Genomic DNA, 243,380 nt, shown 5'->3' with positions numbered 1-243,380 from the left:
CAATCAAGTTGGTCCTATTTGCCTGTGCTTGGCCCATATTCCTCTAAATCTTTCCAAATCCATGAACCTATCAAAATGTCTTTTCAATATCATAATTGTACCTTCTCGACCACTTCCCTTCTCAGCTCACTGTATGTGAAAAAGCTGTCCCCCAGGTCTCTTTTAATCTTTACTCCCTCACCTTAAACCTATTCTTACCCTGGTGAAAAGGCTGTAACTGTTCACCTTATCTATGCCCCTTATAATTTTGTACACCTCAACAAGGTTACCATTTAGCTTCCTGTGCTCCAGAGAAAACTATCCTAGCCTGATAGTAACAACCTGAGTATCAACGTGAAGGAGATGATCGTGGACTTCAGGAGGACCAGGAACGACCACCCTCCACTACACATCAACAACTCTGTAGTGGAGAGAAAGGAGAGCACCAAGTTCTTTGGAGTCCACCTAACTAGTGTCCTATCATGATCACTCAACATCTCCTCACTTGTAAGGAAGGCACAACAACAACTTCACTTCCTGAGAAGACTGAAGTGGGCAAGGCTACTGGCCACCATCATGTCAACCTTCTATAGGATCTCTATCGAGAGCGTCCTGGCCAGCTGCATCACGGTGTGATATGGTTGCTGCAAAGAAATTGATTGGAGGTCAATCTACAGGATTGGAGAGGATCACTGTTTTCTCTCTCTCCCCATTGACATGATTTACCAGGATCATTGACTGAAGAGGGTGTGTGAAATCGTTGAGGTCCCCCTTCCACCCTGCACACAGCGTCTTTCAGCTGCTCCCATCAGGGAAGAGATACAGGAGGATCAGAGACAGCACCACCAGGTTGAGGAACAGCTTCTTCCCACGGGCAGTGAGAATGCTGAACGACCAAAGGAACCTTTCACACTGACCATGCAAGACTCATTTGTACATAATAATTAATATTTATTTATTTGTTCATTTGTTTGTTTGTTTTTATAGCTATAATGCATCCTGTATAGGTATCATTTGTCAGTGTGTGTGCTATGTCTGGTTGTGTGTCTGCATATTTTTGCACCAAGGACAGGAGAATGCTCTTTCGTCGGGTTATACTTGTACAATCAGATGACAATAAACTTGACTTGACCTATCCAGCTTCCCCCGAAATTCAAGCCCTCCAATTCTGGTAACATCTTTGTGAATTTGTTTCATCCTTTCCACTTTAATGACGTATTTCCTATGGTAAGATGAGCAGAACTGTACTTAGTATTTCAAATGGGGCTGAGCAGTGTGATAATACAGATTCTATCACCAATGTGTATATGTACAGATGTACAGATGGTCGTGTAGGATGACTGTGATTGGATGAGAGTGTGGCCACACCTACTGGCAGGTCTTAAAAGGATTACTCCTCGCCAGACCAGGTCATTCTGGACTGGTTGACCTACTTGTGATATGCTCCAGTCTTTTAGTTAATAAAAGCCTTGGTTTGGATCAACAAGTCTTTGGTTCTTACGACGCGCATTACAACCAACATCATGTACAACTGTTACATGATGACCCAACTGCTGTACTCAATGGCTTGACCAATGAAGCCAAGTGTGCCAAATATTTTCTTCTGGGTCATACTACCACAAAGGACCTCAGTGAAAGCTTTGCTCAAGTTCCTGCATACAATATCCAGTACTTTCATTCCCCAATTATCTTCATCTCCTTATAAAGCACAACCAAGTTTGTAAGCTATATCCTCCCGCACAAACAGCCATGCTATCTATGTCTATGCTTTTCTAGAACCCCCATTCCTAAGAATTTTATCCAATAATATCCCCACCACTGATACAAGGCTCACCATCCAATGACCATCAGTTCTCATGTGGTCCTTCGACACACGAGAAATCTCTGCACTGATGTACTTTCTTGCACAATGGGAGTTGTGAATATTTATTATCTATCTACCTTTTGTATTTATAACCTCTTTGAAATTTCATTTAATAATTACTATTGTAATTCATTTTTTAAATGAAGTACCTTTCAGGCTACAGCAAGTAAGAATTTTGATAGCATATCTACATTTTACCATGTATATGACAATAAACTCATTTTTATTATCATTTCCTGCTTTGTTCAAGAGGAATTTTCACCTGCAGTTAAAGATACAAAGGTCTTTAAGGCCACTCTCACTAACCTGACACAGATGTCATCAGTCCTGAGGCCTTATTCAGATTCAGATTTCAGAGTGGATATATATGACATCAAATACAACCTTGAAATTCTTTTTACCTGCAGGCGAGGCAGAATTACCACTTATTGGGAGTGCAAAATAACTGTACCCAAAGTACACATGTAAACATGTTTATGCTATTCCAAAACCCCAACACTACATCCTTCTTGATATCAATATGACATAAAATAATAGCACACCCCTCCATGATCTCACTATCCTCGATGTCCCTCTGTTTGGTAGTAGTAAAACACGAAGTCTGCAGACACCATGGTTGAAGTAAAAACACATTGCTGGAAAAACTCAGCAGGTCAAACAGTTTTTAGGTCAAAACATTTGTTTTTATTAGCATAACTGAGGATAGGGTCTTACAGTGGTCTTCAGAAGGGCTCAGGATTTAGGCAGGAAACAAGGGTTTTATATGAGTGGATGGAGGCGGAGCCAGTCATCAGTATAACGCGCCACCAGAAAATCTCAGTTCACTGCATTCACCCGTTCCTGCAGAATTTGGTGTTTGTGAATGAAGATAGAGAACTCTGATTTAAAAAATTTTTGAAAAATATACAGTTATTTACAAATTTAAGCAATCTGGGGGTCTGGAGATCCTAGAGGAGCACCTAAGTATGGGAGGGCTTTGGGCTCCTTGGGTCTCCTGGTCCCCTTGTGAGGGAGGAGTGGCGGGCGGGGATTCTGGCTCTAAGGTGGAGGGGGATGCACTTTCCTCCTGAACCAGATTCCCTGAGGCCCTGACTGGGAGTGGCGAGAATGAGCTCTGCGGCTATTCCGGCAGGTGCCAGGTCCCTGATGGAGATGGTACTCCACATAGGCGTATGTGGGATTGGCGTGAAGCAGTTTCATGTGTTTCCTGAGAAGGACTGGACACAGGTCGGGAGTGTATTTACCAATGCTGACCTTCTCTCAAAATTGAATAGGAGCTCATGAGGAGTAGCATTGGTTGGTGTATATAATAGCGACCGATAGAATGGAGAGCCATAGGAAGGATGTCCTGTCAGCGTGAATCCGGAAGTCCTCTTGACTTGAGGGCCAGTTTGACAGCCTTCCAGACCATGGCGTTTTCCTTTTCAACCAGCTTGTTCACCTGGGGGTTGTAGATAGTAGTCCTGCTGGATGCGACGCCCCTCGCCAGCTGGGACTGATGTATCTTTGCTCATAAAGGATGAGCCCTGGTCATTATGTATATAGCCGGGATATCCAAACAGGGCAAAAATGGAATCTAGGGCCTTTATGACTGACAAAGTGGACGTGCCTGGACATAGAATGGTGAACGGGAAGCGGGAATATCATCAATGATAGGAAGAAATTGTTCCCGTTAGTGGAGGGGAGAGGTTCCTTAAAATCAACATTGAACCGTTCGAAGGGCCTGGATGACATGATCAGGTGGACCTTTGTGGGGCAGTAGATGTGCGGCTTGCACTCCTGGCAAGACCTGGTCATTTCCCTGACATCTTCCATGGAGTAGGACAAAATGAGCCATGCGGGTAACCCCTGGATAGTAGAGCTCATTATCCAGAGACCACAGTTGGCCGGTGTGTGCAGGGGCAAAGCTTCCTCTGGATAAGGCATCTGGAGGGTCATTAAGGACTCCTGGCCGATAGGCGATGTCATAACTGTAGGTGGAGAGCTTGATCCTCCACCTGGCAATCTTGTCATTGTTGATTTTTCCCCTCTTGATGTTATTAAGCATGAATGCCACCGAGCGCTGGTCAGTGAGGAGTGTAAATTTCCTACCAGCCAGGAATGTAGTGCCTCCAGTGCCTCACGGCTTCTACAATGGCTTGAGCCTCCTTTTCAACAGGGGGGTTTTGGAACTCGTGGCCTTGTAATGTCCGAGAAAAAAATGCAACTGGCCTGCCCACTTGGTTGAAGGTAGCGGCCAGGGCCATGTCCGAAGCATCATTTTCCAACTGGAAAGGTACAGTCTTGTCCACCACGTGCATGGTGGCTTTCACAATATTGTTTCGAAGGTAGTTAAAAGCCATTTAGGCTTCAGCTGAGAGGGGAAAAGAAGTGGTTTTTAAGAGAAGTTGAACCTTATCAGTGTATTGAGGGATGCTCTGGGCATAGTATGAGAAAAACCCCAGGGATCTCCTCAAAACTTCATGGTCCTGGGAACAGGGAGCTCTAACAGAGGGCGCATCCTATTGGGGTCAGGGTCGATGATGCCATTCTCCACCACGTAGCCAAGAATAGCCAGTCGTGTAGTCCTAAATACACACTTGCTAGAGTTATAAGTGAGGTTCAGGGCTTTTGCTGTGTAGAGAAAACTGATGGTTGGTGTCATGGTCCTCCAGGGTATGGTCACAGATGGTGACATTATTGAGGTAGGGGAAGGTAGCCTTCAACCCATATTCATCCACCATTCTGTCCATCTGCCTCTGGAAGATAGAAACGCCAGTAGTAATACTGAAAGGCCCCCTCTGGAATTGATAGAGATGAGCATTAGCCTCACATGCTGTGTATGGACGGTCCTCGGAATGGATTGGCAGCTGGTGATAAAAAGCTTTCAGGTCAATGGTCAAATAAATCTGATACTATGCAATGTCATTCACCATATCTGCAATTCGAGGGATGGGGTAAGCGTTCAGGAGTGTGTACTGATTAATGATTTGGCTGTAGTCAATTACTAGCCTCAACTTGTTTTCCCCTTTAACTATTACCACTTGTGCACTCCACGGACTAGTGCTAGGTTTGATGATACCTTCATTGAGTAGACATTATGAAGTCTCGATCTGCTATGCTGTACCACCTGCTCTTGGTAGCAATAGGTTTGCAGTCTGGGGACAGATTTGGGAAGAGAGGTGGAGAGGCTGCATGTGGGTTCTGATTTTAGAGGCACTCCATTCCGAACAGTTATGGGGGGAGGGGACCAGAATACTCCAAGGTCACACTTTTAAGGTGTCACAGGAAGTCCAGACCCAACATCACAGGAGTGCACAATTCATCAAGTATATACAGGCATATTTTAAAAATTTCCCCCCCCCCCCCCATGACAATGTTCTCTAATATGAGTGGAGAGCGAATGAGACTCAAGGAATATATGATAATTCGAAGGATCCATCTTTAGCTTGTACTCTTGCACAGTCCGTGAGTCTATGAAGCTTTCAGTAGAGCCCATGTTGATTAGGCATTTATTGGAGTGTTCATTTACCTTAACAGTCACTATGGAGTTGCTAAGCTGGTGAGGTCTGTCCTGACTAGAACCATCGAGATTAGGACTTTGGAAACTCCATACTCTTCACTCGAGTGGCCCCCTCCATCCTAGTTTGCCCGCAGGTAAGATGGCGTCAACCTCATGGCACAGCAAGATGGCCGCCCTCCTTCCTCCTCTGATGATGACGCCGTTTGAATTTGAATCACGTGAAGATGGCCGCCAAGCCTATTTGCGCCGTTTTCTTGCAGCCACCCTCCTTCAGCGCGTAGTGCAGCAAGTGAGTTCAGGCGAATTCGGGCAGATGGCTTGGGGCTGGAATCGGAGGCAGGAGTGGCGCAAGCCGCAAACTTCCCTGGGCTTCCCCTCGCATGGCAAACTCTTGTCCAGTGTCCTTTCTTGCCACAGCTGGAGCAAACTGCATCTTTAGCCGGGCAACGAGATTGGAGATGCTGGCTCTTGCCACAGGAAAAGCACTCCATAGCGTGGGAGCGCTCCTTAGGATGGGAAGCAGCAGCTGTTACGGCAGGGGTAGTGGGAGTAGCCGGTCCTTGGAAGGAGTCACCTGGGTGAGTGAGTGAGCTGGCTTCGAGGTTGTCATTCTCGAACTTGGCCTATTCCAGCAACTAGGCCAGTTCAATGTGGCTAGCCAGGTCCTTCTTACCCGACTTGAGCAGTTGCTGCCTCATGTACCTCAAGCGGACCCCCGTGACTAGAGTGTCCCAGATCAGTTCTTCCTCACGAACACGGCCGTAGCCACTTTGTACCTGCACTTCTTGGCAAACGTCCACAGATCCAGCAGTGAGTCATCAATGGTCTATCCTGGCCATTGGCAACGTCGAGTGAGCCAGTGCCTCACTAGAAACTTGTTTTGCAACTTCAGGTACCAAGCCTTCAATGTCCCTTTCGTTCCTACCCTCGAAATAAGTGCGGACCTCCTAAGTTCATCGGTGTGGAAGACATCTCTGGTCACATTCAGGTAGGCCTGGGATCAGTCTAGCCAGTTCGTGAACTCCTCAGCCATGTCGGGGGGGAGAGAGTCTATCAGCAGTGTATCTGGCTTGAGCAGCGCTTCCATCTTCAAGGGAATAAGCTAATAAAATTGTAATGCGAATAAAAGCTCTCACAACTGGAAGGAGAACATATGTTTTTATTAGCATAACTGAGGGTAGGGTCTTACATTGGTCTTCAGAAGGGCTCAGGGTTTAGGCGGGAAACCAGGGTTATATATAGGTAGATGGGGGTGGAGCCAGCCATCAGTATAACACACCACCAGTGAATCTCAGTTCACTGCACTGGTTCCGTCCTGTGCTGTGACTGTATCTGTGGCCCCTCCCTCTTTTGACCTTCAATAAAGCCTCTAACACCTTGACCCTTCCCCAGAAAGACCAGGTCACGGCTTAGGATGAGGTCCCTGTCCATTGTGAATAAAACCCTGTAGATCAGTGACTGGGTCTCAGCCTCTCGAGTTATTTACTGTATGTCAATTTTATTCACAATTTTTTGTTTTTATTACCAATAATGGTCCAACTCCTGAAACCCGACAAGCTGGAGATTGATCCATAGTCGCCTGAAGTCCAACCAGATTATTCCTTCTTCAGTTTCTCTACATTCTCTGGGGTTAACAACTTCACATTCAGCTTCCATGTTCCCCTGCCCGCCTTATGCTCCTCCTTCAGTGGTCAGAGAAGAACACCGGCGCAACATCGATGGTTCTGACCGTGACGGCCTTCGACATGAAGATGAAGTCCTTCCGAGACCAAGTGGTGCTCCACCTGCAGGGTTGCTGAAGGCGTTGCACAGCTTTGCATCAGTCTTGCTTCTGCTTCACTTTACCAACTTTAGAAGTGAAACTCACACCCATAGCTCATTCTCTTCCTTCTCCAGTTCGAGCTTCAGCTTGAAATCCCCCAAATAAACCTGCTGGCACAGTTAGGAAACAGGGAGTTCCCATACAAATACCTCACTCCCAAACCACTGCACAAAGAACTGACCCAGCTGCAATTTTGTGATCTATTTGGCAGTTCAAATGGGGGTGGGGGGAGGGGAATAGAGGGGAGAGGAACACAAAATATTCCTAAATGAATGACAGCCACTAGCAGGACAATGAGACTAACTTCAGAGCAGCATGGGTGTGAATCCTTGGAAGGTTTTAATCCTGCTTACACCCTGGAGCAGTACAAATAAGACAAAGAGATATCATAACTGGAAAAATACCTGAAGAGTATTCTGTTGAGTGTTTTGGGTGATGGGGAGGGGCCAGGTTATGAGAGCCATGGGGTACTCTGTGCACTGGGGGGCTTTACAGTGAGAGCACAACCCTGTCATCTACTGCCCAGAGATTTCTCAAAATGACTGATTGTACACATGGTGCTATTAAATAGCAATGATGACCCTGGGTTAAATGTCCTGTTTATCTTCTACGTCATCAAGAAAATTAAGGGGAGGACTGTTGAGATACCATTTCAGGCCACATGAAAATTGTGTATGTGTGCAATATTCTCTGGCTGGAAGCCAATGGAAAATGTTGATAAACCTTGACAGTGCATTGATTCTGCAACATTCCAGGACTTGAAATTCACTAATTGATTTTGTAGGAACGTAAATCAGTACTGTACATAGTCATAGAGTTATTGAGAGATGCAGACCGGAAACAGGCTCCTCAGCACAGCGAGTCCAGGCCAATCATCTACACATGAGGGGTAATTGATAGTGGCCAATTAACGAGCTAACCCACATATATCTGGACAGTACGAGCAAGCCCATTAACCCACCATCGAGATCATTGATGGGGAACGTTGCCATTGGAGAGCAGCAGCGTTCATCAAGGATCCACATCACCCAGCACATGCTCTCTTCTCACTGCTGCCGTCAGGAAAGAGGTATCGGTGCCACAAGACTCGCACCACCAGGTTCAGGAACAGCTGCTCCCCCTCCACCATCAGATTCCTCAATGACAAACTCCATCAGGGACTCATTTAAGGAGTCTTGCTTTGCACATTATAATTGAATATTTATTTTCTGTATTGTATAGTCTGTTTGTTTGCATTTCCATCTTTTTTCATTTCTTTTCTATGTGTATCTTTTTATTGAATACAGATTACAATAGGTATAAATTCTGTCTGGCTCACAAGGAAAGGAATCTCAGGGCTGTATGTGGCACATTGTATGTACTCTGACAATAAATCTGAAATCTGAACTTTGATGTTAATTCGGGGCATCCCAGTCAGCACAATGTTACTAAGGTGTCAGCAACCTGGGTTTGAATCCCCTGCTGCCTGTAACATCCTCCCAATAACCACATAGGTTTTCTCTGCATGCTCCATTTCCCACCCACATTCCAAAAACTTGGTGTATTGGGAAGGGTCGTGGCTGTCATGTGACAGCACTGTCCCCCTACCTGGTCAGAGGACACACCAGCTGCCAATCAAGGTTTGGTTCCGCCCCACCCATTAGTGCACACCTTGCTGTTGGCTATATGTAAATTACCTGGGCTGCATTCTCCAGCCTGCCTGTCCTTGGCCTTGAGCCATTGGCTGTTGTAATTAGATTAACCCTCCTGCCACTGAGCTATTGGCCCCCAGCAAATGATGTGGGCTTGTCCCTCCAGCACTATAAAGGTGCCATGTGTTCTTTGTTTTCTCTCTCTCTGCCAGTTTGGGACCATCCTGTTTCACTCCAGGCCTAGAAACATAGAAGGGTGGTGGAGAAACTGTTGGTAAGATGTGCACCGTTTAAAGGGTTGGGAGCATTTAATTAGTGTCCCTTGTAGCATTGAGCCAGGCCTGCACTGAGTCGAGGGAAGTGGGGCATTGTAGTGATGTTTCCCTGATCATTGTATGTACCAGTTTTTTGTGTGTATGTGCAGAGGTTTACCTAACATATCAACCCTGTTGTCCAATTTCCATCCATGAAATAAGTGTGTGCTTTGTACCTCTACTTTGGTCTGGTTCTTAACCTGTGGGACCCACTCAAATCCAAACAACACATGGGGCTATTAGGTTAGTTGGATTTAATTGGGTGGCACAGGGTCGTGGGCTGGAGAGCCCTGTAACATGCAGTATATCTAAATTAAAAATTAGATTAAAATTAAACTAATTTTGCATCCTCCTGGCAGAGACTGCAGACATTGGAACATGGACCAAAAAACATACGCTGCAGGAACTCAGTGTGTCAAGCATCAGACATAGGGTCTTGACTTGGAACAGTGACAATTGCTTTCCTTACACAAATGTCGCTCGACCCATTTTGTTTTTTCCATATTCCAGCATCTGCAGTGTCCTGTAATCCTGTAGATGTTCGTGTCCTTAAAATATCACAAAATGGAATCATAAAAGATTGGTTTTCAGGTGCAAATGCTGAAGTACAGTGAGAACACTGAAAGATCAAAGGAACTGCTCACACTAACCATCTGAGACTCTCCTATTCACAAAACAATATGATTTGTATGAATGATTTATTTGTTTGTGTCTATTGTTTGCCTGGATGTGTGTTCAGTCTGATTGTGTGTCTGCGTGTTTTGCAACGAGGACTGGAGAATGCTGTTTCCTTGGGTTGTAATTGAGCAATCAGATGACATAAATTTGACTTGACAACAGGTAATCAAGAAGGCAAATGGGACGTTAGCTTTCAATGTTAGATTGCTTTTAAGAGCAAGGAGGTTCTGTTACAACAATACAGTGTGCAATTCTGGTCTTCTTATCTGAGAAAGGATCCAGTAGCTGTGGAGGTGATGTGAAGGAGTTTAATTCAGTTGATACTGGAAATAAAGGAGATTGAGTCATCTAGGAATGTACTCTCTGGTGATTAGGAGGATGATCTTATAAAAACATAAGGAATAGGCAAGATAGAAGCAGGGAGGTTGTTTCCATTAGTGGGTGAGACTAGAACTGGGTGCCCAAGAGACTTCACTGATGGATTGTTGTTTACAAAAAGACAACAGATGAAAGACATTCTAGAGAGGAACTTGCTGATCTAGGAGGGTCATGTAGTTTTGCAAGCAGAGAGAGTCAAACAGACTTTCTCTGAGAGAGAGAGAGAGAGACACACACACACACACACACACACACACACACACACACACACACACACACACACACACACATATCAATTCTACAGTTTTACAGTTTAGCAGCAGCTGGGACTGGAACAGGACAAACTGGAAAGCTTAGGAAAATCCCATTTGGAAGATGGGTCGTGAGTGCTTAGCTCAGCTTGGTCAAACCCCTTGTGGTTCATGAAGAGAGGACTGGCAACCTAATGTTTCACTTGAAATAAAAGAAACAGAAAGGAACTCTGTGGTGTCCTGAAAGAAAGAGGTTACCATTTGGAGAACCCTGAGGGGGCAAGTTTCTTCAGAAAAACACTGAAGTGGCTGAAGGAAGTACATCAGTTGTGGATGTCCTGGAACAACAAATCTCTCTCTGAAAACCAACAAGAACCTTCCTGAGCGGTAAACATTTACCTTTCGAGCACCAAAGCCCGGTGAACTTTATTCATGTTAAATTCTGTGCACAGTCTAAGAATTGCCTGCAACCAGTGAACTTGGGGGAATGAGAAGTGAGATTGGACTGTGAACCAACCAGTGTCTGCAGACTCTCGTGTTTTCCGCCCGAACGGTAGTGGACGTTGTTTGAACCAGTGCAGGAACAGGGAAGGGGCGATGGTTGGCACCAAGGTTCGGGCGGCTATTCTCATCCAGAGATGCACAACCGCTGGTGCATTTTGCTCTCTGTGGGCCCCACAGCCTCGTTGTCTGGCCCCTCGACGAGGGTTAAGGTGCCATCAATAGCTCCAAAGACTGAGCGTTGGCGACTTTCCCCACCGTAAACAGAAGGCGCGCCTCGTGTTGCTGACCCGAGGCCCGCGCGTGTTCTGCCCAGGGGTTATGGCGTTGCCACCTTTATTGGGGGAACCAAAGGGACAGGGCCCACAGGTACAATGAGCAGAGGGCCGGCCAGCCACACATGGACAAACAGTGGCTCCACCACACACCCTGTGGCGCAGGGGGGGAACCGTGAGGGTGCGTCCCAGAGTGACAGGGAGTGCGACCAATCAGCGTGCGGAACCGTGAGGGTGCGTCCCAGAGTGACAGGGAGTGCGGCCAATCAGCGTGCGGAACCGTGATGGTGCGTCCCAGAGTGACAGGGAGTGCGGCCAATCAGCGTGCGGAACCGTGAGTCGTTCGTCCCAGATTGACAGGGAATGTGGCCAATCAGCGTGTGGAACGTGAGTCGTTCGTCCCAGATTGACAGGGAATGTGGCCAATCAGCGTGTGGAACCGTGAGTCATTCGTCCCAGATTGTCAGGGAATGTGGCCACTCAGCGAGTGGAACGTGAGGCGTACGTCCCAGATGGACAGGGAATGTGGCCACTCAGCGTGTGGAACGTGAGTCGTTCGTCCCAGATTGACAGGGAATGTGGCCAATCAGCGTGTGGAACCGTGAGTCGTTCGTCCCAGATTGACAGGGAATGTGGCCAATCAGCGTGTGGAACCGTGAGTCGTTCGTCCCAGATTGACAGGGAATGTGGCCACTCAGCGAATGGAACGTGAGTCGTTCTTCCCAGATTGACAGGGAATGTGGCCACTCAGCGTGTGGAACGTGTGTCGTTCGTCCCAGATTGACAGGGAATGTGGCCAATCAGCGTGTGGAACCGTGAGTCGTTCGTCCCAGATTGACAGGGAATGTGGCCACTCAGCTAGTGGAACGTGAGTCGTTCGTCCCAGATTGACAGGGAATGTGGCCACTCAGCTAGTGGAACGTGAGTCGTACGTCCCAGATTGACAGGGAATGTGGCCAATCAGCGTGTGGAACGTGAGTCGTTCGTCCCAGATTGACAGGGAATGTGGCCAATCAGCGTGTGGAACCGTGAGTCGTTCGTCCCAGATTGACAGGGAATATGGCCACTCAGCTAATGGAACGTGAGTCGTTCTTCCCAGATTGACAGGGAATGTGGCCACTCAGCTAGTGGAACGTGAGTCGTTCGTCCCAGATTGAACGGGAATGTGGCCAATCAGCGTGTGGAACGTGAGTCGTTCGTCCCAGATTGACAGGGAATGTGGCCAATCAGCGTGTGGAACCGTGAGTCGTTCGTCCCAGATTGACAGGGAATGTGGCCACTCAGCGAGTGGAACGTGAGTCGTACGTCCCAGATTGACAGGGAATGTGGCCACTCAGCGAATGGAACGTGAGTCGTTCTTCCCAGATTGACAGGGAATGTGGCCATTCAGCGAGTGGAACGTGACTCGTTCGTCCCAGATTGACAGGGAATGTGGCCAATCAGCGTGTGGAACGTGAGTCGTACGTCCCAGATTGACAGGGAATGTGGCCACTCAGCGAGTGGAACGTGAGTCGTACGTCCCAGCTTGACAGGGAATGTGGCCACTCAGCGAATGGAACGTGAGTCGTTCTTCCCAGATTGACAGGGAATGTGGCCACTCAGCGAATGGAACGTGAGTCGTTCTTCCCAGATTGACAGGGAATGTGGCCAATCAGCGTGTGGAACGTGAGTCGTTCTTCCCAGATTGACAGGGAATGTGGCCAATCAGCGAATGGAACGTGAGTCGTTCGTCCCAGATTGACAGGGAATGTGGCCACTCAGCGAGTGGAACGTGAGTCGTTCTTCCCAGATTGACAGGGAATGTGGCCACTCAGCTAGTGGAACGTGAGTCGTACGTCCCAGATTGACAGGGAATGTGGCCACTCAGCTAGTGGAACGTGAGTCGTTCGTCCCAGATTGACAGGGAATGTGGCCAATCAGCGTGTGGAACCGTGAGTCGTTCGTCCCAGATTGACAGGGAATGTGGCCACTCAGCGTGTGGAACGTGAGTCGTTCGTCCCAGATTGACAGGGAATGTGGCCAATCAGCGTGTGGAACCGTGAGTCGTTCGTCCCAGATTGACAGGGAATGTGGCCACTCAGCGAGTGGAACGTGAGTCGTTCTTCCCAGATTGACAGGGAATGTGGCCACTCAGCTAGTGGAACGTGAGTCGTTCGTCCCAGATTGACAGGGAATGTGGCCAATCAGCGTGTGGAACGTGAGTCGTTCGTCCCAGATTGACAGGGAATGTGGCCAATCAGCGTGTGGAACCGTGAGTCGTTCGTCCCAGATTGACAGGGAATGTGGCCACTCAGCGAGTGGAACGTGAGTCGTACGTCCCAGATTGACAGGGAATGTGGCCAATCAGCGAATGGAACGTGAGTCGTTCTTCCCAGATTGACAGGGAATGTGGCCATTCAGCGAGTGGAACGTGACTCGTTCGTCCCAGATTGACAGGGAATGTGGCCAATCAGCGTGTGGAACGTGAGTCGTACGTCCCAGATTGACAGGGAATGTGGCCACTCAGCGAGTGGAACGTGAGTCGTACGTCCCAGATTGACAGGGAATGTGGCCACTCAGCGAATGGAACGTGAGTCGTTCTTCCCAGATTGACAGGGAATGTGGCCACTCAGCGAATGGAACGTGAGTCGTTCTTCCCAGATTGACAGGGAATGTGGCCAATCAGCGTGTGGAACGTGAGTCGTTCTTCCCAGATTGACAGGGAATGTGGCCAATCAGCGAATGGCACGTGAGTCGTTCTTCCCAGATTGACAGGGAATGTGGCCAATCAGCGAATGGAACGTGAGTCGTTCGTCCCAGATTGACAGGGAATGTGGCCACTCAGCGAGTGGAACGTGACTCGTTCGTCCCAGATTGACAGGGAATGTGGCCACTCAGCGAGTGGAACGTGAGTCGTTCTTCCCAGATTGACAGGGAATGTGGCCACTCAGCGAGTGGAACGTGAGTCGTTCTTCCCAGATTGACAGGGAATGTGGCCACTCAGCGTGTGGAACGTGAGTCGTTCGTCCCAGATTGACAGGGAATGTGGCCAATCAGCGTGTGGAACCGTGAGTCGTTCGTCCCATATTGACAGGGAATGTGGCCAGGAACGTGAGTCGTTCGTCCCATATTGACAGGGAATGTGGCCAATCAGCGTGTGGAACCGTGAGTCGTTCGTCCCAGATTGTCAGGGAATGTGGCCACTCAGCGTGTGGAACGTGAGTCGTTCGTCCCAGATTGACAGGGAATGTGGCCAATCAGCGTGTGGAACCGTGAGTCGTTCGTCCCAGATTGACAGGGAATGTGGCCACTCAGCGAGTGGAACGTGAGTCGTTCGTCCCAGATTGACAGGGAATGTGGCCAATCAGCGTGTGGAACCGTGAGTCGTTCGTCCCAGATTGACAGGGAATGTGGCCACCCAGCGAGTGGAACGTGAGTCGTTCGTCCCAGATTGACAGGGAATGTGGCCACTCAGCTAGTGGAACGTGAGTCGTTCGTCCCAGATTGACAGGGAATGTGGCCAATCAGCGTGTGGAACGTGATTCGTTCGTCCCAGATTGACAGGGAATGTGGCCAATCAGCGTGTGGAACCGTGAGTCGTTCGTCCCAGATTGACAGGGAATGTGGCCACTCAGCGAATGGAACGTGAGTCGTTCTTCCCAGATTGACAGGAAATGTGGCCACTCAGCGAATGGAACGTGAGTCGTTCGTCCCAGATTGACAGGGAATGTGGCCAATCAGCGTGTGGAACCGTGAGTCGTTCGTCCCAGATTGACAGGGAATGTGGCCACTCAGCGAATGGAACGTGAGTCGTTCTTCCCAGATTGACAGGGAATGTGGCCATTCAGCGAGTGGAACGTGACTCGTTCGTCCCAGATTGACAGGGAATGTGGCCACTCAGCGAATGGAACGTGACTCGTTCGTCCCAGATTGACAGGGAATGTGGCCAATCAGCGAGTTGAACCGTGAGTCGTTCGTCCCAGATTGACAGGGAATGTGGCCACTCAGCGAGTGGAACGTGAGTCGTTCTTCCCAGATTGACAGGGAATGTGGCCACTCAGCGTGTGGAACGTGAGTCGTTCGTCCCAGATTGACAGGGAATGTGGCCAATCAGCGTGTGGAACCGTGAGTCGTTCGTCCCAGATTGACAGGGAATGTGGCCAATCAGCGAGTTGAACCGTGAGTCGTTCGTCCCAGATTGACAGGGAATGTGGCCACTCAGCGAGTGGAACGTGAGTCGTTCTTCCCAGATTGACAGGGAATGTGGCCACTCAGCGTGTGGAACGTGAGTCGTTCGTCCCAGATTGACAGGGAATGTGGCCAATCAGCGTGTGGAACCGTGAGTCGTTCGTCCCATATTGACAGGGAATGTGGCCACTCAGCGAGTGGAACGTGAGTCGTTCGTCCCAGATTGACAAGGAATGTGGCCAATCAGCGAGTGGGACGTGATTCGTTCGTCCCAGATTGACAAGGAATGTGGCCAATCAGCGTGTGGAACCGTGAGTCGTTCGTCCCAGATTGACAGGGAATGTGGCCACTCAGCGAATGGAACGTGAGTCGTTCGTCCCAGATTGACAGGGAATGTGGCCAATCAGCGTGTGGAACGTGAGTCGTTCGTCCCAGATTGACAGGGAATGTGGCCAATCAGCGTGTGGAACCGTGAGTCGTTCGTCCCAGATTGACAGGGAATGTGGCCACTCAGCTAGTGGATCGTGAGTCGTTCGTCCCAGATTGACAGGGAATGTGGCCAATCAGCGTGTGGAACGTGAGTCGTTCGTCCCAGATTGACAGGGAATGTGGCCAATCAGCGTGTGGAACCGTGAGTCGTTCGTCCCAGATTGACAGGGAATGTGGCCACTCAGCGAGTGGAACGTGAGTCGTTCGTCCCAGATTGACAGGGAATGTGGCCACTCAGCGAATGGAACGTGAGTCGTTCTTCCCAGATTGACAGGGAATGTGGCCACTCAGCTAGTGGAACGTGAGTCGTTCGTCCCAGATTGACAGGGAATGTGGCCAATCAGCGTGTGGAACGTGAGTCGTTCGTCCCAGATTGACAGGGAATGTGGCCAATCAGCGTGTGGAACCGTGAGTCGTTCGTCCCAGATTGACAGGGAATGTGGCCACTCAGCGAGTGGAACGTGAGTCGTACGTCCCAGATTGACAGGGAATGTGGCCACTCAGCGAATGGAACGTGAGTCGTTCTTCCCAGATTGACAGGGAATGTGGCCATTCAGCGAGTGGAACGTGACTCGTTCGTCCCAGATTGACAGGGAACGTGGCCAATCAGCGTGTGGAACGTGAGTCGTACGTCCCAGATTGACAGGGAATGTGGCCACTCAGCGAGTGGAACGTGAGTCGTACGTCCCAGATTGACAGGGAATGTGGCCACTCAGCGAATGGAACGTGAGTCGTTCTTCCCAGATTGACAGGGAATGTGGCCACTCAGCGAATGGAACGTGAGTCGTTCTTCCCAGATTGACAGGGAATGTGGCCAATCAGCGTGTGGAACGTGAGTCGTTCTTCCCAGATTGACAGGGAATGTGGCCACTCAGCGAATGGAACGTGAGTCGTTCTTCCCAGATTGACAGGGAATGTGGCCAATCAGCGAATGGAACGTGAGTCGTTCGTCCCAGATTGACAGGGAATGTGGCCACTCAGCGAGTGGAACGTGACTCGTTCGTCCCAGATTGACAGGGAATGTGGCCACTCAGCGAGTGGAACGTGAGTCGTTCTTCCCAGATTGACAGGGAATGTGGCCACTCAGCGTGTGGAACGTGAGTCGTTCGTCCCAGATTGACAGGGAATGTGGCCAATCAGCGAGTTGAACCGTGAGTCGTTCGTCCCAGATTGACAGGGAATGTGGCTAATCAGCGTGTGGAACGTGAGTCGTTCTTCCCAGATTGACAGGGAATGTGGCCACTCAGCGTGTGGAACGTGAGTCGTTCGTCCCAGATTGAACGGGAATGTGGCCAATCAGCGTGTGGAACGTGAGTCGTTCGTCCCAGATTGACAGGGAATGTGGCCAATCAGCGTGTGGAACCGTGAGTCGTTCGTCCCAGATTGACAGGGAATGTGGCCACTCAGCGAGTGGAACGTGAGTCGTTCTTCCCAGATTGACAGGGAATGTGGCCACTCAGCGTGTGGAACGTGAGTCGTTCGTCCCAGATTGACAGGGAATGTGGCCAATCAGCGTGTGGAACCGTGAGTCGTTCGTCCCATATTGACAGGGAATGTGGCCACTCAGCGAGTGGAACGTGAGTCGTTCGTCCCAGATTGACAAGGAATGTGGCCAATCAGCGAGTGGAACGTGAGTCGTTCGTCCCAGATTGACAAGGAATGTGGCCAATCAGCGTGTGGAACCGTGAGTCGTTCGTCCCAGATTGACAGGGAATGTGGCCACTCAGCGAATGGAACGTGAGTCGTTCGTCCCAGATTGACAGGGAATGTGGCCAATCAGCGTGTGGAACGTGAGTCGTTCGTCCCAGATTGACAGGGAATGTGGCCAATCAGCGTGTGGAACCGTGAGTCGTTCGTCCCAGATTGACAGGGAATGTGGCCACTCAGCGAGTGGAACGTGAGGCGTACGTCCCAGATTGACAGGGAATGTGGCCACTCAGCTAGTGGATCGTGAGTCGTTCGTCCCAGATTGACAGGGAATGTGGCCAATCAGCGTGTGGAACGTGAGTCGTTCGTCCCAGATTGACAGGGAATGTGGCCAATCAGCGTGTGGAACCGTGAGTCGTTCGTCCCAGATTGACAGGGAATGTGGCCACTCAGCGAGTGGAACGTGAGTCGTTCTTCCCAGATTGACAGGGAATGTGGCCACTCAGCTAGTGGAACGTGAGTCGTTCGTCCCAGATTGAACGGGAATGTGGCCAATCAGCGTGTGGAACGTGAGTCGTTCGTCCCAGATTGACAGGGAATGTGGCCAATCAGCGTGTGGAACCGTGAGTCGTTCGTCCCAGATTGACAGGGAATGTGGCCACTCAGCGAGTGGAACGTGAGTCGTACGTCCCAGATTGACAGGGAATGTGGCCACTCAGCGAATGGAACGTGAGTCGTTCTTCCCAGATTGACAGGGAATGTGGCCATTCAGCGAGTGGAACGTGACTCGTTCGTCCCAGATTGACAGGGAATGTGGCCAATCAGCGTGTGGAACGTGAGTCGTACGTCCCAGATTGACAGGGAATGTGGCCACTCAGCGAGTGGAACGTGAGTCGTACGTCCCAGCTTGACAGGGAATGTGGCCACTCAGCGAATGGAACGTGAGTCGTTCTTCCCAGATTGACAGGGAATGTGGCCACTCAGCGAATGGAACGTGAGTCGTTCTTCCCAGATTGACAGGGAATGTGGCCAATCAGCGTGTGGAACGTGAGTCGTTCTTCCCAGATTGACAGGGAATGTGGCCACTCAGCGAATGGAACGTGAGTCGTTCTTCCCAGATTGACAGGGAATGTGGCCAATCAGCGAATGGAACGTGAGTCGTTCGTCCCAGATTGACAGGGAATGTGGCCACTCAGCGAGTGGAACGTGACTCGTTCGTCCCAGATTGACAGGGAATGTGGCCACTCAGCGAGTGGAACGTGAGTCGTTCTTCCCAGATTGACAGGGAATGTGGCCACTCAGCGTGTGGAACGTGAGTTGTTCATCCCAGATTGACAGGGAATGTGGCCAATCAGCGAGTTGAACCGTGAGTCGTTCGTCCCAGATTGACAGGGAATGTGGCCACTCAGCGAGTGGAACGTGAGTCGTTCTTCCCAGATTGACAGGGAATGTGGCCACTCAGCGTGTGGAACGTGAGTCGTTCGTCCCAGATTGACAGGGAATGTGGCCAATCAGGGTGTGGAACCGTGAGTCGTTCGTCCCATATTGACAGGGAATGTGGCCACTCAGGGAGTGGAACGTGAGTCGTTCGTCCCAGATTGACAAGGAATGTGGCCAATCAGCGAGTGGAACGTGAGTCGTTCGTCCCAGATTGACAAGGAATGTGGCCAATCAGCGTGTGGAACCGTGAGTCGTTCGTCCCAGATTGACAGGGAATGTGGCCACTCAGCGAATGGAACGTGAGGCGTTCGTCCCAGATTGACAGGGAATGTGGCCAATCAGCGTGTGGAACGTGAGTTGTTCGTCCCAGATTGACAGGGAATGTGGCCAATCAGCGTGTGGAACCGTGAGTCGTTCGTCCCAGATTGACAGGGAATGTGGCCACTCAGCGAGTGGAACGTGAGGCGTACGTCCCAGATTGACAGGGAATGTGGCCACTCAGCTAGTGGATCGTGAGTCGTTCGTCCCAGATTGACAGGGAATGTGGCCAATCAGCGTGTGGAACGTGAGTCGTTCGTCCCAGATTGACAGGGAATGTGGCCAATCAGCGTGTGGAACCGTGAGTCGTTCGTCCCAGATTGACAGGGAATGTGGCCACTCAGCGAGTGGAACGTGAGTCGTTCTTCCCAGATTGACAGGGAATGTGGCCACTCAGCGAGTGGAACGTGAGTCGTTCGTCCCAGATTGACAGGGAATGTGGCTAATCAGCGAGTGGAACGTAAGTCGTTCGTCCCAGATTGACAGGGAATGTGGCCAATCAGCAAGTGGAACGTGAGTCGTTCGTCCCAGATTGACAGGAAATGTGGCCAATCAGCGTGTGGAACCGTGAGTCGTTCGTCCCAGATTGACAGGGAAGGTGGCCACTCAGCGAGTGGAACGTGAGTCGTTCGTCCCAGATTGACAGGGAATGTGGCCAATCAGCGTGTGGAACGTGAGTCGTTCGTCCCAGATTGACAGGGAATGTGGCCAATCAGCGTGTGGAACCGTGAGTCGTTCGTCCCAGATTGACAGGGAATGTGGCCACTCAGCGAGTGGAACGTGAGTCGTACGTCCCAGATTGACAGGGAATGTGGCCACTCAGCGAATGGAACGTGAGTCGTTCTTCCCAGATTGACAGGGAATGTGGCCAATCAGCCTGTGGAACGTGAGTCGTTCGTCCCAGATTGACAGGGAATGTGGCCAATCAGCGAGTTGAACCGTGAGTCGTTCGTCCCAGATTGACAGGGAATGTGGCCAATCAGCAAGTGGAACGTGACTCGTTCGTCCCAGATTGACAGGGAATGTGGCCAATCAGCGAGTGGAACGTGACTCGTTCGTCCCAGATTGACAGGGAATGTGGCCACTCAGCGAGTGGAACGTGACTCGTTCGTCCCAGATTGACAGGGAATGTGGCCAATCAGCGTGTGGAACCGTGAGTCGTTCGTCCCAGATTGACAGGGAATGTGGCCACTCAGCGAGTGGCACGTGATTCGTACGTCCCAGATTGACAGGGAATGTGGCCACTCAGCGAATGGAACGTGAGTCGTTCGTCCCAGATTGACAGGGAATGTGGCCAATCAGCGTGTGGAACCGTGAGTCGTTCGTCCCAGATTGACAGGGAAGGTGGCCACTCAGCGAGTGGAACGTGACTCGTTTGTCCCAGATTGACAGGGAATGTGGCTAATCAGCGAGTGGAACGTAAGTCGTTCGTCCCAGATTGACAGGGAATGTGGCCAATCAGCAAGTGGAACGTGAGTCGTTCGTCCCAGATTGACAGGGAATGTGGCCAATCAGCCTGTGGAACGTGAGTCGTTCGTCCCAGATTGACAGGGAATGTGGCCACTCAGCGAGTGGAACGTGACTCGTTTGTCCCAGATTGACAGGGAATGTGGCTAATCAGCGAGTGGAACGTAAGTCGTTCGTCCCAGATTGACAGGGAATGTGGCCAATCAGCCTGTGGAACGTGAGTCGTTCGTCCCAGATTGACAGGGAATGTGGCCAATCAGCATGTGGAACCGTGAGTCGTTCGTCCCAGATTGACAGGGAATGTGGCCACTCAGCGAGTGGAACGTGAGTCGTACGTCCCAGATTGACAGGGAATGTGGCCACTCAGCGAATGGAACGTGAGTCGTTCGTCCCAGATTGACAGGGAATGTGGCCAATCAGCGTGTGGAACGTGAGTCGTTCGTCCCAGATTGACAGGGAATGTGGCCACTCAGCGAGTGGAACGTGAGGCGTACGTCCCAGATTGACAGGGAATGTGGCCACTCAGCTAGTGGATCGTGAGTCGTTCGTCCCAGATTGACATGGAATGTGGCCAATCAGCGTGTGGAACCGTGAGTCGTTCGTCCCAGATTGACAGGGAATGTGGCCACTCAGCGAGTGGAACGTGAGGCGTACGTCCCAGATTGACAGGGAATGTGGCCACTCAGCTAGTGGATCGTGAGTCGTTCGTCCCAGATTGACAGGGAATGTGGCCAATCAGCGTGTGGAACCGTGAGTCGTTCGTCCCAGATTGACAGGGAATGTGGCCACTCAGCGAGTGGAACGTGAGTCGTACGTCCCAGATTGACAGGGAATGTGGCCACTCAGCGAGTGGAACGTGACTCGTTCGTCCCAGATTGACAGGGAATGTGGCCACTCAGCGAGTGGAACGTGTGTCGTTCTTCCCAGATTGACAGGGAATGTGGCCACTCAGCGAGTGGAACGTGACTCGTTCGTCCCAGATTGACAGGGAATGTGGCTAATCAGCGTGTGGAACCGTGAGTCGTTCGTCCCAGATTGACAGGGAATGTGGCCAATCAGCAAGTGGAACGTGAGTCGTTCGTCCCAGATTGACAGGGAATGTGGCCAATCAGCATGTGGAACCGTGACTCGTTCGTCCCAGATTGACAGGGAATGTGGCCAATCAGCCTGTGGAACGTGAGTCGTTCGTCCCAGATTGACAGGGAATGTGGCCAATCAGCGTGTGGAACCGTGACTCGTTCGTCCCAGATTGACAGGGAATGTGGCCAATCAGCCTGTGGAACGTGAGTCGTTCGTCCCAGATTGACAGGGAATGTGGCCAATCAGCATGTGGAACCGTGAGTCGTTCGTCCCAGATTGACAGGGAATGTGGCCACTCAGCGAGTGGAACGTGAGTCGTACGTCCCAGATTGACAGGGAATGTGGCCACTCAGCGAATGGAACGTGAGTCGTTCGTCCCAGATTGACAGGGAATGTGGCCAATCAGCGTGTGGAACGTGAGTCGTTCGTCCCAGATTGACAGGGAATGTGGCCACTCAGCGAGTGGAACGTGAGGCGTACGTCCCAGATTGACAGGGAATGTGGCCACTCAGCTAGTGGATCGTGAGTCGTTCGTCCCAGATTGACATGGAATGTGGCCAATCAGCGTGTGGAACCGTGAGTCGTTCGTCCCAGATTGACAGGGAATGTGGCCACTCAGCGAGTGGAACGTGAGGCGTACGTCCCAGATTGACAGGGAATGTGGCCACTCAGCTAGTGGATCGTGAGTCGTTCGTCCCAGATTGACAGGGAATGTGGCCAATCAGCGTGTGGAACCGTGAGTCGTTCGTCCCAGATTGACAGGGAATGTGGCCACTCAGCGAGTGGAACGTGAGTCGTACGTCCCAGATTGACAGGGAATGTGGCCACTCAGCGAGTGGAACGTGACTCGTTCGTCCCAGATTGACAGGGAATGTGGCCACTCAGCGAGTGGAACGTGTGTCGTTCTTCCCAGATTGACAGGGAATGTGGCCACTCAGCGAGTGGAACGTGACTCGTTCGTCCCAGATTGACAGGGAATGTGGCTAATCAGCGTGTGGAACGTGAGTCGTTCGTCCCAGATTGACAGGAAAGGTGGCCACTCAGCGAGTGGAACTATGAAACGTGAGTCCCAGATTGACAAAGGAGAGCGACCAATCATCGCGCGGAACCTTGAGTTGTGCTTCCCAGATTGACAGGGTTTCTAACCACTCAACATGCGATCATCGTGTGATGCAGATTGACAGGGCGCCTAGCCAATTAGCAAGCGAATCCATGAGGCGTGCATGCCAGATTGACAGTGAATATGACCACTCAGCGTGTGGAACCGATTGCGATCGTCCCAGATTTACACGGAGGGTGGCCAATCATCGTGCTGAACCGTGAAGGGGCGGCTTGTATTTCAGATGGACAGAGCCCGTGTCCAATAAGCGGGTGCGGGTGACAGAATCCCGCCCCCGGGTCAGGCGCCGACCAATGTGCGCGCGGTGGGGCGAGGCTTGGGCGCGTGTGGGCTGAGGGGAAGCCGGAGGGAGGCCTCGGTCCGCAGGCTTCGCTCGTTCAGCACCGCAGCTCGGCCGCTTCCCCGGACTCGACCGCCCGCCCGCTACCATGTTCATCATCAGGTCCGAGTATGACAGGTGGGTCCTGCCGTCTGCACTGCGTGAGGCCGCGGCGACTCGCTTCGGGCCTCGGGCCTCGGGCCTCGCCGGCCTCTCGGCCCCGGGTCCCGGCGGGTGGCGGGGCCGCCCGCTCCTGTCTCCCGGTACCACCTGCTCCAGCTCCTGACCGGCCAGTGTCGGGGCTCGGCAGAGATGGGGCAGTTTCACTTTCAACTCAGACGCCGGGTGCTGAGTCACGGGAAGGTCCGGGCCGGGGGGGGGGGGGAGGCGAGGGGGGGGGGGGAGGAGGGCGAGGGGGGGGGGGGAGGAGGGCGAGGGGGGGGGAGGGGGGCGAGGGGGGGGGGAGGGGGGCGAGGGGGGGGGAGGGGGGCGAGGGGGGGGGGGAGGGGGGCGAGGGGGGGGGAGGAGGGGGCGAGGGGGGGGGGAGGAGGGGGGGAGGGGGGGGAGGAGGGGGGCGAGGGGGGGACAGGGGGAACGGGGGGGGACAGGGGGAACGGGGGGGGACAGGGGGGGTTTAGACGGGGACAGGGTCGTGGGGATGGAAGTTGAGGGGTGAATTAGGGTCGTGGGTTGGGAGGATAGGGTTAGGGGGCACTGGGGTGTGGGAACTGGGGTGTGGGAACTGGGGATGTGGGTGTGGAGGATGTGGGGGTTGGTGACAGGGCTTGGGGGATGTGGGGTGGGGGGGAGGATGAAATCAGGCCCCCAGGAATGCTGTGTTTGGGGGGGGGGGTGGGAGCGGTACCCAGCGGTTTTGAGTGGAGGTGGAAGAAGTGTCCCAGGAGTTGGGAGCGGGGCCTGAGGATGGGTTTGGGTTCAGGGCTTGTTATGTGGGAGTAGGGTAATGCCCAGGAAGAAAGATTTGACCTTCCCTAACTGCAACGTAGTTCATCAGGATCAAGTTCCATTCTTAGCTGGGGTTGGAGTGAACTCGAACCAAGTTTCCATACACACTAAACTGGAGAATACAAAGGTTAAACAAGAAGCGAGCAAGTGCCAGAGAAATGGTACAAAACACAAACAAGGGCTGTAATATCTCAGCATCCATGAAAGCATTTGGCTTGTGTGTTAGAGTAACACTGCTTAAGCTTTTAATGACAAGGATTGATTACTACCAGTCAAGATGTGAGGTGATCAGAATTGTGGCTTCCTTTGATTATCTGAGTCCCAGATTCAGTGTGTCTCCTTGGGGTCTTTGTATAATCCCAGATTCCTGCCTTGTTCCAGAATTTGTAAGGAGTTAAAGTCAATTTCAAAAAATCATCTCCTTTGCTCACCATGAGATGGTGCCATCCTTCCATTTTGCCCATTGTCTTTCTGTTGCAACTGGCCTCTTGGTTGCCATGATACTCATCATAAATTTTCCATTTCATTTGTGTAGGATACTAGTTATTGACACTGAGTCGACCAGATCTTGGGGAGTAAAAATAATGGCAGAGAAACTCAGCAGGTCAAACAGTGTTCTATATATAACTAAGATACATAACCAATGTTTAGACTTGAGCCCTTCAAGTTGAGAGTCATGTGGAAGACCATCGCGTTCCCAAGATCGTGTTATATGGCGAGCTCTCCACTGGCCACCGAGACAGAGGTGCACCAAAGAAGAGGTACAAGGACTGCCTAAAGAAATCTCTTGATGCCTGCCACATTGACCACCGCCAGTGGGCTGATATCGCCTCCAACCGTGCACCTTGGCGCCTCATAGTTCGGCGGGCAGCAACCTCCTTTGAAGAAGACCGCAGAGCCCACCTCACTGACAAAAGACAAAAGAGGAAAAACCCAACACCCAACCCCAACCAACCAATTTTCCCTTGCAACTGCTGCAACCGTGTCTGCCTGTCCCACATCGGACTTGTCAGCCACAAACGAGCCTGCAGCTGACGTGGACATTACCCCTCCATTAATCTTCGTCCGCGAAGCCAAGCCAAAGAAAAAAAGAAAGAAAATTCACATATGGACCTTGCTGTTCTAATCACCAGGCTATGACATATTGTTGCTCTGTTGACATTGTTGCTATTTTAACCAAGGTATTAATTGTCATTACATTACATGGTTTTGTCACATGTTCCAAGGTGCAGTGAGAAAGTTTGTTTTGTGAGCAGTCCATATAGACATTCCATGTACAGTACAGCAAGTGAGGCTACTAAAGTTCCAGAGAGGTCAGAGCAAAGGTAACATAATTTTACTCGTGTGAGATGCATTCAGGTGTGAAGTGAAATGCTTCGAGAGGTTGGTCATGGCCAGAATTAACACCTACCGAAGCAAAGATCTGGACCCCCTTATCGTCACAATCGCTCCACAGCAGACACAATATCACTGGCTCTCCACTCAGCTCTGGATCACCTCGAAAACAGCAACTCATACATACGGCTGCTCTTCATCAACTGGATCAGCCTTCAACTCCATTACTCCCTCAGTGATGGTCAATAAGCTCCAAACCCTGGGCCTCTGCATGCCCCCTCTGCAACTGGATCCTTGACTTTCTCATTGGAAGACAACAGTATGACTTGGAAACAGTGTCTCCTCCTCACTGTCTATCAACACAAGGATGTGTGCTGACCCCACTGCTCGACTTGCTGTACACCCATGACTGTGTGGCCAGGCACAATTCAAATGCCATCTACAAATTTGCCGATGGCACCACTGTTGTCAGCAAAGTCACAAACTGCAATGAAATGTACAGGAGGAAGATCGATCAGCTCTTGAGTGGTGTCAAACCAGCAACCTTGCACTCAACATTAGCAAAACCAATGAGATGATTGTAGACTTCAGGAGGAAGTCAAGAGAACACTATCCTGTCCTCATCAGTTGTGGAGCGGATTAAGAACTTCAAATTTCTGGGTGTTCCCACATCTGAGGATCTGTCCATGTCAAGGCAATCATGAAGGTTGCTTGCCAGCAGCTGTACTTCATGAGTTAATTGAGGCGATTTGGTATGTCACCCAAGACTCTTGCAAGCATCTGCAGGTGTACCATAGAGGTTGGTCGCATCACTGTCTGGTACGGAGGTGCCAACGCTCAGGACAAGAAGAAACCTCAAGGGTTGTCAACTCGGCCTGCAACATCACGGGCACTAGTCTTCACTCCATTGAGGACATCTACAAGAGGCAGTGTCCATCCTCAATGACTCCCATCCCCCAGGTCATGCACTCTTCACTGCTACCATTGGGGGAAAAAGATGCAGGAGCCTGAAGACAAGAACTCTATGGCACAAGGACCGCTTCTTCCCCATGCATCAGATCCCTGAATGATCAATGAACCAAAGACATTGCCTTACTTTGACTTCTTGTGAACTATTTTGATTTATTGGAAAGTGGTTTATATGAACGTTTGCTCTGTGATGTTACCACAAAATGAATTTCATGATTTGATCCTGCAAATAAATTCTGATTCGGGTGTCTGATAACAGGTTGAGATCCTGCATCAGGTCTGAGTGGAGAGGGAAGATGGATAATGTAATGGGGAGGGGTGAGACAGGTGAAGGATGACCGGCAGAAGGATCTAGGTTGAGGTGGCGGTGGAGCTCTGCTCCAGATTTCACCTTCTGCTGTCCCTTACAACTACTGCTAGTTAGTTCCATGTACTCTCTTTTTGACCAACCACTGGTTAGAGACCAAATCAAAATGAACTTGAAAATAAAGATGCCACTGGTTTCCTCTGATCTCTTCCACTGGTTACTTCCTCAAAGAACTTCAGTAGATTGGTCAAACATAATCCTGGCATAAATGATGAATGGTCCACGTGTGTTTGAAGATGGCAGAGAAAGTTGAGATAGTGTACATGGAATCCATAGCTTTAGTAGTGTTATGATAAACTTGTAAAACTGTTAAACTACAACTTGAATTTTGTGCCAATCTTAATACCACTTTTCAGAAAGTATTTCCAAGCCTTGGGAGAATTTTTACAGAAGGTCGATAAGTTGGCTCTTTTGCGTTACTTTGTGTTTTTCCCGCATTTTTAATTTTTATTTCAGACTTCCAGCATCTGTAATATTTGACATTAAATAAAAATCAAGAAAACAGTTGTTGAAGAGCTGTAATAAAAGCAAGGTGCAGGGAGCACTCCTCAGGTCAAGCAGCATCAGTCAGCTGTTGCTGGCAACAGGCTGCCGCCTGAAACATTAACTATTTCCCTTTCTTGACCTGAGTATTTCCAGCATTATCTGTATTTTATGAGCAATGTGTCTTTTGATTTACTGGAATGGTATCGGGGATGAAGAAAAGATCAGAGAGCCAGGAATTTTTCTTGGGATAGAGAAAGTTCATTGTGATATTTTTAAAGAGAGAAGACAGCAAAATGTTCTATTGGCTAAAAGGTTGTTAACCAGATTGAAGCTGATAGAATGACCATGGACAGCACAAGGAAACCTTTCACAAGTTCTTGTTATCTGGATCTCTCTGCCGTGGCTGTACAAGAAAATCAAAATCAAGTGGAATGAGATGAAGCACGAGAGTGCGATTTTATATGTGTAGTTGAACCAAATGCCCAACTACGCAATTAAGACAGGCTGAATGGCTTGTGTGTAATTCTGATTCTCTGAGGAAATAATTCTTTTGTTTCCTTTTTCCTTTTAGAGGTGTGAACACCTTCTCTCCAGAAGGCCGATTATTTCAAGTTGAATATGCTATAGAGGCCATTAAGGTAGGTTTTAAAAATATTTGAATTTTGAACTGCCCTATATACGTGTGCAGTAGTTGAGTTTTGGGGTTCAATTTTGGGGGGGGGGGGGTGTTGACTTTTACACAGATACTTCTTTTGAGGGGCTAAGATTCACACGACAAACTAAAAGTACTCGTCTTTAGCAGAAGCCCAAATGATCTCTAAATGAATAAAGAACTAAAACACCACAAAATTAAAGTCATAATATGGAGTTGCACTTTGAAACTGCTGTCATACTAATGCAACCTAGATTGTATACCTAAAATGGATGAGGGGGGGGGGGTGGGGGGGTGGCTTGGGAGGAGGGAGGGGGGAGGGAGAAAAAGTCACTGTATATGTGTGAAAAAGTGTATATCATGGCTAACGTGATTTATGGTGTGAAAAATAAAAAAATTAAAAAAAAACAAAACTGCTGTCATACTCCTGCTGCTACTGTTCCTTACCTACTTATATCATAGAAGCTTTAACCACAATTTCATATTCGGGACTATGGGATCATTTTCTTTACAAGCTCCTGTTTTATTTAGTGTGTGTTACTTTGTGGGGTGGTGTAGGCTGCATACATTCACAGACAGAGTGGCACTGTTACGTACAAACCATCAATAAAGTTAATGCTCTCAATTAAGAACAAAAAATGGTTTGTTTATCCAGGAATGAAAAAATAGATGGTGAGAGAGAAGTCATGTAATTGAGTCATGTGTTTGCTCACTTAGAAACAGTATTTTAGTATTGATCAGCCAGCCACCTGATTAAAAAAAAAAAGGTGGACTGACTCTAAAATGGACAATTCTGCTAATTCTCTATGTTGGGGAGTTATTAAAATCACTGTGACCATTGTAATGGTCATTTTGATTGACCCATATCTGGGTAAAGGAAGCGGGTATATTCCTGCATTTGGATCATGATCATTTTGATGGTCATTTTGTGTGACCTGTGCCTGGGTTTTGGAAGCATCTTGGAAGTCACATGCTTCGTTTTCCTCTCACAAGGATTCATGAGTTTTTGGCAGTCAGATCACAGTTTCTCTCTCTCTCTCACGCGCGCACCTCCTTCGTAATTACTTCCGAGCATCAGTTTAAAAGTCCATAAGTTGCAACACAGGATTTCTAACCTCTTCCAGGTTAATACAAAGAGTTCTTCTTTTCCCCCTATTCCAGGAGAAACACAATAACCAGCCACAACCTCTGCAATTGACTAGAGAGATTGAGAACAGGCTGAACTCAGAACTCAAAACCCGTTTTGAAATGGCGTTGTGCAGCAGGTCTGCAAATTTGCAGCCTTCGCCACAACTGCTGCAGTAAACTGAGTCTCTCTCTCTCTCTCTCTCTCTCTCTCTCTTTCTTTCTCTTTCTTTCTCTTTCCACCCCCCCCGAATGGAATTTTTTCTCTTTCTGTTTGCAAAACCACATGACCCCAACTTAGAACAACAGACTTCAACCAGAAATCTGGATCGTTGGCATCAGTTAAGCAATAAAAGATTAAAATGGGTTTCGTTGGCACCAGTTTAGCAATAAAAGATTAATTGGTTTCTGGCCTGGACATCTGTTCAAACAGGCTATTCCTTTAAAGACAATAGTCCATTTCAATTCTACAACCTCATTCCAATTAACACCTACTTCACAGACACTCTTCATGGTTTCTGTAAAGTCGATGGCAGACCTGAAGGCTCCACCTGAACAGGTTTTTGCATTCCAAATGAGATGTTTGTGAAGTGTGGTTTAAACTATACCTTTTTAAGATGTATTTTATCATAATTTTATTAACCCATTCTGTAACAGTACCATCAGGCATACAAGAAAGAACTAAAGTAAGCCTACTTTTTTCTGTGACCAATGGGTTTCACCAATATGGATTTTTCTCCTTTGGCTGTTAAATTCTCTGGTATTTCAAGAGTAATTGGGGCTTCATCCATGTTCCCAATGCATGATAATTTGTAGCTTTCTTTCCAATTTCTGATTACAAACTGGTGAAACTAATATCTGATAGTGGATATAAATTTGCACAAATTTTCATCGAAGATTTATCCTGGATGGGATTGTGTTACTGCAGGATATGTTACAAGTTTACTTGGCTATTGCGAGCAAATAAATAACTAATGTTCAAGGAAACATCCTGACACTGTACTTGGAGAGGAAAATGAAATGAATCTGAGAAAAATTGCACTGTAGAATTTGACAAGGGAAAGGAGGATTGCTGATTTATCTAATGACATAAAAGAACAGGCGATTACAGAAATAAAGGATGCTACATTTGGATTGTTGTCAATTCAGCTGGATGAATCGACAGATATTTAGTCTGTTCCCAGCTTCTGAGCTTTTTTCGGTATGTGAAGGCGAAAATCTGTCAAGGAAGAAATACTATTTTGCTGTTCACTGAGACATTTGGCTGCAAGGCAAGGTCTTAACTATCATCCAGTTTGTTGATGCTCTCAGTGCATTTACAGCCTCTTCCCGACGTGTCTGAGTTCCGTTCTGACCATATAACCACTTACAGCACAGAACAGGCCAGTTCGGCCCTACTAGTCCATGCCGTAACAAATCCCCACCCTCCTAGTCCCACTGACCAGCACACGGTCCACACCCCTCCAGTCCTCTCCTCTCCATGTAACGATCCAGTCTTTCCTTAAATGTAACCAATGATCCCGCCTCGACCACGTCTGTCGGAAGCTCATTCCACATCCCTACCACCCTTTGCGTAAAGAAATTTCCCCTCATGTTCCCCTTATAATTTTCCCCCTTCAATCTTAAACCATGCCCTCTAATTTGAATCTCCCCCACTCTTAATTGAAAAAGCCTATCCACGTTTACTCTGTCTGTCCCTTTTAAAATCTTAAACATCTCTATCAAGTCCCCTCTCAATCTTCTAAGCTCCAGAGAAAAAAGCCCCAGTCTGCACAACCTTTCCCTGGAACTCAAACCTTGAAATCCTGTCAACATTCTCGTGAAGAACCTTCTCTGCACTCTCTCTATTTTGTTTATATCTTTCCTATAATTTGGTGACCAAAACTGTACACAGTATTCCAAATTTGGCCTCACCAATGCCTTGTACAATTTCATCATAACCTCCCTACTCTTGAATTCAATACTCCGATTGATGAAGGCCAACATTCCAAATGCCTTCTTCACCACACCATCGACCTGAGTATCAGCCTTGAGGGTACTATTTACCACAACTCCTAAATCCCTTTGTTGCTCTGCACATCTCAATAGCCTACCATTTAATGCATATGACCTATTTAGATTTGCCTTTCCAAAATGTAACACCTCACACTTAACCAACTGGACGAATCTTGAAATGGACACGTCGGAAATGTGTTAGCATGGCATGTAGAAGTTGTAAATCCTCTGCGCTTGCGAGTAAGCGCTTTCCACTTAGATTAGGAGAGATAAATATGAGAGGACATGACTTCAGGGTGAAAAGGGAAAGGTTTAGGGGGAACTTCTTCATTCAGACAGTGGTGGGAGTGTGGAACGAGCTTCCATCTGACTTGGTAAATGCGGGCTCACTGAAGTTTTAAGAATAAATTAGATACATGGATGGGAGAGGTCTGAAGGGTTATGGACTAGGTGCAGCTCGTGAAATTGTATTTTGGCATAGATTAGAAGGGTCAAATGGCCTGTTTTCTGTGCTGTAGTGTTCTGTGGTTCTAAGGACTGGCACTGGTGAGGAAGGAACAATATCTTTTTGAGTCAACAAAGACCCTGATGATCTGGAAGATGAACTCATCAACCTTAAATGATTCTAAATGCAGAGATGTGTTTGAGTCTTCATCTATCAGAGTTTTGGCCAAAAATCACTGTTCCTCCAACATTGCAAAGGAGTGTCTTCAGAAGATCTTGCCCACTTCAACCTTTGTGAATCAAACTTTTCAACATTGATACAGTTGAAGACAAAGGCAGAAGCAGATCTCGGATGTACATTATCTACAACAGAATCAAGGATGTGGAAACTTCAGGAACAAGGATTTAAATTCTTTAAATTAGATAAAGATGTGTTGCTTAAGGAGCTGCATTTGACTTAGAAGTCATTGCTACTTGTGGACCATTGCATGTTAGACTGGAAGCCAAGTGGGCTTTGGACCGAAAAAGGTTGAGAATTACCGTCTTCGACAAAATTTATTGACAAGCATCATTAAAGTGAATAATTTAACAATGGTAGCTGGCAGTTCAAAAGCCTGATCTCTGAACAGGTTCAGTGGAAACATGTATCTCTTTTAGTCAAAAAAGCCATGGCTTTGCTGCTGCTCTGGTACTGAGCACCAATCTCCGTTTGAATTGAAGTGTAGTTCTCTGTTGTTCAGAGGCATGGGCTTTTGGACAAGACCTTAAATAAAAGGCTTGTTTGTGTTTAATATCTTGAGTGTGTAAAGATGTGCCACAGTAGTTTGAGAAATGATTCTGATGAAACACTTGTCATTCTCTCAGACCACCAACCTCCACTTCTGTAGCTTTCCCCAGCTTCACCAACCCTTCATCTCGTACTTTCTCTCAAAACCCACATTCAAGCCTTTGTCGCCTGCTGGAATCAACCACTCCAGTCTCCTGGCTGGGTGTCCATATTCTAAGAACATTTTTGAACTGTTGATCCAAAACTACGTTGTAATATTCAGCCTTCCTGACCAATGGTGAATTCTGAGCTTTCAACGATTTAACATTCTCAGGTTAATGTTTAAATCCCACGTCATCCTATTTCTGCCTCATTTTCTTAACTTCTTAAGCCCTTTTGGATTTGTCTGTCTCTGGCTTCTTGGGCAAAGTGCTGTCCATTCACATCATTGAACCTTCAGCTGCTTGGGACTTTCTCTTTTATTATCCTTGTCCATTTATAACCTTTTGATTTCAGCTGGTTTTTAAATATTCCTTGCTCTACTTTGATTATCATTCACTGAAATTTTTTTAAAACTGATGAACCTGGGCTGAAATTATACCTTGCTTTCCTTTTCTGATTCTCCTAATCTTGTGGATCTTTATTTTTGCTCTTTGTCCTGAACCTTTCCACCCAGGAACACCATGGGAGCACCTTCACCAGAAGAACTTTAACAGATTCACTGTCACGTTCTCAAGGACAGATGTGCACAGGCAATGGACATGATCTAGGCCAGTAACTCTCAAAACCCATAAAATTAAATATTTTAAAAAAACTAAGGTCACATCTTGCAGTTTGTCAACTTTGCACTGGTCAATAGTTTAATAACCTAATTGGACAGTGAACGTCATTGAGGCTCAGATGGTGTCATTTCCATCACTTGAGTTGGAAAGTTATGATTCCCAGTCATTTCTGGCACAGAAATGCAGCCACACTCCTTTGTAGGTATAAACTGAGTGCAGCACACAGTGAGAAAAGCCAACTTGTTCTTCGAAATGAAGTAAATTACAGAATTTTATTTCACATGCTCTCTGTTTTCACAGTTGGGTTCCACTGCAATAGGAATCCAGACCAGTGAAGGTGTTGTTCTCGCGGTTGAAAAGAGAATCACTTCCCCGCTGATGGAACCCAACAGCATTGAAAAAATAGTTGAAATTGATTCACACATAGGTCAGTATCTTAAATTGGAGGGGTTGGGGGTTGGGGGGGGGGGGGCAGGAGGGTAGAGAGAGAAAAGCAAAGATAATTAGCCACATTGTTGTGGATGTTTTTCTAAAAGTGTAATGACTTTTTTAAAATAAAAAGATAAGATGTTCATGGACGTTATGAAATGTGTTGAATCAAAATTAAATTTATAGAGATCCTGCATTTATTTTTGTGTTCAATTCTCGTGAACATTTTGTTTGGGTATGTGTATCTTTTGTTTCTAATTCTAAAATATAATTTTATGAGCTTTGAGTGAACTTTAGTTTTCCTTTTCTACTCCTACCCCATAATGTAAATATCTTGAGGTTGAATAGCTAGTGTTCCAAAATACCTTGGTTTCCTCTTTTTAAAGTGGGGCTATTTTGAGCACTCGTACCTATTTACTAATTTGTTAGTCGGTTTCCCCATCATGTGCTTGCCACTTTCAACCACTGTCATGGTTTTAAAATGACTATATTTGAGGGCATATAAGCCCCTGCTATTTCAGCAGGGAATATTTTTTTTAGTGTAAGCAGAGTATTTTAATTCAGTTCTCACTTTTCTGGGCAACCCGTGGGTTCCTTACACTGCTGGCGGGCGCTGCTGTGGTTGGTCTACTCACCAGGATAAATGAGCAGTGGTGGCAGCTCCGGAAAACACAGGCTCATTTCTTGGACAGCCACGGCACCTCTGCAGGCTTTTGCAGCTGGGCGAGTAGCTGGTGACCTGATCAGTGACCATCACAGCAATGCCGAATGGACAGTGGGGGATCCCTCCCTCCCTGATACCAGGTCAGGCGGCAATCCCATAATACCTTCATTTCAACCTCCTATAACCCTGGAGGATATTTTTGAGCCAATTTTTTGGGGGGAAAAGTGAGTCTTTATGCCATCAAATACAGTAGATTTTATAACTTGATCCCTTTTTGCCTTAATCCTCCCTCCCTCTTCAGCCAATAATCCAGTTCTGACCTGTTAATAATATGAATGTAATCACCTCTGTTCTGATGGTTGTGCCTTCAGCTGTCAAGGCCAAAAATCCAGAATTCTCACCCCAAGCCTCAGTCTTTTTCTCTTGCATCAAGACACTGATTTGCGCTGATGTCTCTACATGGCTCTGTCAAATTGTTTTATTTTCCTACGTGATTGGTGTTACATAAATAGAAGCTGATATTTTACAAGAGCAGGCAATGATTTGGTGGCCAAAACGTGAAATAGACAAATTTTATTGAAATGTTAAATACCACTTATTTCCTAAAATAATGTTTATAGCACATTAATGAAACATCATTGAAGCACAAGTCTTGACTGACGAACTGGGGGTTTGTGAGGCTGTTAATTGGGAATATCTTGAAGTAGGACAATGTGATTGAATCATCTCTCCAAGAAAGAAAATACATATCCAATGGTAATTAGTAAAAATGCAAAGGCACTTGGGAGATGTGCAAATATTGGAAGCCGAGATTTTTTTTGCATCAAAATGTGTCTTAAGTACTAGATTTATTACAGTAGAGTTAGAGTTATCTGTTTAATTTGCAAAATCATTGAATGATTCTAGATTGGAACACCCAATGTTTTGGGGAAAAAATGCCTGCCATGGAGAGGAAGCAGAGAAGGCATTTTATAGTCATGTAACTAAAAGGTATCAGGGTCTCCAGTGTAACAATGTTAATTGGCAATCAAATCCATTCATTAATTCCAAAATGGCTGGAAACTTGCACAGCTTGTCGAGTCACTTCACGTGTTAACTGCAACACCTTCTACCACCAAATCTAGCAGGAAGAATTTATATTTAACTTTTTAATACATCAATCGTAGGTTGTGCTTAATATTTTACATTGCAAAAATGTTTGCAATGAGAACATTCTATCTCACTTAATGAGAATGCAAAATTTATCATTTGTCTGATTTAAAAAAAAATAATGTGCAAATACAAATTATTTATCACTGTTGAAATGAAATTACAGAATGCTTTTAGGAAGTCTTGTTTTAAATGTTGATCATTTTCTTTTCAGGTTGTGCAATGAGCGGATTAATAGCAGATGCAAAAACTTTAATTGATAAAGCACGAGTTGAAACACAGGTAATTAAAAACTGCAACATTTGAAAAAACAATCAGCTTAAAGCCAGTTTCCGTTTTTTTTTAACTGCAAAATTTATACTTTAAAAACCTTTTTAACATGACACATGCAGAAAAATGGCAATGGCAGCACAATTGGTGTAGCCAATTATACAAAGCCTTTACAATGACAGCAACCTGGCTTTGAATCCAGCGCTGTGTGTGAGAAAATTGTACATTCCTCCTGTGTCTGTGTAGATTTACAGGTGTTCCAGTTTTCTCCAGTGTTTCAAAGACATACAGGATTGATGGACAGCAAAGGCTCATGGGCTAGGAGGGCTTGATGTGTGGAGCATCTATAAATTTGTAGTTGTCAGCCTGTTTTGACAGCATGAAACCTGCATAATAAAACGTCAGATATTGTTTCTTGCTTTCTTTGCTGGATTCACTGGAAAAATCAAACTATTCTGTGATATCCAATAGTCCAGAAAAATATTGGCCTGGCACTACCAGAATTCTGAGGTGCCAGTTATTTGAAGCTTAACAATATCAACTTGAAGTTCCTTAAATTTGCAACTTAACAAATGCTTTTCTTTACTTCAGAATCATTGGTTTACCTACAATGAGAATATGACAGTTGAGAGTGTAACACAGGCAGTGTCCAACTTGGCCTTACAGTTTGGTGAAGAAGATGCAGACCCTGGTGCAATGGTAACTCCTCTGGCTAAATCTGTAGTTACACATCCAAATGCTTAACAAAACAGCAGCTTGTACAGGTTGAGTACCCCTTATCCAAAAATCTGAAACTTTGAGGGCTGACATGATGCCACAAGTGGAAAATTCCACACCTGATCTCACTTGCCCATGTGGGGCACTGATGGGCTCTGGCACCAATTCATTACCAACCATCGTCACGGCCAGACCTATGTGCATTACTCACTGTGATGACTGACGGAAACATTTTAAAAATGTTTCTCCAATTTGGTGCTGCATTAATCTTCTTTTGCAGCAGACATCAAGTATTTTTTGGTAAGTACAAAACATTATTTTCAAGTGAAATCTGAAATTCATCTCACCTAAAATACTATGTTTGAGCGTAACATGACCAGCAACATTATTACACTGAAAAAGATAAAATACAGTGTACTGTAACAAAACATTAGCATCGTGGGTGGAGACAGAAAACCTGCCGTTGTTTGTTGCTTAACAGCTGATACAGGGATTCTGCTGATGCTACTGTGTTGCTTAGTTACATTGAACACATTATTCCAAAATCTCATTTCAGATAAGGGGTACTCGACCTGTAATAGTAATTTTTCATGTCATTGAAAGCAGTGTAACTTGTTTTAAATTTCAGTTGCATGTTTAACTTTGACTTGGCCAAATTGATGTTTCTGTGTCATTGGTGGATTAAAGGGGAGGGGGGCGGGGAATCTGGCTTGTCAAAACAAGGCAGAGACGTTTCTGTTTAATCTCCACCTTTTTGATTGGAAGAGGCCACTCAGCCCCACTTGCACCACCATTCTATAAAATCCTGGCTGATAGTTTCCTTTCTAATTTCCTTCCCAAACCTCGTACTTGATTTGCTTAAATATCTAAAAATGTTATCAATCTCTGAAAGAGTAACCTATTATTACATCATTATTTTAAAAAATGCGTGACTTGAATGGTGTTTTGCTTTTTTTCCCCCTTCCAGAGTCGACCATTTGGGGTGGCATTGCTGTTTGGAGGGATCGATGAAAAGGGGCCACAAATGTGAGCATTATTTCTCTGGGGTGCTTGTTAGCTCATTTGAGATGTATATTCCAGAATCTTGAAAGTGCCATAGCATATAGTTCAATCATGAATAATGTAGTTTTCTAGGATTTTCTCTAGAAATGTGACTTGAAGGACCCAAATCTCGAGAGTTCCGCAACTCTGTTAATGTTTCCATGTGCTAAGCCCTGCAATTTCTATGCTGGGCTGATGAACAGCTTGGTCTGTCCATTTATAGCTGTCCTTTGTAAACTTGAAATATTGGCTTTGTGTACACATTGATGTTGTATTGACCTTTAACTCTTAGTTATAGAGGGTGAAGAATATTTTCCTAATTCTCCATCCCATTTTACATTTGAGAGCATTAAATTAGAGCAGTTACAAGTGCTACATTGACCAAATTTGTGAATTATACCTTGCACATTTTTCAGGTGAGTTATGAACTGGTTAACAGAGCATCTTAGGAGCACTGTTAATTTTACATGATTCTCAGTTAAACACCTGTGTTCTGCTAAGATCGTGACGCAAAAAGAGCAACTAACCTGCTGTACTTCCAGTGAAACTGCAGGTATATTGGCCACATTCTGCACGATAACATCAAATAAGTGGCAATGATTGTACAGTACAACTCCCAATTATCTGAAATGGTTGAGACTGGGCCCAATTTGGTTACAGTTTTTTCTGAGAACTGGTCCTTTTTTAAAAAAACAGCCCAGTAGCAACAGCCAATCACTTGTATCAGTGTTTATACAATGACAATCAATGAGGGAAGGCCTTCAAAGCTTTAAAATGTTTAATTCTCACCAAACACAATGGTAGCCACTGCCAATCACCGAAACGTCCTCACCGAGGCCCCACTGCCCACTAGGAACCCACAGTCTGCTGGGTCCTCTGTCATTTCAGCTCTGAAATTTTTTTGGATAAATGAGGATTTCTGATTTGCTTGGGATATCCTCATTTATCTGATTTAAAAATAATTAAAAAAAAAAATTTGGATAATTGAGGAGAATCAGGTTTCGGATTAATTAACATTTGGCAATTGTAATTAGTTTGTGCCTCTTTGATTCTGAATTAGTTTGGCTTGTGGACTTTGCCGATGTAACGCACTGAACAGAAATATTAAAAGCATTGAATGTCATGGTAGTGGGATCTATTCACATCTGCATTACTGCTGCTTATGAGAGGGGTGGGGGGGGGGAGAACCTATTTTCTCTCCCCTGCACTGCAAGGTTTTTTTCCCTTCAAGCAATCATTTTGAGTTTCTACCCAATACTTGTTTATGTGAAATTTAAAGTTTGTTTCATTGCTACATGTTAAAGAAACATTGGTTATGAGAAAAGTTAAACCACAATGCTGGAGAAACTCAACCGATCACAGGGCACATTATATAGCAAAGATACAAAACCAAGGTTTGAGCTTGAGTCTTTCATCAAGGTACGAGCAAAGTGTCAGCAGGTGCCCAAACAAAATGATGGAGGGAGGGGCAGGGGAGGAGCACAGTACCACAGGTGGATAAGGGAGGGAGGGAACGCCAGCAAACTGGGGAGGGGGTTTGGCTCTGAATGGTGAGGAATGGGGCTGGAGGAAAGAAGACGGATAAGGAAGTGAGGGAGAATGGGCATTTCCAACCGGATGGCATTCACATCAACTTCTCTGGTTTCTGCCCGCCCACCCATTTTCCTCTTCCCTAGCCCTTCTTTCCTCCAGCTTATTCACAGAGCCCTCCCCCCTTCCCCTTCCCCCTCCCTCTTTAGCCAATGTGCCCTAACTACATTTTGCTCATACGTTGATGAAGGGTTCGAGCCTAAGACATTGGTTTAGCTTTGCTACACTGTTCAATCTGTTGAGTTTCACCAGCATTGTTTTTACTTCAGTTACTGTGTATGAAGACTTGGCTATGATCAAAGACTGTTTAAATTTCCTGTGCAGGTATCACATGGATCCATCTGGGACCTTTGTACAGTGCGTTGCAAGAGCGATTGGTTCTGCTTCTGAGGGTGCCCAGAGTGCTCTCCAGGAAGTTTACCACAAGGTACAGGAGCCAATCATGGGAAGTTGTTTTTGATCAGGAATATAATTCAATTTTGATTCATCACTGGATCAAATTTCTGTCTAGCTGCTCTGTTGGAATTCCTTCACTGCAAATGCACATTTATTTTCTGTAAAGCAATTGTCAGGCTGTGCCTTAAATCAGTGACCTTCTGGTGAATAGGATGTCCCAATACAAAAGTTCAAAAATGTACATTTCTGTATCAGAATGGTTTGTGATTTGAAGGGCCACTTGTAAAGGTCCTGTGCACCTTCCGTCCTTCCACTTTGTCGTGGAGATGGAAGATTTAGGAGATACTGTTAAACATCACCCAATAATTGTTTGGATTTTGCGGGAGATACACTGTGAAGCTATGCTCTGCCAGTGACTGAGCCAGCGAACATGGCAGTGGATTGATTCAATGCCATTGATTGGCTGCTCTTCCAATCAAATGGAGAGTGTTTCTTCACACTCCTTCCATTTTTGCAGACTGCAGCAAAGCACTGTGGAGCTGGGGAGTGAGTGAGGTTATACAGGTCTCACAGATCTGCTCTTACTACCATGCTATTAATGTGGTAGTCCAGGATCAGGATATTTTGCCATTGCTCTCTCAGGTGCAGTTATGGATAGATAAGATATTTGGCCTTGCTGTTGCCCCATGCATCTTGCATATAAATTGGAGTCATGGAGATGTCCAATATGGAAACAGTTTCTTCAATGCACCGCATCTCTGCTCACCATTGCGCTTATTGATCGGAATCGCGTGTCTGCATTAATTCCACATCTCGCCAAGCCTGTTCATTCAAGTACCTTTAAATGTTGGATCTGTTCCTGTCTCCAACTCCATCTCTACCAGCTCATTCCAGATACCACCAAATACTATGTGTCAATAAATAGATTGCCCCTCAGACCCCTTTCAAACCTTCTTCCTCTCATCTCAACATGTATATCATCTAGTTTTGGATATTCCTGCCAAGGGAAACAGATGTTGGCTGTTCCATACCTCACAATTTTAGAGCTCTCTAAATGACCTAGGGAAAAACATTTGCAGTCTATTGAGCCTCTACTTGTAACTCAAGCCCTTCAATCCAGGCAACCATTTTGTGTATCTTTCCTTCACCCTCTCTGGCTTGAATCCTTCCTAAGGTGTGACCAGAAATGTAGCCTTACCATCATGAGATCCAAATTCTTATACTCGGTGTCTTGGCTGATAAAGGCAAGCATGCTAAATGCTTTCTTCTGCCCCTCTCTCTCTCTCTGTTCCCGTATTTAGCAAACTCAGTTTAATTTGTTTGCATTGTAGTTACACTCATTTTTATGGACATTGCCGTTGAAGTTGACAGTTGGATTAATTGTCTGGTTACTTGCATTTAATTTCTGCTGTTCGGAATTTTAACAGCCTTTTGTTTCTACGTGCATCCTGGTAAATATTTGGAGTCTTATAGAATTGAGGAATAGCTGTTGTGATGAGTTTAAAGGCATCTTTGTTAATGAACAAATGTTAATATTGATTTTAAAATTTCAGTCAATGACGTTAGATGAGGCAAAGAAGGAAGCACTCACCATCCTGAAACAAGTCATGGAAGAAAAACTAAGTGCTACTAACATTGAGGTATGAATGTTTCAAATTTGGTAAGCCAGTACTCCTCCAGTAGCAATGTTGTCTTTGTATTTAGTGACTTAGCTTAGTTTTATTCTAATCTGCACAGTATGTGTGAATGGACACTCTTTCCCCCTTCCCCCTAGGGGCATCTTCCCTCTCCCAGCAAACGATCAGAGGTAGAAGAAATTCCAAACAGGGAAATATCCTGAGTGTTTATTTTGATGCTGCCTGCACGAAGAAGTAAATAAAACATCTATCGTGTGTTGTTTCTCTGGGAATGATGCCAAAAATTGCAGCAAGATATTGGGGAGAGGGTTATTCTTGCATCAGATCAAATTTAAGTAGCCTTATTGTGGATAAATGAATAAATACCCATTGCATATTTTGGGTTCAAAATTAAGCTCTTGTTTTGTGCAGATCACCAATCTTGGATGATGTTACAGGAACATTTTTTGGGGAATTAGAATAGTCTGGTTTCTTCCATTTGCCTACCTATTGGTAGTTTTTCTGTTGATGTTGGATCAGGTGTTTGCATGTGTTGATATTCTATAGATTAAAAGAGGCAAACATTGTCTCAATTTAAATGAAGAATAACCATTTAGACCCAGTTGCACCAAAGCTTTCCTAGGTCAGCTGAAAAATTTCCCTCCGAGAGGGAACAGAGGCAATCTGCTTTTGATAGCTTAGTTTTTGGTGAACTATTTGGAAAATAATTTTTTTGTTCATTGTTTTTGCAGAAGAATGTTAGAAATTTGCTTTAATTGCATTCTTAAATAAAGGTTCTTCTTACTGTCACGTAACAATGTATAAAAAAACAATAGACATGATATACCTCAACTTTTGTCTGGTATAAGGTAAGTAAAGTGTCAGTAAGAGAAAGAGCAGCAAAAGATGGTCCCTTCAGAGACACTGAAGGATTTGCCTCCAGTGCTCCCGCAGCCTCTGCAACTCCACAGACCATTGGCAGCCCGAGCTCCAGGTTCAAACCTTCAATATGATCAGAAAGCCTTCAGCACTCAAGGTCTTTTGGGAGGCTTTCTTGCCCTCAGCACCCTCTCAAATCCCTGGTTCCCATGAACCAGTCTCCAGCAGCCCTTCCTTCGACTGCAAGACTTGGCAGCCTCTGTGCATCCTTTGACCACAAGTTGTAGCAGTCTGCAGCCTATGTGGGTCCTTCAGCTGCAGAGCCCTGCAATGGTCCACTGCCCCGGTAGATGACCTGTAGGATCATCTCCGATACTTCTCAGCGCGGGAGGGGGGGTATTATACCTGTTTCTGGTGCCCTGTGTCTGTCCTCTGCTTTCCCGGAGTCTGCAAACCCTCGTGGTATACTACCCGCACAGGTGCCACCATCTTGGGCAACCTCAGTGGTTGAAGGCTCTATATAAAAAAAAAAGACGGCTACTTTAACGGGCTGTTTTAAGTCTGTACAGATCCATTAGGACCAGGCAATTGAATCCTGTGGAGCTCCCCCTCTCCCAGGTCTGCACCAGTGGCAGTGCATTTTTAAAATAAAGCAGAATGTAATCCGTTTTGGATAATCTCGCATATTTTCTCATTCCGGAAAAACATCATTGAGCCAAGAATTGTCTTGTACAGATTGTATGATGGGACTTGAAACTGGAATATGAAAAGAATGGCAAATCCACTCCTAAGTGGTCTTGGCTTAACCCCAGATTCCCATGAAGTTTTCGATAAGTTTCATTTTATTTTAAAAATGGTGTGTGGAGGGGTAATGACCTTGGCTCCTTTCAGCATTGTTCTGTAGCTACTAAACCCTACTGTTTGGCAGAGCGTACTAACAAAATTCTCTTTTCACAGCTTGCAACAATAGAGCCTTCAAAAACATTTCACATGTACACAAAGGAAGAGCTGGAGGAAGAAATTAAGAAAATCTGAATCTGGGCTCAGACTATCAATTTGTTGAGTAGGATTTCAAGCAATCAAAGTTGCAAGCTCTAAACAATTTTAATTAATGGAATAAGATTTACTGTAACCCTAAGTATTTTGAGAAAAAAAATTTCTGCATATGTTTTATCAAGTTTTATCTTGGTTTTGGAAAATCTCTGTACATAGTGCATTGAAAACCATTATTACAAACCAAAAGGATTAAATAAGATTTTGTTACTGATGGTGCCTTTTGTTTAATTATACATTTTTTAAGTGAGCTGTTGTACAAGGTTTATAATTCATTTAATTATTGTGCCTTAATTCTAAACCCTGATTCCTTTGTCACATCTGCATGTGTTTGAAATAGGACTAAGAATACGAACTTGAGTTAAACTTTTGTTCAAAAATGAAACAAAACCTTAAGACCATGTTTTTTGAGTGAATATCAATTTCAATGATTAATTACTGTATTTCCTCGTGTAATAGTCAACCCCCAGCCCAAAAATCATGTTTTCCATATGACCCATGTAAAAGCCACACCCTATTGGCCCCATCCACCCATCCAAGCCCTGTTGCCCACCAACCAGAGCTACTAATGCCCTGGCCATTGGAGCAGTATGACCAGTGTAATAATCGATTTTTTTTTTTTTTCTCTCTCTCCTCCCCCCTCCCCAAATTTGACCAGAAAAATTTGTCCAAAATGCTCGACTGTTGCATGAGTATAAACTAATTTTTTCTTTTGAGGGGGAGGACGTGGAGGGGGAGGACGTGGAGGGGGAGGACGTGGAGGGGGAGGACGTGGAGGGGGAGGACGTGGAGGGGGAGGACGTGGAGGGGGAGGACGTGGAGGGGGAGGACGTGGAGGGGGAGGACGTGGAGGGGGAGGACGTGGAGGGGGAGGACGTGGAGGGGGAGGACGTGGAGGGGGAGGACGTGGAGGGGGAGGACGTGGAGGGGGAGGACGTGGAGGGGGAGGACGTGGAGGGGGAGGACGTGGAGGGGGAGGACGTGGAGGGGGAGGACGTGGAGGGGGAGGACGTGGAGGGGGAGGACGTGGAGGGGGAGGACGTGGAGGGGGAGGACGTGGAGGGGGAGGACGTGGAGGGGGAGGACGTGGAGGGGGAGGACGTGGAGGGGGAGGACGTGGAGGGGGAGGACGTGGAGGGGGAGGACGTGGAGGGGGAGGACGTGGAGGGGGAGGACGTGGAGGGGGAGGACGTGGAGGGGGAGGACGTGGAGGGGGAGGACGTGGAGGGGGAGGACGTGGAGGGGGAGGACGTGGAGGGGGAGGACGTGGAGGGGGAGGACGTGGAGGGGGAGGACGTGGAGGGGGAGGACGTGGAGGGGGAGGACGTGGAGGGGGAGGACGTGGAGGGGGAGGACGTGGAGGGGGAGGACGTGGAGGGGGAGGACGTGGAGGGGGAGGACGTGGAGGGGGAGGACGTGGAGGGGGAGGACGTGGAGGGGGAGGACGTGGAGGGGGAGGACGTGGAGGGGGAGGACGTGGAGGGGGAGGACGTGGAGGGGGAGGACGTGGAGGGGGAGGACGTGGAGGGGGAGGACGTGGAGGGGGAGGACGTGGAGGGGGAGGACGTGGAGGGGGAGGACGTGGAGGGGGAGGACGTGGAGGGGGAGGACGTGGAGGGGGAGGACGTGGAGGGGGAGGACGTGGAGGGGGAGGACGTGGAGGGGGAGGACGTGGAGGGGGAGGACGTGGAGGGGGAGGACGTGGACCTGTCCTCGGGCCTGCGCAAAGGAGCTTTTAGGTGGAGTGCAGTGCGCACAGTACTGGCCCCACCCTTTACACCCATGGTTCGTGTGCCGTGGCCAAGCAAGTTGGGACGTGGCAGCGAGGTCCTTGGGTCGTAGGGGCCTGCCTCCCCTCCTAGGTCGGTCCATACTGCCCGGACCGGGGCCGAGGCCGGTCCATACTGCCCGGACCGGGGCCAAGGCCGCCGCCTCCCACTCTCTGCCCGGATCGGGGCCTCCGCCTGCCTCACTCGACCGAGGCCGGGGCCGCCGTCTCCCCCTTGCTCCTGCCCGTATCGGCGCCGCAGCCGCCTACCCTTCGCCCGGACCGGGGCCGGGGCCGCTGCTGCTCTCCCTGTGCCCGGACTGGGGCCGCCGCCTCCAACTCTCTGCCTGGATCGGGGCCTCCGCCTGCCTCACTCGACCGAGGCCGGGGCCGCCGTCTCCCCCTTGCTCCTGCCCGGATCGGGGCCGCCGCCGCCTACCCTTCGCCCGGACCGGGGCCGGGGCCGCTGCTGCTCTCCCTGTGCCCGGACTGGGGCCACCGCCTCCCACTCCCTGCCCGGACCGGGGCCTCCGCCTGCCTCACTCGACTGAGGCCGGGGCCGCCGTCTCCCCCTTGCTCCTGCCCTGATCGGGGCCACCGCCGCCGCCTACCCTTCGCCCGGACCGGGGCTGGGGCCGCTGCTGCTCTCCCTGTGCCCGGACTGGGGCCGCCGCCTCCCACTCCCTGCCCAGACCGGGGCCTCCGCCTGCCTCACTCGACCGAGGCCGGGGCCGCCGTCTCCCCCTTGCTAAATATTGTGCATAAACAAGGGAATTTCCTTTTAATTTCATGGTTAATTACTTGAATTGGCTGATGCTTTTAATCACAATGTTAAATGGTGCTGGCACAGTTGAATTCCACAGTTACACCCTTGTATAGGATGTGGCTTGTAAATCTTCAGTGGATTCCTAGCTGCCATTTATTAACCAGTACTGTAAGTTATTTGTCCATGATCACAGGACTGATTGGGGGGGGGGGTGGGAGGCGCAGGGGAGTTTAGTTTACAGATAGTACAAGTGATTGCTTCAGCGCTTGACGTCCTGTTTTGTGGAAACTGCCAAAATGTTTGGCCTGGAAGTCAGCCTGAAGAAAACTGAGGTCCTCCATCAGCCAGCTCCCCACCATGACTACCAGCCCCCCCACATCTCCATCGGGCACACAAAACTCAAAACGGTCAACCAGTTTACCTATCTCGGCTGCACCATTTCATCGGATGCAAGGATCGACAACGAGATAGACAACAGACTCGCCAAGGCAAATAGCGCCTTTGGAAGACTACACAAAAGAGACTGGAAAAACAACCAACTGAAAAACCTCACAAAGATTAACGTATACAGAGCCGTTGTCATACCCACACTCCTGTTAGGCTCCGAATCATGGGTCCTCTACCGGCATCACCTACGGCTCCTAGAACGCTTCCACCAGCGTTGTCTCCGCTCCATCTTCAACATTCATTGGAGCGACTTCATCCCTAACATCGAAGTACTTGAGATGGCAGAGGCCGACAGCATTGAATCCACGCTGTTGAAGATCCAACTGCGCTGGGTAGGTCACGTCTCCAGAATGGAGGACCATTGCCTTCCCAAGATCGTGTTATATGGTGAGCTCTCCACTGGCCACCGTGACAGAGGTGCACCAAAGAAGAGGTACAAGGACTGCCTAAAGAAATCTCTTGGTGCCTGCACATTGACCACCGCCAGTGGGCTGATATCACCTCAAACCATGCATCTTGGCGCCTCACAGTTCGGCGGGCAGCAACCTCCTTTGAAGAAGACCGCAGAGCCCACCTCACTGACAAAAGGCAAAGGAGGAAAAACCCAACACCCAACCCCAACCAACCAATTTTCCGCTGCAACCGTGTCTGCCTGTCCCGCATCGGACTTGTCAGCCACAAACGAGCCTGCAGCTGACGTGGACACACCCCTCCATAAATCTTCGTCCGCAAAGCCAAGCCAAAGAAGAAAAAGAAAAAAGGACAAAAATTGGAAGGTTATACTTCAATTAAATCAGCATTGGAGACGCCACATCTGAAAGACCTGAGGAGTCTTCATGGGGTTGAATTCTACAACTTTCGGCCATTATTTAAAAATAATGAGGTGGTAGATAGAAGATATGAAAATGTTTTTTTTCCCTAAGTGTTGTAAGTCTTTGAAACTATTCAAAGGGCAATAGAAGCAGGATCTTTGCATCTGAACCTAAGGTTAGATTAGTAACTGAGAAACCGATCTAAAGTTACCGTGGGTAGATTGGAATGTGTTCACAATTGATCAGCTATGATTTTGTTCAGTGCTGGAGTGGATGTAAGGGCTGAATGGCCTACTACTAGTTTGAAACTCACTTCTCGAGGAAAGTTACTTAAAATTCAACCCTCACCTTTTTTTAATTTCTTAAAATGTAAGTATGGTGCCACAACGGAGGTAACTCTTTGTGATTTAAATTGCCTGTTTCTTAATATTATTTTAAGGGAGCAAATCTAACAATTGGAGGTTTGTTGTGATCTTTACAGCAGTGTATTTCACAGCTCCCTCAAAGTTGCTCTCGTGTAGTCAGCCTAAACCCCGAGCCGAATTCAGCGCATTAGCAGGGTACAGTGAAACACGGAGGTCTGAAGATGCTGTGATTACAACACCTCATCTTCTGCCTGGACACCCTCCAACTGGATGGCATTGACATCAACTTCTCTGGTTTCTGTTAAACCCCATCTCTTTTCCTCTAGTTTTGACTGTCCTTTTCCGTCTGCTTCTTCACAGAACCAAAATAATTTCTCGCCTTTCCTCTTGTATCTAATTAAAACCTTTTGTCTGTTGGTCTGAACTCCTCCCCCTCTCATTCTTCCCCCTTTTCTCTCCCCAGTTTTCATTTGGATGCCTGTCTGATTTTTTTGTTTTGCTTAGACCATGAAGGGCTCTGGCCTGAAACTTTGGGAATGTATCTTTATCTCTTATGGATGTTGTGAGTCTGGCTGAATTCTTCCAGCTTTTCTGTGTTTTTGCTATCTGCAGGATATGCCTTTTGATGGATTCCCACTGACTGAATCACATCAACTCATGAACCTGAAGTTGACAGAATTGATGCTGGGAGGTAATTGCTTTAAATTACAAGGAGAAATGAATTTCATTCAGTTGTAACTAAGTATGTTGTGACGACACCGATTTGATTGATTTCTTCCATTTGTGGTAAAATAGCTGAACACTTCAGACTTTGACGAATAGTGTGATCTTGGAGTGGAAGTAATCCCACCCAGATGGTTCAGAATTGGAACCCCCCCCAGCAGCGTCTCGCCTTTACAGCGCCAGTGATTGGGACCGGGGTTTGAATATGCCACTGTCTGGAAGGAGTTTGAGTGTTCTCCCTGTGCCTGCGTGGATTTTTACACATGGAATCCGGTTTCCTCCCACCATTTGAAATGTTCAGAGGGAATAGGTTAATTGGGTTGAAAATTGGGAGGCTCAGGCTTGTCGGCTAAAATTTCCTGTTGCTGTGCTAAGTGTTTTTAAATTTAGATGGAAAAAAAATGAATGAGGCAAAAGATGAGAGTGGGGACTAAAGGAATAATCCATAATGCAGCCCTGAAGATGGTTTTGATGGCATTGGTGAGAGTTTAGAAGAGGTAAGGACAAGAATGATTCCAGGGATCAGAAGTTTAACATATTTAGGAGCTTTTGATGACTCTTGGTCTTGTATTTGATGGAGTTTAGATGGATTGGGGGAAGTGGGGGGGGAGGGGTTGATTTCATTGAAATTTACTGAATATTGAATAGGCTGGATGTGGAGAAGATATTTCCAGCAGTGGGAGAGTGTAGAACCAGAGGACGCAACATTAGAATAAAAAAGAACATCCCTTTAGAACAGAGATGAGAACTGCTTTCAGCCAGAGGGTCCTCAGTCTGGAAATTCATTGCCATTGTCGGAATGGCAGAGCAGGGTGGCATGGTTAGTGCCACACCTTTACAGTGCCAGGGATTGGGACCGGGCTTCGAATACTGTCTGTAAGGTGTTTGTGTTCTCCCATGTCTGTGGATTTTTCTCTGGGGGCTCAGGTTTCCTCCCACTGTTTGAAATGTACTGGGGGTGTAGGTTAATTGAGTGAGATGGACTCGTGGGCTGAAATGGCCTGTTACTGTGCTTTGTCTACATTTTTTAAAAATTAAATTTAAAATTAAAAATTTGGATGGGTCAAATGGCCTAATTCTGCTTGTATCTCATGCAGTCTTGTATCACACAGGAAGCCTCATTTTGCAATTGTTGGGCAGTATTGACTTGTAAGACTGCTTGGGGTGTTTGGATTTTCAAGGCAACTGTAAATAAGTATTTCAGGAGTAGTTAGTATTATTAAGATAGCACCTGGAAATTAGTATTGTGGGTGTGAACTTTCTTCAAGGCCTTCAGCTGGTGCTGCCTGACTGGGCTCCCATAGAAATGGGGAGAGGGGAAATAGCAGGGACGTTGAGCTGAATCACTCAGGGCTGAGAGATGGAGCTACGTGCCTGGGACTTGTGTTAAATAGAAGTTATTTTCATGTCTGTCAAAATACCTCATTGAATTTATATTTTGATTGGTTCGTTTTATTTCTAGCCAGGATTAAGCAATTGAGGAACACGGAAATAAAAAATCACACTCTGGGTGGTGCGGTTAGTGTGGCACTAATGTAGCACCAGCGACCCAGGTTCGAATCCAGCGCTGTCTGGTCAGAGTTTAAGTTCTCCCCTTGTCTGCGTGGGTTTCCTTCGGGTGCTCTCGTTTCCTCCCACCCTTCAAAGCTTTCGGGGGTTGTTGGTCAGATGGATGTAATTGGACAGCACGGGCTTGTGGACTGGTAGGGCCTGTTACTGTGTTGTATGTCTAAATTTAAAATTAAATGAAACAAAGAGAATGTAGTATTCAAACTGAATATGAAGTTTGCAGTTTGAAGTTAGTGATTTTGCTGTACAGTTTTTTTCTTTGGCTTGGCTTCGCGGACGAAGATTTACGGAGGGGGTAAAAGTCCACGTCAGCTGCAGGCTCGTTTGTGGCTGACAAGTCCGATGCGGGACAGGCAGACACGGTTGCAGCGGCTGCAGGGGAAAATTGGTTGGTTGGGGTTGGGTGTTGGGTTACACAAAGGACAAAGGAGGAAAAACCCAACCCCAACCAACCAATTTTCCCTTGCAACCGCATCTGACTTGTCAGCCACAAACGAGCCTGCAGTTGACGTGGACATTACCCCTCCATAAATCTTCGTCTGGAAAGCCAAGCCAAAGAGAAAGAAAAGAGATGGTTTTGAACTCACTGTTTGTGGCTGGCATTTATGCCTCCAACTGGGAAAATTAACAGGGTTCTTTCCCTGAGGAACCTGCTAGTTTCATTAGATTACTGATGCAAGTTTTTTTCCAGATTTATTGTTTTAATTTCAAATTTTGCTGTCCAAAGAAGCAATGGCGGCTGCCTCATTAAATAGATGTAAAACAGATTTTTGCACAGTAGAGGAATTATGGGTTGGGGGGGGGGGGGGGTGGTGTTCTTGTAGAGCTGAGTCCATGGCCAGATCACCTTTCATTTTATTGAATCTGGCTCCACAGGCCAGATGGCCATCTCCTATTTCTTGTGCTTATAAACTACCTAATTGCCAAGCAGACATTTAAACCTTCATCCCATCGCTCCAATACTTCTTCCTTTCCAATTTCTGCTGCCTTGAATTTTAGTTTTCCTTCCCATCTACCCTAAACAAGAGAAGACTGAGGGATGAAGTAGAGATGAGACCCATCCAACCACACAAGCTCTCTCTTCTCCACTCCCTTTGAGAAATTGCATGAGTGTAAAAAAAAAACATGCTACAAGGATGGTTTTGTCCCTGATGTTACCAGAGTATTGAATGGGCCACTCTTTAGTAAAATAATACTGCCTTGCAATGTTTTAACTGAACTTTGCTTATGTATTATGAAACAGCACTAATATTTTGTTCTACTTCTTGAGATGAGGATTTATTGTCAGGCACAAATCCATCCAATGTAGAGATGCACTGAAATACTTGTAGCGGAAATCCCTGAAAAAGGTCATGAACACAGCCCAGGACATCACAGGCAAAACCATCCCCTCCCTCGAGAACATCTACAGGGAACGCTGCCATTGGAGAGCAGCATCAATCATCAAGGATCCCCACCACCCAGGACACGCTCTGTTCTCGCTGCTGCCATCAGGAAAGAGGTCTAGGTGCTACAAGATTCGTACCACTAGGTTCAGGAACAGCTGCTATCCCTCCTCCATCAGACTCCTCAGTGACAAACTCAAACAGGGACTCATTTAAGGACTCTTGCATTTAAATTTAAAAAATTCTCTATTGCACATTTATTTGTTTACAATTCTTTATCTGTTAACGTGCACATTGAGAACAGGTTTTTGCACTACTTCTAGTGGTAATTCTGTCACACCTGTGGGGGAAAAAGGATCTCAACGTTGTATGTGATGTCATGTATGTACTCTGACAAGAAATCTTAAATCTAAAATATAACAATAAATATTCATTAAATTACTATGAGAGAAATAAAGATAAATATAAAAGGAAAGATAAATATTCAGTTTGCAGCTAGTGGAAAAAAATGGCTACAATATTGCAGACAGATCTCTGGTCTTGCAAAATTGTGGAACAGACACTGTAAATTGGCAACATATTGCCAGCGGTAGAGCAGTAAAACCTGATCACTGCTGTCCTGAAGGAAAGGATGACACCTGCACAGTACACAAAGCAAAGTACATTAATATGATTAATCTGATCGCGAATCCAGAAGAGATGTTGATCTAGAGTTGTGAATGTGGAACCTTCCTACCTCTGCAAGAGGATGCTGAATTCCCATGTTCTGCTGGAAAGACATGGCTGGATGATAGACATTTGCAGAGGATGAATGTTCGCTTGGCTCTGTTCCTGTGTGATTACATTCAGTGGTGAGTTGGCAGGGTGTGGATCCAGTCCTTGTTCCAGGAGCCAAAGTGCACCATTCAGGGTATTCTGCACTTCAATATTCATCCAAAACATCATCTGCTCTCCCTGCTTGCGTGAAAGAGCATATGACTGCATAAAGAGCCTGAACTTACCTGGCTATCTCTTTGAATTAGAATTTATCATGAACATGTCATGAAATTGGTTGTTTTGCGGCAGCGTCACAGTTCAAACTGGATGAAATAGTGCAAGTGAAAGGACAGCGTTGTTAGTGAAATGCCTTGACATCAACAGCGATCGTGACCAGACCTGAGTTTGAGTTCCATGCATTTGTATGTTCTCCCCCATGTCTGTGTGTGCTTTCTCTGGGGGCTCCAGTTTCCTCCCACCCTTCAAAAATGTAGCATGGTGTAAGTTACTGGTGTGTAATTTGGCCAGCATGGCCACGTTACAGTGCAGTATGCCTAATTTAATTAAGAAAAGACAAAGTTATAGTAACTGGGGTTCATTGATTATTCAGGAAACTGATGGCGGAGGGGAAGAAGCTGTCCTTGTGCCGCTGAGGGCTTGTCTTTAGGCTGCTGTTAGCAGAGTGAAGACTCCTGGGTGGCAGGAGTCCTTGAGGATAGAGGCTGCTTTTTTGAGATACCGCCTCATGTAGATGTCCTTGATTGGAGTGACATCTGGTGTCTGTGATGTCAATAACACCCTCTCTGGTTTCAAGATCACTCTGTACCATGCAGAATATTTTGACAGGTCCATTGCTTTTTCATAAAAAGTTCTGATTTACATGCATGTATCAAAGTCCCCTTAATGCTGTGTTTTGAGGTTTCTGTTCTCACTTGCTCTATCAACCTCCATCTCTGTATTTCAGTGCATGTGATAACAAGCTTGAATTGGAATTTGCTGGTTTGGCATCAGCCACATTTTTTTCTAAGGTTTCGCTCTGCATAAGACCCCACTGCTGAGTGTTTCCAGCCTTTTCAGTTTTTATTTCAGATTTCCAGTGCCTGCATTTTTAAAATGTTCATTCGGTGTTTAATTTATGGTGACTTCACAGCAATGTGAACTGTGCAATACTGAGTGGTTTATCTTTCCCTTCCTGCCTTCTTTAAGGTGTTGACTTTGCAACCAGTGTTTTTAAACACAAACGTTTGCAGAGACAGTGGTTGAAGTAAAAACACGATGCTGGAGAAACTCTGCTGTTCAAACAGTGTCCTCTATGTGAAAAAGATACATAACCAAAGTTTCAGGCTTGAGCCCTTCATCAAGGTCTGATACTCCTGTTCCTCTTCCCCGAGATGCTGTGTGCAGGGTGGAAGGGGTTGGTCTACGATGATTTTTCATGCTCTCTTCAGATGACGATCCCAGTAGATCATTTTGATGAGGTGGGGGAAGGGATGAGTGATCCCATCATCAGCTTGAAGACCTGTCATTGACCGCACATTAGGGAGAATGAGACCCCATTCTCTGTGAGGTGACCTGTGATTCTTGACTGTGCTCCTCCACTGTGCTTTATTTCACCTACTCTGTTCAGGACAGGGACTAAGGACAGCTCTTGACCAAGGGGCTCTGGTTGATGTTCTCTGTGCCTGGATATGGGACCAAAAAACCCAGACGCAGTTCCTTAAACAAAACCTCTTCATTCAGCAAGGCCTGCACTAGACTGAATGGAGGAATGGGATGGATATCAGAAGCTTGAAGAAATTCAACATGTCATCTGTCCCCCTTAATGACTCCAGCTGCGCCAGTGAAAGCATCCCGTCAGGGTGCATCACTGTGTGGGACAGGAACTGCTCAGTCCAAGACCACAGGAAACGGCAGAGAGTTGTAAATGTGGCTCAGATCATTACACACTCCATTCCCCTCTGTTGACTCTGTCTACTAAAGGACAACCTATATTAACAGGCTCATTCCACCCTGGCCACACTTGGATGGGAAGTGGAGGATTTCCGATTTATTGTCAGGGTACAAGACATCACAGTCAACCTTGATTCTTTTTTCTGTGGCTAAGGCAGAATTGCCACTTGTAGTGCAAAAAAAGCTACTCAACATACACAAATTGACTGATCAAAACAGAGAGAGAAAAAGGACAAAAATAGGAGACCTTGAATGAGTCACTGACTTAGTTTGTTGAGGAGTCTGATGGTGGAGGGGGAGCAGCTGTTCCTGAACCCGGGGGTGCGAGTCTTGTGCCACCGGTACCTCTTTCCTGAAGGCAGCAGCGAGAACAGAGCGTGTGCTGGGTGGTGTGGATCCTTGATGATGGCTGCTGCTCTCCGACGGCAGCATTCCCTGTAGATGTTCTTGATAGTGGGGAGGGTGTTGCCTGTGTTGTCCTGGTCCACTACCTTTTGCAAGGCTTTACGCTCAAGAGTATTGGTGTCCCCGTACCAGACTGTGATGCAGCCGGTCAGGACATTTTCCTCCACACATCTGTAGAAATACACTCAGGGCAAGAAAAAATTCCAGAGGGTTGTTAACTTGGCCTGTGACATCATGGGCACCAGACTCCATGGAGGACATTACGGGGTCTTAAAAAAGCAGCTTCTATCCTCAAGGACCCTCACCACCAAGGCCAGGCCCTCTTCACTCTGCTGCCATCAGGGGAAAAGGTCCAGGAGCCTCAAGACAAGCCCTCAGTGACACAAGGACAGCTCCTTCCCCTCCACCATCAGATTCCTGAATGATCAATAAAGCCCAGACACTGCCTCTCTTGGACTTTTCGTGCACTAGTTTGATTTAGTGTTGAACAGGGTGGCTGTAAATGTTTGCTCTGTGATGCACCTGCAAAACATGTTAATGACATGTCCACCTCCTTGCATCTGTGCTGAAAGATGCAGGGCTGGCTCTCAGGGCTGCTGTGTGACGTCATCTGATGGACGTCGCCGCCAGCCAACCAGGGACGGGCCCTCGGCGGCGGGCGGGGTTTCCGGCGGCGGCGGGGCGAGGCGGAGAGGACGGGTGCAAGCGGCCGCGATGCCGGGGTATTAGCTGCTTCCCCGCCGCGGTTCAGGTGACGATGAGGGAAGCGGCGGCGGCGGCGGCGGGGCCGCTGATGCTGCTGGCTGTAGCCGGGGCCCTGGGGTCGGCCCGAGGGAGCGGGGACGGGGCCGGGGCCGCCTGTCAGCAGAGCCAGGCCTTCCAGGGCAACCTGTTGGAGCACACGCACCAGGTGGGGCGGGGGGGGGGGGGGGTGGGGGGGGTCGGGGGCGCGCGCGGGGGGTCGGGGGCGCGCGGGGGGTCCGGGTTACACGCACCAGGTGGGGTGGGGGGAGGGGATTGGGGGCGCGCGGGGGGTCCGGGTCACACGCACCAGGTGGGGTGGGGGCGCGCGGGGGGTCGGGGGCGCGCGGTGGGTCCGGGTTACACGCACCAGGTGGGGCGGGGGGGGGGGGGGTGGGGGGGGTCGGGGGCGCGCGCGGGGGGTCGGGGGGCGCGCGGGGGGTCCGGGTTACACGCACCAGGTGGGGTGGGGGGAGGGGATTGGGGGCGCGCGGGGGGTCCGGGTCACACGCACCAGGTGGGGTGGGGTGGGGGCGCGCGGGGGGTCGGGGGTGCGCGGTGGGTCCGGGTTACACGCACCAGGTGGGGTGGGGTGGGGTGTGGCGCGGGGGGTCGGGGGCGTGGGGGTTGGGGGGAATGCGGGAGGGGTCTGGGTTGCGCGCGGCGGGTGCCCAAGCGGATGCCCCTGTTTCTAGCCCGCAGTACCCAGCGAGTCGGGCAGCCCCTGTGTGTCCTGGTCATTCCAGCATCTCCTGAGTGAGCAGATATGCCTGTGCTGAAGGCACCCCGGGGTTTGGCTGAGTTGCAGGATGAACTCAGCGGCTCTGGGGCTGTTTGGGGACGGGTCTGCTGTCTGCACCCTTGTTACAACTGTGTCTGCAGTTTCAGTATCTTTTAAAACTGTTGTCAGACAATTTCCTCACTTATCAAAGTGGACAAGTCAGAGCCCTTAAATGAGCCCCTGATTGAGTTTGTCATTGAGGAGTCTGATGGTGGAGGGGGAGCAGCTGTTCCTGAACCTGGTGGTGTGAGTCTTGTGGCACCGAGACCTCTCTCCTGATGGCAGCAGCGAGAACAGAGCATGTGCTGGATGGTGGGGATCCTTGATGATTGCAGCAGCGTTCCCTGTAGATGTTCTCAATTGTGGGGAGGATTTTTTCTGCGATGTCCTAGGATGTGTCCACAACCTTTTTCAGGGCTTTATGCTCAGGATTATTGGTGCCCCCCCCCCATATCAGACCGCGATTCAGCTGGTCAACATACTTTCCACTCACAGCTGTGAAAATTCTCCAGGATTTCCGACGTCATACCAAACCTCCTCAATCTCCTGAGAAAGTGGAGATGTTGACATGCTTTCTTCACGATGCCATTAGTGTGTTTAGTCCAGGAATGATCCTCCGAGATAGTGACTCCCAGTAAATTTGCTCACTCTCTCTACCTCTGATATCTCCCAATGATCACTGGATCATATACCTTTAATTTCCCCTTTCTGAAGTCAACAATCAGCTCCTTCGTTTTGGTGACTTAGTAATTTTAAAATTATTAATCAACAATGATATAACACCTCATTTAATTTATTTACACTTCTATAAACTTAGCTACACTTATTTAACTTAACCCTCAACTATGTGCGAATATACTGGTGTGTGTGTGTGGAATACTCCAAGCCACCACAGCTCAAGGCCTAATTCTTGAAAGGCAGTTTTAAGTTCAGTTTCTGAAAATCCCAATGTTGGTATGTAGGCTTTAGATTAGGGGTCTCTAAAGTGGTCGACATTGACCCTGGTGGTCGATGGGACTATCCAAGGGGTTGATCAATGCTAGGGGGTTGAATGGGGGCTGATAACACTGGTGGTGGTTGATAACGCGGGGTGGGGGGGGTTGGGTGTTGATTGAAAATAGCACCAATGGCAGTGTTGACCAACCACTCACGAGAACAGGCTTTGGTAGCTGACATGTTGAATTGGATTTCAGCCTTTGAATTAATTTAGAGCTATTGGGAGAATGGAAAGAGGTTTTATACACACGTAATCATCGAATTTTTTTGAGCACTTTTTCACAGGTCAAACTTTTGACCTCATGAGTATCTATTGTTCAAAACGTCGGGAGATCGGTTGGCAGGGACTGTGTGGTATGTTCATGGTTGGGGCGTCGGTAGGTCAGTTGGTGTCAGGGTGAGGATCTGCAGTTGGGAGTTTGGATGGATGGGCTTTGGGGCAAGAGTTCGGATTGGCAGCGGGGGCGAGGATCCATGGTCAGGAGTTTGGATGAGTGGGCATCGGAGTAAGGATCCATAGTTGGGAGTTGGTCTGGGCTGGAGCATGGATCTTTGGTCAGGAATTCAGATGGGAAGGCGTCATGGCGAGGATCTACACTTGGGAGTTCGGATGGCCGAGCATCAGGGGACTGGTGGTTCGAGAATGGATGGGCGTGTGGCTGAGGCCAAAAATTGGGGAGGGGGGGTGAACTTTAACATGTAATTGACTATTATTTGAGTATATAAGGTACCTATGTTAGTGCCTCCTCCCTTGTTCAGTGCCGCCATCTCACCTCCTGAACCCCGTCCAGTGACGGCACCCATCCCTTGTCCAGCACCGTGACCCCATTTTCCAGCACCACTACCCCCTGCTGTCCAGCACCACTACCCCCTGCTGTCCAGCACCACTACCTCCTGCTGTCCAGCACCACTACCCCCTGCTGTCCAGCACCACTACCCCCTGCTGTCCAGCACCACTACCCCCTGCTGTCCAGCACCACTACCCCCTGCTGTCCAGCACCACTATCCCCTGTCCAGCACCACTACCCCCTGCTGTCCAGCACCACTACCCCCTGCTGTCCAGCACCACTACCCCCTGCTGTCCAGCACCACTACCCCCTGCTGTCCAGCACCACTACCCCCTGCTGTCCAGCACCACTACCCCCTGCTGTCCAGCACCACTACCCCCTGCTGTCCAGCACCACTACCTCCTGCTGTCCTGCACCACTACCCCCTGCTGTCCAGCACCACTACCCCCTGCTGTCCAGCACCACTATCCCCTGCTGTCCAGCACCACTACCCCCTGCTGTCCAGCACCACTACCCCCTGCTGACCAGCACCACTACCCCCTGCTGACCAGCACCACTACCCCCTGCTGTCCAGCACCACTACCCCCTGCTGACCAGCACCACTACCCCCTGCTGTCCAGCACCACTACCCCCTGCTGGGATTCCATGTCCGGGGGGGGGGAGGTCAAATATTCCATGAAGGGGTCGATGGTCTAGAAAGTTTGGAGACCCCTGCTTTAGATGGATGTGACTTGCAGGCTTTAGATGAAATTAGCAGTTCTTGAAGTGGGTGAGTGACTGGGGGTTACAGAATGTTGATTAACTCTAAAATCCCTTGTTGAGATGCTTCCAACAAAATGTCCCTTTTGGATGAGGGCCAACCAAAACTCCCCTTTTTGGCATAGGGGACACAAAGCAAGTGATGCTCACAAAGCTTCCAGAACCCTTTTCGTGGGACAGCCAAATTCCAGTCACTCTCACTCTGGTCACTATCCAAGCACAGTATTCCTTCTGCAAGTAGAACCCTTTCTGTGGTTAGTCGAATAAAAGTGACCTTCAGTCTTTGGTCACGGAGTACTCTTCTCATTCCTCTATAACTAACAGGAGGAAGTCTTACGTGGTTATAGACAATCTGTTTTTTTAAAAAATTTTTTATTTTTCACACTATAAACCACATTGACCAAGATATATACAGTGTCGTTTTCTCCCCCTTTTCCCCCCCTCCCTTCCCTCCCTCCCTCACCCCCTTCCCCATTTATTTAAAGTTCAATCTATAAGATACATTAAACCCGTTAAACAATGTCGTCACTTAATAAAAATAAACAAGAAATTTTACTGAGTCAGTTCTTTCCGTTATCTTCTTCTGTCATTTTAGGTGGTAGATGTCCACAGTAGGATTTCTCTATTGTGTTTCATGTATGGCTCCCATATTTGTTCGAATATTGTAATGTTATTTCTTAAATTGTATGTTATTTTTTCTAATGGAATACATTTATAGACAATCTGTCTGAGGTCAATCCAGCATAGTATTTCTTCTTTAGAGAGCTGTTGGCTCTCGTGCTGCCTTCTTAAAATGGCCCCTGAACAAAACTGTGTTCAGTCTTAATTTGATGGTCACATGGTCTCTGCACCTGGGTTTTAGGGACACTGCCTTGCTTCTCTTCAAATGTATCCAATGTAGGAATGTGATGTCTTCAGCCTGGCAGCTCAGTTTCACAGACGCTCCAAAGCCTGAAAGGTTTATTGAATCTGTTTTCTTAAAGTGACAGTCCCACACAAATAGAAAAATGGGGGCATGTGACATTGAGTACGAGGTTGTCGTTGGAGCACTATTTCAATCTCCTTCCATATGCTGACTCATTGCCCCTTTTTATACAACCTACTACTGTGGCATTGTCAGTGAATTTGTAGATGGTGTTATTGTTGTACCGAGCCACGCAGTCGTGGGTGTATAGTGAGTAGAGCAGGGGGCTAAGAACACAGTCCTGTGGTGCTCTGGTACTGATGGAGATTGTGGAGGAGATGTTCTTACCAATGCTGGGTCCTCATTTGTTTATCATATATATTAATGATTTAGATAAGGGGATTAAAAATAACATTATAAAATTTGCAGATGACACGAAACTGGGTGGCAGTGTGAGGAAAATGCAGGGGGACTTGGACAGGTTAGGTGAGTGGGCGGATGCACGGAAGATGCAGTTTAATGTGGACAAATGTGAGGTTATCCACTTTAGTGGCAGGAACAGGAAGATGGATTATTTTTTTAAATGGGGTCAAGTTAGGGAGTGGGGAAGTGCAACGTGATCTAGGTGTACTTGTACATCAGTGAAGTAAAAGCTAGTATGCAGGTTCAACAATGGCATGTTGGGCTTCATAAAAAGGGGAGTAAAGATGTCCTTCTGCAGTGGTATAGGGCCCTGGTGTGTCCAGTTCTGGTCTCCTAATTTGGGGAAGGTCATTCTTGCTATTGAGGGAATGCAGCGGAGATTCACAAGGTTAGTTCCCGGGATGGCGGCATTGACGTGTGCCGAAAGGTTGGATAAACTGGGGTTGTATGTTTTGGAATTTAAAAGGATGAGGTGAGATATGATTGAGATAGATTATTAAGGGATTAGACACGATAGAAACTGATTACATGTTCCCGATGTTGGGGGAGACTAGGACTAGAGGCTATAGTTTAAGAATTCTGGTATTGTCAGACGTTTCGTCGGTGGTTATCTGCTGGCATCTCCTCAATGTCTGGAATTTCTGTGTTGCCCTGACGAGGTGATGTGATCTCCAGTTCTGGTTCCTGTAGGGACTTTTTTTTTCCATTATTTGCTTCTAAATCAGTTGTAATAAAAATACTTTGTTTACCTAAGTTTTTGAGATTTTTAAAAATTCTCTGGTTTTTCCTTTGCTTTAAAGTGGCTGTCAATTGTCCCTTTCCATTTCCTGCTCTTATACCCCCTCTCTTTCTGTCACCAGATGATCCAAACAACCCAGTCAGGCAAAGCATTTCTAATATAACGTGTTGTATTCTGCTGGAGAAATCAAACATGCGACTACTTTTGTAGACCTCCTCCAATCAGTCTACAAGGTTGACTAAATTTAGAATGACAGTTGTCTATCCTGCACCTGTGTCTAATTCATAATCTGCATTTAAAGTTTTGTTAGTCATTTATGATAACTCTCTAAATTGTTCCTTTTCTCCCCCAACGTTCATTCATTCTGGTACCTTATCAGGCTGTAATGTAACTCTGTCTTCATACACGTGATAACTGACCTGTTAAATATTTCAGCATCCTGCTTATTTAAGTCAGCCATAATTTATAAACTAAAATGGAACAAGTGTACATAAATATAGTGTGTTATTTAACCATTAGAACAACACCCTTAACAAAGTTATAGTAGAATTGATTTTTAAATGTAAAAGTTATTAATTAATTTGTACTGTATTAATTTCCTTTAACATTGCAAGTGCAGATGAAAATACTTTGCATTCTAAAAGTAAACTTTTTAATGACTAATTCTATAAAGACTATAGGAGTAGAAAACTTGTTTTCGATCAGAGACTAGACAATTTAGTTTAGAGTAAGCACTTTGAATTCACTAAACCTGTAATTAGAAATGTGATGTCAGATTGGTAATTCAAGATTATGAAGTCTTTTTCAAGTTTTAACTTTTTAGTATACATCTTGTCTACAAAAACTTTCTTTCCTGTTCTGGTGTTTTAGGTTTCATAAGGAAGTAGGTTCTTTTTTACATTCTACCTGGTCAACCGGTACGGACTCGAAAGGCCGACATGGCCTGTTTCCGCGCCGTAAATGGTTATATGGTTATAAGAAAAATCATATTCCCTGTATAAATTTCAGCTTGTATTATCCAAAATATGGCTTTATTTGTACTTTGTTGAAAAGTTCAGATTTGGAGCCCAAAATATTCATTTACAATTTGAATGTCTTTTACTCTTTGTTTTGAGTTTCAAAATCAGTTAATTTATAAATTGTAGCTGTGAAAACATAAAATTTTTTTCTAAGTTCAGATTTATTGTCAGAGGACATACATGACATCACATACAACCCTGAGATTCTTTTTCCTGTGGGTTCAGTAGAATTTCTACTTGGTGCAAGAAAAGATGCATGTACAAAAGAGAGAAATGTAAACAAAGAAAGAAATACAAACAAACAGTGTGCAAAAACAGAAAGTAAATATTAAGTAATAAATAATGTGTAAAGTTACAGTCTTTAAATGAGTCCCTAATGTTTTATAGACTGCAATGTCGGGAAAAATTTAACATAATTACTGCCCATGTGGTCGTTCACTCTGGGTGCCTTTTTAGACTACAAGTACCTGAGTGCAACAGTCCTGGTGGTTGGATGTGCAGTAGAGTGGATGACCATCAACAAGTTTTTCCAGTACAATTTACACTGCAGGCTTCCTCCAAAAAGTTGTAGGAGTCCTGCAGGATAAATTGCAATGCAGGAATTGCCTATGTAGCAGCAAAATTCCTTGATTGTGCTGTTACATTCTTGTAGTCTAAAAACCCCTCCTGATTGAGTTTGTCGTTGAGGAGTCTGATGGTGGCGGGGTAGCAGCTGTTCCTGAACTTGGTGGTACGAGTCTTGTGGCACCAATGCCTCTCTCCTGATGACAGCAGCGAGAACAGGGCGTGTGCCGGGGGGGGTGTGGATCCTTGATGATTGATGCTGCTCACAATGGTGGGGAAGGTTTTACCTGTGTTGTCCTGGGCTATGTCTTCTACCTTTTGCAGGGCTTTCTGCTCAATGGTATTGGTGTCCCCAGACTAGACACTTTCCACGAAACATCTGTAGAAGTTTGCCAAGGTTTCGCTGTCATACCAAACCTCTGCAAACTCCTGAGGAAGTAGGGAACTGATGTGCTATCTTCACAATGACATTTGTGTGATGGGTCCAGGAAAGATTCTTTGGTGTCATTGAGTGTGAGGTTGTTGGTGTACCATTCAGCCAAGTTTTCAATCTCCCTCCTATATGCTGACTCTTTGCATCCTTTGATATAACCTGCTACCATGGTAGAATCAGCGAATTTGTAGATGGTGTTATTGTCATACCGAGCGACACAGTTGTAGGTGTAAAGTGAGAAGAGCAGTGGGCTAAGAATGTAGAAATTGTGGAGGAGGTGACATATCAATCCTCACTGATTGTGGTCTAGACATGAGGAAATCCAGGATCCACTTCCAGAGTGGAGTATTGAGGATCAGGTCTTGGAGTTGGCTAATCAATTTTGAGGGGATGATGGTGTTGAATGCCAAATTGTAGACGATAAAGAGCATCCTGATGTGCAAGTCTTTGCTGCCCATGTGTTCCAGGAGTTTGTGAAGAGCCAGTGAGATGGCATCTGCCATAGACTTGCTGTGGAAGGCAAATTGGAATGGATCCATGTCGCTGCTCAGCCAGGAGCTGATATGCTTCAACATTAGCTTTTCAAAGCACTACATCACTGTGAATGTGAGTGCCACTGAACGATAGTCACTTAGGCAGGTTACCACACTCTTGCTGGGCATGGGTACGATTGAGGCCTGTTTGAAACCGGTGGTTAACATGTCCTGCTGGAGTGAGATTTTGAAGATACCTGTGAATGCATTGGCAAGTTGGTCAGCACATGATTTTGGTACGGTGCTCCATCCAGATCGTATACTTCCCTTGAATTCACTCTCCTGAAGGCAGACCGTACGTCAACCTTTGATATGGATAGAGAGGATCTTCAGGGGACAAAGGGGTGCATAGTGGTGTCTCTTCCTTGTTCTTTTAGTCAAATCAGACATAGAAGGCATTGAGTACATCTGGGAGTGAAGCTTTGCTATCTCCTAGCTCACTGGATTTGGTCTTGTAGCAGGTTATGTCATTCAGGGCTTGCCGCAGCTGTGAGGTGTCCTTCATTGTTTCCATTCTAGTCCAGAATCCCCCCCTCCTTCACCTGGAAGATGGCTTTTCATTGCTCTTTATGTTGTGATCTGGATCTCAGGACTTGAGTGCCTGTGATCTGGCTCTCAGCAGGTTCCAGATTTCATTGTTCATCCAGGGCTTCTGGTTAGGGAAAGCCCTGAACAATTTGGTGGAGACACACCCGTCCACAGCTGTTTTGATAAAGTCTGTAACAATCGTGGTGTAATCATTAATCAAGAGGCCTTAATTTGATTTCTTTGAAGTGAGGAGGAAACTGATGTTGCAATTTTCGGAATGAAAATTCTTGCTTTTGTAATGAGGTTGATAGGATCCTGAGGTGAACTGCAGCAATTGTGCTCATTAACTATTTCAACTTGTGTGTACGAGCATCATTGCAGTTTCAAATTCTAATATTATTCCAGAGCTTGATATTTGGGTAATTTTAACTTGAGCGGGCGCCATGGTGAGCGCAACGCTATTACAATGCCAACGACTCAGGTTCAAACACAGCACTGTTTGCAAGTACATTTTCCCAGTGACTGCGTGGGTTTCCTCTATGTGCGCTGGTTTCCTCCCACCCTTGATCAACGGTTGTAGGTTAAATGGACTACTTGTGAGGCATGGGCTCGTGGGCCAGAAGGGCCCGTTACCGTTCTGTATGCCTAAACTTGAAAAAATTTTAAATTTAAAATGAGTTTATAATTTGGGTAGAATTTATTTCTATGCCTATTTTTCATTTCCAATTTTGTTCATACTTTGTTTTCCTTTTATGAAAAATGGAGATTTGCTACATGCTGCACATCAGCTATGATGATGGTAATAAAATTGTTCGACTTATCTGGCATTGGCTTGTTTGAAATTGAATGTATGAATATTGCATGGTTTTTCAGTAACTAGACTTAAAGTGAGAATAGGAATCTGAAACTTGTTCCAATAGCTTCAAAGGAAAACAAAATAAATGTTTAGTCCAAATTTGCACATCAAATATCTTTGCGTGATTATTCCCTGTGAAAGAAATCGTGCCTGTGTGATTTAAAAATCTTAACATTGCAGATTAGGAGAATGCTATTCCTTGAAATCCTGAATAACTGTTTTAACTTTCTGTTTGGCATAATCTGATTTATTTCAGTCCCTTTGTTTGGAACTGGAATCATTTTGCTATTCCTTTTTATCAATTTTAATTTTCTGAGTGACATTTAAGTCTTTAAAGAGTTTAGATTTTGAGTTTTTAAAAACAAAAATCATAATTCTTCCTGCATTAGTAATGCTTAGGATCTGTAAATTCCTTTTTAGTTATTGCTTAAGCATATTGGAGGTTCTGTTAAGCCAAAATCTTAAAGATCTAATAATGGAATAAAACTGAAGCTTGTGTCTTAAGTTTTTGTGGCAGACGTAGAAAGGTACAATACGAAAACTGCCCTTTTGGCACCAAACACCTTTTACACTAATCCTACATTATCCTTTTTATTTTCATCGCTCCCTGTTCTGTTCTTTCTCCAGACCCTTGGGTCAATTTATAGTAGACCTACCACCTCCATTATGTAAAACAATGAAAATAATGTAGCTAGGAAAATGGTTAACTTTTTATTTTTTAGAATTTATTGAGTGCTGTCATTTCAGATTTCAAATTTAACCTCTTTAGAAAAAGATACAGCCATCTGTGCAAATAAGTTTAATATGGTTGCTTGTAGCTGGCCTTTATTCTAGATCTGGTTGTTTTTAAATTGAAAAATAATTTTTTTAAAATTTAGAGATGCAACATGGTAACAGGTCCTTTTGGCCCACAAGCCTGTGGCGCTCAATTACAACCCCGGTACATTTTAAACAGTAGGAGGAAACTGGAGCACCAGGAGAAAACCCAAGCAGACACAGGGATTATAAACTCCATACAAACAGCTTGGGATTCAAACCCTGGTCCTGATTGCTGGCACGGTAACAGTGTGGTGGTAACTGTGCTGCTCATGGTAATATAGCCCAAAAAAACTGACATGAGAATTATCAATTTGATTTTTAACTTTGCAGAATGGTTGCGTGACATGATGACATGATGCAATAAAATTTCTTGGACAGCTAGGTTCATTTTGTAACAAGAATTTCCAAGGTTATTGAATTTGCCCACTTGGTACAAAAGTAGCTTTTGTTTGTTATCTGCATTTAAATGCAAAGACGTGTGATCTCAACTGTTAAGAGATTAACTGCTGCACTGAAATGGTTCCATCTTCCTGTGTGCATTGGTGATTGTTCTATAAATGGGTATCTTTCGAGTTCAATGTTTTGTTTCACTGTCTTTGTCCTACTGCACAACTGTTTTTAAATCCTCATTCTTGTTCTTCCACACTGAACCGAGAGCTAATAGATTTACCATCACTTTAAAGCGGTTTTCAAACAATTGAAGCTCTATAACCTTGATGTTTTGTTTATCCACATAAGAAAATATTTTGCCCCAGCTTTACTAAGACTAGCTTTGGTTGTATAGCAAATTGAAATGGTTGCCAGACGTTTTAGCTACATTGTCTTTTGCAAGACCAACTTTTCCATTGTAGGAAAAGTTGAGCGTTGGAGAAGGTTTGTATCAATACTGTAGGAAGCGTGTACTGTATCCTCCTGCAACTGAAGTTGGTTGCTCAAGTTGAACAATTGTGTGCATCTCTAGTGAATGAGAAACCAACTCCATGTAGGTCGGACCTTTACATGTTCCAAATAAATCACAAAATCCTTATAGTCAGTGAATTATTTTTGAAATAAAATCAGTTATGCACACTGCAGTGTGCTCAGAAATACATTTTTACAGTGAGGAGCGAAGGAAGGTGGGTAAGTGGAGAGCTATACTTGTCTTCTACTGGAGCCGTGTCTGCTAGTGTAAACACACTGGGCTTTACTTGTCAGGTCTTGCATTTTAAACATCATTAGAATTTGATCAAGTCATTTCTGTAAATTGAATTTACAAATTTCTGTTTGATGGAACACTTGATAGAGTTGGACTCTTTAAATATTTAATTTTCAGTTATGTGGCTTAGTTCAAAGTTCAGATTTGTTGGACTACATACATGACATGACAACCCTGAGTTTCTTTTTCCTGAGGGCCAGGTAGAATTTCTAATAATTGTAGTGCAAAAACACTTGAACTCAAGAAAAGATGTCTATTTGCACACAAAGAAACCAAAGGGTTACTTCATTGCTTTAAGATGAGCTATTTAATAGTTTTCATTGCTAGAGTTGCTAAATGTTGAGGTAATCTAGATGTTGTGAGCCATAAAGTTGCTTGTGAATTGATTTATTTTTTCTGTAGATAAACAAGGAAATTTGCAGATGCTAGGGACTGGTGCAGTTCACAAGTGCTGGAGAAACTCAGCAGGTCATGCAGCAGGCCATAGGAGGCAAAAGGCAGTCAACTACCATTTACTTTCCATGGATGTTACGTGACCTACTGATGGTCTCCAGCACAGGTCTGCTCTGTGGTACGGAAGTCTTCGTGGAGAGGTTGACAGCTGTCATTGCTGTTCTTCTTTTGCTCACTGGTGTGAGATCACAGCTTCCTGATATTTTTTCTTTTGGCCTTGCCTATTCAAGTTCATTTGAAATGTTAAAATTTAGAAGCCACAGGTCACCTAATATTTGTGCAGAGATCAAAAGTTTTTATTTTTCATTTCTAGTATCTTCAGTCTTGTTTCTACAATTACAGCTGTTGAACCCCTCTCTAGTTGATGATGGAACCTTTGCATTTGTTGATCTTGTTTATTTTCTTGAAACGAGCTTATTGTCTTGACCCTTTTGAAATTGGTCGAAGCAAAGTTAGAATGACTAATCCACTTTGCTGTTTAATTGGGCTTGGCTTAAAAGGGCAGCTGCATAGCTCATCAGATGTTGACCTCCGAAGGAAATAAAAATCGGTCGTAGAACCTAGAACAGGACCTTTGGCTCAACTTGTTCATGCCGACCAATGTTTGCCTGCACTTGATTTCTATGCCTCCAAGCCTCTCTTATCCATAAATGTATCCAAAACTCTTTTGAATGTTGTTATTGTGCCTACCTCAACAGTTTTCTTTGGCAGCTCAAAATATTTTATAGCTCACTGGTCTTGTTGCATGATTAGTTGAATGTATTGGAAATAATTGGTTTTGTAAGTGTTGAGTTTCTCAGCAAGTGGTCCAAAACTTTGGCTGAATAAATATCCTTGAAATTTTGTCACAGAACAAGAAATTTGTCATTTAGAAAAAAAAATCGCGGTGTGATGCATCCTTCAATACGTTGTTTGCCTTTCTGAGGCAACAGGTGATCTAGATCGAGTCCACGAAGAAGAGGGAAGTGTGTTGTTCTGAGCTCTATTCACTCCCTTCTGTAGCTTCTCGTCTTGAGCAGATCAAATCCCATTCCACTCTGTGATCCATCCATTAGGTCTGCTTTCTATTTTGCACCTGTGGCTCAAGAGGCACATGCAGAACTTCCTTAGTCTTCTAAGAAAGTTGAGTTTGATGCCCTCTCTTGACCACATCCTCTGAAGTTGCCAGAAAGAAATGCTTGGGCTGTAAATGTGTATTCTTAATTTCTTCCAAGCTGTTTTAGAAAGGTTTAAGAAGTCTTCAATTCGCTTCCCATTAGATTAAATAGAGATCAAATTGTTAATATTTTCATCCATCTTGGTCTATCATGCTAGATGTAATTGATCAAGAATAAGAAAGTTTGATGAATTCTTGGAGTTTTCCCTTTCTCCAAAAATATCAGACTGTCAATTGCTGCACTGGATATTCATCAAAAAATTAAAATTTCATGGAACTGAACTGCTTTCTCAAATTTGATATACTCTCTGATTATATTTAGTGGGGAGTACTCAGAATGCTGTAACATGAACTTTCTTGAAAAATCATCTAGAAACCATTTCCATGCTTTACATATTTAAGGAAATAATGAATTTTGTTAGTCTGGACTGGAGAATGAACATGGTTATTTGGTTATTCTGCAGGGCATGACCTTTAAGAAGTTTAAAGCCCCTTTCACACTGGCACTTGAAAGTGGGAATTAACCAGCAATTTACCAGGGCACCTGTCAGTGTGAACGCTACGGTATGGGGAGTCCAAATCAACCCGGAAATTAACCCCATTGGGAAGTAATATCAGAGCTGATCCGTTTTGAATTGGCTCCAATGTGAAACGGTCTCATTAGTGACGTATGTACGTGGGAAGTTCTTAGAGGCAGGGAATGGAAGGAGCAATAAGGTCAGATCACAGCAGAGAACACAGTTAACTAGCATATGGAAAGAGTGCAGAATGAGAACAACAGGAACTTGTTGGAATGACTACAACTGTCCAGATGCTGTTCATCAAATTGAATATTTGTGGGATCCTTAATTCTAGCAGTTCTGATGGTTGGGTGGCAAGATGTCATTTTTATGCATGTATTCCATTGCTGGGGGATATTTTTCCCCACGCTGGCTATAAATTGTGTTTGTGTGCATTTTATTCCCATTACCACTTTCCCATGCTCACGGTAAACTGTGTGGATATGTGGGTTTTCTCCTGTTACCACTTTCCCACACTAGTCTTTTAGAAGTAAAATTATTTGCAACAAAACTGCATTCAGAGGTTCTGCCTTTGAGACCCATTTCACTCCTAACACCATCCCAACACGCATTCCCTGGCACCCTCGCCCTCCCCCTGCCCCAGCCAGAGAGTGAGGGGCTTGAGTGAGGTGTAGGTAATCTCTGTGTAGAACTGCCTGTGAGTACATAATTTGTCACTCAGGATGTCACCGTTAGAGGTTGGGCTCCATGATACTGGGTTGGTAATGTGAAAGGAACTTTTTTTTTGGTGCAGTGCGAATGGAAAGACTTTCAGACTACCAGGTTTGATGACTTCCAAGAAATCCAGCGAAGTACGAGGCAACTCGATATGTTGAGTCATACAGAGATGATGATGGTGGGAATTGTAACAAGTTGGAGGGCACACTAAAATGCACAACTCTAAGAACTGTGCACTTTATGATCTTACAGCCTACATAACTTTGCTATAGTCTGTTTGCCAACCCTATCCTATTGTGATATTATACCACCATTTCATAACGGGCATGGAGCATTGAGAACATTGGAATAGTATTTGCAAGAGAATGACCAAAATCCCCAGATTCTCCTACCACTTGCATTGAGGGATAACGCTAAAGTGGCCAATTAATCCACCAATGTGTGCAATTTTGGGATGTGGGGGCAAACTGTGAAAATCCACGTGGTCACAGAGAGGATATGTAAACTCCATATAATGCTGTGGGGTCATTGTGGAGCAAGACCTATGGTGTTCACCCGGTGTACCAATAGAAAGCAGAATATGATAGAACCCTTTTTTGTTCAATGCATTACAAATGCTAAATATGTTCATTTTTACTTGCAGTATCAGTTTGTGGATCTGAGTGGATCTGTGACATTGGCATGGATTGGCGATGGAACTGGTGTAAGTATTAAAGAGGGATAAGTGTATAATGGCTGGAGAAAGGGAGGACATTGTGGAGGTGGGTGGAAGTCAGAAACAGGAAGGGGCGATTTTTAAAAAATATATATTGGGAGTAGTCAATAGACCCCAAATAGCCCTCTGGACACTGAGGTGCAGACAAGTCAGCAGAAATAACATGGTTGTTGTTATGGGAGGCTTCGACTTGCCAAATATTGACTGGCACCTCCTTACTCCAAGAGGGACAGATGGGCAGAATTTGTCAGGCGCGTTCAAAAAGGATTCTTGACACAGTATGTTGAACTACTGACCAGAGCAGAGGCCACATTTGATCTGGTGCTGGGTAATGAACATGGTCAGGGAGCATTTCAGAGATAGTGATCATAGCTCCATGACATTTACAAGCTAATTATGATGTATTAGGTATTATAAGTTGGGAGTGTCCCAACTGGATTGCCCAGTTCAATCCACATTCAGTGGCAGTGTGTCAACCTCCATTAATGATGGGATTAGGCAAAAACTGGGGAGAGTAAATTTGGAATAGATGCTCTCTGGGAAAAGTACAGAAGCAATATGGAGGATATTTAGGGACCACTTGTGTTGTGTTTTGGATAGGTTTGTCCCACTGAGACGGGGAAAAGATGGTAGGATAAGGAACTGTAGTTGACAAAAGAGGTGATACAGTGAGTTAAGTGGAAGAAGGAAGTATACATAAGATTTAGAAAGCAAAAGAAAGAAGGACTTCTCTAAGAGTTGTATGGTGTCAGGAAGGCGCCTGAGAAAGCCCTTGGGAGAGCTAGAAGGGGACATAAGAAAGTCTTAGCAAGTAGGATTAAAAACCCCAAGACATTCTATGATTGTGAAGAACACAAGGATGACGAGAGTGAAGGTGGGGCCACTTAACGATAAAGGAGGCAGCAAGTGGTAGGAGAGGTCCTAAATGAACACTTTGCTTCAGTATTCACCTGAAGGATGGTCCTTGGTCAATGAAGGAAGTGTGGGCTGGACCAGATTACGAGACATTTTTTTCCCCCAAGCTGTGAGGTATTTGAACTCCGGGGACACAGGGCTAGCATATGTAAGATGATATTTAATAATTGTTATGTTATTTATCCATGTAAATAACCAGCTCTACGGTCTGGAGAAACGCTATCTTGTTTTCACTGTACACTGTAAGGTTTATGGTATGAACGACAAACAAACGTGACTTGACTTGGAATTGAGGTTAAGAAAGAGGAAATGTTGAATCTTCTCCAAAACATTAGGATGATTAGGGGCAGCATGGTTAGCGTAGCAGTTAGCATAACACTGTTACAGTACCGACGATTAGGACCAGGGTTCGAATCTCACGCAGTCTATAAGAAGTTTGTATGTTCTCCCAGTATCTGTGTGGTTTCCCCAGGGGCTCCGGTTTCTTCACACCGTTCAAAAAATTTAATAAGCCCCTGGGACCAGACAGGATATTCTCCAGGAAGCAAGGGGTGTTGGCAATGATCTTTGCATCCTCCCTGGCCTCAGGAGTGTACTGGAGGTAAAATGTACTCTCCCCAGTTCTTGCCTAATCCCATCATAATTAGCCCTACCCAATTAAACACTTTACCATTTAATCCACTTCTATCCTAAATGTCAGGGAGTTAAAAAAAGGTAATAGGGAGAATTTGGGCAAACTAGTCACAAGTATTTTGAGAAGTGTAGTCTTCACAGGGATAGTCAACAGGGCTTTGTGAGGGGTAGGTTGCTCCTTGTGAGACTATTTGGGTTTTTTTTGAGGAAGTAACAAAAGTTGAAGGTAGAAAAGTAGATGTGGTGCACATGGATTTTAGTAAGGCACTTGATATGGGTTCCCCCATGGTAGACTCATTCAGAAAGTCATTAGGCTTGGGATCCATGGAATCTTGACTGTGTGGATACAGAATTGGCTCACCTACAGAAAGCGGAGTTTTGAGGTAGATGGAATGTATTTTTCTTGGAGGTCAGTGACAGTCGAGTTCAGCAGGAATCTATTCTGGGACCACTGCTCTTTGTGATTTTTATAAATGACCTGATAGAGAAGTAGAAAGATGGGTCAGTAAGTTTGCAAATGATATGAGGATTGGAGGTGTTGTGGATAGTGTAGAAGGTTGTCATGGGTGACAACAGCATATAGACAGGATACAGACGGGTGAAAAAGTGCCAGATGGAGTCCAATCTGATAAGTATGAAATGGTGCATTTTGAAGGGTCAAAATGAAGGCAGAGAACATAGTTAATGGCAGGATTCTTAACGTGGAAGAACAGAGGAACTCTGGCGTCCAAATCCATAGATCTTTCAAGGTTGCCACACAGGTTAATAGAGTAGTTAAGAACTACTATATATGGTATGGTAGGCTTCATTAGTTGGGGGATTGAGTTCAAGAGTCATCGCAACTCTATAAAACTTTGGTTAGACCACACTTGGAATATTGCGTTCAGTTCTGGTTGCCTTATTGCATGAAAGATGTGGAAGGTTTACAGAGGGTGTAGAGGAGAATTACTAGGATGTTGCCTGGATTGGAAAATAAGTCTTGTGAGGCAAGGTTGACAGAGCTATGGCTTTTGTCTGTGGAGCTGAGAAGGTTGAGAAGTCTACAAGATTATGAGGTATAAATAGGGTGGAGTGCCAACATCTTTTTACCAGGACGAGAGTAACAAACACCAGAGGACATCTGCATGAGGTGAGGGGAGGAAAGTTTAGGGGAGATGTTGGAGTTGAGTTTTTTTTAATACACAGTTTTGGGTACTTGGAATGCCTTGGTAAGGGTGGTGGTGAAGGCTGGTACAACAGAGGCATTTTAAAAAATTCTTACAAGAAAAATAGTTATGGGTGTGAGGTAGAGAAGGTTTAGTTTGTTGAGTAGGTTTCTATAGGTCAGCACAACATCGTGGGCTGAAGTGCCTGTATTGTAATGATCCATAGGATTAAGCCAGAATGATGGGTCAAAATGCCTGTTCCATGCTCTATGGTGTGGATTTATTGCTGGCCACGGCTACTCTGGTTCTTCACAGTGCAGTGCATTTACATTCATTTAACTTTTCATTCACAGGTGCTCCTAGCACTAACAACTTTTCAGTTGCCGTTCTTGGGAATTAACTTCGGACAATCAAGATTATACAGAAGGTAATTTTATTGTCTTCAACTTTCATTGTCTTTTGGAATGGAACTTTGAAACCATTAGCGTTGCTACTTTTAACTGTTTGAATTTGGAGAGGAATTAAGAAAAATGCTTCCCATCTGAAACTGTTTAGGGAAACAAAGATAATGCTACAATTGAGGCATGTATGAAAAATGTTTTAAAGGTAGGGAGTTGCAGAGGCCAGCTGTTTCTTTGATAACTGAGTATGCTAGGAATCTATCTGAAAAGCAGCTCGGATTATTCTGCTGCGGAGTAATTCTGCTTCTCTGGAAGAAAAGGTAGTACACTTTCAGGTTGAGTTCCTGCATCAAGGTTGAGGGAAGAGGAAAGATTGCTAGTGTAGGGGGAGAGGGAAAGGTCCAAGTTAGACTGCAGAGATGATGGTTAGAGCCAGATGGGAGGTGACGAGATAGGGTGGACTGAAGCCAGGTGTGAGAAGAGAACAAGGGGTGTGAAATTGGAAAAATCAGTGTCTGTACCATTGAGTTATTGGAGTGAAGAAAGATGAGAGGTGACTTAATGGAGGTTGACACACTGCCACTGAATGTGGATTGAACTGGGCAATCCAGTTGGGACACTCCCAACTGAGTGTGAACACTCCCAACTGAGCCGGGGGGGAGGGGGGGGGTGGGATATCAGAGCCCGGCCGAGTTAACTTGGCTTCTATGTGAACAGGCAACCCACTCGACTGGGAATCATTAGTGAAGTCAGTGCCTACATGCATGTGTCAGTCTGGTGGTTTTAATATCAATGCAGTTATATTTCACAGGGCAGCCAGCGGGGCTGTCACAGCGTACCTGTGCTTTAAATCATCTCAAGATTACTTATAATACCTAATACAAAGTAATGCTATGTAAGTAGTTGCTATACTCTTTTGTTTAGGGGATAATGACAAACTGGTCTGTGGGTTTATTCTAAATTTGAACAATCTGAATCTCGTTGTGGTAGATTTTTCCATGGTCTTCTATACATTGTGCATGTATGTCTTATTAAATTGTGTGGATTGTTTTCCCCCAGTTTTCATAAATTGTGTGCGTTTGTGCTTTATTGCTGCAACCTTTTCACTGCCCTGTGAGTACGTAATACGTACATCACCCAGGATGTCATCTCCCCCCTCCTCCCCCCCCCCCCCCCCCCCCCCACTTAGATCCACAATATTCACATGATCAAAGAACTCTTGGTCCAATGTGAATGGCTCACCTGGTATTGCAACACGGGACATTTACTTTCTTATTTAATGGGTTGTCAGTGTGAGAAGGGTGATAAAGACAGCCAGCACCTTTTTCCCCCAGGGCAGGAATAGCACACACAAAGTGAAGAGAGGAAGGAAGATCTCGGGGATTTTTTCTCGGGGATTTTTTTTTTGTACAGGGTTGTGGATGCCTGGAATGTATTGGTAGGGATGGTGGTGTCTGAAACAATAGGGGCATTTAAGAGGCTCTTATATGGGCACATCTTGGGAAGGCGATGGTCCTCCATTCTGGAGACGTGACCCACCCAGCGCAGCTGGATCTTCAGCAGCGTGGACTCGATGCTGTCGACCTCTGCCATCTCGAGTACTTCGACGTTAGGGATGAAAGCGCTCCAATGGATGTTGAGGATGGAGCGGAGACAACGCTGGTGGAAGCGTTCTACCAAAGAAAAGGTACAAGGACTGCCTAAAGAAATCTCTTGGTGCCTGCCACATTGACCACTGCCAGTGGGCTGATAACGCCTCAAACCGTGCATCTTGGCGCCTCACAGTTTGGCGGGCAGCAACCTCCTATGAAGAAGACCGCAGAGCCCACCTCACTGACAAAAGGCAAAGGAGGAAAAACCCAACCCCAACCAACCAATTTTCCCTTGCAGCCGCTGCAACCGTGTCTGCCTGTCCCGCATCGGACTTGTCAGCCACAAACGAGCCTGCAGCTGACGTGGACTTTTACCCCCTCCATAAATCTTCGTCCGCGAAGCCAAGCCAAAGAAAGAAGAAAGATATGGGCACATGGATAAAAGAAAAATAGAGAGTTATGATAGAGGGAGGTTTTTTTTGGTGGGTATACATGGGTCGGTACAACATTGTGGGAAAATGAGTACTAGGTCCTGGAGGCTCAAGGTCCCAAGGTTGGGGTCTAAAACTAAAATGTATTGATTTAAGGTGAGAGAGGAAAGTTTTAAAATGGACCTCAGTGGCATTTTTTTAAAAAAGGTATGGGAATATGCCAGTGGAAATTATGGAAGTGGGTGCATTTATAACATTTAAAAATATTTGGACTGGTATATGGATGGGAATGGTTTTGAGTCATGATAGGATAAATACAGGAAAGTGCTTGACAGTTTCATTACCATGGATGAGTTGGGCAGAAGGGTCTGTTTCGGTGCTATATAACGGACTCAAACATCAGGAGATTTTATTAATTGGTGGAGATTTTATTAATTGGTGGAGCAGCGTAAAGTGTTGAACAACTTGATTTTTTTCATTTTCTGAATTTGTCACACTCTGAATGTTCTAGGACACAATGTTGGTATAATGTGCAAATTGTTTATTTTGGACTTTAATTTTCTTTCAGTGATAATTATGGGAAGAGTTTCTCTGATATTACAAAACTCATCAACAATACTTTTATTCGTACTGAATTTGGAATTGCTATTGGTCCTGAAAACTCTGGAAAGGTAAAAGTCTTTCATTATGTAAAGATTATAAATTTACGGAAGCAAGGTATTTTTGAATACCTTTACTGTTTCAAAATATAAATCTTAGATTTTACCCCTTTGCCGTCAAGCTTTGTGTTGACAGCCAGGATTGCTTTCCTCAACAGAACATAAACCACTACGGCATAGATGCAGGCCTTTTGGGGTCTACTCCATGATGAACTATTCCATCTCGTCTCACTGACCTGCACCCGGTCCATAGCCTTTCATACCCATCCCATCCAAATTTCTCTACATGTTGAACTCAAACCCACTTAAGCTGGCAGCTCATCCCACCCTCTCACCAACCACTGAGTGAAGAAGATGCATAGAAACCATGTCGGAAAGAAATTATTATTGGCACAGGGACTCTCTATTGAGGTGCTGTGAAGTTTTGATAGATGCATAGAGAAAACTCATTTTCTATGCTGGTTTAAGTACAGGAGAGAGATTAGGTCAATGGTCCACACAGGCTTGTCAGAGTGTGGAATGCATCGCTTGAGAGAATGGTTGGGAATAAAGATCACCTAGTCGCACATTGTCCCTTCTGTTTCATCAGCACCTAATGTTCCTCGTTCCCATTATGTACGGTAAATAATTCTTTTGGGTTGAAGCACTAAAGTCTGCAGATGTGATTGAAGTAAAATTACAGGAATGCTGGAGGAACTCACCAGGTCTCTCATCATCCAAAAGAGGTAAAGATGTTATTACTGACTTCAGGCTTAAGCCCTTATTTAGAGTGAAATGCAGACAGGCACCTGAATTTAAAAGAAAGGGCAGCGGGAAGTGTTTAGACCAACAAGCAAAGGGTGCTAATTGGATATCGAGAAGATTCCAGGAGAGAGGGAGAGAGGAAAGGTGAGATTTGATGGGGGAAGTGGGGGGTATTAGCTCTGTGAATGCGGAGCTAGGGGAAAAAAGACAGCTGGAGGAAAGGAGTCAGGTGGGGGGGGGGGGTAGGTGCTAATGGAAACTGGAGGTTGGCCAGATGGAATATGAGGTGTTGTTCCTCCAATTTGTGGATGGTCTCGGTCTGGTAGTACATGAGGCCACGGACCTGGTGGGTGCAAAACTGGGAGGCCAGTCCTTTTGGGCTCTTCTTTTACATTTCTGTGAAATGAGGTTTAGATAAAATGTTGGTGAAGACCCAGATCAGGCATGGGTGAGCTCTTTAATTGTCCATTGATAGAGGAAGGCTGTTAAACATTAAAAAATAAACCTAAGACTCTAAGTAACTCATCTGCAAAATGAGTAAGCAAACATTTTCTATTATATGGTTCTTATGGATCAGAAGGAAAATATGAAAGATGTCATTTGACTAACATCCAGCAAGTTTGTGCAGTAATCACTGCAAAGAATTGACTTTTTGGGTACATGATTGTCAAAGGTTAGTAGATGTAGAAAAATTATTTTTCATCGTGTGTGAGTCTAAGACAAGAGGGCATAACTTCAGGATTGAAGGCCAACTTGGAGCAGAGGAGTGGAGGAATTTCCTCAACCAGAGGTCAGTCAATCTGTGATTGTGGAGACCAGGTCATCAAAGATTTGAATGGCACATCAGACTCAATGGGCTGAATAGCTTATTTCTGCTCCTGTTTCTTATGTGATCTTAGGATTAACAAAAAATTCTGGAGGGTGTGCAGCAGGTCAGATGCATCTATGGAGAGCGAAACAGAAAATGTTTTTGGCGAATTAGCTTTTTGATGAGAACAGAACAAGTGAAAATAAATTCCTGAAATAGGGAGAGGAGTGGAGGGGACATTAAGAATGTCTGTGAGAACAATGACAAGAACTTAGTCTGCATTTTAAATCAGTGTCTTTTTAAAATTTACATTACATTTTCCTTCAGGTGATCCTTACTGCTGATGTATCTGGAAGGAGCAGTGGGGGAAGAATCTTCAGATCAAATAACTTTGGGATGAATTTTGTCCCCACAAACCTTCCTTTCCATCCACTATTACAAATTCTTTATCATTCCAAGAATTCTGAACATCTGCTGGCTTTAAGCACAGATGTGAGTATATCCAGCAAGAAAATGGTTTATGAAATACAAAATGTTGAACTTGGTTAGTTAATTTCATTTTTGCTGTAGTGTGACTTAAATGAACAATGTGAGATTGAACAGTATCCTATAGCCAAGTAAAGCACCCCAAAATATTTATATAGGTTTAAAATTGTATCTTTATGTATATGTGTGATTATGTGCTGTGTGCATGCACTGTGGTCTGGAGAAATGCTGTTTTGTCTGGTTGCATACAGTCAGATGATAATAAACTTGAAATGTTCAGGCAGTTGGTAAAATGAACAAACTAGTACACTTGTCTTTCTGAAGTGCAATTTCTGTAAAGTGGAAATACATGATTACACACAAAGGAGACCCCTCACATTAACCCCAGAATCCTTAATATCCTATGGAACTATGTCCAATCTAAAAATACCAATTAAGGACTAAAAATGTGGAAAGGACAATTTATTTGATATTATTGGAGGACATGTTGGAAGGTTAAATTTCAGTGTTATGGAATTTCTCTTTTTGCAAAATGGAATTGTGATGGTGAATTGACGGTTCAAATAGTAGGCGGATCAGACAGCAACTGTGAGAAACATTTATGAATCAATGACTTTTCGCTAGAACAAATTAAGATGAAGAAATGTGGGAAATACAGCGATTCGGATGGACAGTCAATTGTAGTTTGATGCTGGATCAAATTTTAGGACTGAGTGGAGGTCTTTCAACCCACAAGGTCTGGCCTGGCCAACTAGCACCCCTTTATCCCCTTTATTCTTCTCTCAGCCCTCCCCAAATTTACCACTCATCTACGCATTTGGAGTCCTATAGTGGCTAATTTACCTACATGGTTTCTTTGGAGGTGGAAAGAAACCAAAAAACCCAGAAGAATCCTTATGAATGCTTGGAAAAGGTGTAAACTTCACACATAGCACCAGGGTCAGAATAGTTCCAGTATCTCTGGGTTTATGAGGCAGAAATTCTGTGTGATGGCCAGATATTCTTCAGCATCTATAATAGCCGCCTTTTCATTGAGGTGTTCTTTTTGGAGTCAACCAATTAAAAAGAAATGTAACAGTCTTATGCTAACCGCACCACCCCATGGTCATTGTCGCAGCTCAGTCGTTCTCCAGAACCATCAACTCTGTTCTTCACTCCCTGCAGAAGATGAACATGTCCAGCGTGTCACTTTTTGTGCTGTCATGGTTTTCCAGAATAGTGCATCTTTTTCTAACAATATCCAATAACATCCAATATCTGGCAAGGCAGATTCCTGTTCAAGCTTGATTAAGAAACTGGTAAATGATTACATCGGAAGCCAAGTGCTAAAGAATGACTAATCAAACATGGATCTGATTTGTTCAGAAGATGACTACAGCACGTGTTGAAACCTGGGGGCAGTAATTTTAAAACAAATGGAAAAACTAAGCCAACAAAATAGCTTGGCACATAGGATATTCAAGCATTGATTTATTTCTGAAGTGCATGGTAAGCAGAGAGACACAAATAAGAGAATGTGTTTGAGCCAAAAAGTATCCAGTTTTGTGTGTATTCCACGATAAATTTTGCTTTAAAATAATTTTACATTAGTGAGTTGGGAATGTTTACACAAAATCATTTGAAATGTGCAGGCTGGCAATCTAGGGGTTTATTTAAACTAGGTACATGTCTGTGACATTTATTTGTATAATCCAGTTTTTATTTTTGCCTGACATTATTCCTAATATTTCAGAATGTGTTATGGTTATCATCTGATTTTGGAGAAACATGGACAAGAATTCACGATTTTGTATGTCTTGTTAAATGGTAAGTAATTCTTGACTAAGTTATCTTGGGATTTATTTTTATATTCGTAGTAATTAGTCTTGAACTTTAATTTGTAAATTAAACTCTCCATGAAAGTGAATTAGAAAGACAACTGCAGTAATTAAATAACCTTTGAGTAATAGGTAGGAAAAAGAGCCAGGTAGTTAATGAAGACCATTCCAGAGAGTTTGAAGACCTCGTTCCAGTTTCTATTATGGTAGGAGGAGACTGCAAGGCCAGAATTGAAGGCTGCTGGTAGAAATAATGAATTGCAGGTGACGGCAGTAATAAAAAGAAGGTGAAACCATGGAGAGATGTGAAATTTGAATTGTATCTTTGAAAGGGCAAAACCTTTGAAAGGTTTTATTCACTTTTTCTTTGGCATTTATTTATTGGCTATCCTTGCTTACTTTTGGGAAGGTGATGGTAATGCAGTGTTGATTGAGATAGACTGGGTAGCAATGAGTTGGATTAGAATGATCTCTTTTGTAAATGGGTTTATTTGGGCAGATTTCTACGTTGCTGTTAGACACAAAGGACTAGTAAATGGAATTTGGTTAGAGATATTTACTTAATGGTTAAGATGGGCCACTGGTGATACTTCTGAATTGCTCGACTCTGTGTTGGGTAACTAGTTCTGAAGCTCAGATCTTCTTTACTTCAGTATTGGCAGCAGGAATGTTTGCTTCTGAAGCCTTTGCTGCCAGCTGAGCGCTCAGCTGAGATCTGATGGAATGCATGGAATTGGCTGAATCTAGTCACTGGCCATGGGATCTCAGGAGGAAGCTGAAATGGATCATCCATTCAGCTCAAGTAGAAGCTAAGTTGTGACTATAACAATCACACATAAAGGATGGGGATGCTCTTCTGTTTGGTCACCTGCTACTATTCACAACTCTGGAACAGCACGAAGCTGTGATTTGATCTGTTGGTGATCTCTTAACTCTTATCCTTGTCTGATGGTGGCGTATCGGGCTATTTAAGTATATTTGTGAGAAGTTGGATCACTGATGACTATGTAATTAAAGAAGCATGGCGATATTGCTATTTTCTCTTGACTGACCACTTAACCAGGACATTATCCCTGTGTTCATTTTAGCCAGGCAACATTTGTTAGTCAATACTGTTGCCAAAAGAAGGCAATTGGTATTCGACTATGCTCCTGTGTAAGTGATTTAATATACAACAAAAAAAAAGCAAAATGCATCTCATTCATGACTTTATAATGTTTAAAACTCCCAGAAGGTTTTTGGTTTCAGAGTTTGATTCATTTGCAACTGTTAATGCCTCCTGATTTTAAAAAAAATCTTCTCCTTGTTTAACGTGCATTTTTAATTTTGTTTCTCTTTGCTTTCCTCCCCAGGGGACCAAAAAATACAATTTTATTCACTACCCATCCAAATGGATCTTGTAGTAAGTTGCTTCTACTCTGTACTTAGATCCCATTTCTTCATGAGCAATCTGTGTCTCGGTTCAATGTTTAGGATGTAATGTTCATACTTTTCCTTTTTGAATGCTTTTAGAGGTATATTTTTTATTTTTATAGCTCATTTCAGATTTTTTAAAAGCTGAGTGCATACATGACATTACATACAAACCTGAGATTTTTTTCCTGTGGACAAGGCAGAATTTAGCAGTTATTGGGAGAGCAAAAAAGCTCTGTTCAGAGTGTGTACATGTAAGCAAATAAAGAAATGTAAACCAATGTGGATGGACATTTCTTCAAAGGCAATGTAAGGAGAATTCGTGAGTGTAGCAGCCACAACTTCAGTCTTCCCATCAGTTTGACATTAATTGTGGACATCAAGTTTCAAAGGCCTGCGTTTTAACACTGAATTTGAAAGACTAAAGTTGGAAGTAATTTTTTAGATTTTGGCGTGGACTGTAATGGTTTTTACACACGCACACGAGTTAAGACTATAGTTTAAAAGTAAGAAATAAAATTAGCGGTTTAAAATTGAACACTGTTGTTCATTGTCTTGCTACTCGTTACGTGCTGTTCGTAACAGAACTTCTAAATGTTTTTTTAAATTTTTTTGATACTCAGTTTTTCCTTCTGTCTGATTCTCTTGCTTGTGAACACAAGTACAATTAACTGCAAGTCAACATTTTAAGCTGTTCAGTCTTCCTGCTTGGAATTGACTTTATCCTCAATCGATGAACAATGTATCATTTGTTTTTCACTATTTATGTACACTGATTTTTCCAATTTTTTTCCCCAATTACTTTTCCATTATAATTGCTTGCTCTTAGCTATTGTTCTATTCAACAGCAGTTCAGATTAGCTTTCGTATTTTAGCAAATTTTTTGTTTGGGTGACCAGCTTTTTTTTGAGTTTGTAAAACAGTTTTTTTAAATAAACTGGACCTTATTTTTGTAACTCCTATCTAAAATGTTGATTTAAATATTTTTGTAAATCTAAAGGCAGGAATCTGAGCTGGTTATGTGCATGACCACTTACAAACTTTATTTTGCAGCTGCAAGGGGCTTGTTGGAACTCAAAAGAACAGATGATTTTGGAAAAACATTCAAAACTATTGCATCTAAAATTTATTCATTTGGACTAGGAGGGTGTTTCCTCTTTGCTTCGGTGATGACAGATAAGGTAAAGATTTGTGTAATTTTCATTTGCACGTACTGTTTGCACATACTTAAGTTGGCTTTTAAAAGATTGTTTTAACCTCTAGTTGGTTCATTTGGTTATTTTCCCCCCACCCCCCCCCCAACAAGTAGTGTTCCAAGGTCATCACCACAGGAAAATAAGTACAATGGGATATTATCCTAGTCTTTTTCAAAGACTTTACTCAGACAAAAATGTAATTCTTCCCTTTAGCTGCTGCACAGGCAAAAGGAACTTGTTTCCACTCCAGTTGTGTGGATTATCCAATGGCCAATGAGGACAACATGAAACCTGTTGAGTCTGCTGTAGGTGGGAAAGGAGGTGCACTGGGGTGAGTGGGAAGTGAAGTGTTCTTTCAGCTGATATGCTAGATGTCTGTGGGCTCCTGTTGAGTGCTCCCATTCTCCGTTCCATCCATGTGCTGCTACGTTTTCAGCAGTATGGACCAGGACTTCGAAAGGAGATTTGAACATCCTGGCATTGTCCCTTGCTGTCTCCAAATGGAATAGTGAATTTATTTTATACAAATGGAGTGACCAAATATAATTAGGACCTTGATGCTGGGGATGTTGTCCTGGAAGAAGATGCAGATGTTTTATTTGTCCTGCCGGTGGGTAGGGAGGATTTTATGGAGGCAGTATTGGTGATATTCCCAGTGTTCTTGATGAGATTCAGCAATTGGTGCATCTGAAACATAAAGGATGTACAATAGCATGGTAGACCATAAGCTTTGTATTTTCAAACCATCCATTCTTCTCTGGTTGGTCCTAAGCGGCCAGCTCTTTATTTTGAAAATGAGCCATGGTTGTGGCCACTTCCATCTGAAAAAAACTTCATTCCTGCATTTACCCAGTTTATTCCTTATTGTCTTGTATTTTTCAATGAAGTCACCTCCTGTTTTCCGAGTTGGAATGTTATCCCAGTCTTGAGTTCTCATTGACGCATTCTAGGAATTGTTCTGGTGAATTTTTTGTTGTGCTTGTTTTACCGTGTGCATTCGTGCTTGGGTTGGGAGACTAGCCTATATTCCAGGTGAGATCTCACTCGTCTCCTTTAGCTCCAGTGTAACTTCTTCACTCTGTACACAAATCCTTTGGCTCCAAAAACCCAATAGTGTTTGTCTTGCTATTTTACAAACTATTACAATTTTGCTATGACATATTATTTGGTCAGATCTTATGGGAATTTATTTGGATAAAAATTTATTTGATTTTGCAGGGATTTGCAAGCATACTAGTATCTCCATCATAGTTGAGTACTTTTTAAGATTTGATTTTTGTCATCCTTTGGATTTACTCACCATTTGTCATTAAAACTCATTATTCATATCATCACAGGCCAGTTTAAGGGCACTCCATGTGTCTAAGGATATGGGAGATACCTGGAATATGGCGCAGCTGCCTCACGTAAGCGCTGAACAGTTCTACTCCATTCTGGCTGCAAACGACGACATGGTATTTATGCATGTTGATGATCCTGGTGGTAGGTTCATATTAATTCTGAAGCAGTGTGAAATGTCTAAAACAATTTTCATATTTATAAATGAGACTTGGCATCTCCTTTTCTTTCCAAGACTGCAGTGCTTCATGTTGACATTTGTCGATGTTCAAATGTGCGGCTTCCCTGCACAGTTTCAGTATGATTAAATGTTATAACATTAGTTATTGTTAAGTCTAAATTCCAGTCATTGATTCAAGTTCTATCTCCAACCCTTTCCAGAACATTGTGCCCAACTAAGCCTCTGGAATTGCTTGGACTGTCACCTTATTGAATGGAATTACGATTTCCACTCTAAATGTTGCCTCCAATGTGATTATTCCATTCTCCTTCGATAAGATCACATTCAGTTTTCTTTGTCTAAAATTCCATTTGGGGGAAGCTTTGTGTTCTGCCCTGTACAAAATCCTAGTCTGTCAACCCAAGTTCACGCTGACTTTACCTAGGTCTGCTTTCCACCAAAGCCACCTCTTTAAAATACTACTGATTTTAAATTTGTTTCCATTTCTGCCCTTTCATAATTCTAGTGTTTATCTTGTTTGCTCATGAGTATCATTTTCCAGTTCTGCATTTAATAAACCCATTTCTGCACAAATGTTTTGTCTATTCTTGTATTGTTCTCCACCTCTGGTGGATTGAAGAGCTCATTTCACTTTCTATATTTCCCTTTCGCTTCTCAGCATCATGTTTTGTATGAATTCATGGTTTTGAAATCTTCAAACTTTAAAGAACCTTCAAGTTAATCCATTGACAATTTGAATCATTCACTTGATTAAATTGGCTTTTATTGTGTGAAATATGTTTACAATAGTCAATAGGAGCTGGAGTAGGCCCTTCGGCCCGTCTAGCCAGCACCGCCATTTTACAGATCATGGCTGATCACTACCATCAGTACCCCTTTCCAGCCTTATCCCCATAACCCTTAACTCCTTTGCCCACTGTCCATATAAATGGTCTAATATAATTTTGCTCATCTGTTAATAAGTGAAGAATATCAATACAAGATTGGGGAACAAAAATAGGCTATTCAGTCCACCAAGTCTGCCCTGCCATCTCATCTTGAGCTGATCCATTTTCCTACTCAGCCTCACTGACTGACCTTCTCCCCATAACCTTGATGTCCTGGCTAATCAAGAACTTAACAATCTATTTAATACACCCAATGATTTGGTCTCCACTACTGCCTGTGGCAACAAATTCCATTGATTCACCACCCTCTTGCTAAAAACATTCCTCAGCATCTCTGTTCTAAGCAGATGCCCTTCAGTCCTGAAGTTGTGGCCTCTTGTCCTAGACTCTCCCACCATGGGAAACAACCCTTCTCCATATAGAAGAAAAAGAAATTTAGCTTTGGTTTTAGTTTCAATATTGAACATTTCCGCAAGAGTAAAACGAATATGGTGCAGGTTTAAATTTTGCTCATTATAGAATTTCCAGAGGAAAAATACGGAATTTCTTTCATTAGTTTAATTAGGGGTAATGTTTTGGTTGATTGTTGGAAATGCAAGAATTACAGCAAGCGTCTGTTGAGCACAATGAGAAAGGTAGCTGCAATTAATAGATATTTCTGACTTGTGGTGAAATTGTTGCAAAGGTGGTTCTCAGGTCCAAAACCTGAAGGCTGCCTGTACTAGGAATTAGATTGAATATTTAAATTGATTTAGGACAGTCGCACCAATTATTTAATTATTTCCCTGATCTCCGTTGATCCAAGAAGAGTGGCTGTATTTGTATGCATTACAGAAATGTGGAGCTTGCTGGAAATGTCCAGCATATTCATAATTATTGCTGTTGTATCGATCTATGATGTGCAACTAATGTGTAGCATTTTCCCTCCCATCTAGATACAGGCTTTGGCACCATTTATGCTTCAGATGACCGTGGAATAGTATTTTCTAAATCTCTTGAGAGACACTTGTACACAACAACAGGAGGCGAGACAGATTTCACAAATATCACTTCACTGCGTGGTGTGTACGTTAGTAGTGTTCTTGCAGAAGGTCAGCAAAACTTTTACTTTGTTTAGGAGATAGTTAGTCAAACTAATATTAATTGCTCATCTCTAATTATCCACAAAATGGTCGCCTTAAATTTTTGCAGTCTGACCTAAAGGGTTTCCTGCAGTGACACTGGATAAAGTTTTAGGATTTGGACTTCAATACAAATGAACAGCACACTTTAAAAGTTTAGCAGTATTATCAAACCCATTCGTAAAGATGAATGTATACAATTTCATTATATGTTAAGCTTGCAATTATTTGGAATATGATTCTGTTACTATTGAGAAAGATCTTGTAGATTTTATAAAAAAAACCTGGAACCTCCATCTGTTGGCCAGGTGGTAAATGAGCAAATATGACTATTTCTGCATGCGGTAATTTATGACTTTTGAAAGTTTTATTTTGCACTCCGTCTCCTCAATAGTGTTGGTACACATGCTTCACAGGTACTCAATGGGTCATTTGTATTTACTAGTTTCTTTTGAGAACGAGGTATCTTTTTCCCCTGTATCCCCTTGCATCCTTTACAAGGAAGGACAAGAATTCCCTAAAATGCATTAGCCAATGAACTGTAGATTAAGCTAAGTATTTGGGGTTCTGTGATTGGGTCAAGAGCATAGAAATACTAATGTAGGTTACGTGGTGATGCAAATCGCCACCATTTGGCTTGGAATTTAATGTCATTTCGCTGCGGAAACTTGTCACAGGCTGTAATCAGGTTGAGAATCATGTCTACACTATTAAATTTCTCCTAGATGGTTCTGTTCAGTCTGTCATTACATTTGATAGAGGAGGAGAATGGCAGCCCTTAAGAAAACCAGAGAACAGTGATTGTGATTCAACTGCCAAAAATAAGGAAGAGGTGAGTTGTGCTGAAGATGTGAATTGATGTGGAAGCCTCCTTTGCTATATCTGCAATGAATGCTTTGCTAGTGTCTTCTCTGTGCAGGTTTTGGTACAGTTAAATCCTCTTTAGAAATGTTAGAACCTGCTTTCTAACTGACTTCCACTGGCATGGGTATTTGGGTTAAAAAAAAATTGGTTTAAGGTTACATTTTAGTGAAGTTTGTCAGAACTAAACCATCAATATGTGAACATTTTTGTATATATGGTTGAGGTTATTTTCCAAGTTTTCAACACTCTCTTTATCTGAACAATATCCTCCATTGCTGGAGGAGACTAGAGCTAGGGGACGTGGCTTCAAGATTCAGGGTCATAGATTGAGGACCGAGATGAGGAGGAAGACCCAGAGTTGAATCGATGGAATTTGCTGCCCATTAAAGCAGTGGAGGCAACCTCCGTAAATATATTTAGGACAAGGTTGGATAGATTTTTATGTAGTAGGAGAATTAAAGGATATGGGGGAAAAGGCAGGTAGGTGAAGATGAGCTATCATCAAATCAGCCATGATCACCTTGAATGGTGGAGCAGGCTCGATGGGCTCCTGCTCCTGTTTCTTATGTTCCTGTTAGTTCCTTGCGTCATGTATGCTTCTTTAGAATCCTATCCGGTGAAGAATACTTTTAATTATTTTATAGTATTGTAGCACAGTTACCAAGAAGTTGCCTTTTCTCCTAAGGAGTATCAACTATACTTCTGGCAAATCAATGATATGTGGGTCCTTTAGTTTTTTTCTTGCACAAATCATTAATTGATGACATGGATTTTCACCCTATTGGCAGCTTGCAGTGGATGTTCTTCTGGTGCTTCTGCTCTAATACCTGAATCTTTAGCTCAGTAGAGTGGAGACCCAAGTCTGCAAATGAGTGGGTTGAGCAGCATTGGTGGGAGATTGATGTTTCTGATTGGACCCTTCAAGACTGCATCTCGTGGGGGAGTTGAACTGACTGGATCGCTCAAAGACCCAACAGAGAAGCAATGGTTGCCTCTATGTCAAAAGGAAGCTCTGTGGGTGGTGACTCTCCTTGCTGACTCTGTGTCCTGTGTGAGGATTATTTAATTATGAGGGGAAATGACAGAGGGACAGCTGATGGATAGGAGGACAGAGTCTGAGGTGCTACTGGTGAAGATTTGTTTTCCAAAAATGGAAATTTGAACAGGGATTGAACACCTAGTTAAAAAGTCCGCACCAACATGTGGTTCATTTATGTGACCCATCTTTTTATTTTGTTCAGGTTTGGAGATTTCTTTTTCTCCAAATGGGGATAGACTTTTAAGCTCTGCATCTAAAGATATTAAAAATGACGGAAATACTTTTGGACATTGGCATTTCATAAACTATTTTTAATTGTCATTTTTTATAGTGGTTTAATATTTGGGGAATGCAGTTTTAAATAAAAATGGCTTCCTTCTGGAAAGTGTTGGAAGCTATCACGAGCTGGTGAAGAAGTTTTCCTGACTATTTTATTCCCTCTTGTGCAAGTTCTCTTGGATTATGTGTACTACCTAATCAAGCAATGTTATCTTGAGTAGGTAGTAAGAGAATACAAATATTGGCAGTGAACATTATTTCTGGATATTTGTTCAGTTGCATAGTGAGCACGAGGTCAGAATCTTGGATTTCTCGCCCTTTGGACAGTTCAAGATTAACACTTTTAAAAATATTTTATTTTAATTTTCATAGACTCGCAAAATTCAAAACAAACCATTTTTTTAACATTCATGTAGCATTTGTGCTCTACTATGGCAAACGTAGCACCAAAGACCAGTAAGGTAGAACATTAGTTTCAATGCATGACAGTTCATTTTTGATAAGCAGAAGTTTAATTTCAAAATTGTGTAAATTATGAGAAAATATCAAATGTGTATCATGAGCAAAGAATCTTGTTGCAAATTTTTTTTAATATTTCAGTTCTTCAGTAACAAACACATGAAGGAGACCATTCAGCAATGTGGATGCTTGCTGGGTCCAAGGGACCAATCCCATCATTTCTATTACATCTCATTTTCCTGTACCCCCGTACCTTGTTCTCTCTCTTATCCTTCTCTTGATTTAAGTACATTAGGATCAGTGCATGGTTGCTTGTTTAATTTACCAAATTTGGGGCAAACTGTAAATGTCAATAATATTATTACATTTCCAAGATTTGATATTTTAAAAAATGTGTCAGTTAATGAAAGTGTGGTAATGATGTGGTCCATGTGGTCTACAGGTGCTGTTTATGAAGAGTTTGTACATTCTCCTCCTGCCCGTGTGGGTTTCCTCTGGGTGCTCCAGTTTCTTTCCACCCTCCAAAATATACAGTGGTTGTAGGTTGATTGATCTCTTTGGGGGAAGGGACTCACCTAAGTTTAAAATTGGTCATGTCTTTGCTTTCTCAAATGGTCCAGATTTTTAAAAGTTAGATCCAAGTACTTTGTAAAACTGTAATGATGGTTAAATTTAAAATTTAATTTAATTTCTTTTTAAAGTGGGGTCTGTGCCGCACAATTTGCACCCAATTAAACCTACCCCCCCGAACGTTGGGAGGAAACCAGAGCCCCTGGGGAAGACCCATGCAGACACGTGAAGCACGCAACAGTGCAATATTTGAACCCTGGTCCCAGTCCTGGGAAGGCATTGCGCTAACTGCTATGCCAACCGTTCCACCCCACAAATGGTTCTGGAAACAATTTTCCTCCTCTTAAATCTCTAAATGTAATTATTTTACCTCAATGCCCCTTTGAATGTTGCTTCTATGCTAATCACTGAGATATTTTCACTCTTCAGATACACAGTATCTGCATTCATTTGATTATCGAACACTTCTAATTTTTGTCTTTGTTCTTCAGTGTAGTCTGCACATCCATGCCTCCTACAGCATTTCCCAGAAACTGAATGTGCCAATGCCGCCACTGTCGGAGCCGAATGCTGTTGGTCTGATCATAGCACACGGTACGAAAACATTCTTTCAGTTTCTTGCTCCAGATGTAAAGATTACTCTTTTATTACCAAAGGCAATTGTTCATTTTCTGACCATTTACGATACTGCAGGTTTACTCCTTTGTTTTATTTGATTTGCTTATTTTTGAATCCTTGCTTTCTTCCCAAAATTCCAAATCCTATTTGAATTTTTGTCTTGATGCTACTTAATTTGAAGGAGAAGCTTCCTTCTCTGGATCTGGCTATTTGATCTTTGATCTTCTTCGAGTTGCGCTAATTGCCAGAACTCTTTGTAAAGTTTGTCTATAATGTTGTTGGGAAGTGCACTATAGGGATTAAATGCTTGCATTTTACAGCTTTGGAGCGAGGTAAAAATAATTTTCCAATAACTGAAGGAAAACCAAAGTATTGGTAACCTCTTAGTTGAATCAATTAATTACAGTAAAATCCCGTTATCTGGAATTCAAACAACCGGCAAAATCGCAGAAAATAAATGGGTTAAAAAAAAATACAAAAGTTTAAAATTGGCACCTGCTAGAGGTTAGTTGGTAATCACACAACACACAATCTCAACCAACCAGCAAATACATTTACCAATTCCCGTAGGTGCTGGAGGGTTTTACAGTATCAAAGTGTTGGATATTTTAATGTTGCTTCTAAATGTCTGAGTATGTTTTAGAGCAGCAATTTTTCATCGTATTGGAATGTTGCTCTTGTGGATCTTTAACTCCTGGCCTGCTGATCAATTTTAATGATGTCCCTTTTATGAAAGAGAACTTGTGACATTCCTTTAAGTGAGAATAAAAATATTGAATGTCCTCTAGCAAGTTTCTTCACTGCAACAGGAAAGACTGTACAACAGTTGAGTCCATGAACATGTACATAATTCCTAAGGGGATGAAATTTTACACAGTGTCTTGTCATTTTCCAGGCAGTGTTGGAGATGCGATCTCTGTAATGATTCCTGATGTCTATGTGTCTGATGACGGTGGATACTCTTGGTTTAAAGCTTTAAAGGGACCCCATTACTATGCTATTCTGGACTCTGGAGGCTTATTAGTTGCTGTGGATCATCATTTAAATAATACTGTCAATACAATAAAGTAAGTGCTTCTTTAAAATTTTAGACATACAGCATTGTAACAAGCCCTTGCGCCCCATGAACCCGTGTCCCCTAAAAATGCCATAAGATTTTTTTTTTTTTTTTTTTTGCCTTACGATTTTTGAAGGGTGGGAGGAAACCCACGCTGATATGGAGCAAATGTACAAATCCTTACCTACAGACCTGGAATCAAACTACAGTCGCTGGCTCTGTAACAGCATTTCGCTAAACGTGCCACCCAAATAGCTTGATAACCTGTACTGGTTTAGTTAAACTATTGGTCAGTCCCTTAGAGATGAGTTAGCCAGGAGTAGAATCAGCTTTATTCTATATCCAACTATATTGCTGCATATTCAAAATACCGTGTATCCATAATAGTCTGAAGATGGTTGATAGAAGTAAAACATGAAAGTCTGCAGACACCATGGTTGAAGTAAAAACCCAGTGCTGGAGAAACTCAGCAGGTCAAATAGTGTCCTTTATGTATCAGAGATAAAGATACAGAACCCCCCTCATCAAGGTCTGAGCAAAATGTCCTTGGTTTTGTATAGGGTTAGGGTTGCTCTTTAAAGGACACAGTTTGACCTATTAAGTTTCTCGATCACTGTGTTTTTACGATGCTTGAAAGAGGTTTTGCTTGATCAAGCACATTTGCTTTATACAATTCAGTTTGCAATTTTTTTTAATGGTATGGCTGGTGAAGGGTGCATTAAATGCAAGGTAGTTACATTAGGACTCTGTTAGGAGCCTAGCCAATGGGAGCAGGATTAGACCATTTGTCTCTCCAAGCCTGCTCTACCATTCAGTACGATCATAGCTAATCCTCCATCTCAACAGATGAAGAAAATAGGATCTTGTGCACACTACAAAAGAGGCCAATGCTGGAGAAACTCAGCAGGTCACACAGCATCTGTAAGGCAAGATGATTGACATTTTGGTCCTGAGACCAAGTGCTGAAAATCAGCCAGACGCCTGAATAAAAAGGTGGGTGGAGGGCGAGGAGTTCAGGTAAGAGGTAAAGGGAGGGGAGAAGCCAACAAGTGATGGTGGGAGATGGCAGAGGGCCAAGAAAGATAGCTGTCTGAAAGAACAAAGGGAAGGGGGTGGGAAGCTGGGGGAAGGGAGACAGAAGGATGAGGGATAGAGAGCAGGGAGGGAGTTATTGTAAATTGGAGGTCAGCAGTCTGGTTGGAAATGGATTACAAGGTGTTCCTCCAATTTGCGGGTAGCCTGAACTTGGTCGTCGACAGATATGTCGCTGTAGCAATGGGGTGGGGAATTGAAGTGACCTACTGGCAAAGGTGGAGTACCGGATGCAGTAAATGACTCGTACAGATTTACAAGTATCTCCCCACCTTTTTATTTCGGTGTCAGAACTCATGATAAAGGGCTCAGGCCAAAAACTTCTGTTGCCTTTTATTAGTACAACCCTGATTATCCGAAATGGTTGGGACTGGGCCCATTTCAGATCAATGTTTTTTTGGAGGACTAGTCATTTAAAAAAAAACAGCCCAGTATCAACAGCAAATCACTTGTATCAATGTTTAAACAACAACAAACAAAGGAAGGCTTTTTAAGCATTAAAATAATGTTTAATTCTCACCCAAAAAAAATGCTGGCCACTGGCGATCACCGACACTTCCCTACTGAGACCCCGCTCGTGCCGGGAGCCCGAGATCTGCTGCTGCCGGCCAGAGTTGGGAGCCCGAGGTCTGCAGTCAGTTTCGAATAAATGAGGATTTCTGATATCCTCCTTTTTTTTATATCCTAACTTCACGACCGTAAAAAGAAGCCTCAAACTCACAGAGCAAGATTCAAGTTATCTTTAGAAATTACACAAATCGTTATGAAAGGACCTTGCTGCTTGCCTTTTAATGGAACAGTATAATTAACGTGGCAAATTGAGGACAATTTGACCCCGATATCTAGTCCTTTCTTCATTAATTCCCTCTAATATTTGAACTTCCTGTGAGAACAATTTTCCGAAACCCATTTTTGTCAAGCCTGTTTTGAAAATTTCAAAGTTTATTTTGATATTTGTGTTTCACTGACTATGTAGACAAAAGAAAAGTGATCGAGTAATGTAGCATATACCCCAGATGAGCTAGTCTTGTATCTATCACCAGGAGGTTGCAGATAATGGAATCTGAGCTAATCACAATCTGTTGGAGGAACTCAGTGGGTCAAGCAGCATCAGTGGAAGAAAAAGAATGGTCATTGTTTTAAGACCAAGCTCTTTATTGAGGCGGGGGAAATGTAGTAGAGCAGCCTGTGTAAAAAGGCTGAAGTGAGGGCCTCACCCTGACCTCTTTACACATTTCCCAAGTCTTGATAAAAGGGTTTTGGCTCAAAATATTCTCCCGCTGCTTGACCAGCTGGGATCCAGCAGTGGAGTGTTAAGATTGTTTTAATTCTAATTTTTCAACAAATGTAGGAAACAATTTGAAGTTATATTTTTCATCCTAGATTTTCAATTGACGAAGGCCAGTGCTGGTATTCGTATAAATTCACCAAGGAACCAATTATATTTACTGGCCTTGCATCGGAACCTGGAGCTAAATCAATGAACATCAGTATCTGGGGATATGAGGACCTTATAATTACACAACGCTGGGTTTCTTTTACCATCGATTTTGAAGAGCTCCTTACAAGGGATTGTGAGTTCAGATTCAATGTGACGGAGAATCAGTAGACTTTAGTTAAGATATCCTGCCATTGAATTTGTCCAGTTTTGTTTTTACTGAATGTTGATTAAATTTGGCCCAAGTACTTGAAAGTATGGCAACTGTTACGCAGTGACACTTAGTTGCTTAATCCAGGATCTATTAATGATGATTTTTTGTTATGGTCTTGATTTCCTTTACTGACAAATGAATTTGGCTGTGGAAAAATTATTTGAACTACTGCCAGCTTTTGATAAGATCTTTGCGTGCTGCGAAATATTTATCATGGATCAGAACATTAAAACATGGATTGTAAAATTCAAAATCTACCTTGTAACGGATAACAAGATGACAGTAACCAGTATTCCACTGACCCAGCGTGTACATGGTGATTTTTCAAGCTGCGTGTATTCCCTGGTTTTACAGCAATCCTGTCAGCCTTGCTTTTTATGCATTTGCATGGCTCCATTCTTTTCTTGCCCATCCAAAAAAAAATCACATGATCCAGTCTTGGCACTCCTTCCAACTCACTACTGCTTCAGCCTCTCCACGATTGCAGTCACCTGCAAAGTAATTTATGGCTGTTTTCTTCCCAATTGCTTTCATTATACTGCAGTACTCTGTCGTGGCAGGCCAGGCAGCATCTGTGGAGAGAAAGTTAACATTTCTGGTTGATAACCTTCAGAGCTAAATTGCTTCCCCAATCGTTAGGCTGGCACAAAATGAGCACATGGTGTTAGGGTAAGTGTGTCAGTGTAAGTTGAAGAAATAGATTGTTTGAATATGGTTCTGAAGGGATGTAACCAGTAGAGTACACTGCAGGTCAGTTCTTGGCCCTCGATTTGATTATGACTAGAGTTAATAACCCAGAGGAGGAGGACAGGGTTCTGATGATGTGGGGGCATGTTATTGAGGAAGTTTTTGACTCTGAGATAGAACATCGATACTTTGAGTGTGCAAAACTTGGCAAATGGAGTTTAATGTGGGGAAAGTGAGTTCATTCATTTAAGAGGAATCTAAAAGGAGTTTTATCCAAATCGAGAAACATTGCATATCCCATCAAGCAGATTAAGAAATTTGTATTGTTTGGAGTTGAGAAGACTGACTGATGGGGTATTTTATCTAAACATAACCTTTTGATGGGCTTGACAAGATGGATGTCAGTTTTCAAAGTTTGGATTTATTATCCGGGTGTATACGTGACCTCACATACAGACCTAAGATTCTTTTTCTAGAATTTTACCTACTCTGATTTTTAGGACACACCAAATATGAATATGGTGAGTGTGACAAAATCACAAATGACAAAAAAATTGGTTCTGATGGTGAAGAGGGTAGTTTTTCAGCTGCTAAACTGAGTTGGTGAGATGGGTAAAACACTAGTGAATTTGAATATTTAATCCGGCATATTGCCCGTATGTAGTTTCTGTTTTGAGGAGAGATTAGACAGCCAAGCTTATGTTTCTGGGAGAGAGAAGGATGATCTCATTGTGGTATACAAATTTATTTAGGGCAAAAGTATGGTAGATAACATAATGCTTCTCTTTGCCAGGTGTGATATAACCAAAGGCGATAACCTTTTAAGGTTAAAAGATTAGGAGATGATTTGAAGAATACCTTTGCGCAAAGGGTGGTTGAAATTTGAACTGTCTTTTTTTTAAATTTTTTATTTTTCACACCATAAATCACTTTAGCCATGATATACACTATTTCTTTTTCACACATATACAGTGACTTTTTCTCCCCCCCCCCCCCTTTCCTCCCAAACCACCCCCCCCACCCCCACCTCTCATCCATTTTAGGTATACAATCTAGGTTGCATTAAGCCAGTCAGACAATGTTGTCATTCAACAAAATTACACCAGAAATTCTACTGAGTCCATTCTTTTCTTTCCTTCTCCTTCCGTCAACTTAGGTAATGTTTGTCCCCGGTAGGTTTTCGCTATTGTATTTAATGTAAGGCTCCTATACTTGTTCGAATATTTCAATATTATTTCTTAACCTATATGTTATTTTTTTCTAATGGAATACATTTATTCATTTAAATTTAGTAGTTTCTTCCTTTTAATTTGGTTATGTATTCCATTAATATTTAAAGACATATAGTTCAGCGTAGCCCTTTTATATTTTGTTTATCTTCTCTTTCCGTTTTTCCATCATTACCTTTCTTCCTTTTCCATTTCTGTTTTCTTATTTTCAACTCTTTATAAGACAACATTCCTACAACATCTAACATTTTCCTTATTCTCCTATTTCTATCTTATTTATCCCCAATCTCCCCTTCACCTCCTGAGTTGTCCTTTATCCCTTGTCGGACAACCACATCTCCCCTCTCCATTTGGATTTGCGAATCCACTCGCAAGCGTCAACTGATTTTGCAGTGACCGCTATTTCCCCCCACCCCGCCTCCCCCAGAAAAGATTTCACTTTTCATATGTCACAAAGGTCACTCTTTTAATTCCCTCCTTATTCTCTCTATTCCATTACCTTCCCTTATTAATTCTTGTCTATACTATCTATATTTTCCTCTAAGTACAGATACATTCATGTATGCTCATTGTCTCTATTCACTCTTATACCTCTTTACCCGCATACCTATCAATCGTGATCATTTTTACTCTCATTACCCGTCTTCATCCCTCAGTCTATTTTTGTCTTTACCCACATACATATCAATCGTGATCATTTTAACTCATTACCCGTCTTCCTCCCTCAGTCTATTTTTGTAATTGTTCTGCAAATTTTCGTGCTTCTTCTGGATCCGAGAATAGTCTGTTTTGTTGTCCTGGAATAAATATTTTCAATACCGCTGGATGCTTTAGTATAAATTTATACCCTTTCTTCCATAAAATCGCCTTTGCTGTATTGAACTCTTTTCTCTTCTTTAGGAGTTCAAAACTTATATCTGGATAAATGAAGATTTTTTGCCCTTTATACTCCAGTGGTTTGTTGCCCTCTCTTACTTTTTCCATTGTCTTCTCCAGTACCTTTTCTCTTGTAGTATATCTTAGGAATTTTACTACAATAGATCTTGGTTTTTGTTGTGGTTGTGGTTTAGAGGCCAATACTCTATGTGTCCTTTCTATTTCCATTTCTTGCTGTAGTTCTGGACATCCTAGGGTCTTAGGGATCCACTCTTTTATAAACTCCCTCATATTCTTGCCTTCTTCATCTTCCTTAAGGCCCACTATCTTTATGTTATTTCTTCTGTTATGGTTTTCCATTGTATCTATTTTTTGAGCTAGTAGTTCTTGTGTCTCTTTAGTTTTTTTTATTAGATTTCTCCAATTTCTTTTTTAAGTCCTCTACCTCCATTTCTGCTGCTACTGCCCGCTCTTCCATCTTGTCCATTTTCTTTCCCATTTCTGTTAAGGTCATCTCCATTTTATTTATTTTCTCTTCTGTGTTGTTTATTCTTTTTCTTAAATCCTTAAATTCCTGTGTTTGCCATTCTTTAAATGACTCCATGTATCCTTTAATAAGAGCAAGTATATCCTTTACCTTGCCTTTCTTTTCTTCTTCTATTTCACTGTACTCTTCCTCTTCCTCTTCTTCTTCCTCTGGGTTGGCCATCTGTTGTTTCTTTGGTGCCCTTTCCTCCTCTTCTTTCTTGTTTCCATTGTCTTCTGTGGTCTCTTCTTGCTGCAGGTGTTCTGCAGCTGTCGTTGCCGGCTGTGGAGATCGACTCCCCAGCTGGTCCCCCCTCCCGTCGGTGTGTTTTTTTTCATTCGCATCGCGCATGCGCGGTTGCGCACTTTTACTCGGCTCTGTGAGCCATTTTTGTAGTCCATTATTTACCGACCTGAGGGAGCGGGTTTCTCTCTCCGCAGCGGGCCTCTTCGGACAGGTAAGGCCTTCACCTTTTTCCTCCTTTGTCTTCTCTTCCTCTCTTCTTACCGTTGCTTTCGATTTTTCTTTTTTTGTCACCATCTTCTTTCCACCTTTATACTCACTTTTCTGTAACTTTTATTTCTGTGCCTTTGTGTTTTCCTTTGTTTTTCCTGACTTTTCTGGAGAGGGCTGGAGTTCACCGTCCGGCCACTACTCCATCACGTGACTCCTCCCCAAATTTGAACTGTCTTAATGGTTGAAATGCCTTTCCATCTTGTGCTTTGGTATGAGTCTGTCATTAGTGTAGATGGGTGCTTCGTGGCTGGCCTAGACTCATTTAGGCAAAAGGATCGGTTTCTTTTTGGATTCTGGAAATGTTTCCTTTCAATTTCCCCAGGTTCCGATGATGACTACATCCAGTGGCTTGCCCATTCAAGTAATATCGATGATCCTAATGATGGCTGTATGTTGGGTTACAAAGAAAAGTTTCGCCGTTTAAGGAAGTCTTCCCTCTGCCGGAATGGACATGACTACATTGTTAATAAGCAGCCCAATGTCTGTCTCTGTACTCTGGATGATTATTTATGGTAGGCTCTGATTTTTAACCATCTTAAATCTGTGGTGTAAATTATTTAGCATTCAGAAAATCAACAGATAATAGCAAATATTGCTATTTGGGTTAAGTTTATTGTCACATTATATCTGGTGTAGTGAGATTTCTCTGCAAGCGTTCTAACAGATCAACTCCAACATTCATACACTGTTATAAAGTAGAACAAGAGTACAATTACAGAATATAGTTTCAATGAAACAAAAGGTGAATTAGTACATAACAAGGGCAGTAAGAGAGCACTGTGGGGTTCATTCAGGAACCTGATGGCTGTGTTGTTGTGGGGGGTGGGGGGGGCAACTGCCTTTATGCCTCCGAAGTATTTTGTATTGGAAGAAATATGGACTGGAAATGCCTTTCTGAGATTGGTGCAAACCATAGATCTATTCAGTTTCAGACACCTCTGAGTAACCTGGCAGAAGATGGATTTGTTAATTTGATAAATTATCTGACAATGGTTCAGTTACTCAAGCTTTTTTTTCTTTCCAGTGACTTTGGATACTATAGAAAGGAAAATAGTTCGGAATGCATAGAACAATCTGATCTTCAGGGCCATGACTTGGAGTTCTGCTTGCAAGGAAAAAAAGAAATACTGAAGACAAATGGGTAATGTATCTTGATTTGATGGGCTAGATGGCCTACTCCTGTTCCTATTTCTGATGTTCTTAAAATGATATCGGGATTTTTTTTTTACATCTGCAAATTTTGCCTCCTGAACAACAGTTGGTATGATCCAAAGTGGCTCCCTTTTGTTCTTTAGCTGGATATGGATTTTTTTTGAGATTTGGACTTGGCAGGATTTTTGGTGAGACTTAGCCTTCTGCATATTTTTTTTCCAGATGTACAAGACCACAAGATATTGAAGCAGAAGTAGTGTATTCCATCATGAGCTGATCCATTCTGTCACTTAGCCCCACTCCCCTGCCTTCCACATCCATTTTAAATGGTTGCCTCACAATCCTGGAGGTTAATCTTTAGGGTATCCTACACAAGGACTCCCAAGTCCCTTTGCACCTCCAAATTTTGAATTTTTCTCCCCATCCTAATAATCTGCCCACACATGTTCCAACACAATGCTGGAGAAACTCTGCAGGTCAAACAATGTCCTTTATATAGCAAGGATAAAAAATAGATAACCAACATTTTTTGGCATGAGCTCTTCATCTAGGAATGGAATAATGTCAGCAGGTGTCCAAATGAAAGGGTAAGGGGAAGACGTGGTCTCAAAGGCAGGAGGTAATAGGTGGAGAAGGGAGGGAGGGGACAGCAGCAAACAAGAGGATGTGGGATGGCTTGATGAATCAAGAGGGAAGGGGTGGAGAGCCTGTGAAGGGAAGGGAGGGGAAAGGAGAGCAAGTTTAGCAGAAACAGGAAAAGTCAATGTTAATGTCAACTGGCTGGAGTGTGCCCAGACGGAAAATCAGGTGGTGGTCCTCCCATTTACGAGTGGTCTTGGTGGGATAGTACATGAGACCATGGACAGACATGAGAATGGGAGTGTGATTCAGAACTGAAATGGTTGACCTCTAGGAGGTCTCTGTCACTGGTGCAGACAGAGGAAAGTGATCTCCCAGACTGCACCCAGTCTCTCCAATGATGAGAGGGCCACAAAGGGAGCACCCTTTCCAATAACAGGTATGGGGGAGGCGTGCTCACACTTTTCAACATTGTCTTTCATTTGCCACCTCTCCTAATCTTTTTCAATCTCTCTGCAGCCTTTCTGTTTCCTCTCACCAGCTTCCCTCCACCTATCTTTGTGTACATACATTGCTACTTCTGTACAAAGCCCACTCAAATTAAATACTAGAAATCTCTGGCAAATCCATTAGTTTACTCACTTTATGCTTATCAGAGGTTTTGAAGCTGAGATTCCCCCCTCCCCCCCCCCTTGCTGGCTTCCAGCAATGCAAGTGCATCAAGGATATGAGCAGGACCAAAGAGAATGGGGGAAAACCTGTTCAGAACTGATAGGAATGGTAATCGTATGGCTATGCTGCCTTCATTAGAGGCCAGATTATTCCATCCACCAAGCAGAGGACATGTTCCATTCCCAAATGTGACGCTTGGACTAAACGTTCTATAGAGCTTGCCAAAGTTTTGGCAGTTCCTTGACCTCTGGATGGTAAGCAAGAGATCAACCCTAAAGGGAATGATTCAGGGTATCAGAAACCTCTATGTATTCTAATTTCTTCCAAAATCTTTTTAAAAAAAAAACTTTTATTGAGTTGAACAAAAACCCTTTACACAAGGTATATTAATGATAACATAAATCAAGTCATATCATATACATATCACATATCATTTGTAAATTAGAAGTAGAACCATTATTATTACATTAACTTATTTTGTTCAGGAAATTATAATAAACTATTAAATCATAATTCATAATGTCAAAAATCAATATTGAATACAAAAATTATACAAATATACCCACAAAATTCCCTTACATAAGATATTTTATACTTCTCTGATTTGGTCGTTTTTGTGTGATATGATCTGTAATCTGGAGTTAAATCCCCTTTACTTATTAATCTTAATAATGCAAAGGGGGAAAAATTTCTTAGCTACGGCAGGTCCAAACCCTATGAATTAAAGAAGCATCACCTGTTTTACATTAATCACATCGGAGATTTATGTGCGAATAAAAAGGAGACCATTTTAATTTGAACATAAGTGCTCTATGAACCACTTTAAATTGCAGCAGACAATGCCATGCACAAAGGGACTAGCTGTATAAGAAATAATTTGCCCTCTAAGATATGCTTCCATGTGTCCCACACAGTCAAGATAGAAATTGTTGAAGAATTTGTATTAAAGAAGAAATTAATTTGGTCCTCCATAAATTTGAAAAAATAATTATCTGAAAGTAGAATTAAAACGCCAATGTCTTTGTAGAAGGAAGATCAGGAAAATTCATAGAAAGAATGATAAGAACACGGTCAGATAGCACTATACTCTTATGAGCCCAGAGGACTCCAAAACCCAGCAGCAATGGTTACTTCAACAAAAGTTGCTTTTAATTTTCTTTAAACACAATAAAAATATCAAACTTTAACTTATTACTATTAACTTAACCTAACTTAACCCCCTTCTAATTCTAAGTGCACGTATATGTTCAGGAAATTTCTTTGTTTCACTGTCCAATCATTCTCCTTTCACTTCTCCAAGGTCACCGGTATTGAGAAATTCTTGTACTATGCATAGAATTTAACATTTATGTATCTTCACCAGGCTCTGGTGCTTAAAGTTAAATGATTACCGCTCAGGAAGGTTCTTGTTGGTTTCAGAGAGATATTTTTTGCTCGTTGGACACACACAAACTGATTTCCTCCAATCAGTCACTTCAGTGTCTTGCTGAAGAAACTTGCCCCATTGTGGATCTTCCAAATGATAACCTCTTCCAGGTCACCACAAAGTTCCTCTTGTCTTCCTTATTTCAGGAGAAACGCTCTAGCCAGACATTTCCTCTTGTAAGGACTACAAGGGTTTTGAACAGGCTGAACTCACAACCAATCTTCAAAATGGGGTTTTTCAAACTGTGGCTTTTCAACAAGCTGCCAGCTTTCCATTTCGCAGCCTCAACTGCTACTGTAAAACTGATTTTTCACTCTTGCTCTCACTCTCTCTGAAGAATCCTGCTTGTTTTTTCCTTTCTCTGCTTGTAAAAACCAAATCGCCTCCCCTAAGACCTCAAACCCATTCTTTGAAAGATCATATCAGTACTTGGGCCCGGACTCTGTTCCATTTGCACCTCCTTTTTAAGTTCTTTACAAAGCAGTTCCATTGTCTCTGCAAAATCACTCGGAGACTCAACGTCCGGCTTCAGAAAAGCTCTTTCATTTTCAATGAGATGTCTTTTGTGGTGTACCTCTATGAAGTGACGACGCTAAATCCCCCACAACCTATCTCCATAACCATTTAACCCAGAATAATAGCCTGATATTCACATGATTTGGTCAATGAAATTGATTGATAATCTATTAAAGCATAATCTTCCACATTCATTATATTTTATCTTCAGATCAACTATCAGGTCTTTTCACACACTGATGTGTCCATAAGCTAAACGTATTCTCATTTTTAATCTGTTCACATTTTTTCATAAAATCTATCTCTACTATTTTAAGGTGAGAAATTTGACAGGTTTGCAAATATTCTTTTCTTTAGATACCGAAAAATTCCTGGAGACCAGTGTTCAGGGGGCATCAAAGTGGATCGCGAGGTAAAAGATATCAGTAAAAAGTGTGTCAGCAACTTGCTGGAATCACAGAAACTGGTAAGTGCACCTGGAATTATGCAACGCATACAAGGGCATTTTGGCTTCCTGGAGGAAACAGAAATGGTCCCTTTTCAGGATCATTACTTGGTTTAAAATCTGCACAGGTAGTAATTCTCCAATTATTGCTTTAATATTATGGTTAAAGATGGTGCAGAGGAAATGTGCAACAACATGAGACATGACCATAGAATTTCGTCACATGTTCATGACCATAAATTCAGATTCTGAATTGTTTGATGGTCTCTGAAATAGGAAGGAACTTGATAGTTGATTCAAAAATCTGAAATCCAGAGATTTACTTGAGCATATATAGATAAATATTAAACTAGCCATGATACAAATTTTTAATTGATCAGTGTGTGGATTACCAAATGCATATTTATGCTCACTCTCTGATAAATTTTCCATATGTACCTGATGCTAAATGTTGCAACACATCTATTCTACCAACCAAATGTAGGTTGAATGTAAAACTAGTAATGTAGTTACCAGTGTACCTATCTCGGCTGCACCATTTCATCAGATGCAAGGATCGACAATGAGATAGACAACAGACTCGCCAAGGCAAATAGCGCCTTTGGAAGACTACACAAAAGAGTCTGGAAAAACAACCAACTGAAAAACCTCACAAAGATAAGCGTATACAGAGCCGTTGTCATACCCACACTCCTGTTCGGCTCCGAATCATGGGTCCTCTACCGGCATCACCTACGGCTCCTAGAACGCTTCCACCAGCGTTGTCTCCGCTCCATCCTCAACATTCATTGGAGCGACTTCATCCCTAACGTCGAAGTACTCGAGATGGCAGAGGTCGACAGCATCGAGTCCACGCTGCTGAAGATCCAGCTGCGCTGGGTGGGTCACGTCTCCAGAATGGAGGACCATCGCCTTCCCAAGATCGTGTTATATGGCGAGCTCTCCACTGGCCACCGTGACAGAGGTGCACCAAAGAAAAGGTACAAGGACTGCCTAAAGAAATCTCTTGGTGCCTGCCACATTGACCACCGCCAGTGGGCTGATCTCGCCTCAAACCGTGCATCTTGGCGCCTCACAGTTTGGCGGGCAGCAACCTCCTTTGAAGAAGACCGCAGAGCCCACCTCACTGACAAAAGGCAAAGGAGGAAAAACCCAACACTCAACCCCAACCAACCAATTTTCCCCTGCAACCGCTGCAACCGTGTCTGCCTGTCCCGCATCGGACTTGTCAGTCACCAACAAGCCTGCAGCAGACGTGGACACACCCCTCCATAAATCTTCGTCCGCGAAGCCAAGCCAAAGAAGAAAGAAGAATGTAGTTGGCATCCAATCAAAATGTTCCTCAAATTCTTATCGTATCATGTTGAACTCGTACCACATTATAGTGTGGTGAAATTGACAATACTAGTTTCAGTTCCAAATATTGCTGTTAAGAATTTTTAAAGTTGCTTAAATTTATATAGTTTGCACATTGTTAAAATACAAAGGAATTTGTAAAGACATGTCTCCTGTAAGTTTATTTCCTGGTAAAATTTACTTTGGATCAGAATACACAGAAATGTTGATTCTCAATACTTTCAGAATTGGTGCTTCAACAAGTACAACAATGTAGAACTTGAGTATCAGTTCAAGAGAACTTAAAATAAATCTTTGGACTTTTCTGTTTGCAAGTGCATGGTGAGCCATTTTGTTGTTTGGGCCAAAGAGAGTAGAGTTCATTAACATGGAGGAACAATACTGCAAGATGGATCCTGGTTTCCCCTAATTTGCACACTTTTTCTCAGAGATCATTCTCCATGATCTTGCCAACATGATGTGATCTGGGTTGTGGTCAAAGCCACAGTTTAAAAGAATGAAGCTTGTGTGATTATTTAGATTGGGATAAAGGTCAACAAGAAGAATTCCTCCCCCCCCCTCCCCCCCCCACCCTTGAATTGGATCAAAAGTGCTAAAATGTACACACTCTGCTTTTGTTTCCCTGGTGTCAGTGAAGAGGAATTCAAAATGTTGACTTAAAATGTCTTGGAGAGAAGACCAAGATCTCTGTGGGAAGATATGGGAAGCACTTGTTGCTGAAACTTGGTGAAAATATTTCTTTTTGGGTTTTTTTCAGATTGACTATCACAGAACCAGCTCTGTGCCCATTATTGCGACTGTAATAGCATTTTTAGTCATACTGGTGATCTTTGGAGTGATCTTTATCAAAAAATACGTATGTGGTGGACGGTAAGTCTATTTGATTTAATTGACTTTTTAGTTTAATATAGAAATACTGTAAATGCGTGTGTAATAGTTGAATTTTATGGACGAACTTTTAGGGTAAAATTTGGAGGGGTCAACCATTACATTTACCACTTTTAACCACGCTAAGTACCTGTGTAGTTGGAGGCGTTGGAAGCTCAGATTGGGTGGGGTGGCTGGTTCCAAGTGGTAAGTCTGCATTCGGGATGTTGGGAGCTCAGAGTGGCAGGAGGCCAGGGCCTAGGTGAGAGTACGCGGTTGGTGTGTCGGTAGCTCGGATGGGCAGATGGCCGGGACCTGGGCGGTAGGGGCTTCATGAGCTCTGATGGGCAGATGGTCAAGGCCAAATATAGGGGGTTGACTTTTACACACAGTATATGGAAAATATCATATTTTGGGGCCAAAAATTGGGGGGGGGGGGGGGGTCAACTTTTACATGGTATTGACTATTGCACGTACTTGATCTTCTGCTTAAGGTCTTTGTTCAGTTGGAAGTTGATTTTGATGTGAAAAAGAGATGCGAGAATACAAGGTTTTATTTGGTTGGTGTAGGATGATTTGTCTTGAATATAATTGTCATCTGTGAGTATATTGGGATGCATTGTACAAAATCTTTGAATCGTTATTTGGTTGTAAATTTGCATATACTCTTGATTGAAGATTTTTTATTCTATACTTTCTGCAGTTTGGCATACCTTTTAATAGTTTTGTGTGAGGTGGGTTTTAAGTTGAAGCATGAGATTGGTTTGTCGCCTTGAACAATTGGTAAAATTAGGGACCAACTCAATTGCCTTTATGAGGAAAATTAAAACATTTAAATTTTAGATACATTATCTATTGCACAAATTTTAGTGGGGCTATAATTTGACAAGGTGCAGTAGCTTGCATTGGAATTGTAGTTACATTTTGGGTCAGACTTGGACATTGGGACACGAAAAGAAGTTAATTTGAATGTTGAGGTGTGGGTGCAATGTTTAGCTTCAAGTACCAATGGCATGTAAACAGAAGTGGTATTTTTTAAAGCTGGTATTTTGGGAAGGACTGTGGAAAATTCAAGATGACCAGATGCACATGAAATTAAGTAGTCTTCTCATCTAGAATTCAGGTTCTCCTCGGACTTGTGCAAATTTAATGTACATTTATCTAAAGTATGCAGATTTTTTAAAGATGACTGGGGTAATTAATAAATTTTCTTTGCACACTTCTATTTCCTATAAACTTCTAAGTCTTGAGGAGACAAGAGTTGAAAGTCCTTGTTGCTCCATTCTGATGCAGTGGAAATCCCATCATTCTCCATTTTGAATTGAGACAAAATCTCAACCCACATATTAACTGAGGCCCAGGATGCATCCAAGATTTGCTTTTCTATTTCAAATGCTACTGGGGATAGTTTGAATCCAGGAATTATTTTTACTGTTGCTTATTCTCAATTTTATTTGCAGAGGCTAGAAGACTACTATTTTCTTGCACTCTTCCTTTAATGAATGTGTAAAATTAATAACCAAGAATGTCAAACTAATTTCTCAAAATTGGCTTTCATCTATCAGATTTTTAGTACATCGGTACTCCGTCCTGCGGAAGCACGTGGAGGCTGCGAACACAGATGAACTTGACACATCAGCATTTGTCCATAAACCAGAGTACCATGATGATTCAGATGAAGTAAGTATAACATAGTTGAGCCTTAACTTCCACAAGTATTTACAGAATATGCAAGTTCCAGTTTATTTATCATCCGATTGCACAAGTCCAACCTGACGAAGCAGCATTCTCCAGTCCTTGGTGCAACCAAACATAACACGCATACAGACAAGCAATACATATGCAGGACAAATATAGATTTAGTAAGTTATCTTTCTCCTCTTGATCTAATTGTTGGCACTCCTCCTTATAGTCAAAAAATGTTTCCAGTCTGCAAGCATCTGAGCAATTGGCCAATCTTGACACTACAGCAGTTTTAGGCTGCCTTCAGACAAGAGAGTCACCCCATCAGTCACAGTGATGGATAGAAGTTTGCAACACTACATACACATTCCACAGATGCCTGGTCAACATTCATAATGGCAGGAATGGAAAGACAGCACAGAAACAGGCTCTTCAGCTCATGTTGGCAATTAACAACTGATCTTGTAGAATTTTTTTTGTTCTCTATTTTCACATCAACTTCTCCTCCCCAGTGGTAAGTAAACTTATCAACTCTCACATCTCTGGGATGTAGGAGGAGATGGGAGTAGACTTGTGTAGTCACAAGGGACCGACCACTGACAAACTCCCAAGACTGCTAGAGATTAAGATTAAATTTGGATCTCTGATGTTGAGGTGGTGGATCTCCCACCTCAGCCTCTCCCTATAACTTACGTCCTCCAATTCCAGCAGTATCCTGGTGAATCTCTACACCCCTTTCAACTTATTGACTTCTTTCCTATAGCTGGACAACCAGAACAGCACACGGTAACTTTATACTCAATACCAAACATTGCCTTTACCACCCTGCCCACCTGAGTCACTATCTTCAAAGCTCTGTACCTGTGCCCCTATGTTTCTTCTACAACATTTTCCTGGATCCTACCATTTGCCATGCAAGTTTGACTTGCCAAAGTACAACACCTCACTCTTGTCAGAGTTCAAATTCCATTTTGTTCTCCTTGGCCCATCTTCCCAACTGATCCAGATCCTGTTGTAAAGTTAGATGTACTTCCTCACGGTCCACTACACCAATAATTCTGGTGTTATCTGCAGTTATTAACGTTTGCTACAGTTGTTTTAAATTTAGACATGCAGCATGAGCCCTCGAGCCCATGCCGCCCAATTACATTCAATTAACCTCCAACCCTCATAGGTTGTAGGTTTTGAAAGGTGGGAGAAAACAGGAGCATCTGTAGGAAACCCATGCAGTCATGGGGAGTTTGTACAAAGTCTTTACAGACAGTGCCAGATCTCTCTCTCCCCCCCCCCCCCCCCCCCACTCCCCATGTGCTAACTGTGCTTGCCCTCATGCTATTATCAATATTAATAATTTGGATAACAAAAGTGAACCCAACACTGACACACCACTCACTGATCACAGCCTCCAATCTGAAAAGCATCCCTCCATTATTACCTTCTGACTGCTTGCACTAAGCCAATTTTCAACTTTGGCTGGGTCACTTTGGATCCCATGTGATCTAACCTTTCAGATGAAAGGTCCTGACAGGATTTTCCCCAGGACCTTGAGAGAAGTTAGTGAAGAAATACCGGAGGCTCTGGCGGTGATTTTTCAAATGTCATTAGAGACGGGTAGAGTGCCGGAGGATTGGCGTGTTGCGCATGTGGTTCCTTTGTTTAAAAAGGATTTGAGGAGCAAATCTAGCAATTATCGGCCTGTAAGTTTGACGTCTGTGGTAGGTAAATTGATGGAAAGCGTTCTTAGAGACAGTATATATAAGTATATGGAGGGACAGGGTCTGATTGGGGACACTCAACACGGATTTGTGCGTGGAAGGTCGTGTTTGACCAATCTTGTTGAATTTTTTGAAGAGGTGACTAGGAATGTTGATGAAGGTAGAGCAGTGAATGTTGTCTATATGGACTTCAGTAAGGCCTTCGATAAGGTTCCGCATGGGAGGTTAGTTAGGAAGGCTAACTCCCTGGGTATTAATTTGGAGATAGTCAAATGGATTCAACAATGGCTGGAAGGAAGGTGCCAGAGAGTAGTAGTAGATCATTGTTTGTCAGGATGGAAGCCGGTGACAAGCGGTGTACCTCAGGGTTCGGTATTGGGACCGTTGCTGTTTGTCATATATATTAATGATCTGGAGGATGGGGCGGTAAATTGGATTAGTAAATATGCGGATGATACTAAAATAGGGGGAATTGTAGATGATGAAGAGGGTTTTTAAAGATTGCTGAGGGATTTAAACTGCTTCGAGGAGTGGGCAGAAAGATGGCAGATGGAGTTTAATGCTGATAAGTGTGAGGTGCTTCATTTTGGAAAGAATAGTCAAAGCAAGACATGTGGTAAATGGGAGGGCGTTGAAGAATGCAGTGGAGCAGAAAGATCTAGGAATAATGGTGCATTGTTCCCTGAAGGTAGGAGCGGGGTGGATAGGGTGGTGAAGAAGGCCTTTAGTATGCTTGCCTATATAAATCAGTGCATAGAATATAGGAGTTGGGAAGTAATGATGAAACTGTACAGGGCATTGGTGAGGCCAAATTTAGAGTTCTGTGTGCAGTTCTGGTCACCGATTTATAGGAAGGATATTAACAAGATAGAGAGAGTGCAGAAAAGATTTACAAAAATGTTGCCTGGGTTTCAGCATCTGGAATACAAGAAGAGATTGAGCAAATTAGGTCTTTATTCCTTGGAACGTAGAAGGCTGAGAGGGGATTTGCCAAAGTACAACACCTCACTCTTGTCAGAGTTCAAATTCCATTTGAAGTGTTTAAGATAATGAGAGGGATAGATAGAGTTGATGTGGAAAGGCTTTTCCCATTGAAAGTAGGAGAGATGGATACAAGAGATCATGAGTTGAGAGTTGACGGGCAAAGGTTTAGGAGTAACATGAGAGGGAACTTCTTGACTCAGAGAGTGGTTACTGTGTGGAATGGGCTTCCGGGAAAGGTGGTGGAGGCAGGGTCAATTTTGTCATTTAAGAAAGAGTTGGATAAGTATATGGATGGGAGGGGGATGGAGGGATATGGACAGAGTGCTGGTAAGTGGGATTAGAGGAGGGTACTTGGATCAGTGCGGACTAGAAGGGCCAAATTGGCCTGTTTCCGTGCTGTAATTGTTATATGGTTATATGAACCTGTCATATGGGGCCTTGTCAAGTGCTTTGCTGGAGTCCATGTAAACAATATCCATTGCTCTGCCTTACAAACTTCTTAAAGAAAAACCTACCAGAATTGTGAGATGCACACAATTGAATTGTTGATAGATTTGCTGCTTGAATATAGGATTGATTAGTTTAGTAGTCTGAAATTATTCGTTTGCGCAGTGAATTTTAACTGAAGATCAACGTTTTTTCTTGCTAGAAAACCCAAACTTGTTTCTTTTAACAGGATCTGCTGGAGTAGAAAACAGTGTGAAGTTAAAATATACTGTTCTTGCCAAACAAACATCATCGTAGTTAGAGATGCCTGCTGCCTCCACCTGATACTCTCTGAAACCTAAATTCTGATTGGACAACAGGCACAAGTGATGTAACATTTATGAACGTGATCCATCTACATCTGCAATCACGTGAGGCTTGTCCTGGTTTACTGGAACCACTTGAACGTTTTGTTTCATGGTGAATGAGAATGAAGAACAGATTTGGTGTTGACCAGAGTTGTTTTTTTTTATTTTTGTGATTTTTTTTGGGGGGGGGGGGAACTTTGGTTTATTTTCATAGCTTTTTAAAATCTGCTTCTGGGTACCTAATGCTCCTATGGACTTTTTTTGTATAACATGCCATTCTTGACAAAAAACTGCACTAACCCAATAACTTTTATTTTGTGCTGAATCTAATAATCACAAATTAAATGCAGTGAGTGAATTTGTAAATCAGTACAAATTGTGGAATGTGGAAAATGGCATTGAATCCAGAAATCCAGGTAGAATTCCATGTCTAGTTTTCAAAAGCACAGTTAATTATGACCATGCTTTTTCTAGAACTACTCAGTGTTACGTAACTCCTTTTTATTGATGTGTCGCAAGTTTAATTGGGGAAGCTAAATGTGGAAAAGCAGCATTCAGTAGGAGCTCTTACAGAGATTTGCTCTGCATATGGACTATATTAAGATGCACATCCATACATGAAATCATTCTGCCTTGAATTAAATGAGATGATTTAGGGAGTATTTTACCACTTGAAAGTGTTATGCCTCATGAAGAGATGATTAAGAGCATTAACACATTTAGAATAAACCTTAATCATTCTTAATTGTAATTTAATTTTAAAATCAAATGATTGTGTCATGACCTTGGCTACTTTGTTTTAATTACTGCTGTAAGTAAAACGGTTGGTATTTTTAGAAATGAATACAATAAATTAACTGAATAATATCCGGTCCATCCTCTAGGCACTTTTTTTTAAATTAAGCACCTAACTATTCTGGTTGGCATTTGTTTTTAATTGAGTGGTAAATTCGAAAGCAATGTAAAATTGTTGTGCCTAGGTTCTTTAGGATGTGATAACTCCATATTATTCATTTTTCAGAAGGAGAAAGTTAATTGTGTTCTGAATTTGGTGAATAATGAGTTCCAGGACATATATTGTAGCAGTTAATTTATTTGTTGACAACCTTTTAACAGTTGACTTTTTGATTTCAAAAGCTTGCAAAAATCTCCTATTTAGCTGTTTAAAATATGAGATTGTATTCTACTTTGTGCTGTAAATTGTGTATGGGGGAAAATATCAACAGCAAAGCCTTTCTGTGAATCGATATCACAGCATATTTAACTCGTACCTAGACAAGCAACTGCTTCTGTGCATGCAACTGGGTAAGGTGATGAAGCCTTTTTGGTTCTCTATTTTTGGAAGCTGCTTAGTATCTCGTGCAGTTGTTCGTGAGTATATTTGCTATTTTTGACCACGAGTGGCCACTCCACTGAAAGCAATGATTATTTCCTGATCTTGAGTATCAACATTGCTCCAGAATCCCAGATCTCTTAGTTTTTAAGTTGGGTTTCTTGCAGAGAAATGAGCATGTCAACTTAATATTAATCTTTTATCATAGGAATTTTGAGCATAATGCTCCATGATATATTTTTCATCATTTTTGTTTTAACTTTAACTTCTCTCAGTGAGCAAAATTCTGGATTTCTCGAAGTCATTGTATTCACTGTATCTTGTGTAAATAGCCTTAAATTGAAATAGAATTGTGCCTGAATTCAAGCCATCTCTAGGATAACTGATGATGTAATATTTTCCTAATTAGCTAAATTATAAACGGCAAAACGATTAATCCATATTTTATCATCTTGATCGTTTTATTTCATCTGCACACTTGGAAAAAAAACTGGAGGGAAAATGATTACTGGAATTCCTGCATATAAAGTTTTATCATTGTCTTTTGTTGGCCACCTTTCCTTACTAATCTGTCCTGCATCTTTGATTGAAATATTGATTTGGTTTTGAGACCATGACCTGAATCCCCATCCACCGTCTCTGGAGCTGCAGTGAGAGGATGTACTGGCTGCTTTGGATAAATCTAAATTGGAATGGTACTGTTCAAATTAATCCACTTGGCGAATGTGAATTTTAAAAAATTCGCTTTACCTGTGGGCAGGAGATTTTCCTCATTTGTACCAGCTGCTTTCTTGTGTGCAGCTTTGTATACTTGGATTTGAGAAGTTGCCGATTCAACTCTTCTGCGGAAGGGTACTCCACTCCATGGCTTAGTTAGTCATCGACAGAAGTGAAACAATTTTGTATGAACAGAAATCACTTTTTTTCATTGCCCTCATCATTTTTGGCCTGATCTTGGTGCTGTTCTCCAATTCCACTATATTTGGACTGAGGGGACACACAGCAATGGGGATCCATTCATCTTTTTGTTCTGCTTATCCATGGTGTTTAGAGTAGAGATAACACTCATCATTGATCATTCATGTTAGTAGGGCTCAGCTATTTCAAACAGATCTTCCAGTTGTGTGGCAATGAGTTAGAACTTGAGCCCTTCTAGTCTGTGCTGAAACTTCTTTTTAAACCTAGTCCAACTGGACCTGCACCCAGTCCATATCCCTCCATACCCATTCCATCCATGTACCTGTCCAAATTCTTCTTAAAACTGAGTGCACATTAACCACCTCAGCACACTCCCACCATTCCCTGTGTGAAGTTTCCCCTCAACTTTTCCCCTTTCACTCTTAACCCATGCCCTCTGGTTTGTATCTCACCCATTCTCAGTAGAAAAAGCCTCTCTACATTTAACCTGTCTATCTCCTTCATAATTTTTTAAATATCTCTATAAAATCTTCCCTCATTCTTCTACACCTAACCTGTTTAACCTTTCCCTGTAACCCAGTTTCTGAAGGCCTGGCAAAACATCCTAGTCAATCTTCTCTGCACTCTTTCAGTCTTACTGAAATCTTTCCTGTAACTATAGTACTCCAGTGTGAATGTATCGTAGCCGAGGGGACGGGAGGGTTTGGACTTTGGAGTTGGAACTTGGGCATCAGGAGCTCTGGTGTAGGCCGAGAAGAGGGTTCAGCATCGGGAGCTCCCGGGTTCGGTGACCGGTGCACCCAATGACGAACCTTCCCTTTGACAGTTAGCCTACAGGCACACACTTGAGCTCCTGATGCTGTCTCCGAACCCGTCCCTTGGCCTACCTGAACTATGGGGCATAATTTGCTGTCTTCAACAGCGCCCCCCCCACTGAAGTCTGTGCCCTCGGTGGCTGCCTAGTTGGCCTCATGGTAGTGCTAGGCCCTGACAATACTCCAAATTTAGCCTACCAATGTCTTGTACAACTCTATCGTGTATGTCCTTTCTGGGTTTGTCCTTCCAAAATGCAACACCTCACGCTTGTCTGCATTAAATTCCATCTGCCATTTCCTCAGCTGGTCCAGATCCCTCCACAAGCTTTGAAAACCACTTCACTGTCCACAACCCCTCCGATCTTAGTGTCATCTGCAAACTTGCTGATCCAATTGACCACATTATCATCCAGATCATTGATATAGATGACAAACAACAGTGGTCCCAGCCCACCATTAGTCACAGGCCTCCAGTCTGAGAAGCAATCTTTCACCATCTGAACCTTCCTGACTAACCTCCCATGTGGGACCTTGTCAAAGGCCTTACTAAAGTTCACGTAGACATCATCCACAGCCAACTTTCCTGTTAACCTCCTTGAAAAACTCTATAAGATTGGCTGAAAGGGAAGTTTGTATGTCTTGGAATTGGTTTTACTTGAAAAATCTTCCCTAATGATTTCTCCATTTGCTTCAAGAGACAAGTAGTTGTGAGATTTATCTGGCAGAGGATACCAGTGGATTTATTACCTTGCATTTTCAGTAATTTGACAATTGCAAAAGTTTACCCAGTAGTTTTTATTCTCTTCTGGGTCATTGTATGAATCAAGTCAATTCTTTGTCCATTCAAACTGGCACTTAAAAATGGAGAGAGTTTTTAATTTCAAGTATGAGTTTTGAGTTTTCATAATCTTTAAGCCAAACAGGATTGATTTTTGTTTGCTTGGAATTAAATTTCTTCAATATAAGAATTTTTTTAAAATTAAAGTCTGCTTAAAGAATAAAATGCATGATTTTTATTGATTAATATTGTTCATTAACTTGAAAACAAATTGGTCTTCTCGTGTAATATGCTGTTATATTCCAAAGTGAAAAATTATTGTAGAAACTAATGGACATCAGCTTTAATGTTAAATATATTCCATGATTTGTTTATATATAATTTCAAATTCCTTGTTAATTTTAATATTCAAAGTAATTGTAACTGGAAACAAAATTGCTCCAAAATTGTTGGAGAGCACAGTTACCTTGTGAAGATGATTTGTATTGTCCTCTGAAAGCTGGTGTGATTTAATTGATTCAAGCTCTAAGCATTTTTGTTCGTGCAAATGGTTATCAAGATGTTTTGTTGCGTATTCCTCTCTTGCAAGAGATTCTTAAACTGAATGACAACCTGTCTTACTGTGTTTTCGTTTAATCAAAAGATTAGTCCTTCTCCAACACGCTGCTGTGACTGTACCAGCATCCCAGCTTTGAATCTGGCGCTCTCTGAAAGACGTTTATACATTCTCTCTGAGTCTGCATGGATTTTCCCCGGCTGTTGCAGTTTCTTCCTACCCTCCAAAACGGATGCGGTTGTAAGTTGATTTGGGTGTAAATGGGCGACACTGGTTTAAATGGCCAGAATCGGCTTCTACTGTGCTGTTTTTTAAAAAATAATAATTTAAAACTTCAATCTCAAAATCCTTAAGAAATGGGAGAATTTGTAGTTGGGTCGAAATGATTTGTGAGGGCAAGATGTCTCCTACTATTCAGTAGTGTTTTTTGGGGAAGCAGCTTCACTGACAAGGCTGCAGGAAATTCCAAAGAAAAACTATGCTGGAAGCAACAGGTTGGATGGCATCAGTGGTTTCAGTCGAAACCATTAACTGCTTCTCTGCAATTCGTGGTGATTCTATGTTTGGATTGATCATTTTAAAATTTCTTTTTAAAAAATTAACTTTAAGAAAAGACCGAAGTACCATGAATCTGGAGCTGAATCAGAGAGCACTCTTGGTCTCTTTGCAAATGGTTCTTAACATTCTAAATCAGTCCTCCTGGGTTCCCTAGATTCCACAGTGAAATGGTGCCAAATTAGTTTTCTTCTCGAATAGGCAACTAGTTGGATAGCAGGCTTGGGCTTTGAAAATAATTGTGTTCTTGGGCCGGGTTGAAACTTTTAAATGCTCCAATGCTCCGGACTGTATCTGTAAATAAATGGACTGGTCCGTAAATTGGGTTGGGTTCAGATGATTTTGTGGCCAGTTTGAGCTGGATTTAATTTTAAACTAGAGCAGCTGTCTGGCACAGCTGCCTCCACACCCTCTTTGTGAATTCTTCCGATTTCAGCCCATGGGTGGACATCCACACATATTTGTCCCCTGTAGCAATGTTCATGCATCGTCCTTCATCCATTGAGCCATGACCTGGGCCAATCTATTTCTGCAACATCTGCAGTTCTTTTTACTGACTTGCTTGGTGCCGTGCTTTACAAACCATATAACCACTTACAGCACAGAACAGGCCAGTTCGGCCCTACTAGTCCATGCCGTAACAAATCCCCACCCTCCTACTTCCACTGACCAGCACCTGGTCCATAACCCTCCAGTCCTCTCCTCTCCATGTAACTATCCAGTCTTTCCTTAAATGTAACCAATGATCCCGCCTCAATGAGCCAGAAGCTCATTCCACATCCCTACCATCCTTTGCGTAAAGAAATTTCCCCTCATGTTCCCCTTTTAATTTTCCCCCTTCATTCTTAAACCATACTCTCTAGTTTGAATCTCCCCCACTCTTAATTGAAAAAGCCTATCCACATTTACTCTGTCCCTTTTAAAATCTTAAACACCTCTATCAAGTCCCCCCCTAGCCTACCATTTAATGCATATGACCTTTTTAGATTTGCATGTTCTTGCTAAAATGATATTGATTGTATTTGTGCCTCATGTTATCTCAATCACAACAAGGATACCAAGTGGCATGCTTTTTGGGACCTATTGAACAGTGGCAGGGATGGTGTCGTGTCATGGAGGTCCCATTTTAAGAGGTAGGCAGAAACAGGAGGTCCAGATACAACCTACAGAAGGCCATTACCAACCCAAATGACCACCCGCATATGTTTTGGAGGGTGGGAGGAAACCAGAGCACCCAGGGAAAATCCACAGGACTCTGCTAGTCACTCGGCAGCTGTGGAAAGACTGGATGTCATTTTATTGTACAAGATTAAGTGCAGCGCATCTCGTCTAGAATTCAATGCCTTCAAAGAGTGATGCACCCTCACAGCCTCCCACAGGGCCCAGCAGCCCTGTGTTGCCAGTTTCTGGGGCTGACATGCAAAGAAGGCAAATCATCGGAGAGGGTCCAGCCTAGATGTTCCTGACAACCTGCATGACCAACCGGCTGGAGTTTTTGTAGGCATCTTCAATTGCTTGATCAAGAATTTGTGTGGTGCCAGAACAATAATTGTGTTCTCAATCAGCAAGACCAAAGAACTTCAGGAAGGGGATGCTGAGGGGCTGTGCACGTTGTTGATGGGATGGAAAGGGTTAATAGCTTCAAGTTCGTTTGTCCACGTATCAGAGGACATCTGGATCCACCAACCCCTCTATCTTCCGAAGTGTAAGGGGTTTTGGTGTGCCATCGGATGCTCGGTTGAATGTCTGCAGCTACCCTGTGGGAAGTGCACTGACTGGTTTGGAAACTCGAGTGTGCAGGAACGCAGAAAGCTGCAGAAAGTGGTAAACATAGATATCTAAGTACGTCGTGGGCTCAGCGCCCATCCAGTGAAGAAGCTCATTGGGACGCTGCCTCATTAACATCATAAAGGACCCTTAACACTTGCTCATAATCTCTTGTTGCAGCCTTGAGGCAGAAGGTACAGAAATGTGAAGTCCAGCACTAGTTTTTAATTTCCTGACGGCTATGAGCTTCTGAAGACTGTAAGATGTAGGAGCAGAATATTTGCATAAACGGTGCTATATTATTCCTCTCGACCCCATTCTCCTTCATAAACCTTTGACATCCTTACTAATCAGGAACCCATCAACATCAGCCTTAAATGTACCCAATAACTTGGTCCCAACAGCAGTCTGTGGCAATATTCGACAGATCCACCACCATCTGCCTTAAGAGATGTATTCTGATGTGTTCTAAAGGAATGTCCTTTTATTTTGAGACTTTTGGTGCCAGACTGTCCAATTACTGGAAACCCCTCTGTCCACTCTATCCAGCCCTTGCAATATTCAGTCTGCTTCAATAAGATCCACCCCCCCATCTTTCTAAACTCCAAGTACAGGCCTGAGCCATCAAATGCTCATATGTTAACCCTCTCTTCTCAGCTCATTCTCATCAACCTTCTCTAGACTCTCCCCAAAGTCATCACTTCCTTAGGCTTGAGATCTGAAGTGCACAATGCTCCATATGTGGTCTGACTGACACTTTAAATCCTTGGCATGGCAGCATTGCATCCTTATTTTTACATTCTAGTTCCCTTGCAGGTCGACCTTTAGTGAATCCTGCATGTGGACTCCTAGCCCTTTTGGACCTCTCTCTGAATTCTTTCTCCATTGAGAAAATTGTCTACTTCATTCCTTCTACCAAAGTGCTTGGCCGTAAACTTCCCTACACTGTGTCCTGTCTACACTTGGCCCTCTGCAGACTCCCTGCCCCTCCACCTACCATCACATCAGTCTCAAAGCCATTAATTCTGTCATCTAAATCATTTGCATAACAGCTTGAAAAGCAACAGACACAAAATCCATCCCTGTGCGATTAGCCGTAAATAGCCCATTGATTTCCACTTGTTTTGCCTTCTGCCAGTCAGCCAAACCTATCCATGGTTAGTACCTATCCCATCATACCATGGGCTCTCTCCTGTTTAGCAGCCTTACGTGCAACATCTTGTCAAAGGACGTCCAAAAATCCAAGTAAATGCAACCCACTGACTCCTTTGTCTATCCTGCTTGTTAATTCAATAAAGAATTCAAAAAGATTTGTCAGCCCAGATCCCCCACTGAAGGAAGCTGCTGATTTGGCCCATTTTTGTCTTTAACTTGTCTGTACAACCCTAAACATAAACTCCATGAGGATCACCAAGAGATCTGTGTACTATTGAAAACATCGTTTTGTGGCGTTAACAGCAACTTAACATTTATTTATACTTTTGTCTCTTTTAGTGTGGTAATTTTACTTGCACTGGTGAAGAAGGGGAATGGCAGGCTTTGCCTTCACTGCTCAGGGCATTGAGTACTGAGGTAGGGATGTCATGCTACAGCTGTACAAGGCATTGGTGAGAAGCTGCGGTTGTAAGTAAACAAATGCCGGAGGCACCTGGGCGATCTCACTGCATCCATAGGAAGTAAAGATCCATACCTTGAAAAGGGACTTGGGTCCTCTTGCCTCCCACCACCTTTGCCAGCATTTGTGTTTTTACTTTGCTCTCTGAAGCATAGTGGTGGAGGGGTGTGGGGGGGGTGGGGGGGGCCGCAGGGAGAAATGTTTCTTTAGGTAAAATCATAAGGGGTAGGGGATCGAAAACTAGAGAGGCTTGACTGTTCACAGAGGATGGTGAGGATATGGTATGAGCTGCCAGAGGAAGTGGGGACAATTGTTCAAAAGTGACTGAGATAGGAATATGGGCTGACTAGTTTCACACACCTGAAAGGTCGTTTTACAGTGATTAATTATACAAATCATTCAGCAGAAAAACGTAGAATTCAGGGAGAAACGCTGTGGTGAATGACTGCCAAGCTACCTGTCTCTCCCCCCCCCCCCCCCCGACGCATTGTCACGATCTGCTGCTGGTGCTCAGCTGGAGGGGCTAAAAGAGATCCATAGCAGACTGTGTCACCCAGGAGTCACGAGATTCTTCCACTACATAAGGGCTAACAACCTTCCCTACTCTGGAAGAAGTCAGGAAACTGACTAAAAGCTGTCCTGTTTGCGCAGAATGCAAACCGCAATACTTCAAAGCTCTGGAGGCCACTCTCATCAAGGCATCCCGACCTTTTGAGAGGATTAGCTTAGATTTTAAAGGACCGTTACCTTCCAACAACAAAAATGTACATTTCCTCACTGTAATTGATGAATATTCCAGGTTTCCCTTTGCAATACCCTGCCCTGATGTCTCGTCAGCGTCTGTCATTAAGTCACTTGACAGAATTTTCAGCATTTTTGGTTTTCCCGATTACATTCATACTGATAGAGGCTCAGCATTCATGAGCACTGAACTGCGGCGAGCCCTGCTATGGAAGGGGATTGCCACCAGCCGTACCGCGAGCTACAACCTTCAGGGCAATGGTTGAAAGGGCTAATTCTACAGTCTGGAAGATTGCTCATCTTGGTTACCCTGTTACCCGGTGGCAGGAGGCGCTGCCTGAGGCGCTACATTCTATTCGGTCTTTATTGTGTACTGCAACAAATCAAACACCTCATGAACGTATGTTTGCCTTTCCTAGGAAATCAGGATCTGTGATGGACTGGCCAGTCTGTTCATCTGAGCCTGGAACCGTGCTGCTGAAGAGCACGCTCGGGCGTGTAAAACAGGCCCCCTAGTCCAACCAGTTCAGCTACTGCATACCAACCCCAACTACGCTCATGTTAGATTCCCAGATGGGAGTACTGACACTGTACCCCTAAGAAATCTGGCCCCGCCTGGTTTGCCCCTTCCTTGCACCCCTACTCAGAGTGAGCCTGAGAGGTTGGACTCACCCTCCCCCCCCCCACCCCCCCCCCAGCCTATGATCCCTAGTAAGCTTTCAGATGGCCATGCTGAGGCTCCACTGCCTCACACTGGCGATTCTGGAGCGGGTCCAGAAGCCAGTCCTTCCCACACTACAGACCCAGGACCTGTACCAGTTCCCAAGGTTGTAAAGGAGCCACCTGTTTTGAGACGAAGCACCAGAATTCGTAAACAACCTGATAGGCTGGACATATTCATAAAACATCTCATTATATTTCGATTGCTTGCTAGATACTGGCGTATTTTGGCTGTTAGAATATCTCAAGGCCAAACATAGTATCCATGTATCTCTTGCTTCAGTCTTTCTTAGCAGCTGCCCTTTTGATTTTAACCCTTCTGCCAGGGGGAGACTGTGGTGAATGTCTTCCAAGCTGCCTGTCCCCACTCTGGCGAGCCTTGCTGTACTAACATTGACTGTGCATTACCTCTTCTGTTAAGGACACTCCCCTTGGATATAACTGTATATGCACCTATTGTCTTTCATTATTGTACCATGAGTTTCTACTAATAAAAGCCATGATTATTGTTTGACCACATCGTCTTTGTCTACTTCATCAACTGGCACTTCAAACGCAGTCTCCAGCCTTCTGAGAGGCTTCAACCCAGGTCCTGGAGATGACACAAAGTGGCTGTTGGCCCATGGTAGGTTTTAAAAAGGTACTTTCTATCAGTTTACAAAAAAAAAACAAGATTCTTATCAGGTTTGGATTAAATTTTGACTTTATTAAATGCAGAAGAATTTTTGATCCAACATTACAATTTCAATCATTCACTATTGAAACGGAGCTTGTGTTTTCTGAATTCCCTAACCAGAAAGTGAACCTGGAAGAAGTCTGACTGCTGGGTTCTGCAGCTGTTTGAGGACCTTGGAAAACAGTGAATAATTGTGGCATTCTGGCTTCCAGCACCTTGGGGAAAATCAACTGAGGGCAGTAGCCTGAGATTCGTAACTAGATTCCTGATTTTTGCTGATCTGTTGATAACAAGAGAGGTGGTGAACGAAATAGTTGTAAATGAGAAAAATTGAGTTGATTTCTGGTTGGCAAGTTCTTGATTAACCTGCATTTTTGTCAGTGGGCCAGTTACAGCACTTGCACGCATCATAGAAAACCAGCCCCACGGGGCAGTTCCTCCAGTAAGTCTGATGTCCTGCACAAATGTAGAACTTGGAATTGTTAAATCGATCACTGTAAAACCCGTCCGGTCTAGTGTGGCACCAATCTGATTCTTGAGCACCATTAATGTGAGCCCATGTACAACACTTGCAGCCTTCATTAAAGACCATTTTCTCAGCGCACCTTTCATGAATGGTAATCTTAGCACAGCGGTAAAACTTGGTTTCATCTGTTGGGTCAATATAAATCCCTAGTTCTTTATTAGCACACCACCCTGCATGAACTCCCACATCTGCACCACCAGCTTCCTTGCTGCCATCTTTAATGTTGTTGGCCCGATGGTGTATTACAGGTGGAGGAGGTGGAATTGGAGTCTGGTTTTCACAGCCTGGAAGAGAAGAGTGCATTTGCTTTCAATTCAGTCCAAAGTGGGAAATTTACTTCCAGAGCAGCAACCTGATGTCTTGAGTGCAAGGAACAGGAAATCAGTTCTACAGCACAGAAACATGCCCTTTGACCTATCTTGTCTACACTGACCAATCTAATGCCATTATCTTCTGTTCAGCCCACATCCAGAATTCTTCTGTCTGGGTCTTGTCTTTTGAGTTTTACCCATCCTCATTGGCTCTCAGTTAACCAGTCATGATTGTAAAGTTCCATTGTCAGTCACCTATAAATACACCAACTCCCACAGTTACCTCGACTACACCCCTTCCCACCCTGTCCCCTGTACGGATTCCATTCCATTCTCTCAATTCCTCTATCTCTGTCCCATCTTTACCCAGGATGAGGGCTTCCATGCCAGATCATCAGATGTCCTCCTTCAAACAACATGGCTTTCCCTCTACCAACACCATATCCTCATTACCCGTACATCTGCCCTGGCCCCCTCCGCCTCCACATGCAACAAGGACAGGATTTCTCTTGACCTTTCCTACCACCCCTCCAGCCACTGTGTCCAACAAATCCTCCTTTGACATTTCTGCCATCTACCTGATCCCACCACTAGATGCATATTCCCCTCTCCTCCCCTTTCCACTTTCTGCAGGGAACAATCCCTCCCCACTAATCAACCCCTTTGGACTTACCCATGACCAAAGGAGATGCTCCACTTGCACCTACACCTCCTCCCTCAGCACCAATCAGGGCCAAGCATTCCTTCCAATGAAGCATCATTTCACGTGTGAAATCGGAAGGGGTCATCTACTGCATCCGGTGCTCCCGTCATGGTCTCCTCTACATCAGAGAGACCAGGCGCAGACTGGGAGATTGCTTTGTTGACATCCTGGCTCAGTCTGCCGCAATAGCCGTTTCAATTCTCCATCCCATTTTCTTGCTGATGTCTGTCCATGATCTCATGAGATCATAAATTGGAGGAACAACACCTCATCTTCTGACTGGGCCCCCACCAACCAGATGGTATTAATATCAACTTCTCTGGCTTTCATTTACCCCCCCCCCCCCCCATCTCTCTATTCCCTGTCTCTTTTTACATAGACACGATAAATTCAACCTAGCCCCTTATCACACCCAATTAACCTTTTGTTGGTCTGGATTCCTCCCCCCATTGTTTGAATTCTGAGACTTTCTGAGATTTCCTGCTTCTGGCCTATTCTGTTTATTCTTTGAAGGGCTCAGGCCTGAACATCGACAATATATCTTTGTCTCCTTTGGATGCTGCAAGACCAGCTGAGATCCTCCAGCATTTCAGAGTTTTTGTACTGCATGGATTAAGTTAATGAACTTAGAGATATAGTCCATTGTTTGTCTTTTCTTAATAAATCCAGTTTCGTCAAGTTTTACTATTTTTGGTACACAGACAGCCAATCTGTTTGCTCATAGTTTTGCTAATATCTGATTCCACCTGCATTGAATTCGCCCATTGTTATTGAATGAAGATCTACCAGGACCAATGCCTGAAGAGAGCGCACAAAATCAGTGAACCGGTGCAGACTCGAAAGGCCAACGTGGCCTGTTTCCGCTCCGTAAATGGTTATATGGTTATATGGTTAAGGTGATGGGAAAGAAGTGGGTGGGGGCTAATGAAAGCCAGAAAAGTCAATTTAATGCCATCCGGTTGGAGGGTGCCCAGTGACGTGCCAGAGACATGGACCAGACAAGTGTTATACTCATACTTTTATTAACAGACTACAACCACCACTAAATTGGCCAGTGGGAAAGTATCTCCATCTGTTACACCAGTAGGGTGGAGTATCACTACAGCTATAGTCAATAGCAAGCGGTCAGTACAATAGGGCCCCCCCCCATTACATCATCACACCCACCCCTCAAAACAAATGGACCAATTTTAATAAAATAATAGCAAAAGCAAAAGAAAAAAAATCATGGAAGATCAAGAGTTACAAACAGAATTAATGAGAGCACGTATGAAAAACCAGAGGCTGCAGGTAATACAGGGTGACTCCACTCTAATTATGGCTCAGATTAGAAATGGGCATTACAGAGCCTCTGAGGAGGCTTTGAGATTCGTGCTGATCTTCATAAGGGCACAGATGGAGGAGACTTGTCTCTAACCGAAGGACTTCAGACGCCAGGTGTGGAAGAGAGTGGAGAGCGCGAGGAAACATTCCCAAGAAGAGGGTATTGTTCCTTGAGGGTTTCTCATGACGGGAGAGTTGAGAAGGAGTCAGGTCAGTGGAAGGGCCAGCAGGCTGTAGACCAGGCGAGGCTAGACGCCTCAGGAAAACAGTGTCCTTTCTTCCAGCAGGAAAAATAACAAGCATACTGTGGATTAGCATAAAGCAGTTGAACACGCTCTACAAGCAGGTCAGCCTTGCTGAGTCTAATATGTTTTCTTAAAACTTCTCCAGGCTTAGATAGCCAAGTCAACAAGGTCGATCCAGGTTTCGATTTTCTAGGGAAAACAAAAAGACGTTGGTGAGGTGTTTCATTGGTAGCTGGACAAAGTGGTGTACGGATAGAGTTTAATGCTTCTGGCAGCACATCTTGCCAGGGGCTGGTGGGGAGAACTTTTGATTTTAGCGCTAGAGAGATAGCTTTCTAGATTGTACCATTACTGCGCTCCACTTGACCATAACCCCGTGGGTTATAGCTGGTGGTATGACTAGTAGCTATTCCCCTATTAAGAAGGTATTGCCTAAGTTCAGAACTCATGAAAGCTGCCCTCTGTCACTATGTTAGGAAAATACTGAAAATCATATCAAGACATTTAATAACAGAACTAGTAGAAACGACAGCATATGATGTAGTGAAGGGAAAATTAGAGAATTCATCAATGATGTTAAGGAAATAGGAACTTTTATTATTTGAGAGTAGTGGTCCTTTAAAATCCATATTGAGGCATTTGAAAGGTCTAGATGCGGAAGGTTTGTAATAGTGTGGTTTACACTCCATATAGACAGGATACTTGTTAGTCAGTTTTTTGATGACTTCTAGTGAGGGACTTCACATAATGATAAAACCTAATGACCCCTGGGTGGCATAATTCATCGTGAAGGTATTTCAAACAGTCTAGCTGCAGATTTGCACAGGTCAAGTGAGGAAAAAGCGTCCGGAGAGTCATTAAATTTTCCTGGGCGATATTGTAATATATTGTATATCGTAACCATAAGTCGAGAGCTCAATTCGCCAACGCATTATCTTATTGTTTTTAATCTTGCTCCTCAATTTAGTGTTGAACATGTTGGCGACAGATTTTTGATCAGTCAGTAAAGTGAATTTCCTTCCATCTAAAAGGTGTCTCCAATAGTGAATGGATTCTACAATAGCTCGCACTTTTTTTTTGATAGAGGATTCCCTGACCTCCGGTCTGTGTAATCTCCGAGAGAGAAAGGCCACAGGTCTGCCAGCTTGATTTAGTGTAGCTGCTAAGGCCCCGCTTATTAGTATCACTTGAGCACTTCTTCATCTTCTTACTCTTCAACTCACGGCGTGAGCTAGGCGAGGACTCTCGCACACGGCAGGCTCTGGCCCAGTGCCCTCATCTTCCGCAGTTGGCACAATTGGCCTGCCACGCAGGGCACTGAGAGCGAACGTGCAGCACCAAACTGCAGAAGTACCAACTTCTGTAGCGGCCTCTACATTTTAGTTTAGTGGTGCTCAGCAGTGGATTGTCGCCATGGGCGAGCCTTGGGGGGAGGGGGGGGGGCGCTTCAGCACCTCTTTCTTTACCGAGGGCTTTAGCACTTTGTAGTGCAGACTTAAGGATCTTCACTTGTTGTCGAGCTGCATTAAAGGTTAGGCCGGAGTCTCCAGTAAACATTGCCTGATGTACCCTGACTCCATTCCACTTATGAATGTGTCCAGCATCAAGGATTCTGGGTGGGCTTCGGCCATGACAGCAGCGCAAGAACAGGCTCTGGATAGCCCTTTTAGTGTGAGCGCGAAAGCATCTTCGCTCTCTCCAGCTTGTTGACTTCGAGTGTGAAGTTGATGTCTTGCGAACAATGTGTTCTGTGGCCGGTCATAATAGGTCCTGAGGAGATTCACTGCATTCTGGTAGAACAGCTGTCTCCCTAACCACAGAGTAGGGGACTTCTCTGAGGAGGGCCACAAGATGGTCCATTTTCGCTGCGTCTTGCACAACATTGTTCGCTCGCATGTATGCTTCAGAACACTGGAGCCAGTGGTGAAAATTTCTCCAGCTCGGGTGGTATCTTGATCTATCTCAAGTCTTCCAGGTTTCAGGGAAGTATCCGTGATTGAGAGTCTGTTAATAAAATTGATATGACATAGACATGGACCAGACAAGTGTTATACTAATACTGGGCTTTTGTTAACAGACTACCACCATCACTAAACTGGCCAGTGGGAAAGCATCTCCATCTGTTATACCAGTAGGGTGGAGTATCTCTTTAGCCATAGTCAATAGCAAGCAGTCAGTATAATAGTGCCCCCCCCCCCCCCCATTACATCATCACACCCAGGCGGAAAATGAAGTGGTGTTCCTCCAATTTACGGGTGCTCTTGGTCTGCTTCACTTGGAAGTAATGTTTGGGGCCTCTTTCTCACAGTTAACTAACCATGCTGGTCTTTCCAATCTCCTCCATCTTTCAAAAGTCCCAATACTCCATTTCTGGTGTCCTGATCTTAATTACAGCTGCCTAGGTCCTGGACTTCCCTGCACCTCCATCTACTTAGTTTCCTTCTTTAAAACATCACACAGCCAATCTTTGGACATCGGGTTCAATGTCAAATTTTGTCTGATGACACAGACTTATTGTGGAATATAAAGTACAGCATCCTGTGTGAAACTCCGAAGAACTGATTTATCTTGCATAAATTATCCACCATCTGTAATATAAAATACCGGTTTGTAGAAATGACATTTTAAAAACTGCGCATTACTGGAGCTGAAGTAAAACACTCAGCAGGTGAAGCAGCATTTGTGGAGACAGACTTTGTTAACATTTCAAGAAAGGTTGTTTTCTGTTGGTACCAATTCTGACAATGGTATCAGACCTAAAAGATTAACTGTTTACCTCAGAAGCTATTTGATTGCAAAGTGTATTTGGAATTTTCTGTTTTCATTAATGATTTGGCAGTATTTGGAAATAGTCCTTCTCAACGCTGACCTCTTGGGTATGTTTCTAAATTAAAATTTTTAATGTAGACATAAAGCACGGTAACAGGCCATTTTGGCCCACGAGTCCGTGCTGCCCAATTTACACCCCATTAACCTACGCCCCCAAGTACGTTTTGAATGGTGGGAAGAAACTGAGCCCCCGGGGAAAACCCACGCAGACATGGGGAGAATGTGAAAACTCTTTATAGACGTCGTGGGGATTTGAACCCCAGTCCTGATTGCTGGCGCTGTAAAGGGGTTGCGCTAACCACTAAAATATCCAGGCTACCCTAACCCTTTGTTCAAGATGATCCATACATCTCACCAACTATCCAGTCAAACCTTTGATGCAAGATAAATATTTCACCTGGATTAATGTTAAGAAGCTTTTTCAATCGGGTCGTGAGAGGAAGAACTCCCTGGTTGCAGTGGTTGTTTAGATCATCAAGGTCCATTGTCCAAACAAAAGCCCCTCCAAATTTGTTACTCTTGATCCACTGGACCTAGAATAATAAATTAACAACATGAATGCTCATCAATTTTTCTACAATCGGATACACACAGATAACCATTACTTAAATGAGTGGTCTAGAGAATCAATTGGGCTCCTACATGGGATAAGATTTCTGGACCTGCCTGTTGTTGGTGATTGAAGACAACACTTCAAACTTCGTTTCACCTAATATCAAAGTGAATGTTGTAAAACCTCCAGATCTGTCGAAGTCCCAGAGTTTGTAAGTGTTCTGGTGAGGACTATAGTAACAGACTACAAGACATAGTCATGGGATTTGTGTTGTATTTTTACTAGTTAGGGTAGAATTGGAATATTTTAACCTGTAGAAAGGATGTGTAGGACCCAGACAGGATGCAGGAATGATTCATTGTAAAGGATCTGGGGTAGGGGTCCAACAGGAAATCCAGGGTTGCTCTCGAGGGAGGGGGTGGTTGGGAGGAGATTTCATGACCAAAAGGCTTGTTCCTATGCTCCCCTGGTCAATGTTCTAATGGGTTTTGACAGGGTAATGAAAAGGAGCTGCCCAAGAGCGATGGTTAAAGTTTTGGGCAGATGGCATGTGGGATGTAAGGAAGAACACCTTGTTTACTTGTGAATGGATCAGTCATTCCCTTCCCAAGGTAACCAGGCCTGGTGTTGAGTAAGAACAACTTAGAGCTGGGTGTGGGGTGCCAGGGCCATGAGGCTGATTGAATTGGTCCACCAGGGGTCAGCATAGACAAAGAGCTGAATGGTCACTTGTACTTTAACTAGTCCATGGTTTTCTGATACAATTAACATTGAGAGTAGTTGCCTATAAAATTCCACGTAAAGCAAGAAGCCCTGCATTTACATAATATCTTTCTCACACAAGGGCAAATCCACACAATTCCTACCGTAACAATATCACAGAATGTTCTGGAACTTGATAAAAGTATCTCAGAAAATCAAACCATACTTTGACAATGTAGCTGTCTATATCATCGTATCCAAGCCAAATCTTCTCCTTGGGTGCAGAGGAGGCCCGGTGGTCTTTAATCAGCTCAACTTTAGCTTGCTTTAAAAAGTCACAGATCTGTCAATGAGAAGGGGTGAACATTGTCATGTGGTTATCATCCAGTGGAGCGTCTTTGAACAGTGAGAAGTGTTGGAGTTCAGAGTCCCCTTGTCCATGAATCACTGAAATGAAAGCAAGGGTTCAGAAGGCAAACTGCATTGGGCTTCACTCCAAGAAGACTTGAGTGAACCTTTCAGGTCAAGAAGTGCACCAATGCCTCTCTTAGAAGACCAAGGAAGGTCGGCATGTCACCCCATTCCTCAACAGCTTCTACAGGTGATTCATCGAAAGCAGACTTGCAGCATGCATCACTGCGTGGGACGGGAGCTGCTCTACTCAAGTTCAGAAGAAGCTGAGAATGCAGCTCAGAACATCATGCAAACTCTCCTCCCCTCCCTGGACTCCACCAGCATCTCCTGCCTTCTCAGAAAGGACCCAACCTGTCCCAGACTTGTTCCTTGTTGTCCTCCCATTGAGGAGAAGGTTCAAGCATGTGAAATTGCACGAGTTTCCCTGAGGTCAGTGAGGCCCTGAATCAACCCCACAACCCAGTGCCTTGCTCTGGACTAATTGTACACGTGTCAGTATTGACGTAATCCAGGGATGTAAATGCTGTATTCACTTCTGATGGATCAAAGATCCTCACCTCGTAGTAAGCCCAGTAACCTGGGTCCTTGGTGTAGTTGCCTGCAGGCCCAGGCCCAAGGGTAGTCCCACCACTTCGATTGTCCAGTTTGAGTGTGAACGTCCGTCCGTATGTGGGGAATCCAATGATCATCTTCTGCAGGGGCAAGCCATTTTCCTTCCAAAACTTGGCAGCAGATTCCTACCTTGGCAATGATCAAAACAGTCCATCACTTTTACCTCTGGATATTTTTGGGATTGCACAGACAGGCAGCGAGTTTTGTGTTCAAGAGTGTGGGGCTGAAATGTGCACTTCCCACGCTGGAGGAACTCAGTGAGTTGAGCAGTATCCATGGAAGAAAAAGAATGGGTAACATTGTGGGCTGGAGCCCCTCATAAAGAATTCATCCATAGCAGAGTTGTTTCTCAGCTTCCCAATTTCTGTGTAATCACCACTTTGCCTGGGTTCTTGACCCCTTGAATTGTATTCACCAGTGGTGGAAGAGTTTAGCTCATTCATGACCAGGTAGGATTGAGAGGGGAAGAAAGAAAATGCTATGTTGGCATTCATTTCAAGAGAAATAGTGTCTAAGAATAAAGAGGTGTTGGTGAGGCTCCACTGGGTACTGGTGAGACCCCATCGGGAGTATTGTGTGCAGTTTTGGGCCCCCTATCTTAGAAAGGATGTGATGTTGTTGGAGAGGGTGCAGAGATTTACTAGGATGATTCCCGTACGAGGAGCGTTTGGCAGCTTTTGGGTTGTATTCATTGGAGTATAGGAGAATGAGAGACAGATCGTATTTTGAAAGGTTTTGACAGAGTGGATGTAGATGTTTCCCTTGGTGGGTGAATCAAGGACAAGGGGGTCATAGTTTTAAAATTAGAAGTTATCCATTTAAAATCAAGAGGAGGAAGAACTTCTTTCATCAGAGGGTCGTGGATCCATGGAACTCACTGCTGCAGACAGCGGTGGAGACCAGATCACAGGGCATATTTAAACAGGAAATTGATAAGTAACTCATTAGTCAGGGTATCAAGGGATATGGAGAAAAGGCTGGAAATTGGAACTAGGTGTGAACTTGGTGACTTTTTTCATGATTTGAGATGTTTCCAGTCCCTGTGACAGGTATCAGCATTAACAAGGACATAGAGCGAGAGGAGTCACGTGATGGAGTAGTGGCCGGACGGTGAACTCCAGCCCTCTCCAGAAAAGTCGGGAAAAACAAGAGAAAACACAAAGGCACAGAAATAAAAGTTACAGAAAAGTGAGTATAAAGGTGGAAAGAAGATGGCGACAAAAAAAGAAAAGTCGAAAGCAACGGTAAGAAGAGAGGAAGAGAAGACAAAGGAGGAAAAAGGTGAAGGCCTTACCTGTCCGAAGAGGCCCGCTGCGGAGAGAGAAACCCGCTCCCTCAGGTCGGTAAATAATGGACTACAAAAATGGCTCGCAGAGCCGAACAAAAGTGCGCAACCGCGCATGCGCGAAGTTTCGCGCATGCGCGATGCGAATGAAAAAAAACACACCGACGGGAGGGGGGACCAGCTGGGGAGTCGATCTCCACAGCCGGCAACGACAGCTGCAGAACACCTGCAGCAAGAAGAGACCACAGAAGACAATAGAAACAAGATAGAAGAGGAGGAAAGGGCAGCAAAGAAACAACAGATGGCCAACCCAGAGGAAGAAGAAGAGGAAGAGTATGGTGAAATAGAAGAAGAAAAGAGAGGCAAGGTAAAGGATATACTTGCTCTTATTAGAGGATACATGGAATCATTTAGAGAATGGCAAACACAGGAATTTAAGGATTTAAGAAAAAGAATAAACAACACAGAAGAGAAAATAAATAAAATGGAGATGACCTTAACAGAAATGGGAAAGAAAATGGACAAGATGGAAGAGCGGGCAGTAGCAGCAGAAATGGAGGTAGAAGACTTAAAAAAGAAATTGGAGGAATCTAATAAAAAAACTAAAGAGACACAAGAACTACTAGCTCAAAAAATAGATACAATGGAAAACCATAACAGAAGAAATAACATAAAGATAGTGGGCCTTAAGGAAGATGAAGAAGGCAAGAATATGAGGGAGTTTATAAAAGAGTGGATCCCTAAGACCCTAGGATGTCCAGAACTACAGCATGAAATGGAAATAGAAAGGGCACATAGAGTATTGGCCTCTAAACCACAACCACAACAAAAACCAAGATCTATTGTAGTAAAATTCCTAAGATATACTACAAGAGAAAAGGTACTGGAGAAGACAATGGAAAAAGTAAGAGAGGGCAACAAACCACTGGAGTATAAAGGACAAAAAATCTTCATTTATCCAGATATAAGTTTTGAACTCCTAAAGAAGAGAAAAGAGTTCAATACAGCAAAGGCGATTTTATGGAAGAAAGGGTATAAATTTATACTAAAGCATCCAGCGGTATTGAAAATATTTATTCCAGGACAACAAAACAGACTATTCGCGGATCCAGAAGAAGCACGAAAATTTGCAGAACAATTACAAAAATAGACTGAGGGAGGAAGACGGGTAATGAGAGTTAAAATGATCACGACTGATATGTATGTGGGTAAAGACAAAAATAGACTGAGGGATGAAGACGGGTAATGAGAGTAAAAATGATCACGATTGATATGTATGCAGGTAAAGAGGTATAAGAGTGAATAGAGACAATGAGCATACATGAATGTATCTGTACTTAGAGGAAAATATGGATAGTATAGACAAGAATTAATAAGGGAAGGTAATGGAATAGAAAGAATAAGGAGGGAATTAAAAGAGGGACCTTTGTGACATATGAAAAGTGAAATCTTTTCTGGGGGAGGCGGGGTGGGGGGAAATAGCGGTCACTGCAAAATCAGTTGACGCTTGCGAGTGGATTCGCAAATCCAAATGGAGAGGGGAGATGTGGTTGTCCGACAAGGGATAAAGGACAACTCAGGAGGTGAAGGGGAGATTGGGGATAAATAAGATAGAAATAGGAGAATAAGGAAAATGTTAGATGTTGTAGGAATGTTGTCTTATAAAGAGTTGAAAATAAGAAAACAGAAATGGAAAAGGAGGAAAGGTAATGATGGAAAAACGGAAAGAGAAGATAAACAAAATATAAAAGGGCTACGCTGAACTATATGTCTTTAAATATTAATGGAATACATAACCAAATTAAAAGGAAGAAACTACCAAATTTAAATGAATAAATGTATTCCATTAGAAAAAATAACATACTGGTTAAGAAATAACATTGAAATATTCGAACAAGTATAGGAGCCTTACATTAAATACAATAGCGAAAACCTACCGGGGACAAACATTACCTAAGTTGATGGAAGGAGAAGGAAAGAAAAGAATGGACTCAGTAGAATTTCTGGTGTAATTTGGTTGAATGACAACATTGTCTGACTGGCTTAATGCAACCTAGATTGTATACCTAAAATGGATGAGAGGGGGGGGTGGGGGGGTGGTTTGGGAGGAAAGGGGGGGGGGGGGAGAAAAAGTCACTGTATATGTGTGAAAAGAAATAGTGTATATCATGGCTAATGTGATTTATGGTGTGAAAAATAAAAAAAATTTAAAAAAAAAAAAAAAAAAAAAAAAAAAAAAAAAAAAAAACAAGGACATAGAGCAGAAAAGCTCAGGAACAGGCCAGAAGATATAGGACAATGGCCATTCAGCCCATTGAGTCTGCCCCATCACTGAATCATGAGCTGATCTATTCTCCCACTCAGCCCCACTCCCCCGCCTTCTCCACATAACCTTTGATACCCTCACTCACCAGATAGCAATCAATCTCTGCCTTACATACACTCAACAACCTGGCCTCCACAGTTTCACTGCTCTCTGCATTTGGCCCATGATATCCTTTCTGATCATGATGCCCAAATTAAACTCTCCTGCTTGCACCTGATCCTCTGTCCCCTGCATGTTCGGGTGTCAAATGCAGATTCTAGGTGTGCACGTACCAAGTTAAGCATTGACGACTCCAGGCGTGTGGGAAAGGCTCGAGGCCTGGTGAACGAGTTCCAGGCACCATAAAAATCGTACATCATCAAATTGAGAAAGTCCAGGTATCTGGAGAAATGCAAATGCAGTTTATGAAATCTGGATCTTTCCTAAAAATCAAAATAGTTGCATATCCAGGGCATTTACCCCACCTGAGGATGATGGAAAATTCTCTTCAGGCACTGAAGCAACGTGCAATGTGTTCGCTGTTCGAATGTCAGGGATGTTTGTGCAGGAGTCAGCCATCCGTCCCATCTAGCCTGTTCCACCATTCACTCGGGTCACAGTGGATCTGGCCCTGGACTCGGCTCCACCTGCCTTTTCCTTCTAACCCTTAAATCCCCACAATGCAACAATCAATTTAACTGTGCCTTAAATATATTTTATGAGGGCAGCCTTCTGTTGCTTCCTTGGTTGTAGAATTCCATAGATTCACCCCTCTCTGGGAAAACCAGTTCCTCCTTAAATTTAGTCGCCCCCAAACTTTGTTGCTATATACCTTAGTTCTCATCTCACTTACCAGTGGAAACAACTTTCCTGCCTCCATCTTGTTACCCCTTTCATCATTTCACATTTCCAAATGATCCCTTCCCACGTTTCTGAATTCCAGCCAACAGAGAACAGGACGGTTGGCGTAGTGGTTTCGCAACACCTTTACAGCGCCAGCGGTCAGGACCGGGGTTCAAATCCCATGCTCTCTGTACGTTCTTCCCATGGGTTTTCTCTGGGGGCTCCGGTTTCCTCCCGCCTTTCAAAATGTACCAGGGGCTGTAGGTTAATGGGGTGTAAATTAGGTGGCACAGACTCATGGGCCAAAATGGCCCGTTTCCGTACTGTATGTCTAAATTTTAAAAGAAATGCAGTCCCAGACAACTCAATCTCTCTCCACAGGCTATTCCCCTCATCTCTGCCAGTGCATTCTAGTTGGGGATCTGATTGAGCTTTCAGATTTATTGTCAGAGTAAATGTGTGACATCCCATGTAATCCAGGTGCAGCAAAATTGCCACTTACTGGTAATTGGTTGGAAAAATTGGGGTGAAAGGTGCTCAGGTCTGAAGTGTCAGCAATATATCTTTGTCTCCTACGGATGCTGAAAAGACCGCTAAGTTCCTCCAGCATTTCGCTGTGTTTTTACTGCAAGCACAGTGTATGCAGACATTCATACTTCACAAGGTATCACAAGTGTCTGATTCTGGTTGACATCAAGTTCAAAAGCACTTCATTCTGTAGTGTGTTCTGGAGGCACTGATTTGCAAGAGGTGCTATGGAAATGCAAGTGTTGTGAGGAAAACCAGATTGTACCCAGCATCACCAATGTGGCAGACAGCCATCACAGGAACCTAACCTGCTCTTCCTGCCTGCGGATCCACCTCTCACCCCGAATCTCAGAGAGAGCTGGAAACTGCCAAGTTTGGATTCGCATTCCGCTCAGAGGCTGGTAAGATTGCAATAGTAAAGTGGGGCCTCACACACATTCTGGGTGACATCCAACTGTTTAAAAATGGTACCCCAAAAACTCTGCATTGGAAGAATTAATACTCACTGACCAACTTTATTCATCTCAAAGCCAACGTCTCTGCTGGCAGGAAAAGATGCTGAAAGCAGTAGCTGGGGTTTTCCTCGGATTGTCGCTTCCTCTTGTATGGCTTGTTTCAGCTCCTAGAAAATAAATCATGTTTCCCTGTGGGATATTATCCAGTCGTGGCTGAGTTCTAATATCAACAGATCTCTGTCATCATGCATTTTAACATCCTCGTAATCATGTCTACTTTAGTATTGGTGAGCACGTGTGTGTGTGTGCGCGCGCGTGCAAGTGTGCGTTATCTGTACATGTGCGCATGTGCCTGTTTTGTGTTTGAGTGGCTGGGTACCAATGGGTTCTGGCTGAGAGTGGAACCAGCTAGAATTCAATCCTATGCCATTGATGTATTTGTTGGTCTCTGTTGACAAGGTTTCCTGGTAAAGTTTGGTCATGTTGCAGGTTCTCAATCCCAGGAATTATTTCCTAGCAGTATCGGTCCCTCAAGAAGGAGAGAAGGATTTTTACCCACCTTAAGTAAAATTGTATACCATTTCTTATCTTGCATAGAACTTCCTTTGGAACCAGGATTCTCCCAGACTACATCCAAACCATCAAAGTCATGTTTCCTGAGAAATCTAATTGCGGAATTGATGAAGATGGCACGACTTTCCTTGTTGGAGGCCATGTTTATCAACCTGGTGGGGAAGGTAAGAACAAACGGAATATTTTCATTTCTTGAAATAGTCTCGGAGATGTGTGCCTTCCTGCTGGGAGCAGACGGGACCTCAGTGGAAAATTTCAACCCAAAGTGGATCACAAAATCATCCACCTCACTTCAATGTGGCTCTTTACTTCACACCTGCATTGACACAATTTCAGTCCTGCCTTCAAATGCTGTCTTTGTGGAGTTTGCAGGTTCTCCCTGAGATAGTGAGAGATTTCCCTGGGTGCTCAAGTTTCTTCCCACATTGCAAAGGCATGCAGTATGGGAGGTTCACTAACCATTGTAAGTGGTTGGATCTGGGAGGACCCGATAAATATGTGAGAGAGCAGGATAAAATTTGTGTAGGATTTGGGAAAATGGTTGGTGCGGAACCACTGTGGTCTGAGGGTTTAACTTGCAATTGTTGCAACAATAGTTTTCTGGCTTCATCCAATGAGGTTTGTGGATAATGGTGACCCCCCGCCCCCCAACCCAGGATGTTGGAGATGGGAGTCTCTGTGATGGTAACACCACTGCTTGTGAAAGGTAGGTGCACTGGTATAACTGGGGGAGGGGGGGTGCGGACCGCATCGGGTGACCCCATCGGGGGGGGGGGGGGGGGGGGGGGGAAGCACACCAAAATGACTATAAAATTATTGTGCAGTATCTCAGCAGAAATGTATTACTTTTTATAATAATATCCATGTTGTTAGTTATAACAACAAAAATATTTTTCGTAAGCCCAGCTGACATGTCTCAATACACCTACAAGGCTAAAACTCAATGCTCATTTACTTTTTGAACCTGCTAATGCGCTCCAGAGTTGTCATTATTCCCCAATGACGCTTCAAATCATGTGGTTTCATCTGCACATGTCACCAGCACGCTGTTGCTTTCATCTGCACGTGTCACCAGCACGCGGTTGGTTTCGCTGCATGTGTCACCAGCACGCAGTTGGTTTCGCTGCACGTGTCACCAGCACGCGGTTGGTTTCGCTGCACATGTCACCAGCACGCTGTTGCTTTCATCTGCACGTGTCACCAGCACGCGGTTGGTTTCGCTGCACGTGTCACCAGCACGCTGTTGCTTTCATCTGCACGTGTCACCAGCACGCAGTTGGTTTCGCTGCATGTGTCACCAGCACGCGGTTGTTTTCGCTGCTGCTCTGGGCATGATATTTGTAATTTAAAGGTGTAATTTTAATTTTGCTGGTTCTTTATCTCACACCCATTTCTGTTACATTCAGTGATATACGGGAATTACGATTTACAAGTAACATTAGTACAAAAAACATTACTAAGGATTCTGTAGGTTCCTGGTACAGAAGGAAGTCCACGAGGGGGAGGGGTGACACCATGAGTTAACGCACTAGGTGACTTAAACCCTAGTGACGCCTCTGGATAGTTGGTTACACTCTCGATTTTTGCCTGATAGTTGTGTGTAACTTGCCACATATTAGCCAACATCTGAATGTTCTCCAAGTCTCACTTGCTGGAGGTGCCGTCTGAGTTGTGATTGGAAGCGAACATCGATGAATCCTCAGTGAACGCCCTCACTCGGTCCTTCAGATGGAAGGAGGATGAAGCTGCTGAAGATGATTGGCACGTTACCCCTCCCCCCCCCCCCCCCCCCCCCACCCTGCATTGATATCTTGCCAAACACACCAACATCCTGCCAATGACCCCAACCATCTTCCTTATAATGGATTTGAGACCATGAGGAGCTTGCTCCTTAATTATCGTGGTCTTTAGATTTACCAGATCTCCTCGAGCTGTACTTGGTCAAACGTTTAAGACCAGAACCATAAGACATAGGAGAAGAAATAGGTTGTTCAGCCCATTGAGTCTGCCCCGCCATTTAAACATGAGCTGATCCATTTTCCCTCTCAGCCCCACTGCCTGGCCTACCACTCTCATGTCAACTCCTTGCTCTATGTTCAGACCCAGGTTGTGATAAGCTGGAGCCCAATCTCCTGGAGAAACCCAAGCTCAGTATCGGTGAGTAAGGCATTGGTAAACGAGTGCCACCAGCTTCACCTCTACACAATATTGCTTTACCAACATTGAGGGTAACCTGAATGAATAGGACCTATGGCTGTGTCCAGCACCACAGCCGGACTGTTGTCTGGTACCATAGCCCTCCCAAGTGGAGAGTAACCAATTAGCTGATGCTTGTGTGAATGAGAGCTCAGTGTGAAGCCAGAGCAATCGACCTGGCACTTCTGTATCAAGATGGATTACTTATGGCCAACACTCAACTGAAATAATCCAGAAACCTTTATAAAATGGACCATTTTAATGATTCATAACGAGCATATTTCTTGGTGAAGGCACAAGAGTTGAAACACCTGAGTCTACAGACGCTATGATTCTTGTAAAAAACAAATCCTGGAGGAACTCTACCGGTCTTGCAGCGTCCATGGGAGGTAAGGATATATGACTGATGTTTTGGGCCTAAGCCCTTCTTCAATCAAGACTGGCTGAGTTCCTCCAGCATCTCTATGCTTGTATTTTGAAGGAACAAACCATACCGCTTATTGTGTTTAATCGATTGGGCTCTGGCAAAACAGAGACTCCAACTGCAATGAAAGTCACAGATGATGCCAAGAAGCATTCTGCCAGCACTGAAACTGGACTGAAGTTTACCCTTTTGTGATGTTAAATACAGTGAATAATAATTCCTTCGTCCTTTCTCCTGCTGTGAATCTTCCCTGCAGTGGTTCTGCATGAGGGAAGCATTTCTCGTTCTCGCCCTCGCCGTCTCACAAGTGAGGCGAGGGAAGGGGGGGGGTGGGTTTGCCTTTTGTTGTCTGCATTAGGGTTGGGCAAATCCAACTGGCTTTGCTTCTGAACACCTGGATCCAATGAGGTCGGGCAAAAGGAGCCAAAGTGAACACAGGTGAGGCCAACTGTGGGCTCAGTAAAATGAGTAAAAACCAATTTCTCCAGTTATTGGCCCACATTAGTCCCAACTGTGATGTAAATTGTACTTTTATTAATTTCTACCACAAGGGAGGGAAGTTTAGGGGAGACATCAGGTGTATGGATGCCTTGCCAGGGATGGTGGTGGAGGCTATAACATTAGGGGCATTTAAGAGACTCTTAAACAAGCAAATGGATGAAAGAAAACTAGAGGGTTACAAGGTAGGGAGAGGTTAATTTTTTTTGGTAGGAATATGTAGGTCGGCACTATATCAAGGGGCTTGAACAGTGTTGTAGTGTGCTATGTTTTAATTTTTGATTTAATGGCCACTCATCCATTTTGAAGCAATACATTTACATAATTAATGTGTTGGCAGATTGCGAGCTGGCAAAGTATGTTGATGTGCCAGGAATGAGAAATCCTTTCTAAATCATTATGACCCCAGTGTTACATTTAATTAGCTAATTTACATTCCCATGTGTTGGAATCCATTCGTAATACTGACTACAATGGATTAATTTTTTACAATATCTGTGAACCCTAAACAAACTCGTGTTCACTTATCCCATTCCAGCTCCCACCTTGTGCCCCAGTGGGATTCAATCTCCGAACCCATGGCTAAGAATCTCCAGGTCGTCCTCCCTGAGACTGAAGCCCCCTTTTTTTGTGGGTGTGTCTGCCATGCTGTAGCTCCTTGAGAAGTTCAGTCATTCAGCTGCAGTCTTGGGGTTCTCCACCTTTCCTTCCCTTCCAAACTGGGCCCCAGGTGGGACAGGAAGCATGCCATGTGTTGGCAGAGACCTCATCCTGGCTCAGCGGAAACAATGATATAAAACTGCTCTGAGAGGGTTCCCATTTCAGGACCAGGCAGAGGAATGGCCATCCCAGAATCAGAGCACTGCATACTTACACCTCCACCAGACAGTACCTTTGGTGATTGAATCCTCCGACCGCCAACAGTGTCTTCAGGCTAGGATTCCTATGATCAAGAAAAGTCTGATTAATGTCTCAGATAAATGAATAACACAAGCCAAATGCCTCAAACTTGGAAACACTGTTATTTTCCTGTGAGGTAAAAGAGTCTCACAGGTATCTGCACCTACAGGTGGTTGTGGAGGCCAGGACATTGGGTGTATTTAAGGAAGAGATTGATAGAGATCCAGGGATATTTGGTGACTGAAGGGATTTTCTTTCTCTCTCACTGTAAGAGGTGCTGGGCGAGACTAATGGCAACTTTGTCTGCCTTACAGCAGGCAGAGGGAATTTTGTGTAATATTACACTTTCTGGACTATTACATGTCAATTAAGGAACCCTGAATCTAAACACAGAAGCCAAACGGTCAGCTTGGAAGACCTCCAGGTCAAACAGATTGGTTGGAAGAAAAGAATGTTTCATGTTGAGATCTTTCTTCAGGGTGATGAATTCAACCTGAAAAACACCAACTGTTTTTCTCTCTGACCCCTTCCTCTCTAAGAGGGCTCTGCTTGAGGGTGTAATATCTGCTCTAATTTTGTCAAAGCATATTGCAACCTGCACCTAATACCATGTTGCAGGTTTTATAGGAGATTTTCTTCAATAATTTTCTTTTGAATTATTAAAATGTTGGTGTGTTTGTTTATATTTTGAATTTTTTTTCTGTACAGTTGAAGTCCAAAATAATGACCCCCAAAATAGTGGATTGCCCGAGATAACAAACTTTTAAAAACGGAGTCGAGATTTAGATTTAGCGCCACTGATGCTCAAGTTTTGAACGTGTCCGCTAATGATACTTAATGTCAACGAACATTGTGACACCATTTTTAGGTGTGATTCCACGCTGTGTACAAGCTACCCACAGACTTTTACTATTTTGTTGTATTTTTTAGGATTCTGTGGTCCCTGTAAATATGAGTAAATAGACCGAGGGAGATAACGGAAGATAATGGGAGTAAGAAAGAGGATTGTAGCCGAGGCAAGGGAGGGTGAAATAGGAAAGGAGCAAGGTGCATTAGAGAAGTATTTCTGCAAACCTAGCTCAGAAAATGCAGAAGAGCAAGTGGAGCCACAATAAATTTATAATTAAATGATTTTTAGAAATCCAAAAAAAATCATTTGTTCCCAACAATGCTGTTCATTTACACTTCAAATTTTTTTTTCCCCTATAATATTTTTACTAAATCATTTTACAGTCACTAAAACAAATGGTTTTGTAACTCTATAAAAATAAAAATCTGGTAATCTCCACATTTTGCTTGTTGGGAGCATCAGAAACCTAATGTTTGTGGTAGAGATAGGGCGGGAAATAGAATTGTGCTGCATGGAAACAGGCCATTCAGCCCCACCATGTTCATGCTGGTCATCTACACAAAGACAAGGAATTGCTGAAGGGATTCAGCGGGTCAGACACCGTCCATGGGTAGAAATGGCCAGTCAATGTTTTGAGTTACACTTTATCAAACAAAATAATGGCAGCATCTGCCGGAGCTGCTGTAACATCAGCACTGCCGCTGGTGCGGACTTAGGGAGAGCAGGGAGCAGCGCTCCCCTGTGGGGTCCTATTGCCCAGTCCTACAGGTTTTAAGGGGCCCATTAAAGGAAATGACAATGCTTTATTTAAAATCCTGCGACCATGGGATCTGGACCCAAGATGGTGGGACCTGTGCTGGCAAGTGGCTTCAATGGGTTGCAGATGCTGGGGGAGCAGCAGGCTGGCACAGGGCATCAGAAACAGGGAGGATGACCCCTCTTAAGTCAGAGAAGCAGATCCAATAACCCCAAGGATAGTGGCGGATCAGTGAGGGATTCTGCGACTAAAGGACCCATGCAGGCGGTGAGCTGTTGGGGATGCAGGCGAGGAACCCACATGGCTGGGGGCTGCTGGCGACTGGCATACGGTAACCAGATGTTGGAACTGGGATCTGAGAGGATGCTGAGGGAAAGAAGGGCTCCTGAAGGGGGCTGATCATGTTGGAGGTTTAGATCTGGCAATGTGGTGGCCGACGGATCGAACTGAACTGGAGTCTGTGAGGCTGCGGAGGCTGTGGAGCACTGGAGGTGAATCACGGACACTCAGGGGAGGGGGGAGACTCTCTTTTGCTTCTCGTTCTCTAACTGTAAGGGGTGCCGGGTGACACTCATGGCAATATTTTATTTTTTTGTTGCCTTCTGGCATAGGGATTACTTAAAGTGGTATGTGAGTGGAAAGAAAACAGTTGAGAACCACTGGTCTAACCCTTTCCTATCTAAGTACCTCTTTACGTTTCTTTTGAATGTTGTAATTGTACCACCACCTCTGGTTCATATTAAAGTTGCCCATATTCAATGTGTGGTGCTCTTAATGAGTTAAATCTCTCCAGCATGAAAGCTATGGGACAACCATTTTCAATCGATTGCAACTCACTTCCCCCATTGCCCTTGGGCACCATCCTTGTATGTGCAAACCTAAATACAACACATCTACAGGCCCCTCTCTACCAACACTCCCTGTTGTATCCTTTACGAATTCAAACAAATGTGTTAAATATGATTTACATTTCATAAAACCACATTGACCAGATTTTTTCTTTGATGGATTGTCTCTAACATCTTGCCAACAATAAAAGCTAAACTAACTGATCTGTCATTCCACACAGTTTATCTTCCTCTCGCTTTGAACAAGGGAGTCATAGAACATTACAGCACAGGCCCTTCGGCCCACGATGTTGTGCTGACCTATACATACCTACCCCCACAAAAAAACAAACCTTCCCTACCTCAGTCGAGTTTGCTGTTTTCCAGCAATTCTGGGTGCCTCCCAGAATTTAGCAAGCCATCAGTTGTATCAGCAGAAGTGGTACAGTGGTCTAAGGAGGCATCTTCCCCATCTTCACAAGGACAGGAAAATGAAAACAAGCTAAACCTACCTCTGGCCCTGGAAACATTCCAATCCCTCAGCCCCCATCAATCACATCATTCCTGAAGTCATGAAATAAATGTAATCCTCGACGTGTCATCTCAGAGCCATGTGGAGATCATGCAGTGTTTGAAGTGAAGGTGATCTCAGCGTGTAACACAGCCCCTGCATCCTCTCTCGTGGGGTCGTTAAGAGATCACTTTGTATGTTAAAGTGCTCCTTTTGAGAAAATTTAACCAAATAGCTCATGTCCTTATTGTTCTGGTTCAAGAAGGGCACACAATGTTTCCAACTGCTTTAAGTCAACAATTAACTTCTTTTTAGATCCGTAAGGTGCCCAGTTAGTTCCTGCTTTCTGATAAATGTTTAAACAACAATCTTCTAATCATTTATTCTGCACGAGATGGAGAATTTGTTTTATCTGCTGTGTGCAGCATTTGGCTGAATCCATGCGTTGGGCGACACTCTCAGCTCTGACCCAAGGACCAAGTCCCACTTTGGTGTCTCATAGGCAAGACCCTGGACCGGTGTGTTGGTGCTGTAATATAAGTGTGTCCACTGTCGGAGTTAAACAGAGACCCCATCCCATCTACCCTCCCAGGTGCAGGTAAAATATCCTGTGGCACAAATGAGGTGTTCTCCTTTGTGTTCTGACTGAATACCTCCCCTCCAAGGAACGTCTAGCTGGTTATCATCACACCTGTGTCTGTAGGAGCTCCTAGTCTTTGATCTTTGCTACATGAAGTACTCTGTGACCTGCTGAGTTTCTCCAGCATTGTGTTTTCACTATAATCATGGTGTCTGCAGACTTATCATTCCTGATGAACTGTGATCCTTCCTGTAGAAAGGGACCTTTTAAAGCCATGTCACATTGATGGCAGTGTCCTTCTCTTGACTTTTTCTCCAACTTCCTCCACTCTGTTCTGGTGCTTTGTGAATGTGTCTGGGTTATCCAGCTTAACACCAGAGTTGGTTGGAAGAGAAACAAACCCACATGAAGTTCCTAACATCCAACAATCTGGTGACGCTCTTCAGCACCTGGATGTGATTGTAACAAGGAGCAGATTGAGAACGCCACACAACAACAGAAAATATTCTTTCCTCAATCCTTCCGGGCACCGAGATAGACAATCAGCCAAGACCTTACTTATTGGCTGAGCAGATTTGAGAGGTCTTCACCTGCTACCAACTCCTGGGTGCTCAGAGGTATCGAGTTGAACAGTCGTACAGCCCTTCAGCCCACCAGTTCTTGTCTGTACATTCCATTTACCAGCACTTGGTATGTAGTTTCCTATCCCTCATTGGTTCAAGTACTTGTATAGATGCTTCTAGAATCATGGTTGCACAACACAGATAAGGGCCTTTGACCCAACATCCATGCTGACTAGGATGTAATAATTCTACCCTTCCTCTACCAGCTCATTCCAGGTACAGATCATCCTCTGAGTGAAAGAGTTGGTCCTTGGATCCTTCTTAAATCTCTCCCCACTTGTCTTACACCTGTGCCTCTAATTGTAGATTCATCTACCCTGGGACAAAGACTGTGGGCATTCACCCTCACTTCAGCCCTCATGAATGCTCTGCCTCCTCCTCTTCCCAGCCCCCCCCCCCCCCCGCCCTATCAGGCAGCTCGCTTCAGATTGGGTGGAAAAAGTCATCCATCGATCCCATTCAAACCTCCTACTCTTCTCCCTGAAACATGCCCTCTATTGTTGGACATGGCCACCATGAGGAAATGAATCTTAGTATCTACTCGATTCATTTCTCCTCATAATTCAGAACGCCTTTGTCAGGACTCCCTGCAATCAAATCCAGCGTATCAAATCTTCCTCAAACATTAAAAGTTCAGGTTTATTGTCAGAGAACATACATGACATCACATACAACCCTGAGATTCTTTTTCCTGCGGGCACAGCAGAATCACCACTTAACGGTAGTGCAAAAATAAACTGGACTCAAGAAACGATAGGCATAGAAAAGATAGAAATGTAAACAGAAAGGAAATGCAAACTGTGCAACACAGAAAATCAAGATTCAGTACTAAGTAATGCGCAGAGTAGGACTTCCTTAAATGAGTTTGTTGTTCATGGTGGAGGGCTAGCAGCTGTTCAAACACTCATAGGAGATTGAATTGAACTTGACTCCATTCCACACAAGGACCCTTGATCATGGATTTCTATTGAATTTTCCGGGACTGGTTTTATACCCAACCACTAGCTGGTTTATACTGTAGTTTACCCATGGACCCAGTCCGGAGTACAATATGTATTATGAAAGGTTTAAAAAATGATGGAGTCCAAAGGGTTAAAAGAAGAAAGAAGGACAGTTGGTTTGGAGATAGCATTCTGAGAGGTGGGCCACCACTGGAGAGACCAAACAAAAGCCTGATCAGGACATCAAAATTAAAGAAGAGCAGAGGAGGAGTTGTGGGGCTGGATGAGGTAACTCAGACAGAGGTATCTCGATCAAGGAGGGAAACTGGAGGCATCCACTGAACATTTTATTTCATTTCTGTCCAGTTTCCTCAGCTGTATTTGTAGTTTCCTGTGGGCAGAACAGTGTCCAGAAAATTGGACAAACCCTTACTTTCATGAGTTCGGAACGGGGAAATACTGAACTGTTTGTTGTCACCCAAGTGGAGAAACTGTGAAAAGCTTTGTTTTGCGTGCTCTCCAGGCAAGTCAACCTGTACTTCAGTGCAGCAGGTAGTGCAGTAACAAAATAAAAGGGCAAGGGATAGAGTCTCCAGTGAGTCTGAGTGCAGGGTACACCATAACTGGGATAGGGTGTAGTGTGGACAACAGGAACTCCTCTTTCAGCAGGAGACCAGGAGGAGCAGTTAATAGGAAGCAGGCTACCTCTAGCAGAGCAGCCTTGGTGGACGCGAGAAGCAAGTGCAGTAATTGAGGGAAGATATTGGTTCAAGATGGTTCTGCAAAGAGGGCTGAGCAGAGATTAGGCAAGGCTTTGTTTATCTACAATAAACAATGTTAGACAATAGTTGGGAGGTCAGTCAGGGTCAGGGTAGAGGTTTACTCTTTCTGCAGGATGTGGGATCTCATGGAGACTTCCAGTGTCTAGAGGGAAGCATGCCCAGTGGGAACTTCTGACTGACCCTAACAAAGAGTTGGAGCTGGAGTTGGATGAACAGGATCATTAGGGAAGTTGAGCTGATCGTTGATAGCAGTCATAGTGATGTGGTCTCGCCTGAGGTGACTGGCAGAAGAGGTACAGAGAGTAGGTTCCCCTGTGGCCATTAACAGGTTACTGTTGGGAGTAGCTGGGTCAGTAGCGCCACCACCAACTCGGAGGCTCAGAAGGGAAGGGTCAAGTCAGGTAGAGTGAACATAATGTGGACTCCAGAGTTTGAGCAGCCAGAGGTCACAGATATAGGAGCAGAAGTAGGTCCATTGGCCCATCGAGTCCATGGTCCATCTTGGTCATAAGGACACTGGGAGAAAGGACCTGCAGAATGAGTTCAAGGAACAGATCAGGAAGAGTGTACCAGCTGCACTCAGACAGGATGTAAAATAAAAGGAACATGATAGTGCGGCCTGGTCCTTTGCGATCATGTTTAGAGAAGAGTGCCATTGGACAGTGCAGGGGTATGGCCTTTCACCCATCAGAGGTTAATTCAAGAGTGTGATAGCAGCAGGAAAGAAATGATCCTGGCTCTCGTTGAAAAAGATATGCAGTTGGACATCTTGTAGGAGTAGAGACCATTCTGCAGAAATGTAGCAGATCCCTACACCTGCATCATTTAACCATTCAAGGGTGATTGAGTTGATTGTGTCAAAAAAATATTACCAATGGTTAGCAACAGTGCCGGGGGTGGGGTGGGGGGGGGGTTGTGGAGAGAGAAACTGTAGGAGTGGACAGGATAGGTACAGATAAATACAACCATAGAACATTACAGCTCAGAAAATAAGTCCTTTGGCCATTCTAGTCTGCGCTGAACTATTATTCTTGCTAGTCTAACTGGCCTGAACCCAGTCCATGGCCCTCCATACCACTTCTAAATTCCTCTTAAATGTTAACATTGAGCACACATTCACCACTTTAGCTCATTCCACTCTCCCACCACTCCATGCAAAGAAGAAGTTCTCTCTCATGTTCCCCTAAACTTTTTCCCTTTCACCCATGTCCTCTGGTTTGTATCTCACTTACCCTCAGTGGAAATAGCCAACCTATACTTACTCTGTCTATCCCCCTCATAATTTTAAATGCCCCTATCAAATTCTACCCCCCTCTCCCAAATACTTCTGCGCTCCAGGGAATAAATTCCTAACCTGTTTAACCTTTCCCTGTGACTCAGTTCCTGAAGTCCAAAGTCTTCTCTGCACTTTTTCTATCTTATTGATATCTTTCCTGTGGTTTGGTGACCCAAACTGCAACAATACTCCAAATGTGGCCCCTTGATGTGATGGGTGAGACTGAAGGGTGTGGGGAGAAACTCCCAAAACAATCGAGAAACAATTGGCCACTCACTTTCTCTTGAGACCATTGAACTTTGTGTAAAGTGCTTCATCATTTCGTTCCTTGATGGAGATCTTGTAGTTATTGTCAATCATGGCAAATGCATAGATCAGATGAGTGCACAGGCAGGGGGGTATATTCTCTGGCAGGAACTTGCCAATTTCCTGTCGATGTTGGGCCCAGTTAGTGAAGTAGCAGATCAGCTTGTAAGCAGTGCCTGAACCTAGAAACAGAACACAGGTTAACAAAGCTGCTGGAGAAACTTGATGGGTCAGACATCATCCGTGGAGGGGAATGGGCAGTTGAACGTTTTGGGTTAGGACTGAGACAGGAGAGGGCAGATGGGGCGGTGGTGGAGAGAGGGGAGGGGTCAGTGGTTGGTGGGTGGAAGATGCTGCTCCCCTGTTTCCCCAGTCATCCTGAACCTACACCACAACTTACCGAGTTGGAGCTGTGAGAACACGATAAATCCCACTGAGGGAGAAAGGAAAGATAAAATGTTAGGCCCATTCTCGAGCTATGGTGCAGAATACCAAAATATGTTTCAAATTGTGAAAAAGTAATTTGTAGCATTGTTCTTATTTTTTTTAACATACATTGTAGTGGTTCTCAACATTTTTCTTTCCACTCACATACCACTTTAAGTAATCCCTATGCCATCGGTGCTCTGTGATTAGTAAGGGACTGCTTAAGGTGGTGTGTGGGTGGAAAGAAAAAGTTTGAAACCCACTGTTTTAATTGTCCCTCATTGACTTGTTATGTGCACGGTTTCATAACTCCAAAGGAAATGGGCCAATGACAATTTTTCTCAAGCAAAATATTTCACTAACAATTGGGTCTAGAGCAGAAAAGATTCACGAGGATGTTGAGGACTGGAAGGGGAGACTGGGATTGTTTTGTTGCTTAAATTTACAAATCTATGATTACACTGGGCAACAAAGATTTTGCTTCCTGAACACTTTTGGGTGTGATTAATGGATTTTGGGCTGTTGATCATGAAAATCACCCTAAAATGTTATAACATTTTAAATCTTCTAGTATATTGCCCACAAAACAAGGTGTTTTGGACAGTCCCAGCAGGCCTGGGCCTGCACTCAGTGCAGATGCTGTGCAAATATTGTCTTAAGTCTGGGCATGTTTAGTCAGAATACATGAAGACAGGCTATAAAAGCAGCTCACATATACAGATGCTGTGCATGACATTGATTATAGATTGAATGCATGTGTTCTCCAGGGAATAGCACAATGAGTGGACTTAACAATAGCATGTATTGTCTTCAGGAAGTTTCAATGCAGCAGCTGTGATACATTCTGTAACATTTGTGGTGAGTAAACACTTAGGCTAAATTCAATAATAGTTAATTTAATATTTCTCCAAGTTCTTATGTGATACACCAAACCTGAAATTATCTTTGTGTGTCAGCTTGAAGTTGTCTAGCATAATCCCCAATTGTTTTTTCAGGAAGCAAACACCTTGAAAAATTTGTTGTCCAGTGTCATTCAAAATAGTTTCAATTTCTTTTACAAAAATGACTGTTTTGAATGTCAATATTACATTTTAAAAATCAATCACAGTTCTGTAACTCAACATTGAACCCCTATGGCAAACCCCAAGGACAAACTCTGGCAATCGTGATCCAATTGTTTGGGCATCCCAATGTCCGGCATTGAGCTCACCATTTGATGTAAATCCATCAGAGCCCCACTCCCACACTTGGTACAAACTCACCGGGCCCTCGTTTCTCGCACGTTACTACTTTAAACATGTCAGGTTTCACTCCCGTGCAACGCCTAAAAAAAAAGTTCTCATGGAATCTGAGATTCCATTCAGCCCTTCAAGCCTTCCCCGCTATTCAGTAACACGTGGAAGATCATGTGACCTAAGTGCCTTATTCCTGCTTTCTCACCATACCCCTTGATGCCTTTAGACCATTCATTCTCAACCTTATTTGGCTACGATCCCCCTGGGGTCATGTTCAAAGTTTATGGACCCCTTCCCTGTGATGCAATCAAGTTTTAGATTCTTCTGTACTTCTCTTCTACTGATTACATAGAAAACATAAAAATATTTATGTTACATGAGATGAAAAGAAAATCTGGCTTTTACTTAAATGTGCTATGGCTCCGGGTTGGGGGGGGGGGTGGCGGGGGTTATGAGGCCACCATTGAGAATGCTTGTCCAGACAATTCAGCTCCCCTTTGAAGACATCTGATGAACCTGCTTCAACAAACAAACACTCTGGGAGAGGGAGCTCATGTAAAATGTCTCCTCATCTTAGTCCTGAATGGCTTGCCCCTTATTCTTAGACTGTGTCCTCTTTACTGGATTTTCCCAACATCGGGAACATTCTTCCTGCATCTAACCTGTCTTGTCCTGGCAGAGTTTTATTTATTTCATTGTTAACACTGTTACATTTTAAAAAATCCAAATTAAATGTGTACTGATAGGGATAGCATTCTATAGTCCAGAAAATCCTCCAGATGGTTCTCAACCATTTTCTTTCCACTCATATACCACTTTAAGTAATCCCTATGCCATGGGTGCAATGTGATTAAAGGGATTGCTTAAGGTGGGATGTGAATGGAAAGGGAAGGCTGAGAACCACTGCTCCAGACCACCAAAGTCCCATGCTTGCCAGGTTAATGAAGTTTTACATCTATATATCATCACCAGGTTAACACTCCTGTACAATCAGAAGCTTTTTATTAAAATCAAATTCTTTGATTGTTTTATTATTTAAAAAAAAAACTTACCAATTAAAAAGAGTCCTCTCTTCATTTCGGGACTGTTCGTTGTGTCCTTCCACCTTCTGTTGTCAGCTGAGAATGGAAAAGTGGAATCCAGGGAGCCCTCACCTCCTACAACAGGTAATCATTAACTGGGATGTTAAGAAGATAGTGAAACATGAAAGTCTGCACTGTGACTGTAATAAAAGCACTGAAATACTGGAGGAACTCAGCCAGTCTTGCAGCATTCACAGGAGGTAAAGATATATTACCGATGTTTCAGGCCTGAGCCCTTATAGACCAACAGATAAACGTTTGGAGAAATTTACTCTTAAGGTAATGGAGTTAATGATATCAAATGAAGCAGCTTGCAGTGATCAACACACTGAATGAGTCAGAATCATTTCTGACAAGGCCACTATTTAATGGCCACTACTCAAAGCTATTTGGTGCAACTGTGTTGCTGGTCATTCCAGAGTGTAGTTAAGTAGCAGTTACGTCGTTGTAGATTTGCAGTTCTCAACTTTTTTCTTTCCACTCACATCCCACTTAAGTAATCCCTATGCCATTGGTGCTCTGTGATTAGTAAGGGATTGCTTAAGGTGGGATGTGGATGGAAAGAAAAAGTTTGAAAACCACTGTTTTAATCGTCCCTCATTGACTCGTTATGTGCACGGTTTCAGAACTCCAAAAGAAATGGGCCAATGACAATTTTTCTCTTTCAGTAACAATTGGGTCCAGAGCAGTGATTCTCAACCTTCCCCTCCCACTCACATCCCACCTTAAGCAATCCCTTGTTTAATCCAGCAGTTGTTCAGCGAGAGATTATTTTGAAATTGAGCCTTAGCCATAGTCAAGGACACTGACAATAGTTATTGACACTTTCTCCTTCATATTAGACAAAATTAAGATTTTAATACATAAACTATCTTCTTCTTCTTTGGCTTGGCTTCGTGGACAAAGATTTATGGAGGGGGGTAAATGTCCACGTCAGCTGCAGGCTCGTTTGTGGCTGACAAGTCCGATGCGAGACAGGCAGACACGGTTGCAGCGGTTGCAGGGGAAAATTGGTGGGTTGGGGTTGGGTGTTGGGTTTTTCCTCCTTTGCCTTTTGTCAGTGATGTGGGCTCTGCGGTCTTCTTCAAAGGAGGTTGCTGCCCGCCGAACTGTGAGGCGCCAAGATGCACGGTTTGAGGCGATATCAGCCCACTGGCGATGGTCAATGTGGCAGGCACCAAGCGATTTCTTTAGGCAGTCCTTGTACCTCTTCTTTGGTGCACCTCTGTCTCGGTGGCCAGTGGAGAGCTCGCCCTATAACACGATCTTGGGAAGGCGATGGTCCTCCATCTATACTATAATAAACTATAATAAAGGTAGTTCTCACAAGTTTATTCCATCATGTATTTTCTGTAATGATTGTTTGTCTTTCTGTATAACTACAGTATATGTGCCTGTACCAATAATTTCAGAGTCAGTGAGCAGTGGAGACCAGCTGCCTGCTCTCTATGATACGTCATGTGAAATAAAGTCTGTGACACGATACTGGAGGTCTCCAATCCGTTCTTCCACAACTTCCCAGCAACAGGCAGGGACCCAACCATCTGCGGCTGACACCTCTTTTCAATGATTTTCATCTGTGTGACCTCCCTCCCACCGCCCCCCCCCCCCCCCCCACCCCCATTCCATTTTCTCCTCTGATCATTGTGTAGCTTGCCCCTGCTTGGATCCATGATGTTCTCTACAGCGAGGGCTATTTTTTAACTTTTAAATTTAGACATGCATCATGGTAACGGGCCCTTTCGGCCCACGGGCCCATGCTGCCCAATTACACCCGATTGACCTGCACGCCCAGTACGTTTTGAAGGGCAAGAGGAAACTGGAGCCCTGGAGGAAAACTCCTTACAGACAGCACGGGATTCAAACTCTGGTCCTGATCGCTGTCATGTTGTATTCCTCATCTTGCCACCCGTCATGCTCCTACACTCACCGAGCTGCCCTGCTATGCTACCTTTGCCGTCCATTTAGGGGCTGACATCACAGGAGTACCCGGGTCGGCATTTTGGTTTTCAAGCCGCCGGCCGGAGGACGTGTCCTGGGTTCGCGGACTCCCTCCGAGGTAGGGCAGGGACACGGTTGATTTCGGAGCCCGCTGACCGGGTTCGGACCCGTTCAAGCTTCCGTGTGAGTGGGGCACTAACTGGGCAAATTGCTCGGATTCCCCCATTGTACACGCCTGCTGCAGCCAGCGCTCTTTCCGTCTCTGAGTGAATGCTAGGGATAGCCTGTGGATCTGCTCGCAGAAGAACCCCGGCTCATTGTCCGGGCCCAGGCTGATTGTGGACGTGCTGGAGGGACCCGTCCTGGCTGCAGAGCTCCTGGCGCAGGCTGCGGTCATCTCCCTCCACTCCGTCGCTGCTCCATGCTGAGCGGGACCACTGGGGCCCCGGGACGGAGCGGGCGTCCGGCTCCCACACGCGGACCGCACCGGTGCCGGCGCTTCCACTGGCCGGCGCTGGGCGCATGCGCGGTGCCGGCGCTCTGCCGCCCCGGGGCAACGGACGGCACGGCATGGCGGCGGGCTGGCCAGGTAGGCGGGACAGGCCCCGGGGCAACCGGAGGGAGGCAGCCGTTCCAGCAAACCGGCGGGGGTCCGTCTTTCCTCCCCACCCCACCAGCAGGCCACTGAGCTCCCTCCCTCCTCTCAGCTTTTCAGTGACGCCAGATCGAGGCAAATGGGACAGTATGGACAAGTTGGGCCGAAGGGTTGGCCTCTCCTCCCCTCTTATCTCTACTGACTGGAGGTGCTCCCTCCCTCCCTCCCTCTCACCTCTCATCTTTTCAGTGACACCAGATCTAGGCAAATGGGACAGCATGGACAAGTTGGGCCGAAGGGTTGGCCTCTCCTCCCCCTCCCCTCTTATCTCTACTGACTGGAGGTGCTCCCTCCCTCCCTCTCACCTCTCATCTTTTCAGTGACACCAGATCTAGGCAAATGGGACAGCATGGACAAGTTGGGCCGAAGGGTTGGCCTCTCTCTCCCCCCCCCCTCTCTTATCTCTACTGACTGGAGTTGCTTCCTCCCTCCCTCCCTTCTCTCAGCTTTTCAGTGACACCAGATCTAGGCAAATAGGACGGCATGGACAAGTTGGGCTGAAGGGTTGACCTCTCCCCCCCCCCCCCCCCCCTCCTCCCCTCAGCATCTGTTGTGGCAGTTCATATGATCCAATGAGACTAACTCTTCCCAATCAGAATCAGAATTTATCATCACAAAATCCATTGTTTTGCGGCAGCTTCACGGGGCAAACGTTCATATAAACCCCTTAAACAACAGATGAAACTAGTGCACGAGAAGTCCAAGTTCAAGGATCATTCAGGAATCTGATGGCAGTGGGGAAGAAGCTGTCGTTGTGCCGCTGGAGGCTCGTCTGCAGGTCCCCGATGGCAGCAGAGTGAAGAGGGCGTGGACTGGGTGGTGGGGGTCCTTGAGGATAGAGGCTGCTTTTTTAAGACACTGTCTCGTGTCGATGTCCCTGATGGTATGAAGTCTGGTGCCCAAAAGGTCGCAGGCTGAGTTACCAATCCTTGAATTTTTTTTCTTGTCCTGAGCGTTGGCATCTCTGTTCTAGACAATCCTAGATATTTTGGGGGCAGTCTATTTAATGTGTCCTTATTTGGGCAAGTCCTCCATTCCAGGAGTTAGTTTGGTGTACCTTGTATTAGGATTAAACTCTGCCATTTCTCTGCCCAACTTTCCAACTGATCTGTTAGCTATTGTGTCCTTTGACAACCTTGCTCAGTATCCACAACTCCACCAGCTTTTGAGCCATCGGCAAACTTGCTCATTAGCCCCCCTACATTTTCATCCAAATCACGGAGAGGCCCTCGCACTGATACTTGTGGAGCAGCACCAGTCATAGATCTCCAGTTAGAGAAACATCCCTCCACCTCTACCCTTGAATCGCGAGGGGCCAGTGAAAGTGAAAGCACCAATTTCTGGTGCTGTTAACTAAGAACTGGCAAACAGCTGTCGCACTATCTTGAACTGCAATAAGGATTTCTTTTCAATCCCAACAGCTTCAAGAAAAATTTTGCCAACGGATGTACCTGAACGAAAGTTGTTTCCTCTTCACTGGGCTCCAGACAGACATGGAAACGAGTTTCCCCCAATAAGAGGAAGCCCAAATTGTGGACCTGGCCACTATGACACCCATTTTGTATGCTCAACGTTATTATTAATTTTAAGTTTAAAGTTTTTTTTGTAACAAAGTGCCTAGAACTGCAAGTAGAGTTCCTCTGTGAAGAGACAAACGGGTTAAATTTTTTAAATAAAAAAAAAATCACACACACACACACACACACACACACACACACACACACACACACACACACACACACACACACACACACACACACACACACTAACAGGCCATTTCAGCCCACAAGCTCGTGCTGTCCAATTAACCTACACCCCTGGTACATTTTGAGGAAACTGTAGCCCTTGGAGGAGGCCCATGCAGACACGTGGAGAACATAGAAATTCCTTACAGATAGCATAGGATTCAAACCCCAGTCTCAGTTGTTGGTGCTGTAACAGGGTTGTGTTAACAGCTATGCTAACCGTGGTCTCATTATCTTTAAGCAGCTGTTCAATGAGCATCATTTACAGAGTACAGATTTGTAGTGATTAAGCACAAAGTGAGAGATCTGTTGTGGGGTTCATGCAGGTGCCTGATGACTGTGGGGAAGAAATTGGTGATGAGTCAGTTGATGCATGATCTCTCACCCTTGAACCTTTTCCCCTATGGGAGGGGGGAGAAGTGATTGTGTCCGTGGTGCGATGGGTCCTTCAGTGTGTTGGCTTCCTCTCCTGAGCAGCGGGAGATGTAGTCCATGGAGGGGAACGAGGTTTGCGTGATATTCTTTTAAAAATTTTTTTAAAATATTTTCCAAACAAAAACTTTTACAAAATCCTTAATATAAAGATTAGAACTACAACTCTCCCACCCTCAACAGACCCCACAAGGGAAGCATCAAAGAAAATACATACCATATAACCATTACAGCACAGAAACAGGCCAATTTGGCCCTTCTAGTCTGCACTGATCCAAGTACCCTCCTCTAATCCCACTTACCATCACTCTGCCCATATCCCTCCATCCCCCTCCCATCCATATACTTATCCAACTTTCTTAAATTTCAAAATTGACCCTGCCTCCACCACCTTTCCCAGAAGCCCATTCCACACAGTAACCACTCTCTGAGTAAAGAAGTTCCCCCTCATGTTACTCCTAAACCTTTGCCCGTCAACTCTCAACCCATGACCTCTTGTATCCATCTCTCCTACTCTCAATGGGAAAAGCCTTTCCACATCAACTCTATCTAGCCCTCTCATTATCTTAAACACCTCTATCAAATCCCCTCTCAGCCTTCTACGTTCCAAGGAATAAAGACCTAATTTGCTCAATCTCTTCTTGTATTCCAGATGCTGAAACCCAGGCAACATTTTTGTAAATCTTCTCTGCACTCTCTCTATCTTGTTAATATCCCTCCTATAAATCAGTGACCAGAACTGCACACAGTACTCTAAATTTGGCCTCATCATACATTTCAAATAAGGCGACCACATCTTAACAAAATAATCATAATTATCATCCAGATTATATGTTATATTTTCCATATAAATACAGGACCTCAACTCATTGTGCCAACGATTTACATTTATCTCAACTTTGTCTTTCCAAGAAGTCGCAACACATTTACGCGCTACCGCCAATGCTAAACACAAAAATACTGTCTGAAACTTATCTAACCCCAAGTTCATAAACGGAACAATATAACCCAACAAACATTTTTTGGGATCTAATAAAAATTGGATTTTAAACAAATATGGAAGAAATTCCCTGATTTTATACCAAAATGATTGAACTTTATCACAAAGCCAGAGTGTAAAAAAGTTCCAGCACATGATCCACATCTAAAACTCAACTCTGAGTTACTAAATCCATAATTTTGCAATTTCTCAGGGGTTAAATATAACTGATGCAAAAAATGATACATTACATTAAACAATTTATTCATACCCTCAGTCGGCCTGATCGATATCACAAGTTAAATAATTTTCCAATTTAATCCATAGTATCTTGTAACAACTCATACATCTCTGAAATAAAACCCTTATCTAAAAAATGAGAAATCACGAACTCAAATTTTGTTAACTTGGGAATTTTCATTTTTCTTCCAAAATTATCTTTCACTAATGCTCTAACTTGATAATATACAAACAAAGAATTCTCTGAAATCCCAAATTTCTCTCTAAGTTGATTAAATGATAAAATTTACCCTCTTCAAAACAATCATGCAATAACTTTATTCCTTTGATCTGCCAATTTCCTAAAAATCTATTATTCCATGTAAAAGGAATTAATTTATTTTGATATATTGGGGCCTGAACCGATATTTTACCTTTTGAACCTATTACAGGGACACGATCCTTTATCCGGAACCCTTGAGGGACAGTGTGTTCCGAATTTCATATTTTTACGGATTTCAGAAAACCCACCCGAATTGTGCTGCCTTATCCACCCCCACCCCTTTCCAGTCGCCTGGCTGTCTCCCCCTACCGCCAGTCCCTCGCCACCCGGACGTCTTCCCCAACCACGGTCCCTCGGCTGCCCAGACGTCTCCCCCGACCACGGTCCCTCAGCCGTCTCCCCCGACTGTGGTCCTTCGGCCACCTCCCCTGACCGCTGGTCCCCACTTGCCGGATTTTGGAGCTTTCTGGATTTTAGATGTCCGGATAAAGGATCGTGAATAAATTCCTTTTGATCCAAATCCCTAATAAATGTTTCAAAACTGGTACATTGTATCTTTGTAATAAAACAGAATTCCATTTAAATACAAATTGATGTGGACGAGGTTCCATTATACCAGCCAATTCTACCCTGGCCCAACTAGGGGGACACAAAACAGCTAACATTCGATTAATAAATCTTAATTGAGCTGCCTCATAATAATTTTGAAAATGGGGTAATTGCAAACCTCCCAAGGTGTACTTCCAAGTCAATTTATGCTTCACTACTCTTGCTAGTTTTCCCTTCCATAGAAATTCTCAGACTACTTGCAAAAAAGATATCGAAAGAGAACAAGGAATCGATTGAAAAAGATACTGAATTTGTGGAAAAATATTCATCTTAAGTTTACGTGATATTCTGAGCTGCATTCACCACCTTCTGCAGCTTCTTTCGATCTTGAGCAGAGCAGCTCCCATCCTAGGATACAACCAGCAAATCTGCTCTTGGTCCGCCCATAGATGTTGTTGATGGGTGGGGTCCTGCCAAACTTCCTTTGACTTCAAAGAAAGTAAAATAGTTTTATTGACCAAATTGTCAATGTGCTTGTTCCAGGTCAGGTCGCTGGAGGTGTTCATTCTGAAGAACCTGGACCTGTCGACTCTCTCTTCAGTAACATGGATTTGGACAGGAAGTGTTTAGAAAGAGATGGGCCAAATGCATGCAAATAGGACTAGGTCAAGCAGGAAACTTGGTTGGCCTGGATGAGTGGATGATTGGGGGGGCGATGGCCCATTTTTGTGCTGTAAAACTAAGGGACTATGAATATTCTCAACAGCTGAGTAGCCTCTGGGGGAGAGTTATATTGATTCACAACCTCTGAGGGATGAAACTCCTTAACTGAAGTTCAGGAAGAACTCAGGAGAACACGAACCAGTCTTCATTGAGGGGGTCAGCAATGGAGAGGGTCAAGAACTTCAAATTTGTAGGTGTTAACATCTCCAAGGATCTGTCCTGGAGCTTCCATATCGATGCTTTATACTTTAAGGAGGGGTGTTTGAGGAAATTTGGTACGTCACTGAAGATTTCTGAAAACTTCTACAGGTGGACCGTGGCGAGCATTCTGACTGGTTACATCACTGTCTGGTACGGAGGTACTGTCTGGTGCTCAGGACAAGAAAAAACTCCAGAGGGTTGTTAACTTGTCCTGCGACATCATAGGCACCAAACTTCACTCCATTGAGGACATCTACAAGATACAGTGTCTTAAGAAAGCAGCAACTGTCCTCAAAGACCCCCACCACCCAGGCCATGCCCTCTTCTCACTGGAAGGAGGTACAGAAACCTGAAGACGAACACCTAATGGAACAAAAACAGCTTTTTTACCATCAGATTCCTGAATGAATAATGAACCACAGACACTGCCTTTCTCTTTCATTTTTCTTGCACTATTTTTATTTATTTTGTAAGGTGGTTTATATGAATTATTACGTTTGCACTGTTGACGCTGCCACAAAACAACGAAGTTCGTGACAATAAATTCTGATTATGATACTGACCTTGTGTCTGTGTATTCTCCCCTTTAATTAAAATAATCAACAGGACAACCTGCCCATAATAATACCTGCTCTCCCACAGTTGCGTTTGAATGGGTGGAGTTCAATTTGTGGGCAGCACCGTTAGCGTATCGGTGAGCACAGCGCTATTATAGTTCCAGCGACCCGGGTTCGAATCCAGTGGTGTCTGTAATTAGTTGGTACGATTTCTCTGTGTCTGCCTGCCTCTCCTCCCACCCTTCAAAATGTATGGGGGTTGTAGGTTAATTGGGCGGCACGGGCTCGTGGGCCCGAATGGCCCTGTTACTGTGCTGAATTTAAATTTAATTTTTTTCCTGATCTGATTTCATTAGTGCTTGCGTTAACCTGTCAAAGAATCTGATCCTTCATGAAGACAACAGACAAATGGTTAAGGATCAACATAAGGCAGAAAACATTCTGGCTCTACATCAGTAGTTAGCTTCAGCCGACATTACATTTGTGTTGCGATTGACCTGTTGTTCATTATATCTCCGTTACTTTGCAGCAAAACAGTTTGTCCAGTAACCTGGGAAAGAAACCAGAGAGTAAAATAGGATATGCACTGGGAGCGAGGAAGTCGGTTCGATTCTCACCTCAGGTTGGTGCTGAATTGGCATTAAATTGCTTTTTCTGTGTTATAGATAGCCATCGCCTGCATATGTGCAATGTTTCTGCGGATATTTTCAAGGGTCAGTAAAGCCCAGCAATTCAGAGGGTAGTTGAAGTAGACACAAAAAATGCTGGAGAAACTCAGCAGGTCACGCAGCGTTCTTTACACAGCAAAGATAAAGATTCATAACCAACGTTTCTGGCCTGAGCCCTTCATCAAGGAATGAGCAAAATGTAGGCAGGAACCTAAATAAAATTTTGATGGGGGGGGGGAAATGAGGGACTGGTGGAGGAGCATAGATCCACAAGCAAGGCAAGAGGTCATGGGTGGATAAAAGGGGGGAGTACACATGAGAAAAAAACCTGAAGTGATGGGGGGAAGGGGTAGCTCTCTGAATGGAGAGGGAAAGGGGTGGGGAGCTGGAGGAAAGGAGAAAGAGGGATGTGGAAGAGAAGGAGACCAGGGAGAGATCTAATGGAAACCAGAGAAGTCGATGTGAATACTTTACAGTTGGAGAGTCCCCAGATGGAATATTAGGTGGTGCTCTTCCTTGGTCTGTCAATGCAAGAGTCCATGGACAGACATGTCGGTGTTGGAATGGGGTGCAGAATTGAAGTTGTTGGCCATTGGGAAGTCCCCTCTATTGCAGCCATCGGAGCTGAGGTGGTTAGCGAAGCGATCTCCCAGTCTGTGTCCAGTCTCTGACGTAGAGGAGATCACAACTGGAGTACTGGATGCAGTAGAGACCCCTGGGGCTTCACAAGTGAAGTGTTGCTTCACTTGGAAGGACTGTTTTGGGCCCCGAACGGTGGAGAGGGAGGAGGTGTGGGGGCAAGTGGAGCAGTTCCTGCGGTCTCAGGGGTAGGTACCAAGAGGGCAATAGATTGAATGGGGCAACAGGATGGTTGTAAAGAAGTTCTTTGTTGCTGTTATCGTTGTGAGCAGTTGGGCTTCAAAGAATTTCTTTGGACAATGGGCTAGGAATATTACTGTAGGCACTCATGAAAAGGAAGGGTTCCTGCATCCTGCAGGATCAACGCTGACCTGTCATCGAACCATATACCTCCACCTTGTCCTGTTCTAAGTAATTGTAGTTAATGTGCACTGCCAGACCGAGACCACCCACAAACCCACCTTTATCTTCCGTCTGGGGACACCATCCTCCAACTGGATGGCATTAACATTGAATTTACCGGTTTCCATTAAATTATCCCCCTTCCCTTCTCTCCTTCCCTCAGTTTGTTCTTTTTCTCTCTCTCCCTCCTTTCACAGAGCCAAACTCAATTTTCACAGGTCCTCTTATCATATCCAATTAACACCTTTTGGCTGCTGGTCTGGAATCCTCCCTCTCCCATTCTTCTCTCTTTTTCTCCCAGTCTTTAATTAAAATTCCTGCCTGCTTTTTGCTTTGGCCTGAAACGTCCATAATACATCCTCACCTCCTAAGTATGCTTTGAGACCAGCTGAGTTCCCCTAGTATATCTGTGTGTTTTTACTACAATCTCAGTAGACTTTGGTGTTTCACTGTAACTGTAGTTAACAAAATACATCGTAATTCAGATTTAAAGGCAGCAACTCCCATCAATGCAGCTCCAGATGTTTTTCGCACTGCATTTTTGCAATCCTTTAAAAAAAATTAATATAATCTCTTCAGGACAGTCTATCACCTGGCCCCACGGTATATCAGAAAAAGTTTGGAAGTGATTGTAGTTTCAAACCATCAAATGTACCATTTGGTTCCACATCTCAACGGAGCAAACAGAGCTCATCAAGTAAATTTCAGATTCCTGGGTAAGTAAAGATACGGAAAAAGTGACGGAACTTCCTATAACTAATCACTTCACTTATTTCATTTTCTTTCTCTCAACTTGCTTTCTTCATCCGTGCATTTGTCAGCTTCCCAGATTCACTCCCAGATTGTTATTGCTACTTCACCCTGTAGAAACATTCACATCCTGTGGGCCTCTAACTTCCACCAGGCCTTTAAATTTACCTGGACTGCTTCTGACATCTCTCTCGCCTTCCTTGACCTCTCTGACTCCGTCCCAGAGGACAAACTATCAATGGACATCTGCTACAAACCCACTGATTCTCTCAGCTACATGAATTATTCCTCTTCCCACTCTGTGTCTATAAGAGCACCATCCTCACAAATTCTCCACATCCTTATCTACCTTGTGCAAAGATAAGTCTCTCCGAGACTCCCCAGTCTGCTCTTCCCTCCTACTTTCTGAGGTGCTTCCGACTGTAGCCACAGAAAGTATAAAACTTGTCTCTCCATTTCCTTGCTCTCCTCCATCCAGGGCCACCAACAGACCTTCAGGTGAGGAAGAGCTTTACATGCACTCCATCCATTCTGATTTGGGGTACCTCACGTGGCTTCCTCTACATCAGAGAGATCAAATGCAGATTGTGCCACAGCTTCGCTGAACACCTGTGCTCATTCTGAGCTTGAACTCCCAGTCACCAACCATTTCAATTCCTTGCAGTATTCCCACACAGACATGATTGTCCTCAGCCTCAGGGTGAGGCCAAACAGAAATCTAAGGAACAACATGTCATATTCTCCCTGGATCGCCTTAAACCCAACGGCATGAGCTTCGGTTTTTCTAATTTTAGGCATCTCATACTTCCATCTGGTTCTCCTGTTTCCATCTCTTTAACTCCTCCCAATCTTACTTCTCTCTCTAACATTGCCTCCTTCCAAGTCTCCCACCTTTTGCCTCTCCCCAGCTTTTTCTTCATGTAGTTGATATCTCCCCTTTCCACAATAAAGGGTCTTGACGCTAAATGTTGACTGACCATTTCTCCTCACGGATGCTGCCTGACGTGGTGACTTCTTCCAGCAGCTCTTTGTTTGCACAAGATTTCACCATCTGCAGTTTTTGTGTAACCCTTAAATCCTGGTTGGTGTTATTTTGTACAGCAAAACTCCTGTTATCTGGAATTCAAACAACCGACAGCCTCAAGCAATCTGCAAAATAATTGCGAAAAATAAATACAATAGGTAAAAAATATAGGTTTAAAATTGGTGCCCCTCGCCTTTAGTTCGCCATATAATCTCAAGCAACTGGAAAATTCACTTATCTGGCATCTACCAATCCCAAAGGTGTTAGATACCAGGGGTTTTACTGTATCTGCATTTACAATTATGCACTGATATTATTATGAATTTTAATGGTCACATTAGTTTTTAATTCAGGTTGGACTTGTCTGTCCAAACAAATCTAAAATAAGAATGTTGTTATATTTGTAGCCCTGGAACATATGAGCTCAACACACCTAGAAACAGGCATGTTACTTGGCCCATGAAGTTTGACTCTCCAGACTGGAGTTTGGTCCCTGCTCCAAAAAAGCGCACGTTACGTATTGAGGTATGGCCACCAAACTGGTAGGAGTAACCTTGGAGCTGAATCTGTCGAGTTGTTCCAAAGCACTGGTAGTTCAAATTATTTACCAAAGGGTAGCTTTTATCTTTTATGAAAATAGAAAAGGCAACACAGATTTAAAATGGTGTGAAATTTTGACCAAGTAAAGGATCCTTGAGATAATATGCAAAGCTTTCCTTTAATTGATGATTGGGTGACCACGACACCATTGAGCCTGGTAGTTAAAGACATGGGTTGGTGAGTCCATGCTTCAGCGGTACTAGAAGGAGCAGTTTGGGCGGCACTGTTAGTGTAGTGGTTAGCGCAATGCTGTTACTGCACCAGTGATCAGGACTGGGGTTCGAATCGCCCAATGTCCGTAAGGAGTTTGCATGTTCTCCCCATGTCTGCAAGGGTTTCCTCCAGGTGTTCTGGTTTTCTCCCACCCTTAAAAACGTACCGGGGGTTGTAGGTCAATTGGGTGGCAAGGGCTCATTGGCCTTAAAGGCCTGTTACTGCGCTGTATGTCCAACTTTTAAAAAATTAGAATTGTTTTTACTATGCAAGTCATTTTTGAATTGAATTTTCTGTGTCATGCAATACGAACTGAGTTACTATTTTACATGCTATCCAGGTCAATCAACCTATCCGTAAGTATGACAGCTAGTGGAATATTAAACAAAAGATAGAATATGATGCAGCGGAACTTGAAGGGCTCAGGCCTGAAACATCGATAATAATATCTTTACCTCCCATGGACGCTGTGAGACCAGCTGAGTTCCTCCAACATTTTTGTGTTTTTACGACAATCACACCATCTGCAGACTTTCATGTTTCACTCTGTAATTGTAACAGAGAAAAGATTTGGTTAAATCAGTGCAAAGGGAGCATAATTTTACTAATGAGAGATTCGTTCAAGCGTCTGATACCAGTGGGGGAAAAACTATCTGCGAACCTGGTGTTGTGTTTCCAACTTTTGCGTGTTCTGCCTGACAGGAGAGGGGGAGGAGGACATGATGGAGGATGATCTAATCTGTTGGCTGCTTTCCTAATGCAGTGCAGTTGGAGGGGAGGTTACTTTGCGCGAAGGCTTGAGATGCATTCTCAATTTAGCAGTATCTGTGGTCTAGGGGAGAGCAGTTCTTGTATACTTAAATGTAAATAGTTTTCTTGCAGAAAGCAGAGGATGGAGCATATTCTATCTGGAGGTCAGTGACTAGTGGAGATCCGCAGGGATCTGTTTTGGATCCCCTGCTCTTTATAAATGACCTGGATGAAGAAATGGAAGGATTGGTCAGTACATTTGCAGATGAAATGAAGGTTGGAGTTGTTGTGGATAGTGTAGAAGGTTGTTGTAGGTTACAACAGGATTTAGAGAGGATGCAGATTTGGGCACAGGAGTGGCAGTTGGAGTTCAATCCAGATAAGTGTATTTTGGAAGGTCAAACTTAAAAGATAGTTAATGGCATGATTCTTAACAGTGAGGTAGAACAGAAGGACCTCGGGGTCCAAGTCCATTGATGTCTCAAGTTTGCTTTGCAGATGGATAGGGTAGTTAAGAAGATTATGGTATCCTGGCCTTCATTAGTCAGGGGATTGAGTTCAAGAGCCATGAGGTCATGTGGCAGCTCTTTCAAACTCTGGTTAGACCATATTTGGAATATTCAGTTCAGTTCATTACAGGAAGGTCGTGGAGGTTACGGGAGGGAGCAGAGGAGATTTACCAGGTTGTTGCCTGGATTGGAAAACCTGTCTTATGAGGCAAGGTTAACAGCACTAGGGCTTTTTCCTTTGGAGCAGAGAAGGATAAGAGGAAACTTAATAGAGGTCTACAAGATTATGAAAGGCTTAGACAGGGTAGACAGCTACCACCTTTTTTCCAGGGCGAGAGTAGCAAGCACTAGCAGATATTTGTTCAAGGTGAGGGAAGGAACGTTTAGGGGAGATGTCAGAGGTAAGTTTTTTTTTTACACTGAATGTAATGGGTGCTTGGAATTCATTGGCAGGAGTGATGGTGGAGACTAATACAATAGGGAAATTTAAAAGATTCTTAGGCACATGGATCTAAGAAAAATAAGAGGGTTGTGGGTGCGGGGTAGGGAAGGTTTAGATTGTTGAGTAGGTTTATATAGGTCAGCACAACATCATGGGCCGAAGGGCCTGTACTGTGCTGGAGTGTTCTATGCTCTATTACTAAATGGAAGTTTAGCATCTTCAGAAATGGGTAAGTTGTCAGGCCAGGATGAAATGTGTTTGGGGTTGTTAAGAGCTATAATAGAGGAATTAATAACTTCATTTTTCAATCCTCACAGGATGCAGGCTTATTGATGGATATGAAGATTGCTAGTTGGCTAAAATTGTTCAAAAAAGATAAGCAAATAATTACAACCCAGTCAGCATCAGTGATGAGCAGGTTATTAAGAAAAGTATCGAATAGTCAATTTGTTATTTCGTGGAAGTTAGAGATTATTGTAAGGTTATGGTCATGACAGACTAACAATTGAGTTTTTGAGGATCAATATAGAGATAGTGAACTTAAAGAGGAGAAAAGGATCTAATTTACAAATGTCATATTTACAGACTGCTCCGAAAAGTAAATGCTCACAGAGGGTTGCAAGTTTATTCCAAAATTCTCTGAATAGGAAACAAAGGGCAATGTTTTAAAAGAATGTTGACATTTTTAAATTTAAAAATTTTTCTAAATTAAAATTTAAATTTAGACATACAGCACAGTAACAGGCCATTCTGGCCCATGAGTCTGTGCCACCCAATTTACACCCAATTAACTTCCACCCCGGTACGTTTCAAACAGTGGGAAGAAACCTGAGCCCCTGGGGAAAACCCATGCAGACGCAAGGAGCGTGGGATTAGACCCCCTGGTTCTGATCGCTGGCGCTCTAAAGGTGTTGCGCTAACCACTACACCATCCATAATCATGACTGGAAGATGGATGGAATTCTGTTGTGCTCAGTGTCCACCAGCACCAAGACTATTGGGTTTCATGCTGGGCATCAATCACTGAGACTTAAATGTTGGGGTATGATGAAGAATTTAGTGGATCACATGAAAATTGAACAGATTGACAGTAAGAACAAAAGATACAATTGAAACAGAGAACTGCTGGCTCATGACCACTCAAAATGGAGGAGTATTTGGGTTGTTATTGAGAATCTTGAGGACATCTATCAGGGACACACAGAGGCCCTGTGTAAACATCTATCCACCTTCATACCTTGCCAGCCACCTCTTGACCCATCTGTAGAGGAGTCTCGTTCTTACATTAGACTCATTGGTCATCTCAGAACTCATTCAACCAGAGCAGAAGCAAGCCATTTCTAATCCAAAGGATTAAGAAGATGTCATGGATCTAGATATCCAGAAGGTTTGGATGATCTGCACAAAAGATTACTGTCAATAATATGGATGCACACTGGTAGAGACAGAGGAATGACTAACCATCAAATAAATAGATCAATGCACAAAATGCTGGTGGAGCTCAGTGGGTCAGTCAGCGTTCAAGGAAGGCAGTAGACAGTCAATGTTTGGGGCTTCATCGGGACTGGGGAAAAGGAGGGCGGAAGCCAGAATAGAAAATGGATAATTTTGAATTGGCATGCAGTATTGGTGGGGAGCCTCAATTATTGTTGCTGAGGCCTCCATTATTTAAAACCAAATTAATGATTAGATTTCAGATTTATCGTCAGAGTACATACATGACATCACGTGCAACCCTGAGAATCCTTTCTCCTGTGGGCATGGCAGAATCCCCACTCATTGGCCATGCAAAAACTATACTGTACACAAAGTAAACATGTAGAGAAATCAAAGAACTATAAACCGATAACAAATGAAAACAAAGTGACTGTGCAATACAGAGAGAACAAAAGGAATTGAGTTTCCGTAGCCGGATTTGCTGGTGATATGAAGATAAATAGGATACAAGAAGCAAGCAAAGGGATACAGATGATCAAGTTGGCATATTGCAATACAATGTAGGAAAAATGTTATTCACTTTGGAAGTGAGAAGAAACAATAAATTGTTTAAATGGAGACTACAAAATGTTCCAGTACCGAGATCTGGGGTCCTGGTACACCAAACACAAAGTTAGCATGCAAGTACTGCAATTAATTGGGAAGGTTAATAAAATGTTGATCTTTACCAAGGATATGGAGTCATACAAGGAAGGTGCCGTTAACATAGGAACACCAGGGGCTGTAGGTTTCAGTGAGTGGCTCCTCAAATTTCACGTGTGTGACATTCTAAATGTAGTTACAACTCTGATTGTCTGAAATCGGATTCTCCGAAATCCTCAATTATTCAAAATTTTAAAAAAAATTGGGGTAAATGATATCTTAAACAAATCAGAAATTCTCATCTATCTGAAAATTTTTCGGAGCCAAACTAACTGGGGACCTCTGGCTGCCGGTGTCAACGTGGACCTTGGACTACTGGTGGCAGCACGGATGTCGGGCTCCCGGCAAGAGCAGAGACCCCAGACTCCTGGGAGGAGTGGGGACCTCGGTGGGGAGATGTTGGTGACCAATGGCAGCCAGCATTTTTGGTGAGTGTTAAACATTATTTTAATGCTTAAAAGGCTTCCTTTGTTGTTGTTTCCCCTTGATACAAGTGATTTGCTGCTGCACCTGGGCTGTTTTTAAAAAAGGACAAGTTCTCCAAAAAAAACATTTATCCAAAATAGGCCCAGTCCCGACCATTTTGGATAATCGGAGTTGTACTGTATTACATGACGATAATGGAATCTTTCCCTTTACCTCTAAAGATGTGTTTGGATTGGAAGCAGTGCTGAACTTTGTTTGATTCCTCAGATGATGAAGTTGACAAATGAAGAAAGATTGTGAAGTACGGACTGGAGTTTAGAATATCTTAAAACATAAGGGTAGCATGGTTGGCTTAGCAGTTAGCGCAATGCCTTTACAGTGCCAGCGATTGGGACTGGACCTGGGTTCGAATCCAGCGCTGTCTGTAAGGAGTTTGTACGTTCTCCTTGTGTCTGTGTGGGTTTTCTCTGTGGGCTCCGGTTTCCTCCCATCTTTCAAAAATAAAACCGTACCAGGGAGTAGGTTAATGGGGTTTAATTTTGGCACAAGGACTTATAGGGCCGAATTGGCCTGTTACAGCGCTGTATGTCTAATTTAAAATTGTTTTTTAAAAAAAAAATCTAATTTATAACAGAGTGAATGCTGAGGGGACATCTCCCTTATGGGGGTTTCTAGAATTTTGAGGACTATTTTCAGAATAAGGTCTCACCCACTTCAGGTGGAGATGGGTAAAAATTCATTCTCTGAGCATTGTGGCCTTTTGGATTTCTCTGGCCCAGAGGTGAGTCATTGAATGTGCTCAAGGACAAGGCTGGCAGACATTTAAACTACAAGGAAAACAAGAGGCATGGCAAAAGAGCAAAAACGTTGTCATTGAGTCAGTTTAAAGTGACATTGATGCCAAGAATGGATCTAGTTTATATTCTTGTCTAAAGACACAAGAGGTAAAACTACATGTGGTGCAACTGGGGAAGTGGACCAGGGAGAGAGTCGGGGCAGGAGAGAAGGGAGGGAGTGGGGACAGGGGACCAGGGAGACAGGGGAAAGAGTGGTGTTTGGGGACAAGTGACAAGGAGAGTGATGAAAGGAAACAGCAGATGGAGTGAGGAGAGAAAGGGGAAACTATTAACAGTGAGAGAGGGAAAACAATAAGGGGATAGAAAGCTATTACAGAGAGAGAGAGAAAGGGGGAGATAATTAATGATAGGCAGGCTGGTGGAAATTTAATGAGGTTCAGTGCCAGGTTCTTCACCTTTTATGGTGCACATCATCAATTAAGATTTAAATGTAGTGGCATAATTAAGGACTGTGTAGATCATATAAAAATGGACGTTGTCTGTGAGGAAGTAAACTATCTGTTAGTTAGATCAGAAAAGTGCAAAGTGAAATTCAATCTAAAGATGTGTAAAATAATTCAGAGAAATATAGAAAATAGGTGCAGGAGGAGGAGGCCATTTGGCCCTTCAAGCCTACATCACCATTCAATATGATCATGGCTAATCAGTACCTGGTTCCTGCCTTCTCCCCATACCCCCTGATCCCCTTAGCCACAAGGGCCAAATCTAACCTACTCTTAAATATTGACAAGGAACCGGCCTCAACTACTTCCTGTGGCAAAGAATTCCACAGATCCACCACCCTCTGAGAGAAGAAATTTTTCCTCATCTCAGTCCTAAAAAATTTCCCATTAATCCTTAAACTGTGACCCCTGGTTCTGGTTTTTCCAGCATTGGAAACAATCTTCCTGTGTCTAGTCTGTCTAAACCCTTAAGAATTTTATATGTTTTTATAAGATTCCCCCTCAATCTTTTAAATTCCAGAGAATACAAGCCTAGTCTATCCAAGCTTTCTTCATATGCAAGTCCTTCCATTCCTGGTATCAGTCGACTGAACCTTCTCTGCACCCCCTCCATGGCGAGGATGTCCTTCCTCAGATAAGGTGACCAAAACTGCACGCAGTACTCCAGGTGTGGTCTCACCAAGGCCCTGTACAGCGGTAGCAGGATCTCCCTACTCCTGGACTCAAACTTGGTGAAGAATTCAGTAAAAAAGGATGGGGATAATTGCAAAGAGAAAAGTGACCTGGGCATATTCTTAAAAACCAGAAGGATAGGCAGACAGGTGGAAAGAAGGTACTTGAGATACCTTGTTGGCTGAAGCTTAGATCATAGAGGTAGGAGGTCATGCTAGTGGAGTGTCCCAATGTTATACACAAATCAGGCCATGTGGAGGCATGCTGGATCAATTCAAAAATAAACACCAAAATAATACACAGTTCACCAGGAAAAAAAACAAAAACTAGTATTAAGAATTGTTTTATTTTTAGCTTGCTGGTGACAAGGAATTCCGGAAACACAGGAACCGAGTGGCTTATTTCAGCTTGTACTACACCTGATAACACCAAAGACAGCAGGTTGATGCAGCTCTCAAGATTATCATTCACTACAACATCATGGGTACTATTTGTGGATGAAAATAGCGATCTCAGAATGTTACTGTCTATAATGTACTCTGTACTTTTGAGTCAACATAATGGGCTTCATTAAACTAATTCAACAGGAAATTTGTTAGCTTTCATCATTAGAAAGCAGTAGTTCACCATCTCAGTTGCCAACTGTGTGATGTTTCAGTCTAATTCAGTCATGTCTGTAATCTTTTTATTGTGATCTTATACAATACCTGTTCTGATGAATGTAAAAGAAAGTTTGGGAAAATGAGAAAAAAACAGCAGTTTTTGCAGTGGCATAGAGCCAGTTATGCAATGTGGAATCAGGCCCTTCAGCCCAACATGCCTACACTGTCCAAAATATCCCTCCTCCATACGTTTTGGCCCATATCCCTGTAAACCTTGCATCTATCTATCCTCAACCAATATTTATTTCAACCAACCAAATTGCAAACCATTTTGCTCTGCTTAACTTACAGATTCCTTCTGTTTAAAGACATTGGATGATTTCTAACAGGTGAATTAGCCAAGTTCTATTGGCTTTGACAATATTTGTACATAATACAGATTGCCATATTCTCATAGACCAGTTTTATTCTGAACTATGAAAACTATGTCTAATTGCTCATGCTCTCCCGTTTGTCCAACTGTGTCAGCTTTTCAAAATATTTTACAATACAATTTACTTTTGTTATTTTTGTCCATGTAATGACAATTTAGTTTGAAATGAGAAGACCTCTTTCTCAGCTGTCCTATCAGTTCAGGAGTCGAGAGGTCATGTTGCAACTGTACAAATCTCGGGTGAGACCACACTTGTAGTATTATGTTCAGTTCTGGTCACCTCATTACAGGAAGGATGTGGAAGCCATGGAGAGGGTGCAGAGGAGATTTACCAGGGTGTTTCCTGGATTTGAAAATACATCTTATGAGGGAAGGTTAGCAGAGCTGGTACTTTTCTCTTTGGAGGATAGAAGGATGAGAGGAGACTTAATTGATAGAGGTCTACAAGATAATGAGAGGCATAAATAGGGTAGCAGCCAGCAGGGCAGGATCAGCAATACCAGAGGACATGTGGACAATGTGAAGGGAGAGAAATTTAAGGGAGACATCAGGGGTAAGTTTTATTTAATACTGTGCCCAGCAGCCACCAGAGCATTCAGGGACATTAGGGCCAGGTTCGTCTTGCAGAGAGACAAGACTTCTTAGAGTACATATTAGTTTATTAAATTGTACTGACAATAACCACACCAACAGTGCGAGTATAAGACAGCTTTAATAAACTAATATGTACACTAAGAGGTCTTGTCTCTCTGCAAGACGAACCTGGAAGGCTAGACTGTAGCTCTGGTTTATATGCAAGGTCACCGGGATGAACCTTGGTGACCTAGTGGTGTAATTACATATCACCACAAATGCAGAGAGTTGTGGGGGCCTGGAATGCTTTGCCAAGGATGGTAGTGGAGGCTGAAACATTAGGGGCATTTAAGAGACTCTTGGACAGGAACATGGATAGAAGAAAAATAGAGGGTTATGGAGTAGGGAGGGTTTAGTACTTTTGTGGGTTGGCAAAACATTGAGGGCCGAAGGGCCTGTACAGTGCTATGTTCTATGATCTAACCTCCACAAACCTTCAGGGCTAAGTTCAAGAAATTCACTACTCTGTAAGAAGTTCCCAAGCATCTCAGCATTAAATGACTATCTTGATTTGGATGTCCCTATAATCCTTCCTATTTAGAACTATATCAAACTCAACCTTAAATATATACAAGGACTCTCTGTGGCAAGAAGTTCCAAATAATCTCTCCTCTGACAAAAATCCTCTTTTTGTTCATGCAATGCTGTTAACAGCACCAGTGACTGGGACCTGGGTTCGAATCCTGCAATGTCTGACTGTTTCAATTTCCTCCCATTGTTCAAAAACATACTGGGGGTTGTAGATCAATTGGATGTAATTGGGCCAAAAGGGGCTGTTACCATGCTGCATGCCCAGATTTAAATAAAGAAAAATTTCAATGGGGGGTCTCAATTTTTCTGAAACCAAATCCCCTAGTTATGGACTCTTGTATGAGAAGAAACATCCTCTTAGCATATTACCCCGTATAGCCATCTAAAAATTTCAATGAGATTAAACTCCAAATTAATAATTTCTTGAATGACAACTCCTCCATTACTGGGTTCATCCCAGTAAAACTTCTTTAAACTGTCGCCAATAAAAACATCTTTCCTTAATTTGAAGGATGCAATGGTACAGCTGATTTACAAGTTCAATTCTGGGTTCAATTCTGATCTCTAATACTTCAGAGAGTGAATGTTCTCCCCTGCAATAGACGCTCCAGTTTCTTCCCATATCAAAAAGATTATGTGGGTTGGAGACTAATTGTACTGAGTAAATGATACCATATACAGGTGAGTGATAGAATTTGGGGAGAGTTGAATGGAATGTGACAAGAATAAGCTGCGCAAAAATTAATGAAGTATTGGCATTGCTCTGTGAGCCAACATAAATGATGGACAAAACAGACTTCTTTGTCTGAAGATAATATGGATCAAAATTGCTTGCAGCATTCTAATTTTAGTCTACAATCTTCTGAGATATATGCATTCCTGGCCCTGAATGAATTTAATTGTTATATCAAAGGAAATGAGCCCTGAATTACCTCCAAAATCTCTTTGTTTACTCTTTCAGGTGGTCCTTCAACCTCTGTTTTTGACGAATGCCTATCTGGCTGGGCACCAACATTTATATAACAGCATTACTGTGAAATACCATGGGATGCCTGATTAAAGTCACCAAGTGATTAGAAGCTACTAGAGCTTTTAAAAACAATTGATAAAAGATACTTGGATGGTGTGGAGATGATTTACAAACTACCAGTGGTTCACTCCTCTTCCACCAGGGCAGTAATGTAGTACTTTTATTAAGAATTACTTTAACATTTCTATGCAGACCATGAGGTGACCTAGGGAAGGTTTATTTAGCCTTAACCTAATTTAAATTTTGCTGATATTGCCAGAATTGTTCTGAGTGTTGAATCTTCTATTAACATCAAGCCTAATAAATCAAAAGCCATTATCTTTCTATACTTATCCACGCTAATATGAAAAGCTCAGATGCAGATGTTATATACTGACCTGAATTGGCTAAGAGAAGGGTTTTCAACCTTTTCAGAAAGGGATATGCACCTTGTTTGCAATGCCCAGTTGCATCATCAACTGTCCACACTAAAATTCCTCCAAATTTTTCCTTCGTCACCCACTCAACCTACAAAGATAAATTGTTAGGTTAAACAGAACCAGGATGACACTGCACAATAAATTTGAGGAACTTTTATAATTTTCTTTTGAATGGACACTTTTACACACACCTTGGGGTGTAAAAGAAGATTTGGGAGGTTATTAATATTGTCAAACATCATGCCAAGGTTGGAGATTCTGGAGTTGCTGACAAGCATTGGATTTAGAATGGAGTACTTCTTGACAGCAGAGATTTTGGGAAGGGTCCAAATGGTTCTGACTGAATGTAGTTTAACACTCCAGTTCCTTTAAGATCACGTGGAGCATTTCGACATTCAATGGGTTTTATTTACTGAAAATGAAACGCAGATGCTCAAAATCTGAAACAAAACCAAGGATGTTGGAAATGCTCAGCAGCTCAGAACTGCTTTGATTTTAATGAAGGGTTTGAGACCTGAAATGTTAATTCTGCTTCTCATGTCACCGATGATGCCAGACCTGCTTACTTTTCCAGGTCAGGAAAGGAAGACTTGGAGGTGTATCTATGTGCCTGAGTGAAAGACTCGAATCTTGTTTCCTCTTTTCTAGTTCAAATAGTTGTACATAGTGTAGCCTAAAGAAGCATTTGGAATGACATATTCAGAACTTCAAGTCCCAACCAATGAACTACCCACCCAATCATTCAATCAAGCTCCTGCTGCCCCATCTGTGGAAAAACCTGCAGTTTGCACAATAGCCTCATCAGCCACCTCAGAAACAATGGATGCAAGTCAATCGTGATCCCGAGGGATAGCGTAAGAAGTCACAATTCAACATTAATCAGGATCTGTAAAAGTCATTGAGTCCACAACAGCAGCTCGGATCTCCCAGTGGTGAGCAATTTTAATACCAATTCCCATTACCATTCTGACATGTCCATCCATGACCTACTGTACTCCCAAGTTGAGTCCATAAATTAGAAGAACAACACCTTGTGATCAGCCTTGGCAGTTTCCAACCAGATGTGCACTGGGAGCCTCCGGGGGATCCGAGCTGCTGTTGTGGACTCAATAATTTGTACGGATCCTAATCAATGTTGAATTGTATCACGGGTGAAACTGGTGATGAAGAACAAGAGATAGTTAGATCCAAAAATGCTTTTTCAGGCACCCAATCGGTTTTCCAGGGCTCCTTCCACCTCTTCCTTTTTTTTGTATTTCATCCTAAAAATGTACTTAGATATTAATCTTATCAGTGATGCTCATCCACCTATCATTGATGCCTGTCCTAGCACATCATAGAACATCAGTGCGTCTACTCGCTCAGGAGTTTGTGGAGGCGAGGTACGATATTGGAAACGCTGACAATTCGCTCAGGAGTTTGTGGAGGCGAGGTACGATATTGGAAACGCTGACAATTCGCTCAGGAGTTTGTGGAGGCGAGGTACGATATTGGAAACGCTGACAATTCGCTCAGGAGTTTGTGGAGGTGTGGCGGAAAGTGCCTCATTGACCGGCTGCATCGCAGTCTAGTTTGGGGTCACCAATGCCCCTGAGCGTAAAGCCTTGCAGAAGGTAGTGGACGCAGCCCAGGTAAGACAGGTAAGACCCTCCCCACCCTCGAGAACATCTCCAGGGAACGGTGGTGTCGGAGAGCAGCAGCCATCCTCAAGGATCCGCCCCACCCAGCACGCGCTCTGTTCTCGCTGCTGCCATCAGGAGAGAGGTGTAGGGGTCACAAGACTCGCCCCCCCCCCCACCCACCCAGGTTCAGGGACACCTGCTCCCCCTCCCCCCCTCAGACCCCTCAATGACAAACTCCATCAGGGAGGTATTTAAGGACTCCTGCTCGTTATTCATTTATTTCCTCGATTGCACCATCAGGAGTTGATCGGTGCCCCTCGAGCAGTTTCTGTTTGGGTTTGCACTGCCAGGACGTGCAAGACCTGCTTCGCCTGCGGGGAAACGGACCTCAGGGTTGCGCTGCCCGTCCCCGGACAATCCGCGCCTGCACCGCCGCCCGCCGCCTCCAGAGGGCGCACCTGCCGACGCGCCCGATGCCCCGCACACGGGCCGCGAGGCACCATGGGTTATTTTAAAATGGCGGTCCACCCGAACATGGCCGGCCAGGCGGTCCACGGGCTGCAGGAGGCGGAGGCCGCGGCCGGCAGCTCGGAGCAGGTACCGCGGGGCCGGGCGGGGGAGAGAGGGCGACGCCGATCGGAGCAGCGGGGCGAGGCGGGGCGGGGTGTGCGGAGGGAGGGAGGGAGGGAGGGAGGCTGGGCCGGTTGGGGGGGGCTCGGCCCGGGGGGGGAGGGGGGGGTGAAGAGCCCTGCTCATCCCGACACCAGGGACCCTCCCTCCCTCCTCGCTGATTCCCTCCCGGTTCCGAGTCCACAACCTGCTCCAACCCGCAGGTCAGGGTCGGCGGGGCTGGCGCTTCTTTGTGACGCAGCGGCCGCCGGTCCCTCACCCACTGATGCCGGGGGGGCCAGTGATGCTGGGGGGGGCAGTGATGCTGGGGGGCCAAGTGATGCCGGGGGGGGCAGTGATGCTGGGGGGGCAGTGATGCCGGGGGGCCAAGTGATGCTGGGGGGGCCAAGTGATGCTGGGGGGGGCAGTGATGCCAGAAGGGCCAGTGATGCTGGGGGGCCAAGTGATGCTGGGGGGGGCAGTGATGCCAGAGGGGCCAGTGATGCCAGAGGGGCCAGTGATGCCAGAAGGGCCAGTGATGCCAGAAGGGCCAGTGATGCCAGAAGGGCCAGTGATGCCAGAAGGGCCAGTGATGCTGGGGGGGCAGTGATGCCGGGGGGCCAAGTGATGCTGGGGGGGGGGCAGTGATGCCAGAAGGGCCAGTGATGCTGGGGGGGCAGTGATGCTGGGGGGGCAGTGATGCCGGGGGGCCAAGTGATGCTGGGGGGGGGCAGTGATGCCAGAAGGGCCAGTGATGCTGGGGGGGGCAGTGATGCTGGGGGGCCAAGTGATGCTGGGGGGGGCAGTGATGCTGGGGGGGCAGTGATGCCGGGGGGCCAAGTGATGCTGGGGGGGCCAGTGATGCCAGAGGGGCCAGTGATGCCAGAGGGGCCAGTGATGCCAGAGGGGCCAGTGATGCCAGAAGGGCCAGTGATGCCAGAAGGGCCAGTGATGCCAGAAGGGCCAGTGATGCCAGAAGGGCCAGTGATGCTGGGGGGGCAGTGATGCCGGGGGGCCAAGTGATGCTGGGGGGGGGGGCAGTGATGCCAGAAGGGCCAGTGATGCTGGGGGGGCAGTGATGCTGGGGGGGCAGTGATGCCGGGGGGCCAAGTGATGCTGGGGGGGCCAGTGATGCCAGAGGGGCCAGTGATGCCAGAGGGGCCAGTGATGCCAGAAGGGCCAGTGATGCCAGAAGGGCCAGTGATGCCAGAAGGGCCAGTGATGCCAGAAGGGCCAGTGATGCTGGGGGGGCAGTGATGCTGGGGGGGCCAAGTGATGCTGGGGGGGGGGCAGTGATGCCAGACGGGCCAGTGATGCTGGGGGGGGCAGTGATGCTGGGGGGGCAGTGATGCCGGGGGGCCAAGTGATGCTGGGGGGGCCAGTGATGCCAGAGGGGCCAGTGATGCCAGAGGGGCCAGTGATGCCAGAGGGGCCAGTGATGCCAGAGGGGCCAGTGATGCCAGAGGGGCCAGTGATGCCAGAAGGGCCAGTGATGCCAGAAGGGCCAGTGATGCCAGAAGGGCCAGTGATGCTGGGGGGGCAGTGATGCTGGGGGGGCAGTGATGCCGGGGGGCCAAGTGATGCTGGGGGGGGGGCAGTGATGCCAGAAGGGCCAGTGATGCTGGGGGGGCAGTGATGCTGGGGGGGGGGCAGTGATGCTGGGGGGGCAGTGATGCCGGGGGGCCAAGTGATGCTGGGGGGGCCAGTGATGCCAGAGGGGCCAGTGATGCCAGAGGGGCCAGTGATGCCAGAAGGGCCAGTGATGCCAGAAGGGCCAGTGATGCCAGAAGGGCCAGTGATGCCAGGGGGGGCAGTGATGCCGGGGGGGGCAGTGATGCTGGGGGGGCAGTGATGCCGGGGGGCCAAGTGATGCCGGGGGGGCCAGTGATGCCAGAGGGGCCAGTGATGCCAGAAGGGCCAGTGATGCCAGAAGGGCCAGTGAAGCCTGAAGGGCCAGTGATGCTGGGGGGGGCCAGTGATGCCGGGGGGCAGTGATGACAGAGGGGCCAGTGATGCCAGAAGGGCCAGTGATGCCAGAAGGGCCAGTGATGCCAGAAGGGCCAGTGATGCCAGAAGGGCCAGTGATGCCGAAGGGCCAGTGATGTTGGGGGGGCAGTGATGCTGGGGGGGCAGTGATGCTGGTGGGGCAGTGATGCCGGGGGGCCAGTGATGCCTGAAGGGCCAGTGATGCCGGGGGGGCAGTGATGACAGAGGGGCCAGTGATGCCAGAAGGGCCAGTGATGCCAGAAGGGCCAGTGATGCCTGAAGGGCCAGTGATGCTGGGGGGGGCCAGTGATGCCGGGGGGGCAGTGATGACAGAGGGGCCAGTGATGCCAGAAGGGCCAGTGATGCCTGAAGGGCCAGTGATGCCTGAAGGGCCAGTGATGCCTGAAGGGCCAGTGATGCTGGGGGGGGCCAGTGATGCCGGGGGGGCAGTGATGACAGAGGGGCCAGTGATGCCAGAAGGGCCAGTGATGCCAGAAGGGCCAGTGATGCCAGAAGGGCCAGTGATGCCAGAAGGGCCAGTGATGCCTGAAGGGCCAGTGATGCCTGAAGGGCCAGTGATGCCTGAAGGGCCAGTGATGCTGGGGGGGGCCAGTGATGCTGGGGGGGCAGTGATGCCAGAGGGGCCAGTGATGCCAGAAGGGCCAGTGATGCCTGAAGGGCCAGTGATGCCTGAAGGGCCAGTGATGCCTGAAGGGCCAGTGATGCCGGGGGGGCCAGTGATGCCGGGGGGGCAGTGATGACAGAGGGGCCAGTGATGCCAGAAGGGCCAGTGATGCCAGAAGGGCCAGTGATGCCAGAAGGGCCAGTGATGCCAGAAGGGCCAGTGATGCCAGAAGGGCCAGTGATGCCAGAAGGGCCAGTGATGCCAGAAGGGCCAGTGATGTTGGGGGGGGGGCAGTGATGCTGGGGGGGCAGTGATGCCGGGGGGCCAAGTGATACTGGGGGGGCCAGTGATGCCAGAAGGGCCAGTGATGCCAGAAGGGCCAGTGATGCCAGGGGGGGCAGTGATGCCAGAGGGGCCAGTGATGCCAGAAGGGCCAGTGATGCCTGAAGGGCCAGTGATGCCTGAAGGGCCAGTGATGCCTGAAGGGCCAGTGATGCCTGAAGGGCCAGTGATGCCTGAAGGGCCAGTGATGCTGGGGGGGGCCAGTGATGCCGGGGGGGGGCCAGTGATGCCGGGGGGGGCAGTGATGACAGAGGGGCCAGTGATGCCAGAAGGGCCAGTGATGCCTGAAGGGCCAGTGATGCCTGAAGGGCCAGTGATGCTGGGGGGGGGGGCAGTGATGCTGGGGGGGCAGTGATGCCAGAGGGGCCAGTGATGCCAGAAGGGCCAGTGATGCCTGAAGGGCCAGTGATGCTGGGGGGGGCCAGTGATGCCGGGGGGGCAGTGATGACAGAGGGGCCAGTGATGCCAGAAGGGCCAGTGATGCCAGAAGGGCCAGTGATGCCAGAAGGGCCAGTGATGTTGGGGGGGCAGTGATGCTGGGGGGGCAGTGATGCCGGGGGGCCAAGTGATACTGGGGGGGCCAGTGATGCCAGAAGGGCCAGTGATGCCAGAAGGGCCAGTGATGCCAGAAGGGCCAGTGATGCTGGGGGGGGCAGTGATGCCAGAGGGGCCAGTGATGCCTGAAGGGCCAGTGATGCCTGAAGGGCCAGTGATGCCTGAAGGGCCAGTGATGCTGGGGGGGCCCAGTGATGCCGGGGGGGGGCAGTGATGACAGAGGGGCCAGTGATGCCAGAAGGGCCAGTGATGCCTGAAGGGCCAGTGATGCTGGGGGGGGCCAGTGATGCTGGGGGGCAGTGATGCCAGAGGGGCCAGTGATGCCAGAAGGGCCAGTGATGCCAGAAGGGCCAGTGATGTTGGGGGGGCAGTGATGCTGGGGGGGCAGTGATGCCGGGGGGCCAAGTGATACTGGGGGGGGCCAGTGATGCCAGAAGGGCCAGTGATGCCAGAAGGGCCAGTGATGCCAGAAGGGCCAGTGATGCCAGAAGGGCCAGTGATGCTGGGGGGGGCAGTGATGCCAGAGGGGCCAGTGATGCCAGAAGGGCCAGTGATGCCTGAAGGGCCAGTGATGCCTGAAGGGCCAGTGATGCCTGAAGGGCCAGTGATGCTGGGGGGGCCCAGTGATGCCGGGGGGGCAGTGATGACAGAGGGGCCAGTGATGCCAGAAGGGCCAGTGATGCCTGAAGGGCCAGTGATGCCTGAAGGGCCAGTGATGCTGGGGGGGGCCAGTGATGCTGGGGGGCAGTGATGCCAGAAGGGCCAGTGATGCCAGAAGGGCCAGTGATGCCAGAAGGGCCAGTGATGCCAGAAGGGCCAGTGATGTTGGGGGGGCAGTGATGCTGGGGGGGCAGTGATGCCGGGGGGCCAAGTGATACTGGGGGGGCCAGTGATGCCAGAAGGGCCAGTGATGCCAGAAGGGCCAGTGATGCCAGAAGGGCCAGTGATGCCAGAAGGGCCAGTGATGCTGGGGGGGGGCAGTGATGCCAGAGGGGCCAGTGATGCCAGAAGGGCCAGTGATGCCTGAAGGGCCAGTGATGCCTGAAGGGCCAGTGATGCCTGAAGGGCCAGTGATGCCTGAAGGGCCAGTGATGCCTGAAGGGCCAGTGATGCTGGGGGGGCCCAGTGATGCCGTGGGGGCAGTGATGACAGAGGGGCCAGTGATGCCAGAAGGGCCAGTGATGCCTGAAGGGCCAGTGATGCCTGAAGGGCCAGTGATGCTGGGGGGGGCAGTGATGCCAGAGGGGCCAGTGATGCCAGAGGGGCCAGTGATGCCAGAGGGGCCAGTGATGCCAGAGGGGCCAGTGATGCCAGAGGGGCCAGTGATGCCAGAGGGGCCAGTGATGCCAGAAGGGCCAGTGATGCCAGAAGGGCCAGTGATGCCTGAAGGGCCAGTGATGCCTGAAGGGCCAGTGATGCCTGAAGGGCCAGTGATGCCTGAAGGGCCAGTGATGCTGGGGGGGGGCAGTGATGCTGGGGGGGGGGCAGTGATGCCGGGGGGGCAGTGATGACAGAGGGGCCAGTGATGCCAGAAGGGCCAGTGATGCCAGAAGGGCCAGTGATGCCAGAAGGGCCAGTGATGCCAGAAGGGCCAGTGATGCCAGAAGGGCCAGTGATGCTGGGGGGGCAGTGATGCTGGGGGGGCAGTGATGCCGGGGGGCCAAGTGATACTGGGGGGGCCAGTGATGCCAGAAGGGCCAGTGATGCCAGAAGGGCCAGTGATGCCGAGGGGCCAGTGATGCCAGAGGGGCCAGTGATGCCAGAAGGGCCAGTGATGCCAGAAGGGCCAGTGATGCCAGAAGGGCCAGTGATGCCAGAAGGGCCAGTGATGCCAGAAGGGCCAGTGATGCCAGAAGGGCCAGTGATGCCGGGGGGGGCAGTGATGCTGGGGGGGCAGTGATGCTGGGGGGGCAGTGATGCTGGGGGGGCAGTGATGCCAGAGGGGCCAGTGATGCCAGAAGTGCCAGTGATGCTGGGGGAGCAGTGATGCTGGGGGGGGCAGTGATGCTGGGGGGGTCTGTGATGCTGGGGGGGTCTGTGATGCTGGGGGGGCAGTGATGCCGGGGGGCCAGTGATGCCTGAAGGGCCAGTGATGCCTGAAGGGCCAGTGATGCCTGAAGGGCCAGTGATGCTGGGGGGGGGCCAGTGATGCCGGGGGGGCAGTGATGACAGAGGGGCCAGTGATGCCAGAAGGGCCAGTGATGCCAGAAGGGCCAGTGATGCCAGAAGGGCCAGTGATGCCAGAAGGGCCAGTGATGCCAGAAGGGCCAGTGATGCCAGAAGGGCCAGTGATGCCAGAAGGGCCAGTGATGCCAGAAGGGCCAGTGATGCCAGAAGGGCCAGTGATGTTGGGGGGGCAGTGATGTTGGGGGGGCAGTGATTCTGGGGGGGCAGTGATGCCGGGGGGGGCCAGTGATGCCAGAACGGCCAGTGATGCCAGAAGGGCCAGTGATGCCAGAAGGGCCAGTGATGCCAGAAGGGCCAGTGATGCCAGAAGGGCCAGTGATCCTGGGGGGGCAGTGATGCCAGAGGGGCCAGTGATGCCAGAAGGGCCAGTGATGCCAGAAGGGCCAGTGATGCCAGAAGGGCCAGTGATGCCGGGGGGGGCAGTGTTGCTGGGGGGGCAGTGTTGCTGGGGGGGCAGTGATGCTGGGGGGGCAGTGATGCTGGGGGGGCAGTGATGCTGGGGGGGCAGTGATGCTGGGGGGGCAGTGATGCTGGGGGGGCAGTGATGCTGGGGGGGCAGTGATGCCAGAGGGGCCAGTGATGCCAGAAGTGCCAGTGATGCTCGGGGAGCAGTGATGCTGGGGGGGGCAGTGATGCTGGGGGGGACTGTGATGCTGGGGGGGCAGTGATGCCGGGGGGCCAGTGATGCCGGGGGGCCAGTGATGCCGGGGGGCCAGTGATGCCAGAAGGGCCAGTGATGCCTGAAGGGCCAGTGATGCTGGGGGGGGGCCAGTGATGCCGGGGGGGCAGTGATGACAGAGGGGCCAGTGATGCCAGAAGGGCCAGTGATGCCAGAAGGGCCAGTGATGCCAGAAGGGCCAGTGATGTTGGGGGGGCAGTGATGTTGGGGGGGCAGTGATGCTGGGGGGGCAGTGATGCCGGGGGGCCAAGTGATACTGGGGGGGCCAGTGATGCCAGAAGGACCAGTGATGCCAGAAGGGCCAGTGATGCCAGGGGGGGCAGTGATGCCAGAGGGGCCAGTGATGCCAGAGGGGCCAGTGATGCCAGAAGGGCCAGTGATGCCGGGGGGGGGCAGTGATGCTGGGGGGGCAGTGATGCTGGGGGGGCAGTGATGCTGGGGGGGCAGTGATGCTGGGGGGGCAGTGATGCTGGGGGGGCAGTGATGCTGGGGGGGCAGTGATGCCAGAGGGGCCAGTGATGCCAGAAGTGCCAGTGATGCTGGGGGAGCAGTGATGCTGGGGGGGGGCAGTGATGCTGGGGGGGTCTGTGATGCTGGGGGGGCAGTGATGCTGGGGGGGCAGTGATGCCGGGGGGCCAGTGATGCCGGGGGGCCAGTGATGCCGGGGGTGCCGTGATGCCGGGGGGCCAGTGATGCCGGGGGGCCAGTGATGCCGGGGGACCAGTGATGCCGGGGGACCAGTGATGCCGGGGGACCAATGATGCCGGGGGACCAGTGATGCCAGGTGGCCCAGTGATGCCAGGGGGCCCAGTGATGCCGGGGGCCCAGTGATGCCGGGGGGCCAGTGATGCCGGGGGGCCAGTGATGCCGGGGGGGGCAGTGATGCCGGGGGGCCAGTGATGCCGGGGGGCCAGTGATGCCGGGGGGCCAGTGATGCCGGGGGTGCCGTGATGCCGGGGGTGCCGTGATGCCGGGGGGCCAGTGATGCCGGGGGGCCAGTGATGCCGGGGGGCCAGTGATGCCGGGGGACCAGTGATGCCGGGGGGCCCAGTGATGCCGGGGGGCCCAGTGATGCCGGGGGGCCCAGTGATGCCGGGGGGCCCAGTGATGCCGGGGGGCCCAGTGATGCCGGGGGGCCCAGTGACGCCGGGGGGGCAGTGACGCCGGGGGGGCAGTGACGCCGGGGGGGCAGTGACGCCGGGGGGGCAGTGACGCCGGGGGGGCAGTGACGCCGGGGGGGCAGTGACGCCGGGGGGGCAGTGACGCCGGGGGGGCAGTGACGCCGGGGGGGCAGTGACGCCGGGGGGGCAGTGACGCCGGGGGGGCAGTGACGCCGGGGGGGCAGTGACGCCGGGGGGGCAGTGACGCCGGGGGGCAGTGACGCCGGGGGGGCAGTGACGCCGGGGGGGCAGTGACGCCGGGGGGGCAGTGACGCCGGGGGGGCAGTGACGCCGGGGGGGCAGTGACGCCGGGGGGGCAGTGACGCCGGGGGGGCAGTGACGCCGGGGGGGCAGTGACGCCGGGGGGGCAGTGACGCCGGGGGGGCAGTGACGCCGGGGGGGCAGTGATGCCGGGGGGCCCAGTGATGCCAGGGAGGGCAGAGATGCCGGGGGGGTGTCTGTGATCCCAAGGGGCCAATGATCTCAGGGGACCAGTGATCCCATGTGCCAGAGGCTGGGGGTGCCCAGCTGGGTGGGGTCATCCGTGGGCCAGGGTTAACCGGCCAGATCTGTTCCTTCCACAGAGATCAGTATAAATGGATCATTGGGTGCGGGGGGATGGGGGGAAGAGCTGTGCTGATTCCGACACCAGGGACCCTCCCACCTCGCTTATTCCCTCCCAGTTCCGAGTCCACAACCTGATCCAACCCGCAGGTCGGGGTCGGTGGGTCTAGCGCTTCTTTGTGACGCAGCAGCCTCCGATCCCTCGCCCACTGATGCCAGGCCAACAGAATTTTAACATAATAAGCAGTTTTAACCGAGGGTGGGGGAACACTAAATACACACACACACACACACACCAGGTTAGTCAATGCAAGACTGCTCTATTCAGACTTCACAGGCTTCTTTTATATACCTCACATCCCGAGCTCCACGGGATGGGGTGGGACATCATTCTGAGTTTGCCGCCGGTCCACGGGATGGGCAGGTTTAAATCGAGCCTTGTGAGCTAACGTACTGTTCTATGGCGCGCAGCAAGTGCTGCCCCTTAAGTGGTTGAGTACCCAGCTTAGGGTTCTTTTTGGTTAATTGGAGTATTTGGGGTCACGGCTCGTGGGCTGGAAAGACCTGTTACTGTGCTCTACATCTAAATTCACAATTTAAATCTCTCTTCCCTCACCATAAAGCTATGCCCTCTATTTACTGAATTCCTTACATTGGGTTTAAAAAAAACTTAACCTGATCTCTTCCTCCCATGATTTTGTATAACTATGAGATCACCCCTCTTTCTCCTGTGGTTGCACGCTCAACCTCTCCCTTTTGTTCGGGACCCCGAGGCCTGACAACATCCTCGTAAATTTTCCCTGCACTCCCTCAAGCTTGACAGCGTTCATTACTTTGGAAAATTCTGTTGAAGTTTTAAAAATGGGCTTTTTTACTGCAGTTTTTTCATACTTATTATTTGATTGTTGTTATTAGTAGTAAAAAATGAATACTGCACAGACATTGAGACTAGGCACGTACAACACATATTCATGGAGTGGATTTATTTTTGTTTTAAATTCAGCAAAACTTTCTATCATTGCACAAAGAAGAACTATAATGGGGATTTTTGAGCATAGATAGTTCAACAAACAAACCTCAAAGTTTCTGTTGGCGATTTGGGCCTCTGGCAAAGAGTATTGTTTCACTGGAACTTTTATTCATTAAAAAAATCATTAAAAAGTATGGATAAATTTCAGAAAGCACTGAATGGCTTTCATTGCATTCATAGTCTTGTGCAGTCTATACATTAATCGTGTTATGATTCTTAACATTGGTCATGTTAGCACTTTCTGTGGACAAAACATCATTGTGACTTGTCACCTCCTGGGGTAATACCAACTTTGTGTTCGAGAATCTTTTACACATAGGGCTTACCCCTTCGGTGTCCAGTGGAAGAAGCACCTCATCCCTTGCAGGATCAGGGAACCTCGTTGAATTGACAGGATTTATGTAGTCACTGTAAAATTACCTGAAAATGCTGCATTTTGTTGGTTTATATCCAGGAGAGATTTTAATAAGAACGTGAGTTGGAGCCAGCCATCCGGCCGGTCGAGCCTGCTCCGCTGTTCATTGAGATCATGGCCTGATGTGTTGATCGACTCATCTCCACCTACCTGCCTTTTCCCTTTACGATTAAAATATCGAAACAACCTTGACTTAAATATATTTATTTGCTGAGGACGCCTTTATTGCTTAATGAAATAGAAACATGTAATTACTATGTTGTATACCCAGAATAGTTATTATATGAATTTGCAAGGGAAGCCAAAGCCAAGAGGGGCTACTTGGCTCAAATTTAAGGTGAAAGCTGCCTTAATCAGATGTGTTTGTTTCCACTTTTATAATGGAACTTTATAAAATCTTCAGGATGCTAAATTCTTTAATGTAATTGGGCCCCTCATCAGGTTGGTGACATTGCAGCTGCTAGAGGATCCGATCACCTTCGACTTGTATTCAGGAGAAAAGAAAAGTTTCTCCTATTCTCCAAAAAAAACCTCAAAGTGTAGTGTTAAAATACTGATTGAACATGAGTATGGCCTGTGGCCTTTGTTAATATAGGAATGTACAGCATTCTTTTTCTCTCCCACTACACTAATGCCACTTATATTTAGGAAATGTCATGAATGACTTTTTTTTCAGGCGCAATTTAGGACATCTTATAATAATACTTTAATGTATGTTCAGTAAAATCCCCATTATCAGGAATTCAAGCAACCGGCAGCCTCATGCAACTGGTAAGAAAAAGTGAAAAATAAATAGGCAAAAAATACAAAAGTTCAAAATTGGTGCCCCACAGCGGTTAGTTTGCCAATCACGCAATCTCAAGCAACTGGAAAATTCACTTATCCGGAATCTACCAATCTGCCAATACTGGGGTTTTTTTTTAACTGTATATTCACAACATGAGTATAATATTGAACAAACATTTATATTTTTTTAAATTTAAAGTTTACATTTTATTTAGAACACGGTAGAAGTCTATTCCCAATTAAATTCAAATTAACCCTCAACCATATCCGTTTTTGGGAGGTGGAAGGAAACTGGAGCTCCTGGTTGGGGGGGGGAGGGGGGCAGGGAACCCACTCAGACATGGGGAGGGAATACAAACTTCTTACAGGCAGTGCCAGCTTTAAATCTCAGTTGCTGGCGCTGTAATAGTGTTGACCAAACCGCTAAATAAAATACAAATTGTAAGATTATATTCCTCATCGGTTACATCACAAGATAATTTAAACCAGTGGCATGGAGCATTGCTTTACAAAAATAGAGCAAAGGTGAAACAAAAATGGTCAAAAACTATAGATACCAAACATGGATATGCAGTTCTTTACTGTGTCTTGTGACATAAAATGTGAAGTGTTCACTATTGTGTTTTTTTCACAGCCAGAAAATGAAAATCAGAGCCAGATGGATTTGTACGATGATTTAATCGATGACATAATAGGAGTGCCTTTAGATAATGGATTAAAACCCAAAAAGAACAATTGTAATCTCCTGCCTCCGTGTTCATCGAAAAGTATAATTTCTCCAGGTCCTGCTGATCCAATTAAAGCAACCCCATCCAAGCCTTTGGTCCAAGATAAGGTTGTTCCTTTACTTCCCGAAAATAGAAGTTTGCTGATTGGCAATCTGACGTGGGTGAGTGTATTCACGATATATAATCACAGCACGTGTATTGAGATGCAAAATGAACTTATAGTGTGGCATTGTAATATTTCTGGCAGCTTACTGGCCAACTATGCTTAGCACAAGGAATCTAATTCTGAATAATTATGATTTGGTGTTTAATGGGTGGGTCAAAGCTAAAGAATTGGCAACTTTTAACCTTTATATGGAGAATAGCTTCGAAAGCAGATTTTTGAGTGTTTACCGATGTTGTGGCTGGAAGCGTCTATCCAGTGTGAAGATCATTGTCAATTTGTTGCAGTGACTCGTTAAGGCTTTTACTTGGTAGCATACATTGGGGATGGGAATAATGGTTCCAGGAGTTGTGTAAGGGAATTGGAGTAAACCTGGATGATCTGCCAAATGGGGGGGAGGAAGCATTTTAGTGGGAGTGCGTCTATCCTGCAGATGACATCAGTGGACAGGGAGAATAGGACAGGCAAGCTGTTGGTGAGAATTGGCTTGTTGGTTAATGGGAAACGAAGGCAGCTGAGCAAATTTGGTGATTTAAAAACATTCATAATTGTTTGATGTAATGGGTGGAGATGGGGATGTGTTCTAAAATGATGTTTGGTAATGAACACAATTTTTGGTGATTGAGTAATGTGTTATGTGCACATTTATCAGCCTTGCAATATTATTGAAAATTCGGTATGATGTGGAATGGATTTCCAAATCAATCTACCAGATGGGCTTAAGTTTGGACCTTTGGACTTGAGGGAGTTTACCAGTGTGCAAGGTGATGGTAACTCAAATTGTGGGAAAGTGAGAACTAAAGGTTAACCTTGTAGGATTTAAAAAGTAACTAAAATCCCCTTTCAAATCCATTAAGTGGAGTTGTGGTAGAGGATAGAGCAACAAGAAAGTGGTTGGACATTGTCTTGTCTGTGATTTAGATATCGGGATCAGATAAGCCATGGGAGATTTCAGTGTTGAGGGTGTTTTTTATGGAGAAGAGTTCAGTTCAGAAGAGAATGCAGTGTTTTTAGAGCCAAGCAGCATTTGCAGGAGAAACTCAGTGGGTCAAGTAGCATGAGTGGGGAAAAAGAGAATGGTTGATATTTCAAGTGTTTTCTCCCACTAATTCAGTTCCTCTAGCAGATTCTCTTTAGCTTCAGATTTGAGCATCTGCGGTCTTTTATGTACCTCCAAGGTGAGTCTATTTTAGGATTGAGATGACCAAAAATGAATAGCTGCTCAGAGTAAAGTCTTCTGGATGAGAAGATGAAGCTGAAATTTAGGATTTGATTTTTCCTGAGAAATCCATCGGGACAGAAGCTGATGAGATATAATTGAAAGCAAAATTACCAGATGAATAAGGGGAGCAAATGAAGTAATTTATTTGATTAGGATGCAACTTCTTGGTGATAGTTTGGGCAGGTCATGCTGATATCTGGGCACATGATTTCGCAAAGGGAAAAAGGTCACTCACCATGGGACAAGAATCACTCAAAGCCAGCTATGGTGTAAGGTGTAATAATCCATATAGGTCATAAAGTCAACCTTCTTTTTTGGGATTGAGCTGTTATTCCTCAGGAGATGCCACATGATGCACATCCCATTAGCAGAGTATGAGGCTGTATTTTCCAAGAAGGAAGTGGTTAGTAGAATGGATGGATGGTTGAACGGTTCTAAACAAATGAGCTGGGGGTGGGGGTAGAACAGTGAGAATGAGAAGTCATTAACTGATCTGATATATTTTTGGAAGAATGTTTGAAAAGGTACAAAAGGTTTTGAGTGTTTGAGATTTTTTTGTTTTTTATTGATCATATTTCATTTATAGAGTTTGATTTAACTAATAATACGCTATGACACAGAAAGAACATTTAATAAACCAAGTTAAAACACAATGCTGGGAATACTAAGCTGGTCAAACAGTGTACCTTATGTAGCAAAGATAAAGATACGTAATCAACTTTTTGGGCTTTTTGAGCCCTCATCAAGGTGTGAGCAAAATGTAGGGCACCTACCTACCTTTTGCTCAGAACTTCATGAAGGGCTCAAGCCCAAAACATTGGAGATATAAAGTGCCCTGTTTAACCTGCTGAGTTTACCAGCTTTGTATTTTTACTTCAGACGTGGTGTCTGCAGACTTTCATGTTTTACTTCTAATTAATAAACAAGTAAGCTGTGCAATGAAGAATAAAGAAATTAGATAGTTTAACAGTGGAAAGGCTTTGTTCTAATTGTTTTATATCAATTTCTTTCAGTGGACCAGCAGTGATGACTTGCTAGCCATCATTCGTTCTGCTGGAATATTTCATATTGATGAAATCAAATTTTATGAAGTTCCAAAAGGTGGCCAATCAAAAGGGTAAGTGAGAAATCGTATATAACCGCTGTATAGGACGATCCGAAGTTCCACCTAAAATCTTGGTTTGTATAAGACGTCCCTCCCCCCCCCCTCCCCAAATCTGCACTTACTGCTGACCAATGGATGCTGTGAAAAGTAAATCACAATATTTTAATAACAAATTATAATTTAAATGTTTAAATTTTATTTGAATATTTTAAAATAAACAACTGTCGGCTCCTGTAACAGGCCATTTAAAGCCTGTACAGAGCAGATGACACCGTAGAGGAGCACTGAGTCTCCACAAATAGCTAGCAGGGCATGCGTGAGATTGCATTGGAGCCAGCAGGAAGATGGTGGCGGTGTTGAGACATAGTCGCCACGGTAAGACTTTAAAACCCTTTGTATAGGATATCCCGGATTTTAAAGTGAAATTATTAATTTTCAAGGATCATCCTACGCAATGGTAAGCTTCTGTTGGTAAACAAATCTACAGATGCTGGGATCTAGTGCAGTACTCAAAGGTGCTGGATAAACTCAGTAGGTCACGCAGCCTCCATAGAAAGCAAAAGGCAGTCGATGTTTCAGGGCTGAGCTCTTGGACGTGCTGAAAATCAGGCAATCGCTCGAATAAGAAGGTTGTGGGGTGGGGAGGAGGGTAATGGGGAGAAGCACAGGTGAGCAGGTGCTAGGTGGATACAGGTGGGAGGGGGAAGAAGGTAGGAGCTGCCAGGGCAGAGGACTAAGAAAAGTAGCTCTCTGATGTGAGAACGAAGAGAAGGGGCTATTGAGTTGGAGGATAGAAGATCGAATCACAATTTATTGTCATGAATAAGTCATGAAGTTTGTTGTTTTGCAGCAGCTTCATTGAATAAACGTAACCATCTTTCCATAAAAAAGTTAAAAAAATACTGCATGAAAAGTGTGGCCATGTCTATAGTTAATTGATTATTCAGGAAGCTGATGGCAATGGGAAAGAACTCGTCCTTGTGCCATTGAGTGCTCATCTTTAGTCTCCTGTACCTTTTTTCTGATACAGATTGAAGAGGGCATGGCCTGGGTACTGGGAGTCTTTGAGGATAGATGCTGCTTTTTTAAGACACCGCCTCCTCTAGTCGTCCTTGATGGAGTGAAGTCTGGTGCCTGTGATGTTGCAGGCCAAGTGAACAACCCGCTGGAGTTTTTTTTGTCCTGAGTGTTGGCACTTCCATAGCAGGCAGTGATGTAACCAGCCAGAATGTTCTCCGTGGTACACCTGTTTACTGGAATCTTTGATGACTTCCGAATCTCCTCAAACAGCTCACAAAGTATAGCTGCTGGCGAGCCTTCTTTGTAATTGCATCGACATGGAGGCTCCAGGACAGATCCTTGGAGATGTTGACACCCAGGAATTTGAAGTTCTTGACCCTCTCCACTGCTGAGCCCTCGATGAGGACTAACTCGTGTTCTCCTGACTTCCTCTTGAAGTCCTCAATCACCTCTTTGGTTTTACTTACGTTGAGCGCAAGGTTGTTTGTGTGACACCATTCAACGAGCTGATCTATATCCCTCCTGAATGCTTCCTCATTGCCATTTGTGACCCTGTGGACAACAGTGGTGTCACCGGCAAATTTGTAGATATCATGGAATTGTGCCTGGCCACACAGTCATGGGTGTATAATGAGTAGAATAATGGGGCTAAGCACACATCCTTGGAATGCAGCTGTGTTGATGATCACTGAGGAGTAGATGTTGTTTCCAATTTGTACTGACTGTGGTCTTCCGATGAGGAAGTCGAGGATCCAATTGCAGAGCCCCAGGGTTTATAGCTTCTTGACCAGCACTGAGGGAGTAATGGTGTTGAAGGGTGAGCTGTAGTCGATGAAGAGCAGCTGTATGGATGAAGTGCTAATTTCGAGGAGATCCAGAGCTGAGTGGAGAATCAGCGCTATTACATCTACTGTAGCGACTTTGATGATGGGCAAATTGCAGTGGGTCCAGATCTTTGCTTAGGTTCATGTTAATTCTGGCCATGACCAGCCTCTCAAAGCATTTTATCACAGTATAAGTTAGTGCTACTGGCCGGTAGTTGTTGAGGCAGCTTGCTCTGCTTTTCTTGATTGATTTCCTTTTGAAGTTGGTGGGAACCTCTGACTAGCTCAGTGAGAGGTTGAAAATGTCTGTGAACACTCTGGCCAGTTGGTTGCACAGATTTTCAGTACCCTGCTAAGTAAGCCTTGCGAGGATTCACCCTCTTGAATGATGTTCTGACGATTCCCTCAGGTGTCACAGGGTCCTCAGCCTTTTCAGTGATTCTAAAAGGCACTGTTTGATTCTTCTTCTCAAAGCAGACATAGAAAATATTCAGACCATCGGGTCGTGAAGTATCGCAGCCATCTATCGTGTTCACCTTCGCTTTGTAGGCTGTAACAGCCTGCACTCCCCGCCGTAGCTGGCGTGTACCTGTCTCCTACAACGATCGGGAAGTGCGTTCCCATATCACAGTGCTCAGTCCTTCCAGTCTAGCCTGACGGAATGTATACTGCGACCAGGATGATGGCAGTGAAGTCCTTTGGCAGGTAGAATGGGTACTCTTGATAGCCAGATGTTCCATCTTGGGGAGCAGGACTGGGGCATGATGGTCATGCCTGTGCACCACGATGAATTGATGATGTCGCTGCCTCCCCTGGTTTTTATAGACGCTGGTGTTCAGTCAGCATGACGGAGGGTGCAGCCCTCTCCGTTCCGGAATGCCCATGTTTAGCCCTGTTTCTGTAAAGCACAACATGTAGCACTCCCTGATATGTTTCTGATCTTGAAGCCTGGCTTGGAGTTCATCAAGCTTGTTCTTTTGAGACTGTTCATTGGCCAGGAGGATGGTAGGGAGCAGAAGCCTCAGCCTCAAGTCCCAGCGTCTCAGCTTGTCCTGTAGCCTACCTCAGCTTCCACGTGGTTGGGTCTTATTTATCTGGCCCGAGGGTTTGCTGCTGGTAGTTTCCACGGAGTTTAAATTGTCTGCGATGTTTAAATGTAATCAGCATTGCTGTCTGTGAATGGCCCGCCCTCTGGCTGTTTAAACTCCCGCGGTTGTTGTACTTGCGTGAGCTGTTTAAAAGTCTGTCCCAATGGAGACAGCTGATTCTACCGATACCAAAGTCTACCAGCAATCTTAGGACACTGATGTTGTTGGGTAAGCTTGGTTTCGGTTTGATTTTTAAAAGTTCTGAATGGGAATATTTGATTATTCCCGTCAGAGCTGTTTGCAAAACATTGTTGCTGTAAGGTGCAATTTTTGGAATCCAGGATAGCCAGAGGGATGACGAGAAAGAAAGTAACTACACATTATTTTCCCTTTCCCAGTACAATCATGCTTTCTTACCAAAAATAACCTTGCTCTTCCTACTTCTACTCATTTCTTTTGGAATGACCAGAAAGTGAAATATTACTATTGCAAGCTGAATTCAAAAGGGCCTAATTCTCCAGAGTTTTTGGATATCAGTCTGACGGCATTTTTTTGCCATCACAAGTTGTGGTTGTATTGTTGCATAAAAGTGCGATCTGTTCACTTTGTTTTGGGAACAGTACTTGACCATGAGCTGCTACCTGATCACTTCAATAACTATTCCTTCCAGGGCTGAAACTTCCTCTGGAGGTGTCATGAATTTATAATTGACTTTGTTATTTCTCTGAAGAAGGAGTTGATAGTGATAACCAAACCAAAGATAAATTTTAAAGGTTAGGATGCGATTCCAGAATTGGGAGGGGGGGTTTCTGGGACAGAACAGGAAGGTGGAGTGGACCAACAGCCAGAGGCCAAGAACAAGAGAATGAAAACTAAATTTCATTAATACCTATCTTAAACAAAACATTGATCTGCCTCTAAATATTATTGTAATATGTCACTTAATTTGGATTAAATAAATAATCATTTGCATATTTATTTTCAGATTTGCTAAAGTGGACTTGACTTCAGATTGGGATAGGAAAAAATTGATGGAAGTGCTTCCAAAGAAAGAAATTCACGGGAGGTTTCCTGTTGTTTACTGCTTTACCACAGCAAATCGCCAGCTTTTAGAAATACAATTTATACACGGTAAGTTCACAGATGTGGAGGATTTAATTCTGTCATAATATTTAGTCTTATTGCTGTGCATGCATTGTTTGTGTCAGTCGAATGCCACAGCATTCAGGTCTTAACATAGTTAAAGCACTGCAGTCTAAAATTAATTTGGCTTCATGCTTTTAAATGTTCTTTTTAAAATGCAATGACAGGATTACCATTTTGTCGTAATATTAAAGCCCAATTGAGTGTTATTTTCCTACTGTTTGGGATATTCCAGTTGTAGAATGCTTGCTATCCCTCCTGTAGTAGGTACTGGACAACAAAACTTGCATGCTGCTGGGATCATGGAAATATTGTTCATGTTGCACTTATCAAAGCAAGAGGTTATTTTGAAGCTTGGCTTAATAATGGCTAGAGTTGTACAAATTGTGCTGTGAGTCCCAAATAATGTGAACCATATATAACCATATAACCGTTTACAGCACGGAAACAGGCCATGTCGGCCCTTCAAGTCCGTACCGATTCAAAACATTAAGAAAGGTTATTTGTTTAAATTTTCATTTGATTCTTTCTTAGTTGGTATAATTGCTCTAGATATTTGTTCTGTTTTTAATTGCCATGCAAGAACCTTACGTGCCCTCTTTCCTAGTTCATAATATCTTTGCTTAGTTCGCATTATATCTCTATTTTATAAGTTTGCAAAGTATTATACTGTAATTTCTTAAAAATAAACACTCATTTTATTGTTTATGTAAATCTTTTTCTAAATCTGTAATTTCTTTTTCAAGTTGTTCTACTTCTTGCATATCTTTTTTAAAATCTTGGATGTATAACTTGTTGTTTGACTTCTTAAATATGCCTTCATTGCATCCCATAAAACAAACTTATTTGTTTCCAAATTGGAATTCATTCAAAAATATCTTTATTTGCTGTTCCATAAACTCACAAAAATCTTTCCTTTTTAACAACATCAAATTAAATCTCCATCTATAAGCTGGTTTCTCTCTACCTTTTCTTTTGATATTGCTAAAAATAAAGGTGAATGATCAGATAAAATTCTTGCTTGATACTCAGCACTTTAAATTCTTCCCTACAGTTGTGCCGAGATTTAAAAAAATAAATTTTAGAGTAAGAATCATGTCTTTTAGAATAAAAAAAACCCCTTTCTTTTGGATATTCTTTTCCATGCATCTATTAATCCTTCATTAAAGATTATGTAACTTTAGCCGCTTTACTTCTAATAATGTTTCTCCCAGATCTATCCAATAATGAATCAAGACAGAAGTTCAGAAGTTAAAGTCTCTGCCTATTAGCACATTTTCATTTGCATTTGCTAAATTCAAAATGTTTCTTATATAAATTTCTCATTGTCAAAATTTGGTGCATATATATGTTCAAAAAGGTCCAAATTTCAGAAAAAAATATATCTAACTACTGTATCAGTAGTAATACTTTGTATTTTAACTGGAAGATTTTTATTGATCAGAATTGTTACCCCGCTAGCCTTGGAATTAAATGAGGATGCTGCAACATTAACCTACCCAATCTCTTCAATTTTTGATGTTCAATTTCATTTAAATGTGTCTCTTGTTTAAAAAAAAGCAATATCCACTTTCATCTTTTTTATATGTGCTGATAATTTTTCTTCTCTTGACTGGATTTTTAATCCCATTAATATTAATACGTACAAAATTTAACATTTCACCCATTAAGTATTTTGATGATAATACCATCCCTCGCCCATACCTCATCTCTTCCACCTCCTAGTTCTACTCCATTATTATATTCAAAACTATTGTTGTTAACTATTCCAGATGAAATGGACAAAAGAAAAAGAAAAGAAACCCTGGAAAGATAGAAACATAAAAGAACAAAAAAACCCTGCTAATATTGTTATTTACATGAACAACATTACTCCCCTCCATGTTACGAGCAGTGGCCTGTGCTAGAAATGCACACGTGAATTGGCAGCTATCAACCCCTCCCTCCTAGCTCTTCCAAACATATTGTTACAGTTTATTTACTTAAAACAGATCACCCTTTATCAGTTACACATATTAATTTTCACAGTGTCCTTTACATTGCACTTTGTTGCTCAGCAATCATTTCTTCTTCACTATGTATGTCTAGCAGAGAATCTGCATATTGTTTTGCTTTCCTTGGTTCAGCAAAGAACTTGTTTTGAGCTCCTGGAACAAAAACCTTCAGGGTTGCTGGATATCTTAAAGCGAAAGCATACCCTTTTTTCCAAATACATTTTTAATTGGATTAGGTTCCTTTTTCTTCAACAGTTCAAACCTTATGTCTGGATAGAAAAAGATCTTATTTCCATTATATTCTATTGGACTTTGACTCTCCTTTGCTTGTCTTGCTGGCAATTTCAAAATCTCTTTCTTGGTAACAAAAGAACTTAACCAGTATTGGATGCGGCTTTTGATCTGGTTGTGGTCGAGGTCTTAGAGCTCGATGTGCTCTTTCTGTCTCAATCTCCCTGAAATTCTTTAACTCTGAAGATTTGTGGGACCATTGTTGCAAAAATTGTCTAATATCATCTTCATCTCTTTCTTTAAGTCTAACAATTTTTATATTATTTTTTAAAATTAATTTTTCTAAAGCATCCACTTTCTGGACCAAATTATCTTGAGCAGTAGTAAAATTCCTCATCTGATCTTCAATTGAATCATTTTCATATTCTGTTCCCTTTACTCTTTCTTCTATCTCTTCAAATTTTTTTTGCCTATTCACAACTACTTTCTCTACATGTTTGGTTCTCACTTCTGAATTTAGTACCACAGCTTCAATTTACTTTATTTCTTTCATTATAGCCTTCATTTGTCTATACAATGCATGCATATTTAAAGACTTAACAGCTTTACCTCTTCTTGTTGAAGCAGTCTATATCTGCTTCCTTCTTCTTGCGTTGTTCCTGTTTTATGCGTTCTGCGCATGCGTGACTCCTCACGCATGTGCAGAGACGCTTCTTTCGGGACCTGTGGTCATTGTTGGAAGTTGCTTGATGTCAGAGCATCTTGAGCCATCTCTGTTGTTGACTTCTTTGAATGGGTCGCCACCATTTGGACAGCCCCCGGATCCATCTTCGAGGTAGCCCTCTCTTTTTTATCTTGTAGTTTTTGCTGTTCCTTTTGTGAGCCAGCAGGCAGCCTTATTTAGGGTGTTCTCTGTTAGTTTAAATGTTATTTTTTCTTTCTTCTATCTCTTTTTCTTACACTTTTCTTAACTTTCTTCAGGAGAGCTTGGTTTCCAGACCTGATGCTACACCAGTCATAATCGCTGAAGGATTTTTTTGACTCAAATAAATTTACCAAAATTAAAGATCAAAGAGTATTGGCCACTCAATTTACTCAGAGAGAGGTTAGAGAAGCATTTAGCTCATTATAAAGTAATGTCTCCAGGAGAAGATGGTTTTCCCCCTGAATTTTATAAAGCATTTATTAATTCCTCCATTTATGGAATAATTATTACAGGTGGGAGAAATTAATGATTTGGCAGAATCATTTAAGACCGCAACAAGAAAGGAAGGGATCCTTTAAAGCCTTCATCATATGACCTATTAAAAACCGTTGTTAAATGCAGATTATAAAATATCAAAAATGTTAGTAAATAGAATAGTGAAATATTTACCTAAATTAATAAATATGGATCAAACTGATTTGTTAAAACAGAAAATTAGCAGATAATGTAACAAAGCTAATGAATATAATACATTTACCACAGTTAAAAGAAGAATCTAGTGTAGAGGTTACTTTAGATGCGGAAAAAATGTTTGACAGACTGGAAAGGGATTTTTTATTTAAAGTATTAGAAAAATTTGGGATAGCACCCACTTTTATAAATTAGGTTAGAGCTCTGTATAATAAATCTAAAGCAAAAGTGGCAACAATTGGGCAAATACTGGAATCTTTTTCATTGACGAGATGAAGTCAACAAGGATGTCCATTGTCACCTTCATTGTTTATTTTGGCAATAGAGCCTTTTGCAGAAATAATTAGATCTGATAATGATATTAAATGTTTTAGAATGGACAATAAAGAACATAATATTAGTCTTGACTGAACTAGAAAGGTCATTAAATAAATTGTATTTACGATTAAAAGAATATGGTGTAGTTCCTGGTTACAAAATAAGTTGTGATAAAAGTGAAATAATGCCTATGGTTACAGCAGATTATGAGCAATGTAAAAAGGAAAGTCAATTGAAATGGCAAATGGATGCAATTAAATATCTAGGTATCAAAATAGATTACAATTTACATAATTTTTAAACTGAATTATACACCTTTGCTTAAGAAAATTGAAGATTTACAGAAATGGAAGGAGCTACCTATAACTCTGAGGAAAGATTAATTGTATAAAAATGAATGTATTTCCTAGAATACAATATTTATTTCAAACATTACCTATATTTATACCATTAAAATTTTTTAAGAACTAATTAAATATGTAAGAAAATTCATTTGGAAAGGAAAAATGGGAAGAGTTGCATTAGAAAAATTAACATGGAAATTTGAATTAAGAGGTTTACAACTGCCAAATTTGAAAAATTATTATAGGGCAGCACAGTTGAGATTTCTTTCTACGTTTTTTCAAGAGGGAGAGAAACCAGCATGGATTCAGATAGAAATGAATAAAATAGAGGATAAATCAGAGAATTTTATATATAAATGGAATGATAAGTTGTTAATTGGAGATAGAGTTATGCCTTTGTTAAAACATTATTTTACTCCATATTTTAAAAAAACATTTGGAAATGGGAATGAGAAATTTTTAGATATCGAGAATGATATTGAATCAGAATAAATTTATTCCTTTTACAATAAATAATTTTAAAAATATTTGGTTTAATAAAGGAATCAAGACAATAGAAGATTGTTTTCAAGGTACAACTTTAATGACATTTGAACAATTAAAAAATAAATATGGAATACAAAATAATAAAATATTTTCTCATTATCAGTTAAAGGCTTATTTAAGAGACAATTTGGGTCCAGATTTGGTATTAACTGAACATGATCATTTCGAACAATTAATTACAGATACAAATCTTAAAAAGTTTTTTTAAATTATCTACAGAACTTTGCAAAAAGGAATGTATAAATGAGTTCATAAGTCAAGACAAAGATGGGAGACAGATTTAAAAATATTCAAGAGAGAGCTTGGTCAGAACTTTGTTAAGACAATATTTGTATACGACTAATATAATTAATATTCGTTACATCAATTATATTTTACTCCACAGAAATTAAATTATTAAATTCTATTTTTTCGGATAAATACTTTAGATGTAATAAGGGAATAGGTTCTTTTATTTACATTCGACTTGGGAATGTTCAAAATTAAGACTCTTGGATAGAATTTGGTTTATTCTTAGAAAGAGTTACAAGAGTCAAATTTCCTCAAGATCCAATTTTTTTTAACTTGGAAATATATTTGATACAGAATTTAAATTGAAATTAAATAAATATTAAAAAAGAATTTATTAAAATATCCCTAGTAGTAGCTGTGAAATGTGTGGCAGTAACTTGGAGGTCAGATGCATATTTGGGAATGGGTGGATGGCATACTGAAATAAGTAGTTGTATACCACTTGAAAAGATTACATATAATTTGAAGTTTTTCTAAAGATTCGAGAACCATATTTTCAAATTATATAAATCAGGCTGTAATCACCCAACCTGAATCTTCCAATTCCTAAAAATCAAGATATGTTTTGTATTTGTTGATAATTTTAATAATTTTGATATTACTTAATTAATATCCAGATGTTTTCTTTCTTTTTTTCCTTTAAGTGTGATTTTTTTTATTTAGCGGGAGGGTGGGGGGGGGGTTAATTCATTAATCATTATTCATTTAAAAAATTTTAAACAAGACAATCTATCTATAATTATTAATGCATATGTGGAAATTAAATAAAATTTTCCAAAAAAAAGAGAAAGGTTACTTGTGATTCCTGCCCTTGACTGTTCTGCCTGATTGGTTAATTCTGTTTTTGGACTCATTATGCCTGGAAAACAGAGAATAAGAGCTATGATTAATACACATTAATAAACTATCCACCTTTGGGTGGTATAATTCATATTTACACACTAGAAATAGAAGAAACTGAGATTTTGAACAATTGCCATTTTACTGTTTCTGTATTCTACAGGGAATTTGACTCCTGTAAGTGTTAAAATGAATTGTTAGTGGCTAGCAGCTAGAAATGTTTTTAAATTCCATTAGTATGTCTCCATAGTAGCAGTTTTAGCCAAGGTCTTTTTCTGTGCGCTGGATGGGTCACGTCTCCAGAATGGAGGACCATCGCCTTCCCAAGATCGTATTATATGGCGAGCTCTCCACTGGCCACCGTGACAGAGGTGCACCAAAGAAAAGGTACAAGGACTGCCTAAAGAAATCTCTTGGTGCCTGCCACATTGACCACCGCCAGTGGGCTGATAACGCCTCAAACCGTGCATCTTGGCGCCTCACAGTTTGGCGGGCAGCAGCCTCCTTTGAAGAAGACCGCAGAGCCCACCTCACTGACAAAAGGCAAAGGAGGAAAAACCCAACACCCAACCCCAACCAACCAATTTTCCCTTGCAACCGCTGCAATCGTGTCTGCCTGTCCCGCATCGGACTGGTCAGCCACAAACGAGCCTGCAGCTGACGTGGACTTTTTACCCCCTCCATAAATCTTCGTCCGCGAAGCCAAGCCAAAGAAAGAAAAGAAGAATATAACAAGTTTAATTTGAATTTGCTTTTGTGCTGTCCATATAATTTCTTTGATTGCATACTTGTGAAAGTTTTAACATATTAATGTTTTATTGTCCGTTTATTAACTTTTTAAGCATAGTTTAATTTTTTTAATAGTTCAAATAAACTGACAAACTCAATGCTACTTTATAATGGACTATTCAATTTTATCGAGTCAAAACAATGATGTATGCATGTTGCTCAATCGATTAAAAAGGGAAATAGTTGCAATATTATAGTCAAAGAAATTGACTTGTTAGTCAATAGAAGACATAGAAAGTTGGAAATTGGATTTTGAAGGGAAGACTGGATTGATTGGGCACTGTTAGAGCAGATCAATGAGGAGGCATAGACATAAACAACCAAGACCATTGAAGAAGCAGTAAAGCTATTGGAAGTTCTTTCTGTTTGTTTGTTACAAATTAGAACACATTTTGGTGCATGTCGTATGAAGACTGTATTGGAGAGATTGTTGTGCATGTTTTGATGTCCGAGTGCGACAAATGACAATGAAGAAAACAACAGCTGCTGAGGAACTATGCTTCAAGAAGATGAAAACAAAACATAGATGAATTTCAAAGGTGGCAATTAGATACAAAGGGAAATAAAGTGACGCTTCAAATACGACTGAAGGAGGATGTAAATAAGAAAAATATTACAATTGTTAGGGATACAAACCCCACAGAATTTCTGTAAAAACCATTAATAGAATTTGAGACTGAACTCTCAATAGTGGTTGAAGCTATACCACAAGATAGTGGTGTGGGAGATGAACAATCCAAAATAGAGAGATGGTCATAGATTAAATCAGCACCTAATATACAGGACCTAATAGGATCTAGTGATAATGTGTCGAATATTTCCAGAAGGAGGAGCTCTAGAGCAGCTTTCAGACTTTTAAGGACTGAATCGATGCGTTTAAAGATTCAAGCAGATGCGGCAGCTCTTAAAGTGGATAAAGCAATGCTTCATTTTGAAATGGACTTAGAAGATAAGGAGGAGCTGCAATGAAGAGAAGAGAAACTACAAGAGGAGCAACTAAGAATGGAGGAAATGGAGCTAAAATAAGCAACTGGAACTGGACAAAAAATTTGCTGTTAATGAGGCCAGGTCACAGGTACTGGAAGGCTCGGTGGTATTTAGTGCTCAAAGTAAATTATTGAAAGCATCAAGTTTTGATGAAAAAGAAACTATTAAATACCAAAGCTGAGCCAGTGCTACAGCCATAGTATTGGCTTGGCAGGTCTAGGATGGGGTTGATTGATAGAACCACAAGAGCGCTTGGTCAAGGACTAAGCAGATTAAGACTCGGTGCTAAGCCAATGCTATAGTCACCAGGTATTGACTGCCATTATCTGAAAAGGAGAGGGCAATAGAAATGAACATATTGGATCATGACCACCTTCCTGTGGAGAGGGTGTTAGGAGCACATTGGTTTGTTCAGAGTGATGTCTTGAAGTTCAAAATAATTGTGAAGAACCAACCTCTCACCAAATGGGGGATTCTATTAGCAATCAGTTTGATATATGATCCTCTAGGAATATTGGCACCATTTGTCCTGATTGCCAAGAAGATCCTGCAAGATTTGTGTAGAAAGAAGATTGGTTGGGATGATGAGATACCAGAATGATTACACAGAAATGGACGTGTTGGATGCATGATCTCTGGAAGCTGGAAGACTTCATGATTGACAGGTGCTTCAAACCCACACATCTGCTCAATCGCATCATGTTGCAGAAGCATGTGAAGATGGTTTAGGAACTGTTGGTTATCTATTACTGCCTGATAACAAGGATCAGGTACATTGTGGATTTCGAATGGGAAAAGCTAGAGTGGCTCCATTCAAACCAGTTACTAGCCCACGAATGGAATTGATGGCTGCCTCCGTCGCGAGCAGAATGGACACAATGTTGAAGAAAGAGTTGTAGAGGAAACTAACAGACTCCATATTTTGGACTGAGAGCACCTGCTCAAATACATCAACAATAAAACCACAAAGACTCAAATTTCTGTGGCTAACCGAATCAGAAATCAATAAAGTCTCATGTCCGTACAGTGGAGATACGTTAATGCAGTTAATAATCCTGCCGATTTGGCTTCCCGAGGTTTGAAAGTAGAGTCTTTTCTGAAGGATGAAATGTGGGTGTCAGGGCCTCAGTTTCTTCTACAGTCTCAAAAGGAGTGGTTTCAAAATCCTGATAAGCTAAAAGAAATTTCACCAGAAGACACAAACCAAGAGAAGACCTCCAATCGACCTGAAATTGGGGAGAATGTCTGAACAAGCATATACAGTTTCCTGCTTAATCCATTACTTTTTATCCTAAAATCGTTTGAAAAGGGCAAGGTAGAAGGAAAAAAGAATGAATGTCATGGAACATTCAGCGCCTTGAAATTTCTAGTTGATGGGGAAAATTGTTGGTGCCATCCAGGAGAAAAGAGGACCTGTACATCAAGTTTGGATTAAAACTAAAACTGGCTTTCTAAACAGACCGATTACCGAAATCTGTCTTTTACAAGAAGCAGAAAACTTTAATGCTAGACTTTCACTTTGTTTTGAATATTTACCCAATGTATTACTTTGTTTGATTCTTTTTTCTTTGTAATGGCGATTATTATTTTTAGATATAATAATTAAGGGCCAGTATTGTAAGGGTTAAAATGAATTGTAAGTTGCTAGCAGCTAGAAATGTTTTCAAATTCCATTAGTATGTCTCCATAGTAAGAGTTTTAGACAAGATCTTTTTATTTTTGTGTAAATAGTTGCAATAACTCCAAAAGTGCTATGGTTTTAATAGTGGAAGATTGGGCAGCTCAAGGTATGGTATGGGTAGATATCAAGTCAAGTTTATTGTCATCTGATTGTACAAGTACAACCTGACGAAACAGTGTTCTCCAGTCTTCAGTGAAAAACACGCGGACACACAACCAGACATAATGCACATACAGACAAATAATACATATGCAGGACAAGTATTTGATCTATACAAATAAATAAATATAGTTTCATGAATATGAGTTTTGGATATGGTAAATAGTCTTTCCTAGTGAGGAAGAATTTAAAATGAGAGGGCATGGATTTAATGTAAAAGAAGAAAGATTTAATAGAGATTTGAGAGGAAGAAAGGGTGGTGGGTATGCAGTATGGAAGAGCTGCCAGAGGGAGTGGTGCAGACTGGGACAATGGTAACATTTAATAGTCATTTGGGCAGATACACGGAAAGACAATCCTTCGAAGGATATAGGCCAAATACAGGCAAATGGGATTAGCTTGGTGAACAACATGGTGGGCTGTTCTTCCTGCCCCCTCACAGTCTATGCCTGGCTCACTTCTCTCAACCTGAAACATTGATGCTTCGTTTTCCAGCACCTTTACAGGTGCTCCCTGATCTGCTGAGTTCATCAGGCGGTTTTTGACCCATATTTCAGCTTCTTCAGACTCTTATGTCTCCATTAAATCTACACAATATTTTTTTATCTTGCAGCCGTGAAAAAGTCAAAAATGTATTCAGAAGAGAATGAAAATTTTGTTGGTTACGATGGAAATGACAGCCAATTTGTATTTGATTCTTCAAAGGAATTCATTGAAGGTGTGTTTAACCTGAAATGCAAACTGTTGTACTTTTGCCGTGCACTGTGAAGCAATCAACATTTTAATTTGTTTCAAACACTGATTGCTCTTTCTCTCTTGAAGGCATAATGACTTTTGGTTTTACACATGGTGTCTTTCCTCCATCACATTACCTAAAGGTCTTGTTTTCATAGGCTATTGAGCCAGGGAAGTACTGTAAAACCCCTGTTATCTGGAACTCAAGCAATTGACAATTGCAGAAAACAAATACGAAAGTTTAAAATTGGCTGCCTCGCTGTTAGTTCGCCAATCCACACAACATGCAACCTTGAGCAACTGGAAAATTCATTTATCTGGCATCTACCAATTCCCATAGGTGCTGGATACCAGGGGTTTTACTATATCACATTTGAACTGAACCCTGGCCGTTCACATTTGCTGATGTGCTTCTGGATGGTGATTGAATGGGAAATTTACCCTTTGCACTTTGTTCAGATGCTTAAACTAATTACATCAGAATACTTCCACTAAGGCTCAGTTGATTAAATTGAGAGTGGGTCAGGAAATTACCCATTCATTTCATTTCCCTAGTTTGTAATACTACTAAATGTGTAAAATTGTTGAGTAGTTTAGTATTTTTGTTATCAGGATTCAGTCAGTTCATCCATCAGTTGATTGAATAGTGTCTTTAAATACACACTCTCTAGCTAGGGTTTGGTATTCTGGTGCAGGTGACATATGACCCAGTTTTCGAGGGCAGCCAACCTTTATTTGGCTCTGGCCCCCTTGGGACACTGCTCAACGTTTATAGCCCCCTTCTCTGTGAAGCAGTCATGTTTTGGTTTAGTCAGTACTTCTCTCTTATCAGCTACAAAAAAAGATGTAACGTGATATGCAAAGAAAACAAGTTTTTATTTAAATGTGCTGTGCCCCCCGACCCGTCCCCCCCCCTCCGGGTGGGGGTGGTGGGGGGTGGGGGGGGGGTTGTAGGGTCCCCATTGGGAATGGCTGCTCTCGACAGTTAGGTTAAAGGATGTCAGGAATTCCCTGGGTGAATATATCACCCAGCAACTTACCTTCAAATTGAGCTGGAGGAGTTTTCTGCTTCAACACCAAATCTGAACAAGAAGAGTAAATTAAACGAGATCTCCCGCAAATTTCCTTGCTGTTCTGATTTGGACATTTGTTGTTGTTACCGCATCTAATTATTAAAATGTAATGAGCATAAAGAGATCATTTTTTGGAAAGGTGACACTCTATTCTCCAGGATATTTATGAATATTAAATGCTGACTTTGCCAATATTGACTCCCTCCGATAAATAGTCTTAAAAAAAATGTGAAGTCCACCTGTCGATAATTTGTTTCCCCCTCAATTAATGGAAGTAAAATACTGTTACTAAGATGAGTTGAGAAGAGTAGCAAACAGTTGAATGATTTGAATTTATTAACATGTTCAGAATAGCATGGCACAGTTAGTGTAGCGGCTAGCACATCACTGTTACAGCACTGTTACAGCACCAGCGATCGGGTCTGGGGTTCGAATCCCACGCAGTTGGGAAGGAGTTGGTACGTTCTCTCTTTGTTTCCGTGGGTCTTCAACGGGGGCTCTGGTTTCAAAATGTACTGGGGGTTGTAGGTGTGATTGGGTGGCACAGGCTTATGGTCTGTTGACCATGCTGTATGTCTAAATTTAAATATTTAATCTTTTCCCATTCCCACATCAGTTTGTTGAGCCAATAATCAAGTGTTTTCATTTTACTCAACATAATCTGGAAAAGTTTTTAAACTGTATGCTGAATTAGTATTATTGACTTGTGTATTTTACCGCTGTTCCTATTTTTGTAAGAAATGGCTGAGTTCCATAAATCTCTTACACATCTAACTTTCTCTGCAACAGTGGGATCATTTTTTACTTGGCCATTTGTCTTTACAATTACTTTTTGCAAGATACTATTTGCTGGCGATATTTAATTCATGAATATATTTTGTACATAAATAAATATTCTGAATTGAAGAACTAGTGAAATGAAGGCTTACTTCTCCAAAAATGTGATTGATCAAATGGACATTTTATAGGCCCAGTCAATAGACGTGGTGTGGTATGTAAATAATTCTCCCACCACTTCTCCATCAGTAGCAGTGTTTTTTTTAGTTTTTGTCCATTGCATTAATAGCAATTTCAAACCATAACTGTGTTAAATATCAGTTTTTAAGTATTTGTTGATTAACTGCAGCATAGCTTTTGGTAACTGCAATTTCCCGGGATCCACTGATTGCATAAAGTCCATCCTGTGATCTGAATACAAGGAAAAATGCGTGACTTTATTTGTACCTTGAATGCCGTTTTATAGGATGATCCGTGAAACAAAAAAAGTCATCTTAAAAATGGGGTCGTCCTATCCCGAGTATAAAATTGTTACCTTGATGATGAAGTCGCAACACTGCAACATCTTCCTTTTGGCTCCGAGGCAATCTCGTGCATGCCCATTAGTTATTTGTGAAGTGTCAGGGCTCCTCCACTTGGTCCGGCTCCATCAACTTAACAGGCCTAATGGCCTGTTACAGAAGCCAACAATGGTTTATTTTAAAATATCCAAATAAGATTTAAACATTTCGATGATCATTTGTTATTAAAATATTGATTTGTTTTTAACAGCATCTGGTAAGCGCCAGATTGTTTTTCGGTGGGGGGTTGGGTGGTCATCTAATACAACAGATATCGCTCAAATCCAAGATGTTAGGTGGAAATTGCAGGGTCGTCCTCTACAGAGTTGTCAGCCACAAACGAGCCTGCAGCTGACGTGGACTTTTTAACCCCCTCCATAAATCTTCGTCCGCAAAGCCAAGCCAAAGAAAGAAAGAAAACATCATTGCCTACTCTATATCAGTGAAGGGTCCTGCTCGCAGACTTGAGCATTTCTGCCCATGGATGTTGTCTAACCAGCTGAGTTCCTCCAGCAACCCAATGTTGGCTCAAGATTCCAGCATTTTCATAGTTTTCGTAGTTATGTGTACAGTATTTGTCAGATTGTACTATATGAATGGGTGGCATTCTGCTGATTTGATCGATTGAGGTGTTTATTTGATAGATTTTGTAATTTGTGAGTTAGGTTTTTAGCAATAGTTTATTTGTGTGAAACTTAGAATATTTTAATGCATTAGAAATCTCTATGTCTAAAGTCTAGATGAAAAATTATACATAAGATTATATTTGGTCAACTTCCCATTTAATTACTGCAAAGACTCTTTTTGAAAAGAGCCAGTTTCACAGCATAATCCCATGGCATTGTTTAAAAATCTTTATTCAATAACAGGAGATTCAACTCTTCAACATGGAACCCCCTCACCTTCCAAGCAGCTGCCAGTTAAACCAACAGCTTCAGTCACTGGAAATAAACTCCAACCTGCTCCTTTTATTTCTCCCAACTTTCTGTTTCGAAACTTAATTTCACTGGGTGTTTCTCCTCTGGGCATCTCAGGTCTTGGTCTTGCTGGATATAGCCACAGCCAGACATTGCAAATGACTTATGGTAATCCTCCAGCCTTTATTCCACCAACCACCACCAGCCTTTCTGCTTTGGGTGACAAGAAATCTCCAGCTTCGCTTAATGCCTACTGTAAAGATCACAGAATACTGGGAAGGTGAGAATTTACATCTTTATTTAAATTTTATTTGTTATCAAATCTTCATAAAATGGAGATTGTTGATTTCAAACATTCTTAAGCAATTTCAGAGCTATTCCCTACCAATTTATGTTGATTTGCTTTTTACGCAAACATTGCAATCGGAGGTTGCATGACCTTTGTTCCTACATATTTTTGTTTCCACAAATGTATGTGACTTCACAGCAGAGGCAGTGTTTAATTGCTCATCTTTAATTTTTCTTTTATTAAAGCAAGCTGGATAGATTATAAACCATACTGTACTCAGAGCACGTTTTCAGAGATTGGATCATGTTGCCGCTAGGACAAAGTTCAATCATTCAACATAATTGAGGATTACAATCTGAAAGGACTGGAGTTTTTTAAAAATTTGCTGGGCTTTTATTTGAAAGTAACCTGGTTACTGATGAAAATTGGGGAAGAGCCTAAGAAAAGTGGAAGAAAAACTTGATGGATGATGGCTCCAGTTTGAATCCACTCAGATTTAATTCTGTGACCTTTTTCCGATTGTCATGTTCTGAAGGCCTGCTTCTAACGACACTTTATATGAAAGTAAAGTTGGGATGAACATTTATAGAATCCTATAACAGAATAGACCATTCTTCCTGTTTTGTATTTTGCTAATTCTTAGAAATTTGTGTGCAGTTTAGTTCTCAAACAAATTTGAATGCCACCTCTATTTCCAAAGACTTCATATGTACACAGAAAATTAGTCTAAGTAATGTCTAATTGTCTTTTGAAAACACCTTTTGGAATATACTTACATTTATTCTTTCGTTAATTGATTGTATTCTATTGTAGGGAAAAAAAAACCTAATTTTACTTTTGTTTTAACCAATGAATTCAATTCCAATAACCCCAAAACCCAGTAGCAATAGATATTCACCAAGACAAATGGTTACTTCAACAAAAGTTGATTTTAAACATGAAAATTGAATCAAACTTTAACTTATCACTAACTTACTTAACCTATCTTAACCCCTTTCTAATTCTAAGCGCACGTGTTTGTAATAATATGTGTAAGTTCAGAAAAGTTATTTGGTTCAGAGTCCAATCTCACTTCTCATTCCTCCAAGTTCACCGGTTGCAGACAATTCTTATACTGTGCACAGAATTTAACATTTATAAAGTTCGCCAGGCTCTGGTGCTTGAAAGGTAAATGGTTACCGCTCAGGAAGGTTCTTGTTGGTTTTCAGAGGGAGATTTGTTGTTCCAGGACATCCACAACTGATGTTCTTCCATCAGCCACTCTAGTGTCTTCCTGATGAAACTTTCCCCTTCAGGGTTCTCCAGATGCTAACCTCTTTCTTTCAGGTCACCACATAATTCCTTTTTATTTCTCTTATTCCAAGTGAAACATTAGACAACCAGTCCTCTCCTCTTGCATGAACCACAAGGGTTTTGACCAGGCTGTCTTCCAAAAGGGCTGTCTTCCAAAAGGGCAACTTTTGCTGGCTGTAACACTGTCAAGTGATCTCTCTCTCTCTCTCTCTCTCTCTCTCTCTCTCTCTCTCCCCCCCTCTCTCTCTCTCTCTCTCTCTCTCTCCCCTCTCTCTCTCTCTCTCTCTCTCTCTAAGAGAAAGCTAGTTTGACCCTCTGCTTGCAAAACCACATGACCGAATTACAACAGCAAGGTCTCTTCCAGACAGCAGCAGCTCCGGAATGCATTTTCATCTGTTGCCTTTGGTAAACAACAATCCATTAGTGAAGTCTCTTGAGCACTCTTCAAAGCTCTTGCAAAAGCTGTGTGGCTGATATGTCTAGCATGGGGCAGAGCTCCAGTAGTTCAAATAAGATCTGTTTTAAAGTGTTTGTATGTGACCTACTCTAACAAACCTTTCCCAATTTACATATCCCAAAAACATATCTATATACTCTGTCACACTATGTAGTAGTAGCGGGTGTCATTGTCGACAATCTTTCGAAGGTGGAACTGGGCCTTGGCCTGTTTGAACCACAATTATGGCTGAGACACCCAGAATGTTGGCAGCTTTAGTGAGATTTAGGAGAGCTGCTTGGTCCATCATCTTTGGGTCCATCTGCTGGTTGGACCTGTTGGGGTCACCAAGGTATCATGCAAAGTGTGGAGTAAGAACGACACAACAGTCGAGTTGAGGTCAAAGACTGATTTATTTTACTGCCAGCTCTGTTTATATTTACTCCATGCCTCTGACGACAGGAGTGACATCATCGCAGCGCTGGCCTCCAACTGACTGCCATTCCTGCTGTTTCCCGCCATGCGGGAGGTCACATGGGACGACTGCCGTTGGTCCCTGTGGGGTCCTCGTGATCACTGCATTCACCAGCCATTTTGAGAGCTGGGTTGCAACTTGTTTCGTCGGCCACTACACTGTAATAATTTTGAGTATCCCTATTAGATTTCCATCGACTGACCAACTTCTTCATACAATGGTTCACTTACAAATATTCCATATCTATTTTTACTTGGCATCTTCACGGTAGTATGCAAACTGTGTTAGCTGTGCTTTAGCAGCCTCACCAAATAGTAGAATTAAAATTGTATTGACCCTTTCCTTGTCTATTTCCACTTTATTTATGCCAAAGGGCATCACTTTGTATTAGTCTACATTAATTTACACCTGACTGGTCTCTGCTTGTATCCCAGGGCCAAGATCTAAAGGTTGTTGCAATTCGACTAGGTACCACAGTGTCAAATTGTACATAAATTATCATTGTATTTTCTCTGTCCATCCATATTTGACAAGAAAAACATTTTCAAAAGCCATCCCCTACTGATGTGCGCTACTTCCACAAAACAAACCTCTTTTGAACAAACTCCTCTCTGCCTAAGTCAATGATCTCTTGAGCTACCATTGTTTCAATGTGTTTGGTGCATTGTCAAGTCTCTTTGAATCTTCAATGTGTTCAGCAGCGTGTACGGCACTACTTTTCTCAGTTATTCAAAATAATTTAAAGGTGTGATCCGATATGAATAAATCTAACCTGGATTTTCCTTTCTTACCTCGTATTAAAAATGTGAATTAATTTGTCCTTGTCAAAATATTCTCCATTAGATTTTCCTCAACCAGCCAACTCAATTGGAGAGGGGGATCAACTAAAATCTGACTGAGGCCTGCTCCTCAAATTTTGTGTACCAGTCTGTTCTCCCTAAGGAAGGATATACTCATGATAGAGGGAGTGCAATGAAGATACACAAGGTAGTGATTGTGGGCTATGTCTCTTGAGATCAGAAGAATGAGTGCTGACCTCACTGAAACATGCAAAATTCTTGTAGAGTTATGGTTTAAGGCTTAATTTGTCTTGTTATACATAGTATAGTGAGGAGGGTACACTGCAAGTAGACTAATAGTTTATCTCTAGCATTCATACAGCAGTATAAAGAGCACAGTTTACAGAATAGAGGGCTGGGTAATATACAGTAGAAAGCAGAGTATAAGGAAGAGCAGATTAGAATGGTTTTACGTTATGAGAAAAAAGGGTAGATCGGAGATTGCAGGATTTCGCTGTGACCGATAAATGTTTTCCTTTCTCTCCGATTCGCAGCACCACGGGTTAAGTAACTAGAGTTTGGTGAATCTATGGGATTTTATACCCCTGAGAACTGTGGAAATGATTGCTGAATTCATTCAAGAAAGAATCTTTTTGTATCAGAATCAGGTTTAAGTCATGAATGTGTCACAAAATTTGTTGTTTTGCAGCAGCAGGATTGTGCATTGCAGGTCAAAAGTTGCTATAAAATACATTTCTGTAAGTACATTATTTAAAAATAAATAATTAGAACAAAAGAGAAAAAAGTGAAGTAGTGTCTATGGTTCATTGTCCATTCAAAAATCGGATGGCGGAGGGGAAGAAGCTGTCCTTGTGCCGCTGGGTGTTCATCTTTAGGCTCCTGTACCTCTTTCCCGATGGTAGCAGAGTGAAGAGGGCGTGGCCTGGGTGGTGGGTCCCTGAGGATAGAGGCTGCTTTCTTGAGACACTGCTTCTTGTAGATGTCCTCGATGGAGTGGAGATTGATGCCCATGATGGCACTGGCTGAGATTATAAACCTCTGTTGTCTTTTCCTGTCCTGTCTATTGGCACCTCCATACCAGACAGTGCTGCAACTAGCCAGAATGCTCTCCACGGTCCACCTGAGGAAATTTGCAAGTCTTTAATTACATATCAAAGCTCCTCAAATTCTTAACGGAATATGGCCGCTGGTGAGCCTTTTTCATGATTGCATCCACATGAAGGCCCCAGGTGTTAAGAAAATTAAAGTTGGCAGTTGAGTAAAATGGCATGGAGGTAAAACGACAGCCCTGATTTTAATGGTGGAGTGGGTGCAAGGGATCAAAAGACCCCTTTTGCTTATTGTACTCTTCATTTTTGAGCAGTGAAATGATATTTTCAATGTTGTCACTCTCTGGTTAGGTTCCTAGTTTTAATTTTGTTATCCATTCCACCTGACATGCATTGGTTTTTATACCCACTGCTTTAGATATTTCATTTTCCTGAACTTTGGTCCCTTGCCTAAAATGGTGGTTCCAGCTGCTGTTCCTTGTAGTTGGTGATACTTTCTACTTCAGGTTATACTATGTACAGTAAAATCCCCATTATCCGGAATTCAAGCAACTGGCAAAAAAATTGCGGAAAATAAACTCGGAAGTTTCAAATTAGTTCCCCCTAGAGGTCAGTCCACATATGAAGCAATGCACAATCTCAAGCAAATGGAAAATTCATATTGGTGTGGATACTGAGGGTGTACAATGAGATAGACAACAGACTCGCCAAGGCAAATAGCGCCTTTGGAAGACTACACAAAAGAGTCTGGAAAAACAACCAACTGAAAAACCTCACAAAGATAAGCGTATACAGAGCCGTTGTCATACCCACACTCCTGTTCGGCTCCGAATCATGGGTCCTCTACCGGCACCACCTACGGCTCCTAGAACGCTTCCACCAGCGTTGTCTCCGCTCCATCCTCAACATCCATTGGAGCGCTCACACCCCTAACGTCGAGGTACTCGAGATGGCAGAGGTCGACAGCATCGAGTCCACGCTGCTGAAGATCCAGCTGCGCTGGATGGGTCACGTCTCCAGAATGGAGGATCATCGCCTTCCCAAGATCGTATTATATGGCGAGCTCTCCACTGGCCACCGTGACAGAGGTGCACCAAAGAAAAGGTACAAGGACTGCCTAAAGAAATCTCTTGGTGCCTGCCACATTGACCACCGCCAGTGGGCTGATAACGCCTCAAACCGTGCATCTTGGCGCCTCACAGTTTGGCGGGCAGCAGCCTCCTTTGAAGAAGACCGCAGAGCCTACCTCACTGACAAAAGGCAAAGGAGGAAAAACCCAACACCCAACCCCAACCAACCAATTTTCCCTTGCAACCGCTGCAATCGTGTCTGCCTGTCCCGCATCGGACTGGTCAGCCACAAACGAGCCTGCAGCTGACGTGGACTTTTTACCCCCTCCATAAATCTTCGTCCGCGAAGCCAAGCCAAAGAAGAAGACTGTACATGAGAGAAACTAGTACATTCTTCCTCTCTGGTATACATATAGGCTTTGGCAAAGGGTGGAGGAACAATGACGTTTTGCTTTTCCATGTTTGTTTTCAATTTAAGTGCCATTGTTTTAGAACTAGACTATAATCTTGGCTGAATGTGGAGATCATGGAATATGCCATGTGCCCTTGTAGTCCTGTGATTCAGTGCATATCGCACTGTTTGTTCCTTGACCTGAAGAAGCTTAGGACGGCGTTTATTATAGAGATCATGTTTTCTAGCCCCCAGAGCTCTACTTAATCCGCACAATTTCAGTAACACTTGCTTTGCTGCAAATTGAACTCTCCTTTGAGTCTGGTTAAATTAAGCCTATTTCTTTCACAGGGCACCAGTATTTCAAGAGACCATGCAAAGCAAGAAGGCTTTCACAAAAGAACCTGATAGAAAAGAGACTGTTGTAGCCAGTAAAGATGAGAACAAAGGTAAGTCCTCAAACAACTAAATAGTAGGTCGAAGCAAATTGTTGTAGAAGCTGCAAAATTGTAAAAAAAAGGTGATACTTGGTGTGCAGCAGGCTGGGTAGCAGCTATGGAGAGAGAAGAAGGAAAACGTTTGGCCCAATAGTCTGTCATTGAAGTATTAATCTAGTGTTTTTAATGCAAATCTGTTTCCTATATGTAAGCTAAAGAAGACAAGCTCGAACTTGTGAAGACACGTGTATTATTTTCACTTCTGCATGTGTACATTTGAATAATCCTCTTGGGCCCACAAATATTCTCCGCCTTGCCTAATCTCGTTCATGTTTATTTTCTGATTGTACGTACACATACATAATCTAATGAAACAGTGTATCTCTGGACAGTGGTGCATACACAGATACACAATCAGTCTACAGACCAACAACATTAATACATAGTGATCCAAAATAAGTAAATACTGTATATTAAAATAAATCTTCCCACTGTAGCCATTCAGCTCAAGTGCTCTGCTTTTAATACTCTTTGTGAAAGAGGAGTCAAAAGATGTGACTGAGAGAAACTTTCACTTTGTTTCTATCTGAAATGGGCAACCTCTTAACTTTAAACAGCAACTTTAATTCTATATTCTCCCATGTGAGAACCCATCCTCTCAGTCATTCATTTAAACCTTGTTAGGCTTTTGTGTTTGAATCTGGTTCCTTCTTTGTCTTCAATAATGTAGTGAGTATACTTAATGCAGAAATTGGTAGATTCTTGATTAGCCAGGGCATCAAAAGTTATGGGGAGAAGGCTGGGCAGTGGGGGCTGAGTGGGGAAATTGATCAGCTCAAGATTGAATGGTGAGGCAGACATGATGGGTTAAATGGCCTATTTCTGCACCTATGTTTTATGGGTTTAAATCTGTCCTATCCAGCCAGCCCTTCCTCATTAGGCAGTCCACTCATTCCAGTAGCTGATACTGTCTTACAAGCTAGTTTTATTGGGCCAATTTTTCGGGTCACATTTGGGAGAGGGGGGTGGGTCGAACTTTTCACGGGTGATACTTTTGACTGCGGTAAGTATCTGTGTCGTTCAAGGCGTTGGGAGTCGGATGGCCAGGACTGGGTGGTAAGCCCGTGGTTGGTGGCGTTGGGTATTCGGATGGGCAGGTGGCCAGGGTCTAGGAGTGAGTCTGTGGCTGGGGTTTTGGGAGCTTGGATGGGTGGGTGGCTGGGGCGAGGGTTTGCGGTCAGGATGTTGAGAGCTCCGCTGGGCAGGTGGCCGGGGCAAGGATTGTGGTTGGGTTTTGGAGCTCCGGTGGATGTGCAGTTGGGGTGAGGATTGATGGTCAGGACGTTGGGAGCTAGGATTGGCGGGCGGTGGGGGTGCAGGGAGCTCTGGAGGGCCGATGCAGGGATTCAATGATGGGACATCAGGAGCTCAGATGGTTGGGCAGTTGGGGCCAAAAATAGGGGGGGGGGGGGGGTTAACTTTAACATGGGTCATTTGGAAAACACATGATTTTTAGGCCAAGAAAGTGGGGTGGCGGAGTGGGTTGACTATAACATGGGATCTTTGTGTGTGAATTAATACAAGGGATACCTTCTTGACTGTATCCCTGATCATTTACTAAATGCAGATGCATTTGTCCATGACTGTGATCAAGGATATTGCCATATAGTCCTCAGGAAGTCCTATCTTGACCCTCGACTGTACCATCATACGCTATGTAGTCATATAGTCCTCAGGAAGTCCTATCTTGACCCTCGACTGTACCATCATACGCTATGTAGTCATATAGTCCTCAGGAAGTCCTATCTTGACCCTCGACTGTACCATTATACGCTATGTGACACCACCATTATGATTCAAAACACATCTGGCAGCTTTTAATTGGCCATTCATTATGTGATTGGGCCATCAACCTAACCTCAACCTGACATATCCCTATTCCTGTCTTCACTTGCTCATGGAAGATGGGGGTAGGCAAAAACAATGTTGGTCTTGCTAGCCACATTCTCATCAACAAAACAAATTTGAAAAATGTGGAAATTCTTACTATTGATGCATTTATGAACTGCATTAAATAAATCTGCAATTTGTGTAGTTCTATCGCTAACTGTGTAGGTGGTTACTGAAAACTAGACCCTTCTTGCAGTGAAATGAACACTTGTGGGCAACCTATTAAATATGGATGAATAATAAGAATGAACTTCCAATGATAAACTTGTTTTGTTCATTTGTGATATTGCAGTGCTTTATACCCAGTGGGTTTATTTGTTTAAGTCGGTGGCAAGCATTTAAAACTCTTTGGTAATGAGTAAAATTTTGTTTCATATTGTGAAATTGTTGGTTTTCTCCATCTTTTTTCATTCAAGAAAAATAAATAGTTTTCAGTCAACTTTTTTCTTCCATCTCTGCTTCAGAAGATTTCGGGAGCCTCCTGAGACTTGTTTCTTTTGTTAAAAAGTCCAAAGCAGTTGCACAAGATACCGAGAAAGATTGCCCTCCAAATCATCGGCATGGTGGAGAATCGAAACAGTTTTCCTCAGGAATACGGTAATTTATTTTTCTTGAAGAATGCATATCAACTTGTTCATTACTTTTTTTTGTTTTTGTACTGAATTTTGCTGTTTGTTGTCTGATCAGCTAGAAGTTGATCCATTTCTTGCACGTTCATGAGTCTGACTATAAATGGCTCATAAATGTCACTGTTGCATTTGCTTCCAGCAAATGCCTGGCAGGATGTCACACTCACCTCCATTCTTCAAAAAAAGATTGCCTCGAACATCTCCCCCATCCCCTTGGATAAAATCTATGTCATATGATATTTGACCTTTCCACTTTGGGGGGAAAAACTCCAGTATTTTATGGGTGGGACAGTTGGCGTAGCAGTTAGGGCAATGATGTTACATTGCCAGCGATTGGGGCCAGTGTTCAATTCCTGCGGCCTGTAAGGAGTTTGTATGTTTTCCTCATGGCTCTAGTTTCCTCTGAAATGTACCAGGGTTGTAGGTCAATTGGGTGGCACAGACTTGTGGGCTGAACGGGCCTGTTACCGTGCTGTATGTCTAAATTAAAATAAGTATTAAATTTTAAAGAAATTGAAATTTAAATGTAATATTTCCACTAGGTTAGAAAGACACTGACCTACTGCCCTATTAGGTTTCCCATAATTTTATAAACTCCCCTCAGTATTCAGTTCTCTAGAGAAAACAGGCCAAGTTTGTCCGACCCTCTCTAGCTGATGCTCTTTAATCCAGGCCACATCCTGGTGCCTCGTGCATCCTGTGCAAAACCTTCATCCTTCATGTCATATGATGACTAGAACGGCTCACAATATTGCACATCGGGTCAAACCAAAGTTTTAGAGAGTGACATGATTCCCTGAAATTCATAGTCTGTGTGAAAAACGGAAGTCTGCAGACGTAATTGTTGTAAAAACAGGGAGATGCTGGAGGAACTCGTAGTGTCCATAGGAGGTAAAGATGCATTACTGATGTTTTTAATGAAGGCGTTCATGTCATACACCTTCTTTACCACTTGTTGGGGTATAGAAATGTAGTAAATGTTTTAGACTAATAAGTTTGGATTTTGTTATTCATAATAAGGGAGCATAAATATCCAAAGCAGAGAGAAAATTGGAGATCTGGTGAGAGAAGTGGATCTGTGAGAGAGCGTTCTAGGAGTCCGTGTTCCAGCGACAGTCACTATCAACAGAACAAAATGGACTATAAACAAGAGAGGCATCAAAGAATCCACTGTGAATATTCTCCTCGGCTGGATCATCGTTCAGAAAGATGCCGAAATCCAAGAGACAGCTTTGACGAAGAAAGAGCTTGTGACTCTATGAGATGTCCTCGAAATGTTGAATCCTGGCCTGTTCATTCTGAAAAGAGTGGAAAAGGACGAGATTACAGTGAAGAAAAATATTTTGGAATAAAACAAGAAAAGGACAGAGAATACCAGTTTTGATGGTATGTGTGTTGATTTTGCCTTTTTGGACATCAAATTATAAATAATAAAACCATTGGATATCTTGTAAATGTATATACCGACTGAATATCTTGTAACTAACTCTATGATGACCCAATCTAGCATCTTCCACACAGGATTCCAGCAGAATTGATTTTCAAATATAGTCTTTAAAGCCACGTAGCCAATAATGGCTCTTCTAGAAGAACAACTGTTTAAGATTGTTTTACATGTAAATTTTTTAATTTTTTTGGCTCTGTCCCTGTGTGCTGCCCAGGTCTTTAAATAAGAAGCAGGTCATTTAAATGTCATGTCTCGACCAACTGCAGATCAAGTTAATCTTGTTGCCTAGTGTACTCTGCACAGAAGCAAGCTATTCAGTTAACTTGACCACCATTTATACTTCACAAACCTCTGTCTTGGAAATCTATTACCGTGACCCTCTGGTTCCTTGTCCCTTAAATACTTGCTCAGTCTCCTCTTGCATCTCTACTATACACTTCCAAATCTCTCTCCATTTGTGAGTTCCACACTCCGACCGCTCTTTTGGTTTTGATTTTTCAAAACTACCCATTGAATTTCCTGAAGATGATCTTGTACTGTTGACCTCTAGTTGTGCTTTTCCCCACAGGTTAAAAAACATCACTGTTACATCAGCATTTCATAATTTTAAAGACTATTATTGGGTTACGTCTTCATCATCCTTTTCTCAAGGGAAAAGTAGTCCAGTCTGTTTGCCCTTTCCTGCTATGCATTTCCTCACATTCCTGGTAACCTTGTAAGCCTGTTTTGTACTTTTCCAGTGTCTTTAATCCTTTTTATAATATGACAGATCAGAAATGTACACTGTACTCGCAGCATAGCCTAACCAAGGTTCATGACAGGTTTAGTGCAACTTCACGATTTAAATCCCGTGCTTGTTGAAAAATACTATTGAGCTTGCTTGCGTTTTTTGTTTCATGATCTTGCTAAGCTGTGGTGCTCATTTTATTGAATAGTCTGTTGGAATTCCAGTCTTTTGCTCTACTCCCCTTCCAGACAAACTTTCTTGAAGTAATAAGTGATCTGTTTGCATTTGTTACCAGATGTACTGATTTGTATTTGTATATTTTGAACTTCAGTTTCCAATTTTCCCATTATACAAGCTTATGAATGACCTGCAGTCCTCCTCAGTATGGGATAGTTCCCTCACTTGCAAATTTAGAAATTGTTTTTGATTTCAAAATCTAACTTGCTAATGTAAATTGTGAATAGCAATGGTCCATGCAAGTTTCTTGTGGAATACTGCTACCTACCACCTTCCACTGTGAATAGCCACTGTTTGGACTTGCTCTGTTTTTAATCCTGAAGTTAAAGAGCAATCCACTCTACTATTTGTTCCTGATTCCTCCTCCTCTTAGTCTATTATGCAGCATTATATTGAAACTTTTTGGATGAAAGTTGAGGTAACTTGCATTTACTGTATTACTGTTGTTTACTCTGTTATCTCCAATTCAGTAAAAAAAAATCTTTTGATATAATTGCTAACTACACACTGCAATGATTTTCATTTTTAGATGTTCAATTCAATCCAAAAACATGCATTTTGTTATTTTACCTGTCGCTATGTTTGGTCGCATTAATGGATTGTAAAATTCTGGTGTGGATTTCGATCGATGATACGAGTCTCTTATTGTGAAATATTTAAACTGTTTGAGGTTGTGACTAGTGGCAAGAGGAAGAGGGAAATGCTGGGACACCTAGAGCTGATGATAAGCTTTGTGTTGGGGTGAATAGTGGTAGAAATGTAAGTAATGAACAATGCATGGAAGTTACACGACAGAAATGGCCATTCAGCTCAAGAGTTCACATCGGCATTTATCGAAATAAATGAATACAGTGTTTTTGCTGACCTGTTATCATCTAGCCAACAGTTAGAAATTTGATTTGGTTTTGCCCTTGCCATTAGGGTAAATCCTGAGCAATATGGTTAAGAAATGGAAGTTCTTTCTTTTTACCATTGTCTGTCTTGTGCTTAATTTTGTATCAGTGACCTTGTCGCAGAAACTCTTTTGAGATTTTATCTACTATTTCATCCTATTGTAATCATAAACACTTTTTAAATAATCACCTTTATGATCAACCTTTTGGGTCTCCTTGCATTTGTACTTCCGAGGGATCCGCCCTGTTCATTCTCCAAGCCTCACTTTCCATTGTTGGGGCTTTGGTGTTTTGAAATGACAACCGTATTCAACTGAAACTAATTATTGGTGTTTTGGCATTAAATGTGGCATTTAAGTTCTTATGAAAAGAGCTTTTGTCTTTTAAGATCTTCAACTTTAGGTGGTACTTTTTTAAAGTTTCAAAAAAACTGTAAATCTCATGCACTTCCCGTTTCTACAGCATGAAGCCAGATTCATTTGGTTTCATTAGGGTCCTGGAGAGAAACACCAAGGGACAGGCTCATTGTCTCACCATCCTGACCATTGGTCATTCATGCAAGAACCTCTTTTATTCTTCCCCTCCCCCTCCTCCATAACCCACTCCAGTCAACTGGCCCCCAGATTCTACTTCTTACCTGCACATGTGGGAATTTGGATAGAAAATCACAATAACTTGGAGTTGAACCTCACAGTTGCTGTGAGGCAGAAACTCTTACCAGCTGTGCCATTGTGTCCACAGTAAATGTGCTGTCTCACAGCTTCAATATATTCAACAGAAACTTTGCTGGTGTGAGATTTAAAAAAATACCAATGTAATTGCAGAAATTACATTTTTACACTTGACTACTTTGGATTCTTATCTGCTGCTTTTAGTAAATTTTCCTCTTTTTTAATCAATATCTCTCATAATTCCCTGGCTTTGAATGAATTGGTTGCCTTTGAATGAATTTTGATTTTTCTCAACGAGTTGCTTTGTTGCTCCCTTTAGGCCCACGGCCAAATCATGAATTTACAAAGTCATTCAATCTAATGGAATACAAAAACAAAATGCTGGAACAGCTCAGCAGGTAAAGCATCATCCATGGAGGTAAAGGATGAGATGCAGCATCAGGATGCTCGTTCCAGAATTCCAGTGTTCTGATTTTTGTTGTAAATTCCAGCATCTGCCGTCTTCTGTCTTGTCTTTAGCCTTGTGGAACATCCAATCCCAACTATTGTAGGAGAATTACCCTGAATGTGTTTATTGAACTCCTTTACCGATATTAATTCCAGTTTACGAAGCACTCTGTTATTCAGTAATCCTTTATCTTCTCAAACCTGTATGGTACCTTGACAGAGTACACTGTATGAGCCAAATGAAAGGCTATGTGCTTTGTGTTTCATGTTAAAGGATTACTTGTGGAAAGCTGTAAGCCTGTCTAGTCGATTATAGTGATACAGGCCTTTAAAATCATATGACTGAAACATTTACCAGTCTATTGTAAAATGTTCATTGCAGTGTAGAGAGTATTAGCTGGTCAGAGACTATGTAACTGTATTAGCTGATACAGTTACTGTAGATACTTTATAATTGATAATTTCAAGAAAATGTACCATGCTTCTGAAAGGAATTCCCACATTAAGAGGAGTGGATGTTCATTCCGGATAAAGCATATATTGGAAGGAATATTGGGGAAAGTGGTGGAAAATTTTAATTTACTGATAGTTTTTCCATTGAGACTCTTGCAGAGAACACTTTTTGACTGTTGGTTACAAAAATGTTCTGTGGGTATTTCCAGTTTGTAATTGTATTTTCATTCTTAAGTGACATGTTTGCAGAGTGCATTGCTCTCTACTTGGTATATTTTTGTTAACATCATCAATGTGTTCTCATAATATTTATGTGTTTTTGTTTATACTTGTATCAGTAGAATGACTGAAACAACTTTGTATGAGAAATGATGTGCATCTGTATAACTTGAATAAGAGTCAATAAGTATAAATTTGAATGTTTAATTGTTCAGCCACTAAGAGGAAATACATTGAGTTTGGAGAGTAATTAAATTCTGTAACTACTACTTCAGCTGTCATTTACTCAGTGTCAGGTACACGGTGAAATGGTTGGGAGCTAATTTGATTCGTTATTCTACTGATGACCCAACATGTTAACTCTCAAGCCATAATTACAAAAATCAGAGTTGATTTACAGCAAGAAAAGCTTGCCACGTAATGAACAGTGGCATGTTTAATGAATTAAGATGCTTTTGTTGATAGTTAAAGCTGCTAGTGATCTGCTGGGCTTTGAAGTTGGAAATGTATCCTCCAGCATTTCCCCATCACTGCGGTGTCATTGCATTTTGTTCTGGTTTGCTACAATTTTAAGTTGCATTGTGAGAAATGTATACTTGCTTTATAATTAATAGCTGGAGGCATTGGCGTTCACCCTTCCCATGTTGTTCCTAGTTGAAGTTATTATTCCTACCTCCAAGTTTATATAAACGTGTTAATAAATGTGAAATTTTAGAGGATAAAAGCTTGTTTAATTCGTGTAATTTTATTTCTTCATGCTTTAGTTTTTAGTCGTAAAGCAACATTGGTCTTCGTAAATCAAAGGATTGGAGTTGGGATGTTCTGGTCAAGTTGTATGAGTCATTCATGAGGCCAGATTTGGAGTAATGTGTGCAGGTTTGGCCACCTAACTACAGGAAAGATAAAATCTATAAAATTGAAAGAGCGCAGAGAAGATTTACTAGGATGTTGCCTGGACTTGAGGAACTGAGTTACAGGGAACGGTTAAACTAGTTAGGTGTTTATTCCCTGAAGCATCAGAGAACGAGGGGAGATTTGAGAGAGGTGTACAAGATTATGAGGGGAATAGCTAGAGTAAATGCAACTAGGCTTTTTTTGTTGAGGGGAGGTGAGGTACAAGCCAAAGGACATGAGATTGGGTGAAAGGGGAGACTTTTGGGGGAACTTTAGGGGGAATTTGAGTATGGAATGAGCTGCCAGCTGAAGTGGTGAATGAGGGCTCAGTTTTAACATTTAAGGAAAATTTGGACAGGTCCATAGATGGATGTAGGGTATGGAGGGCTATATGGGTGCAGGTCAGTGGGTCTGGGTAGGTAATAGTTTGGCACAGTCTAAAAGGGCCAAAGTGCTGTAATGTTCTATAGTTCTGGTGTTGAACGAGGAAGTATATTTTTCATTTTTCCCCAGAAGTAAATAGTGGCGCAGTTAGTGTAGTGGTTAGTGCAACACTATTACCGTATCAGCGACCTCGGTTCGAATCTGGTGCTGTTTGTAAGGAGTTTGTACTTTCTCCCCGTGGATTCTTCCGGGTGCTCCGCTTTCTTACCACTTCAAAACATGGGGTTGTAGGTTAATTGGTTGTAATTGGGCAGCGTGGGTTTCAGTGGATGGAACCAATTTCTACCCTGTGGTTTTAAAAAAAAAAGGTCTTATCGGTACTAAACCTGATTAATGAGAATGATTAATCAACACGGCTGTGGAAAAATAAAGAGCAAAAGTATCTTGCTGTTTGTGAAACTATCAATTAATCAGTAGGTTAGGCAGGCACCTCAGAGAGAAATGGTTTCCCTAGGTAGGAACATCACTTTGCCGTCATTCTCTGTCTCATCATTGAATCTCTCTCTCACTCACTCACTCACAGAAATGGAACCTGGCTTGCTGAGTATACCCAGTATCTTCTATTTTATTTTTGCGTACCGACCACTCATTATGCTGATTTGAGTATCACAAGAATGTCTTTTGCTCTTCCTATATCCTTTATGCTCATCTCACTGTCGCAGGTTATCTTCGTCCATGTGCACGCCTTGCACAACAGGGCAGCGTGTTTCAAGAACCACATATTAACTCAATGCAACTCTTTTTGCAGAAGCTTCTATCAAGAAAGAGAAGAACCAGAAGGGCAGTCTCCATCCAGAGCCTCTGGCAGACAGAGGAAGAAGTCTCAATAGTAATGATGGCAACAAACATAATGACAAGACTGGAATTTGTATTCACCAGAGTGTCTTTTTACTTTGGCAATCATTCAAAGATGTTGTGTTGCTGCGTCATACCCTGATCCTTCCATGTTGGACCTTTCTCTGGTATGTTCTCATCACAAAGGACCTTCAGGAAAAGATCTTGATGAAACCAGTCATCTGAAAGATGCTTTCGTTTCTGCCTTGGGGACACCCAGTGCGACATCTTTGTTGAAGTAGTTGGGCCTTTGGGAGACTTCCTAGGTTGCCTGACAGCATAGATGTTAACGTTGAAGAGCATGCCGAAAAAGGAGATGGTCTGATGTTGGGAGTGCGAGGAAAGATACACCGACAAGCAGTCAAAGATCTCTCCAGAGTCACTGAAAAGGGTAGTCATTGGGGCTCTGGATGAGGAGAAAGGATTCCATCTGGGCCCCCAAATGAGTGAATGGCATCTAGGGGGTGAGCCTGGGACACCGGGATTCACTGCTAAACTCTCCGGAGGTGTCGTGGGCCCATCAGCGAGACACCGAGGAAGGAGGGTGCCCACTTGATGACCCAGAAGATGCTATCACTCACTTGCCAACCCCACAGAGACCAGGCAGCGTCTCAGGAGTGCAATAAGGGATATTAACACCTACTACATAATATACCTGCATCAGTTATTGTGGATTATATTGGTTAGGCTATGTTGGATTGGCACAGCAGATTTGATGGTATAAAGCAGTGTGTTTCCAGCTTGTGTAGCTGTCTTAATAGTATGAGTGGTTGTGAAGTATACCATAGATATACAGTTACATCTTGTTATTGCTGTAGCCTCACTGCTCGCACAGGCTTATGTGGCAACAGTTCTTGAAATTCATTTGCCATATCTAGTACAGTGAGGATTCTTCTGCAAGCAGTCTTTACAGGTTAGTTCTAATATTCATATAGTAGAAGTAGAAGACTCTTTAGAGTAGAAAGTACAAGAGCATAGTCTATAGAATATAGGATTAGAATGGGAAAAGAAATTAGTACTAAGCAAGGGCATTGTTGTGGGGTTCATTCAGGAACCTGAGGGCTTCAGAGAAGAAACAGTTTTTAAACCTGTGGTGCATGTTCTCACACTTTTGATTCTTCTCCCAATGGAAGGAGGGATAAGAGGGTGTGCCAGGGGTATGATGGGTCCTTCAGTGTGTTGACTGCCTTACCTAGGTAGCAGGAGATGTAGATGGAAGTGAAGGTGAGGAAGTTGATGTGATGCTTTAATGGCGACATACAGCAGAGAAATAGCCCGACAAGCCCGAGCCTCCCAAATTCCCCAATTAACCTACAATGCTGGTACGTTTTGAAGTGTGGGAGGAAACCCATGTAGATATGGAGGCACCGTGCCGGATTTGAACTTGGAACACAGTAGCGCTGAGCTAATCACTGTGCTGCTCTGTTTTGAGGTGCATTCAATATTCTCTGCAACTTGCAATGATCCCGATCAGAGCCGCTCCTGTATCTTTAATATGTGACGATTCGACAAGTGTGCAAGTTGTTGAGGGACAAGGGCGAAATGCCGAGCCTCCACAGGGTTGTCGGGAAGTACAGGCATGAGTGTGCTTTCTTCACTGGTGTCAATGTGCTTGCCCAGATCAAGTTATTGGAGATGTTTGTCCATAAGAACTAGAAGTCATCTCGTTCATCAACGATTCGGGCAGGAGTGTGGTCCCTACCCTTTTTCCTGAAGTCAGTAATTATCTTTCGCCTTCGTAATGTTGAGAGAGAGAGAGTTTGTTATCTTGGCACCACACCACTGGACTGTCCACCAAATTGGTGCTGTTCATCTTTGCATCGTCTGCCATCTTAGATTAGCTGCTGCTCCACGCAGGTTATCACCATGTGCTTGCAATACCCATGTCTGCTGTTGACCATCACTTTAATGGAGCTGCCTCTGACCGTCCTGGATAAAAGTCCTTCTTGCTCGCCGCTTAACCAATGGACATTCTTCTACAGTCTTCATGGGCTTATGTCATCAGCAAATAGCAAAACACAAGTCTGGAGACACTGTGGTTGAAGTAACTCAAGGTCAAACAGTGCACTGCAGTTAGCAAAGATAGAGGTACATAACCAGCGTCTTGGATTTCAGATTTCTCGTCAGAGTGCATTACATGACATCACGTACTCCCCCGAGATTCTTTTTCTGTGGGCGATGCCAAATCACCACTTACTGGTTGTGCAAATAAAAACGGCACAATGTACACACGTAAACTCATAAGGAACTGTAACCAATTGTGCAATCCAGAGAGAAGAAAAACAAATAAAGTGCCCAAGTAAATGTCTGTAAATGAGCCCCTGATTGAGGTGGTGGTTGGTTGAGCGCATGCCTACATTTTGCTCACACCTTGAAGAGCTCAAACCCGAAAAGTGGGTTACCTATCTTTAGCTTTGCTACATAAAGTACACTGTTTGACCTGCTGAGTTTCTCCAGCGCTGTGCTTTTACTTTTGTTAGCAGTATCGATACCTTGTTTCCCTTCCAAGAACCCATTTATTCTCATTGCTTCCTGTCCTTTAACCAATTCTATGTCTGACATTGTACTCCTTGCCCTTCCTGAACCTATTTTTAAGCTACCAAATGAGTTTTTTTAATGTCTTCTGAAATGTCTGAAGATATGAATGAAAGGGCTTTAGGAAGTATTTGAAGGACTATTTTAAACAAAATCCCCAAAAGGGCTACCACAAATAAGATGACAAAGAACACACATGGGATACTTGCCTTCATTAGCAGGACATGAAAGATGATGGGAGGGAGACAAACGGCATGGTAACAGGCCCTTTTGGCTCAAGGGCCCTTACATCTAGGATGGTAAGAAACGCGGGTGCCTGGTGCAAACCCATACAGACGTGGGGAGAATGTACAAACTCCTTTCCGAGAGTGCCGGCTTATGTGGGACACCTACTAGGTTGCCTGACAGCTTAGATGTTAACGTTGAAGAGCCTGGCTCGCTGGCGCTGTAACAGCATTGCACTAACCGCCACACAAATTGCTAAGCTAACTGTTCCATCTGTTCTGGTACAGTTTGATAACAGCACTATAAGAAAGGATATGATTACAGAGCGGATTCTCCAGGAGCCTGTCTCCGATGAAATGTTTTGGTTCTGAGCATAGGTAGGGCTTGTTTTCTTTCGAGCAGAGGAGCCTGAGGTTAGAGGAACACAATTAGGGGGTGTAGAGTTAACGATGCGTTGATGATGAGAAACCATTGCTAATAGCAGAGGTGTTTGAAATGAGGGAAAATCAAGCGGGTAAGGAATAAGAGGTTGAGAGAGTATCTGAGAAAGAACTTGTTTACTCACGGTGCCTGGAGTGTACTGCCTTGAGTGATTAATGGAGGCAGAGATTTTCACGGTGTTTATAAATCCAGATGAACAGTAAATGGTTATGGCATAAAGGCTAAGGAACTGATACAGAGAAATGTGGTAACATGATGGGTGATGGCGGAGCTGGTGGACTGAATGTCCCGTTTCTGTGCTTTAAAGTCTAAGATATCTCATCTACAGCCTCTGCCTTGTCTAACCTAACAGTTAAAAGGTAAAAGATCACTCTCAATGGTAAAAAAAAAATTGGGGACTCCACTTATTCTTTAAAATTGGTTTATCCTCAATGAGTCAGAAATGATCTTAGCTTGGCTTTTGCCACAGGGAAGGAATGGGTTCGTATGCGAGGCCCTTCTGGGTTCTATAGATCTTTGATTGTCATGAGAATTGAAGCTCCCTACTTGTACTTTCTGAAAAAGAAAATGATTTGGGGTGTTTTGCACGGTTCTCTTCATTAAAGATCCACAGTTGGAGATTGTAATAGAGCAGTTATTCTCTCAAATGGACCCGGCCTGCAGTTAAACTGGAGACTGGACAACCTGTAGTATGCTTACATAAATAACATGTGGTACTTCTGAAATACGTCCCTATTGACTGCAGGGTCTTTGAATAGGATATAACCATATAGCAATTACAGCACAGAAACAAGCCAGTTTGGCCCTTCTAGTCCATGCCGAACACCTCCCACCTAGTCCTATTGACCCGTACCTGGCCCATAACCTTCCATACCTCTCTCGTCCATATACCTATCCAACTTTTCCTCAAATACTAAATTCAAGCCCACATCTACCACTTTGGCCGAAAGCTCATTCCAGACCCCCACCAACTTCTGAGTGAAGAAATTTCCCCTCATGCTTCCCCTAAACTTTTCCCCCTTCAATCTCAATCCATGTCCTCTTCTTTGAATCTCCTCCACTTTCAATGGAAAAAAAACCTATCCACATTTACTCCATCTGTCCCTCTCATAATTTTAAAGACTTCTATCCAATCATCCCTTGATCTTCTAAGCTCCAGGGAACAAAGTCCCAGCCTGCATAACCTTTCCCCGTAACTCAAACCCTGAAACCCAGGTAACATTCCGGTAAATCTTTTCTGCACTCCCTCTATCTTGTTGATATCTTTCGTATAATTTGGCATTCAAAACTGCACACAATATTCCAAATTTGGCCATACCAATTCCCTATACAAATTCAACATGACATTCCATCTCCTGTTCTCAATATTCTGATTTATGAAGGCCAACGTACCAAATGCTTGCTTCACCACCCTATCTACATGTGTCTCCACCTTCAGGGAATTATGCACCAGAATTCCTAAATCCTTTGCACTCCTCAGTTGTCTACCATTTAACATGGATGACCATTGCTGATTAGTCCTACCAAAATGTAGCTCCTCATACTTATTAAACTCCATCTGCTATCTTTCAGGCCACTCTTCTAACTATCCTGTATCCCTATGCCAGCTTTGAAAACCTTCATCACTGTTCACACACCACCAGTCTTAGTATCATCTGTATACTTACTAATCCACTTTACCACCCCATCATCCAGATCATTAATATATATGACAAATAACAATGGACCCAGTACCGATCCCTGAGGCACTCCACTAGTCACTGACCTCCCAATTTGACCAACAATTTTCCACCACTACTCTCTGGCATCTCCCATCCAATCATTGTTGAATCCAGTTCACTACTTCAACGTTAATACCTAATGATTGAACCTTCATAAACAACATCTTATGTGGATCCTTGTCAAAGGCCTTACTAAAGCCCATATAGACAATATCCAGAATCTTCCCGTCATCAACCTTAGTAAACTTGAGAAACTATAAGATTAGTTAAACATGATCTACATGATCTCAAAACCATCTTGGCTACACCTAATCAGTCCCTGTCTATCCAAATAATTGTATATTCCATCTCTAAGAACACTCTCCATTAATTTATCCACCACAAAACAGACATCAGACTCACAGGCCTATACTTTTAGAACCTTTTTTAAATAATGGAACAACATGAGCTACCCTCCAATTCTTCGGCACCTCTCCCGTGGCCAGTGACATTTTAAATATTTCTTTCAATGCCCCTACTTGCACTGAATAAACTTAACAGTTTCTACACTAACCTCCCTCAAGGTCCTAGGGAATATTTTGTTAGGACCCGGAGAGTTATCCACTTTGATTCTCTTTAAGATAGCCAGTACTACCTCCTCATTAATCTGTATATTTCCATGATCTCACTAACTTTACTTACTTCACCTGACTCAATATTCCTTTCCTTAGTAAATACTGATCTAGCAAACCTGTCTGCCAGGTTATTGCCCCAACCCCCCCCCACCCCCCACCTCCAGTTCAGGTGCAGCCCATGCTTTTTGTTGAGGTCAGACCTTCCCCAGAAGAGTTCCCAATGATCCACAAATCAACCCTTGTGCCCCAGCTCTTTAGCTGCACATTTATCCGCCACATATACCTATTCCTGTCCTCTCTAGCGCATGGCACAGGCAGCAATCCCAAGATTACCACCTTTGACGTCTTGCTTTTTAACATTCCCTAACTCCCTATATTCTTCCTTCAGGACGTCATCCCCACGTCTATATACGTCATTGGCCCCCTCATGGACCACGACATCTGGCTGCTCGCCCTCCCTCTCCAGAATGCTCTGTACTCGATAAGAGACATCCCTGACCCCGGCATCTGGGAGTCAGTATACCAACTGGAAGCTCAATCTCGTCCAGCAAGCCTCCTATTTGTCTAACCAATGAGTCCCCAATCACTATCGCTCCTCTCTTCTTCCCCCTGAGTCAGGGAGCCAGCCTCTGAACCAAAGACATGGCCACCTCATCTTGTCACTTGAAGGTCCCCATCAACAGTATCTAAAGTGTTATACATGTTGTGAATGGGAACAGCCACAGAGTTACTCTGCCCTGTCTGCATCTTCCCCTTTCCTCTCCTGACAGTCACCCAGCTACCTGTCTGACACTCCTGTTTGCCACTATCTCTCCTTGCCCAAGATCTGCAGTTCATCCAACTCCTGCTCCAGTTCGCTAACTCTGGTTGTAAGGAACTACTGATGAATGCACCTTCTCCAGGTGTAATTATCAGGGACAAGTATGCTGTCCCAAATTTCCCACAACCAGAGCAACCCACTGCCCTAGCCAACTCCATTTTCTAACTTTAATTAAAGGATCACCTGGCCTTACCTCTCCGGTAGCAAGCAAGCTAGCTCTTTCTCAGCCTCTTCTCGCTGAAGCCTCTTGAGCCAAAGCCTCAAAGCTCCACTCCCTCCCTGTTCCATTCCCTCCCTGTTTCACTCCTTCAGCTACCCTTCTCTTTATTGGTCCTTGCCAATTATTAGATAAACCCTGGTCTAATTACATATGGCCCATTTTCAAATGGGATAATTACAGTAAACTTCCATGTTTGTCTTATACACATCCAACAACCTGGCTTCCACAGCCGCCCATGGTAGTAAATTCCAGAGGTTCACCACTCCCAGGCTGAAGAAATTCCTCCACGTCTCTGTTTTAAATGGGTGCCCTTTAATCCTGAAGTTGTGCCGTCTTGTCCTTAATTCCCCGACCATGGGAAACAACTTTGCCACATCTACACTTTTAATGACCTTGCTGAACACATTCCAGACAGGAGCTGTGAATGCCAGCATCTATTACAGATGACTTTGTCTTTAACAGCCAACAATTGCAAAGGTTGGACTTTGTGGTGTGGGTGGTTGTGTGGCTGGAAGGGAGAGGGATGGGGAGAACCCTGGTACCTCTGGTATCTGGCACCTATGGGGATTGGTAGATGCCGGATAAGCAAGTTTTCCAATTGCTTGAGACTTACTCTAACAATGCCTAACTAATAAACCTTCATTAAGAATAAACAGTTTAAAAGACAAAAATACTTTACTGTACTTGCACTGAATAAACTTAACGCATGAATGTATAAACCATAAAGCATCTTACTTTATTTTCTGTCACATTCTTTGAAAACATTTAACTGTTGCTTCATCTGCAGGTTCCTCCCCCTCCAATGAGCCACCTGAAAGACCAACAATAACATTATAGCTAATTAACCCCCTCTCCCCAAGTTTACAGATAAAGTCTTACATTATAGTATACTAAAGTCACAGATAAGCCTTTTTACAGATAAAGTCTTAATATACTTAATAATATTAGGCAGAAGCCTAATAGCCTGAATACGCCTGAGATTATCTGATTTTGGAAGCTAAGCAAGCTTAAGTCTGGTCAGTACTTGGATGAGAAACCGCTTAGAAACTACAGTGCTGTAGGTTTCTGTGAGTGGCGCTGGACAAAAAAGCGACTTTGTCTGCCTTACAGTTTCTTTCTTTGGCTTGACTTCGCGGATGAAGATTTATGGAGGGGGTAAAGTAGTTCAAAAGTTAAAGAATTTCATGTGTGTTACATTCTGAATGTAGTATCTCGTGACAACAATGGAACCTTTACTTTTAACGATAAAGACTTACTAAGCAGGGATCAGGAGATATTTTAAGAGAGACACCCCAATGGTAAGCACTATTAACCAGCTCTATTTATTTAGACATACAGCACGATAACAAGCCATTTCAGCCCACGAGTCCATGCCACCCAATTTGCACCCAATTAACCTACACCACCCCCCCCCCCCCCAGTACATTTCGAACCGGAATCCCCGGGAAAATCCATACAGACACGGGTTGAACATACAAACACCTTGGGATTTGAAACCTAGTCGCTGGCGCTGTAAAAATGTTGTGCTAACCGCTTCGCCAACCATGTCAAGTCTTCATTCTGAGCAACGTCATTGGTGTTTCACACAACTTTATTCAAACAGCTGCTACGAGCAAAGCCCGACCAAGGGTGAATATTTCCTCTCATCTTCACCAAAGGTTTATATGTTACTTCAGAGAGCATTTACTTTTACAATTTTAAACTTTTATTTACATTTTTATTTCTGCTTTTTTTTTTTAATTTTTATTTATTTTCCTCTTTTTTTTGTCGGTTGCTTGAGGTTGTCAGTTGCTTGAATGTTACTATATACTGCAATCACCATACGTGGATCCCTGACAAAGGCAGCACTACTCAGGACCTCAAATTACTTTTGAGAATAATGCAAGTTTCATGATTTTATTCCAAATGATCAAAGGTGTATGACACTGGTGGCTAGCCCTGTCACATGTAGCCGTTCATTGCCTGCAGCAACTGTTTTTAAAAAATCCCTGAATATTTAATAGGCTTAAGATAATTTCAGACGTTGTTGAAATAGTACTGTGTTTCATAAAAGGGGTCTCTGAAGGAGGAGAGCTGGGTTAGCATGTTCTCCCCATCCCTCTCCCTTCCAGCCACACAACCACCCACACCACAAAGTCCAACCTTTGCAATTGTTGGCTGTTAAAGACAAAGTCATCTGTAATAGATGCTGGCATTCACAGCTCCTGTCTGGAATGTGTTCAGCAAGGTCATTAAAAGTGTAGATGTGGCAAAGTTGTTTCCCATGGTCGGGGAATTAAGGACAAGAAGGCACAACTTCAGGATTAAAGGGCACCCATTTAAAACAGAGACGTGGAGGAATTTCTTCAGCCTGGGAGTGGTGAACCTCTGGAATTTACTACCATGGGCGGCTGTGGAAGCCAGGTTGTTGGGTGTGTATAAGACAAACATGGAAGTTTACTGTAGTTATCCCATTTGAAAATGGGTCATATGTAATTAGACCAGGGTTTATCTAATAATTGGCAAGGACCAATAAAGAGAAGGGTAGCTGAAGGAGTGAAACAGGGAGGGAATGGAACAGGGAGGGAGTGGAGCTTTGAGGCTTTGGCTCAAGAGGCTTCAGCGAGAAGAGGCTGAGAAAGAGCGAGCTTGCTTGCTACCAGAGAGGTAAGGCATGATGCCAACTCCAGTAAATTCCATTTTCTCATTGTTAGCAATGAATCAATGTTAGTAATGATCCAGTAGAATTGTTTTGTCTATGCTCTGTCCATATCTCTGTAAAATATTCAGTTGTTTTGACAAGCAATTGGGCAAAATTTGGAGGAGCTCCATTAAATGAAGTCATCTTGGAAAATTTCTACAGATGTGTGGTGAAACGTGTGCTGACCGGCTGCATCACGGTCTTGTGAATCTCAGAGTGGAAATTCCTGCAAAAGGTAGTGGACACAGCTCTGGACATCAAAGGTAAAAACCTTCCCGACATTGAGCACATCTACAGGGAACGGTGCCGTCGGAGAGCAGCAGCAATCATCAAGGATCCAGCCCACCCAGCACACGCTCTGTTCTCGCTGCTGCCATCAGGAGAGAAGTCTCGGTGCCACAAGACTCACAGGTTCAGGATCAGCTATTACCCCTCCACCATCAGACTCCTCAATGACAAACTCAATTAGGGACTCTTACCTTGCAAAGGTGGATGATGTTTTGTTTTGTGTGTATATTATTGGTTTTTGAGGGGGTGGGAAGGGAGGGGAGGGATGAAGGTGGGGGGAAGAGGGGAGGAGGAAAAAAGGAAATGCCACTGTATACTCAATGAAGATCATTTGTATATATTGTTATTGACATGGTTCATAGTGCAATAAACAAAAAATTACAAGAAAAGGACTTTTACATTGCACATTATTCATTACTGAATATTTATTCTCTATTTTTATTGAATACAGTTTTTTGTATTCCCCATAAGTAAAAATTCTGCCTGACCCACAGGAAAAAGAATCTCAGGGTTGTATGTGCTGTCATGTATGTCCTGAACTTTGAACTTCAATGGAACACTGACTGTGCATGAGGAATTGTGCTGTCCAAAATCTTTTGGTTACCTCTTATGGAATACTGACACTGTAAGTAAACCTGTTACTCTGGACCATCTTAGATAGAATTTGAAGTCTCGTGTTTGTAGAGGAGAGTAAAAAGGTAAGTCTCAATGTGGACAAGGTGAAGGAGATGATTGTGGACTTCAGGAGAATGAGGAATAACCACCCTCCACTACATAACAACAACTCTGTAGTGGAGAGAGTGGAGAGCACCAAGTTCCTCGGAGTTCACTGAACTAGTGGCCTCTCGTGGACACTCAACATCTCCTCACTTGTCAGGAAGGCGCAACAGTCACTGCACTTCCTGAGCTCCAGGGGTTCTCTTGACAGGTTCTCTTGATGGAAGAGCATTAACAATGCAAATAAATCATGTTTTTACTGTCTGCTGCAAAATTGAATGCAGTCAGCATCGACTTTGATTTAATTAATTGTCCATTAAATGATTGCTTCTAACTTCAGATTTGTTCATCATAAGGTGGATCAGGGTCACAGTGAGGGCCATTTGTCATTTAGTTACTTCAATGTAAAAGAGGATGTGGAGGGCAAATGTGTCGCTCTGTACCTTGACAAAGGGCTTAGGGCTGAAACGTCGGTTGTATATCTTTTCCTCCCATGGACGCTGTGAGAGCTGCTGAGTTCCTCCAGCATTTCTGTATTTTTCCTGTGATCACAGCATCCGCAGACTTTCGAATTTCATACAGTAACCCTGCACACTGGATACGTTTGCCATGATTAAAACACCAACGTTTTGACGACGGAGAATGGAAAAATGATGTGCTCTGGGGCACCTAACAATTTGAGGTTCATTTATGGTATTGATTATTAAATTATTAAATAATATTTTATTTTTCACACTGTGAACTATATCAACCAAAACATATATACAAACGTTTCTCATTAAATATACACAGTGGCATTTTCTCCCTTTTTTTACCCCCCTACCTTCACTCCCCCCTTCCCACCCCCCTCCAAAGCCAATAAATGTTCAACATATATAGTACAATAAAACCATTAAATAATGTCATCCACACAATGAAAATAAACAAGAAAAATGCATCATCTACTTTTACACACTGGGTCAAGTCATTTTGTCTTCTTATCATTTTAGGGGGTGGAGGTCCGAGGCAAGCCCTCTCTGTTGTGTTCCATGTATGGTTCCCAAATTTGTTCAAATAATGTGACTTTATTTTTTAAATTATATGTTATTTTTTCCAATGGAATACATTTATTCATTTCCATGTACCACTGCTGTATTCTCAGGCTCTACATTATACATTTTTTTGCTACTGCTAAGGCTATCATGATAAATCTTTTTTGCGCTTTATCCAACTTGAGGCCTAATTCCTTACTTCTTATATTACTTAGAAGAAAGATCTCTGGATTTTTTGGTATGTTATTTTTTGCGATTTTATTTAATACCTGGTTTAGATCTTCCCAAAACTTTTCCACTTTCTCACATGTCCAAATTGCATGTCCTGTTGTTCCCGTTTCCTTCTTACAGCAAAAACATCTATCTGATACTGTTGGATCCCATTCTTTTAACTTTTGGGGCGTGATATATATTGTGCAACCAATTATACTGTATCATACGTAACCTTGCGTTTATTATATTCTTCATAGTTCTAGAACATAACTTTTACAATATTTCTTTTTTAAATCTTTATGTTTAAATCCTTTTCCCACTTTTGTTTAGGTTTATAGCTTATTTCCTCATTTTCCTTCTCTTGCAGCTTAATGTACATGTTCGTTACAAATCTTTTAATTATCATTGTGTCTGTAATCACATATTCAAAGCTGCTTCCTTCTGGTAATTTCAATCTGTTTTCCAATTTATTCTTTAAATAAGCTTTCAGTTGATGATATGCAAACATTGTACCATGAGTTGTTCCATATTTGTACTTCAACTTTTCAAATGTTAATAAATTATTTCCCAAAAAACAGTTTTCTATTCTTTTAATTCCTTTTCTCTCCCATTCTCTAAAGGAAACGTTATCTATTGTAAAAGGGATTAGTGGGTTTTGTGTCAATAATAATTTTGGTATTTGGTAATTTGTTTTTTTCCTTTCTTAGTGGATCTTCTTCCATATATTAAGTAAATGATGCAATATTGGTGAGCTTTTATATTGCATCAGCTTTTCATCTCACTTATAAAGTATATGTTCCGGTACCTTCTATTTTAGTCCAGTCTGCTTTTTCCTTTGTCTGGTAAAAATCTGATAAATACCTTAATTCTGCTGCTCTATAATAATTTTTAAAGTTTGGTAACTTCAAACCACCTTGGTTGTTCCTCTCTGTTAATTTATCTAACGCTATCCTCGGTTTCCCCCCTTTCCACAAGAATTTCCTTATTATTCTCTTTTGTTCATTAAAGAATTTCTCTGTTAAAGGAATTGGCAATGATTGAAATAAGTATTGTATCCTTGGGAAAACATTCATTTTAATGCAATTTACCCTCCCTATCAATGTTAGTGGTAATTCTTTCCAATGTTCTAAGTCTTCCTGCAATTTTTTTTATTAGTGGCTGATAATTTAGTTTGTACAGGTGGCTTAAGTTATTATCTAACCTAATACCTAGGTATCAGATTGCTTGTGTTTGCCATTTAAATGGTGATTCTTTTTTAAATTCTGTATAATTTGCGTTACTTATTGGCATCACTTCACTTTTATTTGCGTTGATCTTGTACCCCGATATTTCTCCATATTCCTTCAATTTCTTATGTAATTCTTTTATTGATATTTCTGGTTCTGTCAAGTATACTATGATGTCATCTGCAAATAAGCTGATTTTATACTCCTTCTCATTTATTTTTATCCCGTTTATTTTATTTTCTGTTCTTATCAGTTCTGCCAATGGTTCTATTGCTAAGGTGAACAATGAGGGGGGATAATGGACATCCCTGTCTAGTTGACCTACTTAATTTAAATTGGTTCGATCCATTATATAATGCTTTAATCCAATTAATATATTTTTCTGGTAGATTGAACCTCTGTAATACTTTAAATAAATAATTCCATTCTACTCTGTCAAAGGCTTTTTCTGCATCTAAAGCAACAGCTACTGTTGGCTTCTTGTTTCCTTGAACTGCATGAATTAGATTAATAAATTTACAGACATTATCCGCTGTTCATCTTTTCTTAATAAATCCAGTTTGATCTTGTTTTACTATTTTTGGTACACAGTGACCAATCTGTATTCTAATAGTTTTGCTATTTTATAATCTGAATTAAGTAAAGATATTGGTCTATATGATGCTGGTGTTAATGGATCCTTCCCCGTCTTTGGTATTTCTGTAATTATTGCTGTCTTACATGAATCTGGCAAGTTTTGTGTTTCTTCTATCTGGTTCATTACTTCCAGGAGAGGAGGAATTAATAACTCTTTAAATGTTTTATAGAATTCTATTGGGAATCCATCCTCTCCAGGCCTTTTATTGTTCGGCAGCTTTTTTAAATATTATCCTGTACTTCCTCTATTTCAAATGGTTTTATCAGTTTGTTTTGTTCCTCTTCTTGCAATTTCGGCAGTTCAATTTTAGCTAAAAGCTCTTCGATTTTATCATCTTTCCCTTTGTTCTCAGTTTGGTATAATTGTTCATAAAATTCCTTAAAGTTCTCATTAATTTCTGTTGGGTTATATGTAATTTGTTTGTCCTTTTTCCTTGATGCCAATACAGTTCTTTTAGCTTGTTCTGTTTTAAATTGCCAGGCTAATATTTTATATGTTTTTTCTCCCAGTGCGTAATACTTTTGCTTTATTTTCATTATGTTCTTCTCCACCTTGTACGTTTGTAATGTTCCGTATTTTATTTTTTTGTCTGGCAATTCTCTCCTTTTTGTTATATCATCCCTTTTTACTAATTCCTTTTCTGTACTTACTATCTTCCTTTCCAACTGCTCTGTTTCCCAATTGTAATCCTTTATCATCTTAGTTACATAACTTATTATCTGCCCTCTAATGAAGGCTTTCATTGCATCCCATAATATAAATTTGTCTTTCACTAATCCTGTGTTTATTTCAAAATATGTTTTAATTTGGCGTTCAATAAACTCTCTAAATTCCTGCCTTTTAAGTAGCATGGAGTTTAAACTCCATCTATATGTTCTTGGTGGGATGTCCATCAGTTCTATTGCTAATAACAGGGGTGAATGATCAGATAGTATTCTAGCTTTATACTCAGTTTTCCTAACTCTCCCTTGAATATGGGCCGACAACAAAAACATATCAATCCTTGAGTATGTTTTATGCCTTCCTGAATAATATGAATATTCCTTCTCTCTTGGGTGCTGCCTCCTCCATATATCCATAAGTTTCATTTCCTGCATTGATTTAACCATAAATTTGGCCACTTTATTCTTTTTACTTGTCTTTTGTCCAGTTTTATCTAACATTGGATCCAAATTAAGGTTAAAATCCCCTCCAATCAATATATTTCTTTGTGTATCTACAATCTTCAAAAAAATATCCTGTATAAACTTTTGATCCTCCTCATTAGGTGCATATATATTGAGCAAATCCCAAAATTCTGAACATACCTGACACTTTATCATTACATACCTCCCTGCTGGATCTAATATTTCCTCCTCTATTTTGATTGGTACATTTTTATTAATTAACATAGCTTTTGAATTATATGATGTTGCCGCTACGTGTCCTACCCAGTCTTTCTTTAATTTATGTTCCACTTCAGTTAGATGCATTTCTTGCACAAATGCTGTATCTATTTTTTTCTTTTTTCAGTAAATTTAATAGCCTCTTCCTTTTAATTTGGTTATGTATTCCATTAATGTTTATAGTCATATAGTTCAACATGGCCATCTCATATCATGTTTACACCCCATTTTCATCTCTCTGTTTTCCCTTTTTAAACTCAATGTATGACAACACATTTAAAACATAAATACTCCAACAACTCCCACATCCAATACTACCTTAACCGCAAATACCCCCTCTGAGTTGCCCCTTATCCCTTGTCGGGCAACCACAACTCCCCTTTCCATATGGATTGTGATCCTGCTCACAAGCGTCAAATGATTTCGCAGTGATGGTTATTCTCTCCCCCCCCCAACCTTTCTTCCAATTTTCCTCTTGTCATTTATATAGCCATTTCTCATTCTTCCACATTTTCTACTCTTTTCCCTATTTCTGTCATGACCAGCTCTAATCTTTGCATTTTATCTTCTGTTCTTTTCATTTTTCTTTTAATTGCACTAAATTCTAATGACAATTCTTTTAATGATCTAATTTGTTCTTCTAAAAAAGCTTTATCTATATTCTGTCCATCTGTTTTACCTTCTGTCTCTCTGTGAAGATCTTGGTCTTCTTCCTCTTTGTGTCTGAATCTGTGTTTGTGTCTTCTTCTTCTCTTCCTTGTATCTGTGTCTCTTCTGATTTTTCTGATGAGTTGCTTGTCTCACTTTATTGGGTCTCTTCTTGCTTGGCCTCTTGGTGTTGGTCCTCTCTTTCTGAGGTACTCATCTGTCAAGGTTCCTGCTGCTGCTTTTCTTGCCGTTCACCCCGTCGACTTTATTTCTCACCTGGTACTTCACTCCCTCTCCTGTCCCTTTCCTCATCTTCCAGCCGACACCAACCTCGGAGATCGGGCACTCTTCGCCACCACAGCTCTCTGTTCCTTCGTGCAGGTAAGGCCTTCTCCTTTCTTTTCCGGTGGCTTTTCTGGAGAGGGCTGCTTTTACCCTACCGGCCACTACTCCATCACGTGACTCCACCATAGTATTGATGCTTTGGAGAATTGTAAACCATTGGGAGATGTAACAAGGAAGGAGAACATTGAATGCATCAAGGTCCAATAAACTTAGCAGAGAGGTTAGCGCAACTCTATTACAGCGCCAGTGACCCGAGTTTGAACCTGATGCTGTCTAAAAGGTGTGTGTACGTTTTCCCAGTGTCTGTGTGGGTTTTAATCTGGTGCTCTGGTTTCATCCCACTGTTCAAAATGTATTGGGGGTCGTAGATTAATTGGGGTATTTGGGTGGCACAGGCTTGTGGGCTGGAAGGGCCATAATTACCATTGTCTAAATAAATTGTAGCTCCACTGAAAACTACCATTGGATTCTTGATGTTTGATTAATCAGAATGAAAGATCTTGTAATTTTAAAAAAGTCATTAAGTTATGCTTAATTTTAAAGCACCACTATTTACCCTTTAACCCAGATCAATTGGATTAATCTGGGGCAAAGTGGGAGGGTTCACTGGGTTTGTGGACCCAGATGTCAGCAGTGTATGATTACCAGTTCTCACCTCACGGCTGTCAAGTGGGTGGTTGTGGAGCAAAGGCGAGAGGGTGGCTCTTCCTATCACTGGTTCTCGGCAATAATACCATTGTGGCTCTGAGGATTAGTAAAGCAACTGGCTGTGCATCTGTTGTAAACTGGATCACACCACTGCTGGTGAAGCTTCGACACCAACGGCAACATCAGATGTTACCTGCTGCCCCTGAGAGCAGCGGAATCCTCCAGCTGTTCTCACAGAGCAACAACCCAGGTCTAAGTCATGAAAGTCCGCGGTCACCATCATTGATACAAAAACACGATGCTGGAGAAACTCAGTGGGTCAAACGGTGTAACATCTAGCATCGGTCATGACATCAATCTGATGGTTGAAGTGGGCAAGGCTACCAGCCTCCATTCTATCAACTTTCTACAGGAGCTCTAATGAGGGAGTCCTGGCCGGTTGCATCACAGTCCATTGGAAAACATTGGATCGGAGGTCAATCCACAGGACCATAAAAACAGCAGAGAGGATCACTGAGGTCACACTCCCCCTCCCTTCCATGGTTGTGATTAACTGGGATTGTTTTTTAAAGAGAACTCGCAAAATCATTGAGGACCCCTATCACCCCGCACACAGCATCATCGAGCTATTTGTGTCGGGGAAGAGAAAAAGGGGTATCAGAGCCAGCCCCTCAAGGCTGAGGAACAGCTTCCCTAGGGCAGTGGGAATGCTGGATGATTGATAAACTGCTAAAGCAACACTCCAAGATTCCACTATTTATTAATAATATTTATTTTTTAATATACGTGCATAAGACATGTATATAGCTTCTGTGTATACTTCAGTTCATATGTGACTGAATGTGCGTTTGCACTGTTTTTGCACTGTGGACTGGAGAACGCTGTTTCGTCAGGTTGTACTGTAACAATCGGATGACAAATAACCTTGAACTTTATGCTAGATGACAGCAGAGGAAAAAATTTGCTGGAGCAGAACATTAAAACGTGACCTCACCACTACTGGATAAAGCATCAGCTGCCACTGTACGGTATGGTCCAACTCACCCTGAGCTCACACGTGCCATTGTGAACCTGGTGAATGCAGGTGGGTCTTCTCAGGCAAGGTAGTTGGTCCAGCTTGACAGTGGCACTCTCTCGGGATCAGAGTCATGACTTTGTTTCCTGCCTGTATCTCCAGAGAAGCGGAACCCGGCCCCTTCAGCCCCAGTAAGATGGACGTGTTGAGCTAGTTAGTACAGCAGCACATACTACAGGTATTTCCTCTGTGATAGTTCACTCCTGGCACTGCATGCAGCCTGAACAGGATTGATAATGGCCTGCTACATGCTCCTCCAGGTCTCTTGCATATGCTTTGAGCATTTGGTCCTGCATCCCCATCAGCTTTCTTGTGGAGCCTCTGTTCTACCAACTGAAACATCTGGAGTAACACTGACCTATAACTTCTTGCTTCAGGATGCTGGACTGCTGTGATCCTGGTGTATCCAACCTGACTATAGGAACAAATCTTAGTAGGTATTGCCTGAAGTCAGTGAAAGCAAGATATGATGTTTATTGTCATACATGTTGTGCAATGTATGTAGGCACTTTCTTGAAGCAGTACCTCACGTAGAGTTTGTGATGGACGTGGCTGTGCTTGCTATCTTCTTCAGGATCTGCCGTTCATGGGTAATCAAATTCTCAAACTAGGTTTAGATGCAACCAGTCAATGTGCTTTCCACAGAACACCTGTAGAGATTTGATCGAGTATTCGACGACATGGTGTGTTTTCTTTAAGGCTGCCTTGATGCGCTGGCATGGACTTGCAGGAACTTGAATTTTCTAACCCTCTCCACCTCTGCCCCATCACTGGACAGGTGTTTGGCCTCTTCCTGTGGAATCAACAATAATCTCCTTGGTCTTGGTGATGTTGAGAACAAGATTGCTGTTCTGGCACCAACCAGGTCCTCTATCTCCATTCTGTTTTTTGACTCACCTTTTCTAGTAAGTTGCCCAACAATATAGTGGTGTCGTCATCGAACTTGTAGATTGAGTTGGAGCCAAACGTGGACACGTAGTCATGAGTGCACAAGGGTGTAAAATAGGACTAAGGTGTGCCCGTGGTCAGCATTGATAAATTTAGACATGCAGCACAGTAACAGGTCATTTCAGCCTACGAGCCTCTGCCACCCAATTAACCTACAACCCCTAGCATGAGTGGTGGGAGGAAACTGGAGTCCCCAGTGAAAACCCTTGCAGACATGTGGAGAACATGCAAACTCTTTTCAGACAGCGCGGGACTCAAACCCCAGTTCCGATCACTGACGCCGTAATGGTGTCACGTGAACCGTTAGGCCAGCCGCACAGAGGAGGAGCATGGAGGAGGTAACATTGCCAATTTGTGCTGATAGAGGTCAGCTAATGAGGAAGTGGAGCATCCATTTGCGGAGGGGCGATCTGACATATCGAACCTTCACCTTTGTCATGCTTTGATGGTATGATGGTGTTGAATGCCAACCTGTAATCAATGTACAACATCCTGATATGGGTGTTCCTGTGGTCTATGGCAGCCATACTCAACGGGGACCCCCTGGGGGCCATGGCACATTTGAAAGAGGGCCACGGACTGAAATCGTAAAATATTTTAAATGTTTTTTATGTAGTCGGTAAGAGAGAAGTACGGAAGAAACCAACTAAACTTGACTGTTCCACAGGGACAGGGCCCATAAACTCTAAGCAGAGGCCTAAGGAGGCCATAGCCGAAAAATCATTGAGAATTAAAACAACGAAGTCTGCAGACACCATGGTTGAAGTGAAAATACGATTATGGAGAAACTCAGCAAGTCAAACAGTGTCCTTTATATAGCAAAGATAAAAATACAGACCCGATGCTTCGGGCTTGAGCCCTTCATCAACTCTCGATGAAACATCGGTTACGAAATATTGAGAATGGGTGGTGTAGGTGATCTAATGCAGAGTGTAGGATTTCATTATCAGATATTATAACTAGAACATTGAAGCTGTTTTAAAATCATTCGCCTTATCGTGTTGCTTGTGTTAAATTTACAGTAATGCTTCTGTTCAAATGGGATGTCGAGTGGAACCCTTGTCAACTTTCTTGCACATATTCCTGCTGCTTGTCCAGAAGGCCCCATGGATGATTATTTTCTTGTAGTCCATCTCCTTTCAATATGAATTGAAGTGTAATAAAGTTATTTCTTTTCACTTTTTCCTGGAAGTTAATTGGATGAACTTGTTAAATTTTGGGACTCCTATTTGCCTGCCAAATCCTAGAACATTCCGGGGAAAATCTTTGGTTATAAACATCGATGGGTTTGGGCAATCTTAAATGTGTCTTGAGATGGAGTCATTTTGATTCAGAATTTATTGTCGTGAACATGTCACAAAATTCGTTTTGCGGCAGCGTCACAGGGCAAACATTTTATATAAACGACATTACAAAATAAATAAAAAGAAAAGGGCAAAGTGGTTCATTGATCATTCGGGAATCTGATGCAGAGGGGGAAGAAGCTGTCCTTGTGCCGCTGGGAGCTCGCCTTCAGATTCCTGTACCTCCTTTCTAATGGTAACAGGGTGAAGAGGGCATGGCCTGGGTGGTGGGGGTCTTTGAGGAGAGAGGCTGCGTTTTTTAAGACACGGCCGCATGTAGATGTCCTCGATGGAGTGAAATCTGGTGCTTGTGATGTCACAGGTTGAGTTAATAACCCTCTGGTGTTTTTTCCTGTTCTGAGCGTTGGCACCACTATACTAGACAGTGATGCAACCAGCCCGGATGCTCTCCGTGGTCCACCTATTGAAGTTTTTGAGAGTCTTCAGCGACGTACCGAATCTCCTCAGACACCTCACGAAGTCTAGCTGCTGGCAAACCTTTTTCGCGATTGCCTCGACGTGGAGGCTCCAGGACAGGTCATCAGAGATGTTGACACCCAGGAAGTTGGAACTCTTCACCCTCTTCACTACTGAGCTCTCAATGAGGACTAGTTTGTGTTCTCCTGGTTCTATCTTTAAGTCTGTGGTTTTGGTATGGGATGATTTAATGCTCTATCTGTTTAATGTGTCTCAGTTGTTAATTTCCACTTTTTCAGCAGATATCTCCAATCCCTATGGTTTGTGTGGATACATCTGTTGATTTGTTCATTTATTAAAGTGATCTGCTCATCATGGTAAGACCAGCTATCATCGTTTATCCCCCAAGTGTCCTTGTGCACCACCTGAACCTCTGCTGCCTTGCTGGTCAAGTGTGTGGGGAGGAAATTCCAAGATTTAGGCCACTGATGAAGGAGGAATGATGAGAGATTTCATGGCCAGGGTAGAGGGGGACCAACAGGTGATGGTGTTCCCTTCCACCTGAATCCCTTTTCCATATTGGTAATAAAGGTGGGGTGCTTATTTTGGATGGTGGACGCTACAGTCACTGCTGGAGGGAGGGAACTTTTTAGAGTTGCCTTGAGCATTGCTCATGATGTAATTTATTTCCTGCCCCTTGTTGAAATAATGTCGATGATGGCCATCTCCACTTCATCAGGAACTTCATCCATATTGGAGAAGATGAGCTCTTCAAATCCAAGTGAAATGCGAAAATCTGCATGCACCGTGATTGTAGTCAAAACACCTAAATGCTGGAGGAACTCAACCGATCTCGCAGTGTCCAGAGCAGGTAAAGTTATATTACCGACATTTTGTGCTTGAGCCCTTTCTCGAGGTACGAGGTAAAAACACACAGAAATGCTGGAGGAACTCAGCCGGTCTTGCAGTGTCCATAGAAGGTAAAAGAGGTCAAGGTATGAGGCTCTTCCTCAGGCCTGAAATGTAAGTAATATAGAGTATCTTTACAACCTCTTTGTGCTGTAAGATTGGCTGAGTTCCTCTAGCATTTCTGCATTTTGACTCTCTAAAGACCAGAATTCAAAAGCTCTCATTGATATAAACTATGATTGAAGATTTTAGAATAGAGTCCTGGACAATTATGTTGAAATTTGGTAGATTTTGCTTTTTGTTTGCCTAAAGTGAAATGTGTACATTGTTCATTAATATGAAAAGCCCTTTAACAAAATAATCATTCTGTTTGATTCGTGTTTTGATAAAGTTGGTTTCCAACAAAATGATTGTTCAGAAAATATTGCATTTTTATTTGTTACTACTGTCTCCTTGATAACTAGTATCTACTTTAAAAAGTCTGATTGAAAACAAAATTCTCCCTCAAGAGAAAACACAATACCACTCGTGAAATAAGACAAAAGCTATTTGGGCAACACGGGCTCGTGGGTTGGAAGGGCCTGTTACTGTGCTAACTGTCTGCTTTATACCTCTGCCTATGTAGTGGGAGAGAAGTGGAGACAATAGACAATTGGATCTGCATCCTATCAAAGACATTCCCTCTAATCCCTGTCAGCTCTTTGCAATGAAGAGTCCTTGGTTCTGGTTTTCTGCTCTTTGGTGTTACCTGACTTGCTGAGTTCTTCCAAGATTCTCTTTACTAGTGGATCTCCCCTGGGTCAGGAGGAGTTCCAGCTTCATTGCATGAGGGAACTGAATGTAACACTATAGAAGGGGGTGGCTTTTTTGGGAAAGAAAAATTACACTGTCTGCCGCTGTCCATGCAAATGTTGTCATTGTACCAATCAAGGCATTATTCCGTGCCCTAACCATCCTTTATTCTCCAGTATCATCAAAAGTGAATGTCTTTCAGTTTTGCTATTTCCAAATTAATTTATTCATCAAACAATATTATTCATGCAAAGTTAAATTTGAATCAATTTGAAAGTGCAAAAAGTGTCCTTGAGGTGGTAAAAACCTGTTGCAAGTTACTTCTCAGTTGGTAATAACACAGAACAGGTGTCAGTGCAGGCAGAGAGGCAAGAAAGGGGAAAGAGAAAGGAGTAAAATCCCAGCCCAAAACATCTCCTTTCACAGAAGCCGCCCGGCCCACTGAACTAGTTTTTGAAACTTTTCAGAAGTTTCTTTAGTAAAGATAATTCTTAATGAATGAATGATCACAAGCCAGGCAGAGAAGCTGAGGAGGAGAATTCTGGAAATCAACACCAGGATAGACTGAAAGGTGGAATTTGGCGGCTTGCTTGGTGCAGAGATGAGTCGATGCATGAGGTTGCAGTGTTGAAGTGAATATATAATGGAGGGGTTTAAGTTCAGGATTTTAAATTTAATATATTGACTGATTTGGAGTGAGTTTTAATTGTGGATAGTACAAAATATGAATGCAAGATGTTTTCATTTAATTCCTTCTGATAAAAAGGGGACATTCAGCCCTTCAAGTCCCTGCCAGCTCTCTGGCATTCCCATCAATCCCATTCCCCCAATTATTTTCCTGTGACCTATTCTCCTGCACATGCCCACGAACAAACCCCTCGCTACTCTACCATCCACAGTAACCAGTTAAACTAGCAACTAATACATCTCTGAGATGTGGGAGGAAACCAGAGCACCCAGGGATAAGCCATGGGGTCCCAGGGAGAATGTGCAAAATCTGCACAGAAACCACTGGTGGTCAGGATTGAACTGGGGCACCGTAGCTGTGCAGCTACACTACCTGCTGCAAAAACACAGAAATACTAGAGGAACTCAGTCAATCTTGCACCATCCATAGGAGGTAAAGATATATAACTGATGTTGTGGGCCTGAGCCCTTCATGAATGAAATCATGGAGTACCTGAATAAAAGAAATGGCAGGGAGAGGGGTACAGATCAACAGACAAAAGGTGATAATTGGATATGGAGAGGAGCCCAGGAGAGAGGAAAGGTGAGAATTGAATGGGGTGGGGGGTGGGGGTGGGTTGGCTCTGTGAATGCAGAGCTGGGGGAAAGGAACCAAATGGAAAAGGGAAGAGAGAAAGTAGCAGAGCTGGAGGAAAGGAGACATGGGGTTGGGGGGTGGGGGGGGGGGTGGGTGCCTTACGGAAACCAGATGTTGACATTAATGCCATCTGGTTGGAGAGGGTCCAGATGGAAGATGAGGTGTTGTTCCTCTAACTTGCAGGTGGTCTCAGTCTGGCAGTGCATGTCCATGGACAGACATGTCACCAAGAGAATGGGATGGGAAGGGTGGCCACTGGGAGATCCACGCTAATGCGGCGGACAAAGCTGAGGTGCTCAACG

The 243,380-nt window shown here is 43.6% G+C and overlaps 5 protein-coding genes and 1 long non-coding RNA gene across 20 annotated transcripts; 4 read left to right on the top strand and 2 right to left on the bottom strand.

Moving 5' to 3' along the window:
* Positions 1–23,222: 23,222 nt before the first annotated feature.
* psma5 (proteasome 20S subunit alpha 5) lies at positions 23,223–43,147 on the top strand. Its single transcript, XM_069942232.1, has 9 exons — positions 23,223–23,380; positions 27,937–28,003; positions 33,430–33,556; positions 35,586–35,653; positions 36,233–36,340; positions 37,326–37,384; positions 39,314–39,416; positions 40,939–41,025; positions 42,838–43,147. Exons 1-9 carry the CDS (start codon positions 23,352–23,354, stop codon positions 42,913–42,915), a joined length of 726 nt encoding a protein of 241 aa, XP_069798333.1. The 5' UTR covers positions 23,223–23,351; the 3' UTR covers positions 42,916–43,147.
* On the bottom strand, positions 41,791–54,435 carry LOC138765236 (uncharacterized). Its single transcript, XR_011358541.1, has 3 exons — positions 54,402–54,435; positions 51,505–51,722; positions 41,791–42,396 (listed from the first exon to the last, which is right to left on the bottom strand). It is a non-coding gene; the product is annotated as an uncharacterized lncRNA (long non-coding RNA).
* A 104-nt stretch (positions 54,436–54,539) lies between these two features.
* Positions 54,540–119,251, top strand: LOC138765230 (sortilin-like). 2 transcript variants are annotated; one of them, XR_011358540.1, is made up of 21 exons: positions 54,545–54,789; positions 69,448–69,507; positions 72,566–72,639; positions 75,205–75,307; positions 77,175–77,339; positions 79,066–79,139; positions 80,503–80,552; positions 81,617–81,744; positions 83,097–83,241; positions 85,101–85,256; positions 86,012–86,118; positions 88,989–89,091; positions 90,011–90,182; positions 92,648–92,838; positions 97,073–97,262; positions 97,775–97,891; positions 101,453–101,561; positions 103,654–103,766; positions 105,329–105,443; positions 108,822–113,579; positions 117,156–119,251. XR_011358540.1 is itself a non-coding variant. In XM_069942210.1 (20 exons), the coding sequence occupies exons 1-20, from the start codon at positions 54,637–54,639 to the stop codon at positions 108,834–108,836; spliced, it is 2,340 nt and encodes a 779-aa protein (XP_069798311.1). In that variant the 5' UTR covers positions 54,540–54,636; the 3' UTR covers positions 108,837–119,251. The 2 variants fall into 2 exon arrangements, 1 of the variants encoding a protein (XP_069798311.1); XM_069942210.1 differs by having other exon boundaries at positions 54,540–54,789; positions 108,822–119,251.
* A 211-nt stretch (positions 119,252–119,462) lies between these two features.
* Positions 119,463–172,827, bottom strand: LOC138765233 (acidic mammalian chitinase-like). Of its 10 annotated transcripts, none has more exons than XM_069942220.1 (18): positions 172,381–172,827; positions 170,815–170,973; positions 170,492–170,712; positions 170,259–170,388; positions 163,353–163,513; positions 160,870–160,960; positions 159,555–159,726; positions 147,805–147,909; positions 145,492–145,524; positions 145,063–145,273; positions 137,631–137,681; positions 133,607–133,772; positions 133,099–133,214; positions 131,515–131,623; positions 127,577–127,756; positions 126,832–126,948; positions 125,748–125,883; positions 119,463–120,223 (listed from the first exon to the last, which is right to left on the bottom strand). In XM_069942220.1, exons 8-18 carry the CDS (start codon positions 147,827–147,829, stop codon positions 119,775–119,777), a joined length of 1,593 nt encoding a protein of 530 aa, XP_069798321.1. In that variant the 5' UTR covers positions 147,830–147,909; positions 159,555–159,726; positions 160,870–160,960; positions 163,353–163,513; positions 170,259–170,388; positions 170,492–170,712; positions 170,815–170,973; positions 172,381–172,827; the 3' UTR covers positions 119,463–119,774. The 10 variants fall into 10 exon arrangements, with proteins under 10 accessions (XP_069798321.1, XP_069798328.1, XP_069798322.1 ...); XM_069942227.1 differs by having other exon boundaries at positions 159,555–159,693; XM_069942221.1 differs by lacking the exon at positions 172,381–172,827 and adding an exon at positions 171,609–171,999.
* On the top strand, positions 150,269–167,243 carry LOC138765234 (ciliary microtubule-associated protein 3-like). Its single transcript, XM_069942231.1, has 6 exons — positions 150,269–150,364; positions 151,852–151,991; positions 156,648–156,740; positions 158,407–158,543; positions 160,009–160,126; positions 167,007–167,243. Exons 1-6 carry the CDS (start codon positions 150,298–150,300, stop codon positions 167,073–167,075), a joined length of 624 nt encoding a protein of 207 aa, XP_069798332.1. The 5' UTR covers positions 150,269–150,297; the 3' UTR covers positions 167,076–167,243.
* LOC138765232 (cleavage and polyadenylation specificity factor subunit 6-like) lies at positions 163,037–228,575 on the top strand. Of its 5 annotated transcripts, none has more exons than XM_069942216.1 (11): positions 163,037–164,682; positions 171,631–171,782; positions 183,495–183,749; positions 185,987–186,090; positions 189,996–190,141; positions 200,343–200,447; positions 203,744–204,071; positions 209,946–210,043; positions 212,446–212,578; positions 213,631–213,996; positions 219,791–228,575. In XM_069942216.1, the coding sequence occupies exons 1-10, from the start codon at positions 164,664–164,666 to the stop codon at positions 213,992–213,994; spliced, it is 1,704 nt and encodes a 567-aa protein (XP_069798317.1). In that variant the 5' UTR covers positions 163,037–164,663; the 3' UTR covers positions 213,995–213,996; positions 219,791–228,575. The 5 variants fall into 5 exon arrangements, with proteins under 5 accessions (XP_069798317.1, XP_069798316.1, XP_069798315.1 ...); XM_069942215.1 differs by lacking the exon at positions 219,791–228,575 and adding an exon at positions 216,905–218,428 and having other exon boundaries at positions 163,039–164,682; XM_069942214.1 differs by lacking the exon at positions 219,791–228,575 and having other exon boundaries at positions 163,039–164,682; positions 213,631–218,428.
* The last annotated feature ends 14,805 nt before the right edge of the window (positions 228,576–243,380 follow it).

This window comes from Narcine bancroftii, chromosome 5, assembly GCF_036971445.1.
Source record: "Narcine bancroftii isolate sNarBan1 chromosome 5, sNarBan1.hap1, whole genome shotgun sequence".
Taxonomy (NCBI): Eukaryota; Metazoa; Chordata; class Chondrichthyes; order Torpediniformes; family Narcinidae; genus Narcine; species Narcine bancroftii.
Note: the sequence above shows the minus strand (reverse complement) of the source record. Positions and strands in the feature narration are given on the sequence as shown.

Coding starts and splice junctions, on each gene's coding strand:
- psma5 (XM_069942232.1), top strand. CDS start 23,352: ATGTTCATCATCAGGTCCGAGTATGACAG. Junction 28,004..33,429: donor ATGCTATAGAGGCCATTAAG/GTAGGTTTTAAA, acceptor CTGTTTTCACAG/TTGGGTTCCACTGCAATAGG. Junction 37,385..39,313: donor GATGAAAAGGGGCCACAAAT/GTGAGCATTATT, acceptor TTTCCTGTGCAG/GTATCACATGGATCCATCTG.
- LOC138765230 (XM_069942210.1), top strand. CDS start 54,637: ATGAGGGAAGCGGCGGCGGCGGCGGCGGGGCCGCTGATGCTGCTGGCT. Junction 83,242..85,100: donor GCATGTTGATGATCCTGGTG/GTAGGTTCATAT, acceptor CCTCCCATCTAG/ATACAGGCTTTGGCACCATT. Junction 92,839..97,072: donor AGAGCTCCTTACAAGGGATT/GTGAGTTCAGAT, acceptor CAATTTCCCCAG/GTTCCGATGATGACTACATC.
- LOC138765233 (XM_069942220.1), bottom strand. CDS start 147,829: ATGAAGAGAGGACTCTTTTTAATTG. Junction 133,773..137,630: donor GGAGGATTCAATCACCAAAG/GTACTGTCTGGT, acceptor CTTCCCCACCAG/GTTGATAAACATGGCCTCCA. Junction 133,215..133,606: donor GGTATACAATTTTACTTAAG/GTGGGTAAAAAT, acceptor TTTATTTTCTAG/GAGCTGAAACAAGCCATACA.
- LOC138765234 (XM_069942231.1), top strand. CDS start 150,298: ATGCGCGGTGCCGGCGCTCTGCCGCCCCGGGGCAACGGACGGCACGGC. Junction 156,741..158,406: donor CGGTTCGATTCTCACCTCAG/GTTGGTGCTGAA, acceptor TAATCTCTTCAG/GACAGTCTATCACCTGGCCC. Junction 158,544..160,008: donor AGTAAATTTCAGATTCCTGG/GTAAGTAAAGAT, acceptor TTATATTTGTAG/CCCTGGAACATATGAGCTCA.
- LOC138765232 (XM_069942216.1), top strand. Junction 183,750..185,986: donor TGATTGGCAATCTGACGTGG/GTGAGTGTATTC, acceptor AATTTCTTTCAG/TGGACCAGCAGTGATGACTT. Junction 204,072..209,945: donor GATCACAGAATACTGGGAAG/GTGAGAATTTAC, acceptor TTTCTTTCACAG/GGCACCAGTATTTCAAGAGA.